This window comes from Mercenaria mercenaria, chromosome 5 (genome assembly GCF_021730395.1).
Source record: "Mercenaria mercenaria strain notata chromosome 5, MADL_Memer_1, whole genome shotgun sequence".
NCBI classification, from domain to species: domain Eukaryota; kingdom Metazoa; phylum Mollusca; class Bivalvia; order Venerida; family Veneridae; genus Mercenaria; species Mercenaria mercenaria.
The window spans coordinates 79,581,098-79,798,773 of record NC_069365.1 but is presented as its reverse complement, the minus strand read 5'-3'; the positions used below and the strand labels follow the sequence as shown (position 1 = coordinate 79,798,773).

The window sequence follows — 217,676 nt, the reverse complement described above, 5'->3', positions numbered from 1 at the left end:
TAATAAGTACGCATGTGCGGCGGCCATATTGGATTCTAATTTTAGAATGACGTACTTATGAGAAAAAGTTTTAGTTTAAGAATGAACTCACTCTGCTACTTATATCTCCCGGAAGTATACGGAGCTGCCTCGTATACCTATCTAGGGCGTGTTCGCGCACATTGAGGGTCAGGTGCTCAGCCCTAGACGGGGAGATAACATGAAAACAAAAACTATACATTAATAATGTTTAATTAATAATTATATAGATTTATCTATAACCTAAATGAATAGATACATTGTATGGTAAACAAAGAACTTAATAATAATAAGCAAAATATGTATCACATCTTTTAATTTAAAACATTAAGCCTGTTTTAAGATAACTACCTTAGAAGTAACGTTAAAGACACTGATTCTGGTATGCCTGGTATGTGGCCTATGGAGATGATAAGGTCTGCGTATTGGCGATAAGGGCCAATACACAAGTCAGGGCCATTGGTAGACTTGCTTCTGTTTGTCATAATAAGCTACTGTATAGCTACTGTGCAGTAAACAAATTGCAGGTGATATTTCTCACCTTCATAGCAAATCAGTTCTCACCTTTATAACGAGTTTAGAAAGCTTGATTGAATTAGGGCTAAATAAACAAAGATGATAGATACAACAGTGTTTTTATCATATTTTTAATAAAGTAAGTTTTTTAACAATTACATCTCATTATTGCTGTTTTTATTATCAAAAATATAAAAAATGCATTCAGGCACATAGCTTTTAGAAGTAATAAATTATTGTGTATTTTGAACAATGATATATCTTTATTGCTGGATTTTATTACACATAAAAGAAAGTTAACATTATTTATACAACACAAGAGGAATTAAGCATTTTTAATATATAATTAAAACATCCTTCTGTCTATATACCTTCTTTATCTATTAAAAATGCAACTGAACGCTTCTTTAATTTCTAATAAAATCCAGCAATTATCTTTTTTTTGTTTGTTTTTATTTTGTTACTTTTGATAAAAAGATCATAATCATTGAATAAACAAACTTGTAATTTCTCTTATTAAGTTTTGAATAATTATCTTATAGTGAGAAATGCTTTGCTATAAGAGTTATAATTTAATTGGCCAGGACATTACTCAACATGACTGAGCAATCAAATTAGTATCTTATCAATTAAAATAATTTTGTGTACATGCTGAAAAAAGACTAAAAAAACAACAGCATTTCAATTAATAAAATGCAAAACACAGGAAATAACCAATTTACCTGTAGGCAATAAAATTTATGATTCTCTGACAATAATTAGGCTACATGTCAAGTCTACAGGGGTTTTATGGACCCTTATCAGACTGGACCAGACAGGATCTTGTATATTGGGGATTAAAAAGTCTGGTATTTGGGGGGTGGTCACTTATATAGGAGATTTTCTTTGCCTTTAAATGAAAATAAAGTATTACATTTTTGTCGACGATGTTTGCTCCTTGGCGTCTACTGACCAAATAACTCCAATCATAAGCGTATTATCCCTAAATGCGCATGCTCGGACCTATTTTTACAATGCTCTAAGTTATATTAGATAAGGTCATGAGTGATCAAACGTGATCATGTCCGAATGTCTAGCGTGGTTGATTTAAGGCCGATACGACAATAGAATAACATGTCAAACTTAATCCCTTTAAAGTCGCCACAAAGTCTGGCGTATTATTTAGAGCCGATGCGTTAACATAGCCTATTAACTGTCAAAGTTAATCCCTTTAAAGTCGCCACACAATCAGCGTCTGTTGACTTATGACGGATACATTACAAGGCCTATTGATCTTCGAGTTAATCCGTGTATTGAGTACAGAAGGTAGGCGAATCATGTCTGGGTCACATATAGCCAAAAATGCCAACATTTTCAATGACCATCTAAGTTTAGAACCAGTAAGGTACTTTGAGAAGGTGCTAAAAATCACACAAAAACATCGTATTTTTGAGTGCATTCTGGGTATCTACAATCTTGAAAGCTAAGGGTAACTTACGTTCTACAAACTAGTGAGTAATGAAATAAATTCGGTCAATCATAGTGCCAGACTGGTCCTTTTTAACTATCAACATGATTCTTTACACAAATATTTATTGATGGTCATAAGAGAGCACTTCGGTCTAATGTGACCACAGACCTATGTCGCTCCCTTTGTATCAATACACGGATTAACTCGACAGATCAATAGCCTTTGTTAATGCATCCGTCATAAGTCAACAGACGCTAGATTGGTTTGGGATTTAAAGGATTAAGTTTGACATGTTTACTTATTGTCCGCTATCGCTTAATCAACAACGTAACATTCTGGCCATGATCACTTGAGCACTCAACTTACTAAATTAGCTTATGAAGTCAGTAAAAATAGTCGAACATCTGCATTTAGGGATATACCTTATGATTATTCATTTGGTCAGTAGACAAGGAGGAATAATCGTCGAAAAAATGTATAATTTATTTTCGTTATATTATCGTCTAACGTACTGTAGTCACCATACTGACCTCAAATCGCAATGTGCGATCCGCAACAACGCCCCTAGCTAATAGGTATACGAGTCAGCTCCGTATACTCCCGGGAGATGCAGTAGCAGAGTGAGTTCATTCTTAAACTAAAAAGTTTCTCATAAATACGTCATTCTAAAATTAGAATCCAAAATGGCCGCCGCGCATGTGCAGTGAATGCATTTCTTGTATGCAAATGATATACTATTTATAGTAACTAGGTCATCCAAGATGGCGCCCGTTTGTTTACAAGCAAAGAGGCGCCTATACTACTGCTATATGTCATGATAGTGTTTCTAGGAGTTACAGATGTACATCCAACTATGAGATAAGTGACTTTTATGGAGAATGAAATTCTTTAAAACCGAGACAAAATGGTCTTACAAAATAATGGTAGTTGAATAAATTTTGTCTTAATTTTGCAGTTCATAAGATCATCTAATTTGAATGAACTAGGATGGTTAAAATAATATTTTGGCATGGTCTTTTTTCTACTGACACTGAAAATGTCACATTCAAACAGATAGTGGAATTCTCCCCAAATTATTTTTTTTGTCACAAAGTGCACATTTTCTTCGTATCGTTCAATGTTATAATCTGTTCCTTTCTCAATAGGTAAAGAATGATTCATAGTTCTAAATTTGCAAAGAGTTTTAGCTAAATTATATGGCAAAATATCCAAATACTTTTCAAAACAATGTACTTTTTATACATATGATATACAAGGCATTTAGGAGAGTTGTCAAAAAAGTTATTCCAATTGTATACTAAGTGTTCTTGCATTCTAGTCTTAACCAGTGATTTGCAATTTCTCAAGTTTGCAACATTTTGGTTAATAAGATATTCAGACAAACCATGCTCATCAAGATTAGACTTAACAAAAGATATCCAATGAGAAGTAAGTATATTGCTGTTATGCAAATACAGAATATTTTTATACAATACTTTACAAATTTTATCATCTTTTAGCATTAAATAATTTGCTCCAATAACATAATACTCGAGATTTGGCCTGCAGGGTTATAGGCATAATACTTAACTCACCGTACACTTTTGGTGTGGATGGTTTCAAGTTCAAGATGAATTTACAAAATTTTAAATGAAACTGTTCATAAACCTTAAGATTTCCAACATCCCAGGGCTCACTTCTGTAGAACAAAATTGGTGCAAACATGGTTTCAAATAAATGTACCTGCACAGAGATAGTAAGATTGAGTTCACGGGATTTCGGAATAATCGAAAACATGTCACCTCTTGCCTGTTCCACAAGTTTTGCTCTGGCTTTAGAAAAATTACCATTATAATTAAAAAGTATACCAAGATACGAAAAATCCCCAACAACTTCCAGTCTTTTGTCATTAAAGAAAACGTCAGTAATGCGTTTCAATTTAGAATTACTAAAAACAACCAGTTTGATCTTATCCTCGTTAACTTGCAACCCCAATAATTTATAATAATCATGCATCCCGTTTAAAGCTCTCTGTCTCTCTGTAACTCTATATGAATTTCTGCTAATAAGGCTGCATCATCAGTATATAACAACAAAAACATCTTTATATAAACTTCCATATCATTATCGCTAAGGCTCTCAAAAGTAGCCATAAACATTGAAGCCAGACCCTCAAAATTCGTTGACATACACTGAGTTAGATCATTAAAAATATTGAAAACAAGATTGGCGATAAATTTTCACCTTGACGCACCTCAGTTTGGCTACTAAAAAAACTAGATAACACTTTTTTGACTCTGAGACAAGATTTGGCTTTGGTGTACATGTTATAAATAATTCTTATACATTTTCCATCAACGTCATTGATAACATCTTTTGCCAAAGATACATTCGATTCGCAGAAACAAACGCTTTCCAATAATAAGAAAAACACAGTACATCTTTCTTTCAAACCCTATATAAAAATCAATCAGCAGTTTTAGAGAGAATATGTGATCAACAGTACCATATTTTTTTGGAAAGCACGTCTGTTTTTCAATAAGTAAATTGTAATCTTCTAGTAAGTAACTATGAAGTCTTTCATTCAAAATATTTGTGAACAATTTGCCAAAACAGTTTAGAATAGTAATGCCTCTGTAATTGTTGAGATCATGATGTCACCTTTATTTTTATAAATTGACAAAATAACTCCACGACTCCAAACTTCAGAATAATTCCGGAATCCAAGAAAATGTTTAACAACTGACATACAAGAGATAAAAATTTCTCGTTTTTCACATATTTTAAGCACTCGTTCAGTACATTGTCAAACACAGAAGGACGTTTGTTATTTTTCAAGCGTTTAACTATCTTTTTTGATTTCATCGACAGTTATAGCGAGAATCGAGCTTTACGGTAACGCAAGTATACTTTCACACTTGGTGATGGATTTGAAGGTTAAAGGTCAGTAATTCAAATCCTTCTTTGTTTCATATAAAAAACGACAACTTCAGGTCGTCTTCACGTATCTTTAGAGAACATCACTTTTTCCTACACCTATTTTTCATAAAAGTTTTATAAAAAAAAAAAAAAAAAAAAAAAAAAAAAAAAAAAAAAAAAAAAAAAAAAAAAAAAAAAAAAAAAAAAAAAAAAAAAAAAAAAAAAAAAAAAAAAAAAAAAAAAAAAAAAAAAAAAAAAAAAAAAAAAAAAAAAAAAAAAAAAAAAAAAAAAAAAAAAAAAAAAAAAAAAAAAAAAAAAAAAAAAAAAAAAAAAAAAAAAAAAAAAAAAAAAAAAAAAAACGGTCACTTGTTCATTATTTCGTGGGATTTTCAAAGTTCAAATGAATTACTAAAATTTGAAAGGAAAGCATTTTGTCAACTTAGTTTCCAACATCCAGCTCACTTCTGTAGAACAAAATTGTGCAAACATGTTTATAATACCCACAGAAATAGTAGATGAGAATCAGGGATTTCGGAATAATCGAAAATGTCACCTCTTGCCTTTCCAAAGTTATTGTTCTGGCTTTAGAAAATTACTTTTAAAAGTATACCAATACAAAACCCCACACTTCCAGTCTTTTGTCATTAAGAACTCAGAATGCGTTTCAATTTAGTTATAAAACAACCAGTTTGATCTTATCCTCGTTAACTTGCAACCCTAATTTATAATCAAATCATGCATACCGATTTAAGCTCTCTGTCCTCTTACCTGAATTCGCTAAAAGGCTGATCACAGTAATACACAAAATACTCAGTTTATATAAACTTCCATATCATTATCGTAGAGCTCTCAAAAGTAGCCATAAACATTGAAGCCACCCTCAAATTCGTTGACATACATGAGTAGATCTTTAAAAATATTGAAAACAAGATGGCGATATTTTACTTGACGCACCTCAGTTTGGTACTAAAAAAACTAGATAACTTTTTTGACTCTGAGACAGATTTGCTTGGGTACATGTTAAAATAATCTTTACATTTCTCATCAACGTCATGAACATCTTGCCAAAGATACATTCGTTGCAAAAACGCTTTCAATGTAGAAAACACAGTACATCTTTTTCAACCCTATATAAAAATCAATCAGCAGTTTAGAGAAATAGTGATCAACAGTACAATTTTTTGGAAAGCACGTCTGTTTTTCAATAAGTAAATTGTAATCTTCTAGTAATATATGAAGTCTCATTCAAATATTTGTGAAAAATTTGCCAAAACGTTTAGAATAGTAATGCTCTGTATTGTTGAGATCATATGTCACTTTATTTTATAAATTGACAAAATACTCCACGACTCAACTTCAGACTAATTCGATCAAGAAATGTTTACACTGAATACAAGAGATTAAAATTCTCGTTTTTCACATTTTTAAGCATCGTTCAGTACATGTCAAACACAGAACGTGTTATTTTTCAAGCCTAACTATCATTTTTCGATTATCGAGATTTAGCGAGAATCGAGCTTTACAGTAAAGCGCAGCTACCTTTCACACTTGGGTATGATTTGAAGTAAAGGTCAGTAATTAGTATCCTTTTTGTAAAAAACGAACTTCAGGTCGTCTTGTATTTAGAGACATCATTTTTTCCACACCTATTTTAAAAATTCTTCACAATTAACGAAAAAATGAAAAGAAATAGAGTTTATGTAGTTCCTTTTAAATGCAGTCAGTTGTGTCTGCTACCAAAAATGGCATTTTGCTCTCGCCGCGCAATAACACCTACTCCGGCGATCTGCAACACTGCATGGTGTATGAACAAAAGTCTCTTTCATGCACAATTTTCATTAGTTTTAGTGAAAAATGTGATTAGCACTCTTTACACGAATTTGCGCAAAAATGGAAAATTAGGATCTATTTATCTGGACTTCTTTCGATACACCACGAAGCACATTTCGACCGAATTATGACCTCCCTATAAGAAATGCTTCTTGTCAAATTTCACACCATTTTCATCTCTGTTTTCAAGAAAGATGTAATACCAAACCTACTGCCAAGTTTCATTGTGAAATTTCGAGATTTAAGAGAAATATAGACATTTAATAGAAGCCACCCCCTACCCATTTACTGGGCTAAAATTTGGCCCTATGGTCCTTTTATTGTATATTTTGGTAAAAGTGTCACTTGTTTGCATTATTTTTCAGTGGGATTCTGAAATATCATTCATTCCGTCATGAATAAGACCTGGAAGGATGCATTTTGTGCATTTTCTGACATTGTAGAGACAAAATATTGGCTTTTTAATCCCAGAAATCACTGCTGAAATAGGCGCATCTACGCAAAATATGGTCAAAATTCAAAATTTTTCAAATTTCATTATTATTTTGCATTGGAAACACTCTTTTATATCATATACAACCGATTGATGACTTTTAAGACTAATTTCGATGTGTTTCGAGAAAAGTCTTATTTCAGCTCTTATAAGAAATGCTTCTTATCAAATTTCACACCATTTTCATCTCTGTTTTCAAGAAAGATGTAATACCAAACATACTGCCAAGTTTCATTGTGAAATTTCGAGATTTAGGAGAAATATAGACATTTAATAGAAGCCACCCCCTACCCATTTACTGGGCTAAAATTTGGCCCTATGGTCCTTTTATTGTATATTTTGGTAAAAGTGTCACTTGTTTGCATTATTTTTCAGTGGGATTCTGAAATATCATTCATTCCGTCATGAATAAGACCTGGAAGGATGCATTTTGTGCATTTTCTGACATTGTAGAGACAAAATATTGGCCTTGTAATCCCAGAAATCACTGCTGAAATAGGCGCATCTACGAAAAATATGGTCAAAATTCAAAATTTTTCAAATTTCATTATTATTTTGCATTGGAAACACTCTTTTATATCATATACAACCGATTGATGACTTTTAAGACTAATTTCGATGTGTTTCGAGAAAAGTCTTATTTCAGCTCTTATAGGTTAAAGGTCAGTAATTCAAATCCTTCTTTGTTTCATATAAAAAACGACAACTTCAGGTCGTCTTCACGTATCTTTAGAGAACATCACTTTTTCCTACACCTATTTTTCATAAAAGTTCTATCACAAATTAACGAAAAAATGAAAAGAAAATAGGGGGTTATGTAGTTCCTAGTGAAATGCCAGTCAGTTGTGGTATGCTACCCTAAAAATGGCGCATATTTGCTCTCGTCCGCGCAATAAACACCTACTTCCGGTTTCGATCTGCAACACTTGCCATGTGGGGTGTATGAACAAGAAAACCGTCTCATTTCATGCACAATGTATTCTAGTAGTGAAAAATGGTGATTAAAGCACTCGTTCTACACGAATTTGCGCAAAAAAAATGGGAAAATTAGGATCTATTTATTATGGACTTCTTTCGACTACACCACGGAAGCACATTTTCGACCGAATTACTGACCTTATCCCTTGAAAAGTTTCGTCGGAAGTTGTTAAGAAGCGCACCCTAGCGGACAGGTGCTTACAGGAAATACTTCTCTCCGCTGTGAATACAGAACTTCATTCGATTGCTGAAAATTATTCATCGCTCAAAAATAATGCAAGAAAGATTTCCAGTTATTTGAAAAAATATTTTATTTTCATTTAAAAGATCAAGCATCGGCCAGAAAATGGATAAATTCATTAATATCATAACAGGAAGCAAATATGACTCACTACACATGTTCCCATAATTGCAAGTATGATATACGCTTACAGGTATGATGACTAATTAGACTCTAATTTCAAGTGAATAGGTCTAGGTAAAGGTAATTACCTGCCCTTCGTTACCCAACTAAAGGAAGTGATCGAGAAAAAAAGAGGCCCTCATTTCATGATGGATTTGATTGTAAATATTCTGAGTTCTAAATCCAATTTTCATGATCTATTAAATAATAAGGAAAAAAAACTGAAATATTTCTTGTGCAATGACTTCTCGATTGACAAAAATACTGACTGTTCACTTGAAAAATGCATACAGTATTCATTCAAGATTAAGAAAATAGCAGCACATCACTTAAAGTGATTTTTGTTTTTAGATAGATTTCAAGGGTTTCATTTGCTTCAGACATTTGTCAAACCTGCATTGATATATTGTATGTAACCTCTATCGGAAATAGACTTTGGCCTGAATTCTAATTCTTTTGAGTTGTAAATAGTTTCTTTTTTTACATATAAATGATGCATATATTTTTAGCTAAACCTGATTTCTTTGAGCTCGCTTTGAGGCTTTGCCTTATGTCATATTAGTGAGCTCGAAGAGCAACTGCTCGAGAATCGAGCTTTACGGTTATGCAATTATACTTTCACACTTGGTGATGGATTTTAAAAGTTTCATATAAGAATTTAACCAAAAACTGCTGCTTTGTAAAAGGGGCATAATTTTGGAAAAATGCAAAGTAGAGTTATGAATCTTTGCACTGCATGTCATAACATGACAGTGAACAAGTGTGTGAAGTTTGTTTCAATCCATTCCCATTAGTGGGTACTGAGATACCAGCTTACATATAAGAATTTAACCAAAAACTGCTACGTTAAAAAGGGGCATAATTTTGAAGAAAAAAAATGCAAACTAGAGTTATGAACCTTTGCACTGCATGGCATAACATAACAGTGAACAAGTGTGTGAAGTTTCAATACTTTCCCATTAGTGGATACTGAGATACCAGCTTACATACAAAAACTTAACCAAAAACTGCTAAGTCGAAAAGGGGGAATAATTTTGAAAAAAAAAGCAAAGTAGAGTTATGGTACCTGCATAGTGCATGTCAGATCATGACAGTGAACAAGTGGGTGAAGTTTCAATCCATTCCAATTAGTGGATACTGCGATATCAGCTTATATACAAAAACTTAACGAAAAACCGCTAAGTCGAAAAAGGGACATAATTTTGAAAAAATGCAAAGTAGAGTTATGGGACCTGCACAGTGCATGTCAGGTCATGACAGTGAACAAGTGTGTGAGGTTTCAATCTACCCCATTAGTGGGTACTGAGATACCAGCTTACATACAAAACCTTAACCAAAAATTTCTAAGTCGAGAAAGGGGCATAATTTTATAAAAAGGCAGAACAGAGTTATGGAACCTGTGCTGTGTAAGTCAGTTTATTACAGTGAATAAGTGTGTGAAGTTTCAATCCATTCCCATTAATAGTTACTGAGATATCAGCTTACATAAAAAACAAAACAAATCGGGACGCGGACGCACGAGTGTGTCAAATAGCTTTACTATTCTTTGAATAGTCGAGCTGAAAACCGCTTACACCCCCACCCCCACCCTTCAAAAGCACTTTTAACAATATTACTTTCATGTTTCTAAAACAAACTTGTTTAGTATAAAAACTGCCAAAAAAACACAAACAAACTTCCGTTAAATCAAATAATATTATAGTGTCTATTGTAAGTGTAAACGTTATTTCTGTAGCAAAATATAACATTTACGCTGTTTCCAGTTTCTACCATATTATCAGTTATACCAAAATTTCCCGCGTTTCATGTTATCCTGGGAGGATTATAATAATTTTTATAGTCTAGCGAAAAGTTCGCCAGCCTAAAGTTACCCACTAAAATTGCCAACAAGTAATTGGTACCAAGAGTGGAAACATTGAAATCGTTCCAGACAGATAACGATTTAATTTATACATGTCTAGATGAAGTTCGTCATTCGTCTACCAAATTAGTAAATTATATTAAATTGGTAAATTATGTGCACGTTGCCTTAAACAGTGAATCTGACATTTTTTTTTTATAAAACATTCATCTACATTTCTAATATAATGCTACTTCGTCGCAAGTCTTGAAAATACCTGTTCAAATTCGAAATATAACATCAACACTATGTCCAAAGTCCTAAAATATCCATTATGAACGAATCTAAACATATAAAATTGTTTAAGTTGTTCGTGTAATTAGCTCGCTCTAGTTGAAATGTTCATATCTTTTCCTCAACATAATAGCAGTAAATGACTTGAGCATTTTCCTGCTTGGAAACGAGATAACAGCATTGATTTATCAAAATTAAACTATTATCTATGTGTTAAATATAACAAAACATATTGACAACCCGTAGTTTTATGGTTGATAAAGTCCTTAGTAATTGGCAATAATTTAATATATAAAGGAAGTACATATCAGTAAACATAATGAATATGTATTTGAAAAGCCCTTACCTGATTATGTTTGATAATTACTTACAAACGGTCAAACCTGTATAAAGCAGTCAGCCAAGGATCGCACACAATCTGGCTGGTTAATGCAGGTGACTGCTTAAGACAAGTTGAAAATTGAACAAAAACACAATTTGGGAAGTCAGTTGACTGGCTGCTTAATTAAGGCATGTGGCAGCTTAATACAGGTGACCACTGAGGCAGGTCCAGTTGTAATTGTCTTATATATATCTCTGCTGACGTTTGTTTCCAACACTTACGGCAGAGGACCCGTAATAACAATCGGCAACTTCTGTACATTTTTGTATTACATAAATTATCGAATGCCAAAATCGAATGAATACAGAAAATGTGTAATCGAACGAAAAATGCCGGTTGTGTTACGGTCGCGTTAAAAAAACACAATCCCTGGCAAATTCGTCAGGGAGTCGACTCTTTGGCTCAGTTGTTAGATAATTGGACATCCATCCGTGCGACCCGAGTTCGAATCCCGCCTCGGGCACTTGGGATTTTTCATCATAAGAAGTTCTATCATCTTCAATTTCTGTTACGCTCTTAAATGCGTAAGATGGGGGCTCGTCCGGGATTCAGACTTTATCTAGTGCCTAAAATGTCAACATCATTCCTTTGAAGAGAGGAAGTGTTACGATCGCTTACATATAGCCTCGCGTTTTAAAAAAGGATTCTCTGACAACTGCGTCAGGCTCTTTGACTCAGTGGTTACAGCATTGGACTTCCACCCTAGCGATCTGGGTTGGAATCCCGCCTCGGGCACTTGGGAGTTTTCATCATAAAAAAAATCTATCTTCTTCAATTCTGTTATGCTCTAAAATGCGTAAGAATTGTCATAACCTGTCCTCCTCTTTAAGTTTTGTTTGATTCTTCCACATGCAAGACTTCCCTACATGTACTTGTATCCAAACAGTGTTACTGCCTTAGATCAAGAACACAGCAAGATTTCTAGCTTTCCCAAATCAAACCGCTACATGACTGAGTGTATGGATATGTAGATGATTAGCATTTACACAAAAATTACAAAGACAAAGTTAAACACTGAAAACAAGAACAAATCAAACAAATAAAGAAAGGAAAAAGGTGGGGAACGCCACGGAACGGTAAGTGACCAAAACACTAATAAAGAATATTAACCGGTTAATACTGTAGAAACCTATTCTCATATTCCCACTGCTTACAAAAGCCACAAAGAACAATGAAAAACAAGTTACCCCCACTATGATATGTAAAACACAGAATTCCGTGTGTATGAACAGAAAATATATGGGCATTTATGCAATGGTTTTGCAGAGAAAAACTAGATAAACGCCATTTAGTGCCGACGAAACAGCCCAGAAGACAAACATCAAGGCGGAAGAATCCCAGTGAAACAGAATTGCCTTAATTGAGTGATAGACACAATCAACTAAAGCTTGCATCAACTGAAAAAAAGGGGTGTATGCAAAACGCGCGAGTCAGGTAGTAACATTTCTTATTATAACCCAATTTTACTGAAAACCATTGAGAAACTGCCATGACCAAGAATCTTATGGAATTTGTGAATAGGTTAGCCTTAATATCACTCATGATTATATTACCTTTCATTCTTCTTGTGGCGTCCTTTGTCTAGTGGTTAAGTTACGGTATTTTCTAAAAGATAAAAAGAATGCAAAAAGAGATACTTTTCTTACGAAATTAGAAAGAAGTGTCAGAACCTTTTGAAAGGCTATATGGGGATAATATAGACTAGGAATTTTGCTAACATTATTATACCATAAGTAAATGTATTGCTATTTGCTGTATTGTTTCTCAGCTATCGTTTTATCCCAAACACTAATCCAGTTCAAAACTTTTATAGGTCTTATTTTTATTTTTTCAATGCTCAAAATTTCTGATGTAAATTGTTTTGACTTTTATTGTCAGACTGAATATTTGATACTAGTATATCTATATATTTCAGTGGTACAATATTGCTGCGTTGCAGTTGCGTTCTGCATTAATGTAGTTCCAGTTCAACCTTTGTTCAAAGTTTCCAAGTGAAGTCTTCTTACGTTTACCTATCTACAAAACAAGTACGAAATGTATATTTATACATTCAAGTGCTTATCAAATGAAATGTATTTCTAACGTTATAAATTAATGGTAGCATAATTTACAAGCATCATGACGTAAAAAATCAATCTTAGAAAGTATCCTTATGTAGCAGTATTTACTACTATGCCCAAGATACTCTGTTAGATTTTTAAATTCACTAAACTACAAGGAACACAAAAGCGGTTTACCGGGTACAAGATGTATTTTATTATTTTCACATGGCTCGTTTAACATCATAGACAAAATACATCAGGACATCAGGGACAGTTTATACGTTTTCAGTTCACAATATTCAAAACAACTTAGACATAATTACAACCTATAGAAATTAAAGTCCTACACCTAACGAAGCTAACGTAATTTTAAATAATTTTGTCTTTAATTTTAGAGCCCGGTCCAAAGGGAAAAATGTATACCCAAAGACAGTAAGGTGGTGGGGGGGGGGGGGGGGGGGCGGAAATGACTAGGCTCTTACTAAAGGTAAAAAGTTACCTTTCGAGAGTCGGTGAACAATAGCACAGAGACTGCCAAAATCAGGGCTTATATACCCTCGCATTGGTAAAACGCATGAAAAACCCATGCAGAAAAATTGCAGTACACATGGAGTGTTCAATAAATTCATAAAAGTGAAATTATTACCTGTAGCATTAACATATAATAAAGAATGGTCAAGCTTATGTAAACATTTGTATCAACCCTTACATGACTGTATGCTAAAGTTACACCTGAGTGATTTCAATATCATAAGTATAGCAAGTACATGATAGTGTAAACCTATTACCCAAAATAAGGTTGTATAAATTTAAGTAGAAAGAATACTGTAATTAGCAAAATGCACTAATATCTATAATAAAGTTATAAGCAAAATTACATTTGAAAGTGCACAAGCTTATTTAACGTAACAGTGTTTCAATAATATTAAGACTATGACAAGGTTCAGAATACCGACTGCTAGCTATACAACAAACTTTAATTGTTATTTTAAATAGTTTTATTAGGATACATGTGTAAGATAAGGCTAGAAAAAGTCATTCCTGCCACACTTATAATGACGAAACATGGCAGTGGTCTTCAGTAATCTCGTCATGTATGCCAGTGAATAGTATACATTTAGCAAACTGTTGCAATCGGGAACTTACTTTGAGATTCGACTGGAATGGGCACAAAATAATATTAGCGATTAGACTGTATTTTTTATATAGGTGCGTTGATAAGTTTTGACCTGATTTTATAATTTCATATCGCGTTTTCTTGTGGTTGAGCAAACTGTATTCAGTGTGTCTCTGTTACGGTTGCTTTCTCCCGTGATTGCCCCTCTGGTCTTGTACTGAATGAATTGGCGCCATGCATGAAAGCCTTCTGTGTAAATCACGTTTGACGTAGTGATCCAGTGACTACGAATCCAATGATCTTGAGTACGAGACCACGCTACAACTAAGAAATAGGCGGGTACAAATTTAATTACCGCAGTCATTTTCAATTAAAACTGGATGGTTTGATTTGTAATGCATATTTTACGTTTTCATTGATAACTTGGTACTTATATATTATTAACTATGCTAAACATGTCCATATTATAGTTCTTATGTCGTGAGCTAAATTAATGTTACCATGGAAACGAACTACGTGATCTACATATCTTTAATACTAAAAGTTCTTTGGCACTGGCTTATTCAAAGGGGAAGGCAACGTTGTTATTACGTTAAGGTAGTGGGATCCTAATGGACTGTTCTCCAGATTCTCTATATCATAACATTTTTAAAATCTATATGCAAATACAGGATTGTATGTGAAATATTAAAAGAATTTCACCAACAGTTACGGAAATATAGCGATTTCATTTGCCCACCCCCTATTACTGAAAATCCGTTAAATTGTACCAGGGGTGCATTTGCAAAAATGACTATTTTTTAATGAATTTTCACCCTTTTTATTTATTATATGATTTCATTTCATTCACAATACATATATCTAATGAAACAAGTGCATATTAAAAGCACAAACTATAGTAATCAGATATTTTGAAGCTAAATGGCATGGTTACCCAAGAAAAATCACACAAATTTTCACAAATAATCAAAAATACATGTTTTTTAATTAAAAAAAAATCAGCTATTTAATACTAGTCAATTAAGGTAACCTCTTCTATTTTTTAGCTAAATATTATTTCAAACAAAATAAACAAAGAAAAAAAATTTTTACCATCTGTAATTTAAGAAATATAATTTTGCATATGGCTACCCCACAAACAAGATTTTCACAAAAAATGACGAAATACACAATGTCTCAAATATGATCAAACTATGTTTAAGGAAAGCAACATTTTCTACATGCAACTATATATACTAACTGTTTAAGTTATAAAAAGACAGTTAAGATATCAAAATCTTTAAAAATCTTCATTTCCTGTTGACATTGTAAGAGATCCTGGTCATCAGTGTCTTTGAAAAATTAGTGTGAATTTTGCCTATTAGAACTTCATAAAGAAGTTGTGTTTCAATGATACTGCAACAAGTTACATTCTTTGGACTGAATTGAACATTATGTCTTGTAAATTACATGTTTCTGATAAAATAGAGAAAGTCCTGACTGAAAACAAAAACCGAAATATTTTTTCCACAGCTGGAAAAATACTGAGCCAACTTCAGGCAAGTACAATGAATTTTGACCTCTTCTAAAGACAGAAAAATTCCTGAGTTTAGTACATGCATAATTATATATGATTATTTCACTGATAATCAGTGCAGATTAGAATTTCCTGTCTAAATGAAATGGTTACCTGTTTAGGGGGTAACGAGGCTCTGCCGAGTTAACACATATAGTTAACCGAGAGCCGGATATTCCTATCAACATCGACAACCAGTGATAGAATCTTTTTCTTGCATACCATATTCAAATAATAATAATAAAAAAAAAATGAATCAAATGACTTTCTTTTTAGAACTAGTTCTGTATAGTAGCTAGTTCTGTATAGTAGTGTATTCATACAAAGTAAGTGAAACCAACATCCATAAACAGGAAAGACATCACAACATTTCGAAGACAAGTAACAAGATCTAGTTCCAGTATTATTTTATCAGTTTCTGCCTAACTTTCTGTATTTTTTGATAAAATAGTGTTTCTTGAATTGAGAAATATACATCAATCATAGCACAACAGTTGTCTGACACCCCGAGGTGCAGGATAGAATTTCCATCACCAGCAAAAATACCGGAAATTTTGGTCTTGTATGCAAGAAAATTACATATTTGGCAGCATATATTTGTTTTCCATAAAAGACTAAATCTTGCTTTTTATACACCAAGTAAAAATCATAATCAAAATGCAAATACTTCACAAATATACTAACCAGCATGTCATCAATGATGATTCAATTAATGTACTTTCTGAATCACAGATTATTCATACAAGTACCTATGTCTATGAAGGTACATTTGATGAAAAATACTGACAAAACTTGGGACCAGTTTCCTCCAGAACTTTTTTTGAGTTTGTTACTCTCGGTAAGCCATCACAGTTTACAGCTGTAAATGTATTTCTAAGTCCATCTTCACCTGATCGCCTAAATATAACTTTCAGATGTTCAACACTCAAACCAGAGCCAGCAATGTTTTCTGCTGTAGGACGTTTGCATATCCCCTTGCTTATTAATGGATCAAAGGAGCGCAGATTTTTCGATTTTTCACGATTGAACAGTAAAGAATTTTTCACAGCCACAGGAGAAAAACTGAAGTTTAGGAGATCAGACACTTCACATAGTTTTAGAAGATGTCCAAGAGCCTCAACATCAGCCTCTGCATTGTGGGCATTGTATGTCATACCAAGATGTTGTCGTGCAAGGTCTTCCTGTTTTAATGACTCTCCAGGGTACTTCTTTCTAAACACAGACAAACTATCGACAAAGCCAAATACTGATTTGAAAAAGACATCTGTGGTTTTGGTTTTCTGTACAGCTGTCATGAGAATTGGAAAGTCAAATCTCCTTCCGTTATGAGCAATGAGAAACACATTGGAAAACTGGTCAAGCCACCTGCACAGCTTCTCAATGGCAGACTGAATATGAATAGACTCATCCAGATTTCCATTCACAACTATATCACCGTTGTCATCAACACATATTCCAGTTACCCTTTGGGCTTCAGATGTAACTGCCATCTTTGGTTTTGTGTAAACTGCAAACTGGGCACCAGACTTTACCTCCACTGCTGCCAGCTGTGTGATGTGCGGCATAACAGAACCACGTACTGAAGCAAACAATGTGAATGATCAGTACAGAAAACTTGAAGAATTAATTTATCGAGGAGATTTGTTTGGTACAGTGTAAGATCCGAATTTTTCAGTGAGTGAACACCAGACGCAATATTGCACAGTAGTGTAACCGCAAGATTTAATGTACACCAGTGAAATATTTCTTATCTTGCATGTAAAACAAAAAGTTTCTTTTTTCTGTTTAAAATTGTCTTTCCAGTGATAGAAAATATTGTGATAAACAAAAAGAAGGTATATGTATTTGTTAGAGTATTGCAATACTGACCAGCAGACTGAATTTAGAATAATATTGACAAGAAAGAGAAAGTGCTGTATCTGTTTAAAATTTTTGTTCTTACTCAGGTCTGTAGTTTCCAGGTCTATGGCTATGATTGTAGGTTGTCCAATTTCAACTTTCACGGGTTTGAAATTGCCACGCGGGACAGCATCTGGAAGTTTCTCAATATCAACACTGGAGGAATGGCCAACTTCTGCAATGCACAATATAATTTCAACAAAAACCTTAACCACAATATTTAGATCTACAATGCAGCATTTTAAAAAAGTCTAAGACTCATGTACGAATTTTACTTTTTTGGAGCACATGCTATCTGGTATTGCAACAGACAATGAATAACTTGTCGAACTTGGTTATCACATAATACTCTTACATGCACATAGACAGGGATTCAAACCCAGGTCGCCTCTTTGAGAAATAATTACACAGTATGATACAAGCAAACTTATTTCAGTTATTTTACCAAGATAAAAAACTTACCAGATTGATTTGAAACACCTTCTAAGGCTTCAAGAGCTCCCTGGTTAATCGAACGCTCCTGTTTCAGAACAAGTCTGCGCCTTTTAACTGATGGAAGTTGTTGGCGTTGCTGCTTCTGTAGACGTCGCTTGAGACATTTATCTGCGTACTTTATGGTATGACTTCCAGGTGACAATCCAAGGTTCATATTGGTCTGAAAATTTAAATACATATATGTGTTTTCTTTTCCACGGTTTATATCTTTACTAGTGCATTGTAATAATACAGTAATGTATAATGTAATTGGAAAGCTAGGTGATTGCTTAATTTAAACATATAAAAGCCTTTATAAACAAGGGCTGGCTGTAAGACAACAGGCTCAACTTTTCTCAGTGCTCGACTTTGATCTTTGCCAATAACCGACGCGAGTGCAACAGCTCTAGTTTTTCTTCGAAAAGCAGAGCAAACAATGTAATCTTGTTATCACTTATATTAAAAGTATTAATATCATGAGCAAGTAATAAACAAAAAAAATATCAACATACCATAACATCTGTAGAACTGCAACCAAAGTGGCCTAGTACCGAAGATCAACTGTGTAACAGTAAACGAACAGCAGTCAACTGTTGAACAGAAACAATGTAAACTTTGAACAACCTAAAAAAAAACAATTCTTCAGTTGTCGTGAAATATAATAAACTGGTTTTATCACATGTTTGACGTCGCGGGAGTGTAATGAAGCGATTAAATAAAAATGATAATACACTAGTGTAATAAAGCTTTGACGTTGACGTCATTTATAGTAAAAGTGACGTCGGTCAAACTGTTTTGTTTATATAGTAAAAGAAAGTCGATTTTTTTAATGTTTCGATAAGAAAGGTTAACATGTGATAAAAAGAATATTACATTTGTGACTTTCCATATTGAATTTATTAAACGAGTTGAATAAAATTGATAAAATGCTCGGCAGAGCCCCGCATTTTATAACTTTATTCAACTGGTTTAATAAATTCAATATGAAAAGACACTTGTGTAATATCCTCTATTTATAAACTAATCAGTTCATGTCACATGGTGGTCATTTAAGTGAAAGAGTGAAATAAAACTTTAACAAAAACTGAAAAATTATGAACAATAACAACAGAACTAAATCAAAACAATAATAAAGTCTTAACAGTTTATATTTTGGAATTACCTCTGGTATATAGTGTCTACCGTCATTAATATAAGAGGCTGTGGCATGCACTCTGTAGTCAAGGGATTTAGAATGTCCATAGTGGTGTGATTTGGGTGCTCGGAGGCTGACTTCTTTGTTGGCATGCTCACACTGCTGACTGGATCCTAAATCAGCATATTGCCGTGCATTTGCTACCAATGGGTCAAATATTTGCTGAAGTTTTTCACGAAGAGTGTCATCCTTCAGTGATCTTTTGTACGGTAGACTTTTGTGTATATACACTTCACCAGGCTTTCGTTTGAATACACAAAACCTCTCATTGCATAATGAATGATCTCCAAACTGGTGGGGAATTAGAGCCTTCAAATTCTCTATGGCCTCGCCTGCACGTTCCTCCATTTTCTTCAGATTCCTGTTACATATAGGCTTGACATTTAGAGTGGATAAAAAATTGTTGACACGGACTGGGCCACCCAAACTGTCAATCATAGCTGAAAATAAACAATAAAAAATATTGCAAATTTATTCCACAAAACTAGAACATGACTGCAGGCATAAAACAGCAATCAAAATGAATAAGGACATGCACTGTTATTGCCTATGTGTCTAGTTATTGTACTTTAATTACAAACAATACTTGACTTATTGAAGTAGTAAATTAGATCAACACAGTGAAGATAAGCTTGAATTAAGGTCACACTAGCAATTATCATACACACAGGTAACATTTAGTAATATCATATCTCAATAACAAGACTTTTATTAGCTTTAAACTGGACTATATACTAGTACCTTTTTTGACAGGACTCTTAGTCACTACCAATTATGTATGATTTTTATATTTATAAATGCAATGTTGAGGTTACATTGCCCTACATGTAGCAATCAAGAAATGAGCCGTGCCATGAGAAAACCAACATAGTGGGTTTGCGACTAGCATGGACCCAGAACAGCCTGCGCATCCGTGCAGTCTGGTCAGGATCCATGCTGTTCGCTTTCAAAGACTATTGTCATAATTAGAGAAACCATTAGCGACCAGCATGGATCCTGACCAGATTGGCGGATACGCTGGCTGGTCTGGATTCATGCTGGTCGCAAACCCACTATGTTGCTTTTCTCATGGCACGGCTCAAATACTCCTGACATGTCTGACCTCTTGTTTTAGTTACATATCAGTTGAAGCTTATACTAAACGTCAAAACAGCATGTATCATCATTCATCATGCTTCTGTTGCATAACAGCGACCCAAAAGGTGTAGCTGATTTTGGTGGTTGGCCTATAGTATAGGTTTAATGACATTTATAAAAGACATACTGGAATCGAAAAACACAAGCCACATATGTTGCGGTAACAACAGTCTCATTCGGTGATAATGTATGCACGTGCAAAGCGTACTGGTTCAGCACTGGTCTTGTTAGCAAGGGTTTTATGCTACAGTCCAGGATGGCTAAACATTTTTCACCAATGAAACAAGACATACTGCTCCCAGCTATTCGAAATGTTTCAAAAGAACGAATGACCTCTTTAAGTTTATTATTTAAAACAGCCAGGCTGCGTGCACTTCATCTGTCCCAAGGAATTTACAGCGTGTATACAAAATATATTAGCTTCTATCGTAGGGCATAGCAAGTGTCGGGATGAAATGGGTTCCTGGGTGTGAGTGGTAGAACCAAAACATTTATCTATCTCTTTATACTGCCTTACACCTCTCACGAGTATTATGGGCAAGTGCTTTAAACATGTTAATGCTATTGATTATTTATTATCTAAAACATACCTGTACCAAGTTTAGTATTGACATCAAAACATGGCATTCCATTTGTTTTCATCCGGTGTACTTTGCCATATGCCACTCTGTTGACGAAGTTGCAGTCAGGATTCTGGCAAACCACATATAAATATCCACCAAGCCCCTTTTGCAACTCACCAACCACGTTATAAGCTGTCAACGGCACAGGTCCTAACTTACAAGAGCGACAGTACTTTAAATTGTTCAACAAAATGTCAAGTTCAATCAAACGTCTGCCTTCCCTCCACCCATCACGGCTAACACTAGCGCCAAGTTCAAAGTGAAAGTTGCTGCAATTTGTAGCTGTGCAGTCACTACCGTTACATAACCCAGTATTTGTGTAATTATGCTCAATAATTATTCGCTTGGATACTTCATTTCTCCTCTTTTTCTCACCAAATTTGCGGTATCTTCCTCGCTCGTCTCGATATTTCATGTTTTCACTTTCATAGGGAATTCCATGTATGACGTTATTCGATGGGAAATCCCGCTATCGATCCGTGAAATATTTTCCAAAAATGGAATTTTTTTATGTTTAAGCATTATTTGACAGCTTTTTACCGAGATAAATAATGAATTTTATACGCCTTTTGCAAAAACAACGTTTAATTTCGAAATTATATTTATATTCCGAGTCATGCCGTCCATAGACGAAAGGTTCCGATCACGCCACGAAAAATAACGACATCGCCCGATTACTGCCGATTCCATTAGGCTCCCGCTACCTTAATTTGGCCAGTTGTGATTTCCTAAATCATTTAAAGAAGTGAAAGAATTTTCAAAATCGGAGTAAAAATGAGAAAGTTATGAGCATTTAGATATTTGGTCAATTTGGCGTCCATTTTGTTTCCATGGCAACAAAACAAAAACAAAGTGGCGTATTTATCAAATTTTCAGATACACATTTGAACTGTATTTTCTTACTTTTGTAAAATAATTTATCTACCTCTTCCAACTATAATGAAAGAAATTATCATGTTTCACACCATACACGCAAGAAACATATGAAAATTAATCTATTTAAAAGTTTTTTTGCTAAATAAAAATTCAACAGTGTGTAAATGACGTAATAAACACACTAAAATGGCTGCCTCCATGATCAGCCATTTGCTTAAACTTCGAACTGCCATATCTTTTTCAATAGTGGTCCGATTTTAAAAATTCTTTCAACGTTATGAATGGCTCTAGGAAGGCTTTCATATAGAATTAACTGATTGTCAGGCTTTCCTTACCCTTTAAGGAATACAGTTTCAACTGTTTATCTGTATTTCAAATGCCTATGAGAATGATAATTGTAAGCGCATACGATTATTCCGTAAAAAAAGCCAGCTTAGGAATACTGCTGTAAGTATTTAGATATTTGAAACAAATATATATATATATATATATATGAAACGTTCTGAAGTAACATGAAACGAGGAAAATAACTTAAAGTAGTCGTATGGTCGAGAAATCGTGCTATTTGTAGGAAACGCAATAAAGTTGGTAGAATGTGAGGATACGGTGTCTTAATAATCAAAAACAAAAGGAAGTTGGAAAAAATGAAAATGGCCAATAATATTAAAAATAGCCGCCATTCATTAAAATGTTAAGAAAATTGAGAATCAGACACCTTTAGTAATTTTATTTTGGTAAACCTGTGTTTTGTTCATAGTTTATATGCAAATATTGATTGAACATACTTATTTATACCAGGAAGGTCTAATACGTATCCGTTGTTTCAGTTTATACTTAGATCTTAGCTATCTATCGTTGTTTTTGGGTCGGGGCTTTGCTCCGACTCAATGGAATAATAGACGGTAAATGAAAACCACTACACTTTTAGTGCAAAACGGCAAATAGCAAAAATTAGTGCAGCTATAACAAAGCGCATGAATATCATCAGAACTATTTACGGCTATTTTTATATTAACGGCTATTTTTAGAATGCAGTCGCCGGTGGCGTCATCGATATATGTCGTGTATACCGCTTGATTAAGTTGATATACACAACAAACACAATTGCTTCTAAGAAACTATTCCAAATAAAAACTTGACGGAAACCGTATTCCAAGGGCGAAGTTTCGCTCAAATGATATATTAAAATGAGCATTCGGTATTTGAGCTGAAACTCTGGCTTGAATGTGGATTACCTTACCGTGGGGATAAACCGAAAGTTATGGTAGAAAAGGAACGGGTTCGCCGTTCAGGACTTGATTACACCTGAATCCGTAACTTATAATTGCAGATTCGAATGCTCGCTTTCATGTTTTAAACCTAGCTTATTTTGTTGCATGTATACATCTTAAAGAGTTTTAAGATAGGAAAGTGCACAGGCTGGAAATTATACACCGTTTTTCAAAGAGCCTACTGACTATACTGTATTTGAATGGGACTAAAATTTTCAATATTTTTACTGAATGGCTGCATAATGTCTCTAAAGTAGCTACGGAAATCTTCCTTTTTTGTAGATTAACAAGTCATATTGAATTTAAAATTAATCAAATATATGTAGCAGAAAAAAAGTTGTGCACATGTGTTTTGTGTCAAAAGCTAGAACATGAATTTAACATCCTATAAATCTTTATCACTACATTTTATGGTCAACCGAACAATCGATTTGTCATTCGTTCACATATGTATAAGTTCTATTATCGAGTGTCCTAAATAGCTCAGTTGGTAGAGCGTTGGCGCATTAAGTCGTAAGTCCGAGGTTCGGGTCTAGGCTGCACAACTTTTCCTTAGACTGTTACAATGTATATGATATTTGCTGTGGAAAAGCTATGATTTATTGTCATAAACATATTTTTTGTTAAATATTTTATGTAAACAGCTCTCACTTGGTGACATTAGTAACTGTTATAATCTACTCTGTTAGTAGGCCTGGAATAAATTAAGCAATGCAACAATTCCAAGTCTAAAATATTAAAATTAAAAGTTTAACTTTATTATTCTAATCGCAATAAAAATGCGAAATTAATGTTGTTACCGCTTTTGTTACCTGTACATATACTTTTATTTGAAACCAAAATTGAACCATTTGACCGAACAAGTTATTGATGAAAAAAATGGAGCTCAGTATCTCAGTTAAAATGTACATACTTATGCAAGATTCCAGAAACATATGTTTCAAATATTGTGACTGATTTCCTATAAGATGAAAAGTGTAACTTAATCAACTACTTTTCAAGTTTATCATTTCAGGTGTTTGGAGTGTATACTAGTAATAATGTTGGAAGTTTTAAGACAGACATTGTTATTTCTGTTGACAAGGGAAGTGGGTACGAGCAGAAAGTAAGAGAAATTTAACGGACTGCGAGAAAGGAGTTGAACGACCATTCAAGTTCTTCCAATAACAGCCTGGATGATACAAGCGCTTTTGTTATTGATTGATATATGAAAATATTATTGAATCTGCAAAAGTGACTGTTTCTGTTAAGCTCTGACAGACTCAGTGAAAATGATGAGAACCTAAACAAGGATTTCCATAAACGTTTTGTTTTTAAATACGAAAAAAATGTATACATGTATGAATTTAATGTACTATGTAAAATAACTGCATTTAACAGCATTTTGTTTGTTTTTATTGGCCAAGATAAAATGTTAATTATTTTAGAAATATAAAACAAGTACTAATACAGATGCTATGACTTAGAAAAAAAGATGTAATTTAGAAAAAAAAAGATGTTATTAATTTGCTGGAAGCCACCATATTGGAAATATTGGAATGAAGCTTTATCTAAGTGTTGTATTGTCATACTACCGGGCATAATTTGCAGTGAGGCGCTGCCGCATGTTTGGCAAAAATCTTTTTAAAGATGAATTTCATTTACAAGCAGGTTCTTTGTTTTCTTCACATAAGTGCTTATTTATTTAGCAAAGTTGGTCTATCACTTTCTATTTTCTTATGATTGCACGAGAGATCCGTAACAGCACTTTGATAAAGGATATTATAAAGGATATTACATAAGTTTCTTTTCATATTGAATTTTTAAACAAGTTGAATAATATAAAGAAATGCGAGGCTCTGCCAAGCATTAATTACGGTACATGTTAGCGTTTCCTATTGAAACAACAAAATGGCTACTTTCTTTCACTACAGAAGTAAGTCCATTTGACCAATTCTCATATATATTTTAAACAATATCGACATCAAAACTTTAATACTCTAGTGTATTATCATTTTTATTCATTGGCTTTATTACACTCCCACGAAGTCAAACATGTGATCAATTAACATCTTTGAATCTGAAATGTTTTAGCTGTTATCAAAGGAATCCGAGAAAAAAAAGAAAATAAATAAATAAAAAAAAAAAAAGGAAACAAAATTATCACTACTTTAATTATCATATGTTTCGTATGAGAACGAATTTGTTTGGGTGCAAATGAAAAGTATTCAAAAGCATGTACTCTGATGACTTATATTGCTGTTGCATGAAATATAATACTGGCATTACAGGAAAAAGAGTGATTGAATTCAAGTTTTTGAACTCTGAAATGTTTTTGGGAAGTTCATGAAGTTGAATATTGGGGGAAATATTTGCATGAACCCTTTGACATTTACTATTTATGCTGCAGTAACATGTTAGGGGAGTTAGATGCACGCTGTCACTATGGTCATATTCCACACTGTTGTCCTGTTTACCCTTACCCTGCTCAATTTAAATAATCAATATTTCCATCTTTGAATCCGGAAATACTGCCATTAATTGTAAAAATAGATGCTAACAAAAAGATACTAACTAAATGGCAAACAGTACAGATCATGATCAGACTGTTCAGATGTACATACTGATTATGATCAGACTGCACAGTTGTGCGCGCTGATTATGATCTACACTGATTGCAAAAGCAGAATCAAGCATGATATTCAGCATCAAATGGTGTCTGATACATATTTTATTTTCACATATAAATTTGAGAAGATTACACTTTATCTTTACCTCTCTTAATATTTAATACTTAATATTTTTGACACATATTCAAGCTATTGTGCAATATCTTCATCTACCACTGGAGTCATTAAACACTCCAGTGACAGCTCCAATTTCCTCAGATGTGCCCAGTTTCTCTATCCTGCATCGACATAGTCGGGGGCGCTATCTCCTGTGACAGCTCTTGTTAGCTTTGGTAATGTTCATGCAAGTGAATAGTCTTAATCTGGGACTGGGTTTTCCCAAATCAGTGTAGGTACACGTATCGCAAATTTGTTTAAATTAAATATGTGAGTTTAACCTTTAATATACAAAAATTCTTTAAATTGACAATCCAAACATACTATTTACTAAAGACAGATATGTTTAAGTCATTATGTATAATAGGATTCATACAATAATGTTGAATTTGTGTTCGTTGTGTGTTTAATATTTTGACATATTTCAAAGCTACGAAGTACAATCTGTTTATAAACTGGTTTGTTTTTTATTTGTACCTACAGCGCGTGCATGAATCTTGGAAATGCCAGACATAAACCGATTTCTGGCGTAAATTTTAGGGTTCGCACAGGCCTTGGAAAGTGCTTGAAAACGAGCTGCATCTTGAATAGTGCTTGAAATATCGAATCGAATGGTAGAAAGGTAAATTTACTGATTCCTGTCGTGAATTACTGACAATTGATTTCAAAATGGCAAGTGTCGTTTCAAACTGAGTTGGCTAAAGGATTAAAGATGGTGCAGAAAGGAAAAAGACGTCCACAAAGCGCATTGCCGAGTTTGTAATAAAAAAAATGAAAAAGTGCAATGGGCGAAAGTTATGAATAATATTTATGGTTTAAATAGTTTGATAAATGTGTTTCAAAGTAACAACACCAAAGAAAAACTGTAACAGTCTCAAAAATTGGAGCGTGGTACAGGTCCTTGAAAATGCCAATTTGTCCTTGGAAAGTCCTTAAATTCAGTTCCCAGATTTCTGTATGAACCCTGGAGATTTTTCTGCTATGTTATAAATACAGCTGAATTGCCCCGACCCATCAGTACTCTCAGTGCTTTGATTTTACTATATTATTACAGAAACAGAGTTGCTTCCCTATGTTGCAGTTTTGCTATTTGTACTTCTCACTGCATTATCTGTTTCAGTTTCTCGCAGAATGCCTTAAGAATAATAGATATGAATTAAAATGACAATGGTGATAAACATATCATCTGATTATATCGTGATATTTATTATAGAGAGAACAATTTTCGCCACATAATTTTATACCATATTTTCTGGGTTATTAATAAAACCCGGCCCGGTCCGGTCTAAACCACGGAAATAGCCGATTCCGATTGTACGGAAACCACCGGAAACTTACGGACGGAAGGCTAATACAATTACGAATGGTGATACCGTCATCTTAATCAAGACAAATTTATGTGTATTTTATTTCATTATTACAAAAGTAGAAGAAAAGTATTTAATATTGGTGATACGTATGTTTGATGAAGTATTGCACTTGACATAAGCAAAGACCTAAAATAACAAGATATTTGAATCACACTCAATCAAAGAAGTAATATTTACGTTCGGCAGTCGATGTGTCATTTTGTGTACCGGACAGACATGAGATAGCAGTTTGCAGGATACTTTCAACAGAACTTGACAGGCTAGTTAAAGGCTGATCACTACCAAATAGAATGTAAGCCTCCGCTGGTCTAGTCACAAGTAGTCCAATACAAATAGTACTGATCTTTTTTCCTTTCCTAGTGCATTTTCTCGGCAGCAACGTGCTTACTTTTACTCTACCGCGTTTCAGTATGTATCACTTTACATTCTATTGAAATCGGCATGTTCCTATCGCATGCTAGGTAAAATGGCGGCGTAAGAATTTAATGACCAGTAAAGAGAAATTGAAAGAAGCGAAAAGTATTAAATTCAGCGGGTTGTATTTAACGAACTGTAGTTTTCTTATATAAAAGTTAACATCCCCTTTTCTTTTTGTTTTTCTAAAGTAGCGATCTAGTTCTTTATGGGAATATAAGTCTCTGAAAATCTGATATGCTAGAAAATGTCGAAAAAAACCGTTATGAAGTAAGTAGATTTTATATGAAATAAAGAACAGCTGGATTTAGTGGTGTTCAGCCTATAAGGGGCAATACATGGTATTTTCTGAAACTCCTCGAAAATGATTGGAAATGCAATTAATCTATTTTTTATGATGTAAAACGGTAACAAATGACTGAAAACTGTTAAATTTCTTGTGTTTCTGGAATTTAGATCGAATTTTCGACCAGGTGGTTCTATTTTGGTTCGTTTTAGAACCTAGTAGATGTCTTTTCTCGCATTTTTGCACTTCAGTTGTCTGTATATTATTGAAATTAGCATGTTTCTGAATGAAAATGACAAACATCGTAACGATTAAATGAATTTTAAATGAAAACTCCACGAATAAGGTAAAAAAAAATGAATTACTGCTTGACAGGGCTAAATTTCGCGTAATTTTGAGGATGGGGGTGGCCTGTAATGAATTGTCATTTTTCTAATTTTCTCAATATTATACTTCGATCGCATCTGTGTCCATTCCATCCGTCGTGACAACCAGATAAGCAGCTTCCATTCACCTTACTGCAGGCAGCGTATCCACCATTGCAGTGTTCGCTACATTTACTCGAACAGTTTATGCCATAAAAACTTGGCCTACAGCCTGTTTAAAGCGAAGCAAGCACAATAATTACCTAAACAAAGAATGATTGTCTTTATATGAATTTCTTACAGTGATAATGTAAAAGCCTGAATCGTTCAAAAAGAGAACTTTACACTGATGCTATATCAAACACTAACCGTTTCAGGATTATAACGTCATGAAAGTAATTCGATTGAAAATCTGTGTTCCACTTTTATATTAGTCAAAACTGCAATTTACAAAGGGAACAAGATATTGACAACTGGTCTACATGTATCAGGTATAACAAAATTAAATAGGCATTAACTGACCACGAGCACAAAGTTTATCCAAGTACCCTGGTTTACAGCCATTTGGACAAGACCCATAAACCTTCTCACATACTTCATCGTTCTTGCAATTTCCGCTGCAGTTTGTTTGGCAGTAAATGCCAAATGTACCGTCTTCACATTCTATTAAAGTTATTTTATACATTATACGATACACTATACACTGAAGAAATAATATGTTTTGAAAATAAAATGTAATTATTTATGATACATGTACAACCAATTTCAATCAAGCAGAATACCTTTTATTTGTAATGCTAGCAGATGACGAGGTTGCACTACCACATTCCAAAAATAATAGCAATAGCCTTCAGACTTAAAATGTAAAATATATTTGATTTTAATATTGCTAGAACGAGCCGTTCAAGTCAGCGAAATAAGCCTTGTTCACATTTAGACTGTGAGCTGAAATAGTCGGATAAGCGTTAGGATATCACAGACATAAAATAAAAAAAAATGAAAAAGGAGAGCATTCACTAATTTTAAAATGGCTTATTAGTTCTAAAATGTTTAATGCAGGGAAATACGTTTTTATGTTACCTTGATCACAAGTGTCCCCCTTCCATCCTGCCTTACACCCTTGCTGACAATGTCCGTTTTCGTGACTGCACCTACCGTTTCCATACTTACAATATTTACTACATTGTCTGGAACAGTTTTTACCATACAGACCACTTTTGCAGCCTGTTGCAAATGAAAATAAAATCTATTCGTAGGAGGATAACGTTCAAAAATTTATTATTTGTCATTCTCTTTAATTCATTAACATGTGAGACGTAGAAAGCATATATAAAAGAGGCCTTTTTATCGTTTACAAATTATTTCAAGTCTTCAAAAGTTACATTTTGGGAAAATTTCGGCAAACAGCAAGAAACTTTCTATTTCTCTCTTTTACATCTAAATAAGTTTATATGGTTGTCTGTTGACTAGGAGCGTATATTTTTACATGCATAATAATGATATAAATGTTATTTACGTCGATCACACTTCATTCCTATCCATCCGTCAAAGCAGCCGTTGGTACATCTTCCATCTTCACGTTCACAGGTACCGCCCACACAATGCCGATCGCATGTACTTCCGCAACTTTCTCCATAAAATCCACTGGTACAAACTTTCAAAATAAAATATGTACTTGTAACAAGACGAACATGTAATATTGATACTATTGAGTGTTCGCCAACAATGATTATCAATTTTGTTTACCAAAGAGGTTTTCCAAGGTGGGTTCACACTACAAGATTTACTTATAAAAATATCTACGTACTCTAAAGGAAGGCCCATTTATTAATGATGCTTAATAATTGAAACATAAACGTCAGCAGACATTGAGTGAGGAAAACCTTGGTCAGATAACCGCAAAACATTAAAATCAGGATTATCCAGGCGACAAAGGCTTTTAACTATAGCTCAAGTAGCTGGTATTCCAAAATATGTCCTCTTTTAAGTTTTGTGCAAAAGTTGAAATAGAATTGATTACTACAAGAAATGTGTGACTACAATGTAATACATATATATGACATGTTTCGTTTTAAAAAGCAACAACAACGAACAAAATAGGTAATATTGTGAAACTTCTACAGATTGTACAATGAAATAGCGTATTACTAAATTAATTTATATTTACTTTAATCAAAATAAAGCAACTATGGTAGCTCATTGTCATGACATTTAGACAATTGTCGACAAACAAATAAGCTTTATTGGCTCTGCATTGTTAAACAGTCATACAACATACTTTGGTGAAGGATATATGAATTAAAACAAGTATTACATTAGCAGAACAGCTTCACTCAGTTAAATAAAAACATTATAATAATATGTACAATTTTAATCATAAAGGAAAGCCTTGAAAATGCTAAAGAATTGCATGATTTACTTTAATTCCTAAGTAATATTAATTTATTGATGAGTTTTAATAAATGAAATCTGGTCTATTTTTTCTAATTTATGTAAAACCTTAATTGTTACTACTGAGACAAGGTTAAAAAGTAAAAATGACGAAAAGATCTTATAAATTGTGGTTATTAAACTCGAACTAATTTTGGCATAAAACATAGAACATAAAATGTGAAATCATTAAGTATGAAATCATAAACTTCATGGTTACACACTTAACAACTTCACAATATTTTAAAATTTTATAAAAAGTGACAATTGAGTATGCAATGATGAACTACACGACTTCGCACTTAACACCTTTTTTTTAACTTCATCGACAAGTATGAAGTAATAAACTTCACGATTTCGTACTTCATGACTTCACCTTTTTTGTAATTTCATAAAATGTAAAATCGTAATGTATGAAATAATGAACTTCACAATTTCACTCTTCACGACTTCATGATTTTTTAAATTTTTTATAAAACGCTAACTAGTGAGGTATGCAATCCAGAAATTTACGATTTTATTCTTCACTGATTCACCATTTCGAAAACTTTAAAATGTGAAATCGGGAATTATGATATGATAAACTGTACGATTTCAAATTTCAAGATTTTTTAAAAAATATATAAAACTTGCAATCGGCAAGTATGAAGGCATAAACTGAAAGATTTCATACTTTTTGACCACCATTTATAAAATCTTAAAGTATAAATCCGGGGCGTATGAAATGATTAACTGTATGATATCACACTTCACGACTTCTCAAATTTTCAAATTGTCACGAAAGACCGGTTGTGCCTTAATAAAAACTGTGAACTGCACACATTGTGAAATGTGAAACTATTTCGTACTTGGGTTTTATGAGGTTTTATACAATGATTCGTCAAGTTATGAAGTGTGGAATTGTAAAGTTAATAACTTCATACTTCACGATTTCACATTTTAAGCTGTGATGTGTATATTGTTAATTCAAATATTCGAAGAAAATCGAATTATCTAGCTGACACATGTCTTAAAGAAAAGAAAATTTTTAAAAAATATAGAAATCTTCCACCGATATATAGCATATTTCAAGAATATACTTTTGACACACTTGCGTCTCGTTCAATAGTTTATAGCTGTTTTGTTTAGGGGACGTTCCTCCAAAAATCAAAATAGTTAAAAGCTATATCAAAGGCAGCTTTATAATATCAAAATCATTTGTAATAGAATGAGTAAAACTACAGCTAAATTTCTTCTGTTTTCGTACATACTAACGCTATAGAGAACTGCCTTTTATACGTTATATACTGCAGACTGTGCTGCTTACAACTCAGTAAACTTTTTAATTACAAATAAATGTACTTTCCGAATCTCGAAAAAATGACACAAAGCTGGATACGCGTCCCCTATAATTTCCATTGGTTCCCTTGGATAGTTTAGAATTAGGTAAATCGGCAAATCTTTTTAAACTATATTCTAGTTGTTGACATTTTAGCTGGTAGAGCATAATATTTCAAATGAAAAGGTCGTAGGCAGACATTTGTTCTGGTGATAATTGACAGAAGACAATACTGCTGCTATTCAATGGTCACAAATCTCTTTTCTTGTTTAGTAATGGATAAGTTGTAAGTTAATTGTTGAGACACATCGCTAACAATATAAGCCCAGTATCACATTATAGAACAGCGTCAGTTAGCCTCTAACCAGTACATAGTACAAGTACTGATTTTGTTTCATGGAAAAGTGTATTATTGGTTGTGATATATTCGTTGAACGTTTTATTTGCACACACGTTAATTTATCGTTGAAAAGGGGGTACATGGCAATTTTGTTCAATGTAGTATTCTACTTACTGTATTATGTAATATTCCTTATACAGCGCCGAATTATTTACATCTCTTTCTTTATATATATTATTGATAGGGAAGTTTCAGTTACCTGTTCTTGTACTGCAATTTGGTAGAGCGTAACCTTCCTGACATCCGGACGGACATAGTCCTGTGATAAGATCACACGGCTCAGAATTGGCGCAGTGTCCACAAATATTTTCACAAAATGATCCCCAATGTGTAGTTTCGCAAACTGTACAAAATAGAATATTCAATGAAATGAATAATGAATATGGACCTGGAAAAATAGATTAACATGCAAATTCACAATACGTTAAATTGTCATCAGATTATTCATCAAATACTGTCTTTATGTCATCTTAAATATACTTATATGTACTTTTAACTTATAACGTTTAACACTAAATATGTCACATATATCATAAAAATAGGATTTTAAGAAAAGGAGCAAAATTTTTCTTTATTTGGACATTCCTGTTCTATCTTGATTTCATTAAAATGATGTTAATTTGCATGTCTTAACAAAATATCTAACCTGATACGTTTTTTTTTCTTTGCTTCAGTAAAACTGAAAGAAGTTTTATAACAAAGGGGTGATGCATTTGTAAAAATGTTATAAATGCTCAAGGTTTTCAAATATAATTTGATGATACTAATCAAATCAACACCAATTCGAATTTAACACTAATTTTATAGTTTATTAATAGCAACTTTTTTCAAGAATGTCTGAAAGTCGTTACATTAAATGAATAATTCATACCTGCAAACTTCATACACATTGCTTAGTCAATAAAACATTATTGAATTGTATAGAAACAAAACTAAGTAATAAAGAACACAAACATTTAATGCAGAAAAAATAAAAACAGGCAATATATAGTTCATTTGGTTGTAATTTTTTCAGCTTATGTATCCCAAAATTTTCCACTATATACGTGATTAATGTTCACCGTTATATCATTTATTAGCATAAATGATATTCTTTATCATGTAAAGCATTATTTGAAGAATAGTAAGAAAGCCTAACGTTTCCAATATCAATTATTTTACTTGTAATACGTTTGCAGATGTATTGATTAGTATGGTTGAAGTATTGCATATTACATAACATCTTTGAAAGCATACTTTCTATAAAAAAATATATATATCAAAAGATTGTCCTAACAAGGTACTAACAAAGTTACACCTTTAATAATGAGTACACCGACGTTGGTAACACATTGTAAAAGTTGCACATAAGTAAACTAAGAGTGAGTCATTCCGCAGCGCTATATATGTCATTGAAACTTTTTGTGCAAGTATAAAATACAGAAAAGTTGAATAGTCAGGATAAAAACAGCAGCTGACTTCCGAGATTTTTTATAACAATTCTAATTATCAATGCCAGCGTTTTTAGTCTTCTTCATATCATTGATCAACTGCCTATACTATGATACTCTGAGATACGACTTTTCTATAAAGGTTGCATGTACGTATACATGTTTTTAAGTTAAAACTTGTGTTTAAACTGACTGTGATTTGTCAACTGCATAAAGATACTTTGTGTTTCATATATACGTACGTTTATCACATTTGGGACCTATCCACCTGCCTTTACAACCAGACGAGCATTTTCCAGCTATCTTATCCCAGACATTTGCATCTTTGCAATGACATTCTTTTGTGCAGTCATATCCACATATGTCTTCCAGACAGTCTACACAAAACAAACACTACAGAAAGCTAACGGTGAAGCAAGAAATTACACAAATGTAAAATGATAGGTTTACTTATTTTCATAGGTTATTATCTTGTTCCATACCCTTGTCAACAAAACGAATCCTCAACGTTGTCTTTCTGAAAGACTTAAGTTTTTGACACGCTCTTATTTGGACTGCTTTCAAAACTTTGATTTAATTTATTTAGATCAAAGAAATCATGCCTACAAACCTGGACATGTTTCAATAATAATATGGCGCAGTTTTAACAATTCGATCAAATACCCAGTTTTACTTCAGCCACTCACTAGGTTTCTCCTTTGAAATCTCCTCATAGGATTCATTACAAGAAATTTTATCTTTTACCTAAATATTTTTGTGATAGACCTTAGAATCTGTTGTGAACTGAATAGTTACAGAAGAATCACAGGAAGCTGTATTACAGCAAACGCAGCCAGCGCAATATAGTGCAAAGAAGGCCGGCAACTAACACACAGTGAAAATATAAAGAAGACGGAGTAATTCAAATACAAGTTAATAAAATACATTTCATTTCATGACAGCTGTATAAAATGGGGGAAACGAGGAAGCTGCTGGGGAAGAGGGTCATAGGACAGTCAAAATCTTTTGTTATGGGCGCTGGGGTGGTACGGGTATGCCAACTTGCACTTACCATACAACAGTTGAAAGATAAACGACTACGATTTAAAGGAGATATTCGCATTCCAACTATGCACCCCCATACAGTAGGTATGTATTGATTTGAACAAAGCAGGAATTTACACACATCTCATACACAAAGTGAAACAAATAAACAAGAACAAAACAAACACATAGCAACTGGTGACACACTGGAGGATATATATTGAAAAATTATCTTTACACTTACCTCCAAACACATTAACCTCACAAACTTCCAGACGTCCTGGTCCTGTTCTTGTTAGATGGATGATTTTGGCTTCAGTATTCAATGTTATGGTTGCTAACACATATGGATTTACATTTACATCATAAACGGGTTTCTTGGATGCATGTGTATCGTTCGATAACTCTACTTGATAATCTGCAGAATTAGCTGTAAGACGTTCAACAACATATAGTTATGTTATAAACGATCTATAGACCAAACAAAAGCTTTCCCAAAGACATTATTGTCATGGAATGTGAAGTTGTTTTCGTATCTTTGTCTAAAATCCCATTATCCAACAGGGCTACTTTGTCACCAGGTAAAAATCGCCATTGGCATCGCATTGAGAATACATTAAACGTTTTTGAACAATTCACCGACAAAACTGTCCCAGGAACATTTAAATGATCTCTTAACAGTAAAATCCTTATTGCTTCATATATATTGATATCAATTCGTAATTTTACACTATTAATTATATAAATAGAGAATTTAAAAAATGAAAAGATAGGAACGCCTGGGCGCAAGTAAGACATAATGAACTCTGTTCAATTTCTTGTATCAAATGAACTATGTTCAATTGGTGTACCATATGAGCTAAAATACTATAGTAAAATACCAGTAGTCTCAGTTCAATACCTACGATTAATTATTATGTGATGTTCTTTTTATTGGGTGAACTTTTTGAAACGACTGACTTACCACTACTTATAGGCGATATACGAATATACTGAATGATCGCTTTTTGGCCAAGATCAACTTCCCACCACGGATCAATTCCGTGATCTGTAAAGCTGCAGTGCCTCCAATCTCGACTGCTGTCAATGCCATCTACAGAGTTGTCTGATATGCATTCATCAGGTCTGCGGCAGTCCTCCTGCGTTGAAATTTGTGAGGTATAGCGTCCGAAAGCTAAATTTCTTCCTAAAAGAAAGCGTACGAAAATAATAAATAAGCATATCTGTACATTTTTTTACTATTTCTGATTTTTTTATATAATTTATGCCATCTGTAAATATCGTCACTAATTACGAAATAAATCGCACATTTGTAGGTAGATTCAATTCGATTTGGGCTACGTTTAAAGTGTGCGGATGTCAAGGAAATATACACAAGATATCTATAAGTACATTAAACACACACAAACATGCATTGCATTACTCAATTGGCGATAGGTATTATACATAGTTAATCTCATATATAAATCGATCAAGTGCTACTGTGACATCTGTTCCACTGTCCATTAAGGGGAGACAGTTTGCATAACAACATAATTATACACTCCCCTAAGAACCTAAAATAGCAATCGGAAGAGTATTGTATAGAGCGGGGGAGGGTATTACCGAACACTTAAGCTTAAAACCGTACTGTTCGGTAATATATCCTTACTTTATAGTTTAGGCGACTGTTTCTTGCTAAATAAAGATCGGTGATAATTTTAGTGTAATAACTTCCTAAGTAACGTAACTAATAAAGAAGATAAGACACTGTTATATCGGATACACTACTACTTGCATTACCGAACAAAGCTTCTAAATCCGATTACATGTGCTTCCTTTTCCGAACACCCTTGTATTTTCAATTTACATCAATTATGTCTTCCAAGGCAATATATTAATTTATAATACATAATTTTAAGCACACAGTATAATACTTTTATGCTTCAAGGGAAGGAAACTGACAACTGTTTTAGCCAAAATCTATCCCTGAATGAAGTAAATCACAAAAAAATCTTGAAAGTATATAATGTTTACCTTTCAGGTTATCAGATTCACATGCAATGACAATTAAATTACCTACCAATCAAAGTCTTTGCAACAGGCAACAGTGTTGGATAAATATTAAGAATGAACATGGACTTGGTGTTATACAATATGGTTATTATAAGAGTAGCTCGATCTGGGATGATGTATTCGGCTCGAGTGGATTTTTGCCAGGTCGGATCTCACGACGCGCCGACCTTGCAAAATCCACTCGAGCCGAATACAAAATCCCAGATCTAGCTACTGTTATAATGACCCTTTTATTATATACCTCTACCTTTTTGTTTGTTGTTTGTTTTTTTGAACGAAATCTTCAATGTTTATCGATATTAAAATGGAACTAAGTGAAGTTTTTATGTGTGCTATTTATAGAACTGTGTCAGGTCATGCATACTAATGAAAGTAGTCCGGCATCATACAATACAAAAGGTACAATACGAAATTTAAAAGGTACAATACGGATTTTTTCTGCCTGTTCATATTTAATTGAGAAATACAAGCTGATTTTTTTACAGAATTTATATAGGTAAGAGTGATATAAATTTTGTCATAATGCTAAATCTTTATTACTTTCAAGGAACATGTTCTGACCAATTCATGACTCTTCATCAGCTGTGTAGGTCCAAAGTACAATTAATAATTGGTTACAAATTGTAAAAAATTATTTTATGTATCATTCGAGGTTATATGACATATTGCTTATGCAGATTTACACTCTCCAAAATGATTTTTAAGAAGGAATGATACATGTATATCTTTCATTTGTCATGTCAATATGAGATAAGGTCGTCAAAGCATTATCGAAAGTAATTCAATATTTGAATAGTCTTGCTCTTAGTATTTAGAAAAGGTATTCTAGAGCTCTAGAAAGAGGAAGTGGTCAAATGATGCGACTACTGTCAATGCATCATGCTGTTTAAATAGGTGGTCGACAAAACATGCACAGCATGCATTACTGTATGCTTTTTTCCGAACACCTCCACAACTCGGACAAATTGAATCCAAATCGTTTCAAGAGTTGTTTCATATGAATTGTACATGTCTATAAGTTACAAATTTCATATTTTCAAGTTATATATTGATTGGATATCATGCCGACATCCTTACAAGTTTGGTCACCTACGTTTTGAGATTTCGTAAAAATCACATGGTACTAATGCCACCAATACGATCTGGTGAATTACAACTTAATTATATATGCTATTACCGTGTTCTTTCTAGGACAGATCTGTCGAGAAACAGTGATGCAAATTAATGTTGTTTCTATTTTAAGGTGGTTCTGCACGTTTGATAAACCGTAAGTAATGGCGTAAAGTCATTTATCCGGAAAACGTAGAATAAATCCTGGATTCGGCGTACGGAAATGAAAATCATTTTATCAACTAGAGATGCTTTCGAGAAAAGCGCATGTCTCCCATAACTGCCCCTATGAAAAATGTTAGTTTCTCTAGATGTTTTAGACGAGTGGATCCAATTAGATGGTCTGGATGAGTTTGGTGAAAATCGGATGAGAAATGTTCGTCTTAGAGTGCGGACAAGCTTTGTGACACACACACACAGACCCACAAACACATACACACACACAGACTGGAGTAAATCAATATGTCTCCCACACCACTGTGTCGTGGGAGACATAATTAATCGAAACCTGTGAGTTATTTTTTTTACAATGGTACTGTTGCTATATTTCTAAAGTCAAAATACGATATTAAAACATTTGACACTTAAAAAATCAAAATAATGTCTTACAATTAGTGTGAAATGTCTGGTTCACTTTAATCATGATCAAATATCTCAAAAATAAGCACACGGACCTATACATTTTATTTCACCATATTAAAGGCCATGTGTTTTTTACAACTGTGACAAGTTTCATCAAAATCTACATTGTAGAAAAATTTCTATTTGCGAAAATGTTATGAAAATTATGATTTTCCCATAGACTTACATTATGAAATATTGCGGAAGGTCCAAATTTTTCAAACCAGTCTAGCAAAAAGTCAAGCACACAAACCTATCGTTTTTATTTGCTGAATTTACTAGGTATGTTTTGAAGTTTTGAAAAATCAGAGTTTAATAAAATTCTACATTGTAGAAAAAAGTTCGATCCAAACGTGCAGAACTACCTTAACCATTGTAGACCAATTCTACATTAATATGTTTGGCTCCTGGTCGAGCTTAAAGGTAATGGACCCGTAAGAAAAAAAATCGTAATGCCCGTAGAATGCGTAATCGAACGAAAATCACCGACTGTCTTTACGGATTCACTACCTTACAGAATACATCAACATTGCCTAAAGAAAAAGAAACACGAACATAGATTGATTATGGACTACCAATAATAATGTCGGTATACCTCCATTTATCTTTACATCACACAGGACCAACTGTGTCCAAATATCTACTAGCTCAATCCTTACATGATTTCCAACAACAGAGTTGTTACATAATACTGTAAACGTCTCACTATTGGGGGCATCACTGCTATGTTGGTAACATTTCTGGCGGTGAGATGGCATATACGAATTGTCATTCTTATGATAGATTGAAACATACTCTACGTAAATTTTAAAGCTTTTGAAGTATCCTGGAAAGAAAGAACATTAATTATTTCTTCTTTACCCTAGAAAGTCGTTGTCGTAATTAACTATGTTTTATTAGATATGAGTATTATACCGATTAATGACTGTTAAACAGAAAATTACTGCTGTGGGAAACTCATATTTCCGATATCGTATGAACAAATGTGGCATGGGTTGATATCCGATGTTCTTCACTCCTATCTAAAAAGCTGTGATTTATTTATAAGGCTTAATTTTATAATATGATCACTCTGTCAGAGATCGATCAAATGGCATAGCCAAACTACAGTACTGTTCCGTATGAGCATGCCAAAAATACTCGGATATGATATAACTCATCCAATCGTATTGTGGTACTAAACTTTGCAGATGTCAAAAAAATCGATTTTACATAAACTCGTATTTATGTGATAAAAAAAGCGTATTTGATATTTGCTTTTACTTACGCAGTTTGTCAGGCAGTGTAACTATCTGGATTTCGCTAATCGTTTCATTTGTAGGTAACCATACCCTCCAAAATGGTTTAATATTCGTTTTGGAAGTGCTCTGAACATCAGCTGTATAGCTACAGGTTGTCGGATCATTATCATGTGCAAGTATTGAAAACTTTTCTTGCCCACGTTGTAAATCATCAGACTGCCTCGAAAATTCTCCCTCTGCTATATCTCCTATATAAATAATAAAAAACTTATTTACTCTAAAAAACAAATTTTACAACACAAACAGCACACACAAACAAATATAGCCTACTAAAAGGACATTTTTACCAAAAAGGCTGAAGGTTGAATATGACAAAAATATTATTTCTTATTTCCCTATTAAACAAAAAATACTGACACTGCTTGTTATTATGCAACACGTGCACTGTTTGTACGTCACCGTTATTACCTCATAGCGCCAACCATCATAACGGCGCAAGCCAATTTCTAATAGTGCTTTTGTATAATTCATAAGAAATATTATTCAAAACGAGGGCTACTGAATCGAAAAATATTCCTAAATATTCATGTAACCGGTGTCCAAAAATAAATCACATTCGATCGGAAGCAATAATTACAACTGTCTTTTGTGACAAATGTGTATAATATTACCAAAAAGAGTTATTTATTAGTGGTAAAATGAAACAATATTAAAAAGCGATTTGCAAAAGCGAAATGAATTATTTCTGTCATATATAGTTAACTTTAAAGATGCATTTAAGATAAAAAAATATCAGTTGTATGTGATTTCAACCGTTGAAAGATATTAAAGAGGAAAATGTACCAGTTTCATATAATTACATGAGTCCCAAGGAGTAGAAGCAATATAGCTACGGCATATTAGGGGTTCCTCTTCTCAAGTTATGATGTACTTATGGGATTCAGGTTAATAAAATTCGCCAGTCAACAAGCAAAACTGTATGCATCTTGCATCATATATCTTAAAATTGCTTACTCGCAACTTAAAAATGTCACATGTTTTAAAACTCAGCAAATTTTAGGTTAAGATAAATCATTGCTTTTTTATAAACGGATATGAAAAGGGTAGTTATGTTGACAGCGAATGTTCATACAATTAATATAATCGTATACAGGTGAGTTTTTTTAGTTTTTGTTTTTGTTTATCTAACACATGAAAGATGTATAGGATATGATGACTGCTTCAAATATTTAAGAATTAAGGATTTTGATTTTGATTTCTCAAGAATTCTGTTCTATAAGTCACCTTCTTATTCAACAATTGCTAAAAGCATGCTTTGTAGATTATCAATGACCAAAAAGTGTAAGGTATGTTGTAATTCATAACTTGTAATGATGATGTGGGTAAAGGTAATTAACATTTTTTGTAATTTATTTGTATATTAAATATTTCGCTAAAAATAAAACAATAATCAACGTCTCGTGTTTGAAACAATCTTAAACATTAAAGCGGAAACGCATTTGTTTTTTGGCTACCCTATACTGCTTTTTATGTATTAAACTCCCAGTAGCGATTACCACCACCCGCTAGCGCTACAGTTTTCACAAATACCACGTGACCATGAAAATCACATGACTGTTAAATTGTTTTCTTATTTTCATTTTTCAGTTGTATCACCCACATTAGCCTTAGATCTTTTAAATATACTAAAAACAATTTCAATACTCAGAATCTAATATCAGATGATAAGAAAACGATTGATCAAAATCTCGATAAACTTTAAGGGGAGAACACTGCGTGGGATACTGAATATTTATGGAGAACACGAGAAGAAGAAATACCAGTTAATTGCAACAACCACTTGCAACGAATAAACGGTTAACTGACTTTTGTTAAATAAATACTCACTGTATTGGCATCCTGGTCCATACCAAAAGCTTGCACAACCGGAAGCACATTCCCCAGTAGTATCGTCACATTGTGCATTGTTTCTGCAGTGGCACATAAAACCGCATTTAGGACCAAAGCGAAATACACCGTTTGGTTGTTGGGGACATAGAGCATCTGTGCAAAGCAAAAATATTTTCAAAAGAAATGAAATAACAGTATACTCAGCTTAAAGATGAAAACAACGCTGAATAAATGCTGTAATGAAATCGTGTCCGGTTAAGTATTTTATAACATGTAAAAGATAATACAAAGGTCCATACTATTCAGCCAAGACTTCCTATATCATGATATGGGTTTTAGTTTTTTTACACGATCAGGTGCTTACAAGGCCAGATTAATGAATAACATTCGGTGAAAGTTTGTCTTGTTTCAAACAGGAAAATGGTAGTTTTCTCTTAATTTCATAGGGCAGGCAGATTTAGAAGTTATTAGTCCCCTACTGGTTGAAAACCAGTTTCGGGGACTATAGGAATGAGCTTTTCCGTCATTCCGTCATTCCGTCCGTCCGCAATTTCGTGTCCGGTCCATAACTCTTTTATCCATGAAAGGATTTTAATATTACTTGGCACAAATGTTCCCCATGATGAGACGATGTGTCCTGCGCAAAACCTGGACCCCTAGCTTAAAGGCCAAGGTCACATTTGGAGGTCAAAGATCAACACGGCTTTTTTCCTGCCCGGTCCATAACTCTCCCATCCATGAAGGGATTTTAATATCACTTGGCACAATTGTATCCCATAATAAGACGATGTGTCATGCACTACTTTCAGATCCCTAGCTCTAAGGTCAAGGTCACACTTAGCAGTCAAATGTTAACATGGCATTAACAGGGTCTGTTTCGTGTCCGGTCCATAACTCTTTCATCCATGAAGGGATTTTAATATTACTTGGCACAAATGTTTCCCATGATGAGACGACGTGTCATGCATAAAAACCTGCACCACTGGCTCAAAGGTCAAGGTCACAATTGGAGGTCAAAGGGCTTTTTTCCTGTCCGGTCCATAACTCTCCCATCCATGAAGGGATTTTAATATCACTTGGCATAATTGTACCACATAATAAGACAATGTGTCATGCACAACTTTCAGACCCCTAGCTTAAAGGTCAAGGTCACACTTAGCAGTCAAATGTTAACATGGCATGAACAGGGTCTGTTTATTGTCCGGTCCATAACTCTGTCATTCATTAAGGGATTTCAATATTACTTGGCACAGATGTTCCCCATGATGAGATGACGTGTCATGCACAAATCCCGGAGCCCTTGCTTAAAGGTCAAGGTCACCATTGGGGTCAAAGGTCAACATGACTTTTTTCCTGTCAGGTCCATAACTCTGCCATTCATGAAGGGATTTTGTTATTTACTTGGCACAAATGTTCCCCATGATGAGACAACATATCATCCACAAAACTCGGACCCCTAGCTCAAAGGTCAAGGTCACATTTGGAGGCCAAATATCAATAGGGTTTTTTTCCCTGTCCGGTCCAGAACTCTGTCATCCATCAAGGGATTACAATATTACTTGGCATAAATGTTCCCCATGATGAGACGATGTGTCAGGCGCAACACCCAGAACCCTAGCTTAAAGGTCAAGGTCACACTTTGACATCAATGGTCAATAGGATTTTTTTCCTGTCCGGTCTATAACTTTGTCATGCAAAAAGGATTTAAATATCAGTTGGCACAAACATTCCCCTGGATGAGACAACATGTTGTGCGCAAAGCCCCGGCTCTAGGTCAAGGTCATACTTAGAGGTCAAAGGTCAAATTCAAGAATGACATTGTCTGGAGCATTTATTCTTTATGCATGGAGGGATTTTAATGTAACTTGGCACAAATGTTCACCACTATGATTCGAATTGTCATGCGCCAGAACCAGGTCCCTAGGTATTTTGATCTATCTCTACCTGGTAAAGAGCTTCTTGTGGACTTAAATTATATAGATTTTTTAAGGGTTAATTTCACTTTTTGTTACTATAAATAACTTTTATGAGAACTTTTTGTATAATCGGTCAAAACAATCCAAATGAAAACAACTGTACGTTTTTATATATGCAAATTTTAATCCAAGTGCTTTGTTATATTATATTGTATATATAGTACAATGTTGTTTATACATCATTGACAGATATCAGTTCATTATGTTATAATGCAGTAGCGAAAATTAGGTGCCTTTTAGTAGGGGACTTTGTATTGCATGGCAATATTTCATTCACTTGTTTATTATGTTTTACATTACAGAAGTAATGTTATGTTTTAGTTGCATCAATGTTTATTATAGATATGTCGTATAGGTGTTTAACGAAGTAATGCTTGCTTATTTTCAATGGTTGTAGTAAGTGTACAATGATAAACTGTCTTTTATCTGATAAAAACATTAAAAATAAACCAAGTTTCTGTGATTGCAATAAGTTAACATATCAGCGTTGAACAAGACTGAAAAACTGTGCATGGGTTACTCTCCATGGTATATTTTTCATACGCTGGTTGATTAAGTTTACTAAATTTGATGATTGCAATTTAAAAGTTACTTTAGTCATGTCCCAAATATGATAAAAAATGTTTTTAGACCACAAAAGTGTTTTTTAATTAGTTTATTTTTAACTTTTCATTTACATTGCTGAGTAATTGACATGAGTCATGCCACTAGACGTGTATTATAAATAATGTAATTAAAATTTTCAATCGAAGTTATTTTATACATAATTTATTTTAGGTCGAAAAGGAAGTTCTTCAATTTATATTAATCACTCAAAATATCTCATTCATGATGGAATCCATCGCCACGAGGGTATGTGAGAAGTTTCCCTTTTAATGCTGAGCGCCAAGCAAGGGAGCTACTGGTACCATTTTTACGTCTTTAGTATGACGCGGCCGGGGATCGAAACCATGACCTCCCGCACTCGGAACGGACGCTCTACCACTAGGCTAACATGTGAATGGGCCTCATAATGAAATGCATTTTAATTAATTTCTACGTATGTGCCATAATTTTAAACATTTTTCACAATTAATGTTCATTAGAAGTTGAAACTTTTTCATGAATGTCTTATCTTCATAAAATTTAATCTATGATATAAACAGACTATGAAATCATATCTATGAATCATATTTTTCTTAACATAATAAAATAATCAAATGCTTAATGGTAGTAATTAACCCGATTTATTTCATTAATTAACTTATATTTATAAATTAGCCTGATTCTTACCTGATCTTTGCAAAATAAAACAAAAAATGAACAAACAATAAATTTCCATCATTTAGTCCAGTTCAACACATAATTCAGCATGACAGGATATCATAGATAAAAAAAAAATTTTAGCTACTTTTCCTTGTTGGAAATTGAGGAAGTATATTTTTTTCATTCGTGACCACTTAAACCGACGAGTAACTAATGCATTGAAAGTGATTCTTACTCATGCTTTTGTTAAATATATTTAAAACAAGGAAAACTATGTCAACTTGTTCTTGTATAATATAAGAAGCTCATGTTAAGCAATCGTGAAACATCGGATATTTCCGTATACTCGCTACAATACGGAGCATAAAAACCAAGGTGACCAGATTGCATGTTTAGTACATTATACTAAATTCAAATCTTTATCACCAAATAACAAGCGCATGAAGAATCGATATTTCAGATTACAATTATTTCAGTTCCTCTTTGTAACTGAGTCTAAGACTCCGTACTCTAATAGACAGTTATGCCTGACAAATTTGGAAACAAAGACATCTTATTTCGTTTTCTTTACTTTTTTTAAAAACATTTTGCTTTGTGCGCAGCATATCATTAATCATACCACTTCAGCAATGAAAGTGGTACTTAAGTAAAATGAATGGCTCGTTTGTTTTCCACTTAGAGATAAAAGACTTAAAGTGACTTCATAGATATTTATCGTGTGTGCATTGTCTACTTGGTCATCATTTTGATATTACAACAATTATTAATTTCCATTTCGAGCCGACATTTTCCTTAGATCGATTGAACTAGAGGTTTTAAACGTGTTTCTAGCTACTCAGCCTTCAAATTGTGTATACTTCAGGTTCATTTAAATGACAGTTTCATTCAATTAATGTTATGAAAGACGATGCGGAAAAGTCAGTAGAATGTATTTATAAATATGAAATCAGGGTTTGGATGTTTTCTTAAAATTAAAACATATTTTTGAAAAAAGATTTTTTTTCAGGTAACATGACCCTTTATGGACTTAGAATTATTCGAAATAAAAAAGTAGCAATAGAATCCTTGAAAGCATAGAGAAGAGCAAACAAAGTCAGAGCCACACACTGGAAAGTTGGTAACACAAAGATAGAAACTGTAGTTGGAACATATAGTACACGGGTTGCTTCAACTACTTATCAATACAATACATCTAAATTGAAATGATTAAATTAATGAAAAAGTAGGTGAATGACTGTGGTAATTGGAGGATGGGTATGTCTAAAGGGAGGGGGCGCGTAAAGAGTTAGGGAAGTAGGAAACTCCACTAACATAACTTAACAACACTGCTTCCTCGGAAATGAAGTTTAAGTTCTAAAGTTAAACCCAAAATCATTTTACTCTTGCGTAGTATAATGTTTAAATTAAACAAAGGGAAATGTGATGAGTAACTGAATTGAGAGCTGATTATATAGGCATTGTAACTAAAAATACAAACTTCAAGATGGCACTATCTATTTTAGATATATATGTAGCTAACTGCATCAAAGTACGCAGTCTGAAAAAATATTTTAGATATCATTTTCTGGAAAAGAGTTATTTGAGCTGAAAAAAAGATCATTGGTAAAATATCTGGAAAAATTGAGACAACTCCTCTAAAACTATAGGTGGCTACGTACATAGTATCTCATGCAAAGCATGTACTTTTTACCTCTAGGCACGAAAAAATCATGCATAATTAGTAGCAATTACTGTAAAGATCAGCACATTGAAAAGAAAAATATGTAAAGATCGTATCATTTAATGCCCTGGGGGAAAGTGTGACATTTTTGTGGTGAAATTTGTCAACAAAAAGACGATTTTTTAAAAATGTTAAAACCCACAGAAGTTCACAATGTAAAATTTGTTGAGAAAGCTATTGCTGGAAAGAGAATGATCTCTGCTACCAGTATATATGCGTCAAAGTATGGGAAAAATATCTAGAAATAGTTCCCGTATTGTGATAATAACATTTTACTATTTTATAAGTAATAGTTATCTGCTTCCGGAATAAAAGAGGATCTTCCGGTCTGTCCCTCTTTTTTGCCGCTATACGGAGTTTTTACTGGTGAAAATCACAGCAAAAATTGAAGAAATCGCAGACCACAGCAACAGAAAATCAAAATTTGTTCGTACGTACGAACAAAATTCCAAATAAAATTTACAAATTCTTGTTCATTTCTCACATTTTTAAATGCAATTTGGAATTTTTTCGTATGTACGAACAAATCCTGGCTGTTCGTACGTATGAACAATAATCCATATTCCGTATTATTTTTCAGTTCTGACATGCTGTTCAAACAGCTCAGATTTGTTCGTAGTCCGAACAAAATTCCAAAATAGCTTTAAAATTTCTTTTTCATTTCTCACTATCATTTGTTCATACGTATGAACGCCTGGATTTGTTCGTACGTACGAACAAATGAGAAAACCCAAAAAAAAGAATTTATTCTTAAAAAAATGCAATTTGGAATTTGTTCGTACGTACGAACAAATCCTGTCCATTTTATTTTTCAGTTCTGATATTCTGTTCAAACACCCCAGATTTGTTCGGACGTACGAACAAAATTCCAAAATGCTTTAAAAAAATTTTTTTTTTCCATTTCATTTCTCAACTATCATTTGTTCGTACGTACGAACAAATGAGAGAACTGAAAAAGAACTTATTCTTAAAAAAATGCATTTGGAATTTTGTTCGTACGTACGAACAAATCTGTCCTTATTTTTTTTCAAATTCTGATATTCTGTTCAAACAGCCCAGATTTGTTTCGGACGTACGAAAAAATTCCAAAACTGCTTTAAAAAATTATTTTCATTTCTCACTATCATTTGTTCGTACGTACGAACAGTCTGGATTTGTTCGTCCGTACGAACAAATGAGAGAACTGAAAAAGAATTTATTCTTTAAAAAATGCAATTTAGAATTTTGTTCGTTACGTACGAACAAATCCTGTCCATATTTTTTCAATTCTGTTATTCTGTTCAAACGCCCCGATTTGTTCGGAGTACAACAAAATTCCAAACTGCTTTAAAAATTCTTTTTCTTTTCATTTCTCACTATCATTTGTTTGTACGTACGAACAAATGAGAGAAACAAAAAAGAATTTATTCTTAAAAAAATGCAATTTGGAATTTTTGTTCGTACGTACGAACAATTCCTGTCCATATTATTTTTCAATTCTGATATTCTGTTCCAACAAGTCCTGTCCATATTTTTTTCAACTCTGATATTCATTTTAAACAGCCCAGATTTGTTCGGAGTACGAACAAAACTCCAAACTGCTTTAAAAATTTTTTTTCATTTCTCACTGTCATTTGTTCGTATGTACGAAAAAAATGAGAGAACTGAAAAAGAATTTATTCTTAAAAAATGCAATTTGGAATTTTGTTCGTACGTACGAACAAATCCTGTCCATATTATTTTTAAATTTCCCGATATTCTTTTCGAACAGCCCAGATTTGTTTGTACGTACGAACAAAATTCCGAACTGCTTTAAAAATTCTTTTTCATTCACAAATCATTTGTTCGAAATGAGCAGCCTGCATTTGTTCGTACGTACGAACAATGAGAGAACTGAAAAGGAATTAACTTTTTAAAAAAAAAAAAAGAAATTTTGGGAAATTTTGTTCGTACATACGAACAAATCCAGGGTCTGTAGGGCAAAAGATCCTTTCAGTTCTGACATTTTGTTTGAACAGTCCAGATTTGTTCGTACGTACAAACAAATTTTCCCAAATTGCATTTAAAAGTTCTTTTTCATTTCTCTTTAATCATTTGTTTCGTACAAATGCCACTTAATACCATTCTGAAAACAATACAACAATCACTGAAAATTTCAACACTATTTTAATCTATTTATTTAAAAAAATACCAAAACAAATACTTATGAACATAATAAATAAACACAAAAGTCTAACATAAGTAAAACAAGAGTGTCATTGACAAGAGCTTTTGGTGACAAATGCCCCACCCCTCTCCCCACAAGTATGCTATAGTCGTATGCACAAAAAAAAAGGAAAACATAAGGGCCATGATGGCCCTATATCGCTCACCTGTTATCATTGCACTTGAGGACAAGAAGGTCCTCAGAAAAAATATCTAAGTCCAAAGGACAGGAACAACAAAATGAAGAAATTTAAACAAAAAAAAAAAATAATTTCTTACAAGGTACAGATATGTCAAAATACACCTAAAAATTGGAGGTACCACCCATGTTGTACCACAGGAAAGTGGTCTCGGTTTTTCCCTACGGCCAGTAATAAAAAGTTACAAAAAATTTAAGCTATTTATAGTAACGTAAAAGGGAGTAATACGAAAAAAATATTGTAAGGAACAAAAGAAGGATCTGCCAAATAAATCTGTTGACATAAATAAAATCGTATCTTCTTTTAGTTACGGAGATACACCCATTTTAAATTTGAAATAAAGGGAGGTAATTTGACATAAAATTAGTCCATAGTTATCTACCTGATTGGCTCAGTCCAACTAATAACAATAATGAAAATTTCAAATAAGTCCTATAAGTACTCACTGATATAAAATCATTTTGATTACAATTAGGGGAGGTTTAATCAGATATACAAGGGGGCCCATGATGGCCCTATATCCCCTCACCTTTTTCATTGCACTTGAGGAAAAGAAGGTCCCAGAAAAAATATCTAAGTCCAAAGGACAGGAACAACAAAGCGAAGAAATTCAACCCAAAAATAAAAATTCTTACAGGTATTGATATGTCAAAATACCCCTATAAATTGGAGGTTTACCATCCATGTTGTACCACAGAAAAGTGGTCTCGGTTTTTCCCTAGGGCCCAATAATAAAAAAGTTACTAAATATAAGCTATTTAATAGAAACATAAAAGGGAAGTAATTAAAAAATAAATATTGTAAGTGAACAAAAGAAGGATCTCCCAAAATTTAAATCTGTTGACATAAATGAAATTTCAGATCAGTATCTTCATTATTTATGGAGATATACCCATTTTAATTTGAAACAAGGCAGTCTGAAAGACAGCTAAATCCCCCGCCACTGCTATGGATAGTGAAAGGGTAAACCTTTGATTTTACCTGTGACCTTGACCTTGAACTGACATGGCTGACTCATGAATTCTGCACAACGTCTTGATGAGGTGATCATTTGACTGTCAAAAGTTTTCTTGAGGGACTTGAGACTGGATACAACGAAAAAAATGATATTGAAAATAAAAAAAATTTTTAAAAAAAAAAAAGCGTTTGGAATTTGTTCGTACGTCCGAAACAAATCGGGGCTGTTCGAACAGAATATCAAAATTGAAAAATAATATGGACAGGATTTGTTCGTATGTACGAACAAAATTCCAAATTGCATTTTTTAAAGAAAAAATTCTTGTCGAACAGAATATAAGAATTGAAAAATAATATGGACAGGATTTGTTCGTACGTACGAACAAAATTCCAAATTGCATTTTTTTAAGAAAAAAATTCTTTTTCAGTTCTCTCATTTGTTCGTACGTACGAACAAATGATTAGTGAGAAATGAAAAAGAATTTTTAAAGCAGTTTGGAATTTTGTTCGTACGTCCGAACAAATCTGGGCTGTTTGAGCAGAATATCAGAATTGAAAAATAATATGGACAGGATTTGTTCGTACGTACGAACAAAATTCCAAATTGCATTTTTTTAAGAATAATTCTTTTTCATTTCTCTCATTTGTTCGTACGTACGAACAAATCCAGGCTGTTCATGCGTACGAACAAATGATAGCGAGAATGAAAAATAATTTTAAAGCTATTTGGAATTTTGTTCGGACGTACGAACAAATTTGAGCTGTTTGAACAGCATGTCAGAACTGAAAAATAATACGGAATATGGATTATTGTTCATACGTACGAACAGCCAGGATTTGTTCGTACGTACGAACAAAATTCCAATTGCATTTAAAAATGTGAGAAATGAACAAGAATTTGTAAATTTTATTTGGAATTTTGTTCGTACGTACGAACAAATTTTGATTTTCTGTTGCTGTGGTCTGCGATTTCTTCAATTTTTGCTGTGATTTTCACCGGTAAAAACTCCATATAGCGGCAAAAAAGAGGGACAGACCGGAAGATCCTCTTTTATTCCGGAAGCAGATAGTTATTGTTCGAGGAATAGGTCTGCAATGTGTTTATAGACCTGTGAGGGATTTGTGAACCGTGCGATCGTAGTGGGCGAGGTTTTCAAATCTCCTCACAGGTCTATAAACACCATGCAGACTTTTTCCGAGAAATTAATGATAACTGGCTTACCTACATGCTCCTTTGTTTTACATAGTCCGGGTTGGTTTCGGATTTGAGAAGCGTTTGTAACATGTATGTATAATCAAAACAAATAATCAAGAGAAGGAACAAGACCATGTGTGCTACAATTTATGGGATTTTTACTAATATTACAAAATGCCAAACTTGCTACGCACCTGTAAACATGCTTGTCACAATTATCAGGACATGACATAGTATTGCATGAAAGATCCGTGTACATTTGCGAATATTGAGAAGAATATAGTCTCTTTGAGGTCTAATCAAATGGCAGAATTTAACGTGAATGCCATTTTATCAGGTTTCATTTTACATATTTGAAGAAACTAAGTCTATTGAGTTCTTTTTTGCTATTTAAATATACATTGCCGTATAAAGTATCAATATAGATTTTCATTACATTATTACTAGTTATGCGTGTCATCCATAGCACGTTAGCCAGTAAATGGGCGCGTGCTCTGACCGTTAGATACAAATCGCGTATTTGGGTTATCTTGTATACTTTTGGTAAAATAATCTTAGCAGTGGCATTTCTCAGGGGTATATCATCTCGATCGGGATGAATAATATACACCAATGGGTATAATGTGGGTAACATAAGAACAATAGAAAAAACACAAAAGGGTTTGAAAAGTTTTTATTGCGAATGTGCTAATGCTCGTACCATAGGAAAACCTGTTAGATACATGTATAAACGTTTTTTTACAAAAGAAAACAGATGGAATTGTACACAGACTTGTTTGTATTAATGATATATAGGTAAACTAATCAAATATAAATATATAAAAAAAAAAATGTTAGCTCGTTCTAGAGATAGGGAAACTTTTGTGTTCTTTTGTTGTTCTTGTATTTCCCCAGATCCGAGTAAAATTATCCGACGGAGGTAATATACCCCGATCAGGCGCGCGCCAAGACGACACAATAGAATGTGCTAAAAATGCGCGTACACCATTTATACGTAACAAAATGTCCTTAATCAGCCATCACAGGATCGGGGTATTTAACTTGATCGTGATATAAACAGTAACATAAGACATAAGAAAAGTACAGTATTTTTAAAAAGCTTATATTCTTAGTATCAAGCCCATAATGATGACACGCTTTTATGAATATGCGAAAGGGAAAAGCCCTTTCACTTCTCAAAATACCAAATTACAAGCAAATGCTAAATATAAAATTGTCTAAGCCAACTTTGAAATAGGCCCAAATTTTTCAATATCTGAACAAATTTCTTTTGGAACTAATCAGCTTGATCAGGTCAAAGTCTGCAACTTAAGTGTCTTAGCGCTAGTTGAAACCAAAAAAATAAGTAGAACAAAAAATTTTCGGCATATATACAGCTTTGTGTTTGCAAAAGTCAAAAATGTATAATTAATAGGGATATGCCTAATAATACTGTGTACTTTTTTTCCTTTTTTTTTTATCTTTGACTATGTTTAAGCTAGCTATGGATAAATGTGTGTCTTGGGCATATAACGAGATGTACGTTTTGTCAAAAATAAGTGCAACTTTATTTAGCCGTTATAAAATATTAAAACTCAAAGAGATAGCACAGTACTACTAATTAAGGGGTTTTTGTAGTTCGAGGCCTTTTGGTTCTCTGTGACATGGCAACAAATTTGAATAAACATGATTTCGTTTAAAGTCGTTCTCGTCCTCAACATCTGATTCACGTGAAGAAGTTGTCAGTTACTTGTGGATGTAAAGTCAATACAAGTATAGAACCAGGAAACTGGCTTTTACACAAATGAAAGATTGACAGGTAAACGGCATCCGACCGAAAAAGCTTGTACAGTGCAAAATCTGTAAAAAATATTTAAGGCAAAAAATTGCCAACCGTTAGTTTGATATTGATTAACGATATTCAGTAAATATTACAACATTTTCAGAAAACAAGAAATGTGCTTTGACCAGTCTCCCACCCATTCCCACTACTTAAAAACTGCCTTTAAAAATATGTTTCATATGTTAATCTTTTCTAGACACGTTCTGAAACATTATAAAATATATCACGAAATTTAACTTAATTCTTTTCAAAAATACAACTTTGTCATTTATGTTCCTGTTAATTGTAACGAAAAAATGGTCACAATTTTATTAGCGGTTGGAAGAAATTTGTGGTGTTTGTATTTTTTGAAATTACATATATATCATTGTCATTTTTTTTTTTGTTTTAAAATTTAAATGTCCTGTTTCATGAAGCATTCTCCACTTAGGAGAAGAGTAGCCCGTTTTACTTTCAGACAATCTCAAGACCGGTGTAAATTGAAAATGTGCAAAGTCAGGTTCAATCAGTTTTCAAGATATGTAAAAAACAAATAATAATCGCGCGCGCATGGTAAATGACATACACGGACTTCTCATGCTTCTGCTGCATTGTTACGGTCGCTTTCGCATAATCTGTACGCTTAAATTTAATCTCTGACAACTGCGTAAGTATGTCGACTCTTTTGCTCAGTGGTTAGAGCATTGGACCAGCACCCGAGCGACCCGGATTCGAATTCCGCTACTGTGCTGTGATTTTTCGTCACAAAAATTTTGTGTAAACAGTAGAAGTAGGACAGGTCTGGTAATTGTTATAGACCTCTTAAGTGGTTTATAAGGCGTTTATTGACCTTATCAAAACAAAAAAGCCGGTAGGTAATATATATTATGAAACCTTTTCAAGAAAGTAATGCATTATGAGAAGATGAAAAACGTTCAAAGAGCGTATAATTGTACTTTTGGTCATTTTTCATGTGACAGGAAATATACTCGAATCCTACTTGCTGCTTCAATTTACAACGTCCGAGAAGGCTTATCGATGCATTAAACCTTGTTGATATATCACTGGTATGTATGGCACAATAACAATACATGTTACATTGCTGTCGGAATTTCAGAATGCCAGAAGCAAAATTATAATGTGCAAATAAGACCTCATTTAGATAATTGAACATGTTTGGGTGCTCTACTAAAACGATTGACTCGACCCACAATTTGTTCACCTTAGGTCATCGTCGGCGACTGTATGATCAACACTATGTAATCAATTTAGCATGTGTATTACGTTAAGAAGAAGAAGTTTACAATTGTAATTTTGGTCAGTGCTGTAATTCACAGTTTTCAGAAGGGCTTTCCAATGCATACTATGCTGGTACGTATGGCCAAATAATAGTACATATGATATTGCCGACGGATCTTCAGGTTGTCGACAGCATACGCCCAAAGAAGGCCACATTACGAAATTGGAACATGATTTGGTGCTTGATAATGCTGTATCGTGCGCCGAAAAGATGGACACGGGCCAAGATTTTGTCACCTTAATGCATTTTGGAGCTGTTATGAGATGTAAATGAAATTTGTTTAAGCAATTTATGCATTATGAACCGACAACGAACGGTGAAATATGTTGAAAATCGTAATTTTCAGGTGTCATAAATTGGCTCCAGTCCTTGTTACTGCTGTAATTCACAGGATCTACGAGAGGTTAAGGATGAATTGAACCATGTTGATATATTGTTGGTATGTTTCTAAAAAGGACATATGGCATTTCCGATGGATTTTCAGGATGCCAGCGGCATACACCCAACGAAAGCCTCATCAAGAAATTGGAACTTTTTGCTGCTTGGACACTTCTGTATTCTGTGCCGAAACGATGTTACGAGTCAAGATTTGGTCATCTTAGGTCATCTATCGAGATGCAATATGAAGACTGTTTTATGCATTATGTGCCGACGAAGAACGGTGTAATCTGTTGAAAATAGTAATTTAAACATTTTCAGGTGCACAGCGATCAGGAGAGCTTTTTGATGCATTGAATCATGTGGATATATTGCTGGTATGTATGACAAAAATATTACATTTTACATTGCCGACGAATTTTTTAGGATGCCGAATGTCTCTCAAAACTGGAACATGCTTTAGTATTTAGATACTGCTTAATTCAGGTTCGAAACGATGAACTCGAGACAACATTTGATCACCTTATGTTATCGTTGTACATAATGAAATTAGTTTTAGAAATTAGTTTTAGCAATTATGCATTATGTGCCGATTGAAAAAATCGTAATTTTGGCCATTTTTCAGGTGACCAAAACATGGGCTCGATTCCTTGTTACTGTTGTTGTTCACAACGTTCAAAAGAGATTGTCGATGCATTGAACCATGTGGATATATGTTTGGTATGTATGTCCAAATAATAGTTGATATTACATTGTCGGCGGATTTTAAGGATGTTGACAACATCCATCCAATGAAGGCCTCATTACGACATTTCAGCATGTTTGGGTGCTCAGATAGTGCCACATTCTTTTGTGTCATCCAGATACAAAATGAAACCAGTTGTAGCAATTTATGCATCATGTGCTGACTGAAGACGGTAAAAAATATTGAAAATCGTAAAGTTGTGTATTTGTATGCCAACGGCATACGTCCAAAGAGAGCACCATAATTACGAAATTTGAACATGTTTTGGTGCTTAGAAAATGCTGTACGGGCAAACATTTTATGGCCGCCAAAGGGCACAGACACCGCTGCTGTGATGATTAAATAGAAAAAGTGGAAAACCACAGGTCGCCCAATACGACATAAATGAAAATATTGCAGGCTAGATTTTGCTGAGCCTGTTCGTGGACGGCAGTGGAAATGCAAGCTACCTTCCAGGCCCTCTAACCCCTGGTTGAGCAGAAATCTTATGCATAATCATAAATATCGATAGAGACCGCCATTATAAAACATCATTAATCGCATTGTTTACTTAAAACCAAAATAGGCTAAAATGACCGAAAACAACATTGCATTGACATCTTGCACAAACAAATTCCTTTATAGATATCACAAGAACGTGCATTTCTGCTAATGGGAATGACAAAAATGTTCTCAATATTGATAGGGAAAATGATCACAGCTCAAAAAAACATATGCAAATCATTTTATTGACTTTTTACTATAGTTGTATCAAAATTAGTTGAAAAACTGCCTTTTTCTACTAAAATGATTGACCTTCATATGCTTTATTAAACTGAAACTGAATAATTTGATCGAACGCCTATTTTTATACAATGATATATTCAATGGCGTTGTACATAATAATAATAATTATAACATTATTAATAATGACAATAATAATAATAATAACAGCCTTATTGTAACAAACAGTCATGACCGCATCCCTCCCCTTGAGGTCATTTTGCCCCTATTACGTGTACCAGTGCTTAAAGCATCCCATGGTACACCCAGACGAGCTGCAAATAGAGGTTCAAACCCACCGGTTAATGGTGCCATCATATACTATTTAAGAAAGAAATACTACACACTACCCTACCTATAGAGCCTTACCAACAAGTGCGTTTAATTAAACAAACCTTGGAAATATAAATGTTGAAATGTAAAACCTTTTACAAAAATTTAAGAACTATCACCTGCTGTTTTCGCATAATAAAGAGTAATCAAATAATTTAAAACAATGCCGCGAAATCTCTGAAATACAGTGTCTTAAGAATTTTTTTGAATGTGTCAAGTGATTTACTTTTGCGTAGTTCTAACGGCAGTTCATTCCAAAGTTTTGGACCAATAGTACAGAAACTTCTATCATTGAATGTTTGCACTTGTTGTATGGAACAACGTAACGACATTCAGAATTTTCAGACTATCTCAAACCTTGTCCACTAGGAATATACTCTGTAAGCATTTCTGTTAAATCCAGTCATTGATTATAACTGCTCACCTTTCAAGGTCTTCAATCGCTTGTGATTCTACGGAAACAGATGTAGGACGAAAGCTTTTATTTGCTATATGATCATCGGCAAAACCGTAGACTGATATGGATATTGGAATTACATCAAAAAGCGTTCCAGCATAGGTGAGATACAGCCACGGACCAAGGCAACTGCCCTGGGGCAAACTGCATTCAAGATGGCGGTCTGATGGATATACATTGTTGATATTAAACTTACAAGTACGAGGCCTTAAATAGGAGTCTATCCATTGAAGAGCTGTATCACAGACGCCATATTGTGCTTTTAGGACATCTAGAAGAATGTCTTGGTCAACAGTGTCAAATGCCGCACTTAAGTCAATCGCAATAAGGGCCGTGACTTCCTTTTTCTCCATACCACTTAAACTTTTCTAAAATAAAAATCCCTTAATGTTTTATTTAAGACATGTGTCTGAATTCTGTTTTCTTAATTTCTCCAAATGTACTGGATTAGATGAAGTTCCATTCCAGGTTTTTAAAAGCTACATCTTTTTCTAAATATACCTATTGCCTATATTATCGATATGACGATTTCAGAAAATGTTGTACAAAATATGACAGTTAAGCCATTATATATAAGAACAGTAGTAAACTTGATGTTAGCAATAACAGACCAGTCAGTATTGTTTTTGCATTGTTTCTAAAACCTATACAAACACAGTTTGAAAAGTTTTTAGTTGGGAACAAACTACTGTATGATCTCCAGTCTGGATTAAAAAGTTCTTACTCTACTAATACCTGTCTTATTTATGTGTTAGATCAAATTAGAAGTAATAATGCCAAAGATCTGTTCACATGTATGATTATGATAGATGTACAAGAAGCATTTGATAGCGTTTATCGTGATATACTCTGTAACAAACTAAAACCGATGGGTGTGGACAATACAAATGGGTTTATATCACATATAATGGTTAAAAACGAATCAGTTAGCGTTAACAATGTGTTTTCAGATTTTAAACCCGTCACTTCTGGAGTCCATTGCGGTAGTATCATGGGGCCTAAATTATTTGTATGCTATGTAAATGATATATACATTTTTTGTTTGGTTTAACGTCGCATCGACACAATAATAGGTCATATGGCGACTTTCCAGCTTTGATGTTCGAGGAAAACCCCAGGTGCCCCTCAGTGCATTATTTCATCACGAGCGGGAACCTGGATAGAACCATCGACCTTCCGTAAGCCAGCTGGATGGCTTTTCTCACAGACAGAGTAGAATTCAACGCCCCGAGTGAGGCTCGGACTCACATCGGTGAGGAGCGAGTGATTTGAAGTTAGCGATCTTAACCACTCGGCCACGGATGCCCCCGTTACTAACATTAGTATTGATACTGATTGAATTTTTTATGTTGATGATAGTGCCATTTTATATTTCATTTTCAGGTCCCAAAAAGGTAAATCCCGTTCATTTTCAGAACATTATATACACATATTAATGACATTAATTTTAGTTATCATATAACACATATAGTCTATGAAAAATAACACATCAACAGTGGCAAATCTTTTCATCTATTGTCCACCAATAATAGGTGGGAAATAACGCAATTTGCTTATATATTATTACTACAAATTTATTTTAACTATTTTCCAAAGTCGTAAAATTGTGGACAGTATTAGTGTCACATATATCCTATAGAAAAAAATGATTTAAGGGAAAATGTTAAACTGAACAAGTCTTGCGAGAGAGAAAAGACAAAATGCGAACATTCGAAACGCAAGACAAAGATGATAGGGTATAAAGCTGTCATTAAAGGGAAAAAACTCTTGGATCTTCTTATTTCTTTTTAAATTCTGGTTACCCTCCTTGCAATGACTAATCATGCTTTTTATGATATAAGACATGTATTATTATAAAAAAAAGGAAAACAAGGATAAGAAAAACAATAGAACAAAAAAGGCGCGAAGTCAATATGGAACATCTTGCAATTTGAGATGCTATTAAGACTATGAAATATACAAAGATGTACAAACAGTATAGTAGGGTGACAATCGAGTCAAAAGGGCTCTATTTTTAAAGTTATCCGGACCCCCCTGTACAACAAGATAAATTATATACCAAAATGTTCGTAATAGACTGAAGTTTCAGAAACTACCGGCATAAATTGGCATAAGTGGTGGCATTCTGAGAAATCCAAGATGGCGTCCAAGATGGCCGCCAAAAATTAAAAATATCATTTTTTGCAATTTTGTGGACCCCTATATTGCACATAATGATTTTAATTAATTTTTATGTCTTAAATATGCAAGAATACACATTGATATGACCATTTATTGGAAAATTTCACGAATTTTCCATTAATATTGCCAAAAAATAGACAAAATGTTCCCATAAAATGGTTAAATTTAGGGTATTGGGTGGCGTTTTTAACAGCAGAACAAAGGTCTGTTTACGAAATTTGAATAGATTGGTGCATGGAAATCAACTGTAACCTTCAGGTAATAAAAATAGTTACATGACATAAGAAAAGAGGTTAAATACTTGAATCCATAAGCTTTCATAAGTGGGTGGGGTAATTTTGCACGCGTTTTAGATATAAATGCGTACACCGTTACATTTTATATTTTTAAACTATTTATTAAACTTTACCTTTAGCTTTGATTGCTCTGTGTGCATAGTATATTACAATCATGCTACATTTAGGCTAAAAGAATGTACTATCTGAAAGCGAAAATCAAAGATGGCTTCCAAAATGGCTGCCACTTACACTGAAAATGGTCCAATATAAGGCTAAATTTCATTCATATGAGTGGCAATTGGACTTAATGACAAAAAAGTAACAAAACATATTGTATTAAACAGAATTTATTCATATTTATTCATTTTTGATAGAAAGCAGATATTAAATATACTTTTAAAAGCTTTTATAAACGAATGGGGTACTCTGACATGCGTTTTTCAGCTCACCAGAACACAGAGTGCTCAAAGTACTCTATTGTGAGCGGTCATTGTCCGGCGTCCGTCAGCATCCGTCTTGCGTCGTCCGTCAACATTTGCCTTGTGAACACTCTAGAGGCCACATTTGTGACCAGTCTTTATGAAACTTGGTCAGAATGTTAGTCTTGATGATTTCTAAGTCAAGTTCGAAACTGGGTCATGTGGGGTCTAAACTAGGTCAGTAGTCCAGATCAAAGGAAAAGCTTGTGAACACTAGAGGCCACAGTTGTGACCCAATATTTATGAAACTTGATCAGAATGTTTGTCTTGATAATTTCTAGGTCAAGTTCGAATCTGGGTCATGTGGGGTCAAAAACTAAGTCAGTAGGCCAGATCAAAGGAATAGCTTGGGAACACTCTGGAGGCCACAGTTGTGATTCAATCTTTATGAAACTTAGTCAGAATGTTTGTCTTGATGATTTCTAGGTCAGATTTGAATCAGGGTTATGTGGGGCCAAACTAGGTCACCTGGTCAAATCAAAGGAAAAGCTTGTGAACACTTTAGAGGCCACAATTTTGATTCAATCTTTATGAAACTTGGTCAGAATGTTTGTCTTGATAATTTTTAGGTCAAGTTTGAAACTGGGTTATGTGGGGTTAAAAACTAGGTCACTAGGCCAGATCAAAGGAAAAGCTTATGATTACTCTAGAGACCAAAGTTGTGACCCAATCTTTATGAAACTTGGTCTTGATGATTTCTAGGTCACGTTCGAATCTTGGTCATATTGAGTCCGACCCAGCTTGTGAAACTTGATCAGAATGTTTGTCTTGATAATTTCTAGGTCAAGTTCGAATCTGGGTCATGTGGAGTCAAAAACTAGGTCAGTAGGCCAGATTAAAGGAAAAGTTTGTGAACACTCTATAGACCACAGTTGTAACTCAATCTTTATGAAACTTGGTCAGAAGGTTTGTCTTGATAATTTCTAGGTTAAGTTTTAATTTGGGTCATTTGGGGTCAAAAACTAGGTCACATGGTCAAATCAAAGGAAAAGTTTGTGAACACTCTAAAGGCAACATTTTTGACTCAAGTTATATGAAACTTAGTCAGAATGTTTGTCTTGATGATCTTTAGATTAAATCTGAAACTGGGTCTTTTGGGGTCAAAAACTAGGTCAGTAGTAGAGCCCATCATTGCCCTCTTGTAACTTTACAGTACTGTACTGGTGTATCGATTTATTGATACACGCCCCTTGTGGTATTTTTAAGGTTATAAAATTCATGTAACCTTTCTTTAATCCAAAACAATCGCGACAAATCTATATTTGCTTAAAACAAAATGAATTCATCGAAGTTTGGATATACTTCGGTTCTGTAGAAATGTATTACTGACTACATGTAATGTAGTGTAACTGAATAACACAAAGTTAGATAAATGGCAAACTTAAAGTTTGCTTTAACTGTAAACAGTAGGATAAAACTGCAAGGGACAGTTATAAGTCTAATAGTCATTAGTTGCACCAAAAGCTAATATTGTAAACACGTTTTGGCATGTATCTGTGTTGTCAATGCAGCCTTTACATTCACAGGCATGTGTACATGGCTGCTCATTTCTTGTGCAAATGCAGTTACCAGAGCAAAAATCTTTACCGAGACACACTAGGTCACTTTGGAGTTCGGGCTGTTGCTGCAGGCTGAGACATGATGTGAGGACTCTATAGACCAGTATCTGGATCAACCATGAAACCAAAATCGGCTTGGATTAGCAAACTAAAATCTTTATTTGCTGCATTTCTCCAAATTAGTATCTGATACGTACAGCGGAGTAAATGCAACATAAAGCTGTCGTCAGTTGGTGGTAGCTTTCCATGTTTCACCCGCTTCTTTTCGAGAACGATACTTGAACGCAAGGAATTAAAAAAAGACAATTTGAAGACCCATAAAGGTACCCCACAAAAGCAGTGGCAGCAGACTTAGACTTGAAAGACAATATGGTGCACTACCAAGACTGGAGAGATCATGAAGTTGTTCTGCATATTTCAGCAGTACCTAGAATGCCTTCTTTTTACCCACACCATACATTGAGGAACAAGTGTCACATCCTATAACACAGTATACAGGTAACAAGATATCCTGTTGGGCTGGCGACAACTTCGCAACCACTACATGGATTGGTATATATCTGGTAAGGTCAGTATGTGTAGATCTTCGACCAGTTTTGAGACTGTGCCAATACCAAGACTACTAGTGTGATGAGTTAACAGAACCAAAACGTTTGTTTCTGGACTAATAAAATCTGTAAAAAGATCCTTTGGAAGCAAAGAATGCAACCAAGAATAATAATAGCAGACTCGGTTTGATTGAGTCTGTTCATGAGAGATAATGAAATGTGCAACACCTCTTAACAACGGCCTTCCTGGTGCCAAGACTGGATGTATATGCCAAGTGTAATATCATCCTACCATCAGCTTCTTCTTGACTTGATTCCATTTGATAAACAAAAGAAACAGCACTACAACAGACTCGTTGGAATTTTTCATCCATACCACCTGGAACAAAAATAACTTCATCTGTCTCAAGCAGATTATGACAATTTTCTGTCAAATATCTTGTAAACAGCTTTATTAAATCATTCTTGCTTTTGCTCCTAGTCAAGACTTTCTTCCAGTCAGGAATCAACATGTTCATCAGCATAGCAACTGGCGCAGTGTTACCACGTTTCCTGCGTGTCTTGGACTTCAAGCTATCTGTCAAATATCGGTCAAAGACAACATGAATCTGTTTACAATGCAAACTGCTTTTAAGGATATAGCTCCAAAACCCAGAGGCCATCTGAATGTATGTCTGTGTTTGATCTTTAGAAGGATGTAGCATTTGAACAATAGCCATAGCATCAAAAACAATACAGTCAGGCTCAGAAACACTTGAGACAATGAAATCAGAACCAACAAGTTTCTCTAGCTTCTCACCAAAATCAGACTTCTTCGTTGACATCATGTCTCCGTCATCAGAAAACAAACTAAGTGGTACAGGAGCATTTTCAAATGAAAAGAACTCGTTCAAGTGGTACTTTCTTGGGGGCACTGATGGCCAACAGTTTTAAATACATTTCCTCTCCATTTATACTGACAGCTTTTGAATTAACAAAATCATTGTCCTGAACAAATTATTCAGTTGTACAAATAGTTCATGGAAGTTTTTTGGACTTGTCTACTCGTTTTAACCCCACGATTGAATTGATTCTTGTTTATTTAGAAATTTGACAAGGTCATGCACTGTTTGCATTCTGGGTTTCAATATTTTATTACACTGACATTGTGTATCATTGTAAAACCTATCAGGAACAATAATTGTAAAATATTTTCTTCTAGATTTACCCTCTTCAGGCTTTATTAGTATGTAATTTTATGTATTTCTACATTGTTTACATTTATTCATTTGAATGTTCCCGCTTCCAAACATTAACCAGTGATATGGCTATTTGTACCTCAACAATTTGGTCCTATCCCAAAATACTATTGGTAACCAACAAAATTTGTTACAGCAACAAAATAAGTGTTAAAATGATAGTAAATGAAACAGATATGGACATATAAGATCAATCCTACTTACCAGATTCTTCCATTCCCAATGATCAGCTATTCTTCGTGTTATTTTATAGGACGACAACCAAATGAGTTACTCTTGATCAAACAAGGCACAGCCTAGTTTGTTCCATAAATACTGGTAGGTAAATACTTGAAGTAAAACTGATGTAAGCTCTTATTAAACGCTGAATGTGTTTATTACAATAAAAAACATGTTTAGGTTAAGAAAAGGTGACTTAAGTCAGAAAAGATCATACATAATATGCTCAGTGCTCTTAAGTCTGGCTATTTTCATTGAAAGATGTGGCCATTTTGAAAGCCACCTTGGATTCTACATATCAGTTTACACAGTCTTCTTGATAGGGAATGTCAGTTTCTAGTCATATTAACCATTTACATTTATTTCTAAAATTCATGTCAAATTACCTCACCCACTTATAAAAGCTTATGAATTAAAAAAAATCTATTTTTTTTCTAGCTCTGTGTATATATTTTTATTATCTGAATGTTACATTTCATATCTGAGCATAAATACATATACATTTTGTCATATCCTTTTACCTGCTGTTAAAAATAACACCCACTACCCTAAATTTAACCAATTCAGAGGGAACAATTTTCTACTTTTTTGCAAAATTTACAGAAATATATATAAAAAACAACTAAATAATGTAATTCCAATGTGTATCCGTGCATATAAAGACATAAAACATAATTAAAATCATTAAGTGCAATACTTGGGTCCACAAAGCTGAAAAAAATGATATTTTTGCTTTTTGGCGGCCATCTTGGACGCCATCTTGGATTTCTCAGAACGCCACCATTTATGCCGATTTATGCCGGTAGTTTCATAAACTTCAGACTTCTACGAACATTTTGGTATATAACTTATACTGTTGTACAGGGGGGTCCGGTTCATGTTTTTTAAAGCCAGAAAGTCACCCTACTAGTAATAATAGAAAGATGGGGTGCAGTACCAGGCGGATCAGGCTTCTTTCAAATAATAAGTAAAAATTAGTTCTGATCTTTCATCAATGCCATATATCCGCTCCATTTTCTGTCAATCTTAGATAAATCGTTTTCATTTTTTTACATTGTATAATTCAGTCTATAAAAGTACATTAACTTGCTTTTAAAACACTTGAAAACTTGGACCTGAATTCTTAAATTTACAACAATATAATTATGTTGTATTTGGCCCAGAGAATAAGATTTGTCGTTGCGTTATTCAATTTTCCATTACATTGTACCTAGAATTATGTCCATTATTGACCAATTTGCATTCACTTTCGGACATTTTAAATTTATCCATCTTTCGAAAACATTCCAATAAGTATTTGTTAAATGACAATTCCCAAAGAGATTCTTTATGGTTTCAGTTTCACTTAAGAGCTTATGTAGAACAGTTTTAAGGCGCTCAGCAATACTAGCTGATGCAATTTTGTAAGAAACATTTAAGAAAGAAATAGGTCGCCAATTGTTCATGTGCTGTTTATATTTATCTCCTTTTGAAATGCAGGTCATAACCCTTTCTTTAAGAGTAGCAGACAATCCTTCTGTGTCAAAAGACACACAATGTACATGTTAGCTGTTAAAAGAAACAATAAATTGATGGCTGTGTTTTTATAGCATATCACTATATCTTTATCTATGATTATTATACTGAAGTCTCTTACTCATTTCTTAAAAGAATTGCTACAATGATAACATTTGTTTGAAATGAATAATTATATATGAATATACGAACGTACATTTTAACACAAACCTAAAAATATCCAAATATCAGCTGTACCGCACCTTACAGTACATACCTGTGAACATCCCACAGTGTTTTGCAGAGTCCCTACAATAAAAGGCCTAACGCTTTTCAATTTGTTAATCCTAAGACAAATTTAGACTAAAATTACTTGATTTCTTGTTCTGTTCAATTCATCTTCAAGACCTCCTGAAAACTGTTAATCGCAGCAGTCAGGGATTCGAAGCTCATTTCCGACACCTAAAAATTACAATTTTCAACAAAGTTCATCGTTCTTTGTTGGCACATGATGCATAAATTGCTAAAACATTTTTTGTATCTCTTCTCGGCGCAGAATACAGCAGTATTTTAGCATTGAAACAAGTTAAAATTTCGTAATGAGACGTTCTGTGGACGACGTGTGACGTCAGTACCCTGAACATCCCTCGCCAATATTATATATAATAGTATTTCAAGTTTTAAGTAGCGTAATTTGGATTTTCGCTATTGTGGTATCGACTTTGAAATTCATCTTTGTACTTTTGTGCTTTCGACTTCTGTGGTATAGGGTTGAGAAACAAAAACCGAAATGGTAAAAACGAAACATTGTAACACAGGTACTCCAATCAAGGTCAAAACATACCGTTGTATCTTTACCCATAGAATTTCACTTTAAGTTACATTACTATATATTTGTGCATAACCTGCCTTGGTTTTTAGGCTACCTAATATCACTTGACGCGTATTTAGAACTGTAGCCAACATATACCTTTAAGTTAATAAATATAATGAATATAGTATCTTCGTTTAAGACAGGAGTATATGTTTATTTAAATATGGGCTCGAACGTGGTAGAATACTTAAAAACATGTAAAAACAATCACAGAAAAATTCTTATTTCAACGCATACTAGTTTTTATTTGTGGAGGGAGGGGGACTAGTGTTCCATATATATATATATAACTGTTGCCCTATACTAAGTTTGATGCCTCACTGGAATTACGAACGATTCTATGAAGTATTTAATTGCATAATTAACGTAACGTAAAGCATTTAGAAAAAGAAGATATAGCATTTAGCAAAATGCGTTTGTGCATAAACTTACTCAAGTTTTAGTTTGCATGATCAGTACAAAGATGCAGTTTCAGTCTCCATGTGATTGTGCTCTTTAGTTTTGATCTACTGACAACGTTATGAACTGACAACAGACAATCGTCCAGTAAAGTCTGACCACTACATTCAAATTTTTTTTTAGTTATTGATCAGAAACAGAATTGATAACCATTCGTCTCTCCTTTGAAGGGGAATACAGGGGAGAGTCATAAAAATCTAGTTAACTTGTAGTGGAGCTCAAATGGCAGGTCTTCACTCAAGATATCACTTTCTACATACCAAGGTAGATAATGAAAGTAAAACAAATTTCAAAATATCATAATCATAACAAAGTATTTTACTGAAAATATCACTAGATCTAGAAACAAAACATAATATATAGTTAGCAGGGTTTCCAACAATTGAAATATGAAGCTAAATGGGAGCGTTAGGCACAATAAATAGTATAACAAACAATTTATGCATAACTACATGTACAGTAAGCCAAGCCAGCAATATATTTTTATACAATAAAATTGCTTGAAACTTTTCCAACCAATTTTCAAAATTCGCTGAATAAATTCTTGACTTTCCAAGGTTGGCGGTGTCCTCCATTAGTGTTCTGTACGTATAAGGCCCCAGAATCAAACATTCCGTTAAATAAAAAATGATAGCTCCGTGCATTTTTATAGTCAGATAAATATCTGACATGACTTTTGACTTCTTCGTGTGATCTAGATTTTTGAGATAGAAACCAAGGGTATGTGTGACATGTGAGGCAATATTTTCTGTCAAAAAAAGAGAGAAAATATTGCTAAATTAATGTTAAAGACAGAAAAAAATCTGAAAGATGGATTTTGTAATTTATCCAACCAATTCAAAGGAGAACGGCGAGCTGATTGTTGTGATGATGAATAGTGAAATGCGCTGGCACCGGACCAGAAAGAAAATGCCTCTGTATATGTTATACCCTACCCCTAGGTGCACTGGAAGAACCATGATCATGAACGGGAAAATATACTAATCCATTTCAATCGCACATTTCTCACATAAAACGTGCAGTTCTGTAAAGAGTACTATGCGTATTGAACAAATGATATTTTATCTTCAGTCGTGCACAACTCACATTGTTTAAATATGTCTTATCACAGAGACATTCCGCATAACTCACTGGCACCAGATCAGAAAGAAAATGCCACTGTACATGTTATACCCTACCCCTAGGTATGCTATAAGAAACACGGTCATGAACGGGAAAGTGCACTAACCCATTCAATCGTACTAAAACGCGCAGTTCGGTGTATGGGTACCAAGCATATTGAACAAGCGGTAATTTTTCTTCCATCGAGTACCTGTCACATTGTCTCAATATTTCATATTATAGAGATACTCCTAATATATTATGTTTTCGTCAACGTTACAGAAAAATCTTTCTTGAACTCTCTAATGAACATCCGGTCTAGAAGTCCTAACAGTGTGCACATGTTAGGCGAAATGTAAACAAACAAAAACAGAATGCAAAATATTCACAGTTTTACAATAAAACTCGAAATGATGAATGAAATTCATCTTAGATATGATTTTGAATTTGAAGTCATACATCGATATACATCTGTACTGTTTATTCAATTCATATTGCATTTATGCTGCATATACACATTTTAGCGTACACGTGTAGTTAAACGACGACTGACATACATTTTCACATCAGCCAATCAGAAATGTGATGGACGGATAGCTCAGTGGTTTGCACACTGGCCTTCCAATCCTGAGGTCGGGGGTTCGATCCCCGGCAGCTACTCGGGAATTTTCAAAAACGCTTTTCAGTGTTTCCCACCCAACTAGAGGTGTACTGGTTAAGAACCCAGGCAATCTTTGCTTGCTTGTATCAGTGCTATATACTGGGCACGTTAAAGAACCAGGCTGTCTATTCGCAACGAGCTAGGCTAAGTTAGCCGGACAAGCCTGTATCTGATTTCTGATCTCTCTGTCGTGGGGGTTTTGTCTCACTCTGTCCCTCTGGTCAGATCGCTCTGTGTCTGTACTAGTAGAGGATGAATTATGCGCCCTGTGTGGCTGCATTTGAACTATGTAAAGCGCCTTTGAACGTGAAATTTATCATGAAAAGGTCGCAATATAAATATGGTATAATAATAATATATAATAAAAATATATAATTTAACATTTAAGTTGAATTACACATTCTTGCGTACACGTGAAGTTAAACGATGATTGACATACATTTCAATATCAGCCAATCAGAATAATTGTGTTATCTACAACGAACTACACTAGGAAAGGTCATCATCGAGTTTTTCTGTAACTTTGATGTAAGCATAAAATATACAGAGTATCTATGCGATAAGAAATATTGGGACAATGTGACTCGTGCACGTTGGAAGATAAATTATCACTTTTTCAATATGCGTAGCACTCATTTACCGAACTGCGCCTTTTGGGTGAGAAATGTGAGATTGAAATTGGTAAATATACTGTCCCGTTCATGACCATGGCTCTTATAGTTCACCTAGTGGTAGATTATAGCAAGTTCAGTGACGTTTTCTTTCTGGTCTGGTGCCATTGGTGAAATGTGACTTGTCTGAGGAAACTAGAGCTATCACTATTATTGTCTCAGCAGAGATAACAAAACGTGTGATTTTTCTGAATTGACAAGATAGATTTAATTTGTTTATGAAAATTAAAGAGTATGGGTGGCCCCATCCCAGAAAAAGGAGAATACTTCATATGCCATATGATGTGGGTGATGATGTGAGACAACCATTTTAAGTTTGAAGCAAATCTATCAAATGATAACAGAGATAGAATGAAAGGGCACCAAAAGTTTAACCTGAATTTGATACATAAAATTTTGGTGCCACGGTTAATGCCCTCGTGTAATATGATACGGGTGCTGATGAGGAACAACCATTTTAGTTTGAAGCAAACCAATCAAGTTATAACAGAGATAATATGAAAGAAAGTCAAAAACTTCACCAAGCTGCGAACACCGGAGCAAGTAGGATAAGTCAAAACTTTTGGCGCAACCATATTGTGTAGTTTTACTAAAAATTTCTTCTGAGATCAATGTTTTAATGTGTAAATAAAACACAAGATAGGACAGATTTTTCTATACACATACACACTTTAAACAAAAGTTCATATAAGTTTTAAACATCAAACTTCCATTCGTTAGCTTCTTTCTGAATTCTGTGTTCTGTACTGATAATTTTAAAGCAGAAATCAAGTCACAATCTGAAATGTAGAAGACAATATTATTATATACATTAATTATTATTATATAAATATTATGATTATGATGAAAGCTATAAGCTTATTTGAATCACTCTCAGTTCTTCTTCCCTTATAAACATTTCTTGTATCATATGAGGTATGATCGTGATCTCAGTGGGGCTAAAACCGTTGACCTATGGGTTGAGCCATCGACATCTGAATCACTAGAGCATCGCGCCTTTTAATCGATTCTGATGTTCATGTTATATATATTTAAGGAAAGGTGCACGTGGAAACGTTTCTCATTGTCTACTTTTTGAATATTCATAAACAGTGACTTAAACCTTACTTTTTGAATACCAAGCAGATTTAAATTTACGTTTTGAATATCAAGCAGATTTAACTTTACGTTTTGAATATTAAACAGATTTAGCAGCATGATAAAAGTATCTGTATGTATTCTAGCATGGTTGTCCAGTATTTTCATCTGAAATATTGACTATAAATTAAAAAACACATATACATATTTGGAACTTCAAGGAACATTGTTAAAATATTGTTGTTAACAACTTAAAGATACATTATGCTCAAATTTCGTATCTGAAAATATGAGCAATTAATATACAGTAACTATGTAAACATAAAATAAGCATGTTTGTGTTTTAGAAAAAGGCTTAGCATTTGCTTTAAATACTACACACTGATACATGTATAAGTAAATACAAAATGAATACGTAATGCCTCTACAAACTGAAATGGCTGATACTTTATGACATTTAATTGTGATTGAACAGTTATACACTTATTTGGCCAATATAAATAAGATACCAATGTCCTTCATTCAGCACTTGATTTGATAATACAATTTAAAACATCTAATATGGAAATCTTAATTACTATTGTCAACATTGGTTCATCATTCTCGTCTTGTTCCATTCCAGTAATTCCACATAATGTCAGCTTTTTTATGAAGTTGTGTTTTCTCATGAAGTTCTGCAGATCAACCACTTTTTGATTGAACTCTAGAAAAAACATTCACTTCACAATTAAAAACAGTGGTTGTTTTATAAAGTTACTACCACATGAAAATAAAGGGTATGGTAATCAAGCTTTGTCAAGTATTGCTGTTAACCAAAGTGTTTCCACTGTTTGGACATATTCATAGTATTAATACATTTGGTTAGAATTTTAATAATTTCACAAGTCAACAAATTGGTTTCTGATAGCCACACTGATACCATCAAATGAGTTATAAACTTTTGGTGCTCTGTGCTTCCGAGAAATCTACCCTTACCTATTATCTTTTGTAATGATACCCTTACCCCTGATCTTAATTTTACATTCATCTAAAAGTGTAATGGCTGTATTCAAAATCTGTAGAATAAAACAATTGGTTGATATTCAAACTGAAAATTGAGAAATACAGGCAAATTGTTATGACACGGTGTTTTTTCCCTTTCTATGGACAAGTTCGTTAAATGGATCCAAATCTACAAATACTGTCAGATCCGGATAATAGAATTATCAAAAGCTATAAACAATATCTATTTTTTCATATCCTGGTCAAAATTCTCAATATATGTTGAGTGGAACATTACAAACAACAGGTAATATACTCAATGAAGTCATCATTTAACAATTTCTTTTGAAATGCAATAATTAAAAACCTGTTTTTTTACAAAACTCCCAATTTGCATATTTTACTTTAGCATCATAGAAATTCCAAACCTGACTGGTATCAAATCTTTTCAAAATATGGTAAAGAAATCTGTAACATGAATGTGAAACGGACATTATGAATGAACGACGATAAACAAACTAAGACAGACTTACATTTTTGTCTCTCACTGAGCGCCTTTGATGTGGGTGGAATGTGAGTTACACTAAGCTGCCAACCAGACTATGCACTTACACCTTTACATGCAATAAAATTTCAAAAAAGAAAAAGAACTTTGACATAAAACAAAACGCATAAGCAGTATATAATGACCTAAAATAAGTATGCATTTATAATAATTAACAACCTTATTTCTTAAACAAAAGGGTACTCAGTTTAATAGTTTTTTCATGGTATTGATCAATCAATGCCAGAAGAAGCTTGTATACAAAGTAAAACTTGTTTTGTAATTCGCTTCAACTTGGTAGTTGGTCTAGTTTGCATCAGAAGCAAGAATGTAATATTTCTGAACTAAATCTTGAATTGTTAAAGTAATGCTACTGAAAACAGTTGCATGTTCAATCTTTTCATGAACACTACTCCCAGTTTCTGACCACAGGAATAAAACCTACAGTTTCTTAGAAAATGAAAAAAAAGCTTAAAGGTACAAATTAGTTTTTTTTTCTGTAAATAAGTGGTTTTTAAAATAATTAGTCAAAGGGTAACGAAGGTATTGAAAATTCAGATTGCAAGGAAAACAACCTTGAAAAGTGCAGTGAAAGTAATAATAAAGGTCATACATACGTTATAATATGCAGTGTACAAATTAAAGCAGAAACAATTTCCAATTGCAGTCCCCAAACGAGATACATCGTCTTGCGGGAACTAAACACATAATTTCCTCGTGATTATTTGCGCTATATATTGAGAAAATTAGTCACTGTCTTCAAATACATACTTGTAGGCCCTTCCCGCCCTCCCTCCGTTAAAGATATTTACAGTATTTTGAAATTATACTGTAGTAAATATCAATTAGTAACACGAGATTTACATGATTTGCCACTATATGACACTTTTGTGTCCCACAGTTAACATTGTATAAAATATGATTATAAATCACACCTAGAGTATTTCACTAGCATTCTTTGGATTCAAATTGTAAACTTCCAATCACTGTTTAATTCATTTACCTGCATTAAAAATGTGCCTAGCTGTAAAAGTGGGAACTGCATGCTTTTGTACAAAGATACTGTAGTTATATTCTCATGAATACTTTTTATGACTCCTTTTTTAATTCTTATTAAAAGATTAGCACTTTTTACAGACAATTTAAAACTTTTATGCTATGACATTTTTAGTATCTTTTATCAATTTCGATATACTAATAAGTTATAAACAGATTTTATCACAAACACTCTTGCCGATATGGTTACACGAAACAATCACACTAAGAGACGTTCAAGCACAAGAATATCTTTTGCTTAAAAGAAAGTGTTAAAGAAAGTGTTAGGCAACATCGTTATATGCATAATCTTGTGAGATTTCATTCGTCACATACAGCATAAGTTTGCTTGGTTATGTTGGAACAACAGTCACTTTTGTCGACTGGTCTGTTTTCATAAATGTTCTCGTTACCAGTAATATTCTTTAAACGAGCCTTGCCAGTTTGGTCAGCATTAAGTTGCTGGTAGATGTCTCCTGCATCATTTACGTATATGTTTAGTCTTTCATATTCTTGTGATGAGATTTCTAGATCGCGCTCTCCGCCATAGTTTCGGTTCACTTGTCCCTCTAGCTGTTCAGATATCGTTCGTATGTAACCCTGTTCAGCTGTCTGTAAACCAGTTTGATTTGTGAATGTCCTTGCAAGAAATACAAAAGAAAAATCAAAACAGATATAAAAGAAAATTGTAGGAAGCATAGCATGACACTCAAACATTAAACAAGAAAGCGAAAACGGAGCAAAACGTTGAGTTATATGAGCGAAATTTTATTGCCATTGCCAGCGCTAAATTGTTAGATATATGACAAAAATTGTGCTATTTAAACAGTATCAAATTCTGTGAATTAGCATAAATACCACTATACACACACCAGAACCAACTATTTTAGGTATAAAGTTTCTTATACTTGCTTGCCCTGATTTACATCATGCATCTCGCGAAATTCAAGTTAATGATACAAGTCTCCAGCCAGATTATCATTTACATACATATATAAACATGCAAGTGCATGACATATATCAATACAACATTTGTTAATTAAAGTGTCACATGTATATCTAAACAACAGTACATACATATTCTAACACATACGGTTATAAATAAAAACAGTATTTGTTATACACCCAGCTAAATATTGCTTATGAGACACTGGTACAGACATACACTGTCATGGTCCTATATTTGTTAGTTATGAGGTCACATAAATTGTGATTTACAATAGTTGTTTTTATAAATATCATTTAAAGTATTACATGTCGATATCACGCTCTTCGGTATTAGGATTGTTCTCCTCTGCTTGATTTTGTTCCATAACCTGCCCAGATAGTGATTGAATATGGTGCATTTCTTGGTTATGCAAGTTGGTTTCCTTTGCTCGCCGACGTCTTTAATGGTACAAAGAAATATAGAATTTTGTTTTTATTTATTTTTAAATACGATTGAAGTGTTTGTTAAAAGTAAATAGTTACACGTTCCTTAGTTTTACTGTTAAAATAATTTCTATTAAATAACATTATGTTCAAAATTTATTCACAGATAACCACCTTGGTAAAATTTCGTTGTACTTCAAAGATCATATGGTAGAAAAATTAAAGTATAAATGCACAAATTATGTTGCGATGCCTAAATTTACTGATACACTACATGAATCAAACAGTCAATTTTCTTAATTTTACTTATGCTTCACTTGAAGAGTGATAATAACTCACAGGTTCGTCAGCAGAAATATTTCTTACCGTTTCATATAAACGAGAAGTATCACTGCTACTGTTACAATCAGTAAAACAACAGTCACTGTAGGAACTGCAAATTCTGGGAAAATGTAACATTTAGATACTTTATTCATATTAACATGTTTTAAGAAAAGTCATTTAAGCTAGAATAAGAGTAGATCATTATCATTGTTCTTTACAATACGGAGATTTATTTGAGCGAGTACCCAGCTGAAAACCCATATGAGGGGAGCCGATAGGTTAAATATACTTTGTATTGTACCAGATAATATATAAATATATACATAATTCATTTCTATTCTTAAAGATATATTATGCTTAATCTTCTCTTTTTTTAAAAGAATACAGTTCAGACGTGTGCAATTCCATCTATAATTCAGATGATCGAAACTACTGATAACTAAAACTTATTCTGAAAATACAAGCGTATATTGACGTTGAACTTCATGTGAATAGTTGTATTACTTTTATCGTTTAGCGGCCTTTAACTTCAATGAAAGGTTTCCAATAGCAGTACCAATTCCGATTTTGGTAGGGTTTCGACTTGTCGTGTGCATTACGCAATTTGGGTTTCTTCGTTGAGTTTTGAAAATACTATTGATATTAAACATCACTCTAAAGAACCCCAATGTTGGTAGAACGAACTTTTGAATGTTGAAGATAATTTCCAAAGAAATATTCTAAAAGTCCTTTTCTAAAATATGGCCATTGAAATGTTCAAAATTCTGAAATATTTTATAGTTACATATTGCTTCAGGCCTCATGTTAACTTACATATTTAAATCCTTTTAAGACTCCGTCAAGAAAGAAAGTCATAACTACAATTTTAAATATGTGTTATCAAAACATGGCTGAAATTTATAGTGAAAAGTATAGATTTCTAATGATGACTTCAAATCTACTTGAAAAGCTAAAAATGTCCCATGAAATTGACATATACCACTGTGATAAAGAAGATGGAGTAAAGGGATCCGACAGTAGCTTATCATTCAATTTTAGAAGTTTTATTTAAGATAAAAATGAAATGTTTAGTGATGCCGTTTCTTTCTTGTTGCACATAGATCTACCTGTAATTTTTGAAGCTGAATTGCGTCCATCATTTGAGCTGTCTTGTGAATATGTAGATATGCCGTCTATTGAGGTTACAATGTCAGAAGTAAGTTCTGTAGTAATTGTTCTTGTACGTTTCTGACAAAGTATTCTAAAAGGACTTCCATTTTCTAAAATAAAGGCAAACAAGTTACAAGTATCATAATCGTTATTAAACATTGAAGGAATTATTTTTGGAAAAATAAGAAGACGTATCCATTTGCAATTAGTTACCAGCCAGTCTGATTCTGAACTTTCGTGGTTTCGGCCAAAACGGCATGTCAATATGATAAATTATTTTATTTACGACTCCTGATTTAAGTATTTCAACATACTTGACAATCAGTTCGAACATTCGGCAACGCTAAGAGGAGTATCGTCTTTTGCAGATCATATGACGTAAAGAAACTTAGTTTGTATTGAAATTACATTGCTGCGCATCAAAGGCACTCCTCTTCAAGGAATTACGGACAATGGCGCTCAGGAGTAAGCACTTCACATTCTTTGTAATATGATTCTTTCGTTACCAATATAAATTTAACCAATAAAATGTTTTCCTTTCAGTCACATGACGATACAATAGAAACCAGTATTGTACTGTATGACTTAAAATGTATTCAAGGTCTTTTTAACTATATATAACAATGTCTGTGACCTACTTTTCAGAAAGGTCATATTTTTCTCATATTGGACTAGAGTTCAAAATATCCATATTTGTTTCATATATTGGACGGGACAACTCTTTATATTCCTTAATGCAAGGTGTTGATCGGGATTACCTCCCTTGTATAATGCATTTCGTCTGCAGACACCAGTAAAATTAAAATTTAAAACTGTAATAACTTTCTTATTTCTGAACAAAACATATAAGTGTGAACATGTTCTATCAGATGATCATAGTTTCGGTTAAAACATTGATGAAAAGTTGTTTTCATTTTTTTGTGGCGCTGGACTAAAAGCATCTAACAAAAACATACATATAATGAGAAAAAAATCAACTTCTAATGTTTGTTGTATTTGGAAATGATTCCAGTCGTTATTTAAAAAAAGCATGACCCCCGATTTTCTTTTGATTTTTATACAGCATTGACAATAAAGTTTACGAATATTTAAGTTACAGACATTTAAAATGGGTCCTGATGTGCTCTGCAGGCACTGGAAATTTGTCAATTTTATATAGAAGAAAGAGGAACTGCTAACTAGTTACTAATAGGGTGAGTGTGAGACTGGCATACCCCTAACGCTTTTAAAACGCCTATTTTTATATAGCTATTTTCAACTTGCTTTTTGTCTGTCTTTCATATGTTTCGTGTATTGTCTTGTTCCCTCTTTATACTTGCTCTTCCCCTCCATGTATCTTTCCACCATAGTTTCTATTTATGGTTGGCCTACTTTGCGTATCTGACTGTGCTTGCTGTGCTCAATGCTTCCATATAATAAATCTATTCTTATTTTATTTTATTTTAAGAATACTGATAATTTAGTTTTTAACTAAAAATGTGAATTTATACTTACCTGTGTAAACATTTAAACAGGTTCCTCCCATCTTATTATTTTCACTTAGAAAGTAAAGCCCGTGTATATGTGTACTTCCGTTGCCGAAGGTTATATTCAGTACAAGATCGTTTATATTTAACTGTAAATTCTTTGTGATGTTTTGTCCATATGCAACAAATGTGAAGTTAAAAGCACGATTAGAAGGTTCTATGGTACAAACACATTGGCTCTTCTGAAACTTCGGAACAGTAACTGTATCAATGTAGACATTTCTGTACCTTGAATCATGGTAAGTGCAAATGTTCACAACTGAAAAAGTTAAAGGAAAGTATTAAGAATGCAAACTTAATAGACTAGCCACTAGACAGATAAAAATATGTATTTCTACATTCCCCCTTTTTGTCCGATTCATTTTGTAGAGACAAAAGCCAGTCTAATTTAGAGAGTTTCACAGAGGAATGGTGTTAAAATTATCAAACTGGACATAGGTTATAGGCTGGCTCAGTTCACTACAGCTAATCATAAAAATGTAAAACTTTACCAAGTGCGAAATAAACTTGCAGACCTGCACACATAGGGTTGTTTTTTACGAAAACGTATGTCTCCCAACATTTATCATGCAGAATTTGTTAAATGTCACAAATTTGGGACAATTACTCTAGGCAAATTTAATTAACCATAACATTACAACGGTACATATAACAAGACTTGACAGCAGTAACTACTGTGAAGTTTGCTAGAATTCCAACCAGTGATGTAATAGAAATGACACGAATTAAAAAACTTGAAAATTTAATTTGCATGACTGAAAATCATTTAATCAGAACATGACGATAATATGCATTACTATGCTTCACACTAATCACTTATAAGGCTTACATACAAACATTTACCAGTTATCACAAATAGATGAGAATGATATTGCAAAATGTTATGTAAATCAATGTATAAATTTTAATGTCGCACTTGACGACAATCAGATGAAGCTCCCTACTCTTTATTGGATCCCTGAACTTCACAAAACTCAATATAAAGCTTGATTCGTTGTAAATTCAACCTTATGCACTACAAAAAACATTTCTCTGCTTCTGACTTTTCGTCTTACTGCAATAAAAGACCACGTACAGAAGTATTGCTCTAAAGCATATGAGTACTCGGGTGTTAATCTGTTTTGGTCCAGCAAGAACTCTGGAAAAAGCTAAAAAAAAACACACTATAAATGTTCGAGTATACAACTAAGTACTTATGACATTTTTACTCTTTATACTAATTTACCACATAATCTTATTGAAGAAAAACTGGTAGCTTTAATTGAAAAAACATTTGCAAGAGAGAGAAAACGTTTATTATCTGGCTTGCAATGAAACTAGACCATTCTTTTCTATTAGTTCATTTAAGAGATACAACCTATGGAGTTGTGATCAGGCTTTTGAAGCTCTTATGTTTCTAATAGATTTGGAAGCATCATTCTTAGATCTAAATTTAACAAATGTGAATATTAATCTAGAAAGTTAACGAAAATATATGATAAAAGGGACGGTTTTAATTTTGAAATTGTCAACTTCCACCACCTTGATGGAGATGTCCTACGAGTCACATCATACGGTGTCCATATTTTACAACTTATTCGTTTTGCAAGAGCTTGCTCGAAGACAAAGGATTTTAATGACAGAAATCTTTAAATCACTGAGAAATTATTACTACAGGCCGTTACCGTTATCATTAGCTACGAAAAGCTTTCAGTAAATTTTACTACAGATCGTCGGAACTGTTAGAAAAATACAATACTCAACTAAAACCACTTATAAAACTTGGACTTACAAACTTACAGTTAAACATAGTCCTTATTTTAATAATATATTTGTAAAATGGATTAAAAAATTATTTAAAGAGGATACGATGCGAAAATCGTGAAGCACAGGGCATGTTTTGTGACTGACTCCTCTACAGATAATGGCTACCTTTCCAATTTGATGGTGCGATGGCTAATACTGTGTAGGACGCCATGGTGTTTTTCAACTGGTTTCCTGTCTTGTATTGTCTGCTGCGTATGTTTTCTTGTTTGTTGTAAGCGTTTTTTCCTCCTCCTCAATTCCCCCTATCGCCCCCTCCTTTCCTCTTACATTTGCGCTCTTTTTTGCATCCCCTCCCCCTTTACTTTGTGTAAGTTTTCGTAGCTCCCCTTTATTCTGGCTGCCGGGAACCCTAAGGCGGTACACGATTGTTTTTCCCTGCTTATAGGAGTGCGTTTATGTGCTTGTGAGTCTAAAGCGGTGCCCTACTGTGTTCTTGTATCTTACTTGTCTGTACCCCACTGTGTTCCTTTATTTGTTCGTTTTTGTCCTCTGTGTGTGCGTGTGCGTGTGTGTGTGTGCACGTCTGCGTGATGTGGGTTTCGTTTTGGTGAGGCTGCGTTTTCGGTACGTGGCAATCCCTATTTGATATTTGGTCTTTGTTATTTCATTGTTAGTTAGTTGGATGTGGTTGTGTGTTTATCTTTGGTACATGAATGTCTTCGCTATTGTGGTTTACGTTGTAGTGTAACTGTGATTAAGGAACGAAGCATTCCCTTAATATATTCATCCTTGTTCTACTTTCCCCTTCAACTTCCTCCCACACCCCGAACCTTTTATTACCCCTTACCACTTCCACCCCGTCTATCTCTATTTGGCATAAATTTATATGTACTTTTAAGATTTCTGAAGCACTCGTCTGTTATATTTTTCCATTACATCCTCTTTTTGTTGTGTGCCTACTTTGCACACTCGTGGCTCTGAGGCTTAATTTTTTTTTGCTCTATGCTTCTGAGAAATCTATCCTTATCTATTATCTTTTGGTGAAATTCAGCATGCTTGTGTATAGCAAGTAGTGTATATTATATGGGAAGAGGCTAAAACATCACAAAAGTGACTAATCAAGGGCCATAACTCTGCTGAAAAATACCGAACCGGAACATGCCCATGTTACACACAACTATGCTTGGCAATGAACACTTTGTGAAGTGAGGTGTAAATTCTCTTGGTGGTAAGGAACAGTTGCCCGAAAAACGTATGATATAACAAATCAAGAGCTATTACTACAATAAAAATCACAAAACAGGAATTTTGCCGACAATATGCACGATGAGGTTTGGTAGAAAATCGCCCAGAAATATAAAAGAACTAGCAAAAACATATTTAATTTTCATGAATCAATGGCAATAACTCTGCTGTAAATCACCGAACCGAAAATGCTTATAAAGTTATAATATGCAAGAGGAGGATTGACATCGATAACTTATGTAAGATTTGGTCGAAATCTGTCTGATAATATAAGAAAAATGGTCAAAGCATCTTTAATTTTTATGAATCAAGGGTAATAATTCAGCTGAAAATCATCAAAAATACTCATCAAATACTGAAAAATAAGTACAACTACGCTTAATAATGATCGCTCTTGTAACGTTTGGTGTAAATCCCTCCAGTGATGTTAGATGTGTTTCTAGGACAAACTATGTGACAGACAAACAGGCTGACGGACGGAAATATAGACAGACTAACGAATGGAATGGACAGCACTAAATCAATATGTCTTCTCCCACTACATGTTGGAGAAATATAATCCATTATTACAGATAAAGTTATATGCGTCGTACTGGCAGCATTAGTATAAAGACGCTGCGATTTCAAATTTGTACGGGTACGCGTATATTTTTCCAATTATTTAGCTCTACATGTTCAAAATGTACCAGCAAAAGTTTCAAGGCGTAGATTAACCCAACAGTTTTATATGTAGCAAGTGTTTCTCATTGTGTAACAGAATTGTCCACGTACATATTGATGTCAGCGTAGCCTCTCCAATGTCATATGACTAAAACAGATCTATATTACTGCATCAAGAAATTCCTAAAACACATTTTCACATTTGCCTTAAAACGTTTTAATGTCTTTTTTATATCATAAGACATAGTCACGTAATATAAGCTTTCAATTAAACCAATGCACCTCAAGAAATACTCTGATCGAATAGCAGACGAAACATTAATACCCTTCTAACCCTATTACGGAAAAATGAAACCTTTTAATGACAGGTAAAACTGAGAGAAAATTCGTGTACAATTCTTCTGGTTTTGTTAAGTGAACCTAACCTACTAAAACATAAAATTGCAGCAAACATATCATAGTAATAAGAACATTAACACCACCAGAAAATAACAAGCAAGTTCGATGAATTGGCGGGGATGACTGGGTGGAGGAGCGAGGTGGGGAAGGGTACAACTTTGCACGTTAATAAAAATTCATGGAAGGTTTATGATTTGAAAAAAAAATAAGAAAAAAAAGAAATAAATTGTTGATTGGGGTATGACCAGGACGGCCGGGCTGACCAGATGTGGGTACACAGTTTCACATGTTGATGATTAATGTTCATGGGAAAAAAAAGAAAGAAGTTTAATGAAATTCTACCAATTTGTAAGTTCGTTATGTGCAAATATGTGGATTTTTAAACATTAAAGGACAATAACTCTGAAGTTACTAAAGAGATCCTTACGAAATTATGTGTGTGCTACAACATTATAGTGATCTAAATTTTTTATAAGTTTCATAGTTCTAGCTCAAATATGACACAAGTTAGGAAGCAGAAATTGCCATATTAATAGTAAAATACCTTTCACTTAATTTCATACATTCAAGACCTGTTATACGCCGCCAGAATTATTCACTCGGGCTACGTTCTCTTGAACTTATTCCACTGACATATTACCTCTATTTCGTGTTTAAGAAACGCTGAAGCATTTCTGAAGCATATTTTGCAAAATATTTCCGATAGTTTTTCATTCATATTTTTTTTCGCATTGAAATGTAGTTCCGTACCAGTGAAAAATAAAAATGATATTGCTTTTCACTGATATATTCCAGTTTTCCAATGGGCAAAAGTTATAAACGTAAAGAAAAGTGTTTTCTACGAATTAAACCATGCATAGTAGAACGTGTTTATTATAAAGAATGAAAGAATAATTCAAAATAAAATAGCCTTAATGAAAAGCCTTTATTTATAACAGTTTGGAAAATATAATTTGAGCCGAACCATGAGAAAACCAACAATGTGCATTTTCGACCAGCATAGATCCAGACCAGCCTACACATCCGCGCAGTCTGGTCAGGATTCATACTGTTCGCTAACAGTTTCTCAAATTGCAAAACAGTAAGGATCTTGACCAGTCTGCGCTGATGCGCAAGCTGGATCCATGCTGATCGCAAATACACAGTGTTGGTTTTCTCACGGTGCGGCTCATTTCATTTTATTTCAATCAGGTCCTCTAAAAGGGATGTAAACAAAACATATAGCTTGAAACTTAAATAGTCAAACTTAAATGACGGTATGTTTCTAAATTATATTCTTTGATAAGTAAGTCACATCTAAATACATAAATTTAAGGTATTAGGCCCCTAATAGCAATGTTTGAAAAATGGCATTTGCTTGGTATATTCTTACAGTTGACTGTGCTTTGCACTTTGTTGCAAATTTTTAAAAACTTTTACCGTGCCGTTTTTTATAAATTTTGTGTAATATCTGGTATTTCCCCAAGCTCTAGTAGAGACAAATTTCAAAATGATGGCCTTTATCTAAAACGTTTGCAGAGAATTCATTATACCATTATTTTTTAGGAAAGAAACAGCAATCTTTTGGTAAACAATTATAAAACTTAAAATAAAACTGTCAATGTCATTTTTTCTAGCGTGCCTCAAGTAAACGGATTTAATGAGACAGAATTCTAACTCCAACATTGAAAAATTAAGGTCGAATCCTGCGGGTCTTTTTTCAATTTTGCTCACTTCATTCAAAAATAACCTTGGGGCAGAAGTAAAACCTACCTACATTTCTTCCACAATATGTAATCTGAAGAATGAAGGCAAAATAGAGAACTTTTACCGCATGTAACTCAGTATTTCTAAAGATGTCTAACTCTACCCCTTCTCTTTCAGAGGTAAATTTACTTTGAACAGCAAGAAATCGCTTATTAAATGAATTATTTTCCACTTTTGTACAATAAATCAATAACAAGTCTTGAAAGAAGTAAAAACTTACTAGAAAAAAAGGAAAATAAAGAAAAAAAATTTTGGTCCCAGTGGGGCTTGAACCTACGCCCCCCTGAGAATTGCAGTCAAAGTAGGTTTATGGTAGGAATTTAATACTCTTCAAAAAGGAGGAACTCTGTTATGGGCCTAATACCTTAAGTACATTTTTGTGATTAATGACTTTGTCAAAAATATATAAACGAAAATTTACCTCAAATGCAGCTTTATGATTTACAATAATGAAGTACAATATTCAAAACCTTAATGCTTGGTATTGGGTATACACGAAATGTAAAAAAAAACTTCATTATAAAATATATGTATGTACATGCCAGACCAAAATAGTAAGTTATAACTTTGTTTGTCTAGCAATATCAAAGAAATTAACAAAATATTCCTTAAAGTTTACTAAACCTTTAACACAAGCACCAGTTTTATACATGTGATCTGAGAAGAGGACATTTAAAAGCAAGCATTCTCCAGTGACCAGAGAAGGATTTCAGGAACTATCAATCAACGGGGAGTAATACTGAGGACCTGAAAGTGATTACGGGACTTTATTCATATTTTAGAGGCATGTGACCATCTTTAAACACAGCCTTGGCATATCAAACAAAGTCCATTATTAAATAAATTTTGTAAATGGTGACATACACGCGGACAGTCTAAGGTTAGATCAATGCCTTCAGATCAATTAAGGTAGAAGTCGTATAAAAGGAGATAACAGTACCTGGACTTCTTCGTTCGCAGTATCCTTCACTGCTGTGTGCTTCTGAAATAAACATAAACTGAAACAGAATATCTCATTGTGAAATTTAAACAGTTCAGTGTAAAATACTTAGCAATAGTTGGCAATAGAAAAGAAAGACAAGCATTTTTTTTAAACTTATCACCTGAATAAAATTTTATGTTGGTGTTTTAAGGTTCATTCTATCAAAGAACAAGTGAGCTAAATACTTTAGATTTGCGGGTGTGGGGTTTGTTACTGAACAAATCGTATGAAAAGTATATACCAATGAATTTGTTTTGGAGCAAAGAAAACCATAAGATAGTCAAGCAATGACTACATCTCTTTTATAAATCTAGCGATGACGAATTCTAGAACTCAAAGAAAATGGTCATGCGCTTTTCAAGGGCTGCTTCAAAATACATGCGGAGTCCACTTAAAATGTATTAATATACTGAAAAGACATATATCTAGTTCCTGCTACCTTTTGAATTACCCCACTTGTTTTTCAAAGGCTCACAATTTACGCTTTACAATGATTAAATGTTTTCATCGTCGTGTTGACATGTTGACATCAAGGATTACATTTTAGTTGCTATAGATATAATCATTGCATGGAGAAATCGTGTCCAATCCCCGTCAGATATGATAAGGAATAAGTCTTCATACCGTTTACTTTAAGAGAGAGTTCTTTATCCCGATTAGCATTCTCGATAGATGCTATAGATACAATAAAACTAATGGGCCAGGTGTAGCCTAAAAGTATTCAGGAATATTTAACAGTGCGTTTAGCAAACCTCAACCTCAAATGAAATCATGTCCTTCGTTACAATATCGTAGATTTTCCAACAGTATAATTAACTTGATAAACATATTATCATTTCTCAACTTCGTAAAAATATCTTATTCCAAAAACATTACGACCTTTATATAATTTTGACTTCCAAACTAGCTATTGTCAATTTCAGCCATTTACATAAATAAAACATGGTGGAGCTCTAATATTACGATAAAAGGTATTGTCAATTACGGCCTCAATTAAGAGTTCTATCATGCCTTCAACTTAAGCCTAACAACAGCAAAGGCACATTTTATGATGTTTTTAGTTGTTACAAACCTTCGCTAATCATTTCATTCGAGACCTATCGCCCGCCGTAGATCAAACTCATGCATTTCTTTTGACGAGCTTTAAACGTATAACGTAGTAAGCTGGTTTCATAAACCTAGTTCAACTGGTGCCTCTATATATGACACTGATCTGAGAGCTGACAGTCCGAGTCAAACACTCTACATGCCATCTTGTTATGATGAATATTTGTACCACGTTATGATACAGACAGGGAAAGAAAATCAGTGCTTTATTTTTGACCACTTATTGTGACATTGACCTTCGAGCTGATGCGTTTGAATCTAGCATGCGACACATCAAATCTAAACGTTAAATGACTGGTAAACTGAAAATCCATTCAATCATGAAAGGCCATTGACAATGAGAATAACATTATCTAAATCTCACTTTCTTACACTTAGTTTACTCCTCATTTACATGCTAAAGCAATTAGCACATTTATATTGGAAACATAATGAAACGTTTTAAACACAGTCATTGCAATATTGCAAGGTTTAATGTTTGTATCATAACACAAAATAGCTTAACGATTCGATACTAATTTCAAACTATGTCTTAGGATTATAGCATATTTTTTTTATAAAGACCAGTTTACTGAGTTCAATCTGTATCATACATATATCTATATTTTTTAATGGTTTTCGGTAACCGCCCTGTTAGCGGAGAAGGAAAACCAAAAGACTATGAATAGAGAGGTCACAAGTTCGATCCCCAGGAGCGTATGGTTCTCGTGAAAAATTGATAACAAAAAGCTTTTTAAATTACTTTAGATTCATAAAACGAATCGAAGGTTACTACAACAGAATGATGTTTGTATAATGGTTAAGGTAATGGTTAAGACTAAATGAATGGTTTGGAGGTACATTCTATGTAAGTATAAATCTTTGATAATACAGTCCAAGTTTGAACATAAATACTAAAGTTTAGCTAATACTTCAATTATCATATAAACTATATGATTATCATTTACGTTCTTCACACTTCCGTCCCGTCCATCCTGCAGCACAGCCATCAGTACATCGTCCATTTATATGATCACATGTACCGCCATTACAATATCGACTGCATTTATCGCCACAATTCTCTCCATACTGTCCTCTGGCACAAGCTTTTACAATGAAATTATGAAACATATTTCAAATATCAGGTTTTATAATAGCAACCTATATACAAGTTTAAACTGCGGTTTGAACAGTGTTTCAGGTTCATTTATTGAAAAAAAACATTAAAGCGTCATGCCTCCAGATCGTTCGACAATAAAAACAATATTTTTTTAGATGTCTTGAAATAAATGCTATATTTCTTAAGAGACATTAAAACTTAATTACTTACAAATTTTATGTTAGGGAAACACACGAGAATTTGCTGGGTTTTTTTTTACATTTTACAATGAAAATCGAAAAGCGTTTGCCACGCTTTTACTCCTTCAGCTATGGTGTTTTTGGTTACGACGAAGGGAAAATGCCTTTATTGCCGCGACAGTCCGGGGTTTGATTCCGGACATGGTCATCCTTTTTTCATGATTTGGAATTTTTAAAATATTTTAGAAACAAAAATTCATATTCTAATGTTCATAATATGACCAAAACTTCAATTTGAAAGAAAGATTACTTTGTAGCCAAATCTGGAGGCATGCTGCTTTAAAGGCACCAACCATCAGAATTTGGCTAAAATGATCAATCTTTAAAATTACAGTTTGGTGATGTTATGAACATTAGAACATGAGATTAGGTTTTTTAAAAAAACCTAGTTGGGAATCAAACTTGGGCAATAAATATTTTCTTGCAGATTTGACCAAATTGATACACCACAGACAGGAATAGATACCTAATGGTCGTTAGATATAAAGTTTTATAATTAAGGCAGTTTATAACCTCCGATACCCCATTTCACTTTTCAATTTTGAATGGAAAAATCAATAAAAACAACTGATTCTTATGTATTTCTATGACTTATGATTTGAAAATAACTAAGTTTCAAAGCCTTCTGAAGAAATATATAGCATTCAAAAAAAAAACAACAAAAAAAAACAAGAAGCTGCGTTCAATAAACGCTTGATGCCCCCGGTGGCATTCTTGTCGATACAAACCAACCTTAGTCCAAAACGATTTAGCGTCATAATAAGGTCTTCTCTGAAGTATGTTCAAAATTGGGATTTTGGCCTCTTTCAGCGGCCACTAGAGTTAAAATTATAAATATCTTGAAACAAATTCTCCTCGTGAACCACTGCACGGAACTTCATCAAACTTGGTCTGTGGCATTATTGTAAAGTTACTAGTAGTCTTCTCCCAAATTTGTCAAAATGGTGGCTCTAGGTCCCTTTTACGGGCCGCTAGTTTATACTTAACACAGATGTAACAATTCATGATCTAACGTTTTGTTTGTTTGTTTTGGGTATAACGCCGTTTTTTTCAACAGTATTTAAGTCATGTAACGGTGGTCAGTTAACCTAACCAGTGTTCCTGGATTCCGTACCAGCACAAACTTGTTCTCCGCAAGTAACTGCCAACTTCCCCACTGGAATTATCAGAGGTGGAGGATGAATGATTTTAGACACAATGCCTCTTATCAAATCGTCACGGAGAACATACGCCCCACGGGGATCGAACTCGTGACCCCGCGATCCGTAGACCAACGCTTTCCCTACTGAGCTAAGCGGGCGGGCTTGCATATATAATTATTTGTCAAACAGTCAAAGTCAGATGAGCGAATTCTGTTAAAATTAAGAATGAAATATCCTTATGATTCACATCATTTACGTAGTTTACATTATTTTGAGGAAAAAACATGTATCTTTAAATAAGATGTTGCTGTTTTGAAAGTTTTGATACTGAGATGTACCAGTAAATATTCACATATTTTCAGCAAAATATTGTACTGTCCAACTTTGTTCAAGCAAGTGCTCCAACTTGCTCGGCCAATGGAAATTTATTCGAGACATAGGTAGTTCGAACTAACTGAATTTCAAATATAATTAGGTAAGACTTGCTAGAGAAACGTGACGCACTGCATATCTTACTAAGCAATTGGCGAAAGAAAGTACACATGTATTGAAATGCTATAAAATACAGTTTTATGCTTATTCAAAAACAATTACATTAATTGTATACCATATGAAGGTAGAGGTTTTATAAGGACCAATTTGAAAGGTGGAGTTCAAGAGTATTGCAGGCTATTCGATCATTCTGCAAATGAAGTTGGATGTACCATAAAGCTTTTTTTATAGTTTTTACAGCTATAATTCCAGTAACTTTATGCTGCTTAAATTTATTATATTATGATTATTTTTTAAAAACAGTGCTGTGTTCGTAAAGAATAGAAAAAATCAAGAACAGTTACATTCAAGTATTTTTCATGCATTTGGATTAACTGTACTCAGACAGACTGGAAAGCAAATGTGTATCATTGTTGGAATCATAAGTTTCAACAAGTGAATAAATAAATTATAAAATCATGTATCTGGTCAGTCTTATTTCTGCAGATAGGATAGCCATGCAGTGGTTTCTTAGACCATAGTTAGGTGAGGCATTGCCACTGATCATATCAATTTGCACCTTGTCTGAATAAACAGCTTTTGATTAACTAATGTCCATTAAATGGTCATTAAATAACATGCACGGATTAGGGGAAAAGAGAGAAATTCTCTGAGATCTGGGCAAAAAGTACAAACTGAAATGGTAATTAATGCATATTGTAATGGTTATAAATGATATTTTATCATATGTTGCATATTCTTTGAGTTTAAAGATGTATATCAAAGACGAAATATAAAATAATGCACTGACTTTGACTGCAGGAGTCTCCGACATAACCTGATTTGCAACCAGACAGACACGACCCATCGACCTTCTCACATGGTTCACTATCCTTGCAATTTCCGCTACACTTACTACTACAGTTGATGCCAAAGGTACCATCTTCACATTCTGTTAATAAACTCAAATCATTATATGAGCCGTGCCATGAGAAAACCAACATAGTGTGTTTGCGATCAGCAAGGATCCAGACCAACCTGCCGCAAACGGAATCCGCACAGTCTGGTCAGGATCCATGCTGTTCGCTTTTAAAGCCTATTGGAATTGGATAAACTGTTAGCGAACAGCATGGATCCTGTCCAGACTGCGCGGATGCGCAGGCTGGTTTGGATCCATGCTGGTCGCAAAGCCACTATGTTGGTTTTCACATGGCGCGGCTCATATAGTGAATTCTCTTATATGTTATATCTTTAGTAACGATTAGGCATTGAATTACGTATTTATAAAGCAGTTATTAATAAATAAAATAGCAAAACAAACATATTTTTTAATTAATATACAATGCACTGTAGAGCATCCGTTATTAAGACAACTGATTTTATAATCACCTGTTTTCAGGCTGTAAAGAAATAAAAGTGGTTCAAGTTCTTTTAGGTACGTCTTATTTTTAACTTATATAGAACTTCCATATTCACACTTAAAATATTGATGTAAGATCCAACTAAAACATAACTAGCCAAGTGTCAAGGGTTTTTTTTTCAGAAATGAAATTATATATGCATTAATTATGACACATATTTTCGTATATTCGTTTATGAACAAGAATAAGAAAAATACGATATATATATTCATTCTTACTATATACGTATTCAATTTATCTCATTTAGAGGATAAATGTCTCACTGTCAAGTTGTATAAAACTTATTTCGTTGCAAGTATCACGTTATTGTAGATATATACATTACTGATAATGTTACTTTTAATCAAACGCAGTTATGTGTTTTTTTCCAAAATATCTTAAACATTTAAAATGTACAGTGATAGGTCCGTTATTTCTTAAATAGTGCAACTGTTTCTAAATGTAACTCGTAACATATTTTAGGTGATTATTTGAATAAGAAAGAATAATATCAGACAATTTCACAGTGAAAAGATCATATATAAATTCACTAAAAGGGAACTTCACTTGAACGTGGAAGTCTTTTGAATTGTGAATAATCGAAAGTACGTATCAAATGTATACTTCATTGAAAAAATAGTGTGCAACCTATTTTTTTACCAATCAGAGCGAGTTATGTTTCAAAAAAAAGTGGTTTCTTATTCCTTAAGGCCAATGTGACTGTAGCAATAATTTTCGAAGAAGAGCCCTACACACTGAAGAACGTCAACTGAATGCACATGTGTACCAATGACCGCCCCTTCATCGTATTTCAAAGGAAGCCGACACATTTCTGTTAGTCAAAGGTAGGCGGAGAATCCGACACGACTGACTATGCAATTCTGATTGGTCAAACGAAGATTTCACACTATGTCAGATAGAGTCCATGAAGAGAGTTCTTCGAGAAAAAGAAACCTCGGCCGGTCCCTCTACTACGCTCCGTTTCCCTCCCTATCGGTTTCTTTTTCACGAAGAATTCACTTCATAAACTCTATCTATAACAAAGATCTACATAATTTCTTACAAAAAATAGCTATTATACACAAACTTTCTTTCTCTACTTACATCTCAATTAGATTAGATAGTTGTTTGTTGACAAGGAATGACATTGTATTTGTACATAATGATACGACTGTTATTAATGTTGATCACATTTCATTCCTGCCCACCTGTCACAACAGCCATTGGTACATTGTCCATATTCACGTTCACAGTTACCACCTACACAATGTTGACTATATTATTTTTTATGACCCTTACTGGGAGAGAAAACTAAACACATATCTGTTGTTAAATGGTCATGGGATGACTTTATTTATTTGTACAACATATAAGAGATAATCATTGAATCGTAATACAAATGTATAAGCGTTGCATTGGAAATCATTTTTCTATAAAACAGTCAGTGAAAACAGATGTATAAGATTAACGAATGGTAACGAAATGTGAAGGGTTCGTTCGAAATGGCCAAAAAGATAGATATTTGCTAAATTTCATTTTCTACTATAATATTCTGTATAATCTCGACTGGTAAAAACTTTCAAAAAAATGTAGATTTGTAAAAGGATGTAAAGGGGATTATTGACTATTAAGTGTCCGCCAACAATGATAAAAAATTCCGTTTACCAAGAAGGTTTGCAAAGCTGAGTTCACTTTCAAATATTAACTGATAAAGCAATATCTACATACTCTGAAAAGGGGCTCATTTATTAATGATGCTTGATAATTGAAATATAAACGTCAGCCGACATTGAGTGAAGAGAATTTTGGTCGGATACCCGCAAAACATTAAAATCAAGGTTATCACGGCGACAAAGCTTTTTAACTTTAGCTAGAGTACGTTGTATTCTGAATTTAGAACAACTACAATATGTCAGCTTTTTAAGGTTTGGTTTGTGCAAAACGGAAATAGATTACTGTCAAAATGTGTGGCTACAATGCAATACATGTATATGACATATTTTGTTTTAAAAAGCAACATCAACGAACAGCTTAATTTATATTTACTTTAATCAAAACAAAGCAGCTACGGTAGTTTATAGTCATATCATTTAGACAATTATCGATAAACAAATAAGCCTTACTGACTCTAATTTGTAAGTAAGTCATACAACAGACATTGGTGAGGGATATATGAATTAAACAAATATTAGCAGAACAGCTTCACTCAGTTAAAAAAAAGCACCAACATTATATGCAGAGAATGAAATCATATCAGATAATTATTCTGTAAAAGTTTGTTACATAATGCTAAATATTGAAAAAGAGACACACGTTTGAAATGAGTCATCCTAGACATAAAATGCGCAAAAACGTGTTAAGCTATATTTACATACATCCGGTAGATATAACTAAGAATTAGCAAAACTTGTTCATTTTACATGCAGTTTTTGCGGAACACCAACTGAAATTTCAAACGATTTTACATAACATGAGGGCCATTTAAAATGTAGCGTTTGAAATATCCCGAGGGCTAATTTATATTAATGGCTGCGTTGCAGGAGTGTGAAAACGTAAATGATGTTTATTTGATATTTTTATGTGATATTGTTTAGTAGTTTTAAGCTCTTATGTACAAGCTGTGACTGTGTTATGAAATGATGTAGACTTACATAAAATATTTTGTTACGAAAATGTTACATACCATTCATTTAGTCTATTATCTTGAACCATTTAACTTACATCATTATGTTGCAGAAACCTTTGATTCGTTTTATGAATCCATTTCATTTACAAAGCTTTCTGTTTTCAAATTTTCACGAAAAATGTACGTGCCCGGGGATCGAAATTTTGATCACTCCATTCACAGTCTTGCGGTTTTCTATTGTACCGACGAAACACAAACCCTGGTTTTATCTTAAATGCTATAAGCGTACGGCTTTTTTAACATTAGTATCAAATTAGTTATAATACAAACATGAAACCCTGCTGGGTTTTTCAAAATGCAACGGATTTCATTGTCTAAGATATGTTACGAATTAACTATAAGTTAGATAAGATATTTCTTTTATTAACTGAATTGCAGTATGCAATAAATGTGTAACAGGAAATATATATAAAAGGTAATTGTATGTTATGTTAAGATGCAAGTAAAATTGTGTTATACTTATGTATGAAATAATATCATGGAATTATAGCATATCTGTGCTCCAGGATTATTTGTTAAAAACAATATTTTACATAACTAAAATAATGTTATATTGATTAACTTGTTTCAGTCAAATACCAACGATACTACGTGGCAAGCAATATTTTAAGATACGTAACTCAATGTAAATTTGTGTTCCATATAGTAAGCATGAAATTCTATCCGACGTGGCAAACAGATAAGAACATCCTAACAGAATGCCTGTATAATTTCTGCAGTAGATACATTTTCATAAGTATCATTTCATTCTATTTTCATGGACATTAGTCAAAAATATTAAATTTAGTTTTCACAGAGTACTGGATAACGTTTGAAAGTACTTTACGTTTACAAAAACATACACATGGCCCTTTTAAAAGTAACACCAGGCATGTATAAATGGGTCAAGTTGCAAAAAATTGCACACTTACCATAGACTTGATATCTTATGCATTTTTATATAAAATACAAAAGAACCTGTGTCACATTTTACTCTCTTCCAACCTGCTTTGCAACCACCCAGACAATGACCATCAATGCTATTACACGTTTCAGAAACCCCCTTATGCAAATATATATATTACCCTGTTATGTTGGTTTATAATTTTTTGGGATAAATAAATAGCTAAACTGTTTGTATCAAAGTCATATAATAAGAGAAAGCATAAAACAATAATATTAATTGTTTCGTTTATTCTAATCGGTATATGTTTTAATGCATCCTTTTGTAAGTGGCTGCAGTATTTCAAAATGGTTAGGAACATTTATATTTAAACAGAATCGTACAGTTAGACATACAATTTCAATCTGACACTTAATCAAATTTCAAAATAAATTATTTTAGTAAAGTATCCTAATTCTATACAAATAAAATAGTGTAATGTTTTAAACACTATAACATTCTATTTGCAGTCGAATGTTATAATGTTATGTCTCATTCTATTCTCATAAAAAAATACCATTTAAACTCATCAAGGTTTATGAAAGAGTTACCAAAGAATATCAAGTATGTAAAACGTAATTAAATCTACCTTGTAAACACGTTTTACCGCTGAAGCCAGCTTCGCAACCTTCGTTACAAGTGCCGTCGACTTTGTGACAAACTGTCCCTGCCTTGCAGTTACCGCATGTCTTAGCACAGTTGAAACCATAAAAGCCGTCACTGCATTCTTGTAAAATGAACAAATATAAAACAATATTGTATGCAAATAAAACAAGAGCTGTCAAAAGAGACAGCGCGCTCGATACTTTCGATGCTGGTTAGTGAAACTGGCACATCTGTGGAATCAGAAGCTGTCACTGGAGTGTCTATTTACTCCAATGGTGGATGAAGATATTGCAAAATAGCCTGAGTCTGTGTCAAAAATATTAAGTAATAACAGAGGTAAAGACAAAGTGTATCAAAACACTATATAAGTATAGTCTAAGCAAACAAAAAGGGGGCATAATTCATTAAGGCTATATACCAATAAAAGTAAATTGTTCTTTGTTTCATATAAAATCCATCTACTTCTGTACAATTTCGATACAGTTTATAGATTTCACTCCGTCGTAGACCTATTTTCCACAAGATATCCATACATTTGCTTCAAAAAAACGAAAAGAAAAAGGAGTGTTGAATAGTATGCAGTGAAATGCAAGCCAACTGAACTCAGGTACCCTCATATTGCCGCATTTCAGAAAGCGGTCCGCAGAATAAACACTCTACTTTCGTTTTCAAGTAATCAAATCGAAAACATGCGAATATTAGCATGAAAAGTGTCCTATGTTATGTAGAATTCATTCCACGGGTGCAATAAAGCCCATTTGGCCCCCGATTTACGCGCAAATGCGCGAAAAATGGAAAAATTAGGATCTATTTATTAGGGACTTCTTTCGACTATACCACGGAAGCACATTTTTGACCGAATTACTGCTATATAACCTATAATACTGGGGCAAGAGTTATGCATCCTGTGTCATATGATGTGGGTGATGATGTGGAACAAGTACTTCAAGTTTGAATCAAATGCATTTCATAATAACTGAGATATAGAGAAAATGCAACAAAATTAACCTTTAATTCTAAGTAAAAGGGGGCTTAATTCATGATATATTGGTGCCAGACTTATGCTCCTTGTGTCATATGATGTGGGTGATGATGTTGGACAACTATTTTAAGTTTGAATCGGATTCACACAGTAATAACAAAGAGAGTCAAAGTTCATCAACAGTTTAACCTTAAATTCTAAGTAAAAAGGGGGAATAATTCATAAAAAATTGGTGCAAGAGTTATGCACCTTGTGTCATACGGTGTGGGTGATGATGTTGAACAACTATTTTAAGTTTGAATCAAATCCATTCAGTAAAAACAGTGATAGAGTGAAAGTGCATCAAACTTTTAACCTGAATTTCTAAGTAAAAAGCAGGATTTATTCATGAAAAATTTGTGTCAGTGTTATGCATCTTATGTCATATGATGTGGGTAATGATGTTGAACAACTACTTTAAGTTTGAATCAAATCCATTCAGTAATAACAGAGATAGAGTGAAAGTGAAATCTAAGTGAAAAGGGGGATAAATCATGAAATATTGGTGCCAGAGTTATGGCTCTTATTCAGATGATGTGGGTGATGATGACGAATAACTGTTTCAAGTTTGAATTAAATCCACCAAGTAATTACAGAGATAAGTTGAAAAAAGGAAAAGTGTAAAACAAACTTTAACCAAGGTGGGGACGCGGAAAGACGCCGACGCCGGGTCGAGTAGGATAGCTCTCCTTATACTTCGTATAGTCGAGCTAAACATTAAAAGAATTGATAGCACTAGATATAAGTACAACTTATTCGAAAAACTCGAAAAACGTTTTAAATATTTTCATTTTTGAAATGAAATTCATTATCTGGAAACACAGAAACGAATTAATATTTTCAAATGTTAAGCATGGAAGTGCTGTGATGGAAAGAAAAATCATATCAAATGTAAAAGATTTATTTAAATTTCAAACTTTAAACAAAGAAGAAGATATAAAAGTTCTCAATAGAATTAAGTTATGATTAAAGGGGAACAACTCAAACAGCTTGACGAGTGCATGCTATATTGCTATTACATTCTTTCGGGTATATATACATCTAACTTGTAAGATCCGTATTTTTTATGTTGATCTTGCATTCTTTCGAGTATATATATATATTTATATAATTTATTTGTAAGATCGGTACTTTAAAACGCGACAGGTCAATATACTTTTTTTAAACTATCTTAAACACAGAGATCTTGTTTCGAACTTGTTTGAACAAGGGAAAGTTTGTTTGTTTTTTGTGTTTTTCAAAAACAATACACAATATAATGCTATCCATATGTACGTGTAGTAAGACATTTCATTGTAATCTATATATGATATATGAACTGAATTTCTTTATATTAAGAACCTATATGATGCATTGCTGAACGTAAAACCCTTCATATTTTGTATGTAATGTTGTTGAAAATAATAATAATAATAATAAAAAAGAATTGTTTTGAGAAATTATAATCGATATATTATTGCATCCTTTTATAAGTGGATGCAGAATTTCAAAATGGTGAGTAAAGTTTATCTTTATTAAATCACTTTAATTAATATTAATGTAATTTTTATTCACATTGGCTGAATTAATTCAAGTGATGAAACCATCCAACTGGCTAACAGAAGGTCAGTGTTTTTACCCAGGTGGACATGTGTCAACAGTATTTACAGAAGAACCGGAAGATTTATGAGTGGACAGTACTTTCAAATAAACATGTGAATGAGTCAAGCATTTATGACAGAATCAGGCATGAATTGGTTCAGTTTTGATGACATACTAATTAGCATATTAAACTGAGAGTGTAATTCATGCTTACCTATATCACATTTTGTTCCTTTCCGACCTGTTTTGCACCCACTCATACAATGGCCATCAATGTTACTACACATTTCAGAACCCCCTTCACAATAACCGCTACAATTATGTCTGCATTCATCACCAAAGAAACCGACTGTGCAATCTAGATATGCAAATAAATAGATATGTGGATAAACTGTAGTATCTCAACTTACCACAGTCAAAAGTTACGTGTTCAAGATAGACTTTCAAAACAATAAACTAATAAGACATACTTTGTGTGCACATTTTTCCTGTATAACCAGGTTTGCAGCCATTCGGGCATTGACCATCTGCTTCATCACACATATCACCGTCTTTACAATTCAACGAGCACTTGTTCAAACATCCTTGACCAAACCATCCGTTATCACATTCTGTAAAAGCAAATACGCAACGCGAAGGAATGACCACATTTTATCAAAGACACGACTTTAAATGTATTTAACAATACTGTTTAATGATGTTCTCAACTTTTCAGTTTTAAACGCAATATTAACAATTACCAAGAAAAAAAAGGATAAACATTTTTCAGAGAAGAGGATGGAATGAAACCGAATAAAGACCGACATTAGATAATTTGATATTAAAACAAGAAAATATAAAACATAAAAAGAACTAAACAGCAATATCTAACAAAACAGCAGCATTCAAAATATACGTTGAGACGTAAGGAAATATTTAGACTAGCTACTAGACTAAGATTTGTCATAAAATTTAATATTTGTAATACGTAATAGTGATGGAAGTAAGTCTATTGTGGAGATTCTCTCTTACAAGTGAGTGTAAGTTTTTGATTTGATATCGGACAAAAAATATAAGTTGGCTACACTCAAAACGTGATTAAAGTAAATAAAAATGTCATAATTAAGGAGATAGTCTAGGAAGTTTTGCAAGAGTATACTTCGATCGCATCTGTGTCCATTCCATCCGTCGTGACAACCAGATAAGCAGCTTCCATTCACCTTACTGCAGGCAGCGTATCCACCGTTACACTTTTCACTACATTTACTTGAACAGTTTATGCCATAAAAACCTAGCCTGCAGCCTGTTTAAAGCGAAGCAAGCACAATAAGTACCTAAACAAAGTATAACAAAGTATTATTGTCTTTATATGAATCTCCAAAATGATGAATCGAGACAATTTTGCACTAATGCTATATAAAAAAAAACGTTCAGGATTCACGCCATGAAAGTAATTCGACTGGAAACTGTGTTCCATGATTAGATTAGTCTAAACTGGGGTTTTCAAAGGGGAAAAGATACTGACAACTGATCTAAAAGTATCAGGTATAACAAAATTAAATAAGTATTAACTGACCAAGAGCACATAGTTTCCCTTCGTATCCTGGTTTACAGCCATTTCGACAAGACCCATTAACTTTCACACATACTTCATCGTTCTTGCAATTTCCGCTGCAGTTTGTTAAGCAGTTAATGCCAAATGTACCGTCTTCACATTCTATTAAAGTATACATTATACGATACTTCATACATTGAAGAAATAATATGTTTTAAAAAGAAAATGTAATTATTTATGATACATGTACAACCAGTTTCAATCAAGCAGAATACGATTGTAAAGCTAGCAGATGACGAGGTTTAACTACCACATTCAAAAATAATAGCAATAGCCTTCAGACTTTAAATGTAAAAATATATTTGACTTTAATATTTCTAGAAGGAGGCGTTCAAGTCAACGAAATAAGCATTGTTCACATCTTCAAACCTTTGACCCTAAGTTGTGACCTTAACCTTGTGAGCTGAAATAGTCGGATAAGCGTTAAGATATCACAGACATAACATACAGAAAACTGAAACAGGAGAGCATTTCCTATTCTTAAAACGAATACTTAATTTAAAACGTGTAATGCAAGGAAATACGTTTTTATGTTACCTTGATCACAAGTGTCTCCCTTCCATCCTGCCTTACACCCATACTGACAACGTCCGTTTACGTGACTACACCAGCGCTTTCCATTTTTACAATAATCACTACATTGTCTGGAACAATTTTTACCGTACATGCCATACTGGCAGCCTAAAATGTAGACAAAAATTATTCGTAGGATGATAACGCTTACACTTTTTTATCTGTCTTTCCCTTTAATTCATTAACATGTGAGACGTAGAAAGCATATATAAAAGAGACTTTTATATTGTTTATAAATCATTTCATGTCTTTAAAGGTATGTTACATTTTGGGAAAACCCATGTCAGTAAAAATATTTCAGCAAACAGCAAGAAACTTACTATTTCTCTCTTTTACATCTAAATAATTTTCTATAGTGAACGTACAATTGTATAAGCAAAGTAATGATATGAATGTTATTTACGTTGATCACATTTCATTCCTTTATAACCGTCACGGCAGCCACTGATACATTGTCCATATTCACGTTCACAATTACCACCTACACAATACTGACTACATCTTCCTCTACAGTTTTCTCCATAATTTCCACTGATACAAGCTTTCAAAATAAAGTATAGATTTGTAGTACGATGTAACGGAAATATCGATACTATCGTGTTTACACGATGGCTATAAGTTCCTTTTCGAAGGTGGGTTCACTGTAAAATAATAACTGAATAATACATGGCAGTTTGAAAGACAGCTAATTCCTCCGACACTGTTATGGATAGTGAAGGGGTTAATATTTGACCCTTAAGTTATGACCTTGGCCTTGAACTGACATGGCTGATTCATAAATTCCACACATTGTCTTGATAAGGTGATTATTTCACTCAAGTTTCATGAAAATCCTTCAAGGGGTTTAGGAGAAACAGAGAGGACACAAAATGAAAGGCTCAAACCTTTGATCCTTAGTTGTGACCTTGATCTTGAGCCGGCATGGCTGACTCGTAAGTTCTGTACATTGTCTTGATAAGGTGATCATTTGACCCAAGTTTCATAAAAATCCTTCAAGGGGTTTAGGAGATATGGAGCGTACACGAAAGTGTTACGGATGGAAGGACGAAAAGACAGAAAGACAGAAGGACGGACGGACGGACGGAGACTATTCCTATAACCCCAACCACTCGTGGCGGGGGATTAACATATCTACATATTCTGAAATGCAGCTATGGTCTTTCACTATCATGACACCTAGAAAAGCATCGATAAACCGGAATACGTTTTGGTTCTACATTTTCATTCAGAATCCGTAAAACACAAGAATTTAGTGAAGGAAAAATGAATTGAAACGAATACAGATGGTAATTCAAAGTCCTGTCGACAGCTTGTTAGCAAACATAAAGTTAAACGAGAAATATCTTTAAAAATGATGGTCGGCGAATTGTAATAAGGAAAGAAGTTTATGAATTTTTCATCTAACATTCATCTTTCATCTAACATTTTTCAAATTGCAAAACTAAACACCGCACTTTAACAATTTAAATGGTTCTCTTTTAATTTTTCGCAAAGGTTTCGTAGGGTTGCAATTTTGTTTCTTTTATCCTTAGACAAATAATTACAGCAGTAGTTTGATGAAGATTCATGAAGCGCTTCATGAGAAGAGGTCATTAAACGTGTTTATATTTTTAGCTAAATTGGTCCCTATCCCCATTTGTAACAAAAAAGCAGGAGACCTTACGATATTGTTACACATCGAGTTTGATAAAAATCCATTACATTTTAGTGGTTAATGCGAAGAAAGGCATATCTACTTTTAGCTATAGTGGTCCCTAATAGGGCCCAAGTTCCTATATAAATAAATTTGGAAGAGGACCTTATAATGATGCTTCAGACCAAGTATGACAAAGATCCACCAAGCTGTTCATGAGACGCTGTATAAAGGCATTTCTAGTTTTAGCTCTAGCAGCCCCTAAAAGGGGTTAAATGTCCCAGCTGAACAAAGTTGGCTGTGGGCCTAATAAAGATGCTACAAATCAAGTTTGATTAGAATAAATGAAAAAAAAATCAAAGGATTTTTTTATTTATTATTTTTATTTATTTCTAAAATAGGCCAACTGATCCCGCTTTAACAAATAGCATATTCGCTATTCATGACTCTTTGGACAATGACGTCACACCTATAAAAAAAGTGAAGGTCAAGCAAAACATACAATTGTAATTATTTCAATATTTCTGTTTCATAAGCAAAGATTGACAGTAGTCAAACTATGCAGCGTACCTTCATTTCAGTGTAATGAGATTCAGTCGTTATATAGCATAATAAAACAGATTTCAACTGAGTTCAATATTTGCATACCATACTAAAGAAAAATATTCAAATATAATAAATCAGTTAAATAATTTGTAACAAATATATCAAAGCAAACAAGTACTCATTTTAATATGCAATCTGAATAAGTCACAAAAGCAAGAAACCTTTTCATATACAGACGACAACTGTGACAAGGAAAATCTTTTAAAAAGCACTTCTCTACATAAAAGACTCTTATCACACCCTTATTCATGTGATACGCAGACCGTATTCAGCTCTTTCTTTAATTTGATATATGTTGGTATTTAAACAGGTTTTTATCATATTTATTAAACCTACTTATCATTCTTATCATTTTGAGATATATCAATATTCTTGCTAAATATACTGAGCCAAAGTTAGCTTTAAAACTGTGAACAACGTCGTTTAGGATAAACGCTTTGTCTACATTTCACTCGGCGTAGCACAATCAACAGAGTGAAAGAAATTGACACTCTCGTCCAATCAGACAGAGTGTTGCATAAATCTTCCATTTTGATAAATTATCTATGATGCGTTATCAAGTAGTTTGATTTGCAAACTGAAGTCACGTGGCATAGGTAACGAAAACGAATTTAGACGGCGTCGCCGAAAAAGTTCAAGTATGGTAATCAGCTGGGAATAAATAAACTTTATGTCATGAAACGCAGAATCTAAGTAAATCAATGTTTGATTGTTTATTTGTGTGAATGGGTTTTTAATCGCTTTTTTCTTACACAACGGCAGTCAGTTCAAGGTTGAGATATTGAAGCATTATATGTTTAAAAAAGTAAAAGGTAAATGTATATTTTTCTGTTTTCGTCACATTGAATTAACCAGTCTTTGCAGGTCCTGCACCAGTACTGACTTGCTCTAAGTTTGTAATGAATAACTTCTCCATATAAATCGATTGTGGTGATGAAATATCTTAGTCAGGTTAGTATTTGGTTACCAACCTGCAGTCAGCTAACGACAGGTCAAGATTGAGACATTGAAGCATTATTGTACTATTAAATTGTTATTAAAATCGTGCATTTTGGTATTACTACTAAATGCTCAATATTTATATGAAAAGAAGAGATTTGTTTTGTCTAAAAGCAACGCTGTGAATGATCCAAAATAGCTAGGTTGCATACTTATAAGAACAGTAAGTTAACGGTCAGTTCTTTCAATGTTTTAATTTATGAGTTGTAAGCTGTGACATAGAAGAGACATATGAAGGAAATCTATCTATTAGATAGAAATAGCAGCAACATTTTTATTCGGTCATAAGTAATCTTACGCATGTCAATTTTTATCCCCCACCGATGAAATCGGAAGGGGATTATTGAAATGGCGTTGTCCGTCCGTCCGTCCGTCCGCAGCAATTTCTCAGTAACTATACCTGGTAGAAGTTCATGAAACTTGAAATAAACATGAACCATCATAGTTTGAATCGGATCCATTCAGTAATAACAGAGATAGAGTCAAAGTTCATCAACAGTTTAACCTGAAATTCTAAGTAAAAAGGGGGAATAATTCATGAAAAATTGTTGCAAGAGTTATGCACCTTGTGTCATATGGTGTGGGTGATGATGTTGAACAACTATTTTAAGTTTGAATCAAATCCATTCAGTAAAAACAGTGATAGAGTGAAAGTGCATCAAAACTTTAACCTGAAATTCTAAGTAAAAAGGGGGAATAATTCATGAAAATTTGGTGCCAGAGTTATGCACCTTGTGTCATATGGTGTGGGTGATGATGTTGAACTACTATTTTAAGTTTGAATCAAATCCATTCAGTAATAACAGAGATAGAGTGAAAGTGCTTCAAAACTTTAACATGAATTTCTAAGTAAAAAGCAGGAATAATTCATGAAAAATTTGTGTCAGAGTTATGCATCTTGTGTCATATGATGTGGGTAATGATGTTAAACAACTACTTTAAGTTTGAATCAAATCCATTCAGTAATAACAGAGGTAGAGTGAAAGTGCATCAAAACTTTAACCTTAAAATCTAAGTGAAAAGGGGGGATAAGTCATGAAATATTGGTGCCAGAGTTATGGCTCTTATTTCAGATGATGTGGGTGATGATGATGAATAACTGTTTCAAGTTTAAATCAAATCCACCTAGTAATTACAGAGATAAGTTGAAAAAAGAAAAAGTGTAAAGTGTAAAATGATGAATCGAGACAATTTTGCACTAATGCTATATAAAAAACGTTCAGGATTCACGCCATGAAAGTAATTCGACTGGAAATCTGTGTTCCATGATTAGATTAGTCTAAACTGGGGTTTTCAAAGGGGAAAAGATACTGACAACTGATCTAAAAGTATCAGGTATAACAAAATTAAATAAGTATTAACTGACCAAGAGCACATAGTTTCCCTTCGTATCCTGGTTTACAGCCATTTCGACAAGACCCATTAACCTTCACACATACTTCATTGTTCTTGCAATTTCCGCTGCAGTTTGTTAAGCAGTTATTGCCAAATGTACCGTCTTCACATTCTATTAAAGTCATTTTATACATTATACGATACTTCATACATTGAAGAAATAATATGTTTTAAAAAGAAAATGTAATTATTTATGATACATGTACAACCAATTTCAATCAAGCAGAATACGATTGTAAAGCTAGCAGATGACGAGGTTTAACTACCACATTCAAAAATAATAGCAATAGCCTTCAGACTTTAAATGTAAAACTATATTTGACTTTAAAATTTCTAGAAGGAGGCGTTCAAGTCAACGAAATAAGCATTGTTCACATCTTCAAACCTTTGACCCTAAGTTGTGACCTTAACCTTGTGAGCTGAAATAGTCGGATAAGCGTTAAAATATCACAGACATAACATACAGAAAACTGAAACAGGAGAGCATTTCCTATTCTTAAAACGAATACTTAATTTAAAACGTGTAATGCAAGGAAATACGTTTTTATGTTACCTTGATCACAAGTGTCTCCCTTCCATCCTGCCTTACACCCAAACTGACAACGTCCGTTTACGTGACTACACCAGCGCTTTCCATTTTTACAATAATCACTACATTGTCTGGAACAATTTTTACCGTACATGCCATATTGGCAGCCTAAAATGTAGACAAAAATTATTCGTAGGATGATAACGCTTACACTTTTATATCTGTCTTTCCCTTTAATTCATTAACATGTGAGACGTAGAAAGCATATATAAAAGAGTCTTTTATATTGTTTATAAATCATTTCATGTCTTTAAAGGTATGTTACATTTTGGGAAAACCCATGTCAGTAAAAATATTTCAGCAAACAGCAAGAAACTTACTATTTCTCTCTTTTACATCTAAATAATTTTCTATAGTTTAACGTACAATTGTATAAGCAAAGTAATGATATGAATGTTATTTACGTTGATCACATTTCATTCCTGTATAACCGTCACGGCAGCCACTGATACATTGTCCATATTCATGTTCACAATTACCACCTACACAATACTGACTACATCTTCCTCTACAGTTTTCTCCATAATTTCCACTGGTACAAGCTGTCAAAATAAAGTATAAATTTGTACTACATGTACGATGTAACGGAAATAAAGATACTGTCGAGTGTACACGATGGCTGTAAATTCCTTTTCGAAGGTGGGTTCACTGTAAAATAATAACTGAATAATACATGGCAGTGTGAAAGACAGCTAAATCCTCCGCCACTGTTATGGATAGTGAAGGGGTAAACATTTGACCCTTAAGTTATGACCTTGGCCTTGAACTGACATGGCTGATTCATAAATTCCACACATTGTCTTGTTAAGGTGATTATTTCACTCAAGTTTCATGTAAATCCTTCAAGGGGTTTAGGAGAAACAGAGAGGACACAAAATGAAAGGCTCAAACCTTTGATCCTTAGTTGTAACCTTGATCTTGAGCCGGCATGGCTGACTCGTAAGTTCTGTACATTGTCTTGATAAGGTGATCATTTGACCCAAGTTTCATGAAAATCCTTCAAGGGGTTTAGGAGATATGGAGCGTACACGAAAGTGTTACGGATGGAAGGACGAAAAGACAGAAAGACAGAAGGACGGACGGACGGACGGAGACTATTCCTATAACCCCAACCACTCGTGGCGGGGGATTAACATATCTACATATTCTGAAATGCAGCTATGGTCTTTCACTATCATGACACCTAGAAAACTATCGATGAACCGGAACATCCTTTTGGTTCTACATTTTCATTCAGAATCCATAAAACACAAGAACTTAGTGAGGGAAAAATGAATTGAAACGAATACAGATGGTAATTCAAAGTCCTGTCGACAGCTTATTAGCAAACATAAAGTTAAAAAAGTTCAGGTATGGTAATCAGCTGGGAATAAATAAACTTTATGTCATGAAACGCAGAATCAAAGTAAATCAATGTTTGATTGTTTATTTGTGTGAATGGGTTTTTAATCGCTTTTTTCGTACACAACGGCAGTCAGTTCAAGGTTGAGATATTGAAGCATTATATGTTTGAAAAAGTAAAAGGTAAATGTATATTTTTCTGTTTTCGTCACATTGAATTAACCAGTCTTTGCAGGTCCTGCACCAGTACTGACTTGCTCTAAGTTTGTAATGAATAACTTCTCCATATAAATCGATTGTGGTGTTGAAATATCTTAGTCAGGTTAGTATTTGGTTACCAACCTGCAGTCAGCTAACGACAGGTCAAGATTGTGACATTGAAGCATTATTGTACTATTAAATTGTTATTAAAATCGTGCATTTTGGTATTACTACTAAATACTCAATATTTATATGAAAAGAAGAGATTTGTTTTGTCTAAAAGCAACGCTGTGAATGATCCAAAATAGCTAGGTTGCATACTTATAAGAACAGTAAGTTAACAGTCAGTTCTTTCAATGTTTTAATTTATGAGTTGTAAGCTGTGACATAGAAGAGACATATGAAGGAAATCTATCTATTAGATAGAAATAGCAGCAACATTTTTATTCGGTCATAAGTAATCTTACGCGTGTCAATTTTTATCCCCCGCCGATGAAATCGGGAGGGGATTATTGAAATGGCGTTGTCCGTCCTTCCGTCCGTCCGCAGCAATTTCTCAGTAACTACCTGGTAGAATTTCATGAAACTTGAAATAAACATGAACCAACATACTGCGATGATGCCCGTCAATTTTTTTTGGATTGGTCAATTTGCCTTAGAGTTATTGCCATTGATTTAATGAAAAATGTCCATCCGCAGCCATTTCTCAGTAACTAGCAGACAGAATTTCATCAAACTTGAAAAAGATACTAACCAAGATACCCTTCAAGTGTTTTTTTTTTTCGATTGGTCAATTTCCCTTAGAGTTAGTGACCTTGATTTAATGAAAAATGCACAAAAATGTCCGTCCGCAGCCATTTCTTAGTAACTAGCACGTAGAATTTCATCAAACTTGAAATAAACATGAGCCAACATACTGCAATGATGCCCGTCAAGTTTTTATTTTTGATTGCTCAATTTCTCTTAGAGTTATTGCCCTTGGTTTAATGAAAAATACACGTCTGCAGCCATTTCTCAGTAACAAGTTTGTAGAATTTCATGAAACTTGAAATAAATGAACCAACATACTTTGATGATGCCCGTCATTTTCTTTTTTTTATGGGTCAATTTTCCATACAGTTATTGCACTTTAAATGTTTAAAAATCCACAGATCTGTACATAACAAACCAACCAATTGGAAGAATTTCATTAAGCTTCTTTAATTCTTTTCCATGAACATTTATTATAAACATGTGAAGTTGTGTACCAACACCTGGTCGCCACCTTGTCTTTGTCACACACCCTCCCCCTCCCAACCTCCACTCCTTCCCCCCCCCCCCACCATTTTTTTTCATTTTTAATTTTCCATCAATATTTATAATCAACATGTAAAGTTTTGTACCCTCACCTCTCCCAGCCTTTCCCCCCCCCCCCCCCCCCCCCGCAAAAAAAAAACATTTTTCGTTTTCTTTTAATTTGATTTTGACTAATGAAACTATTTACTTCTTTGTAACATTCTTAACTTTTTGCTGGATATATATTTTTTGCCATTCCTAAACACAGACCCTTTCGGCGGGGGATACCATTTCATCGAATTTGCTTGTTATAATTAGTTTTAACAATCTGTCACAATTATTTTTCATCTCTGTGCATTAATTCTGTATCTTTTTAAGACATTGTAGTGTGTAACTTACTTTACATTCCACATCAATATTTGTGCTTGAAATTGTTGAGATGCCTGAAGTCATGTAATAAATTTTGTTGTTAATTGTTGGTAATAAGGGTACCAAAATTTGTCATACGACATGAAGTTTAGTTCCTTTCTGACGGGTGAAGAAATTCATTAGGTTCAATCAAGCATAACGTTATATGTTTGAAAAAGTAAAAGCTGAATTTCTTTTTTTCTGTTTTCGTCACCTTGACCCAACCAGTCTTTTCGGGTCTTACACAAGTACTGACTTGCTCTAAGTTTGTAACGAATAACTTTTCCATATGAACTGAATGTGGTGATGAAATATATTCTGAGGTAAAACTGTGTTTTATCTTAGTTATAAGAGAGCTAAAAATAATGTATTTTTTCTAACTGAAAATATCTAGTTACATCTTCAAAAATGACTTAAGACGAACAAAATGCATTCTACTGAATTAATGGTGTTTATATCAGTTATATTGCATGTCATATAATGGACATGTAAAGCAAATCTATAAAAGCGATAACGACAAAACAAAGAATAAATTATATAGTTGTTACCGTTGTCAATGTATTGTGCATTTTTGTGGTGTTTTAGGTCCAATGGTAGCAATCTTGGAGCATTTATTTATTCATTTTGTTGAGTTTAACGTCGCACTGACACAAGTATAAGTCATATGGTGACTTTTCCAGCTTTGATGATTGTGGAAGGCCCCCAGATGCTCCTCCGTGCATTGCATTATTTTATCTTGAGCGGGCACCTGTGCAATACCACCGACCTTTTGTAAGCCAGCTAGATAGCTTCCTCACATGAAGAAGAATTAAACGCCTTGAGTGAGGCTCAAACCCACATCGATGAGGGGCAAGTGATTTAAAGTCAGCTACCTTAACCACTCGGCCATGGAGGCCTCCGCAATCTCGGAGCAATGCATTGCTGATTTGTTAATGGATGTTGACTTCTGAATCACTTTCTCGTCATCACCGGGAGATTGATACCGGGAGATTGATACCCTTCATGTGATGCAGAATTATTTCTTGTGACATCGTTTTCTACGACGAAATTCGAATTTATGCCACTTTTATATTTTTTTTGTGTCAGGTTTTATGCATCACCTATTTGAAAGCTGCGCTCTTATTAATGAAGAGCTTTCTAGTGAATGATAATGTTCAGATTTTAAAAAAAAATCTATAATTTTTTTTTTCATTTCAGATCTTATTCGTGCTTGCTTACATTTTAATAGTAATTAATTTATTGCAACATGAACTTTTGCTACACGATTTCACTTATTATTTATAAATACATTATATATTTAAGTAATTGATTCTATGACACTGATGTGTTTTAAGCATGTATTCATAAAAAATACGATTTAAGAATTAGATGTAGAAAAGAAATAAAATTTTCTGCCTAAATTTGCATTTCAAAGTTCTGCTTTTCATGTTTAAAAATACCGAGAATAATCTTCACAGAAAACCCCAAAATTCCATTATATTTGTGATAATGAACGACTGTCTGACCTATAGCTGTTTTATCGCATGGAAATAATATTTTTTTTTATATAAAATTATGTAAATTTTTAATAAACAAGTGTTCCCAAAGGGTAGCCCTAAATGCCTATTTGGTCTTGTCTTTGAAAATAACTGATATATAACAATAAAATCTATAAAATTTGTAAAAAGATCCTTTGGAAGCACACAATCCAACAAAAAATAAATAGCAGGCTCGGTTTGAGGTTTGACTGATCTGGTCACGAGAGGTAACGAAATGTGTAACACTTCTCACGCCCCCTAGCAGCGGCTTAAGCGGATCTCTATTCCACATCTACTGAATGGACTCCATGATCCTAAAGGAGCAGAAAATATAACAGCACTGTATCCGAGTACGGGGAGACTGTTTACAGTTCTGTAGGTAAATAAATCTGTTTAAAGATCTTTTCGAAGCATAGAATGCAACCAAGAAAAATAATGACAAACTCAGTTTGTCTTTTCATGAGAGGTAATGAAATGTGCAACACCACTCACGCCTTAGCGCCAGCTTAAGCAGATTTGTATCCAAAATTATGCTCCAAAGGGAGGAGTGGGGCAATATTACATTCAATTTAGTTATCTCATTTTGAAAACAATTCACATAATTTATTTATGGCTTTATTCAGCTTCATTTTAAACACTTGATATATAATATTGAGAAAAATGAAACAGATGTGGCGCTAAAGTTGGGAAATTTTACTGTCATTTGTTACCACATTTAATAAAATACTCTTTTATTTAAAAATAATTCAGATAAATGGTATCAACTTGCAAATTTTAGAATAAGTCTCGATGCCGCTATCTTGAAAAGAGTACGTATACTGGCATTGTATATATTTCAAACCTGACCGGGAATTGAGCCCGAGACCTTCCACTCTTAAGGCGGACACTGTACCATGGCGCTATAAAAGCTAGTCAAATTGCACAGATGTATAAGTTCACCTTTATACTATACCCTGATACATACACGCCACCGTTTTAGAATTCTTCTTACAGTTATTTACGTCGGGTTTTAATGTAATACACTGAATTATTTCAGCCCTGACCTTGAATCAAGTGTGGGACCTCTCACACCTAAGGCGTACACTCTACCATGACACTATATAAGCTCTTTCAATAGCAAGGCAGTATAAATGCACTCTTATACACTACCCTACTGTAATATCGTCTGAGAAGAACCTAGCAGAGCTTGAACCAACAACCTTCGTATTGAAGCGGCAAAAACTTTACCACTAGATAGTTTCCTCTCCTATAGACCCATTCCACATCTGCATAGCCCTAGGATTATGCATATAATTATACACGTTTCTGCACATCAGTGATTTTCTTTAGACACTTTAAATAGTTATGTATAAATATATATTGCTTGGTTGCGCTTTATACTTCCAAAGGATCTTTTCACAGATTTCTGTTTTTTTACTTAATATGAAAATATAATTCAGGCATAGAAGGATACATGTCAAATAGATTTCGATGTTAAGCATTGGAAGTCCAGATGAACTGATAAGTTTACAAACAAAGGGTCCCTGTTAATAGAAAAGTACATTTTCACTTAGGTTCTTACTCTTCCTTTATACTTATGTCATTTCTAATATTAGCTTCGGTGCATCACAGTTGAGGAGCGCTATCAACAGATGTGTAAAATGCCTATAGCGGACCATCCTACTTATAATGTTAGCTGATGTGTGCTGATTTGACAAATATATTGTTAGGAAATCTAGTCAGAAAAGCGTTATAAGACCTATAATACTTTTTTGTTTAGGTTTTGACCCTCAAAACTGGAACGATAGATAGGCTTTGGTTCATACTTGTATGTCAGAAACTTTAATTGTAAGTGTTTTACATTTTGCACTTTATAGACAGAAAACATAAACGATTGTATTGACAACGCTAATGTCCATTTCATTTTATTTTCCTTTAAATCTCCTGTTTTGCAAATTTCTAAAAATATTGCTACAAAACTGGAAAGAAAATCTAATATGCTTTTAGCGGAACTTAACTGAAACAGTAACTGGTTTGCCAGTGATTAAGACCCCCACAGTGATACGTCCGTATACACATTAAAGATACATTTATATATGTCTGTGTGTTACATTGACGGGTTTCCTGATTTAGGAAGTGTATAACGTAAGGGAAACAATGTGCTAGCTTTTCTCGGTCCATTTTCAGTCACCAGGACTACCAAAGTCAACGTTTGTAACAGATATGTGACCTTAAATACAACCTGCTTGGTAAAATGCTCTACACTAGATAAGTAAACATCTTTTTGATCGTTGCTTCTATGTGTATATTATCTTAAGATAACATTTTTCCAACTTCGTAAACTAACTCACTTATTCATATTTTTATTGTGTAACAAAAGAATCTAGCGTTTCAATGGCCGCTTGAAACATCCATAAACGTAATAAGACAATATCAAGACCAGATAATGTACATTTTATTAAGAACATAAGGTCAAAAAAACCGTTTGCTACAAATTTAATTGCTATGTACCGATGTTTTGAGTGGCTAAATGTAGCTTCAACATTTTGTATTGTTTTATTTTGATATAGTCTCAGCGTTAACATGCATTAACAAGAAGACAGCATTTTTTTCATTAATTGCCCTGTTGCATATAATACTAATTAGTACACCACATGTTGTAAAATCGTCACTGTGTAAGTCAGTAAATGAGCCAGACGCAAGTCCTCAAAGAAATAGACATATTAAAGACATCACGGTTATCTGATGTCAACCTTTCTAGATTGTCCATAGAACGATAAATAAGTAAGATTTTGTCTGTGGAGAGACATTTATTGCGGTCCTTGAATTGCTGATGGACAAAGAGTAATGACACTTGGGTTCCATTATGGTTTATACTAAGTGGAACCAATTAAATACCACTGCATAAACACAGACATATACTGGGAATGTAAATGTGATCATGTATACAGTTAGTTAGTCGGAAATCTGTTGGAAGATACAAATCTCATATCTTTTATTTTGTGGGTCTTTGGATGAGTTATTTGAACAAATACATCTAGAACTGCTTCTATAAGGGGTCTCACTGTTGAAAAAAAGGTACTGCCCGAACAAGTACGTGTACAACAGCTTATATCTACTTAATGTTGCACTAAATACAGCATTATCACTGTTAACTATATTCTAGACTGATTAGGGGAGCTGTACATGTACACGTGGGTATATGTAAATATTTTATTTAAGATACAACTGGTAAATATTTTTCATATATACATTGATATTGTATAAATGAATTCAGTCCAGTTAATATTGTTTAAATGAGATTTTTTTACTATTTTCCAAATTGAGAGCCTCACTGCACTTTTTTAGTTTTGTGTTTTGAATCTGTAACAGATGTAATTGAATGAATTTTTCGTCAAGATTAATAACTGTTCAAAATCATCATTTAACGTTTTGGAAACTGTTTCAAGCATGTTTGATTTAAGAATTAAGATATAGTGTCGATTTTGGTGTCTCATTTTGAAGTAATTCAAGCCAACGACAAAATTTGTATATTTTTCAAAACTAAATGGTTGTCATTGCATGTCAGCTATATATTATCCAAATTTAGATCAAATGTATGAAGCATTATTTTGTAGATAGATGTCCATTTAAAGTAAACATTAACTTTTTCAAGACGTTTTTATTTCCTTTTTAAAGATTACTTCAAAAGTCGTTCCACGGCATGTACAGCGTGACTCCTCTTATAGGATTAGAGATACCTTAAAGTAATACCATTTAGATTTTGGTGCTTTCTTCACAAACGGGAACATCTTCACCATATTTCGTTCCATACCTTATTCACTAATATGACAAAATGAAGTTAAATAAATACAACCAAACATACTGACGAAAAGAATTTCGACATTTAAGTGACACGGTTTATATATTAAATGATAAAATGACAGTTGGCAGCTTTTTAGGTGTGTCCAGCACCGTGTATATTCAAAACGTTTTTATGATAGGCCTTAATAAAGGAAGTGGAATACGACGGTCCTGCCAAAAGTTCTGTCATTAGGTTCGGATTTCTTAAGTGCTACGTTTTATCAAAATTATTTTATTACAAACCTTCAAAATATTTCCCTTTGACTGAAATACATTATTCTTAACATTTTTACCCAATCACGTAAAGCAGATACTTTTGGTATCTGTTTGAGACACTTATAAATGGGGCACTGTATAAGAACTTCTGGACTTGTATTTCTTTCCAGAAAGCATTTTCGTAAGCCTTGGAAATAAAACAGTCACAGGGACTTAGGTCAGGTGAGTAGGGTGGGTAGTTTACAACTTCCACCTTATCAGAAGACAAATAAAAGACTTAACAACATCGCACTTATTGTAAAAAATTTTCACTTTCTTCAGTAAAGAGCTTGTAGAATCGTCCAATGACTGTATGACTAGATGGACAAGACACTTGAACGACTGGTCCACCTAGCGCAAAGTTTTCTCAGGTGCAAATGCTTTTTGATAATTGTTTGCACACTGCCGTGCATCCTGTCCGACCTCAGCTTTTACAGCAACAATATTTGCCTTGGTAGCAGAGGTTTTATGTCTACTGAACGGGTATCATCTTAACATAATAATTTCCCAGCTTTAAAACTTTTATATCACCTAAAACAAAAGAAACTGTGCGCATTGAAATGGCCTGAGATCCATTTATACCAACAATTCATCAAATATCTGCCTTGAATCTGTAACAAGGCTAAAATGCGGCATTGAAAGTAATAGCAAATCATTACTGGGTTTTACTGAATAAGATCTGTCAAAAACATATTTTTCTTATCCACGTTAAACCCCAATTGCCAGCCTGAACTTCCGATGCGGGTATAGTCCAATATGCATCAACACATCGATAAAAGTATGGTATGATTAGCAACAACACTATAAAACATGTTTTTACATCGTTCTCCTTTAAACGCTCTTTTACAACAATAAGGTCAATAGTTTGTTCTCCGTGACTACTTGATAAACGACATTGTGTCTGATATCATTAGTCCTCCACCTCTGATTCATGTGGGGAAGTTGGCAGTTACTTGCGGAGAACAGGTTTGTACTGGTACAGAATCCAGAAACACTGGTTAGGTTAACTGCTCGCCGTTTAATGACTGAAATACTGTTGAAAAACGGTGTTAAACCCAAAACAAAAAAGTAGTTTGAATTTTTTTCATATAAGTAAACAATATATTCAAAATAGGGGAATACATTACCTTGATCGCAAGTGTTCCCCTTCCATCCTGCCTTACATCCTAGCCGACAATTTCCGTGTATGTGACTGCACTTATAGATTCCATCTTTACAATGTTCACATTTTCCCGAACAGTTTTTACCGTACATACCATTCTGACAGCCTGTTTAGATGAATAAGAATGCAACTGATAATTAATTGTGTTCATATAATGACGTTGAAATCATATCAATAAGGATTGTTTCAAATGTCTATTTTCAGAGATTTAAAAAAAAATACTTCCATTATTTGCATATTCAATCAGATCATATGCTACTTAGTAAGACAATTCATTAAAAAAGTCATTTATTTCATAAAAATGGTAGATAAACATATTTACCTTCAGTTTTGCTTAACAAACTATAAGTCAGTTACTGTTAATATATAGAACTTTATCTTATAGTTTGTTTTTTAAATTCGATAGATAAGCTATACATCAATTATACGAATTTAAATGATATACGACTAAAAAGTATGTAAAATTTTAGTTAGGTATATTATTTAGACAAATTTTATTAAGTACAAAGAATTATAGAACGTGGTCTTAATATGTACATAAAAAGTAAAGACTTCAAATTACTGAAATATTCATATAGATATCTACTTTTATGAAGATACCTTTGTTATTGTTTACACTATCTGAATTCAGATCGAATCTAAAATTTAATGGTGATACTATTTACACCAGTTTCAAGATTCTAGATCATGGAAATTTTGCAAACGTCTGAATAAGAACATATCCTACTTTTGGAGTTTAACTTTTTAAATCTAGTTTAAATCTAGACGCTACGCTTTTCTGACGGTACATGTGCATGATTCCATGATTGACATTTCTAAACGCTAACTGGAACTAAGCTGCTTTGATAATTGTCTTTCAATCTGTTTCTTCGTGCCTTTAAATCCGTTACACTTATTGCTCTGCGTTCTACATAGGCATTGCCTATGCACGTATACAATTCTTTAGATTTTCCTTTTATTTATTTTACTCAGTCATTTTTGTGCCACTGATTACCCTTAAGTGTTAAAGAAATCCACATGGTGGGGATAACTTTTCACATTGCCCTGTAATCTTATACGTAGAGGGTAGTAAGAGTTAGAGTAAGCCAGTTTAAGCTCCCCACTGGTGGGTCCAAGGCGGGCCAAATTGTATTCCGACATGTGTTTGTTTTTTTTCTTGTTTGTTTTGAATCGTATATATGGTTTTGACTAATTTTTATCATTTACACATCCATTCATACACTGATGTAGGGTTTCGTTTCTGGAAGTTTGTTCTTGGAACGTGGCTATTCCTACTGAACCTCGTTTCAACCATAATTGTTAATAGTTTCAAGATATGAATAAAGAATATGAACATAAGTAACTGTTGATTTTAGCCATTGGCAATTCCACTCGGTTATATTGATTGATAACATGTAGATAGGTCACCAAGAAATTCATTAACACGTGAACTTTGTGAAAACTTGATAATTATTTTTTTAATTAGGCAATTTTATATATACTGGTAAAAGTGATGATGCACTTTTATATCATAAAGTTTCGAAACTGAACTCAGTTTATCGAGATCAGGCCATGCATTGGTGCTATGTTGTTGGTTCGAACCGTAAATGTGGCGTCTTCATACTTTTTGATTGCACTTTCTCGGAACAACGTACTTGTTCATCATTTCCCTCCATAGTTTACTTATGTCATATATTTCGGTTGTGACACATTTTCCTGTGATTCAGTACTACATTTAGATCTATATAAATCACAAGCAAAGTGTAATATATACATCAATTGCTTAATGTGTGTCACTGCTCTTAATATAAAATATCAAACGCATAATTAACGAAAAGTATAGCCGAAAATTAAGAAATTTAAAATAATTTAAAAAAAAATAAGAAACGCAGAGTAATATTTGCATAACCAAAGACCTTTCATGATGTCTGAAAGATAAATATAACGAAGTCCGTTGCGGTTATAACTGATTTGATACTAATGTTAAAACAAAGTCGTGGGATTATAGCATTCTTAGATAAAACCTGCTGTTTGACTTTCGGCTGTACAAAGGATTAATCTATTAATGGCAATGATTTGCGGTAACAGTTCTCTTATCGCAAAAAGAAACCCACAAGACTATGAATGGATTAATCGAGAGTTCGATCTCAGGGTGCGTATGTTTTTTCGTGAAAATGTGATAAACCAAAAGCTTGTAAATAACATGGATTTATAAAATGAATCACAGTTCCTACAACATAATGATGTAATTTGAATGGTTAAAGTTATGATAACAGTCCAAAGGAATGGTATGTAACACTTTAGTAACAACATATTTTACATGCCCACAACATTTGATAACACAGTCTCAGTTTGTATATGAGAACTAAAGACTACTTATAACTTAAATATATAATATAAATAACATTTACGTTCTTCACACTTCAGTCCCGTCCATCCTGCAACGCAACCATTTAAACATTTTCCATCTTTATGACTGCAAGTACCGCCTAAACAATACTGACTACATTTATCGTTACAGTTTTCTCCATACTGTCCTCTGACACAAGCTTTGAAATTTAAATTATACAACATCAGCACTTTCGTATGATAGCAACCAATACGCTAGTTTAAACTGCAGTGATCTCAAATCTTTTACGTAAGCTACTGGTAGGCAATTATTGAAACTTTGTTGTTTTTATGTCTCCTTAAAGATATATATAAAATAGTACTTATTAAATTATGGTATCACACCTAATAATTATCTGATAATCATTCTAACAAATGGTTACTTTTTTCCTCCCCCACACCTGTCTCCATTTCGCCACTTGTCATTTCATACCCCTTTAATAATTTTTAGCTGATATTAATTTGTACTTGTTGGATGTTTGAAGCAACTCGTCTGAAATATTTTTTCATTACAGCTTCTTTTTGTTGTGGGCCTACTATGTAAATGCGTAGCTCTGGGGCTGTGTTTTTGGTGCTCTGTGCTTCCGAGAAATCTACCCTTACCTATTATCTTTTATTACTTTTAAGTATAAATGTATAGCCTCAAACCCGTCTGGTAACACTTAGGAGGTCAAGTCTCATGTAAGGTCTAAAGTGTTCTGATACCAGACCTGGGGTAATTAAAAATGTAATTGTAATTAATTGCAATTAAATTACATTTCCTATGTAATTGAATGTAATTTGTAATTGGGTCATTTATCAATTACATGTAATTGTTATTTAATTAATTACAGAGCAATTTTAGGGTGTAATTAACAATTACATTTCAATTACTTTCCAATTACTTTCTTCTGAATTCAGCAAGAATGAACTTACTGAAACTTATAAAATAAATGTTATAAAATACTGCAGTAAATGTTATTAAAAGGGTCAAGGACTATCTTCTCTTCTTCACCTGTACATAAGCTTATGTTCCTATCAGGGTTTTTATTTAAGATTGTACAGCGTAAATAGTGATCAGAAATTCCTGTTTCTGTTCTATGGTGGTGGAATTAATAGTGTCAAGAGCTGTGAAACGTATATTCTATTCAACTGGATTTAAAATAAGGCGCACGCATATAGCGGTTCTCCATTACTGGAGGGAAGATTATAAAGAAGAAGAAGACATGGCACATGCTAATGCAGTTTCTTGAACAAATAACATATATATGTTTATTACAAGTGACACTTCACTTTAACATGCTAATTTGCATTTCATAGCTGTGAAAAATAACAATAGAATATTATGATAGGTGTTAATCCCTTGGACATAGCTCCTTTGTTCTGATATAATTGTTTTATTAGAACCAACTGGTAATCTTTTGCCACTATGTTCTGAAGAAAATGATCAAATTATGATTTGATACGGTTATATGCATCATTATTATTTATATTTTTATCGGAGCAAAAATTGAAATGCTTAGCATTTAATTTAATCATTTTTTATCTGTGATAAAATTCGTTGTATAAAATGATACAAACTACATAGCATTTGACACCACTGTCGTACAAGATAAAAAATATAATTATTATTGTAGACATTATGAGTATTCTACAGTTCTAGTGACATAGTTATTCTAGGATGGCTCATGAATGTTTTACAACTTATTTTCAATGTGGTCCTTCGGATAACATGTAGTGTGAAGGATACAAACTTTAAATGCATCTTCTAACTGAATTCTCCTTGACAATGTATTAACTATTAATTTAGGGCTAACTTTTAGCTCCTTTTGCAATAATATCAAAGACTGAGTGATGTTCTCCTGCAAACACACATTTTACTTTGAGCTTAAATTCAATTTTGAAATAACTGAAATCAGTTTACAGGTGAATTATCATGTATATGTAGTACAAAGTAAAAAAACTTTGCTACAGTGTTCATGTAAGAAGCACCACATTTGGTATTGTAATTGAATGTAATTAATTACAATTTAGAATGTAATTGTAATTTAATTAATTACATTGCTAAATTTCATGTAATGGTTATCGTAATTTAATTGGACATTTCTCAATGTATTTGTAATTTAATTAATTACATATTAAAGTAATTGACCCCAGGTCTGTCTGATGCAGGACGAATTTGATATGAATATTTCTAAGCATTCTTATTTTTATTTAGCATAAAACTCTACCTGAAAATGAGACACAGTTTCACATGTAAATCCCAGGCACCTCTCTTAAGGGTCAGTGCTACACTGACCATGTACATTGTATCAATTGTACCAAGAGCACTAATTTTGTCACTATTATGGAAAACAAAAGAAAATCACAAAAATCTGAAATTTTGTGACAAATTCTTTCTATCAGTCTAGTGGCTAGACTATCTCTAGGCATTATGTGACAGACACTAAACAGAAAAATTGCGGGGAAAAAATGGTAGTCGCATAATAGCAGATTCATATAGTCCTCAGTTTATTTTGCTCTGTAGAGCCATTTTCCTTATTTTCCTTGCAATTTTTTTGCTAAAATCACATGACAGATCTATGCTGGACATGTAGTTAGCATTTTCATTTCCAGTACGATTGTGAAGTGCGACAGTACAATGGTGATACAACAATGGTGAAACGCGACAGTGCGATGGCAAAGCATGACACTGATCATCATCGATGAGGTGTGATAGAACGATGGCAAAGCACAACAATATGACGGGCTGTCACCATCGTACTGTTGCACTTTGTCATCATAGTGTTGCGCTTCGCCTCTGTTGTGTTATACCAAAGATGTTGGAAAAGTACTGGTAACTCCCTTGCTTGACACTCAACATTTAACTTGAGGGGTAGCTTCAGATGATTTTATAAGCTTTTGGTCACACTCATGTTATAGTTTATCATAATCATGCTACTTCTAATGATTATAAAATTATTTATTTTGCATAGTATCATAAATGTCAATCACATATTGTACCTGTCCAATTTGTTTAATATACTGTATCTATTTTGGCAATTCAAAGAGTTTTTAATACAAATTTAAATAAATACTATAGGTATTGTTCAAAATATATACTTTACCAAATTTATTGGCACTTCAAATATTTTAATACTTCTAAATGTTGGTATTTAATTGCAATAAGTAACAATTTTATTACCTCCCTTTTATAAATACAGCACACGTATCAAGCATGTTTCTTACTTAGATATATGTTTTTATTAGTAGTAACAGTTTATGCAAGAGAAATAAAGGTACATAGTACACACATGGGTTAGTTTTATACAGAATAAAGAACATTTTAGATGGTGCGAAATTGCACAGGATCAAGTGTTTTCGTTACTCTTGTCAGGGCCTCAATCACTTTTATTTATTTTGATATGTTGTAAGCAAAAAAAATCGAAATAATTTAGTAAATAAAGAAAAGTATGCACTTGAATTTTAGTAGATATTTCTATAAAAATAATTAGGACAGTTGATATTAGGCACTGTGTATTTACCTATCGATTTTCCTTTGTCATGTTCTCATTGTTGTAAGCAACTTCAAAAATTGTTGTTATTATTTTAAGCTGTCTTTACCATTGCAAATAAATGCAAAGGAAGTGGAGATCAACATGTATATCTGAACTAATGAGAAGGGGTATCTCCTGCTTTTTTCTTATTCTACATTAATGGCTTTTCCAATAAACTATATTTGGCATTTCTACCATATTCAGCGAGGTCAGGAAGTATAACGATGAAATATTTGTTTATTGAATATTGTTTTTTCGGCGACGCCGTCTAAATTCGTTCTTGTTACCTATGCCACGTGACTTCAGTTTGCAAATCAAACTACTTGATAACGCATTATAGATAATTTATCAAAATGGAAGATTTATGCAACACTCTGCCTGATTGGACGAGAGTGTCAATTTCTTTCACTCTGTTGATTGTGCTACGCTGAGTGAAATGTAGACAAAGCGTTTATCCTAAACGACGCTGTTCACAGTTTTAAAGCTAACTTTGGCTCAGTATATTTAGCAAGAATATTGATATATCTCAAAATGATAAATAAGTTTAATAAATATGATAAAAATATGTTCAAATACCAACATATATTAAATTAAAGAAAGAGCTGAATACGGTCTGCGTATCACATGAATAAGGGTGTGATAAGAGTCTTTTATGTAGAGAAGTGCTTTTTAAAAGACTTTCCTTGTTACAATTGTCGTCTGTATATGAAAAGGTTTCTTGCTTTATGACTTATTCAGATTGCATATTAAAATGAGTACTTGTTTGCTTTGATATATTTGTTATAAATTATTTAACTGATTTATTATATATGAATATTTTTCTTTAGTATGGTATGCAAATATTGAACTCAGTTGAAATCTGATTTATTATATATATGTTATATAATGACCGAATCTCATTACACTGGAATGAAGGTACGCTGCATACAGTTTATCTATGTGATATGACTACGGTCAAACTTTGCTTATGAAACAGAAATATTGAAATAATTACAATTGTATGTTTTGCTTGACCTTCACTTTTTTATAGGTGTGACGTCATTGTCCAAAGATTCATGAATAGCGAATATGCTATTTGTTAAAGCGGGATCTATTTTAGAAATAAATAAAAATAATAAATAAAAAAATCCTTTAATTGATTTTTTCTCATGTGTTCTAATCAAACTTGATTTGTAGCATCTTTATTATGCACGCAGCCAACTTTGTTCAACTAGGACATTTGACCCCTTTTAGGGGCTGCTAGAGCTAAAACTAGAAATGCCTTTATACAGCGTCTCATGAACAGCTTGGTGGATCTTTGTCATACTTGGTCTGGAGCATCATTATAAGGTCCTCTTCCAAATTTATTTATATAGGAACTTGGGCCCTATTAGGGACCACTATAGCTAAAAGTAGATATGCCTTTCTTCGCATTAACCACTAAAATGTAATGGATTTTTTATCAAACTCGATGTGTAACAATATCGTAAGGTCTCCTGCTATTTTGTTACAAATGGGGATAGGGACCAATTTAGCTAAAAATATAAACACGTTTAATGACCTCTTCTCATGAAGCGCTTCATGAATCTTCATCAAACTACTGCTGTAATTATTCGTCTAAGGATAAACGAAACAAAATTGCAACCCTGCGAAACCTTTGCGAAAAATTAAAAGAGAACCATTTAAATTGTTAAAGTGCGGTGTTTAGTTTTGCAATTTGAAAAATGTTAGATGAAAGATGAATGTTAGATGAAAAATTCATTAACTTCTTTCCTTATTACAATTCGCCGACCATCATTTTTAAAGATATTTCTTGTTAAATGCTATACCCGTAGTAAAATTTCTCTTATCTTATATCAGTTTTATTTTACACAGGCCTACTATACTGTACTGGCTATACATAGCATGCTTGAAGAATTTGGTGTTGTCAGTCCTTCAAAACTAAATGAAATGACATGAAATTATCAGAACTGTTGATAAAATCTCTCAAAACAAGTTTCAGACTTGTGTTTCAAAGAAATGTTGTGAAATACACAAGTTTTGAAAATAATTGGGAAATATCTTGACATGGTAGCCATCTTGAATTTCTCCGTTAAGTCTTAACGAACATTTTAAAGTATCTGCTGAGGTGAATTAAAATTTGCGTTAAATTTATCGTTAAACTGCACAGTTTAACAGAATTATTGTACTAACATTTCACCAACAACAGACTTTTTTAACGAAAACATATAACGAAGCTGCGCTAGTTTAACAAAATTTTTATTGTTAAAAATTCTGAACAACCGAACAGTTTAACAGCAAAATTTAACAAAATAATTAACGAGCCTAATATTTAACGAAAGTTTTGAACAACTGGGCCACTGTCTGTTTGTTTTACTCCTCGTGTCTATGTACTGCTTTGGTTTTGGGAGCTTGCATGTTTTTGAAACGTGGCTTCAACTCATTTAGATTTGAAAATTGAATACTGCTTAAGCCGGTGCTAGGGGGCGTGGGCAGTGTTGCTTTTTCCATTACTGCCCATGAACAGACTCAATCAAACCGAGTCTGCAATTTTCACTATTTGCGTTGTTCTCGGTGCTTCCGACGGATCTACTTTCCAGATTTTATTTACTTCACAACAGCGGGTGTTAAGTGCTGTGTGGCGGCCGTAAAAAGTCGCCCCGACTTCATCTCAGTGTTGTTATATTTTCTGGTCCTTCGGGATCATTGATTTCAACTCATTTAGATTTGAAAATTGAATACTGCTTAAGCCGGTGCTAGGGGGCGTGGGCAGTGTTGCTTTTTCCATTACTGCCCATGAACAGACTCAATCAAACCGAGTCTGCTTTTTCACTATTTGCGTTGTTCTCGGTGCTTCCGAGGGATCTACTTTCCAGATTTTATTTCCCTATTGAGTATTCATACTTGATATTTCCATTCCCTGAACCCTACCCGTACACTCTTTTTTCTTTGCCCCATCCCTATTTGTGTATCTTTCTTGTAAATAAAATGAACTTCTTGATGGACATATGAAGCAACCCGTCTGCTAAATTCTTCTACTACAGTTTCTATTTGTGTCGAGCCTACTTTGCGATGTCTATTTTGCCTTGTTCTGTGCTTTCAGGAAATCTAAATATTCCGTTATCTTTTAAATTTTAGTGATATACAAAGCATGGAGATTTATAAATTCAACAATAAAAATATGTCTACTTAGATATAAGAAAGTAAAGTTGGTACAAATTCAAAATTATGATTAGAGTTAGTCCTCATACAAGGCAGTCTGAAAGACAGCTAAATCCCCCGCCACTGCTATGGATAGTGAAAGGGTAAACCTTTGATTTTAGCTGTGACCTTGACGTTGAACTGACATGGCTGACTCATGAATTCTGCACAACGTCTTGATGAGGTGATCATTTGACCCAAGTTTCATGAAAATCCTTCAAGGGGTTTAGGAGATACAGAGCTGAAACCTTTGACCTTCAGTTGTGACCTTGACCTTGAGTTGACATGGCTGACTCATGAGTTCTTGATGAGGTGATCATTTGACCCAAGTTTGATGAAAATTCTTCAAGGGGTTTAGGAGATACAGAGTGGACACAAAATGGAAGTCTCAAACCTTCGACCCTTAGTTGTGACCTTGACCTTGAGCTGGCATGGTTGACTCATAATTTCTGCACATTGTTTTGATGAGGTAATCATTTTACCCAAGTTTTATAAAATTCCTTCAAGGGGTTTAGCGGACACGAAATGGAAGGCTCAAACCTTTGACCTTCACTTGTGACCTTGACCTTGAGCCGACATGGCTGACTCATAAGTTCTACACATCGCCTTGATGAGGTGATCGTTTGACCCAAGTTTGATGAAAATCCTTCAAGGAGTTTAGGAGATATAGAGCGGACATAAAATGGAATGCTCAAACCTTTGACCCTAAGTTGTGACCATGACCTTGAGCCGGCATGACTGACTCATGGGTTCTGCACATTGTCTTGATGAGGTGATCATTTGACCCAAGTTTGATAAAATTCCTTCAAGGGGTTTAGGAGATATAGAGCGGACACAAAATGGCAGGCTCAAACCTTTGACCTTGAGTTGTGACCTTGACCTTGAACCGACAAGGCTGACTCATGGGTTCTGCACATCGTCTTGATGAGGTGATCATTTGACCCAAGTTTCATGAAAATCCTTCAAGGGGTTTAGGAGATATGGACCGGACACGCTTTTGTTACGGACGGAATGACGGACGGACGGACGCAGACCATTCCTATGATCCCTCCGCCACGGCGGGGGATTAAAAAGATAATAGTTAAGGGTAGATATCATATTTGACATATGCCCTGTAAAAAGCGCACATATACGGGCAGGAAAACAAATAACACTGCTATAAAACTGCTACATTATAAAGCTCCATCTGCATTTACTTACAAAATGGATAAAGGTCCTTAAAAATAAAATGATTTGTAATATTCTGTCAATTGCAAATGAATTTTTAACAAAACAGGAATGATAAGAAAGATAGCGAAAAGCTTTGTGGTCTTTTTTAAGTCTAAATTTAAATCATTCATACGAAAGACATTGGTGAATAAAGAAAAATATCAGTGTAAAAACTACAGGGGCAGTCTATAAATTATAAAACGTCAGATTTTCCAAAGGAAGTATATATTTCTCACCAAAATATTCACTTGTCATAAAAATATACTCAACAACTCCACATCTGTTTTTTTTTTTGTTTTTATCTCTGCCAAATTTTCACAGATTTGAATGAAATTTAACATAATGTTTTTTGGGGTTTTTTTCAGTTGTTTTTATTCGGGTGGGGGCGGTTAACGTCGCACCGACACAATTATAAGTCATATGGCGACTTTCCAGCTTTGACTGTGGATGAAGACCCCAGGTTCCCCTCCGTGCATTATTTCATCACGAGCGGGTACCTACTAGTTAGAATCACTGACCTTTCATAAGCCAGTTGGATGGCTTCCTCAAATGAAGAATTCAACGCCCCGAGTGAGGCTCGAACCCACATCGATGAGGGGCAAGTGATTTGAAGTCAGCGACCTTAACCACTCGGCCACGGAGGCCCCAACACAATGTTTAATGATTGTTTTATAAGAATAAAACATAAAAATGATAATAGCCTATCAAAAGTCACATACTTAGTAAATTCCAAATCATAACAGTACACGTTGAACTTAGCATTTGATGAAATTCAAATTATCATATACTAAATGTTCAACTCTGTTTACTTGAAATGGAACATCCGTCAATATTTTCAATATCAACATGTTAATTGGAGAGGTATGTCAAGACCTCTCCATAGTGTTGGCTTTCAAACTAGGAGGATTTAGACTAATCTACTAATTTTACGGCGCTAGATTTCACTTTCTAGCGCAAATTACGGTGAGCCAGTCTAAAATGGCCCAATGCGCTTGCGCACAAGTAAGTTTTGAAATCCTCTGAAACGAATAATTGTTCGTTTAAAATAAAAAATTATAGAGTAATACTATTGTTACAAATGTTGGAATTTTCTACTAAGCTATTCTAAACCTTCTCGGAAGCTATTCTCTTGGGCCCAAACGAACGGGGTAGTTGACAAACAAGCCTGTCAGGTGAGGTTCTCGCAAAAATGTTAAGATGCTAATTTGGCAGCTTTCTTCAGGGTCAAGTTCAGTGTACAATTATTACAGTGGTAGTTTTTGAACATTTTTAAATGGCATTTAGTAACTAGAAAATGCTTCGGCCTACAGTACTCGGATTGGCGGTGGTTGATCATAACCTGAAGATGACTTATTGATTTTTAGGTTATTAGGTCATGGTCACAGTGACTATGACCCCTAACAGGTCACAGTGACCTGCAACAGGGAAACTGCATTTCGTTTATAGCACAACCTATCATATAACTAGTTATCTATGTCTCTAATATAACTTTAAAAGGAGCATCACTGGACCCCTCCTAGGTTTCTTTTTTAAGAGAAGCCTACATTTTTCATATCAGGCTTGTGACGTCACTAATGACACCACATTAATGGATGACGTGGAATCAAGAAGTACATTTACTTCAATAATTTTCATATTTTCTCAGCCAAACAAGCAAAATATGTTTGATTTTATAAGTAAAAAAATGAATATGCAGCAAAACGATGATAAGCTATGCACTCGCGGATTAATATTGAACCGCTAAGGTAGCGCAAAATCTCAACTGCAGAACTCGTGCATATTTCTCAATACAAATCGGATAGTCGATTAATGCACACTTGCAGAATAGTATCTTATGTCAGGATACGATCATATTCTATCCCTTGAAGATTGTAATATAGGCCGCAAAATTGTTTAATCCCGCAGATGGCACTACTTGCTGCATAGAGACCAACAACAAGTTGCATTCATTTTGTGACTTTTTATTTTTGGGTTACCTTATTACAATTGTCATGGCTCAACGAATATACGTTCAAATGATATTACTATTATGTTTTATTTAGCTGAATTTATCATGAAACAATGTGTCCAATTTTCATTCAAATTTGACATAATTTGGGAGAGATAAAAACAAAATACCAGGTATGGTGTTAGAAAAGTTGTATTTAAAAACGAGTATTATTTTATTCGTAATTACTAGATTTACATTTCGGCAGTTATTTACTTGGGGTGAATTTGTTACTCAGAAGCAAATTGATCTAAACTTTTATTTTTCATTCTTCATTTTGTATTTTTTACCCTTAAGTCAGGTAAGACCCTTACATTTATTGTAAACATAAAGAGAACAAGGTATAGATAGGTAGAGACAAAAATGAAGCTTAAACTTCATATATAAAAAAATCAGAGCTGTTTCAGATAAACATAAATGTACTAACGCTGATCGCAGCGGCCCCCTCTTAATCCTGTATTACATCCATTTGGACAAATACCATCATCTTTCTTACATGGAACATCATTCTTACAGTTTCTATTGCAGTTCATTGAACAATTATGTCCATATGTATGATCATTACATTCTGTAGAAATGTTTACACATTGTATCAACTGTTGATTATATACATGTACTTAAAAGAAACATCAACTGGAATTGCTACAGTAATTCAATAAAATGTTAAGACATTAAACACATTGTCTTGGCCTAATATATGTCACTGTCAATTTGTAACTAAATACTTGTATATTTCTTTTTTTTTCATGCAAATCATGGAAATACAAAAGAATACAGTTATTTTGTGGTGCGTCTTTAAAAATGAATGTCCAAAAAAATCGACATTACCAACCAAACAAAACAGTGTGTATTATTTTATGTTCATCTGCGAAGAAGAGGGGTCTATTGTTTTGCTCATTGTCGGTACGTCGATCGGTCCGTCGGTCCATTCACTGACCGGTCGATTGATCGGTATACTATTTCTTTTATAATTAAATACTAGATAATGCTTCGTCTCGCATTGATCAAACTTTATAGGAGTATTGCCTTTGGCCAGTAGAGATGGCTTCTATTGTTTTCGGCTGCAGTTGTCGGAAATTATTGAAAGGGCATTTGAAACATCTGCCGTTTTGTAACTGAGCTGAGTAATTTGAAAGTTTCATTTGGTACAGTTTAACCAAAGTACTCAATGTTTGGTATTATCAACTTTGAGTGTTGAGTTTATGTGTGTCAATGCTTTAACTGTTGTGATTTTGGGAGCATGCTTGTTTGAAACTTGACACACTTTGTAGATTGTTTGATTACGCTCCGTAGATAAGTTCTATAGTTCAAGTAGAGTAAGGTTTCAGTGTCGCAGTGCATTATAACCGAATTTTACATGCAAACAGCTTAAACACTCTGTTATATTTTAGCAATGATACGTTTTCATTGTCTCACTTGTCTTGAACATAAATGTTAATAGTTTCAAGATATGAATCAAGTATATGAACTTTAAGGATAAGTAACAGTCGAATTTTACCATTGGTAAATCCAGTCGATAAATATTGATTAATAACATGTAGTTCGTTCGCAAAGAAATCGATGTTCAATTTCGTGTAAACTGCATAATTTAAATTTGTTTTTGCTCAAAGTGTAAAAGTGACGTTGCATCTTTACAAAATAATGTTCTGAAATTGGAGATCAGACTGTCTACAAATAGGTTCAAACCGTAGACGCTGCGTCTTGATAATTTTCGATTGCACTTTCTTAGAACAACTTATTTGTTTATGATTTCCTGCATAGTTTTCTTGTGTCATATATTTCAGTTGTGATAGATACGGACCTGCAACTCAATGCGAAATGACATAAATCATAATAAAATCGGAAAGGCTTATCAGAAATATCAAGAAATTGATGTACATGCATAAACCTTTAAGAAAATAGAAGTATACGCCAATACCACTCAAAGAAAATAAATTGTCAATAAGCTAATAAATTAAGCATAAAACCTTGTGACGTAATGCCGGTGTTAGTGTTGATTTATATGTAAGACCAAAGTATCATTTGTAAAATTTATTTAACTTTTTTTAATTTAGATTTTACTCGGGACTACATCGCTGATCAAAATGTTATTTATGTTCATTCAATGAAGGAATTTTCAATAGAAATAAGCTGTTTAGTTTCATTTGTTTGCCAGCATCTATTATCTTTGAATATAGTGAAAAAAGAATGGAAAGGTACGTTAAATAAAAACAAGAGCTCGTAGAACACGAAATGCACCCCCACCCCCACCTCCAACCCCCTTGATGCATTCAGTGATTGCACAAAGAACAGAAATTATTTGGTCCCTGTACACAAAAGTTCTACTTTTCTAGGTCAATGTGACCTTGAACTTTGACCTATTGACCTCAGCATCAATAGGAGTCATCTGCTGGTCTTGATCAACCTCCCTATTACGTTTCGTGATCCTAGGCTAAAGCGTTCTCAAGTTATCGTCCGGAAATGGTTTAACTGTTCCGGATCACTGTGAACTTGACCTTTAGCCTACTGACCTCAAAATCAATAGGGGTCATCTGGTGCTTATGACCAACCCCCTATCAACTTTCATGATCCTAGGCCCAAGCATTCTTGAGATATCATCCGGAAACCGTTGAACTGTTCCGGATCACAGTGACCTTGACCTTTGACCTACTGATCTCAAAATAAATAAGGGTCGTTTGCTGGTCATGGCCAAACACCCTATCAACTTTCATGATCCTGAGCCAAAGCGTTCTTGAGTTATCATCCGGGAACTGTTTAACTGTTCGGGGTCACTGTGACCTTAGCCTTTGACCTACTGATCTCAAAATATATAGGGGTCGTTTACTGGCCATGGCCAAACTCCCTATCAGCTTTCATGACCCTAGGCCTAAGCCTTCTTGAGTTATCATCCGGAAACCGTTTAACTGTTCGAGGTCACTGTGACCTTGACCTTTGACTTACTGATCTCAAAATTAATAGGGGTTATCTGCTGGTTATGACCAACCTTTCTATCAACTCTCATGATCTGATCCTAGGTCCAAGCGTTCTTGAGTTATCATCCGGAAACGGATTGGTCTACATACCGACCGACCGACATCTGCAAAACAATATACCCCTCCTTCTTTGAAAGGGGCATAAATATTGGTTTATAAGATAAAACCTGATTTAAACTGACTTTTCTTTTTATGTTCGTGAATAACATACAATTGTCTATAATATTATAAAAACGATCTTATCTAGAATGTATGTAGATATATTTCTGTATCATATATGCTATGATTTATATCTATTTCTTTTGATTACAACAGATGTAGTTAAATCTAATATTACTATTGTTATTCATTTAAGTATATTTACGTTTTTCACATCGTTTTCCTTTCCATCCTGCAGTACAGCCTTTGGTGCATTTTCCATCCTCATGTCTACATGTACCTTCGACGCAATTCTCGCTACAGTTTCTGTTTGCAATTGTTTCCATAGAAACCAACTGGACATGCTATAATAATAGAATTTCATACATTTTAATCATTTCAACACAACAAATAAATAATGATTTATTACAGACGCATTTCTGAACTTGTAAAAACTCCCCTTATCTTAAAGTGTCAAAAGATTGCAATAATTGTCGGTTCGATTGTCCGCGAGTTAGTAAGTTTTTGCTGTTTGTTGGCTTCACTTTGTCACTAAATTTTTGCCCATGATCTTGATTTAATTGAATGTGTGCATTCACATAGAGCACAAAATTGGTGCAATTTCGTGACATATTTTGCATTTGCTACAAGCATAACCTCGATAACATAATGTAACAATACGTAGCATTTTTAGTATATATGCTACAAGCATAACCTCGGTAACATAATGTAACAATACGTAGCATTTTTAGTATATATCGTAAAATAATTATACTGATTACTTCATCTCTAAACCCATCTTCTGACCGATCTTAGAAAATAGACTCGAAATAGACACTTCTTCTCAGACACGCGTGTCTTAAGTAACATCCATGTAACATCCTTGTTGCATCTACTGATAAAGGCCTTAAGACCGAAACGTTAATGGAATAAAACAGAGTGAAAACTTTAGAGTCTTTGAACATTTTATACCCCTTAGGATAAAACAGTGTTATACACATTTTCGTTTTACAAACCCTGATTTTTAATTCCCATTTTACAGAATAATGTATAGCACCTATTTATGACTGCAGACTACTTGATTTGTAGTGAACAATACTATGTCATCAGCAAAAATAAGATCATATACATAGACAAAAGTTCAAAATCTTTTTCAGTTAAATCATCAAAATTCATATTTTCAGCAATATCATTCATAAAGAATATAAACAGCAAGGGAGATAATGGCTCACCATGTTTCAAACCGATAGGTATATTGAAGAAATCAGAAATATTAATATTACTTGACATTTTTACACAAGCTTGAACATTACAATATATACATCAAAACATACTAGTCATTTTACAGCTTATGCCTAAATGTACCAATTTAGTCCATAAAGCATCTCAATTAACTGTATCAAAGGTCCTCCGATAGTCAATGAAAATGTACCATAATTGTGTGTTGCATAGATGTTACTTATGTTACGTTTCTCTGAGAAGAGGTGTCTATTTGTAGTCAAAATGATACGCATGTTACACCCCATTTCTTAAAATGGGCCAAAAACGTCCTTAGTAGTATTATATAGATGTAACAAGGATGTTACTTATGTAATATGGATATTACTTGTGTTACGTGTGTCTGAGAAGAGGTATCTATTCGTAGTCAAAATATTACGCATGTTACACCCCATTCATTACATTCGGCCAGAGAACAACTTTGGTAGAGTGACATAGATGTAACAAGGATGTTACAGGAGTGTTACATGGATGTTACTTATGTTAAGTGTGTCTGAGAAGAGGTGCCTATTTGTAGTGAAAACGTTACGAATGTTACATCCCATTTCTTAAATTTGGCCGAAAAAACGTCTTTAGAAGTGTTATATAGATGTAACAAGGATGTTACGGGACAGTGACATGGATGTTTCTTATGTAACGTGTGTCTGAGAAGAGGTCTCTATTTGTAGTCAAAATGTTACCCATGTTGCACCCCATTTCTTAAATTCGGCCAAAAAAAAAACGGTTTTAGTAGTGTTATTTAGATGTAACAAGGGTGTAAGGGTGTTACATGAGTGTTACATGGATGTTACTTATGTAACGTGTATCTGAGAAGAGGTATCTGTTTGTAGTCAAAATGTTACGTATGTTACATCCCATTTCTTACATTCGACCGAAAAATGTCTTTAGAAGTGTTATATAGATGTAACAAGCAGGTTCAGGAGTGTAACATGGATGTTACTTATGTTATGTGTGTCTGAGAAGAGATTTTTATGTACTAGGTAGCTCTAGTAAACATTGACTGCCCATATTTCAAGGGTACTGTCGGGGCGTTGTGTGTAGACAATCCTACAAATGATGTTATAATTCGCAATGTAGAGGGAGCTGTAGAACCTCAGTTTAGCAGCTTAGCGTCAATAGTAGAAACTATGACGCAGACCAAAGTTAAGAAGCAAGTTAAACTTAAAGTTCCGTCACAAATTCTAAATATCTCTAGAGAGGAATTTCTGGAAAAGCAACAGAAAGATAGCACTTTAGATTTGTGTAGAAAGAAGGCTGAGGAAGGTACGAGTAAGCAGTGTAGACGTAAAGGGGAGGTGAAGTTTGAGGTTAGAAATAAACTGTTGTATAGAGAATATACCGCCCGGAATGCAGAAAGAAGTAGATATTTAATTGTACCAAAATGTATTAGGGAGGCCGTGCTGAAAACTGCGCATGATTCGTTACTGTCAGGTCATTTAAGAGTAAGAAAGACTAGTGATAGAGTCTAAGGTGAATTTTACTGGCCGGGGTAATGTCAAATGTAAGGAGATACTGTCAGTCATATTGTATATGTCAGCGTAATGTACTAAAGGCAGAGTGAGCAAAGTCCCTTTAGGAATGATGCCTATGATTGATACTCCGTTTAAAAAAGTTGCTGTTGACATTATTAGCCCGATCAAACCTATGACTGAAAGGAAAAACAGATTCTGATGATGGCAGATTATGCTTCTAGATATCCGGAAACTGAGAGAGTAGCATTGGGAGTTCCAGAGGAAATGCTTACCGACTGTGGAACACAGTTTACGTCAGACCTTATTGCAAAAGTTAGTAGGTTATTGTCACTATGGCATTTGACAACAGCACCGTCGTATGTGTAGTGAGAGACCCAGAGATTGGGATAGGTATTTGAATGCTATGTTGTTTGCATATCGTTATGTTCCGCGAGAGAGTTTGGGTTTTTCTCCATTTAAGTTACTTTACGGCAGAACAATTCGTGGACCGATAACTGTTCTAAGAGAGCTATGGGCTGGTAAGACGGAAAATAATGAGGTGAAAACCACTTACCAGTATGTTATGGATTTGCAAGAAAAGTTAGAGGATACGTGTAAGATAGCCCAGCAGCAGTTAGCCAAGAATAGTGTTAGGTACAAGAAGTATTACAATAGGAAGACTAGAGATAGAAGGTTTAAGACAGGTAGTAAGGTACTTGTATTGTTACCTAGGAAACATAATAAGTTGTTATTACATTAGAAAGGACCTTACGTAGTAGTAGAGGTAAAAATAGACTAGATTACAGGATAGACGTAGACGGAAAGTTGAAAACATTCCATGCAAACATGCTGAAGCAGTACTGTGAAAGAAACGATGATAGTAACTCTATACCGGATAAGGGCGTTTTAAGTAAGGTTGGTGCAGCTATTGTAGAGGAGGATCAAAGAGGTTACGACAGATTAGAATTAAATGAAAGTATTGATGAAATTTCGAGCAAAGTAGAAAAGGATATAATATTGTGTCCTATAAAGCAGGGTAGAGAAACGTACAAAGAGGTTAAGATAAATTCTGAGTTACCGTTAGAATGTAAGCAAGAGGTGGTAGCATTGATAAAATTTCTCAGATGTACTGACCGATATTCATTGAAATACCAACTTAATTGACCATGACATTCAGTTGTCAACTACAGACCCGATAAGAGTAAATGGTTATTCTGTCCCTTTTCATTCACAGCCAGTAGTGAAAGAGAAAGTAGATAAAATGTTGGAGTTCAGAGTAATAGAACCATCAAATGCTCCGTTTTCCTCTCCAATTGTCCTTATTAGAAAAAAAGATGACAGTATCCGGTTCTGTATTGATTTCCGCCAGCTTAACAAGGTGACGATGTTCGATGCTAAGCCTATGCCAGACCAAAGAAGTATAAAATACACAGAATGGCAACTGGCTGTAATCTCGCGTGAGCTCGTGTCAGAGCGTGATTCGGCAATATCTTACTAAAAACAAACATCGGCGAGCATGGAGTTACAATTTGTACCTTTAAAACTACATTTAAAATACACGTTTGCTTCTAAAACAAAATTAGTTTAATAGTAAATGGTCTTAAGACACGAAGTACACGTTTTTTTGCCATCGAAAGAAGCATGGTCATACGGTGATAATTATTTTACCGATGAATAATTGCTTTCGCATACAAAATGGCGCGTGGAGAAAGCGCCACTTCCGGTAAACGACTCTTACGAGATCTCGTTTTTTTGTCACGGGAGGTTGGCAAGATTTGCTCTATATGCCTTTCAAGTTGCCAATCTATTTATTTTTATAGCTCTTTGGCCAGACATGGAAGAGATGTTTTCAAAACTATATAAGTATAGATACTTACCGAGTTGCTAACCAGACTTAGGGAGGTAAGCTAACAGCTAAACCGTCTAAGCGTTGTATAGGATTTCAGAAGTTAGAATGCATATGATAGAAGATGTCCAGACCCTTGAACCAGTGCCAAGTAAGGTAGTCTGCTCACTCTTAGGTGTAGTCGGAATTTACAGGAAGTTTATTCCAAATTTTGCCGCCATTGCAATTCCACTCACAGATTTGACGAAGAAGGGTCAGCCGAAGCTTATCAAGTGGGGTGAAAGTCATGAAAAGGCTTTCCAGACTTTGAAGACTAGCTTAATTGGTCCGCCTATTTTGAAATTGCCAGATTTAGATAAGATATTTATACTTAGAGTAGATGCTTCAGATGTAGATGAGAAATTACCTCTAGCGTATGCTTGTCGGAAAATTCTACTTAGGGAGCAAAGTTACTCAGTGATAGAGAAAGAGGGTTTAGCAATAGTATGGGCAGTGGCTAAGTTCAACTGGTATTTGTTTGGTAAGAACTTTAGAAGCGGATCATCAACTGCTGACCTATTTGAATAAAGCTAAACTTAGTAATTACAGGTTGATGAGATAGGCTTTGGCATTGCAACCATATGGGATCAGTATGAGAGCAATTCCTGGTAGGTAAAATGTAGGTGCAGATTATCTGAGTCGGGTGTAAACAGGTGGCTGTATTATATGTTGTGCAGCCCGTGAAATCTTTTTTTGTATTATGTCACTTTGTTTTCATGTAAGAGAATTATAAAAAAATAAAGGATGGACGTGTGTCACAAACTGACATACGGGCCTCAAAATATCTATAGTAGAAAAACAGGTTATTGCATTATCTTTCTGTAAATTTTTGAGATATTGAGGTAAATATCAGGTTTTATAATCCCGTGCATGATTTTTTGCATCTGATAACTCTCAATGTAAAGTTCATTAAATTCGGTTCAGTAGTAAGGAAATGATTAATTTTGAAACTTCGGCAATTTATGTTTTTATCCCCAAAACCACTGTAAAGGGCCTTAAATTGTACAATTTACTTCCGCGGGTGAATAGTCAATTTCACGGCTCTTTTGGCGGGACAAAAACCATACATATTGACAAGTCTAGATATGCATAGCGCACACCACATTACGTCACTCTAAACTATTCTTTGCGGAAATTGTTTTTGCTCGATCGAGGTAAGAAGTATATTTGTTAGTTTTTGTATTATTTTTGAATTGTTATTTCGTTTACTAAATTTTTGTTTATTCTAAAGAATTTTGTAAAAAAGAACGTTTACTTTACTGCAAGCTATCAGCTGATTTCGAGTTGTCAGGCTTATTTATTAATTTTTTCTGACTTTTGTAAATTATTTATTTCGAAAGAGGAATCTAGGATGTTTCACTTGTATTAGGTGTCAAATTTATATTGAAAGTTGTGCAACGTAATGTTTAGTATGTGCTTTTCACATAAACCGTATTTGTCAAATTTTTCGTTGTATCCTATGTACTGCATTGTATTTTCCCATGTACGTTATCATTCTTTATCCTAACACCGTATGTTATATTATAAATGTATAGTTTGACTAGTTGCAATTTAAAGATATTGTGTGCGTGTGTGGTGCATAACCATCAATTTGTCCGTTTTCTACATGGTAGTCGATAATACAGAGTAATAGTTCCTACCGGCTATTGCATTTCATTTATTTATTATTGTGAAAAATAGCTGCAGTTAATTATCCTCTTGTCTATAAAAGGACTTTGTTCTTATATGATTTGTCATCATTATCTTCCCACATCCTTATCATACTTACTGAAGTCATGCTACTAGAAGTGTATTATAAATATTTTGCTTAAATTTTTCCATTGACGTTGTAAAATATGCCAGACATACAGCTATAGCATAAGGGATCAAACATGTGAATGGGCTTCATACTGACATGAATTTGAAAGTAATTTCTAGGCATGTACCATACTTTTTAAAATTTTAGTTCGACTATTCAAAGAATAGGTAGAGCTATTGGACTCACCCATGCGTCGGCGTCGGTGTCGGCATCCGCGTCCAGTTTTGGTTAAGTATTTGTATGTAAGCTGGTATCACAGTAACCACTGGTGGGAATGGATCGAAACTTCACGCACTTATTTACTGTGATAAACTGACTTGCATTGCACATGTTCTATAACTCTATTTTGCTGTTTTACAAAATTATGCCCCTTTTTCGACTTAGAAATTTTTGGTTAAGGTTTTATATAAAGCTGGTATCTTAGTATCCACTAATGGGAATGGATTGAAACTTTGCACTTTTACAAATTTTTGCCGCTTTTTCGACTTAGCAGTTTTTGGTTAAGTTTTTATAAGTAAGCTCGTATCTCAGTACCCACTAATGGAAATAGATAGAAACTTCACACACTTCTTCCCTGTCATGATCTGCCATGCAGTGCACAGTTTCATAACTCTTCTTTGCATTTTTACAATATTATGCCCTTTTTTTGACTTAGCAGCTTTTTGGTTAAGTTTTTGTATGTAAGCTGGTATCTCAGTACCAACTAATGGGAATGGATTGAAACTTCACGCAGTTGTCCATTGTCATGAGCAGATAAGCAGTGTACAGGTTCCATAACCCTGTTTTGCAAGTTTACAAAATTTGCCCCTCTTTAGACTTTAATATTCATTCATTGACAAGGCTGTTGCATTGTCGAGCGTTGCTGTCCTCTAACAGCTCTTGTTATAATTAATGTTCGTTTGTAGTTGAAACTTTTTTCATGAATGTCTTATCTTCATAAAGTTTATGCTATGATATAAACAGACTATGAAATCATATCTAGATTCATATTTTGTCTTAACATAATAAAATTAAATGCTTAATCGTAGTAAATAACCTGATTTATTTCACTGCTTAATTTTTATTTATAAATAAGCCTGATTCTTACCTGATCTTTGAAAAATAAAACAAAAAGTTAGCAAACAATAAATTTCCAACATTTTTTGCGGTTCAACACATAATTCAGCATAACAGGATATCATAAATAAAAAAATAAGTAACTGTCCTTGTTGGAAATTTAGGAAGTATATTTTCTTCCTTTGTGGCCACTTAAGAGAGACATAAAACCAACAAGTCACTACTGAGATGAAAGAGATTCTACTCATGATTTTTGTTAAATATATTTAAAACAAGGAAATTTATGTCGACTTGTTCTTGTATCATAGAAGCTCACGTACAATATACCATATTCAAATCTTTATCACCAAAAAAAAAAAAAGAAATAGCAAGCGCATGAAGAATGGATATTTCAGATCACAATAATTTCAATTCCTCTCTGTAACTGACAGTCTAAGATTTCGTACTCTAATAGACATTTAGGTCTGCCTTTGAAAATAAACCTATCTTCTTTCGTTCTCTTTATCGTTTTTTATAATTTTGCATTTACGCAGTATATCATTAACCATTAACCATAGCACTTCATCAGTGAAAGTGGTACTTAAGTAACAAGAATGTCACGTTTGTTTTCCATTTACTTATAGTGAAAAACTACTTAATTTAGAGATGCTTTAAATTTATACTCGTCGCATGTGCATTGATTAAGTGGTAATTGTTTTGCATGGCCAACATTCCAATACACTGACCAGTAGTTTCGGTAAAAGTAGTCTCCCTTGAATATACACGGATCGCGGACCTGATAACGTTTATCGATAAGCAGTTTTACTATAGATTTGTATAGGAAAATATATTTCAAACATTAAAAATGTATTTTATCGTTATTTAACAAAATTTTATAACCTCGTGAAGTAATCTTCATTTTTTGCCCTTTATTTCAATATATTTTTTATCGATGTGATACAAAAACTTACCGCTTCCATTTTTGTTTGAAGTTGATGACTATGGTTTCTATGTATTTCTATATAGAAATTTTAAAAAGATCGGTTATGTCAGGTTTTAAAAGGCTATAAAAACATTTTCTATCAAAATGACATTATTTTATAACCTCGTGAAGTATTCTCCATTGTCTGAACATTATCTGGGTATTTTTTATTTTAAAATTGAATTATGACAAATTGCTTCCATTTTAATTTGAAAATGAAGTAATCGCAATCTTGAGCACGCTTTTCACAAATATTTACTTGACGGTACGACGGCACAAGGCAATGCTGTTCGAGCATTTTATTTATTTATTTATTTATTTATTATGATTAAAAGTAAAACTTTTTTGAATTGGCAAACTTTAAGTCACATCTTTAATTGGAAATAAATTGGTCTTAAAAAGTCCGCATTAAATTAAAAAGGAAATTAGAATTTATTCTATGTAATTGCTTTACAAACTGTATGCCGGTATAATTTTTGACGATATTACAATGAACTGTTCAATAATTGAAACATTTCGCGAAAATTTTATGTATGGGCCTAAAATATTACATACAACCATGGCTTCTTTACGTTCACTGATCACTGCGTGAACGTAAAAGTATAAATTACAAATTAATGAATGATGGTCATATAAACTGTGGTGATAATTTGATTTATTTACCCGTGCGTACATTTCAGTAGAAGATGAAAAAAGGTACACTTTACGAAACTTATTATTCAAATTGAAAAAAAAAGTATATATTTATCAAATACAATAATCACTTTCACCGGTATATGACCTTTTTCATTATCATGATATTGGCAGAAATCTTTTATGAAAACAAAGACATTTTTATAACTATATTATACATTCCATAAAGGAAAATTAATTCCTACTCCACAAATCTTCATGGTCCACGGGGACCCCTATTGTGCCAAATTGCCCATCAATTAGCGACTATTACATAATCGCTGATAAGCAGCAGATAAGACGGGGGTTTTAGATTGGTTTATCAAGACAAGACAAGACAAGACAAAATTTTATTATGATAACTTGTACACATATTGGTACATCGTTATATACAAACAAAATTGTAAATGAAATTCGTATAAGTCAATGAACTAAACACATGAAGTAAGAAAATATATACAGATATGGTATTATTTTGTAAATATTATGGAATCGTCAAGTTAAGACCAGCAAAATTGAATGAAATGTGTGTGCATACATTTCTATGAATTTTATCTTTAAGTGGAGAATAAAGCAGTTTTTAATTGAAAATACATAGATACTATGGATTAAATATTAACTATAAGTGAAGAATGAAACATTTATTAATAATAAAAGTATGGATTACTACATCTAGGTAGTCGTTACTAGGGGAGGCAACCCATGCATGAATCTTATACTATTTCCTTTATTAAAGTAACAAAAAAGTATTTAACCTTTTCAACATGGTTTCAAAGGGAAGACCTTTAAACTTTTAAAGCGTCCTGTAAACGCAACGCACGTCGTATGAATAGTTGGTTGACAATACGAGAAAATGATTACCGCATTAAATAAGTAAGTTCATTTCTTGCAATATTTGCCTTAACTAAGAATTGACAAAGATTCTTTAAAGTTTTTTTTATTCTTGGATTGAAGTAGTTGCGTAAATTTAAACATACTCGGGCGGATATAATAGTAACGCTTGATGAATTGTACTTGCAAATATTCTAACGCTTGGCACACAATCACAAAGTGATACTCGTCTTCTATCCCGTTTGAATCACAGAGCAAACAGACTCTTTCGTGGCGCTCTAAGCGATCTCTCCCGTACCTTCCGGACTCGATGCGAAGCCTGTGCGCGAACATACGAAGCCGTGACAATGCGCTTCTAAGAAATTTACTTAGTAGTTTGTCCAAATAGGTCGTTTTATCGTGTAGAATGTTTTATGGTCTTACTGCGAATATTGTGAAAAAGTGAAGTTTTATTGTAATACAATAATTTTTAATAGCAAATAGATACTTTAGGTTAATTATAAAATGTAAGATAGTATGTGTTTTAGACAATTATAAAATGTGTTGTTGTTTCTTTTAAACAAATGTATGTATAATGTAAATGTGCACAAAGATGACTCAAATGAAATGTTGAACTTATATAGTAGTGGATCTAGGCATTTAAAACACACATGACACTAGAAATTGCCAAAATGTATATATGTGCTTAATTCAGTTTAGGTTGTATTGTCCAGCTGTTCGAAACTATTCTGAAACAAACTGCTTAACCGTCACCTAAATTTCTTTTATAATGTTCTACACCCATCTAAAATTTTATGCAAAAATATATAATAAGTAAAAAAAAAAGTACATCTATGATCAATTTGCCGATAAATAATTTAATAAATAAATATCTGTTTTAAGAAGATATATATGGCAGAACATCTCTACTGTATGTCTCAGTTGATGATTTTTATTACAGACGTATTTTGGTGGTAATTAGCATAGCCTGGGGGGTTTAACTGGTCTCCATCCGGTGTATTCGCAAAGGTCCATAAAACATCACGCGTAAAACACTTACAGTCAATATGTTGTAATTGTCAAAATCGAAATTTTCAGGGCGATAATTTAAAAAAAAATAACTCTAGAACATAATTTTACAACATCACGTTTCACAGCAAAAAGGGGAAAGGCTTTCAAAAGGGATTTGAAAGAAAGGGAATCGTTTTGTGTGATGTTTTATGTATATCCTTTACCACTGAAAAGTGGCATTTTTTATTTTTATATTTTCGGTCCATGCATTCAACGAAACTTATAACTTCACTCAGCATATACAGGACAGAAAATCAACATTACATACGCATGATAAACAAGTATTTTTACTGTAAAATCGTACATTTTACTTATTGTTTAATATAATATAATTATTTATAACTCATGGAACAATGTCGGTATCTAGCAAAGTCCATAAAATACAATTAATTACAGTAGCTTAAAGATGTGTTATATTCTGCTTTAATTTGCATGCTTCAATAATTCTGTCTAACTAAGATGCGTTGCTCGAAAATGTAAAGCCGAGTTTACCTATAAATGCCAAACAGCAGGTTCGATATTTTAGTGTAAAGGGAAACAACTACAACGGCGCCCAAGGCAAAAAATCAATACCGACAAGAGTTGCGGTTCTCGTATATTTCACGCTCAAAGTTGGGCATGATATCACAACAATTATTATTTTGCATTTCAAACGGACATTTTTCCTTCGAACGAATGAAATATGGATTTTAAACGTGTTTGTATCTACTCAGCAGCACAGTTGCGTATACTTCCGGTTCATTTAAATGATAGTTTCATTCCATTAATGTTTTAAGAGACGATGTGGAAAAGTCACTAGAATGTATTTATGAATATGAAATCAGGTTTTGGATATTTTCTAAAAAATTAATACATATTTTGGAAAACGGTATTTTTCCAAGTAACATGACACTTTATCGGGCTTAGAATTATTTGAAATAAAAAAGTAACAATCGAACCCTAAGTTCAATCATATCTTATTGTATAAATATACATATTCTATTCAACTCATACTACAAGCATACATAAATACATCAATGTAAATATACAAAAGGTTTGGGCCAGAATTTTTAACAACATTATCGAGGGCCCTCGAGAATCTTTGAAATCACCGAGAACAGCAAACAAAGCCAGAGCCACACACCGGAAAGTAGGCCAACCAAAAGATCGAAACTGTAATGGAAACGTAAAGTGCACGGGCTGCTTCAAATTCTTATCAGTATAATACATCTAAATTATATGAAAACGGAAAAAATAGGGGAAAGATTGGGGGTTGTTGGGGGATGGGTATGTCCAAAGGGAGGGGGCGCCCAAAGAGTTAGGTAGTAGGAAACTCCACTTACATACAAGACAACATAAATATCATATAAACTTAACAACACTGCTTCCGTTGAAATGACGTTTAACTTAACCCAAAAATCCTTTTACTCTTACATAGTATAATGTTTCAAATAAACAAAGGGAAATGTGATGAGTAATTGGACTGAGAACTGATATGATTATTTTGTGTTGTTATACATATTTACTTGAAGAAGAGTGTCGTCTAGTTCTACAGAGTATTAATTAATAGGTCAATATTTTTTATTTATATAGAATATATTAGTATATTAAAATATACTGATATTTTGCATTTCTTATCTGTTTTACGAATGGAATTCAAACATTTCCCGTATTGTGGCAATAACGTTTTTACTATTTTATAATATTATTTATTTTTAAATCCAATATTTCGTTGGCAAGTAGTAACTTTCTGCATTTTCCTTTACATAACGCACCATCGAGGGCCTTAAGGTGCCAAGACGTTTTGTTTTAGACTGACGTCATTTGCTTTGTACATCGACGTCGTGTTAAGATTTTAGTAAAGAGCAAGTAATCTGTTTATTTCAAATTATTTCAACATTTTAAATTAAAACATTTGATCGGAGGTTGAACAGTAGCGGAAACTAGTGTGTTGTGTCATATTACTTGATTTAGCGATTTTCATTTAAACTACGCAGTTACACATTCAAGTTACACAATCGTACGCCACCTAGCCCATACAAGTAAAATATTCAAATAGCCATGACTTGAAAACGAATCATAGTTTGGACAAGTTACTTCAATTGTAAAAAAAAGTGAGAAATCTTTATCGACACCCTCAAATTAAAGTTAATCGCAATGCAGTAAAACTAAAAGGAATGTAATAAGTACGACGTAATTTTTCAATAAATATTTGTAACATGTAATTAACCAACATGTAATGTAATCAAAGTATCAGACATTACGAAAATTGCACCACCACGTGTAATCCCAACACTGCCAACGCTCAATGTTTACTTGTTTACATTTTTAATAAATAAACTTGATATGGAGTGTAAGCGGCAAAACGATTGGTAAACGTTTTGAAATGGCAATTTTGGTTGGGAAGAGTTTCCTAAGAATGAAGCCCCTTTCACAATCTTGATGAAAGTTACTACTGGCGCGCAATTTGAAACGTCACATTTACGCACCAAGTACGCAGCCACGACGAAATATCTTTGTATTGTTTTGTAAACGTTATATAAATATATGTTCCAGGAACATGTATACATGCCACAAAAGCCTATTAATTCCTAAAACATACCAAAAATGTCCGATAATCCCCAGCTGTTAAAATTTAAAGTTTCTACCATTGGGGTTTATCGGACACAATCCTAGCGACCTTTAACTGTGTCTATGATCATTAATCTACGGTCAGTTTGAACTTACTGCTCTTATTAGTCTCCTACTGGTTGAAAACCAGTTTCGGGGACTATATGATTGCGCTTTTCCGTCCGTCCGTCCGTCATTCCGTCCGTCATTACGTCGTCCGTCCACAATTTCGTGTCCGGTCCATAACTCTGTCATTCATTAAGGGATTTTTATACTACTTGGCACAAATGTTCCCCATGATGAGTCAAAATGTCATGCGCAAAACCCGGACCCCTAGCTTAAAGGCCAAGGTCACAATTTGAGATCAAAGATCAACAGGGCTCTTTTTTCTGTCCGGTCAATAACTCTGTCATCCATGAAGGGATTTTAATATTACTTGGCACAAATGTACCCCATAATAAGATGATATGTCATGCACAACTTTCAGACCCCTAGCTTAAAGGACAAGGTCACACTTGGCAGTCAAATGTTAGCATGGCATGAACAGGGTCTGTTTTGTGTCCGGTCTATAACTCTGTCATCCATCAAAGGATTACAATATTACTTAGCATATAATGTTTCATGTTTCCCATGATAAGACGACATCTCATGCGCAAAATCCACAACCCTACCTTAAAGGTCAAGGTCACACTTGGAGATCAAAGGTCAATACGGATTTTTCCTGTCCGGTCTATAACTTTGTCATTCAAAACAGGATTTAAATATCAGTTTGGTACAAATATTCCCCTGGATAAGACAACATGTCAAGTGAAAAACCCGGACCCTTACCTCAAATTTCAAGGTCACACTTGGAAGTCAAAGGCCAAAGGTCTTTTTTCCTGTCCGGTCTGTAACTCAACAATCCTTAAAGGGATTTTAATATTACTTGTCACAAATGTACCCCCATAATACGACGATGTGTCATGCGCAACTCCCAGACCCCTAACTTAAAGGTCAAGGTCACACTTGGAGGTCAAAGGTCGATAGGGTTTTTTTTCCTTGTATGATCAATAACCTTGTCATCCATGAAGGGATTTTAATATGACTTAGCACAAATGTTTTCCAACATGTCTTATGCAACCCCTTATCCCTAACTCAAAGGTCAAGGTCACTGTCAGAGGTCAAAGGTCCATAGGACTCTTTTTCCTTTCCGGTCCATAACTCTGTCATCAATTAATTGATTTTAATATAACTTGACACAGATGTTCACCATAATGAGACAATGTGTCATGTGCAATACCCAGACTCCTAGTGCAAAGGTCAAGGTCATTTCTGAAGGTCAAAAGTCAACACTGATCTTTTCCTGTCCAGTATGTAAAATATTTTTATATAAGCTCATATGTCATATAATAGTTATATTATTCCAGATATGCCTAAAACGGGGAAAGACATCAGATGTCGGTATGTCAGGGCTGATATGGAACGGGCTGTGACTGAGGTTAACCTCGGAAACCTGAGTGTTCGCAAAGCGGCCGCAACATTTAATGTCCCCAGGTCAACTTTGCATGACATGATAAGTGCCCGAGTGGAGACCACGACCACACCCGGAAAGCAGCTTGTCTTTCCTGCTTATGCTGAGCGTATGCTTGCCGACAATGTTAAGGAAGCAGCGGAAATGGAGTTCGGCATTGATAGGCAGCAATTGAAAGCGAAGGCTGTACGATTAGCAACGACCATGTGTCTCAAAACACCGTTTAAAAACGCCGTTCCTGGTGATGACTGGGTGAACAGTTTTATTAAAAGAAATTCTATCAGTCTTAGATCACAAACAGCACTCTCTACGGTTCGAAGTCGGATGTTAAACCAAATGGTGACCGATAAATACTTTTAAGAGCTAGAACATACAATTAACAATTTGAATTTAAATGACAAACCCAACTGTATCTGGAATATGGACGAGACGTCCGTTTCATTAACCCATAAGCATATACGCGTGTTCGCGGCAAAGGGGCTGCGAAATGTCCCTGGGTGGGTTGGAAATTCTAGGGAATCTATAACTGTTACAGCGTGCGTAAACGCCGCAGGTCAAGACGTCCCCCTTATGGTTGTGGCCAAAGCGAAAATAAAAAAGTCACTCAGCACATTTATTGTGACTGATGGTCCATTTGGTACAAAAAGGACACGTCCAACAAAGGGGTGGATGGGTGTGTGTCTGGGCACGAAGTGGTTCAAAAGTGTCTTTGTCCCTTACATAGCCAACACAGACCCCAGATTCTTATCTTAGATAGCCATAGCTCTCATGAAACTTAGACATCATAGAATGCGCGAGAGTGGACAACATAACATTGTTGGTACTACCTTCGCACACTACGCAATGGTTAAATCCCCATGATAAGACAGCGTTTGGTCCTTTTTCTAGGAAGGACGACGTTCATGCCATAATCTCCGAACAACTTGGTATGTAAATATGTGTGGCCTAGTCTTTTCAAGTATGCGTATGAAAGGACATTTACAAAACATAACATAACAAAAGGGTTCTCGGCATGTGGTATTTATCCGCCTGACATATCAACCATACCCAATAATGACACCTTGCCCTGTGAACTCAACTCCACTACTTTCAGCAATGCCCTCGACGAGTCTGCTTCAAACAGAGACCAAGAGCACCCAATGCAAAAGAATGAAGTGGCCATCGAGTCTAACAGTCAACTTGAAGAGGGACACCTGTATGACGTAAATATCTGACCTTTACGATGTAAGTATCTAATGTGGGTTTTACATATACATACAGATCAGCTCACGCGGAAAACCCACTTTCCGTTTTTCCTCGAAGGAAAAATCTTGCCTAGCGAGGAATGTCTCCGAGTACTGCCCAATTCTGACTCGGAGTACCGACTGTTATAGTTTTATTACTTTAACGGAATTTCGTCGAGTCACTCCGAGAAATTACTTGACGGAACTCCGAGTCGAAAATATACAGGTAACACTTTAATGATTTCCGGTATTTTATGGCCACTCCGCGCGACTCCGAGTCTGTAATAAACAATAAATCGGTCATTTCGAGTGCCGCGAGATGATTTGACGAAACTTCGAGGCAGTATTTCCTTACTTGGACGGATTGTTTTTACATAATTAGCTTGTTTTTTTATTTGAATGTATGAAACTGTTTTGAATTTTGATATTGAAATAGTTTCTGAACCTGAGAATAAGATTAAGAAGTATATTTATTTATAATAAACTAAATTATTAATCATACGAAATTAAAAAAACTTTGAAATCATCGCCGTTAAAGGAAAGTGAAATAATTTCTGACTTTTCGAATTAAATTTAGGAAAAAAGTGTAATTATTTATAATTTATGCACTAAATTAAAAATAATTTATAACTATATAAATTTTAAAATAACACCCGCTAAAAGTAAATTGTTTAGAATGATATTGAAATACATGCGAATTAGATTTAGAAGTAAATTTATGTAGAACGGAATAAATTATTTATCATATATAATTAAACAAATTTCCAAATGAGCGCCGTTAAAGGAAACTGCTTTGTTGAATGATGATATAGAAATAATTTCTGACTTTGCGAATAGAAATAAGGTCATAAAAATGCACTAAATTATGAATACTTTATAACTAGATAAACTTTAAAATTACGCCCGCTAGAAAAGTAAATTGTTAAGTATTAAGAAATATATAAAACTAAACAGAATTTGTTAAATATAATATTGAAATAGTTTCTGACAGTGCAAATTAAATTTAGAAATAAATTGATGTAAAATGGACTAAATTAGAAACTGCATGATACTAGATAAACGTTAAGATAAAGGCCGTGAAAGAAAAGTGACTTTTATTAATTAATGAAAATTATAGGAGAAATGATTAATTTTCATCATGAAAGTGATCTTTCTTTTATTCAATTGGAAGGAATTATAAATAGGATAAAAATACTACTACCGTATCCATTCAAAAAGTATAAAAATATCATAAGTAAACAGACACATTTGGTTTATTTTAAAGTAAGATAAAAATACTTCATTATTATTTTTAATTACAATTCAGTATTATTTTTATTTACAAATATTGTGTTATTTCGAGTATCACTATGCAAAATATAATCATCCTGCTCCGAGTAATCTGAAATCTGTCCTCGAAGTTACTCGAAGGCTCATTTAAATTTGTATAGGTAATTAATTATTCGTCTCGGAGTCACCCGAAGGAATTCCGTCAAGTGACTCGGAAACAAAAGAAACCAATATACAAATGTAGGTGTGTATTCCGCTAATTGGATTTCATCTCGAGTCACTCCGAGGATTTCCTTCGAGTGACTTCGCATAAATCCTCGGAGTCAGATAGCGAAATTCCTTGACGGAAAATGGCTGACTCGAAGAAACTTCGAGTCGGAGCCTTGGTACTCGTTTTGGCCATCCTCCGAGGATCGAGTAGAATGGGTTTTCCGCGTGAGCTGATCTGTATGTAATACAATTTTAAAAAGTAAAAATATATGTTCATTACATAATAACTCATACTAGAGTATTTACTAGATGCGCAAGAACTCTAATATAGTACAATAATTGATATTGAGAGAGTTAACAGTAATAATGAACTTGTCGTCCTTCTTGACACGGGTAGTCGACATTAGCCGTCAACTTATTCACTACTGCTACTGATACCGTTAGCGCTACAATCTTCCACTGCCACCACTACTACTTGTAGTATTATATATTAATAATAAAAAATAACATATTATTGTATGTTAATAATAAAAATAACATGTTATTATTATAAAAGCACTGTTTCGTTTAGGAATTTGGTGCTCAACTACTGGGAACAGCAGACGACAGCGGAACATTAACGTTAGAGTCGGTAACCGCTGCAGAAGTGAATAATGCGGTTCGGAATGCATGTCAACGTTGAAGGCAGTGGGTTTGTACAAGAATCAAATTAACACACAATAGAGTTGCCCACTTTTGCCACAATGGAATCACCCATATTTTCCATCGGTCAGTTACAGAAGAATGTGTGTCAAGTCACCACGCCGGAGTTGCTACAAGATACTCTTACGAACATCTTACGAACATCTCCTAGCGAAGAAACTGATCGCATATTTGTGCTCCCCATGCCAATCAAGCCAGTAAGCAAGTCTTCAAAAATAAAGCTGACGTCACATAGATATGCATGCGCCCTTTGAAAAAAAGGTTTATAACATTCCAAATCGGCCAAAATACTCAATCTTTGATATGAGTTAAAATACCAAACACAAAAAATAATATGCCAATGTTTGCCAATCAAGTTATTACTAAACAAAAAACGTAAAGTACAGGCTTTAAAATGTTTTATATTGCCGACAGCTTTTAACGCATTCGTTACCAGGTTGTAAAGTTTGTACGTAAAACATAAATATCGCTCCACCATGATAAGGGTGTTTATATATCAGAATAATGTTGATTTGCGTTTCTAAACCATATACAGGGCAAACATCATGCAGTCAATCACAAAAATATTCCTAATAATTGCAGTCGATTTATAAGGAGCACAAATCGATTTGTTTGTGTAAGTTCCCGACATAATTCCTTTTTTGTTTAGGCTGCTAACCAGTGATGAGATTGTTAGAGAGAAGATGGAAATTAAGAAGAAGAAAGAAGAAGCATATAAGAAGGAAGAAGAAAACACGCCAGACTAATGAAAAAAAAAGAAAAGAAGATGAAAAACGCCATGAAAGAAAATATCAAGCCGATTCAGAGTGAAACAATTGCGAACGTTTATTATGATATAAGGAACACTGTTAAGTGGACAGACTGTTGTGAAATTTGAAACGGAAATGAAAATTATTCATATTACATGTATTGTTAAACTTTACAATACACACATGTATTATATGATGTAAAATGAATAGATCTAGAAGATTTAAATAAAATATGATTTTTTTTAAAGTCGGTTTTGCTGTCCGATACAATCTAGTAAACGTCCGATACCCTACTTCCATACATTATCAAACAAAAACATTTACAACCTGCTAAGTAAGTTGGTCATTATCGGACTGCGTGTTTTATTAGATCGAGCAATATAAGCCGTACGTAAAAACAAAGGTATGCCGAAGTAAATCGTGGCGTAGCTTAAGGTATTAGGCCCCTAATAGTAATGTTTAAAAAATGGCATTTGCTTGGTATATTCTTACAGTTGACCATGCTTCGCACTTATATGCAAATTTTTAAAAACTTTTACCGTGCCGTTTTTTATAAATTTTGTGTAATTTATGGTATTTCCTAAAGCTCAAGTAGGGACAAATTTCAAAGTGGTGACCTTTATCCAAAACGTTTTCAGAGAATTTATTATTCCATTATTTTTTATGAAAGAAACATCAAACTATTGGTAAACAATCATAAAACTTAGAATAAAAACTGTCAATATCATTTTTTCTAGGGTGCCTCGAGTAAACGGATTTAATCAGACAGAATTCCAACTCCAATATTGAAAAATTATGGTCGAATCCTGCGGGTCTGTTTTGAATTTTGCTCACTTCATTCAAAAATAACCTTGGGGCAGAAATAAAACCTACCTACATTTCTTCCACAATATGTAATCTAAAGAATGAAGGCAAAATAGAGAACTTTTACCGCATGTAACTCAGTATTTTTAAAGATGTCTAACTATACCCCTTCTGTTTTAGAGGTAAATTCACTTTTAACAGCAAGAAATCGCATATCAAATGATTTTTTTCCATTTTTGTACAATAAATCAATAACAAGTCTTGAAAGAAGTAAAAACTTACTAGAAAAAAAGGAAAACAAGGGGGAAAAAATTGGTCCCAGTAGGGCTTGAACTTACGCCCCCCTGAAAATTGCTGTCAAAGTAGGTTTATGGTAGGAATTGAATACTCTTCAAAAAGGAGGTACTCTATTATGGGCCTAATACCTTAAATATGCTACCATCTTCCCAAAGGTGTCCCATATAACCCAAGTTTACTCTAATCGACTTCATGACTGAGTGACATACTCGAGTGTCACTTACGCAATTTTGACGACATTCTTCTAGTAACATATTTCATACATATAACCCAGAGGCTAACTTCAACTTTATCATTTACGTAGTGCATAAAGATCCGATACAGTAATTGTTTGATATATACATATATTATTCATTATTTATAACTGTATTTCCTAATATATTACTATAAATACTAAACATATACCTTCAGGAGCCTCAGGGACCGAGTAGTTAAGGTCGCTGACTTAGAATCACTTGTCCTTCACCGATGTGGGTTCGAGCCTCACTCGATGTGTTGAATTCTTCATGTAAGGAAACCGTCAGCTGGTTTACGGAAGGCCGGTGGTTCTACCCTTGTGCCCGCCCGTGATGAAATAATGCAAGGAGGGGCATCTGAGGTCTTTCTCCACCATCAAAGCTGGAAAGTCGCCATATGACCTATGATTATGTCGGTGCGACGTTAAACCCAACAAAAAATAAAAACATATATACCTTCAAATACTTTCAAAATTGAATGATTTCTTTGCAAGTTAAGGTATATTCTGTTTCGTTTTCCAGGCACAGTCAATCTTTAAACGCGTATGTAGCTAGTCAACGTCACGTTTACCCTAAATTCAGTTTGAACGAACAGTGTATATAAATAGCCATTGCACTAAAACATAGTTTTCACAGATGACTGATTAAAATACATCACCATCAAGAGTTTGCAAGATCAATTTTAAGGAGTGTATACTTTTTATTGAATTGCAGTAGAAACGGAATATCATTCTGCCAATGAAAAAGCAAACGTAACTTACGCTCAAATTGGCAGCCGAATTTAAATGTAAATAAAAGAAAGTTGAAAATGGTATAACAATTGAACAGGATATTAAATTACATATCATACCATCTGTAAATGAAAGGCCACCCGCATAGCTCAAAAGGGAGAGCGCAGATCTACGGATCTCGGGGTCACCAGTCGGGGCGTATGTTCTCAGTAACGATTTGATCAAATACGTTGTGTCTGTAAATGAAAGAAAAAAAAACAGAAATGCAGAACTTTTGAACACCCATAGAATTTCAAACACTTAAGATTCATTCGAGCTAGTCGCTATATGCCAGGTGAGCGACTCCGGCCTATAAATAACATCATTTTTTAGTACATTATCATATCATGAACAAAACAAACAATTATTATTAAGATTAAAACAGTATTCGAATGCGTTTTAGAAATACCATCACTTTGAAAGCATTATTGTTACAACATTCGAAACATTCGTCATTGTGTTCATGTACTTACTTGGTGTTTTATCTCACACAATATTGGTGTCAGTAGATTCGGCTTGATGTAATGCCTAAAACCCGTACCGCAGTCCCGACTGTCCTGCTTGGAATTCAAACACAAAATATCAGTATGTTGTGCCATAAGCTTGACCAGTTGTAGATTATGTTATGGTATACCATACCATGCGAATACAGCTCGATTTAAATGATTAGTTAATATCCAGATAAAGTTAATAATGCTATAAAGTATATACTCTTTTCCCGTGTGTAAGCAAAAGGAAAGATAAAATATAGCAAGTTGTAAGTAACATAAATTTTCTGAAAAGACGAAAAGGGAAGTATATTTTTTCTTCAACATCGGATGTTCTCCTTGATCAATGTGGCAATGGTAAGACACAAGTTGGTAGCTTCGATAGCCTAGTGGTAGAGCGTCCGCTTCGAGTGCGGGAGGTCGTGGGTTCCATCCCCGGCCGCGTCATATCAAAGACGTGAAAAATGGTACCAGTAGCTCCCTTGCTTGGCGCTCAGCATTAAAAAAGGGAAACTGGCCTCTTCTTTCCTACCCTCGTGGCGATGGATTCCATCAGGAATGAGGTGTCGAGAGTAATTAATATAAGTTATAGAACTTCCTTCACAAACGACCTAAAATAAATTATGTATAAACTAAGTTGGTAGCTAAAGTACTCACAGCAAGTGGGAAAAAATGTATCGATTACCTAAGCACTGGTATTGCGGCAACTCCATACGAAAAAGAACAAACTACATGTATACATAGACAGAGTCTGAAACAAGACAATTAATTGTAAACGATGAAATAAATAAGCAAACTAGAGAACGTATTAAAATCTGTAATGTTTTGTAGATTGATTAATACTCAGTGTCAGCCAGAAAATGTAAGAAACCGTTGACTTTCTGCGTATATCTGTGCGGGAAAATGATAGATATTTCAGGGTTATCCAATTTTTTTCTTTCTGGTGATTATACCACCTCCTTACAGTTCCAGACGAATTGTAAAGTGAGTCAAATACTTAGCTTAGCGATGTGCACGCACAACGTGAACTTAACCTTGACATGGTGGATACGATTGATTTTTGCCTTTGCGTCTAGTGCCTACACATCCCTGCAATCTGATCATGACCTTCACTGTTTGCCATTCAGTGAGTATCTTTGTTGTAAGCACTCCCTTTTAACAGTTAATGGTACTGTCCAAATTGAAAGATGGACAAGTCCATTAGAGTAAAGGTTAACAAAGTAAAGTGGTTGTCATCTGCTTATTAAAATGACCCAGTCTTAAAGCGCACATTGTCAGAGAGATTACAGTTTTCTTCCTAACGTGTTATCATTCAGTATTGTCATTCATGAATCCCTAAGTTACACTTTGGAATTATTCCTTGAATATTGCAAAAATGCATCTCTACCAGGTCAAATAGAAGTCCCACGAGGGCGTGCGATGTCTCCAGAAAACTTCAAGATAAAAGATTTCAAAGCTTGTATGGTAACAGAGCATCCTCCTCAAATAAAACAATTTTATAAAACAGAATCGAGAAAATGCCTTGCTGACTTCAGATGCTGCAGGGATGTGTACGTTCAATCAGAAATTCAGAAATACCTTTTCAATCCTGTAGAATTACAGCTGGAATAGGTTATAGTTTTTATATAGAACTACATGAGAATACGTTTGATGAGTATAGAAGGAATCTAATTTGAAGAATTAATGTCAGAAATATATTAAGAAATTGTGAAGAAATTCTAGACTCCTGTTTACTTGGATAGGTAACTTTCTCATCAGAATAATATTTCCAAATTTTGTTCAGACGGCATTACCTTTTTGAAAATAATAATTATATTGGGTCGTGTAAAACGTTACATTGCAAATTTGATGACTCTTTCGAAAAAGTTGGTCAATTTTTCTGCACCTCTGTAATACTAATAGTCCACCTGCTAACTATCATCATTGAAAAAAAGAGTTCAATCTGGAAGTGTGAAGAAGGTAAAGGAACTGTATGTTAAATAGGGAGTTACTGTTTAATCAAATTATAGCAGAAAAGTCCAATGACCTCTCTTGGATACAAAGAGAGTTTTACACTTACAATTTGCTGGGAAAGTTTCTCCTGATTCACAACTCAATATTTCATACTCTGAGTTAGCAGATATAACATTTTTTCCGATTCTCTAAAACAGCAGATAAGAAACAAAATAATAGGCAAGGACCATCTAATACAACTGATGCTTAAGAAGGAGATTTGGAAATGGCATAAATGAATATTGCTATGACTGATTCTTACACAGCAAAATAGTTTGATGAAAACAAGTATCAGCTTCACATTTAAGAAAGGATTATTTGTCACATATAAAATGAGAATTGGGCAAAGACCACAGGGAAAAAATGGAAAAGAAGGAAGCCAAAAATGTTAAAAGATTGTCCCTGAGTTTTGTTCAACAGTTACAGATATTGATAATTCCACTGGAAAATTAGCTACACACTTGAAACAGGTGTTCTAGATAATGTAAGTACTTTCATGACAAACTATATTCCAGACTGGATCTAATAAAGCAGTGTGAGACGTACGAAATATCAACACTTTCGAAACATAGTAAGCAATATATGAATGACCAGTTAGTTAATGTTATATGATGTCAGGCGGTAGGATGACATACACCGAACTGTCAGGAAGTAGAATGGCCTAAAAATGAATGTTAGGAGGTAGAATGACATACACAGGAATGTCAGGAGGTAGAATGACATAAAGAGGAATGTTTCACAGAACTCCATTCTATTCAACAAATTAAATGATAAATATTATAAAATTAGCAAGACTCAACATTTCCCAGACATGATTAAGTGTAACAGTTTTTTTTCATATTTTGTTTAGAATATTAATTTAAACCGTTATTTTTATAGGAATATTCCTCAGACAATTTCGGTTAAAAATATAAGAACCTTAAGAAATATATTCACTAACATAAAGAGAGCACACCCATTACAAATTTTGGACGAGGGAAGAATAATAGAATGATTGCCAGTTATTTGGAAACCGACTGGATAAAATATAGAATAGCGCCAATCAAATACATGTAATACATGTAAAATGCCTGTATAAGAAGATATCTTAAAGTATAAAGTGTATCCAGAAATTAAATAGCATAGTCTATTTGTTTGTGTATACATTTTATTCATGACTGGTTGAGAAATGTGAAAAAACATAAAGACCTTGGTACCGAAAAGAAAATGTTTACAAAGTAAGTTTTAATGTACTCTATATACCCTAAAGACCAGATATGATAAGGTCATTATAAAGTTCATCAGCTGATATAGGTATGACTTGAATATTAAATAAGTAAAATGCGTGCGTATGAATACATGATGTAATTAATATATAGACGATACATTAAAGACCCTAGCTACATGTAAAACAAGAGGATTAGTACTGACTATGCTTAGACATTGTTCATATTTTGTTAATGATTTAGGTGAATTTTGAACATTCCCCTTTACCTTAATGTAAATGTCATCTTATGCCGAAATTGTGCTGAATACGGTACGTTTGATAATGTACTGGTTATTATTGCGCCAAACAGGTATTCCATATATGTTATGTCCCATTATATTTCAAAAGTTTTCTTGCAAAATATTTGAAAATAATCAGGCTCAAAGAGAATATCTGTATTCATATTACTGTTTATATTTCTATTCAATCATAAAATGTCGATTTATGGGGACTTTGGGGTATTTTTGTCGTCTGTTCTCCTTTTTTGACTTTATATCGAGCTAGCTTCCTTGTTCTCTGAACGAAAAATGTGAAGTTTTGACACGAAGGAAAATATGTACATATATTTTCAGTTACAATTGTTTTTTATGTCGGCTTAAAATAGTATAGTTCATTGGTATTCATTCACGTGACACTATTTATATATTTATGTATCTAAATAATGACATAGGGTTATTGCATGTGAAAGACATTACTCCATGCCCTTGAAGGTAATTATAGGTAAGATATGCTATTTTTGTGTTCACATGTCATTTCACTGATGTTCTATGAATTGTCCTTATTAATTACAGAGAAAGATAGGGATAGTGAACATAACTGAATGTGATTGAAAAATATTTTAGGATTTGGGGCGTATTAGAATGAAGTATCAGATAAATCATAACCTTCTTTTAAACATTTATAGATAAACATTTATCAATATGAAAATTAATATACACAGTAGAGGTATTCTTACTGAAGAAACTGGGGAGGACAACCAACATGGGTTAAGAAATGGACAAAGGCCGAAAACTACATACCTTGACGATGCAGACTCCGAACCAGAGAGCACATATCTACTGAAAGAAAAAGAAACTGAAGTCGGGAATAAGTATGACAGGTGAGAATAGAACAGTTTTTTCTTATAATTAGGTTAAAATGTTTGAATTACCGATGTACCTTTCGTGTTCGTTGTATTCTTTACAGACATTGTCATTGGAAGGGTTTCTTCTTCACTCGTACAGCACGGAACCTGTGCTTCATACTTAATTTATTTTTAATTCATAGAATTGTAGGGATAATAATTTTTTGTGTATTAACGTCTGCAGAAGCCCGCGGGATTGTTTGTGACCGAGACCGAAGGTCTTGCATAAAAAAATATTTCACGACGATTTATGTATTGTTTTCATATGTGATGACTTGACGATTCCGGTACATTTTTTATTTACCATTCCTGTTGTTCTTGGAAACGGTAAACATGTTTTAAATATCCGTATCCAGGGTCCGGAAATAAACAACACTATCAAAAGCACATCCTGAAGGTTTTTAAGTGATTTTTTTATCTCTCATTATTACAAACATAAAATTACCAATAATTGTTCATATCATTTCACAATTTGGTGGACTCGATCACAATTTCAAGAACGGAGTACGGATGAGTACGAACGTAGTGTCAAGTTTCCAAGCTGGTTATATAAATTCTTCGGGAAATTAGATAAAAACATACCGACTGATACCTACCAAAATCATAAATATGATTCCTAAAAACCAACAATAGCACAGGTTACACGCGATACTTATTTATTCACAGTTATTTACAATAACTGAACAGACGCTTTGTAAAGGGAGTGAACGCTAAGAGAAGCTAGTGCGTACATTGATGGGGGCAGTACGTTTGGGGTTGGAAACAGATACAGCTAAACATACTATTGATTACATTGTATCTGTAATGCTACAAGAAGCGGTTGTTATGGAAGAAACAAGACGCAGATGCCAAATATCAGTGTGCGCAAAAATACATACATATATCCCTGGCAAAGCATTTCAAAAATAAAAATCATGTATTAACAGCACGTGAATTGCCTTGTTTGCACACGATTTTTCTCCCGTTTATACATGGGCGGATCCAGTGAAAAAAGTAGTTTTTATGCAAGAATGTGGGATTGGGGATGTTATTTCCTAAAGAAAAAATCTGCCTCAGTTTGTACAAAAAAAAAATGACGTCCACCAAGAGCTGAAGCTACAGCAGATAATTGACCTAAACTACGATGTCATTCAAAGCATAATAGAAGTAGTAAAGTTCTAATGACCGAATCTTCAAGAACGCTGTCGTTGATGTGTTTGATTTCTGCAAAAATAAAACACCATTAAGAGAGCTGTCAGATATATACCATAAGACTTTAATGTCTATACCAAAGTCTGTTGAAAAAAGATCAATAACATTGCACATACCAGACACCGCTGATTAATTATGCAAAACTTTGATTTTAAATTACATTATTGCTTATAAATATTGATAAAACTTACATTTCAGAAGTAAAATTGGACAAACTGATTTTGAAATTTTGATTTTTATTATTTGGAGTGTTATGCAACGTCTTATAAATGAAGGAATTGAAGAAAAAAATGATTTTCATGTATTTTTAAGACATCAAGGTTGCTTTCTGTTAAAAAGTAACCAAAGGAACCACTATCATGTTTTCAATTTTCTTGCATGCATATATGATTTATTCGTTTTTCTGATCTGTACAAATGTTTGTTATTTTAAGGAAATCTAAACAAGTAACGAAACTTCGGAAACTTGTCGTATTGATATCGTGTTTGATACAACTTATCATATGTAATGGTATAGGGTTCGGGTTGAGTGTTATGTATGCGGAACTTATCGTTGTCTTCAATGCCAAAAGGTCAGATGCCGCCCTCGTTCAAAGTGTATACATGGGGATCGCTACAGGAGGTGGTAAGAAATAGTCACATGCTAATAATGTGTGGGACTTGTTATGAGCTGAAATATAAAAATGTTCACGTTCGCTCAATGAAGTTTCCAGTATTTTATTTCATTCAACTGGATATGTTGCATATATTCCCATAAATTATCAAAGATATAATATGCTAACAGTGGCGAGTTTGATGTTTTAATGAACAGTTACCTTAAGTTGTCAGTTAACCAAGCCATTGTCAACTTCAAATGTTTGCAACCTTTTCTTCCCGATTGTTCGAAGCCGCAGATTGACATTCTATTTGTTTAATATGTCTATGTCTATAAATATCCGATACTGAAGCCGTCACTGAAAATTCTATTTTAGTTTAATGTGTGATGTCTTGATGCTAATATAGGGCTTTATTTGATGCATCTTTACGCTCTAGATTTGAAAATAACCTTTACAGTTCGCATGTTTTTAAGATTAATTACGTTTCTTTTGTCTTGATATTGGTTATATTTCCATGACATCTTATTTCAATAATTTGTGTAATCATGTAATACATTTTCTTTTAAAATTAGATAGTTTAAATTGACTATATTCCTGTAAAAGATATCTATTTCAGGTATCATTTTCTCTGGTATGATAAGAAAGGTAGGGCCAGGTATCAGTATAGTGATTGGGTCTGTCGTCTGCTGCATTGGTCTTTTGGCGAGTTCGTTTGCAACTGGTCTAGTTACAATAATCATGTGTACAGGAGTTATATCAGGTATTTATTTTATACATTCTGAATTATTATGACTACTATGATACAAAACACTGGTTGTAGAAAACGATTAGAATGAAATATTAGATCACTAATATTTACAAAGTTGGAATAATGTGTAGCTTCCCTCACAACAGGTTGTACAGAGGAGTGTATGGCATTCCATTATAACATGGAAATACTAGTAATAAGTAGAATTAAATGGTAGGTCGAATACATTGACTACATAAGCAAGACAATTTACATTGCATAAATTTAATCTATTATTTATTATTTACTTCTATACTGATCAGATGTACATGTGACAGCTATTTGGCAGTTGTACACTGATTAAGTCAAATATTGAGAAATCCCAGCAATAAGTCGGACTCGCTGATAAGACAGACTAAAGTATAAGACACTCTCTGGAATAATTAGACACCCATTTACCGTCGAAAATATGTCGGACTCGAAAATGAACCAGACATAATACTTTATACATGTATGTATATGTATTTTCCTATTGTTTACATCGAATAAAAGTCTACTGAAAATGCAGAATTACAAGATGCATTTAATATTTAATTTAAAGCATAAAAGATGTGAAAATAAAATATGTTCAAACTACTTTAGTGCAAAATATAATTTATACAAAAGTTAATAATCAAACCAATTCATTAAAGCAAATACAGACATTAAATTTCAGAGTATGTTTAGAACAATTTTTGATACTTAATTAAGTAAATCATAAGCTTCTGTTCGTTGAATATTTTCAGCAAGTGGAATGTGTGTATGTTACTTATCAGCCTTCATGACAGTCAGCTGGGTGTTCCACGAGAATGCAAGCTTTTACCTCGTGTCTCTCATGGTCGGTTCTAGTATTGGCCAGTTTGTAATTCCGATATTTTATGAGCTTTTTATTACCGAATACTCTTGGTCAGGAGCGTTTATTGTAATCGCTGGTTTTGGGCTTCAGTGTATACCCTTTGGATTAGTAATACATTTTTGCAAGGATTATTTTGTTACTGGAACTGTCCAGCATGTTAAGTCAAAGAAACAGAGTTCTTTCTGTGATATTACACTTTTGAAAGACTTTGTGATATGGATTTTATGGATAAATTTTCATCTGCTTGCTTTAACAGGTATGTAAACATGTATTATGTTAGTATCATACCTAATGGTCCTTACTTGATTGTTATCTCCCGCTTATAACTTTGGCTTCGTCCATACGTCCGTAGGGAAATGCGGCCTGTCAAGTTTCAATCAGATTGCCGAAGTAACAACAGAGTTATTTTTATAGGGTACTATAAATATGGCAATTTCTGCTTCATTACTTGTGACATATTTGACCTAGAACTATAAAACTTAACTTGAATTTAGATCACCATAATTTGGTTGTGAATATTCAGTTTCGTTAGGATCACTTCGGTAACTTCAGAGTTATTGCTCTTTGATTGTTTGAAAATCCACATATTAACCATTTGGTAGAATTTCATTAAATTTCTTTCATTTTTTCCATGAACATTTATTATCAGCATGTGAAGTCGGTCACACCTACCACCCTGGCCACACCCCTCCTCGTCCCTCCACTCCCACACCCACATTTTTTTTCAATTTTTTTTAATCTTAAAGCTTCCATGAATATTTATCAACATGCAAAGTTGAAACCTCCCCACCCCACCTCCCTCCTCCACCCAGTCATCCCCCACTTCAGAGTTATTGCCCTTTAGTTGTTTAAAAAATCCACATATTTGTACATAACAAACTAACCAACTGGTAGAATTTCATTAAATTTCTTTCATTTTTCCATGAACATTTATTATCAGCATGTAAAGTTGTGTACCCACACCCGGTCACCCCTACCACCCTAGCCACACACCCTCCTCGTTCCCCCAACCCAACATCCATTTTTTTTTTTAATCTTAAAGCTTCCATGAATATTTATCAATTTGCAAAGTTGTAACCTGCTCCCCCCCCCCCCCCCCCCCCCCACACTTCGCTCCTCCACCCAGTCATCCCCACCACCCCAATCATGCACCCCCGGCAACAAGATTTTTTTTTATTTTCATCAATATTTATTATCAACATGTAATGTTTTTTACCCACACCCGGTCGCCTTACCCACCCCCCACCCCCACCCCCCCCCCCCCAAAAAAATTTTTTTAATTTTTCAAAACTTTCATCACCCACGTTCCAGATTTTTAACTTTTGCTCTCCTAATGACTTTTGTTTTTTTAAGTTCAAACGTCCTAAACTTTTTACCCGATATATTTCTACACAAACCCATTCGGCGGGAGATACCAATTCAACGGATTTGCTTGTTTAAAGTAACGCCCTTTTTTCTGCAGTATTTCATTCACCAGACAAATGTTCATAGATTCTTTTACAGTCCTGTACAGTATTTTTCTTCGTAAAAAAGAAACAACTTCCTTCCACGAATCATTATGACTCCAGAATATGCCCTCCGTCAGATTGCTTCAAAAATATGTCTTTACAGTTAACGTCACCATACATGAAATGCAGCCAAAATTCATTGTGGTAATGGCAATAAAGAAAACATTCTGCTTCTTATTAAACGCTTTAACAATACATTTAATATTCTGGGGTACCCGCAGAGTTTGTTTTACCACGTATTTAACGATAAATTGTAAGTACGAATCGGAATTTTAGAATAAAAGATTAAGTGTTCGTTTTGTTTTCTTTAGGAAATGCTGAATCTTGGTTTATTGTTGACCTCATGGTATCACGTGGATTTTCTCGCCAGTCAGGTTCGGTATTAGTATCAGCCATAGGAATCGCTAGTCTGATTGGTCGATTAATGGGCGGGGTTCTCCGCCTCAAATGCACGTAAGTTTCTGTTCTTTTCTGTGTTATACTGTCATAGTAAAAATGTACCATCTCTTTTTCTTTTAAATCGTTGTACAGCAATTTGAACTTATTATTAATTGAAAGCTTTTGTAACAGAATTTCATGTATGTACGGGCACACATTTACGTAATTTGTAAAGTGGCATTTGACTTGAACTTTTTCACATATATTAAATCCTATATAGTGTCCTTTATGTAGTAATACTGTTTTACGAGAGTTTGAAATGGCGGACAACAACAATATTCTACAAACATATTTACAAATATTTAGATCTTTTGTTGTTCCTCTCGGTAATATAAATAAAAGCGTTGGATATTTCAACTCGAACTGTGAAAGGTAAGAATAAAAACAAAGTTGGGTTCTTTTCTTAGAAAATGGCCAACACTGTGGCATTGGTTATACTTGTGCCCTATCACCGCCGCCACGCATGTGCTGGTTGTAAACTTCTTCAATATTTGGTCGATTATGGGAGCATGCATTGCATATGGAATTTCTTTTGGGGCAATAGCCGCACAGGCTCCAGCTGTTATGTTCGAAGCATCAGGATTGGACAGATATCCGCAAGGAATGGCTATGGTGAACTTAATGTATGGCTTTGGAAATGTATTCAGCGGACTACTTGGAGGTATTGTCATTTTTGTCTAGTTTCCATTCATAAACAATCGCAGATAGATTTTAAAACTGTAAATTGAAATGTTACTTCATCATTTCGTGAAATAAGTTCTAAAACGATAGAAATGTTCTTATTTACTGTGATATGGGCTTTGATCCTCATAGAAAAATGAAATTAGATATAATATACTGGGGGGTTCGTTTTGAAGAGGCTGCGCTTTTGGTGCGTGGCATTCCCTGTTTGATATTTTTCTTTGTTTTTTGAGTTTAAAGGACCTCCGTGGCCGAGTGGTGAAGGTCGCTTACTTCAAATCACTTGTCCCACACCGTTAAAGGCCCGAGCCTCTCTCGGGGCGTAGAATTCTTCATGTGAGGAAGCCATTCACTTAGCTTACGGAAGGTCGGTACCTGGTTCTACCAAGGTGCCCGCCCGTGACGAAATAATGCTCGGGGTCCCCTGTAAAGCAGGAAAGTCCCCTATATGACCTATAATTGTGTCGGTGTAACGTTAAACCGAACAAAAAAAACTGTTTTTATCTCGAGATCACTGTAATAAGCGTAATCTACAGCCCTCAGGCAATGTTCATGTGAATAATGACCGCTATATCTACCCAGTGTTTTGTTCCGAAAATAATTGTTCTATCGACGGACAAACAAACCTACCTACATGAACAAACAATATGGTTTCCCCTTTGAAGACAGAACAAAACAAAATGAGACGGCTGACTCATTTATATTTTAAACCATTATTTCAGGTTATATCAGAGACACTGTCGGCGACTATGATATTGCTTTCTACATTGCTGCTGGTACAAGTCTGTATATTGGTATTGCAAGTGCAGTAGCTGCTTTCTTCTTTTGGAGACGTAATCAACGAGCATCCGATGAAAAGAGATATTCCGAATATACACGTTTAACGTGAAACTAGTTCTGGATTGAAGACTTCAGTTATCTGATTCCTTGGAATCATTGAGCATTTATATTCGCGGCTGGTCCTGATCCATGGGTTGCCGACTGCTTCTACATTTTGGTTTGGGGTGCTCTGTGCTTCCGAAAAATCTACCCTTACCATTTATCTTTTAAGAAGTTCAGTTAAGTCTGTACTGCACTAATTATTTCATTTCTGTAGTAAGAGACATTTTTTGCCGCCGACAGTTGTTGTCATAGTTAATAAAATACACAATATCTTTTAAAAGCAAATATTACAACCAAGCAAAATAATATCACTCTTGGTAGAGTTTATTCGTGACAGGTAATGAAATGTGCAACACCTCCCACGTTCCCTAGCACAGGCTTAAGCAGAATTTTACTCTGCATAACACTGAATTGACTACATGATCACAAAAGACCAGGAAATATGACAACAATGAGTCCATGTACTTGAAGACTTAAAATAAAGTCTACATGAAGATCCCTTAGGAGCATAAAATACAGCCAAGCAAAATAACAGCACACTCAGATTTACTGAATCTATTAATGTGAAGTAAGGAATTGTGAAACAACGCTCAAACCTAATAGCACAGGCTTAAGCAATACGCGCATGTCAACTTCATGTTGATCATATACACTAAGTATAATCTGAATCTTGCTGTGCTGTTACAGTAGCGGTTTTCTTCCATTGGAGACATAATCAAAGAGCATCTGAAGAAAAGAGATATTCCGAATCTACATTTTAATGTAAAACAAATTCAAGTGGATTACAAGTGTTGCTTTAATTTTACTCGACTTGCCTTTATTGTGATGTTTCTGGATAAAAATAACTTATAAGTATGAATACTTCATAAACAAATGGCCGTAAACAGTCAACTTATTTGGTTATTTGAGGTTACGGGGTCGTATATCTGTATAAAAGACTTCCGCTGGGGCATGAAAGGGGCTCTATGGGGGTCATTCTAAAAATAATGACAGTAGTGCTGACATATGGTACACAGTCTGTAAACAGACTGGTCCACTTTTTCTATTTTATTATCACAGCAGCGTTGTTTGTGCCGTGTGGCGGCCGTAAAAAGTCTCCCCGTACATTCAATCACGGCTGTTATAATTCGATCTTCTCAGATCGTTCAGCACGACTTTTATGTTGTGTTATTGGTACTGTTTAGTTTCTCAGCATGACCGTTTCGGCCTGGGTGGTTCCAACACTCCCGCTTTCATAGCCTTTGGTATTGTATAATCACCCCATGGATATGGTGCCTACTTTTTAATTTTGTCTTTTGACAGTTCCTGTGATATGCAGGCTCCATAACCTCAGATCCCCTTTCTAAATTCCAGTTTGTTTAGTTCTGCCCATTGTTTTCTCGTTTGGGGCAAACCTATTACTTCATCTGGGGACCAAACGCCGCTGTTCACGGAATTACACGCCACAACCCATGTATCATTGAAGGTTCCATGTTCACCGCCGTTTGAATACATCTGCGGATGTCTCTAAATTGCTTTTTGTACTTTTAGCATGTGTAAATGTTGAGTTCTGCTCAACCCGCCGCTAGAGGGCGTGGACGGTAGCATGCATTTCCACTACCGTCCATGAACAGGCTCGATCAAACCGAGCCTGCAACATTTTCGTAGTTGTCGTGTTGAGCGACCTGTGAAGTTTCCAGTTTTTCTATTCAAATTAACTTCATCTCTTCAAAGTATTGCCCTTAATTTCCAAGCACTTCCGCAGTTGAGAAATCTAAGAGGTGCATGAACGCTTCAGAGTAGTCTCTCATTGGTATGGTCTTAAGTAACTGCAAAATACCACCTAAATGTTTTATTCAATAAATATTTGCGTAAAGTCGGCATCTTTTTCAGACTTGGAAAGAGGAAGAAGTCACAAGGACTAAGATCTATTGAATAAGCGGGATGATTGATATGTACTACAGACTGATCTCTCATGCATTTTGGAGCGATTACACTTTTGGAGCCGGAGCGTTGTCATAGATCACCTGGAGGCCATGAAGACCAGTCCTTGGACGCATTTTTTTCCTGAAACAGCTTTCAGTACTTTGTCCCTTTAAAACTTTCCAATGACTTACTTGAATCTGTACGAAAGTTCCCCTTGACTTAAAGAATACAAAACCTTTTTTTACAATTTTAGTTATTTTCTTTCAAATAACTGGTCTACGGGTCACCTCTTTGCAACCACTGTTTGTTGTCAACGATGCGGCTCCTAAAAGTATTTCCGGGTTTCCTGTTAGGAGCTGTGACATTGTGCAATCATCAAAATCCAAGATCTTTTTCAGCGTTTCTTTACCACACTTCATCCTATCGGCTTTTTGCTTCTAGGTTACGTGAAGCACCCACTGGATAAAAACTTTTCTTAATCCCAAGTGCTAAGTGTGAATCTCATGAGTTCTCCCCGTTGATATGCCAAGAAAGGAAGCTATCTCGGACACTGTATCCCTGCCGTTTTCATCAATCAGACGTCTTATAAATTTACGTACCCAGTTTTCTATGACACTGCAGACTTTCCATATGAAGTATGCAGTTCACTGAGTATCTGCCTTTCACGTATTCCTAAAAAACAACGTACTTTAAATTTTGTTCGCTTTTCATAAATATGTGTATATTGCTAAGTGTATATGACTACATCTGATACAAAACTAGATATCTCCAAAACGGTAGATAGTTTTTAGTAAAACTTTGCAGGATTATAAAGGAGTCATTCATGTATCATTCATGTCAAACGTCTACGGATGCCCGCGATTGTCATTATTTATTATTTTTAGAATGGCTCACATATATTTCTACAGTCTCGTGAACAGTCAATAAAACAATTCTGTATGCATTTTGTTTGGTTGTTTCGACTCTTCCAAAGATTTTTCGAGCCAGACAGTGTTACCACTGGACTACTGCGTCCGCTTTAAGTTTAACGAAATAGGATGATTTGAATATTAATAAACAAATACGTGCGTATGAATACATGACGTAGGTATATATCAAATATAGCCTTGTTACAAGTAAAACAAAAGCGACAAATACTGGCTATGCTTAAACATTGTTCATGTGTTCGTGGATGATTAATAACGCTGATGATTAAAGTGAATTTGTACATTCCAATCTCCCTTAAATCAATGTCGTCTTTGACAGAAAATGTGTTTGATAATGTATTGGGTATTATTGCTGAATATATTTGCATCTCATAGACAATATGTCCAGTTATATTTCAAGTTTCCTTGCGAAATAATATTGTGACCTTTACAAGTGAATTTCAGTATACTGTTTATATTTTTGCTAAAACATAAAATGTGGGTTTACTAAAACTCTGGAATAGTTGTGTGGTATGTTCTCATTAAGTATTGGCAGCACAGAATATGTTAACCAGTTTTGTCAAAATGAAAGGTATTCACTTGTAGTTCTATGTCGTCGAATATTATTGTATTATTTTTTTTATTCGCGTGATACTATGCACATTTTTATTAATCTAAATAATGACACGGGGTTGATATATGTAAAAGTCTATATTATGACATTTCATTGACGTTTACTTATGTCTTTATTATTTACGGAGAACGAATGTGATAGGAAACATAACTGAATGTGATTAAAAATGTGCTTTAGGATTTTTAGTGAATTTGAATGAAATATCAACAAAACGTTAAACTTGTTTGAAATATTTAATTATAAACGTATGGCAATATGAAAATTAACATACACAGTAGAGGTATTCCTTCTGAAGAAACAGGGGAGGACAACAAACATGGTTTAAGAAATGAACATTAGCCGACACCTACATACCTTAACGATGGGAACACCGAATCAGAGAGCATATATCTACTTGAAGAAAAAGAAATTGAAGTTGGAAATAGGTATGAAAAGTGAGAATAGAACAATTTTTTTCATATATAAAAGTAGCTTTCGTGCTCGCTGTATTCTTTACAGACATTGTCATTGGAAGTCGAACAGAAACGGAACCTGTGCTTCATATTAAATTTGAAAAAGAATTAATTGGAGTGATAATTATTAAAGGACAAATCTGCCTCTGTTTTATGAAACAATGTAATTAACATCCACCAGAACCTGAAGCTACAGATAGTCGACTAAAACTTCGATGTCATTAAAATGAATAATAAAAGTAATAAAGTCCTCAAGAACGTTGTCGTTAAGGTATTTGATTTCTGAAAAAATAAAACCTAACGAAGCCTGTTAGTGATGAAACAAACCTTATAGACAGCTACTAGATATATAGCTTATTGTTTTAACGCCTGTACCAAACTGTGTTGAAATAAAGAGATCAATAACATTGCACATACCAGACACAGGTGGTTTATTTTTGCAAAATTTGATTTACGTGTTAATAAAATATTGATAAAACTTACATTTCAGAAATAAAATTTGACAAGCGAAATTTAAAATTCAGAATTTTTATTTGGAATATTATATACATTAAATAATGAATTCTAAGTATTGTTTCAGGTATTAAGATTGGTTTGTTTAACAAAACTAATTTGATAGAAAAACGAATATCATTCTTTCAAACTTCTTGCATGCATATATGATTTATTCGTTCTTCCGATATATGTACAAATGTTTCTTACTTTTAGGAAGTCTAAACAACAACAAAACTTAGGAAACTTTTCATGTTGATATCGTGTCTGATACAACTTATCATATTTAATGGCATAGGATATGGGTTGAGTGTTATGTATGCGGACTTATCGTTGTCTTTAATGCCAAAAGGTCAGATGCCACGCTCGTTCAAAGTGTATACATGGGAATTGCTACATGAGGTGGTAAGAAATAGTCACTTGCTTATAATATGTGAAACTTGTCATATAATTGAAATATAAAAAAAAATCACGCTTCCTCAATTAAGTTCAGTTGTTTAATTTCATTCAACTTGGTATGTTGCATATTTTTCCATAAATTACCAAAGGTATATATGCTAACAATGGCGAGTTTGATGTTTTAATAAAACATTACCTCAAATTGCCAGTTCGCAAATAAGCCATTGTCAACTTCAAATGTTTACAACCTTTTTTCCCTGTCTTTGGAGAGTACTTGCATTTCCATCTCAAGTAAGTGTACTTTCCTGGTGGACATTCTGTCTACCAGACATTTCTATGCCTGTACGAATCCAGTATTGTTCAAAGCCATACTTGACATTCTATCTGTCAAATATTTCTATAAATGTTCGATATTGAAGCCGGCACTGGACATTTGTCTGTCAAATATTTCTATGTCTATAAATATCCGATATTGAAGCCGACACTGGACATTTGTCTGTCAAATATTTCTATGTCTATAAATTACCGATATTGAAGCACTGGATATCTGTCTGTGTCTATAAATAAAGAATTCAACATTGGACAGACATTTGTCTGTCAAATACTTCTATGTCTATAAATATCCGATATTGAAGCCAGCACTGGGCATTCTGTCTTAGTTTAGATGCGATGTCTTGATGTTAGCGTTGGGCTATATTTGATGCATCTTTACCTCATAGATTTGAGAAATCACCTTTACATTTTGCATATGTTTAAAATTAATCAATTCACTTTAACGTTTGTTTTGCCTTGATATTCGTTATATTTCCATGACGTTTTATTTCGATATTTTTTCAAATAATTTAATACATGATATTCTTTTATAATTGAAATTTACTATATACATGTAAAAGATTTCTATTTCAGATATCATTTTTACTGGTATGATAATGCAGATAAGTCCAGGTATAAGTACAATTATTGGATCTGTCGTCTGCTGCATTGGTCTGTTGGTGAGTTCGTGTGCAACTGGTCTAGTTACAATAATCATAAATACAGGAGTTATCTCAGGTATTTATTCTGAACATTCTGAATTATTATTATAGAAAACAACTTGATTGTAGAAAAATGTTTAGCAATGAGTAATGCAACTGATATATTAGACGTTATAGATCGTTACGATTTAACAGTACTAAAGTTTGAATAGTGTGTAGCTTCCCTCACAACAGGTATCATACAGTACAGTGGGATGTATTATAACATGGAAACAGAAGCTCAGGTCGAATAAAACAGTAGATCGAATAAAACAATTGGTCCAATAAAACAAAAAGAAAATCGAATTAAACGGTAGGTCAACAAATTGCTTACATAAGCAAGAAAAGTAGCATTGCTTAAATATAATATATCGTTTATTATATACTATACTAATGATGATGATGATGATGGCAAAAATAGCATTCACGGAAAAAAAACATCTAAATGTATACTGCATCAGCAGAAATATATTAATGGTCAGTGAGTATATAATACTGATTGAAGTTTCATTTATGGCAGTAAATCTGATGTACATGACAACTATTTGGCATTCTTGTTCTGGCTGTACAATGATTAAGTCAAATATTCCAAAATGTCAGCAATAAGTCGGACTCAATAATAGGACAGACTCGAGTATAAGACAGTCTCTATAATTAGACACCAATGCACCGTAGTAAAAGAAGACTCGAAAATATGTCGGACTCGAAAATGAGCCAGCCATAATACGTAATAATGTATTTTCGTCTTGCTTACTGCTGATAAAAGTCTACTGAAAATGCAGAATGACAAGATTTATTAAATTTATATTTAATTAAAAGCATAAATGAAGTGCAAGTATGTTCAAACTACTTTTATACAAAATACAATCTATACAAAAAAAAGAAAATCCGGCCAATGCATCGACATTGAATTTTAGGATATCGTTAATACAATGTTTAACACTTAATAAAAAAATTATAAGCTTCTATTTTGTTTAATATTTTTAGCAAGTGGAATGTGTGTATGTTTCTTATCAGCCTTCATGACAGTAAGCTGGATGTTCCATAAGGACGCAAGCTTTTACCTCGTGTCTCTCTTTTTATTTTTGTTATTTCTGCAAGCTTCCGAGACATAAAGCATTGATTGTTTTTATATTTACACATGCAGGGTATTTATGGACTTCAGAAAATCTATTAGGAAGTTGAAATCCTTGAATATTTACTTTTAGTGGAATATTCAGTTAAAATTCGAAATTTATAGCAGACAGTATTTCTGTAACAGAATTTGGCACACATTAATATAATTTGTGAAAGCGGCATTTGGGTTGGGTTTTTGTTAGAAAGTAGTGGCCAATACTGTGGCATTGGTTATACTTGTGCCCTATCACTGCCGTCATGCATGTAGTGGTTGTAAACGGTTTCGACTTTTGGTCGATTATGGGAGCATGTATTGCATACGGAATTTCTTCTGGGGCAATAGCCGCACAGACACCGGCTGTTATGTTCTAAGCATCGGGACTGGACAGATATCCGCAAGGAATGACTGGTGAACGTAATGTTAGGCTTCGGAAACGTATTTAGTGGACTACTTGGAGGGGTTGACATTTTTGTCTAGTTTCCTTTAAAATTTATTTTAAAGATATTTTCCTTCGATTGAATTTGAGCTGACTGTTGCCTTTGATCTACTGCAATTTAGGTGATGAAAAACATGTCGCGAATATTTTAAATAATATTGTCAGCCATGTCAATCTTTATCAGAGGCAATTGATACACTAAAAATTTCAGTATTAATGCATTTGCTTATATTAACATTAGAACTCTATATGACGACCAGTCTTTCTTCAATTCTGTTGGTACCAGAACACTGGTATTCTCTACGCTATAGCATTTGTTACAAGCACGATATGACAGAGACAAATAATTGTAATTCCAATATCTATCAATTCAAGCAATTTGATTGGTTTAAGCGAGGCGCTCATACATCGATGAACACCATTCAACATCGCGTATTTAATTAAGTGTTGCACCAATGCTGAAACCGATATTAGAAATATTTCCGAGGATCATGGTTTCGATTCAAACTTTGATAAAATGTTGTCTTCGAATTATATAATGCGGAGAGCAAAATCATTTAAAATGAATACACAAGTCTAATTCGGTGCGGAAAAATGTTTGGATTAACAAAGTTACTGGTGTTCATGTATGTTTTTACCCGTTCTCGACGCTTACATTTGATATAAAGCCCATTAGGGTTTTATTCAGGGAAAGCGTTATTTGACAGGGCTTTCACATTCCTGAAAAAAGAAAACTGATTCGATCCTCCAAAATACTTTTGACTGGAAATCGTTCTCAATTTTTTGTCAATGTGACTTTGACATTTGGACTACAAATAAAACCAAAAAAAAAACTAGTGTCCCCTAGAAATAGTAGACATCTTCGAGCTGTAGGCAAACATCCTGTGAAGTATGTCAGGCATTGTTGTAGGCGTACTCCGCTTATCAATCAGACTTTACAGTAACCGTATCATTTGTTCTACCGATTCCAGAACAAAGCTACACGCAATCATTTTCATGTTTGACATCATGCTTGTTGAATTTTTCAAATTCGTTCAAAAATTGGACAGACCCTTGTATTTTATAATTGTTTTTCTTTTTCAATTCGTACAATAAATTCAGTATGAACAGACACTTTGGTAATATCCTTTATGTAGCAGTTGTATGCACAAGAAAAAAGTAACGGTTCCAGTTTCGAAGACACGGTGATCTTGGTGATCTTTGACCTAATGCCAACAACAATAAAGGTCATACACCGATCACATTAAGTGATCAGAAACCATTTTCACTCTCGGTATCCGTTACCTTGGCCTTTGACTTACTGACCCTTAGAACAGGGATCATGTACTTTCTAAAGATCCACAGGCAGCAATCCACTAAAGTTTGACAGATATATGCCTAAAATTCATCAGTAATGATTGACGTTTGTCTCGCTTACCTGGAAAAACAATAAGGATCATTTGCTAACCGCACCCATCCTATTAAGTAGATTGGCAAGCCTAGAGTGCAGCTTCCTCTAGTTCTTTACAAGCTCAAATCTGTGTAACATTGACATTGTATCCCACTGGTCTAAAGAAAGGACCACATGTAGACCTCAGCCAAATTCCTTTTAAATTTGACCGCCATGTGTCCAAAGGCATTCAAGTTCTTGACCGGTACCTTAAAAGTTCTGTTGACGGCAAAAATACCGATCAACATGGACACATGATATAGTCCCTTCTTTAACGAGTTGTGTCGGGGGTCAAACACATGAAACAACTAATTCATTATATTTTAAACCATTATTTCAGGTTATATCCGAGACACTGTCGGCGAGTATGATTTGGCCTTTTACATTGCTGCAGTTGCAAGTCTGTATGTTGGTATTGCCAGCGCAGTGGCTGCTTTCTTCTTTTGGAGACGTAATCAACGGGCATCTTATAAAGAGATATTTCGATTATACACGTTTAACGTGAAAAGAATTCAGAATTGGTGACGTTGCATCCACAACTCATGAACTTCATATAACTCTATATTGTGCTACTTATTTCAGTTCTGATCTATCAAATCAAATGTTCAAGGACTTTTACCGCCACCACTGCTGATGTGATAGTTCATATAATCTACAATATCCTTCGGGAGCATAGAACATGACAAAGCAAAGAAGAGCACAGTCTCTTGGTTTGACCGAGTTTATCTACGAGAGGTTATGAAAGGTGCAACACATCCCACGTTCTTTAGCACCTACTGCAATGGAATGGCCCTTGTACATGGTACTGAATTGACTATGTGATCCTAAAGAATCAGGAAATATAACAAACACCGAGTCCAGGCAAGGGGGTACTTCAAATGATACCACGTGGCATTTAAAGCTGTTGTTGAGATAGATAATAAAATCTTTCAGATGATCCATTAAAAAAGCAAAATAATAGCACACTCGGTTTGACCCAGTCTGTTCATGTGAGGACATGGAATGCGAAACAACGCTCAAATCCCATAGCACCGGCTTAGGCGGAATTCTACCACAACAAGTACATTTTCAATCCTGAATGAAAAAGGAATAGTAAGCCTGATATTTTACAATTTATTTTCTTTTAACATATCACAAGTACAAAAATATCAGAATACATACAGAATAAATAAGTCACCACGATATTATATAATGTGCTTGTTAGTTCTGAATGTTTTAAACACATTAAAAGAGATACATGATGCTTGAACAAGCACTGAACACTACATAACAGCCTGAACGTTGACTTGTTAAACATTTTATATGAATAAACACATTATAGCACTCACATTTCCTTCTTTGGGGTTGAACAGAAAACTGGCGTAACTCCGTATTAAATAAAAACTTACGATAGTTTTCTTTTCAGTCCTCGTTATTTTGCCGAATATTCATTACCATAACAAAATGATGATAAAAGACAATGCATTGCTACATTTGAAAAACGGGAACGGCTGACAATTTAGTAAAACCTGAGTTTTGGACGTCCTCAAAAAGGCACTGAAACTATGAAGTTAAAAAATTATACTTGTACTTTAAATGCAATAATATAAAAACATTCAGTTTCAATTTCAATTAAATATTCAATGCGTATCTTGCACCAAAATAGGTTATTTTTATATACTTACTTTAAATGTAGAAAATCATCATCAAATATTTAACTTGACTAAATAATACACATAAACTGTGGCTGTATGCTATATTTACAATTACATGTCATGTGTATAGGTCACGTGTTTAAAAACAAGAGGACCATGATGGTCCTGAATCGCTCACCTCTTCCCACATGACCCAGTTTTGAGTATGACGTCGTTTTTTCTATTATTTGACATAGTGACCTAGTTTCTGAGCTCATGTGACCCAGTTTTGAACTTGACCTAGATATTATCAAGATAAAAATACTGACCAATTTTCAAGAAGATCCATTGAAAAATATGGTCTCTAGAGAGGTCACGAGGTTTTTCTATCATTTGACCTATTAACCTAGTTTTCGAAGGTACGTGACCCTGTTTTGAATTTTATCTAGATATCATCAAGGTGAACATTCTCACTAATTTTCTGAAGATCTCATGAAAATATGGCCTCTAGAGAGGTCACAAGGTTTTTCTATTTTTAAACCTACTGGTCTAGTTTTTGACCGCACGTGACCCAGTTTTGAAACTGACCTAGATATCATCAAGGTGAACATTCAGATCAATTTTCATGAAGATCCATTGAAAAATATGGCCTCTAGAGAGGTCAAAAGATTTTAATAATTTTAGACCTACTGACCTAGTTTTTGAACGCAGTTGATCCAGTTTCAAACTTGACCTAGATATCATCAAGATGAACATTCAGACCAACTTTCATACAGATCCCATGAAAAGTTTGGCCTCTAGAGAGGTCACAAGGTTTTTTCATTATTTGACCAACTGACCTATTTTTAAGGCACATGAACCAGTTTCAAACTTGACCTAGATATCATCAAGGTGAACATTCAGATCAATTTTCACGAAGATCCATTGAAAATATGGCCTCTAGAGAGGTCAAAAGATTTTAATAATTTTAGACCTACTGACTTAGTTTTTGACTGCACATGACCCTGTTTCGAACTTGACCTAGATATCATCAAGATGAACATTCAGACCAACTTTCATACAGATCCCATGAAAAATAGGGCCTTTAGAGTGGTCACAAGGTTTTTCTATTTATTGATCTACTGACTTAGTTTTTGATGGCACGTGACCCACTTTCGAAACTGACCTAGATATCATCAAGATGAACATTCAGACCAACTTTCATACAGATCCCATGAAAAATATGGCCTCCAGAGAGGTCACAAGGTTTTTCTATTATTTGACCTACTGACCTAATTTTTGACGGCATGTGACCCACTTTTGAACTTGACCTAGATATCATCAAGGTGAACATTCTGACCTATTTTCATGAAGATCTCATGAAATATATGGCCTCTAGAGAGGTCACAAGGTTTTTCTATTTTTAGACCTACTGACCTAGTTTTTGACCGCACGTGACCCAGTTTCGAATTTGACCTAGATATCATCAAGATGCACATTCAGACCAACTTTCATACAGATCCCATGAAAAATATGGCCTCTAGAGAGGTCACAAGGTTTTTCTATTATTTGACCTACTGACCTAGTTTTTGATGGCACGTGACCAACTTTCGAACTTGACCTAGATATCATCAAGGTGAACATTCTGACCAATTTTCATGAAGATCTCACGAAATATATGGCCTCTAGAGAGGTCACAAGGTTTTTCTATTTTTAGACCTACTGACCTAGTTTTTGACCGCACGTGACCAAGTTTCGAACTTGACCTAAATATCATCAAGATGAACATTCTGACCAATTTTCATACAGCTCCCATGAAAAATGTGGCCTTTAGAGAGGTCACAAGGTTTTTTCTATTATTTGACCTACTGACCTAGTTTTTGATGGCACGTGACCCACTTTCAAACCTGACCTAGATATCATCAAGATGAACGTTCTGACCAATTTTCATGAAGATCTTGTGAAATATATGGCCTCTAGAGAGGTCACAAGGTTTTTCTATTTTTAGACCTACTGACCTAGTTTTTGATGGCACGTGACCCAGTTTCGAACTTGACCTAGATATCATCAAGGTGAACATTCTGACCAATTTTCATGAAGACCTTTTGAAATATATGGCCTCTAGAGAGGTCACAAGGTTTTTCTATTTTTAGACCTACTGACCTAGTTTTTGAAGGCATGTGACCCAGTTTCGAACTTGACCTAGATATCATCAAGATGAACATTCTGACCAACTTTCATAAAGATCCCATGAAAAATGTGACCTCTAGAGTGGTCACAAGCAAAAGTTTACGGACGCACGCACGGATGCACGCACGGACGACGGATGACGGACACCGCGCGATCACAAAAGCTCACCTTGTCACTTTGTGACAGGTGAGCTAAAAACGTCTAGCGTTAGTGGTAGCACATATTTATACTGTGCTTAGCTATACAGGTTTTCGAGGTGTACTTTTTTTTAAACCTGACACACAGTACTGTTGATACATAAAAACATGTTAATTTCATGTTTAATTCCAAATATTTGTGCCTAATATATCTTATATGAGCCGTGCCATGAGAAAACCAACATAGTGGGTTTGCGACCAGCATGGATCCAGACCAGCCTGCGCATCCGCGCAGTCTGGTCAGGCTCCATGCTGTTCGCTTTTAAAGCCTATTGGAATTGGAGAAACTGTTAGCGAACAGGATGGATCCTGACCAGACTGCGCGGATGCGCAGGCTGGTCTGGATCCATGCTGGTCGCACACCCACTATGTTGGTTTTCTCATGGCACGGCTCAATTATATTAGTCAATTCGGTTCAGCTGTAAAATATTTCATTCCTTTTCAACATAAATACTTAACAACATAACCATTGTTTTAAATCTAAGAAAACATCCAAGAACAAGACGGGTGTGAATAATGTAAGACGAATTCCCCTGAAAATGCTTGCCGGAATAATATAAAATGTCATAAAAGGCCTTACTCCAAAGAAGTAATAGGATGTTAAGTTCAAACAACATATCCATGACAACTCGATGTTGAATTAATAGACGTTTCATTTCAATTGGACGGAAACTGTAAGAGAAGTTGTGTATGTAAAATGTACTTGTTCGGTCCATTGTACAGTCCAAAAAGTGCATATAATCCAATTAAAAATAACAAGGCATGAAAGACTCCATAATACGCGCATGTCCACTTCATGTTGATGATGCATACCAAATTTCATTTGAATTGGACAGAAACTCAGAGAATAGTTCCAGCACAAAATAACAAATGTATTTGTAACATACTAAGTCCGAAAAAAGGAGCAGAAATAAAATAAATATTTTGAACGTCACGGCAATAAGCGCATGTCAACTTCATGTTGATCATGTACACTTAGTTTTATCTGAATTGGGAGGGAAACTATAGGAGTTGAGTGCATAAGAAAGTGTTACGGACTGACGGACGAACAGGTAAAACACAATATATATGCCTCCGGTGTGTTTGAGACGTGGGATGCATAAAAAGTATGAAAATGTATACATGCTACATAGAAATAAAAAAAAAGATATCCCCATTCCAATTTCTACTAATCATTTAACCAGAATTAACAGACTACAGACATAATTCTTTTAAATACCTGATGCCATTATCATTATTATATAAACAAAATTTTGAAAATCCAATTTATAAACAAGAGCACCGCCTTGCGGGTGCTGACGCTCATCTGATTTTTTTTGTATAATAGAAATATTGTCCTACCCATGATTTTCTAAGTCTAAAAAGGGCCATCACTCTTGCAAAAAGCAGGATAGAGTTATGTTTCTTGATGTAGTGTCCACTTATGATGGTGAAAAACTGTTGCAAGTTTTAAAGCAATACCTTTGATAGTTTATGAGAAAAGTTGACTTAAACATAATATTCAACCAAGAAAATGATTTTTCTAAGTCCAAAAGGGGCAATAATTATTGCAAAAAGCAGGATGGAGTTATGTTGCTTGCTGTACAGGGTCAGCTTATGATGGTGAACAAGAGTTGCAAGTTTTAAAGCAATAGCTTTGATAGTTTAAGAGAAAAAGTTGACCTAAACATAAAACTTAACCAAGAAATCTGATATTTTCTAAGTCCAAAAGGGGCCATAAATCTTGCAAAAAGCAGGATGGAGTTATGTTTCTTGCTGTACAGGGTCAGCTTATGATGGTGAACAAGTGTTGCAAGTTTTAAAGGAATAGCTTTGATAGTTTAGGATAAAAGCTGACCTAAACGTAAAACTTAACCAAGAAAACTGATTTTCTAAGTCCAAAAGGGGCAATAATTCTTGCAAAAAGCAAGATGGAGTTATGATTCTTGATGTACAGGGTCTGCTTATGATGGTGAACAAGTATTCCAAGTTTCAAAGCAAAAGCTTTGATAGTTTAGGAGAAAAGTTGACCTAAACATAAAACTTAACCAAGAAATCTGATATTTTCTAAGTACAAAAGGGGCCATAAATCTTGCAAAAAGCAAGATGGAGTTATGTTTCTTGCTATACAGGGTCAGCTTATGATGGTGAACAAGTATTCCAAGTTTCAAAGCAATAGCTTTGATAGTTTAGGAGAAAAGCTGACCTAAACATAAAACTTAACCAGGCAACGCCGACGCAGACGCCGACGCCGACGCCGACGCCGACGCCGACAACCGCTCAAGTGATGACAATAACTCATCATTTTTTTTCAAAAAATCAGATGAGCTAACAATACAATATTATATTAAAAACTGACAATCCCTGTGGTATAAATGAAGTACAGTACATGTCTTATAAAGTTAAAATGTTACATTTCTGAATGGCAAGTCGTGCAAACAGTGGACACAAAACACACTGGAAACAGTTCGACTGATATCAAATGAAACAAAATAGAAAAAGTTTTATAAATGGGTTATATATCACAGTCACGTGGGAAAAAATAAACAGATCTACATATAAAAAAAACTTCTTAGGGTACCTAGTCAGTCCATGGAAAATAGACTGATAAAAATTAAAGCAATGTTCTGGACGGAGTTTCAGATACTCTTTAGTTCCATCAAATATTTGCCCGTTAACAACCCTATTATTGAATTTGAATAAATGCTAAGGAATTGGAAATATGTTTACAGGGAAATGACATCTATCAAATGTCCAGATTATGGAAATTACTAAAAATATAATTGTTCACAATGTGGCTGATATTCTAACAGTCTATGCAACAGCTGAAAATGTACACAAAAATAAAAGGTATCACGAATTCACAATTTTCCTATGAATTACTTAACTTGTCAAGTCTGCAGCTGCATCAACTTTGTTTTGCTTTTCCTTTTCAAAAATTGTTTAGTTACACACTCTGGTATTGCTTACAAGTGTTCCTGAATTACCAGTATAGAGCAGTCCTTGGCAAGTAACTGATACCATATTCCCAAATTAAATCAGAGTTGGAGAACAACTGACCTTTGACATTTTGCTTTCTCAATCCATCCATCATGGAGAACAAAATTTTTTCCGCTAACGAGTTTACTGGACGGGCTTTGTGATTACTATTGCTCCATACTAAGAAACAAATGCAAATGTTTTCATACCATCTACATTTTTATGCAAACAGTTACTCAGTTATTGGCATATTGCGCATGTAACTGTCATTCTTTCATTGCATACACAATAAAACAATGAAATAACAAAATAAATGACAAAAAAAAGGAAAACTGGCATGAGTTATGATAAGGTGTCTTATAAAAAATCTATAATAAGCATGCTATCATCTATCCTCAATGAATTGGTCTAGCTCTCCTTTCCTCCTGACTGATCCATTCATCGAACCGTGACTTGCCACTAAATCTGCGATATGTAAATCATCTGGGTGACTTCTGTAACAGAAAAAAAGATTACCTATTTAAGGTAATTATATAACTTGGTCATTATTGGCAACAAATACTGAGCACACCAATATATTTTCTGAAATCGCATAAGGGAGCAACCTATCGTTTATTTAGTATACCACAATAGTAACTGTTCCCATGTAACCGTTTTCTCTACATCTTAAATTATTATTATTTTGTTTTACATTAGAAATATAACAAGAGCTGTCACAGGAGACAGCGCGCTCGACTATTTCGATGCTGGATAGTGAAACTGGGCACATCTGAGGAAACTAGAGCTGTCACTGGAGTGTTTAATGACTCCAATGTGGATGAAGATATTGCTAATAGCCTGAGTCTATGTCAAAAATATCAACTTAAAGTAATAAGAGAGGTAAAGATAAAATGTATCAAAACACTATATAAGTATATCCTAAGCAAAAAGGGGCATAATTCATTAAATACTGGTGCCAGAGTTATGCAGCTTGTGTCATATAGTGTGGGTGATGATGTTGAACAACTATTTTAAGTTTAAATCAAATTCATTCAGTAATAACAGAGACAGAGTGAAAGTGCATCAAAACTTTAACCTAAAATTCTAAGTAAAAAGGGGGAATAATTAATGAAAAATTGGTGCCAAAGTTATGCACCTTGCGTCATATGGTGTGGGTGATGATGTTGAACAACTATTTTAAGTTTGAATCAAATTCATTCAGTAATAACAGAGACAGAGTGAAAGTGCATCAAAACTTTAACCTAAAATTCTAAGTAAAAAGGGGGAATAATTAATGAAAAATTGAAGCCAGAGTTATGCATCTTGCATCATATGGTGTGGGTGATGATGTTGAACAACTATTTTAAGTTTGAATCAAATCCATTCAGTAATAACAGAGACAGAGTGAAAGTGCATCAAAACTTTAACCTAAAATTCTAAGTAAAAAGGGAAATAATTCATGAAAAATTGGTCCCAGAGTTATGCACCTTGTGTCATATGTTAAGGGTAATGATGTTGAACAATTGTTTAAGTTTTAATTAGATCCATTCAGTAATAACAGAGATAGAGTGAAAGTGCATTAAACTTTAACCTGAAATTCTAAGTAAAAAGGGGAATAATTCATGAAAAATTGTGCCAGAGTTATGCATCTTGTGTCATATGATGTGGGTGATGGTGCTGAACAACTATTTTAAGTTTGAATCAAATCCATTCAGTAATATCAAAGGTAGAGTGAAAGTGCAACAAAACTTTAACCTAAAATTCTAAGTAAAAAGGGGGAATAATTCATGAAAAAATGGTGCCAGAGTTATGCACCTTGTGTCATATGATGTGGGTGATGATGTTGAACAACTATTTTAAGTTTGAATCAAATCCATTCAGTAATAACAGAGATAGAGTGAAAGTGCATCAAAACTTTAACCTGAAAATCTAAGTGAAAAGGGGGGATAATTCATGAAATATTGGTGCCAGAGTTATGGCCCTTATGTCAGATGATGTGGATGATGATGAGGAATAAGTATTTCAAGTTTGAATCAAATCTATCTTGTAATTACAGAGATAAGTTGAAAAAGGAGAAAGTGCACCAAAACTTTAACCAAGGTGGGGACTCGGAAAGACGCCGACGCCGACACTGGGGCGAGTGGGATAGCTCTCCTTATACTTCGTATAGTCGAGCTAAAAATTATTTCATCATTATGTTACATTACTAAAATATGCATTTGTGCAAAAAGTCCTTTACATACAATTAATTGTTTCATTAAATAAACTTCAAAAGTTAGAACACTCTAAATCCCAACGCAAAAGGAGTATGTCTCTTTTTTTTCCTAGAAAGAAGAAGAAAACTGCCATCACATCTCACTAACATTGAATTATATTACGACAATATATGTTTCTCACTGACATAGAATTATACACGGATAATACATGTATCTCAATGACATAGAATTACAAACAGATAACACATGTACATGTATTAATTATACATTGATAATGAATTTACATGTATGCGTTTCGCACAGATAATTCATGTACATGTATACAGTATACATAAACAATAGCATGTATACAAAATGAATGACTAACAATGTTAAGTAAACATGTATGTGTGTTGCCCTTATAATATAAATAAGCACTGATGAATATAATTTAGCAATCTACAAAGGTGTGAAAAGAGAACGCAAGACATAAAATTTAGCGCAAACATACGGGCAAGTAACATTTACAGTTTAAATACACAAAGAATGAAACAGATGAAAGTTCATCTTATGAACATGCATAGATTCAAGAAATGAAAACTTCAAACAGATGCCATATGTAACAGAAAAGAAATCTGAACGTAACATTTGAAGTGTTTACCTGATTGTAAAAGTGTCTGTGACTTAAAAGTACCAGAACAGAATAAATTAATTAAGAAAGTAGTTTGTGATGTACGTTTAACAGACACGCAGACATAATACCAACCTTAGTTCCTTACAATCAACTGTTTATACAAAAAAACAGATATCTGGTGTACACCATTTTTATATTAAGTAGAACAAAACATATTACAATGAATTTTAACATGAAGATTAAATATCAATTACATATTGACAAAACCCTTTATATGATAACATTACATCTTCGAACAGTACTGATGCTTGGTGGGATTCAAAATTACAGCTGATACTTCTTGTTTTCAAAATTACAGTTGCTGCTGTTTTTCATAATTACAGCTGACTCGGGGTTTACAGAATTACAATTGATCCTGGTGTTCAGAATTACTGCTGATATTGGTTTTCAGAAATACAGCTGGTACTTTTTTTTCTTTTTCAGAATTACTGCTGATATTGGTTTTCAGAAATACAGCTGGTACTTTTTTTTCTTTTTCAGAATTACTGCTGATATTGGTTTTCAGAAATACAGCTGGTACTGTTTTTTCTTTTTCAGAATTACAGCTGATACTGGTTTTCAGAAATACAGCTGGTACTGTTTTTTCTTTTTCAGAATTACTGCTGATACTGGTTTTTAGAAATACAGCTGGTACTTTTTTTTCTTTTTCAGAATTACAGCCGATACTGGTTTTTAGAAATACAGCTGGTACTTTTTTTTCTTTTTCAGAATTACAGCCGATACTGGTTTTTAGAATTACAGACAGTACTGGATTTTCAGAATTACAAATGGTATTGCATTTTCAGAATTACATCTGAACAAAAGTAATATGGAGTATGAACAGCGAGTTTCAATTTTTAACAATCTGGGTACTGACTTGCAATTATCCATGGTATGCCAGTAACCAAAGCTAGAGACTATCAATACACTAATCTTACCTAACAGATTTAGTTGATGCCTCCATCTGACTGCGTTTTAATTCTTGAGATAAACTCCTTCTTTCACTCTCCATCTGTTTCCCCCTGAGAATATGTCTTGATAACTAAAATAAAATATCACAGGTATACATGTGCAAGTTTTTCGCAGAAACCACTTTGTTTTTTTTTTTACCTCTAATGCAATCTAATGCAATCTAGTGAGTCATGTTTGTATACTGTAGTTATTCAGACATCTAGATGAAAGCATGAGTTGACCTGATATGAAAATTAAGCCTGTGTCATAGTTTGAATATAACATTTTGCTGTTTAGTCAATCAACATGTAGACTAAATATACTGATGTCTGGCAATAATTTAGGAATGACTGTTAACAATGTTTACTGGGTTTTATATATCTACTACATTTGCAAAATCAGCTACAAACTGAATAAAGTCATAGCATCATTTTTTACACACCTAACAGTGCAATTTAAACATGATATTTAGTCACAGTTCAAGAATATAGGTTGTTTTCAACATTTGTCATAATTGTTAATCGACGACACCAACTGTGAAGTATATATTGAAGAATAAGCTCTGGCAACAAGATTTTGTTCAACCAATCAATTACTTGTTAATAGTTATACATGAAGATGGAATCAAAAGACAACAAATACAGTATTATACACTTACCTGTTTAGAGGCATCAGCTGCCCTACTTTCAGAATCTCTCATCCTCTGCTCCATTCTCTGTATACCTCTTGTATAGTCCTGTATCATCTTCTCAGCCTGACACGAAATGACAAAAAAATAAGTTTAATATAATTTATGTCTTATATCAGTTGTATTTCACTATGGGTTATTGCTGAGTTTGTAGAAATAATAAATGTTCACTGAGACTTTGGACCAGTGCTCAGTCCTTGCTCAGAGATCTGATTTTTATTTATGCTGAATTCTAGCCCAAGCGTGACTAAATCATTTAAATGTCCTTCCACATGAACAAAACCATTTACAAACCCCTTAAGTTTTTTGTTTTTGTTGGGTTTAAAGTCACACTGACGCACTTTAGGTCATATTGTGACTTTTCCGCCTTCTGATGCCAAAGGTTGAACGCAGGTGCGCTTCCAGGAATCATTTCAGGCATGGGTGGGTACCTAGGTAGAACCGTAAATTTCTATGTCAACCGAATGTCTCCTTAAAACAAAAATTTCTTCACCCTAAGCAGGGTTTTAAACCCACATCGGTGAGAGGCAAGTGACTGGAAGCCAGCGACCATTACCACACAGTCATGGTGACCCCGTAAACTTTAAAGAACCTAAGGAACCTAAGGAAATAGTGTTTTATTACATCTAGTTCATTTTTTAAACATAACCCGTATATAAACAAAAGTCAGTCAGCAAATATGGGCACACAAACCAATCTTAATTCTCCTACAGATTTCCTAAACTTCATTGTATAGTTTAACCATGCATACAGGTATTTCCTCAAACTTAAAATTAAAGTTGTTCAAAGCTTTCTTATCATCACACCACTGACCTATTTCAGCTAAAATTTCATTCCATGTATAACTTACGGAAAACTGTCAAAACCCACAGAATAACGTATAACAATTTTCCATCAACCCTCGATATATACCTGTAAAGTTTTTTCTTGACTATCTTTGAGTAATTTTGTGACTTCATGATTCCTCTTCTTCAGTTGTGTAATCTCTGACCTAAGATCTGTTACTTTGGCTTCATACTTCTGTGCTATACTTGTACATTCTTCCTTCCATCTAAAACAAAACGAAAGAAATTGAAAAACTGACAACAAAAACCATGTCTAGTTTATGAAATGTAAAAATTGTTACAATGTTTCTGCAAATACCAAAAACAATCTTACATATCAAAGTCAGCACATCAGTGAAAGTGTATCAAAAGCAAAGACAGAGATCGTGTTTCCTTCTTGCTATATACACCATTAACTTTCAAATCATTTTGAAATTATATATTCAACTCATATAATATCATAAGGTATCCAGAACATTAACTGGCTACTAGTATTTGAACATTATCTAAATCCAATTTTTAACAAAAGCACAGGAACAGAGACTCTGAGAGTCTTAAAACTTAAAGAGAACTTTACGTGTAAATGTCAGTGAAAAATTATAGTAAAAAAACTTACCTCGCACACATTCTTTGTTGACCATTCAACAGTTTACGAAGCTCTGACATAGAGTGTCTATTGACGTCTTCGGTAGACTGTAATTTAACTTCAAATTCCCGAAGCTTCATGTTATTCTCTTGTTCATAAATTGTAATCTATGGAATAAAAGTTAATTTTTTGTTCAGTTTAACAAATATATTAGTTAAAGTTATTGAATTTTTTTAAACTAATTTGTAATTTGCAAAATACATTCACTGTAAGCTAGCAGGTAAGTAATAACTTTATTTCTAGCGGGTACACATTGGGTTTCCTCATCTACCATGTGGGCCTCAAGAACTTGTCTAACAGGAACAAAAACAAGGGCTGTCTCCATAGGATGACACATGCCCCCGATGGCACTTTGAATGAATAGTTATGGCCGATGTTAGAGTTTAGGACCTTTGACCTATGGACCTGGGTCTTGCGCGTGACACGTCGTCTTACTGTGCCACACATTCATGCGTAGTTATTTTAAAATCCATGCATGAATGACAAAGATATGGACCGGACATGCCCATCAATGCACTATCATGAAATATGACCTTTAACATCTAAGTGTGACCTTGACCTTTGAGCTACATACCTGGGTCTTGCGCAACATGTCGTCTTACTGTGGTACACATTCATGCTCAATAATTTTAAAATCCATGCATGAATGACAAAGATATGGACCGGACACGCCCATCAATGCACTATCATGAAAAATGACCTTTAACATCTAAGTGTGACCTTGACCTTTGAGCTACGGACCTGGGTCTTGCGCGCGACATGTCGTCTTACTGTGGTACACATTCATGCCAGGTTATTTGAAAATCCATCCATGGATGACAAAGATATGGACCGGACACGAAAATTGCGGACAGACTGACAGACCGACAGACTGACAGACGGTTCAAAAACTATATGCCTCCCTTCGGGGGCATAAAAAGGTTCATTGTGTAACAAGAAAACTGACCTCTTTCTGGTACTTTCTTTGAGCAGCTTCTTTCTCCTGTTGAGCTGATTGTAGTTTTTTCTTCATATCATCAATTTCATCCAACAATCTTACACGGTCATCATTGACGTTCTCAAACTCTTGCTGCAAACTTGACATTCTCTCTCTGTAGTTGTTCAGCTGACCTTCTAGTTGGTCTTTCAATTGCTGAGCACTTAATAAAGACATGTAACAGATTTAACAATATCTTATCTTTAAATTGCATTTGATCTTAACCCTTATTATGCTGAGCATGATTGATTCTGCCTTTGTGGCCAGTGTAGACAAGAGCCATGTTAGACATGGCTAATCCCCCCACCGGGCATATAATAATTGAAGGCTAAGTTAGTGTCTGAAAGTATTAATTTTGGGGAAAGCTTTGAAGAACCGTTTAGTTGTGGTCCGCATCAGGGGTTTTAAGATGTGGAAGAAAGAATAAGTCAGTAGTGAGGTGGTTTACTGCTAAATTTTATTAATTTTCATGAACAGTATAGCTATGATGTTTTTCTATATGGCTACTGTAAAAAGGAATGGAAAGCTAACAGGGAACAAGAGTGCCAGAATGTCCCAATATATGCCCATCAAAGCAAATTTCTTTACTCTAGCAGCTGTATTTGCAAATGGAATGTTAATTTTGTGGTTGTTTAGTAATCATTGTAAGTCTTTTGTTTTTTAAAGTCCACAAAAAAACTTCTTACCTGGTAGAGATACCTTATATATAATAAAATACACCTAAAACTGGAGAGTAACATCTATGTTGTACCACAGAAAAGTGGTCTTGTTTTTTCCCTAGGGTCAATTATATATTGCAAGTCCACACAAAAATCTTTATCAGGTAGAGATTGGTCAAAATACACCTCAAAATTGGATTTAGCACGCTTGTTGTACTACAGAAAAGTGGTCTCCATTTTTCCCTACAACTAGTAATGAAAAAGTTACAATAAAAGCTATTTAAAGTAACAATAAAGGGAAGTAATTCTAAAGAAGGGAACTGCGAATGACACTTCGTCTCATGATGGTGTATAATTGTGCCAAGTTACATCAAAATCCCTCCATGCATGAAGAAGAAATGCTTTGGACAAAGTCATTCTTGTATCTGACCTTTGGTCTCTAAGTGAGACCTTGACCTTAGACCTAGTGACCTGGATCTTGCACATGACACTCCGTCTCGTGGTGGTGAACATTTGTGCCAAGTTATATCAAAATCCCTCTATGCATGAAGAAGAAATGCTCCGGACAAGATTTTTATTCTTGTATCCTTTGACCTCTAAGTGTGACCTTGACCTTCGACCTAGGGACCTGGTTCTTGCGCATAACACTCCGACTCGTGGTGGTAAACATTTGTGCCAAGATATATCAAAATCCCTCCATGCATGAAGAAGATATGCTCTGGACAAATTTTTTTAAGAAAATATGATAAAGGGGAATAACTCAAAAAATAGGCAAGGTAGAGTTATTGTTCTTGCACACTGCACTTCCTCCCAATGTGTTCTATCAGTGTATGAAGTTTGAAGAAAATCCCTCCAGTACTTTTGGGGTTATGCTCCGGACAAAATGTTTTAAGAAAATATGATAAAGGGGAATAACTCAAAAAATAGGCAAGGTAGAGTTATTGTTCTTGCACACTGCACTTCCTCCCAATGTGTTCTATCAGTGTATGAAGTTTGAAGAAAATCCCTCCAGAACTTTTGGAGTTATGCTCCGGACAAAATTTTTTAAGAAAATATGATAAAGGGGAATAACTCAAAAAATAGGCAAGGTAGAGTTATTGTTCTTGCACACTGCACTTCCTCCCAATGTGTTCTATCAGTGTATGAAGTTTGAAGAAAATCCCTCCAGTACTTTTGGAGTTATGCTCCGGACAAAGATCGTTGCGGACGGACGCACGCACGCACGGACGGAGAGCATTTCTAATATCCCTTTCGCCTTTGGCGGGGGGATAAATCATGATCAGCCTGCACATCCATGCAGTCTGATCATGATCTTCACTGTTCGCCATTCAGTCAGTATCTTTTTGGTAAGTAGTCCATTATAGAAATTTGGCAGGGTAAGGATTAATATACTGCTAAATCACTGATATTCACCAGGGACTGATTTCCAAGGAGTTTGTGGTTTTGTCTATTCCAAAGAACAAATAGAATTCCCATAGATTTATCTTCAAAAAGAGAAATCCACTAGTTATCTCCTTCAAGATTTCTTTGTTCTGCTTTATTTGACTTTGAGACAACCTTGGTCACATCTATGCCTCAGTATGAAACATTTGTGTCCGTTTCTGTTTGTTAACTGTTATAAAAGATTTGCATGGAAGGTGACGATAATATAACTTTCCAGCTTCAATAGCAGAGGAATACCAGTGTAACACCTCCAAGCCATATTTCAGACAAGGGCAGAACCCTAGGTAGAGCAACAAACCTCAAAAAATATGTCTTCCTCATCAAAGAATGTAGTGCTCTGAGAGCAGCTTAAATCCAAATCAGTATGGGACAAGTAATGTCAATGAGCCTAGAGAACCCTGAAGCAGTAACAGCAGGCTGTCCAGTACCTTCTGACAAAAATTTATGGCAAATTTTAGGGTGATTTTACACAAACATTAGAGCTAAAATTAGGAAAGTGTTACAATTTCTTTAGATATGTTTGGGCTAAAATTACCAACTTAAATATATATATATATAAAATACGGGCCCCTGTTGTTCGAAATTTTAAACAGGGATTAAGCTAACGGGTTGATTACTTTGAGGGTTAGTTTTGACATTTTAGAAAACTTAGAAAAACAAATGTATGAGTTAAGAATTATGAAATTTGAAAATTCTTTACAATAAAATCAAAACATCATACTAGTGTTTCCCACCAACAAGTGTTTTGAATAAAAATTTAATCAGCGTTTAGTTTAACAGCCAGTTAAAGTTTCGAACAACTGGCCCCTGATCTTCAGAATTCACACCTCTGTCATCCAGTCACAGCCAATAACAGACTGAACCCATGGAACCAGTGGCAAGATGTATATAAACTGGATAAAACTGCATGCACTGAATAAGAAGACCTATAAAACTACATTAAAACATATTTAGCATGGAATACTTCCCTAACTCCAATTTTATATAAACAAGAGGGTCATGATGACCCTGGATCACTCACCTGAGTAATATGAGCTACATGTTTCAAATGTCAAACTGATGCTAAAATATTAAGAAAGTAGGTCATATTTATGGTCACTGAAAGTCAGTTTTAAGATTGGTGTGCAAAACTGTACATGTCATCCAAATTTCAAGACTGTGTCTAAAAAAACAAGGAAGTAGGTCAGTAGGTCATATTCATGATCACTGAAATTCAGTTTTAACATCAGTCTGCAAAACTGTACATGACATCCAAATTTCAAAGCTGTATGTTAAAAACCAAGAAAGTAGGTCAGTAGGTCACATTCGTGGTCACTGAAAGTCAGTTTTAAGATCGGTGTGCAAAACTGTACATGTCATCCAAATTTCAGACTGTATCTTAAAAACAAAAAATAGGGTCGTATGTCTATTAAATGGTCATTAAGGTCATTTAAAAAAGATTGGGTGCAAAACGTACATGTCATCCAAATTTCAAGGCTGTATCTAAAAAACAAAAAAGTAGGTCAGTAGGTCACATTCCCTGACCCAGATTCAAACTTGACCTAAAGATCATCAATGTTAACATTCTGACCAAGTTTCATGAAGATATGGTCATAAATGTGGCCTCTAGAGTGTTAACAATCTTTTCCTTTGATTTGACCTGTGACCTAGTTTTTGATCCCACATGACCCAGCTTAGAACTTGACCTAAAGATCCACAAGATTAACATTCTGACCAAGTTTCATTAAGATATGGTCATAAATGTCGCCTCCAGAGTGTTAACACGCTTTACCTTTGATTTGACCTGGTGACCTAGTATTTGACCCCACCTAGCCCAGAATTCAACTTGACTTAAAAATCATCAAGATTAATATTCTGACCAAGTTTCGTTAAGATATGCTCATAAATGTGGCCTCTAGATTGTTAACAAGCTTTTCCTTTGATTTCATCTGGTGACCTAGTTTCTGATCCCACTTGACCTAGATTTGAACTTGACCTAAAGATCATCAACATTAACATTCTGACGATGTTTCATTAAGATATGGCCCTAAATGTGGCCTCTAGAGTGTTAACAATCTTTTCCTTTGATTTGACCTGTGACCTAGTTTTTGATCCCACATGACCCAGCTTAGAACGTGATCCACACGGTTAACATTCTGACCAAGTTTCATGAAGATACAGTCATAAATGTGGCCTCTAGAGTGTTAACAAGCTTTTCCTTTGATTTGACCTGGTGACCTAGTTTTTGAACCCTGATGACCCAATATTGAACTCGTCCAAGATTTTATTAAAGGTAACATTCTGACCAAGTTTCATTAAGATTGGGCCAAAATTGTGACCTCTAGAGTGTTAACAGTCAAATTGTTGACGACAGACGACGATGGACGAAGGACGACAACGAACACGGGGCAATCAGAGCTAAAAAATAGGAATTTGGGGGGGGGGGGGGGGGGGGGGGGGGGGGGTGGGGGGGGGGGGGGGGGGGGGGGGGGCAAAGTAGAGATTTTTAGGAATTACCTTTGATTTTTCATTTTTTCCAGGAATTTTAGCCAAATTAAAAAAACAAAAGGGGCATGATGGCCCTATATCGCTCACCTGTTATCATTGCACTTGAGGACAAGAAGATCCTCAGAAAAAATATCTAAGTCCAAAGGACAGGAACAACAAAGGAAAGAAATTTTACCAAAAAGAAAAACAAAATTCTTACAAGGTACAGATATTGTAAAAATACACCTAAAATTGGAGATACCCCCCTGTTGTACCACAGGAAAGGGGGTCCCCGGCTTTTCCCTATGGCCAATAATAAAAAGTTATAAAAATTTAGGCTATTTATAGTAATGTAAAAGGGAAGTAATTCAAAAGAAAATTATTGTAGTTAATAAAGAAGGATCTGCCAAATAAATCTGCTGACATAAATGAAATTTCAGATCAGTATCTTCATTAGTTACGAGATATACCCATTTTAATTTGAAATAAAGGGAGGTAATTTGACATAAAAGCAGTCCATAGTTATCTACCCTGACTGGCTTGGTCCAACTGATGACAATAATGAAATTTCAAATAAGTCCTGTATGTAGTTACTGATATAAATCCATTTTGACTACAATCAGGGGAGGTAATCAGATATAAAATAACTCTGGAAACTCGTTGATCTGATTTGTCATGGAATCCAAAATTTATTGTTGTTGAAGATATTTTGGAAGTTTGTATCAAATAAAAACATAAATGATGTTCTATATGGCTGCAAAGCCAAAATAGCCCAATTTTGGACATTTAGGGGCCATAACTCTGGAACCCATGAAAGGAATTTGGCCAGTTTAAGAAAGGAACCAAGACTTGTGGGGATACAAGTTGTGTGCAAGTTTGGTTAAAATCAAATCATAAATGAAGTTGCTATTGTGCAGACAAGGTCAAAATAGCTAATTTTGGCCCTTTCAGGGGCCATAACTCTGGGAAAAAATTAGGGGATCTGGCCGGTTCAATAAAGGGAAAATGAGATCTTATGGCAACACAAGTTTTGTGCAAGTTTGATCAAATTCAAATCATAAATGAGCTGCTATTGTGCAGACAGGGCAAAATAGCTAATTTGGTCCTTTAGGGGCCATAACTCGAACCCATAACGGAATCTGGCCAGTTCAAGAAAGGAACCAAGGTCTTATGGTGAAACCAGTTGTGTGCCAGTTTGGTAAAAATCAAATCATAAATAAAGCTGCTATTGTGCAGACAAGGTCAAAATAGCTGATTTTGGCCCTTTCAGGGGCCATAACTCTGGAACCCATCATGGGATCTGGCCAGTTCAAGAAAGGAACCGAGATCTTATGGTGATACAAGTTGTGTGCAAGAGTGGTTAAAATAAAATCATAAATGAAACCACTACCGTGCAGACAAGAAATTGTTGACGGACGCACGGACGGACGGACACACGACGGACGAAGGGTGATCACAAAAGCTCACCTTGTCACTATGTGACAGGTGAGCTAAATAGTAGGAATTAAGGGATGCTGGACAGCCTGTAGTACTGGCATTTAATTCCTCAAAATGTATCTGTGATGACAAAACACTAAAAGATGTCACACAGTTTCTGTGACTTACTTCATTTCCTCTCTCTTCAGTTTATGTTGTAAAGTTTCCACTAACAGATTAGCATCATCTCTGGACCTCTCAGCATTTATAGCACGCTTGTTCATGTTCTCAAAACTTCCTTGATCCTTGTTCATCTGGTTTACTCCTTCTTTATATACCTAGTCAAATAAAATCATATATAAAATGAAATTCACTCCACCTTTACATACTTAATACTTAAAGTTATCTATTCATGCATGCAGTTGTTTTTATTTGAATATGTTTTTGTGACACATCAGCTTATAAGAAAAACGTCTATTCCTTAATTAATGACCATCCCCTTATAAACGCTTCCTCCTATATTTTTTTTTTTTAGTGAATTCAGATCATAAGTGAATACATGCACTATGGTAGTGCTATAATCATTAGAGTCCCTTCATGCTAAGTTTGTTTAAAATTTATTGTTTATATTTACTAAAAAATGTAGAATTGTCTTTGATATATATTTCAGGATCTAAATAAACACAGCCCCTTTTGCAAAATGTAATCCCCCTTAGGGCGTTAATAAGAGAACATACAGAATAAGATCTTGTCAACTAGAGTAATATTTAATGAAGAAAACCTTGGTACTGTTTTCACCAATTCTAGATCAAAACTAAACCACAAGCCCAAATTTAGAAATGTAGTAAGTAAAAACTGTAGAGTAACTGTTGCGCGTGTAAATTATAAAGACATTATCAGAGAGAAGCACTTGACAATGTATACCCTTATATACTGAGATTTAATACTAACTTTTTCAAGTTCTGATTCTGCAGCTCTTTTCTCTCTAATGGCTTTCTCCAGACTGTCTTGTTTTTCTGAATTGTCCATCTCTAAGGCATGCACCTCCTCCGTTAACTTCTGTATCCTGTCATTACACTGAGCACGTACTTGATCAACCTGAAGAATTCAGATTTCAGTGTTATCTTGTTTCAAAGGAACAATTACATCCTTTTGTTTTCCAAAAGCTAGGAATATTTACTGGAATGAAAGGAAGTGATCAACTCTTCAATGGTTTTTGTGTCAGTCTTCTGCATCTCCATCATGTTCTGTGAAAACTATACTGATAAATTCTATGAAGAAATGATTAACACTCTTATGGAAGAGTTTGACAGGGATACAGTGTCATACTGTGTGATTTATGTATGTATAACACTTTGCTCTTTTGAATATGAAAAGTTACTTTTATGCATAAATATATCACAATCATACAATATAGACTTAATGAATGGCTTTCCAGTCAGTAGTCAAAAGAGGTCCAAAGAACAAAGGACCAATAGTTTTGACTATTGACTGGCAAGCCATGTTTTATTGCATAACATCAGAAATTAATTTTTGCTTTTCATTTGACTTATAAACTGTGATAACATGTGCTGAATATAAACTGGTCATATAGCACAAATTATGAATTGACGATTAATATAAGGAGTCATGTAATAGAATATAGTCGATTTAGTCTCAGAAAACAGCATAAAATTGCTCTGGAAAAAATATATTTGACCATAGAACAGCAACTGACATCAAGGAAAACATATTATTAATTTTTACCTCTTGCCTTGTTCTAGCACCTGCTTCATTAATAAGCTTATTTATAACTTCTCTCAGCTGTTCTAACTCTTCATCTTTCTGCTGGAGAGATACTTCAGCCTACAAATAAATGCTTCTAAAGTCAGTTTATGTTAGCCATAAAAGAAGAAATACACAAAAGGGTCAATTTTTTTTCATTAAATTATTTTAATCAATAATTGTGTCAACACAATGATGTGTAGCATAAAATAATCAATTCTTTATTCTCAATGGGAAGTTAATTTACATTAAACATGTAAACACAATTTTACTGATATGAAAATAGTTCCTTTTCTTTTTTATTGGGTTTTATGTCACAACAACACAATTTAGGTCATACAGTGATTGTCTAGCTTTTGATGGAGAAGGAAGACCACAGGTGTCCCTCTGTGCATTATTTCATCATGAATGGGCACCTGGGTAGAGCCACAGACATTCTGTAAGCCAGCTGAATGGCCTTCTCACATGAGGAATTCTATGCCCTAACTTGTTAGGGGCAAGTGATCGAAGTCAGCGACTTAAGCCATTTGACTTCCGGCGCCCCAACAAAAATAATAGAAACTGTTGCTATCATGACACATGTAAAACTTTTATCTAACAATTGTGTAGGACAGATTTAACTATAGTTTCAGCTCATGCTCAGATCAAATTTGGAAAGCATTTGTGATAAGAAAACTTGGAAACATGACAAAGATGATAACAGTTCGGCATTTACAGTAACTAAAAATCATTTTAACTACTATGAAATGAGACTTTTGTGAAAGGCTAAAAGTTGACCATTTTTTAAACTGAAACTGGTGCATGTTATAGAATATTCACAGTGTCTGGCAAACTTGAAAAGCAGACAGGACAATTAATTAGATCATTATTTACTTTTACCTGTAAGGGACAGTTTATGCAAACAGAACAAAAATAAATTTCTTGCAAAAACTCCTTAACTAACAGTATCAAAGACCTCTGTCGTAATGAAGGTACCTGTTCTTTTTCTAGTGCTGCAGTTTCAACCATCTGTACAGCTTCTCTCATCTGATCTACAGCCTCCATCTCTCTGTTTCCAACATCTGAACTGAAATATAACACATCAATTTTTATGAGTCCTGAGTGGGAAATTAAACTCAGAGCCTTTAAACATCATTGCTTGTTTGCAGACATAACAAATAAAATTGCCATTTTAGTGTTCAAGTGTACATGTATGTGTAACCCAGTGATGGCTGTCAGTGGAGGAGTAAAACATTTTTTCAGATCCACCTTCCCTTTTAAACAGTAACTTAAGGTATGCAACCATACTTATACATTTAACAGTCATCTTGTTATTTCAAAGACACATTCTAAGAAGTAAGAAAAAGATGAATTGGTTTGCTGTAGGCCAGTTTGTCAACCTAAGTCTAACAGATAATGCCTGAGGTTGTACCTAAGTTTACCAAACCAATTACAGCTGCAAAGTTGCAAACGAATAAATGCTGGTTTTTCATAACCCTAATAATACAAACAAACAACCCTTACTAGCTAGAACTTCCTCAAGGAGAAAAAAACAGACTTAGATTTAGAATCCATTCATTTGCTACACAACCTAAAATAAAAATTACTTCAAAATAGGTGAGAGCATTAAGGTGTTCTTAAGAGCTGAAATACATTGTATCCCATCAAGAACAGATATTTTAAATAGCTTTCATGCGTTTCTTACCTTCTTTTCTGCATTTCTGTTATTCTCACTTCCAGTGCCTGTTTTTCTCTCCTAAACTCTTCGACTTCAGACTCTAAACCTGAAATTCTAAAATACAAGACCTATTGATACTAAATCCATACAAAAATTACATTAAATAGCTTGAATAATGCCAGAAGTAGGATACCATAATCTGCAATCACATGAAAATTGGCATAACTGACATTATTGGTTCACTACCATATTTATTAAAAGAAAATACATTGAACATAACACAGTCAAACTTGTTGCAACACCATGACTGAAAAAAGCATTTAATTTCCAAAACCACTTTTTAAGTTCTTTTCAAACTATGTTGTATTAATGGACCAGTTGTGCTATTAAAGAGACTACATTTTGCCGTTCCATTAGGTGGTCTCTTAATACAAGTTGTACTGTAATAGTAATAGTAATGACTTCTTCATTTAACAAGGCTTACCATTTGAGCATGCAAAATCTTTCATATGGGCCTCAGACATTTAAAAGGAAAGTTTTTTTTTTAAGAATGTTTATTTTATTATCAATATTGTTGCAAACACACAAAATAAAATTGAAATTTAATTTCATTTTGATACCTTCTTTTCCTATCATCCATGATACGTTTGAGTTCATTCACTTTGCTATCTGTGATGCCTTCTTTAAATATAACCTCCGCAACTTCTTGGTCCTACAAATAATGAAGTTAGGCAATCTCAGTATTACTCATATAAATATATCTCCCATACATAACTCATATTAATTTACTGTAGTGCCTTTAAGTCAGATTGTAAAGAATGTTTGAAGTTTATTTGAATCAATCTCGAATGACTCTCTCAAATCCACTTCCTGATAAAACAAGAGCTGTCGAAGGACAGCAACGCTCGACTATTCAACAGCCTTTTCAATTGAATGAATACAAAAGTCGAAAAAGGGGCATAATTTTGTAAAAATGCAAAACAGGGTTATGGAACCTGCACAGTGCTTATCAGCTCTTGACAGTGGACAAGTGTGTGAAGTTTCAATCCATTCCCATTAGTGGGACAAGTGTGTGAAGTTTCAATCCATTCCCATTAGTGGGTACTAAGATACCAGCTTACATATAAGAATTTAACCAAAAAAACTGCTAAGCTGAAAAAGGGGCAAAATTAAGTTAAAATGCAAAGTAGAGTTATTGAACCTTTGCACTGCATGTCATATCATGACAGTGAACAAGTGTGTGAAGTTTCAATCCTTTCCCATTAGTGGATACTAAGATACCAGCTTACATATAAGAATTTAACCAAAAAAACTGCTAAGCTGAAAAAGGGGCAAAATTAAGTTAAAATGCAAAGTAGAGTTATGGGACCTGTGCAGTGCATGTCAGATTATGACAGTGAACGAGTGTGGGAAGTTTCAATCCATTCCCAATAGTGGATACTGAGATACCAGCTTACATACAAAAACTTAACTAAAAGTGCTAAGTGGAAAATGGGGCATATAATAACTTTGAAAAAAAAAAGTAGACTTATGGGACCTGCTTAGTGCATGTCAGATCATGACAGTGGACAAGTGTGTGAAGTTTCAATCCATTCCAATAAGTGAGTATTGAGATACCAGCTTACATACAAAACCTTAACCAAAAATTTTTAAGTCGAAAAAGGGGCATAATTTTGTAAAAAAGCAAAATAGAGTTATAGAACCTGTGCAGTGTAAGTCAGTTTATCACAGTGAGTAAGTGTGTGAAGTTTCAATCCATTCCCACACGTGGTTACTAAGATACCAGCTAACATACAAAAACTTAACCAAATCGGGATGCTGACGCAGACGCAGACACCTACGCCGACGCACGGGCGAGGCCAATAGCTCTACTATTCTTTGAATAGTCGAGCTAAAAAACTGCATAACATCACATGAAGAGTTGGGGATGGGGGAAATCATGCATCTAATTGGTACTAAAACCCATGACAGCTGAACTGAGTGGCAAACATTTTCATCCATTTGACAACAGCACCATTATGAATTACATTTCATGATACATGGTGTTTTACAATATTAAATGCTAACATGTCAAGAAAATTTCTATGAAGAAAGGTTACCTTCCAACTGAGTTGCTGCTCTAATTCTTTGTTTGTTCTTCTCAAATCCTTCACCTGAAGACTGGAAGTTTCTAATTCTTGTCTTGTTTGTCTATACATAATGAATAAAACATATTTGTACATAACTTGCTTGTCATTGTTTTCAACTGATATTTAATTCATATCTCAAAGTACCTGCAAAATCATGGTATGGACAATTTCATAAAGTCCCATATTTAGAAAAAAAAAATTTAAAAAACCTCTACCATACAATTTTTCCAAGAATTTGTTTTACTCTTTCAAAACACACATTCACCCTTCGACATTCTTGCATACCAGACGTTTACCATGGTTCCCTAGTTGAACCTCTGGCACATTTTGCCAATAATTTTAGTTTGATTACAATACAGGTGAAAAATTTCAGCCAATCAGTGACATTTCATGACAAATCTTTTGATCAATCAAAATCGGAATTGAAAAGCGTAACTGCGTCCTTTTCAATATCGATGCCAAACTACAAGGAATATTTTTACTTCTTGAGATGAAATTCTTAACATCCGATTTACAGAGGAATAAATCTTTATTAATCAAAGTCATGCAGTATTGTCTTAATTCATTATAGGCACGTATGTTGCTAAGATATAGTTTGAATTTAAAAGTTCGGTATACCGAATAATGGCAAACATTGATTTGCTGAAACCACTCTTGGAAGTAATTACAAGTGAGCATGCTCACCAAGTAACAAAAGAAATAAATCAGAGGTTTGTCTCAGAATTCTGAAGAACCTCTAATGGATGAGAATGCCCTTACATAACTTACTAATATACTTACAAAAACACAAGCACATATCACTGTCATAATGATTTAAATACATTCTTATGTCTTGAAAGATAAAAACAGCTAACATACTAATACTATTAATGCTTGTGAATATATTACAAATCCTTACCTTAATTCAGTCTGTACTTGTTCAAGTTCCCTATTTAAAAGGTTCACTGTCTCAAAGTACTCTGACTGCATCTAAAATAAATAAATGCATCATTTGATAAACTATCATAAAATACAAACTTAAAAAAAAAATACAGAAATATACAGATAAGGAAATTGAACAAGTTTTCAACCAAGTATGGTTATGCATTTACAACATACAAAAAACTGAAACTGTCACAGAGTGATGAATACCCCCACAATACGGTCTTGTCACAGAACAATGGCAACCATAAGAAAGACATGACCACAAGAAAGTGCAATTTAAATCGAACTTGACCTGTATTTTATGATGTTACACCCGTGTACCAAAATTTACCTAAATCTGTCAAGCCTTTCCTGAGTTATTGTCCGGCAACCATGAGTTTGGCAAATTTTAAGTTGGAAAGGAGCCATAACTACATAAAAAAAATTGGTGGCTTGTAGCCAAAGTCAAACTTTCACTGGAGTGTTTAATGACTCCAATGGTGGATGAATATTGCAAAATAGTTTGAGTCTGTGTTAAAAAATATCAAATAATAAGAGAGGTACATATAAAGTGTATCAAAACACTATATAAGTATAATTCTAAGCAAAAAGGGGGCATAATTCCAGAAACATTGGTGCAAGAGTTATACACCTTGTGTCATATGATGTGGGTGATGATGTGGAACAACTACTTCAAGTCTGAATCAAATGCATTTCGTAATAACTGAGATATAGTGAAAATGCATCAAAATTAACCTTGAATTCTAAGTAAAAGGTGGCATAATTCATGAAAAATTGGTGTCAGAGTTATGCACCTTGTGTCACATGATGTGGGTGATAAGATCTATTTTAAGTTTAAATCAAATCCATTTAGTAATAACTGAGATAAAGTGAAAGTGTATCAAAACTTTAACCTGAAATTCTAAATAAAAAGGGGGGCATAATTTATGAAATATTAGTGCAACAGTTATGGCCCTTGTGTCATATGATATGGGTGATGATGTTGAACAACTACTTTAAGTTTGAATCAAATCCATTTGGTAATAAAACCCTTCCAGGCAGAAGTTATGGAGCAAAAACCAAATATCTAACCTTTGACCTTGAATTGTGACCTTGACTTTTGACCATCAGGTACAGGTGATGTGTTCAACACGTCATCTGGTCTCGAGGAATAATAACGTGAAGTTATATTAAAATCCTTCCAGGCATATAGAGTTCGGGACGGGATGGGACATGCCAAACTGACTCCTATATAGCCCCCACAAACATGTTTGGTGGGGGTATAATAACATACAAAAAATAAGTAAGATATCTGTACTTAAGTCTTATGATTTTATGACATTAAAATGCTTACCATTTTTTTCCGTAAGGTACTTTTTAACATGTCATTGTTCATTTATACTTTTACTGATGAATTGTTTTTAACAGACAAAGAGAAATTAATAACTAATAGCATGTTAAGTTTTGTTGCTGACAATTAGAATGACTAATTTGGGATACCTTGCCTTACTTTAGACCTTTTTAGATAGTTAAATAGAAATCTAAAAACCATCCAGTCTTTACCATTTGGCACCTTTTAGAAGGACACTGTTCACTTATGTATATTACCAGCTCTTAAGATGAAATTGTGTTCATGAAAATATTGTCTCCCTTGGCAGAGAAAGATCATATCTGTGGAAATTAACAAATATCTTCTATATAATTTTATTAAAGAAATTATTACCAACAAATGATGTTGCCTTACCTGCTGTGCCTGTTGTTCTATAACACCCCACTGATGACTGTTTTTCTCTTCCTGAGAGACAGAAGATTACCAATTATAAACGGGATTTGTATATAAAGTACACTTTCAAAACAATTACACATGTGACGAAAAAGTGAAAAGACTAATATAGCTAATATTAAATATATTATATATCTTTAAATAAAATATAATCACCTAATATAGCTAGATCCTGATAATATAAGAATCATTCACAGGATAAAGATAGGTGCAGATGAAATTATCTGGGCTCAAGTAGTAATGTTTTTGAGTGGTAATGTGGCATTACTGAATTACCACTTAAACAATAACACTGGGAAGCAGATAGTTCATTCACTCCTTCATCTGATGACAGATTCTTCATTAATCGAAGGAAATATAATTAATGAAATTCTTTTCTTTCAGCACTATTTGGATTACAATTCATATGAATTACACATTCTTGCATAAAATAAAACGCTCCAGAGCTCTCTTAAATGTTTTAAGCAGCATCAGCCAAAACAAGTGAAAACTTTGTCTGGCATGCAGAATGTTAATTCTTTTACCCCCTGTAATTTATGTATTTATAACATGCTTCAATACTGCCAAAAGACACAAGAAAGTCAGTTACGAATACTATACAATGATTATGTATATATACCTGCAGCTGGTGTTGTAATCTATCTATCTCTTGTTCAGCCTCATGCCATCTCTCAACTGCTGCTTCCTTCTCCTGAATAATCAAACATATAAATCACACACATATATTTTCCATAACAATGTAACAATATATGGTAATGAAAATGATGCAGTTCTGACTGCATAATGAGCCACGTCTAGTGGACATGCATTTTTTGCTTATGTGTGCAAATATAATAATAGCCGTAACGGTCTGCTGAATTTTTTAATGTTTTCGCAGTTCTTCCAGCAATAATTCCCTAACTGCGCCAGGCAATAAAGCATTAACCTCTAATTGATCAGTCCAAACAATCAATAACCAAATAATGTCAATTAGCGAATTATTTCATAATGAATCTCATACAAAAATGAATATTTTGCTGTAGACGGACCAGTACCATTGTGACAGATCTAGAATCATTTATCATAGTCTCAAAGGAAATGGAATCATCATAAGCCATTGCTGATATTCCCTCTTTTGAGAATTTATATTTTTGCATAAAAATCTTAATTTTCAAACTTTATATCTGCTACATACAATTACTAGAATACCATACATAGAAACAGACTATACTTGTATGACAATTAATATTTCAATGAAACAAGCTATATACCTGAACAACTGACTCTATTTGCATCTGTAGGTTTTGTAAGACTTCCTCATCACCCTGTAAATGTTACGGTATCCTGTACCATTACTGGAAGACTGAAGAATTTAATGCATCGTTCGTCAACCTCTCATTTAAATCTAGGGATACAAATTGATTAGGCTCAATATATTCAAACTTATAATATGAATGCATTATTAACCTACTGTATTGGGAGAAAAGAAATATGTCGGGGTTTCATACTCATGGGGAACGCTTAATACTCTCTTCTCATATGGAAAAAATCTTGTTAATACATATTGGACTTAAGTAAATATCTCATAGTACTAAATATTATGATGTAATAACATATATTTTAATATGAAAAATCATAGGAAATCTCATCATAATTGATTTTGAATATGATAGGCAATAAAAATGATCTTACAATATACATGCCTGCCTAAAAATGGCAGCTGTTTTACAATTGATTTAAATTAATTAACTATAGGGGTAAATAAAAATAGAAAGGTAAATTTTTAGAAAGAGGAGTCTTTTGAGAGTGTTTTTTCTGAACCGCTAAAAATTGCATACCTCTCACTTATCCTGTGGAGCCAGCTATGGCAAACCTCTGGCCTTAAGACCTTTTCAGTTTTCCTGAAATACCCCAGTAAAGTGTTTGATGGCAAACAGGTACATCTTGATGCTTGATTCATTAAAAAGGAAGATTTGAAGCTTAGTCTATAGGGTTTCAAATTATAAACTACCTAGAGAGATAAGGTGATTGTACACCTTATTGAATGGTTGAGCTGTGAGAGTCAAATTAATACTGAGGTCTTCTAATGTTTTTGATTATTAAACTGACAGCCATTCAATAAGTATTTTATTACAATGTGATGACTCAAGAATTAATGTTTCATTTTTTTTGTCTTCAAATTTTGAATTTAGCCGGAAAAATCTAGAACTGATCAGTGTACTTTAGACGACAGTCAGTAGTAATATGAGTAGACTTAATAATTATCATGATTCTTATGTACTGCACAAAATTAATCATTATGATTAAGTTCTGTGAACAAAAACATGTATGATATTTATAATTCCATTATATAATTTTCTAGATATGTGTTCAACTTTTTTTTTAAAAGAACTAAAAATTACAGAGCGGTCACATTAGAATAAAAGAAACAAGTGTGACCATGTGGTCCTGATCGTCTCACCCATTTCCCACTTGACACAAGTGTTGAACTGAGTATGACGTTTATTTCTATATTTGACAAAGTGACATTGTTTTTCAGCACATGTGACCTAGATATCATCTAAGATAAAAATTCTGACCAATTTTCCATGTAGATCCATTGAAATATATGGCCTCTAAAGAGGTAACAAGGTTTTTTATATCTATTTTGACCTAATGACCTAGTTTTTAAGGCACGTGTCCCACTTTTAACTGACCTAGATATCATCCTAAGGTGAACTTCTCACCAATTGTCATGATAGATCTCAGTGGTAAAATATGGCCTCTAGAAAGATTCACAAGGTTTTTTTTCTATGTTTTTCGACCTACTGACTAGTTTTTGAAGCACTGACCCAGTTTCGAACCTGACCTAGATATCATCAAGCGGAACTGTTCACCAATTTTCATGTAGATCTCATGAAAAAATATAGGCCTCTAGAGAGGTCACAAGGGTCTTTTCTATTTTTAGACCTACTGACATAGTTTTTGACCCCACGCGATGACCAGTTTTCAACTTGACCTAGATTTCACATCAAGGTGAACTTTCTGACTAAATATTCATGAAAGATCTTCATGAATATTATGGCTCTAGAGGATGGTCACAAGGTTTTTCTATTTGTTTTGACCTACTGACCTAGTTTTTTGACCCCACGTGACCCAGTTTCGAACCTGACCTAGATATCATAAGGATGAATACCTTTTCTGGACCAATATTCATGAAGATTCATGAAAAATATCGGCATCTAGAGTGGTCACAAGGTTTTTCATATTTTTATATCTAACTGACCTAGTGTTTAAACCCCACGTGACCCAGTTTCGAACTTTTATCTTAGAATATCATCAAGCTATAACATTCTGACCATTTTTCATGAAGATCATGAAAAATTTGGCCTTGAGAGGTCACATGGAGTTTTTTCTGTAATTTTTAGACCTACTGACCTATGTTTGACCGCCGTGACCAGTTTCAAACTTGACCTACGTATCTTCAAGGTGTACATTCTGACCATTTTTTCTTGAGATCCATTGAGAAAATTCTGTGCCTCTAGAGTGGTCACAAGGTTTTTCTATTTTTTAGATCCTGCTTTAACAAGATGGTCTACCTACTGACCTAGTTTTTGATCCACATGGACCCAGTATCAAACTTATCCTAGATATCATCAAGGTGAACATTCTGACCAATATTCATGGAAGATCTCTTGAAAAATATGGCATCTTAGAGAAGGTCACAAGTTTTTTTCTATTGTTAGAACTACTTGACTAGTTTTACTCCCACGTGACCCATTTTCGAACATGACCACTAAGATATCATCAAGCTGAACATTCAGACACCATTTTCATGTATATCTCATGAAAAATATGGCCTCTAGAGAGGTCACAGAAGAGTTTTTTTTCTATTTTTAGTCCTACTGACCTGTTTTTGACCCCGACTTGGACCCTGTTTCGAACTTGACCTAGATATCATCAAGTGTCATGAAACATTCTGACCATTATTCATGTATGATCTCATGAAAAATATGGCCTATAGAGAGGTCACAAGGTTATTTATATTTTTCGACTACTGACTAGTTTTTTGACCCACGTCGACACTGTTACGAACTTGACCTAGATAGCATCAAGCGTGAACTCTTTCTGACTTTTGTCATGAAGATCTGTGTGAGATATTTGTGGCCTCTAGAGAGGTCACAAGGTGGTCTATTTTTGTAAGACCTTCTGACCTAGTTTTTGATACCAGATGACCACGTTTCGCGAACGACCTAGATATCATCCATAGGTGAACATTCTGACAATTTTCATAATAGATCCCATGTAAAAATGTGACCTTCATAGTGTGGTCAAAAGCAAAACAGTTTACGGTCGCACGCACGGTCGCACGTAGGACGACTCGGTCGACGGGACGCGCTGCGAGCACAAATGCTCACCTTTGTCCTTTGTGACAGGTGAGCTAAAAAATTAAACAATAGCTTGGTCGCCTAATAAGAGAATATTATTCATATATTCAGCTACCACAATGAAGAAAAACCAACATAGAGGCTTTGCGACCAGCATTGATCCAGAACAGCTAGCTGTATGCTTTCAAAGGCTACTGCAATTTAGAGGAAAAATGTAGCGTGAACGGTCATGGATCCGAGACCAGACTGTGATGGAATGTGCAGGTGGTCTGGATTCATGCTGGTCACAAAAGCCACTAGATTGGTTTTCTCATGGCGCGGATCATATGCTCACTTCATAAGCATTAATCAGTTGCTGCATCTCCTTCAGTTGGACATCTTACATCTGCATCAGGGTGGATGATAACAGCCTGTAAAAACAAGAGGGTCATGTTGATCCTGGATCGCTCACTAGTATTGAGCTACAATGTTTCAAATGTCAACTGATGATATTTAGAATTTTTTTGAAGAAAAAACCCGCGATGTTCCAATCAAGTAACCGCCTGAAAGGGCCAATTTATCCCCTGGGGGTGTGTCATGATTTGAGAAACATAAGTTTGTAAGAAGTCTACTAGGAAATGTTACTTATCAAATATCTTAGTTATTAGGCCTTCTGGTTTATTTTTAGAAAAATTTATTGAAGATTTCCCTATGTACAATCAAGTAATCCCTGGGGCGGGTCAATTTTGACACAACGGGGGTCATTGATTTGAACAAATTTTTGTAGAGGTCCAATAAGCAATGCTACATTCAGGGGTTTTTTTTTATTCTTAGCAGAGGCCGAATTTCGGCCTCGCGTAACCCAGCCGAGGTTTTCCCCCACAGCCAAGGTTTCCCCTTAGCAGTCGAATTCCCCTTCCGTCCGAATAGTCCCCCTCCAAAATCGTTAAAACAAGCAATGGATGATACACAAAGCGTTTTCCCGACCGAAATATCGGGGCCGTTCACAATTGCAGACGGTCTCCCCCCCCTTCTCAATTTTCAGTGGGGTGGAAAACTTTAGTAATAGTAGAAAAATGTTTGAAGAGCGTTTCTGTGGACCTGAGGGGTCGCCGTTTGGACCAGCGAAAAATCGCATATAATAAGTTCGTTTCTGACCGATAACATGTAATTTGCGTGGGCGTTCTGCTTGTCTACTCGCGCGGTAAGTTAAATACTCTTTTATGCGTAACGAGTTCGTAATGTTGCATGCCCCTTGTCAATCAAATTCCCGCAAGTGAACTTCATTCTTGTTTGTCGAACACAGCGTAAGTATGAATGTAGGCGGAGCGTCGATTATTGTTAATGTTAGTATCTGAAGATTGTCAATCGACGCCATCGCGCCGACTGATCAGTGGTTATCATCACGTATGTAATATAGTTGATGATAAACAATGCGCTGCGTCAGATTTTGTGTTTGTGGTTTATGCTGTTGTATTGTGTGTAATATGTGTTGTTAATTTTATGTAATTATTTTATGTGACATTGTATTTCAGATTAAATTCAGACGGTCAGGCCGTTAACGCAAATTTTATTAGTCTTTTGGAACGAGGTATTTCTTGTTGGAGCAAAATTGTAGAATATATTATGTTTTTAAGTAATCTAGATATTATAAGTATGGTATAAGTTCGGTGTGAAAAATGTTGAAATTTAAAAACGCGGTATTTTATACAAGATTTTTATGTTTGCTTTCTTTTTTTCATATTTGTCACACGTTTTCGCGATCGTGATTTTCGGACTTTTTTATACCTTCTTTACAAGATTTTCTAGTTTACAATTGAATAAAAAGCAACAAAAGTATGCATTTAATTAATTATAGTGATGACTCTTGTCAAAAGCATTTCTCTTATTTTAAAGCGATTTTTTGTGAATATATAAGCATAGTGACCTTTAAATATTTCAATGATTTGAGCATTTCATCTCTCAACCTACCACTTGTTACAATGATTAGTTGAAACTTTAGTGCGCAAGTCTTTATTTTGCTTAGTGACAGTGATGTTTATGTTGCTAAAAGTTGCAGAGATTATGTAATAAGAAACATAGTTTAAAGTGTTGTATTATGCATAATGTGTAAATTCCCCTCCATGAGTGAAGAAAAAGATATTCCCCCAAAACTGTCGTCGCGCGCTATTTTATTCCCCCAAGTGACAGGCTGGGGCTTCTGCCCCAGTCGTAAAAAATACCCCTGCTGGTGAAATCTAGGCTCTAGGCACTTCTGGCTTATTTTAGAAATTTTTTGAAGATGGTTCCTATGTAAAAATCGAAAGGACCCCGGGAGGGGAGTCATTTTTGACCCTGGGGGGTCATGATTTGAACAAATTTTGGTGTGGTCTACTACGGGCAATGCTACAGGTCTAATATCTAGGTTTCTGGTTTATTGTTAGATACTCAAGAATTTTAAGCATTTTGTTTATGTACAATCAAAGCTAACCTATAGGCGGGGTCAATTTGACCCCCATGGGGGGGGGGGGTGTGTCATGATTGAACCAAATTTTGGTATTTGTCTACTAGGTAATGCTACATGTGAAATAATCTAAAGCTCTTGCCTTCCTATGTTAAAATTCAAGTGGACACCTGGGGCGGGTGGGGTATGATTTGAACAAATTTTGTAGAGTCCACTAAGCAATGCTTCCGTGAAATATCTAAGGTCGAGGCCTTCTAGGTTATATTTTGTAGAAAATTTTAAAAGATTTTCCTTTCGGTGCAATGGCAAACTCAGAGTTTTTGCATGGAAATGCAATTCTTTGAACATTTTGTTGAGCTTCATCCAGGAACATCCTAGGAAGTTTAGATAAAATTGGCCTAGCGGTTTTTGGATAGGAGATGTCGTTTAAAGTAAAAGTTTACAGACGCCCGGACGGTGAGTGAATCAGAATTAGCTCAACCCTGAGCCTTTGGCTCAGGCGTGCATATCAAGAGTGAAACAAACCATTTATGGATTGTGGAATCACAAATTCTCTTTTCCTCAAGACAACATTTACACTGTTCATAAACAAGTAATAAAATTGCATTATACTACACGCCGATGGTTTTAATGTCACACAGATATAATTTTCAATATTTTGGAGGAATTTAAATACAGGTATAGGCAAATACGAAAACTTTATATAAATACAGACATTTCTGTCAATGTTTGAAAAATAAATGTGGCCATGCTGTTACAAAGGAGCTGCGTTTAGTTAGTCTACATATTGCATCAGTAATGGTTTTTTCAGGAAGACAACTTGACAGTGGTGTTAAAAATAAGTGGATTCATTCATCAAAATCTAAATAAAAATTGGTATGTAAGAGTTCCAATGTTCAGAGTAGACTGTTGCAACAGCAACAAAATATAAGGCTCCTGGTATTTTATATAAGGAAGGTCAAGTAATAAACATACAAGCATCCACTGAATGGAACTAAACATATGTTCCATAAATAATGGCAGTGGATTATTTTTACAATAAGGCACCTACCCCTTTATCTGTAAGCCATTGGAGCTGGCGGTCCATCAGTTAGGGAAGGGGGTTCTGAATTGTTGTACAATTTATCTATTATTTGCTCTCAATCTAGATTTAGTCAAAATGGTAAGATTCCTTAATTAAGTTAAGACAACAGCCATCATAAACTTACTAATATTCTTATTGCTGTGTGCGTAGCTTTATAGAAACTAAGATTTCAACAAAATAGGTGTAGAACAAACTAAAGTGTTGTTCTGAGAACAGTCCATGTTTTTATACATCCATTTTGTTACATGTACTTATGATGCTAACATGGTAGAAAAAACTGGGTAATTTACAAAAGAGGCTTGTTTCTATCATTATTTGGAGCAAAAAACAATAGTTTAGCAACGTTTAACCTTTTGCCTGCATTGGCGTGTGAAGTGATCTGCCTTTGCGACCTGTGCAGTACCAAGATCAGCCTGACACATCCGTGCAGGCTGATCTGGTCTGCACTGTTCGCTATTCAGTAAATTCAGTGAACACGCCCCTTTCGAATGATAAGAGTGTACTGCGCCAACTGAATGATGGACCTGTACCAATGATAAGATAATTGTACTGGGACACCACACAAGGTTGAAGAAAGGTAAGATGTAGTGGACCGCCGTTACGAGTCAATCATGCAAATAGCATTTATTCCTGACAATTCTCTGGATCTTATGAAAATGCGCCCCCACCATGCAGGCTTTCAAGCTACCATTTTTTGTACCAAAGACTACCAATTACATAACAAGAATACGTAATCACAAGGTAAATGTCAAGTGTCATAATGGCTACACTACCTTAACTGCAAGTTACAAGGGGTTGTAGCTTTTGTAAATATGACTTGCCTAAACAATAAACAGAATATTTTTTACCTCCTAATGTCCATCTGTGTATATGCCAGTGTTAGACCTCTGTCTTTTGACAGGCTCATGGTTTGTCTATGACTGAAAAACAGAACTATGTCAGAAATTTATATTTTAATAATGTCTTTATTCAGGAATTCAGATATATTCAGTGTCTTCAGTTTAAGACAAACATAATCCCTTAAAATTGGAATGTATAGGCGTGAAATTCATTGTTTTTCGTGGGGGGACAAACTTTTGTGTGTTATGGCATCAATTCTCAAAATTTTTCCTAATGAAGCTGTTAGAATTTCCCATTCATTTTATGTTCGCAAATGTTCATAAATCACGAAAAAATAACAAATTTTCATATCAAACCGCGCATGTTGAAATTTGTTCATCGCACAATTTAAATGATTTTCACAGTATATCTCAAAATAAAACAATTGCGGTACCATAGCTATCTCATTGATGTTTTCTTTTTTTAACCAACTATGCCTTTATTACTGTTTTACGTCAAGGAACTGATCAGAAAATCTCTTTAGCTACGGCTTAAGATAGAATAGTTGAGTTTTAAACTCGAGACAGAGACAAACCACAAAACACTGATGCTCCAGAATGTGTGTGTTGATTATTGTTTCACTTAATTGCTGATAAAGAATCTAATCTTAGGCGCATGATCTGTAATAGAATCCATATAGATGCTGAGGATGTCTTTCAACTGCTGCCCCTAGCAATGAGTTTCAAAAAGTTTTCCTGACTCATGATTAGTTAAACTTATAACAGTGCTCATACAGCTTCTAATTAGTTTAGAATTATTTATCCCTAGTTTTTTTACTTTTAGCCATATTATGCTATTCGTGTCAATGTATACTGTATACATAACGCATAGGAGATGTTTCCATAACATAAATAAGATTACACTATTGAGCAATTGTGGGATATTTGATCCACACTGTGCGCACTTCGTAGGATGATATCAAACCTTTACCCGCATCATATATATCTGAGTTAGCAAATGCTAGTAAATGCTGTTACAATAATATACTGATGAATTGCGTGTATGATGTACTGATGTAGGTCTGAGTAAGCAGCAGACAAAACACTTTACAGGAAAAGCGTTAATCTGAAATTTTGTTATTTAGGGTCCTATATTTAATACTAGTATGAATCTGCTCAGTCATATAGAGTTACCCGTCGCACTTATTAGAGTTAATACGGCATTGACTTTTCCATTGGCAACAGTGGAGAGCGTACGTACCTCATTATTTATTTCAATCTAGTACACGCTTTTTTATATATAGCGCCCATTTTTCATGATGTCTCACAATTTTTCACGAATTTCACAAGATCTCGCTCTTATATTCCTATTAGATTCCAATTCGCAGCCCTAGACTCAGACTAGGTAGAGCTGCATTCTACATTCACATCACCTCTACTCTAGAACAGTCACAGAGCGATCTGACCAGAAGAGGGTAACATGCTACTAGCTGAGCAATGAGCCACACAACAGAGAGATCAGAGTAGATCAAGAGTTACATGCTTGTCGTCCGGCTAACCTTTAAGCACTAGGCTGCGGTTTCGAAATAGGAGGTTCTGGTTGGCTTTTTCTGCGTGGGCCCTAAGGGGATAGTGTGCCACTGATCAGTAACGAGAGTGATTATGCCCTGTCGGTTTTCTGCACTCCCTTGGTGTTATCAAACCCTGACATGTTGGCGGAGGTGTTTGGAAAAGAGACAAGTCCTATCAGCTAGATCTACTAATGTGTAACCAGTTCCAGAATCAGTATTACTGAAGTGTCGCCCTTTTGTCATCGTTTCTCAAACTCTCAGTAAGTAAAATAGCTGAAGATTTATGCATAAATAGTTATCGCGTGAAGTGTTTTTGCTCCCACCTTTTTATTGATAGCTGGTTATATGGGGCGCTCCGTCTCATGTTACGAGCTGTGCCTTAATTGTAAACCTGGGCTTGAACCGCGAGGGGTGTCCGAATGCAGATACTTGAGTGAATTAATTGCATTTTTAGCTCACACACTTCGCTCTAATCTAACATCAAAGCGAAATTCACAGAGCTGCACCGATTTTGATCCAAGTCCTCCTAGTTTATTCCGGCGTATCAGGCCCTGTTGACACTTGACCTGGAATTCACGAATGGGGCCATAATTTAGATAGCTCTCCGGCCTACTTAGATTACTGTAAGATGAAGTGCGAAATGCTTGACACTTGTTTTGTAATACTGGCCAGGTTGATGACGGCGCAATGTAGGGATTTTTTATTATCATATAGTTTTTAGTACCTTGTAGAAATTATCTTACTGATGACTAGCTGCCAGTATATTTCCTTAAAATTCCAGCTTAACTTTATACTCCCTATTTTTTCGCAAAACCCCAACATTAGAAACAATAGTATTATTCACAATTACACTTTCTGTGATAAAATAAGGTAAATGGAAATTTTACGGCAATGTTTTGACATGCTGTCCTATCAGAAACGGGGTTATAACTCTGTTTAAACAAACTGTTTCTTTGTAATGTGTGACCGAGCACGCGGTTGTCTTATCAAAGAGTCACCAGAGATCAAACTCTGATTGTTATTCCGTGTGTGATGTCTTAGTGATGTCACTGACTTCCTAAAAATATATTTGACATCGTATTTTAATTCACACACTTTGTTACGCTTAAAGTGACTGACATTGGAGGAGTGCAATGCACTGGGAGCTTGATTTATTTTTTGCTGATTATGGAATTAGTTTTTTTTTATTCGTTATTGTCATATTTATTGGGTTTCTTGTTTGGGCAATTCATTGCAATGAGTGAAAAAAACTTGAATTTGCTAGTTCTTAAAATCAACATTTAGATTCACAAGTTTAAAATGCATATTAAATCGGTTAATCACTGACCTTTTGTAAGTGCATTTGTTATTTTCTTTTAAGTTAATACAATTTGTAAACAAAGACAGGAAAAGAATAAAAATAGTTACTGTTATATTACGCATTTTTTAGTTCCTATTTCTCAGAACTTGCAGGTCATGGTGCGCTAACATCTTTCCACGTATTTGCCTAAAATTTCGCCATCCTTATTCTCCCTAAAAATTGCTCTTCCACGTTCTCCCTATATTCTTTTAGGATGAGGAGATGTGTCCTTGCTCCCTAGAAGTCTTAGCCTAACTTTAAGCCCTGTGTAATCGATAGTTCGTAAAATCCACTTTAATCGGATAATTGAAATGAAAATACTAACGCTTGATTGGCAGACCATTTGTCGGCATACTTCTGTTTTATCCGTTATGCATTTAGTAAGTCTATATTTCGGATATTTCCCTGCAGAAACCTTTGTTTGTACCCGTTCAGATTCGTATCGCCTCTTTGAAACTCCGGAAAACATATCGATTATCGGATTAGGTTGGGCTTTTCTAGCCGTCAAATCGTTTATACTGCTAATCGGGCTCCAATCACTACCTGACTAGTTATATTGCAAAAGGGGCGTCCAGACAGTATCTGGATACAACATGATCATGTAGTGAATTAAAAAAAAATTTAATTCGATTCGACAGTGTGTTTGTTTACAAGAGAAAACTATTGGGCATTGACCTTTGTGGATTTGGAATAGCCTCAACCATATTGCTGTAGAATTACTGAACCTAACACTCACATTGTTATAATATCTTGTCTCAATATGCTCTGCTGCTGGATGTTCAACAGGGAACATGGTTCTACTGAAATGTTACAGTACTCAGATCAAAAATCTGTCCTCTGCTATATTTTCAACTGTTACTTGTGACAAATTTGTCCACAACCATGGGCCAGTGACTATATTTCCTGCCTGTAACACTTTCGATAGCAGTTGGTAGTAATTAAAGATTTGTTATATAGAACCGATATAAATCTTTAAATTTCATGTCAAGTTACAACACGTAAAATTTGTCTTTAAATTGTCATTTATACCTTGATCTTTCAAAAATGAAACTTCTTCTGAATTCATTTTGATAGAGAATATAATTCTTTAACAAAGGGGCGGAAAGGTACAGTTCTTCTTTCCCAAGTGAACGCCTGAGCACAAAAAAATTAGTGTAAAATTTGGAAAAATTAGCCGCTGTCCTCCATCTTTGTTTACAGAATGACGTCAGACTTTAGACAGCGCCGTGCCTGTTTCCTATGCCGTTCCACACTGTACAAAACTGATAGAAACTAGTCTCGAAAGTTTGACATCATAGGAAGATAGATAGGGGTATTGAAGATATATGCTAATTGTTGGAATACACTCAATGAATACAACATTATAGAACAAAAACCGAAATAAAGTTACAGTACTAATGATGGAAAACAGTAAAAAAAAATATGGATTACTGTAATCATGACAAAATCAGATGTATCAATTCTGGCCAAAGGAGGACATTTTTTTCGCTTTTGTGCAACAAAATACATTTGTACGTACAGTAATATGGCAAGCCAATGAATTGTCTATACAGTGTCGCTATTCTGCAGCAAGGCTTTGAACTAATTGTTCATGTAAACTACACTTGGTAACTGTAATTCATACCAACAAGGTTTTCAACTTGTTGTTCATACCAGCTACACATAGCAATGGTAATCTTTCCCCACAAGGTTTTGAGCTAGTTGTTCGTTTGAACGACTGCTGGATCCACCACACACCTACCAACAAGGCTTGAACTAATTGTTCGTGTACACTACACTTGGTAACTGTAATTCATACCAACAAGGTTTTCAACTTGTTCATACCAGCTACACATAGCAATGGTAATCCTTCCCCACAAGGCTTTGAGCTAGTTATTCCTTTGAACGACTGTTGGATCCACCATACCCCTACCAACAAGGCTTGAACGTCTACGTTCCCGCAAGGGGTTTGACGTCAACGGCAGATAGATAGAACTAATTGTTCTTGTGCACTACACTTGAAATTATAATCCATACCTACAAGGATATGAACTATAGTTGTTAATATCAACTACACTTGGTAATGGAAATCATAAGCAGCAATGCTGTGAACTGGTTGTTCATGCCATCTCTTCGGTTGCCCATACTATAATATAACTATTTTAGGTATTGACAAACTGTTTCAAGGCTTTGTACTGGTGTTCCTTACAAACTACTTTAGGTATTGACAATCCATTTCGAAAAGGTTTTGTACTAGTGTACCAAGTACGAACTACTTTAGGTATTGACAATCCATTTCAACAAGGCTTTACTGATGTACCTTACGAACTACTTTAGGTACTCAGACAATCCTTTTCCACAGGACTCTGCATTTATTGTCCACACCAACTACTTTACGAATTGATGGTTGTCCATACCAACTACTTTAGGAATTGACAATCTATTTCAACACGGTTTTGTACGAATTGCTCATACAAACTACTTTAGGTACTGGCAATCCATTTCAGCAATGCTTTGTACTGGTTGTCAGATATCAATTACTCTAGGTTATTTTTACCAAAAATGCTTTGTAAATGTACTTCCTTATATTTAGTACTTGTAAAAAACAAAGAAAATATCAAACAGGGAATGCCATGTTCCAAAAACGCAACCTCCCCAAAACGAAACCCACAGCACGCAGACGTGCACACTACAAACACACGCACACACACACACACACACACACGCACTCGCATACAATGCAAACACACGAGGACAAAACGAACAAATAAAGGAACACAGTGGGGCACCGCCATGGAACGGTCAGTGGCAAAAACACCACTTAGGAGCTTAAACTGGTTTATGGTGCGCACCCAACCTCACTCTTACCCCCACCATGTTCCAAAGACACGGGACAGTGTAAATAAAAGTAAACCCCGCCAGGTGAATCTCTAACACACGTAATGGAAACAAAAAGGCATGGCATGTAAAACACAAAAATGCTCCTGTATAAATATATAAAAAGCAAACCTTAAGAACCAAAAACGTATATACTCAATGCCTTTGCAGAAGACAGAGCAACAAGAGAAACACCCTTAAGGACCCGACGAAACAGACCGGAAGACAGGTATCAAAACAGTTGAGTCCTGGTGGGTATCATAGAGTCCTCCCCCTCTTCCGTCAGACACAATCAAAGAGGGAAGCGTAGTGTCCAACTGTAAACGGGTTGAACACTAAACATGCGGTATGCCGCAAAACAGTTGAGTCGTAACCTCTTTTAATAAAACGTTTTATAATTTTACCAAATACAGTTGGAAAATTACCATGACCCAATATCTTACGAAGTTTGTAAAACACATCACCATAAAAAACGGGTTTTGAAATACCTTCTCGCAGAAGTGTCTTTAAATTACTATTGAATTTTAAAACTAAATCAGAATTACGATAGTAAAATTTAGCAAAATATTTACACAATTTGTAATAACGGTAGCCTTGCTGAAGAAGTTTACTTGTAATATATTGATTGCGTTCATTGAAATCATTGACATGACTACATGCTCTGGCAAACCGAATTAATTGAGAAATATATACCCCATAAGATGTAGCCTGAGGTACATCCACATCCAAATGGGGAAAATTTACAATACTAAAATTAAAATCATCCCTCTTGTCATAAATTTTGGTATGTATAAAATTGTCATAAATAGAGAGATGTAAATCTAAAAATGAAGCATCAGTATCCGAATTATTAGTTTTAATTAACTGAAGCTCCCTAGGATAAATAGTATCCACCAACTGACCAAAAAACGGATTATCCATGATTTTAAGAATATCATCCAGATAGCGTGATGTATTATTAAATGCAGTTATAATGTCTGCCAGCGTATCTGGAGAAAGGCTCAACATAAAGTCTCTTTCATAACAATATAAAAACAAATCTGCGACAAGGGGTGCACAATTTGTTTCCATGGGAATACCAATTACTTTTCTAATAACTGCATTCCCAAACCTGATGTAAATGTTGTTCAATAAAAAAGGAAAGGGCTTTACAAACTTCGTCACAGGTCCACATTGTATAATGTTTAATGATACTGCTAGTAAAAAAAGCGTTATCAAAATTGCAAAGGAGAAATGTAGCATTCTCCCGGGCAAAGGTCTTTTGAATTAGGGCAGTTAGTTTGTCATTTATTAAATTATGTGGTAAAGTGGTATACAAAGTAGAAAAATCGTATGTACTGACTGAAGAAAATCATACCACCAGTGTTTGCCATTAGTAACAACCAGACCTTGTACTAGTCATATTTACCAACAGGCCTTTGAATGCTTACTAGGGAAATTGGTGACATTGCTGGTATTTCCACTTTAATAAGTATCATCATTTCAAACGTCAAAGTCTCTGTACTTGCATTTTGTACTAAGTCAATAAAATCCACTTGCATTTCCAGAACCAGTAACGTTACTCTCCAACATGTAGACATGGTGCTTGTACTGTCCACCTACCATCTGAGCTTGGTATAATGGTGATTCAAAGCAGCTATTTAATATCAATTATACATAGCTGTAAGTAGACATAACTTGGAAATTTCCCACCTGCCAAGCTTTAAAGCAGAAACCTTGGCATATGTATCCTTCTTACAAACAAGGCTTCTGTCATTTTCCTACAGAAAAATGTCACACTTGTACCAAACTTGGTACTTCCCACTTACAAACAAGGCTTCTGTCATTTTCTTGCAGAAAAATGTTGCACTTGACCAAACTTGGCACTTCCTACTTATACAAACAAGGTTTCTGCTACTTTCCTTAATAAACATTAGTCATGCTGCACTTGTACAAGACTTGGCACATCCCACTTACAAACAAGGCGTACGTCTGTTTACTTTCCTACAGAAAAATGTTACACTTGTAGAAGACTTGGCACTCCCTACTTATAAACAAGGCTTCTGTCTTTTCCTACAGTAAAATGTAGCACTTGTACAAGACTTGGTACTAATATAACTTACGAACAGGGCTTCTATTATTTTCCTACAGAAAACAGAAAAATGTAGCACTTACTCAATTGACCTTACGCCAGATAGCCTGTAGCCACGCCTACCAGTTTTCAGGGGGAACAATTCATGCTAGGCCCGACAAACAAAAGAATCAAATGGCGACGGCAGAAATATTTTCCCATTCTAGTTGATTTCGGCGTACGCTACCTCAATTCACACGTATTCTAAAGTGAAAAGGCAAAACACAATTGTTAATAAGTGGATGTTCTGTAGCGAAACATAAATTCTACAAAAAAAACAACGATACGTTGTTGTTAAAAGCCGGGAACTGCACCCGAGTATGAGGAAAACTAAACAAGGCAGGGGGCCGAGCGGAAAACACGTAAAAAAGACGGAAATCTCTGAAACCATTATAGCTGATTTTGTGGGGATTTTTTAATTGTCCGTTTCTTTTTCATTATAGAAACGTCAAATTTCGATCTCCCGGAAATCATGTAGGGTATGACTATATTAAGCAAACTAGAACATTGATTTTTATTAATTAAGGTTGAAATCAGACTGTGGATTCTGAATCCTATTTCAAATAATTAGATAAATTAAATAAGGTAATTTACATGTAAAAATTGTCACTTGTGTCATTTAAGAAACGTCTGATTTCGAAATACCGGAACTCATTAAAGATGCTCATATCATTGTTCAACATTATTCAGATACATAGCACTTAATGTCTAATACTTAGACATGATGTGTTTTAAGTATAAGTAAAGAAAGTTCTCTTATTAGAATTAAAACGTGTAAATGATAAATAAATAAGATATAGTCCAAGGTGATGATATAGTCCATACTCATATTTCAAGACATATACCGGCGCATCGCAGCTTAAAACAATGTTTGAGCCTACCAAATTTCTTTATAAAGTATACAGAATGAATGTATAATTTTTTGTTTAAGAACATATCTTCTTTATACGAAATATGCTATTTTTTTCTGGAATTTTAGACGAAGTTTACGCTGTCTATTAAAATGAAATTTAGAACGAAAGCACACACCGAGTGCTAAGTCAAAACTTTGAGCGCCTGGAAAATTGTTGATTAGACTCATTAAAAATAATCTTATATTAATCATAGTTTTTTATCATGTTTATTATTTGTTGTATTATCACCCAGGTATGACTTAACATACACCAGTGGGAGATTGATGTAAACCTTAAAAAATGCATAAATCATGTTTCCGGTACATTAAGGCATAATATTTACACGTTAGCATTCAAATAATATAGAACATCAAATACTTGTGTTTCATCAGTACATACCAGTTACTCTGGTAACTGATGGAATATTTTTTACTATTGAATAAAGAATACTAGGCACTTTTGTTAAATAAGAAAGTTAATTTTCATAGAATTTTACACTGATTTAAATGAAATAATTAAAACGTTATAACACAATGAGTGCTAAGTCGAACTGCTTTGCTTTTAAACACTCTTATAAGATTTTTAAGATCAACTATTCTTGAGGACGTCCACAGAGCCTGATACATCGTTGACAATATTCGAGGTCTGAGAGTGGATTTGGAAAAGGGAAGCGCTCTAGTATTACACTCTCTTCCCTGTGTCTGATGTCGTAACGTCACCTTTTTACCATTTTGGACGATTTTTCGGTTGTATTTATATTCTTTGACTGGCGAGTCCGGCACTAAGTTTGACGGACAAAATGGCGGTTAACAACAAGGCTTATCAGTTCTGTTATCTGATTGGTCAGTTGGAACCTGTCAATCAACACTGGCGTAAGGTCAATTAGACTTGGCGCTTCCCACTTACCAACAAGACTTCTGTCATATTCCGACAGAAAATGTTGCACTTGTCAAAGACTTGGCATTTGCCACTGTCAACAAGGCTTCTGTCGTTTTCCTACAGAAAATGTTGCACTTGTACCAAACTTACAAACATTTTTAGCTGTTGTTTTCAGAACAGACCAAGTCTTGTTCAAGCGCAACATTTTTCTGTTTTCTGTAGGAAAATAATAGAAGCCTGTGTCAAGGTTACACTTCCAGCAGCTGATTACATAGGAACGTACGGACTTTATCGTTTGCAAGCAGTGTGATAATTAATAAGTGATATTTTGGTGTATTTTATTTTAAACATATCATGACAGGCAAATTATTGACTATTGACTATGTTCAATGTGTTTTAATTTAAAGCCGAAATATACTGCGGGTCTATGCTAACGTCAAAGAAATGTATAAAGATAAAGTATGATTCGTGATGTTTATTGTTTAATTGATAGCGATTCGCAGTTTTGCAAAATTGAAACCGGTTTCACCTAGTAATTGAATCTGACCTGATTATCCGA

The 217,676-nt window shown here is 34.2% G+C and overlaps 5 protein-coding genes and 2 long non-coding RNA genes across 12 annotated transcripts; 3 read left to right on the top strand and 4 right to left on the bottom strand.

The window, feature by feature from the left end:
• Positions 1-14,882: 14,882 nt before the first annotated feature.
• LOC123542175 (uncharacterized) lies at positions 14,883-21,850 on the bottom strand. 3 transcript variants are annotated; one of them, XM_053544102.1, is made up of 5 exons: positions 19,352-19,492; positions 18,702-18,779; positions 18,178-18,370; positions 17,759-17,890; positions 14,883-17,395 (listed from the first exon to the last, which is right to left on the bottom strand). In XM_053544102.1, the coding sequence occupies exons 2-5, from the start codon at positions 18,702-18,704 to the stop codon at positions 16,572-16,574; spliced, it is 1,152 nt and encodes a 383-aa protein (XP_053400077.1). In that variant the 5' UTR covers positions 18,705-18,779; positions 19,352-19,492; the 3' UTR covers positions 14,883-16,571. The 3 variants fall into 3 exon arrangements, with proteins under 3 accessions (XP_053400077.1, XP_053400078.1, XP_053400079.1); XM_053544103.1 differs by lacking the exons at positions 14,883-17,395; positions 17,759-17,890 and adding an exon at positions 21,112-21,850 and having other exon boundaries at positions 18,184-18,370; positions 18,702-18,813; positions 19,352-19,824; XM_053544104.1 differs by lacking the exons at positions 14,883-17,395; positions 17,759-17,890 and adding an exon at positions 21,112-21,850 and having other exon boundaries at positions 18,311-18,370; positions 19,352-19,824.
• Positions 21,851-28,550: 6,700 nt separating this feature from the next.
• LOC128557383 (uncharacterized) lies at positions 28,551-63,131 on the bottom strand. Its single transcript, XM_053544713.1, has 12 exons — positions 62,600-63,131; positions 42,007-42,162; positions 40,146-40,367; positions 39,474-39,704; positions 36,057-36,278; positions 35,337-35,522; positions 34,312-34,446; positions 32,839-32,982; positions 30,008-30,145; positions 29,572-29,715; positions 29,014-29,154; positions 28,551-28,723 (listed from the first exon to the last, which is right to left on the bottom strand). Exons 1-12 carry the CDS (start codon positions 63,129-63,131, stop codon positions 28,551-28,553), a joined length of 2,424 nt encoding a protein of 807 aa, XP_053400688.1.
• Positions 63,132-69,099: 5,968 nt separating this feature from the next.
• Positions 69,100-115,965, bottom strand: LOC128546229 (multiple epidermal growth factor-like domains protein 10). Its single transcript, XM_053544101.1, has 22 exons — positions 115,844-115,965; positions 113,419-113,559; positions 103,877-104,014; positions 103,437-103,580; positions 102,855-102,995; positions 98,654-98,791; positions 98,215-98,358; positions 97,639-97,779; positions 97,222-97,365; positions 96,554-96,694; positions 96,298-96,441; positions 93,465-93,602; positions 88,679-88,819; positions 85,864-86,001; positions 83,768-83,809; positions 77,000-77,290; positions 75,463-75,615; positions 74,399-74,474; positions 73,916-74,047; positions 73,075-73,301; positions 70,680-70,804; positions 69,100-69,803 (listed from the first exon to the last, which is right to left on the bottom strand). Exons 2-22 carry the CDS (start codon positions 113,543-113,545, stop codon positions 69,792-69,794), a joined length of 2,877 nt encoding a protein of 958 aa, XP_053400076.1. The 5' UTR covers positions 113,546-113,559; positions 115,844-115,965; the 3' UTR covers positions 69,100-69,791.
• Positions 115,966-134,491: 18,526 nt separating this feature from the next.
• LOC128557172 (uncharacterized) lies at positions 134,492-148,286 on the top strand. Of its 2 annotated transcripts, XR_008371087.1 has the most exons (4): positions 134,492-134,589; positions 143,799-145,126; positions 147,176-147,503; positions 147,956-148,286. It is a non-coding gene; the product is annotated as an uncharacterized LOC128557172 (long non-coding RNA). The 2 variants fall into 2 exon arrangements; XR_008371086.1 differs by having other exon boundaries at positions 147,176-148,286.
• A 6,346-nt stretch (positions 148,287-154,632) lies between these two features.
• Positions 154,633-164,673, top strand: LOC123557733 (monocarboxylate transporter 6-like). Of its 3 annotated transcripts, none has more exons than XM_045349380.2 (7): positions 154,633-154,987; positions 156,636-156,826; positions 157,414-157,557; positions 158,310-158,675; positions 160,239-160,380; positions 160,773-161,026; positions 161,769-164,673. In XM_045349380.2, exons 1-7 carry the CDS (start codon positions 154,809-154,811, stop codon positions 161,933-161,935), a joined length of 1,443 nt encoding a protein of 480 aa, XP_045205315.2. In that variant the 5' UTR covers positions 154,633-154,808; the 3' UTR covers positions 161,936-164,673. The 3 variants fall into 3 exon arrangements, with proteins under 3 accessions (XP_045205315.2, XP_053400075.1, XP_053400074.1); XM_053544099.1 differs by having other exon boundaries at positions 154,849-154,987; positions 156,719-156,826; XM_053544100.1 differs by lacking the exon at positions 158,310-158,675.
• A 1-nt stretch (position 164,674) lies between these two features.
• LOC128557171 (uncharacterized) lies at positions 164,675-172,090 on the top strand. The gene is made up of 4 exons (XR_008371085.1): positions 164,675-165,797; positions 166,533-166,721; positions 167,622-167,765; positions 171,051-172,090. It is a non-coding gene; the product is annotated as an uncharacterized LOC128557171 (long non-coding RNA).
• A 4,914-nt stretch (positions 172,091-177,004) lies between these two features.
• On the bottom strand, positions 177,005-200,112 carry LOC123557732 (sodium channel and clathrin linker 1-like; the record flags this gene model as incomplete). The annotated part of the gene is made up of 17 exons (XM_053544712.1): positions 177,005-178,141; positions 181,433-181,536; positions 182,104-182,199; positions 183,046-183,184; positions 183,574-183,710; positions 184,550-184,742; positions 190,753-190,901; positions 191,515-191,661; positions 192,310-192,408; positions 193,303-193,393; positions 194,012-194,098; positions 194,605-194,696; positions 196,084-196,174; positions 197,012-197,082; positions 198,761-198,811; positions 199,419-199,490; positions 200,050-200,112. Coding segments are annotated over 17 exons (1,791 nt in total), but the record flags the coding sequence as incomplete, so codon positions are not given.
• Positions 200,113-217,676: the final 17,564 nt, after the last annotated feature.

Bases quoted from the DNA above. Each gene is read 5' to 3' on its own strand.
- LOC123542175 (XM_053544102.1), bottom strand. The intron at 17,891-18,177 runs GTAAGTTTTTTA...TGTGCATTGCAG, and splicing joins AGGTGTTTCAAATCAATCTG to AAGTTGGCCATTCCTCCAGT. The intron at 17,396-17,758 runs GTAAGAACAAAA...TGTTTGCTTCAG, and splicing joins CCTGGAAACTACAGACCTGA to TACGTGGTTCTGTTATGCCG.
- LOC128557383 (XM_053544713.1), bottom strand. From the start codon at position 63,131: ATGTCAACGAAGAAGTCTGATTTTGGTGAGAAGCTAGAGAAACTTGTT. The intron at 35,523-36,056 runs GTAAGTCAGTCG...AACGTCTTACAG, and splicing joins TATATCGCCTATAAGTAGTG to CTAATTCTGCAGATTATCAA. The intron at 32,983-34,311 runs GTACGTATATAT...TATTTTGTACAG, and splicing joins AGGTCCCAAATGTGATAAAC to TTTGCGAAACTACACATTGG.
- LOC128546229 (XM_053544101.1), bottom strand. From the start codon at position 113,545: ATGTACGGTAAAAACTGTTCGGGAAAATGTGAACATTGTAAAGATGGA. The intron at 83,810-85,863 runs GTAAATGATAAT...TGTTTATTTCAG, and splicing joins GGGACGGAAGTGTGAAGAAC to AAGCACACAGCAGTGAAGGA. The intron at 73,302-73,915 runs GTAATACTTTAA...ATTTCTTGCAAG, and splicing joins GAAGAGCGTGATATCGACAT to GACATTCACAAATCAAACTG.
- LOC123557733 (XM_045349380.2), top strand. From the start codon at position 154,809: ATGAAAATTAATATACACAGTAGAGGTATTCTTACTGAAGAAACTGGG. The intron at 154,988-156,635 runs GTGAGAATAGAA...TGTTATTTTAAG, and splicing joins GTCGGGAATAAGTATGACAG to GAAATCTAAACAAGTAACGA. The intron at 157,558-158,309 runs GTATTTATTTTA...GAATATTTTCAG, and splicing joins GTGTACAGGAGTTATATCAG to CAAGTGGAATGTGTGTATGT.